Below are 288,358 nucleotides of genomic sequence, written 5' to 3' on the forward strand. Positions count from 1 at the left end.
GCTTCTGTAATGATAGTACGCTGTCATTTATAAAACATGCTGACATCTACAAAAGACCTCATAGTTGTCCGAATTGTATTTTTCACCATCTGTGCTAGAGTTCCATCCTTGTATTTTCAATCCTGTCACATTTTAGTTGTCAGTAATCTCACAGATTTACTACAATTGTTCCCTCGGCTGTCACGGATCAATACTGTCATTTTGACATTCAGGCAGAGCATTTGAACTGTACCCAAGTTTCACTAACAATGGGCGCAATTCAATGGGGGAAAAACAGAGCCCCATTTTGGAGGCAGTTAGCGGGGTGTTTCTATCAAATAGGATTTTTTATTTGGCCTAGGCGAGGAGCACCCCACCATGGTTGCACTTATCTCGCTTCCTACACAGACGAGCTGAGTCCGTTTTTAAATTCCGCCCCGATCTCAACCCACCCCCCACCCCCGGACTCTCCACTGCAACCTCTGTACACCCTCCCAATGCCCCAATTTACCTGTTAGGGGGTCCTCGAGCCTCCCTTCACCCCACCTCAGAAGGGTAGGCACTTCCAGGCCCGATTCCTGGCATGGGAAACTTGGCACCCAGGCACTCTGAAAGTGCCAGGGTGGCACTGCCAGGATGCTTGGGTAGCAGTGCCAAGGTGCCCATGTGGCAGTGCCAGGGTACCAGCCCCTCAGAGCCCAACCACCCGGGGGTCTCCTATAGCCTGGAAGACTGCCTCAGGTGCTCTTAGGTGCTAAATGGTGCCATGATGAGGTCACTGGGGCACAGGCATTTGTTCCCGGGGCTCGAGAGCATCAGGCACCACATATTTAATGAGCCTAACTGCTCACTTAAATATGTAAGTTTGGATCTCGCCCAGCGAGGGCGGGAAACAGATCACAACGTATCGCGACATCTCATCAGATCTCGCACGCCGTTCTGAGCAAATCTTGCGAGAGGCCCTTACAAGAGTTAACAGCTTCATCGCATCACCGAGTCAGGCGCGACGAGGTCATTCGATCGCACCCAACATCTTCACCAACTCTGCATAATTAGGTTCCTATGTGTGATGCTATCATGATGCACAATGCTATTAAAGATGTGTTGCTCTTGCAGGATTTTTTCAAAACAGCAAGAATAACCCTTTGAGGTGGCAATTTCCCAGTTTAACATACAAAATGTATACAGAGGTATGGCACAGGGGAGCAACACTTCATTGTCAGAGTGAGATTATATTCTCATGGCATGTTCACTAACACTAGTGATCACTGTTACTAATTTGTAAACACATCTCAACATCCAGAAAGACCCTACAGTCAGTTCTAACTTTTCTCATTTATCTCTATAACTGTTTGAAATTGATTAAAAAAAATTCTGGGAATAGGTTCCTCCCATTTTACATGTAGCTCAAGCATGCCACACAAATTAAGGGGGAAAATGGTAGGGTTATGCTCAAATATTGTACTTTAGCCACACTGCATTAAAGAGTAAATAAGGCACACACACAGCCAAAAGGTTTCCATCAAATGTATTTTTTTTAAATTACACACATCTTGCAAATGTACATTTAAATGAATACAAATTCAAACTACAGGTGTTAGAAAGGAAGTTACAAAGCAAACTGATAGTTTCTCTTTCACAGTAATCTGATAGAAATGGAACGACTGCGTTCAAGAATCCACAATCTCGAACAGCAAGATGTCAAAGCATTTTATCCCCCAAAAACCTGAATAACATTCTGGAGGCGATTTTCAACAACTGAATCTCGCCATTCAAAAACAGTGCTGAGAGAAACAAATTCTCTCACGCCAGCTCACGATATCAACTTTTTAAGTTCGATTGTTTGCGGGATGCGTAGAAATAAATTCAACGACAGAGGCCAGTGAAGGAAAGTCAGATGTGCTACAAGAGAGAAACTGAAATCACTGCGTAATAACCTCGAAGCCGAATGGAAATGGATCCTGCTATCCTCACCTAGCTTAACAAGCAAACACTTCTATCATTAAAACTCTACTGGTGTGCACTTTTGCAAAACTACATTACAGAGTTCCCACTACATCTACTCACTAGAAGTTTAAAAAGTCAATAATAATAAACATTTTATGTACATTTAGAATTTCACAAAAAAGGCGGCAAAAATAGCAAACCGACTTCTCACCACAGATAGCAAAAATGGCTGAAAACATGCACATGGTTCAAGCATGATAGCACTGACGTAATAGAAAAAACAAGCAAGCAAACTATTCAGAAATTTATGTTTTGAAAAGAAACATCTCTTTCCCTTAGTTCCATTATATATTCAACTTGATGGCAGGCATTTGTTTGCAAAAGCAATTTTGGTGCAATCCTGTGGATCGCATTGATGTTCTGGTTAATTCTCTGACAATAGATTTGTGGAGAAGTGTATTACTGTGTTACAAACCACTGCTCAACCCCTGCTGAGTGGATCCCAACATTTAATGGGTCAGTAACTCAAAAAGTACTTTACAGTCATAAGAACAGGAATGGTTATGTTGACAATGTGTGGCATCTGAAAATGATTACGTACAGAATATCATCTACCTGGGAGTCATTAAATAGTAGGTACATAGAAACGTATTGGAATGATTCCACAGAGAAAGGCAAGTATTCGAATGACTGCAAATAGAACGGCCAATAGCTGGGAGTGACTACATCTACGGGTAAACACGTTTCACAAGGGGTTCAGAAAACAAAGTCAACTGTTGCTGTTTGAATATCGTACTGTGCAGCTTTTGTTTGTGATCATATATTGTGCCATGAGTTCACTCCATGCGCTTCCTGAATGATGAGGTACATTTACGATTTTTATTTTATTTAAAATCAACTGTTTCTGACGTTATGGCATATTTATTGGATAATTATCTGCAGTTAAGTGCCAGAAAATTCCTGTCCAGAGCACAAGATTTTCTGGCATGCTTGTAAATCCAACCATTTCCATTTATGGAATAAATAAATGTTACTGAAGTACGAGTCAGCGAGATACCTAATTACTCGTTGGCAATCTGCTCGAAACCTTCAGGAATTTTTCTGGCTTCTTCTTGCCAGCATCATCCAAGTTAAGGTCAGATAGGCAGCAGACTTATTTCATAGATTTTACAGTGCAGAAGGAGGCCATTCGGCCCATCGAGTCTGCACCGGCTCTTGGAAAGAGCACCCTACCCATGGTCAACACCTCCACCCCATAACCCCACCCAACACTAAGGGCAATTTTGGACACCAAGGGCAATTTATCATGGCCAATCCACCTAACCTGCACATCTTTGGACTGTGGGAGGAAACCGGAGCACCCAGAGGAAACCCACGCACACACGGGGAGGATGTGCAGACTCCGCACAGACAGTGACCCAAGCCGGAATCAAACCTGGGACCCTGGAGCTGTGAAGCGATTGTGCTATCCACAATGCTACCGTGCTGCCCTAAAGTAGGCTTATATATGAGCCTACTTTCAACTGTGCAAGTGATTGGGTATGGACAATCCCAAAAATATAATGTTGTTCCAATGATCTAAAATGTTTGTTTTCTCAGAGGAAATATCAGATTTTCAAATTAATTGCACATTTGCTAACATCCAGTGATGTGCAAAGAGACAAATTGTTTAGGGGGTGCCATATTATTAAAAATCACTATCTCTGTAACACATCTCTCTAAAGGGGCTTGCTGAGTTACTATGTGTTCTTACACATTACAAACTTATTTTATACGTGTGCTGTCCAAGGTGAGGTTAATGCTGAGAAACAGATTTTCACCTCTGGCATCCAGTGTCAGCATCAATGAGTGCCAGGGCAGATTCAGTGCCGCCAGATGCCGAGTAAAACTCAATCCCATTGCCCTAACAAGCTGCATTAATGCAAACCTCTGAAGAACACTCATGGCTATACTAATGAGAATTTAGCACAGTGGCCAACCTTGATGATCCTCTGAATAAAACTGACCATTTAGTTTCAATTTGGACCAATTTGGGGACGGCTTTATGTTCCATAGAACTAGATTCAAGATCATATCCATTGCGATTGATTCACTTTTCCCGGCGGCTTGAGGTGGCTTCAATGGGAAACCCTATTTCCTGTGAGATAATTCAGAAGCAACACAGAGGGAGAGGCTTTCATCACCTCGATTTGGGTTGGATTAGGACTCAGGGGTGAAACACACTTCTGTGCATCACACCGTCTCCCGATTGTTACATTTTGACTCATGAGGGTGGAATATAAATACACTAACAACAAAGCCAGAGTGGCATAGCCGGTCTAGGCTGATAAGGTAATGAGAGAGAACAGTGACGTTGTTCAGAAATACCCTTCTCTAGATTCAAAAAAAGCTGCACTTGTAATCCTATAACTAGTCTTAACCAGACCCAATGCTGATCCAATGAATATTGTAATTGTCAACAGTCCTAACCAATTTTAATTTTTTGCCAATTTATTTCCAGCCTCAAATTCTACTGATGACTCGTATCCAGGACTAACTTTGCTTCAGCTTTCTGCTCCGCTACCTTTACAGCAGCTGTCTCGTACACCAGCAGCCAATCACGGGAACAGTGCCACTTACTCCTGGCCGACTCCTGTTGCATGGCGACGAAAACAGTCCATCTGTTTCCATGGAAATGCTAACAGTCCCAGGTTGCGCTACCCATGACGCGCACAAATAAAACATTAAAAAAATGGATGCAGCCCATGACAGGCAACGCCTCAGTCTATTATAACGGGACTTTTTTTTTTAATCCTTTGTGATACGGTCTCAATTTGTAACATTTGGAGTGTTTCTGCCAGTTTTCCTTTCAGGCAGCCTGGCCTTTTACCAGATATGCAAATCTGAGGCTGGCTTCAGCGTTTTTTTGTGAGCCTTTGTTGCATTTCAATAGAAACTCACACATCAACTGCCACCATTGTTGAAATATTCAATGAAAAATAAAAGATACCAATGTAATACACTCACGGTCTTAGGTAATGGTATTTTTAGAGGGTTTGTTGTTAAATAAATACTGCTGATTAGCATTACTATCAATCTGCATTCCTGTCATTTACCAACGGTGCAGTTCACAGAGGCTGTGCAAACCAGGCAGTGCATTTGCCTCTCGAGGCACTGCCTCGTGGTGTCATTTAATTCCTGGCTCCAAGCAGACAGCGTATCACCTCATGGAGTGGGTTCACTCACCTTCCCTGGGGCACAGAACACTGCCTCACGGCGAGCTCTCCCTCTGATGGCAGAGGGCAACCTGTGGCAGCCCCTTACTTCCATGATGTGGAGATGCTGGCGTTGGACTGGGCCCCGGGGCACAGTAAGAAGTCTTACAACACCAGGTTAAAGTCCAACAGGTGTGTTTGGAGTCACTAGCTGTTGGAGCGCAGCTTCTTCATCGGGTGAGTCCAGTGAACTTTTCTGTTGTGGCTGCCACTCTGCCTGCCAGCGCAGGCCAGCAATACACCGTCCAGATTGCGTGTCTTTACCTTCTCAAGAGAGCCCCGTGCAGTGGAAACATGCGAATGACTGCTCATGCTCAACTTTTCACACACTCGTTTACTCAGAGGTGCTCTCGGCTTACCCTGTAACATCAACAGGGTCAATCCAGAGCAGCTGTGGTCCCACTTACAGTCGAAGCAGCTCCACAATATAATGTTAAAATACACCGGTTAACGTTAGATTTAGTTTCATGTAAGCACTCAGGCAGAGTTTGCTTAATTAAAGGCCAGGGCCTTTTCTTCAACGTGTACCTTGAGCACTGAAATTAATTCAATTACAAGTGGGCCATCAGCACCAAATACCATTGTTATGCCTTATTGGTTGCCTATGCATGAGAGTCATCGTTTGAATAAACCAAATCTTAACTTGCACTTAGTTTACTTTTTATGGAGTGGCGCTTAGCCTGTCCGACTGAGAATTAATCTGTTGTGGCTTCAGCTCATCTTGAGTAAACTTTTTAATTTTATTCCACCACCCCTTTTTCATCATCCATCACTTCCGCACAACTTTATTTTACAGGCCTTCTTGCTTTCTTCCCGATAGGTGAATAGAATGATCTGAGTTCCAGCATAAGATACTGTTCTGTACAGGCTTAGAGAGGGCTGGGAATAGTCTCCTTAATGACTTTTCTCCCCTTTAATAATGGAACATATTGTCACATTTTAAACTGCAGAGCTGCCTAGCATGGAGTTCAAATGATATCAAAGGTTGAGGTCAGAGAGACTGGTCCGAGCAGTAGAAGCTGGGAGTGTAATGCATCATTTGTAATAATCCAGATTAGTTTGCACCATCTGCTCTGTGACTGCAGCCGTATTGGTCTTTTTTTTAATGAACCCTTTGGTGGCTGCAGAAAAGCCATCATCCTTTTCAAGAAAGTAAAGCATGTGAACTTGCCATCTTCAGTTTGTTGGAAAGAAGACAGACTTATAGTGGAAGTCCAATTCTGGAAGATGTTGAAAGAACGGTATTTGTACCAGTAGTGCCAAGCAAGAAAGAAAAGGAATATGTTGATTGGGTTTGCTGGGAAACAGAAAACCACAAGGAGATTTAAATCAGAGATTTTCCTTTCAATAAGGGTGATATTTATAAAAATACCATTTTGTTTTTCTCTCTGCGTTCCGCATTGTTGCCGACTACATTTCTGCAGAGTATGATAATGGGCGGTTCATCTGCCTTCCAAAACAGTGCAAATGTAACTAATTGACCTCTTGGTTCCTGCAACCAGTTAAACTGGTTGGTTTTGTCGTCCCGGCTGAAAGACCAGTGGACCAGCTATCCAGCCCTAAAACCGCAAGGAAAATCCTGTCCAATGTGCCTGCCTAGCATATTTTAGCTAAGGCAAAGTGTCAGAGGGCAGAGGAATCCGGGTTTTATCCCCAGACTTCACTGAATTCCTTCCTTTGGCTTCTCTGCTATGGAAAGGTTATTCCTTATTCCTATTCCCACCCCTCAGGAAAGGAAAACGGAAGAAAATTAGCTGACACCGATAAACGTCTGAAACCCAGATGTCTACCTGTCACTCTGCAGGGAATTCATGATTCAGAAAGAATCATCCTCGAGGGGGGAAATGAAAATCGCTTATTGCTAGCTCTTTAGCCCTGTGCTAAGTTAGTGGTAGTTTTTGAATTGGGGCGCCTTGATATCCCTGGTAAAAGATTGCAAGTGAAGGCTTCTATCAAGCAATCACTACTTCTTCTGGCTAAAGGTGGACTAGAGCCACAATATTCCACTTATATGCTCAACGGATGCTAGAGGATACAACCTGTAATTTTGTCTTCTTTTCTTGAATTAAGGGGCAATTTAGCGTGGCCAATCCACCTACTCTACACATCATTGGGTTGTACGGGTGAGACCCACACAGACACGGGGAGAATGTGCAAATTCCACACGGACAGTGACCCGGGGCCAAGATCAAACTGAGGATCTCTGCGTTGTGAGGCAGCAGTGCTAACCGCTGCGCCACCGTGCCACCCTTCAAGCTGTAATGTTAACCAGGGTAGAATTCACAGCACTGGGAATCCCAGCGTAGCACAGAGCTGTTTCTTTGTGGACTGGAAGGAGTGAATAAAATAATGCAGCCGGCATCTGAAGAGACTGCATGGAGAAATACCCATTATGAACCTTCTAAGCTTGACTAGTGAAATGAAAGAAATCACCGGGTATTGAGATTTGAATTCCACGTCAGAGGAACATCAGGCTACAAGCTAATTGCCACTCCAAGTCAAATTAGGCTGTAATTATTCCCTAATAAATCAAGAAAGAGCACATGATAAGTCTCATGCATGGCAAGTTTATTCCATGCTAATTCTAGTCCAGTGGCAAGTCAATATCCCCTTTTCCCCCTCAAATCTGTCTTTACCACCAGGTTTTACAAGTAATCTATTAATGCTATTCAGTACTTATAAACTGGTTTGGATAATTGCACAGTGAATACATTCACAAATAAAAAAGCGCAAGAACACCTTGTTCTTATTAGTAACATGTAAATTTGCTGTCTCACCCTAATCCTAAATAGTTCTACCCATTCAAAATGTCATAGAAAGCAAGAATCAGAATTGTTTTGTTGCTTAAAAAAAGTATGAAACAAATGTGATCAAATTTAATTTTAGAAAATTAATGTCTTCATCTTATTGAGCTGTTTTTTTTTTCTGCTCAAATTACTTTCCCATTCTCAAATCAATGTTATTGTTTAATTTAAACTAAACGTTTCGAGTCTTATCTAATGATTTTTTTTTTGGAGTTTTTTTTCCCTATCTCTCCTTTTTTAAACAAATCAGATGTTAAACATGTCTGCGCAGCAGAGGATTTTCTTAAAAAAGAAAAAACTGGCAGCGGTCTTTAATAACTGAAAACAGATTCATAAATGAAGCGTATTATAACTGCACATCAAATATCAAAGAGAAATGGAAAATCACACCACCATTTGAAAGAAACAAAACCAGGGACCAGAAGTTTCAAAGAACAAATGATGTACAAGAGACCTGCTTGTGTTATTATGAAATATTCTCACAGTGCTTCATATCTGATGTTTAGAAAAAGGCAGTGATATTCCAAGATAAAGGTTTCTCATGAGGACAAACTGTTAAAAACAGGGCAATTTTTTTTTTCTGTTGGTGTCACTTGGCATTTTGTGAGCACCAAGATTAATAACCTCTGCACACAGGGCCGAACTCCTCTCCCACGTCTCACTGGTTCAGGTGGAGAATCCCAGCGTTCCCTCACTCCGTTGCCTCACATCGAGTCACCGAGTGAGTCCGAATCATCCAGGGAAAGTGGCAGATACAGGTCCTGCAGTGGGGAAGGATGGGGGGGAGGAGGGAGAGAAAAAAAAAAAGAAGACTTTATAATGATGTACACAAAAAATATCTGCGACAACCTCGCTTGGGGGTGATGTTGCCTTTGTGTAATAATGTAATGCGGAGTTTGCATCACCCCCAATTTTTATTTCCATGTTCTCTGTTGCCTGACCTGCCGAGTCTTTCCAAAATTTTCCATTTTAGTTGTCCGCTCTTAATCTGGGTGCATTAAGGTAATTGCTCATTGGCCCTACACTAAACTGTAAATAGCTCAGTTGGATTCAGTTCTTCAAATCTACTTGTTAAATGTGCAAGCAATTAATTTCTTCAGTTTGCCCGCTAATAGTATATGCATAAATCTCACTAGCCATTTCAGTCTTATATTCTCTTTATTCCAGCCCTTACTCATTTTCTTTCTAGCTCAGTGACTTTTTGTACATTGATTTTATGTTTCCAGGATTGAAACATTTCAAAATACATAGCGTTTCTCTTCAAAGTAAGTATTCCGTATCCAGCATTCCACAAATCGTAAGAAAGCTATTCTCACAGTGGGAGCAGTATAGAGGTGCATACTTGAAATTATAAAATATGTACAACCTACTGTGTTAATGGTTGTATTTCTGCCGATGTTAATCTAAAACCCTCGCGCTGTCAGGTTCAGTCACTCTTTCCAGGCCAGCATCCTGTGATAATGACTATTTCTACTGGAGAAAATCCAGCTTCCCCACAATTGATAAGGCCTCTAAGTCAGTTCACTGATCTCATCAGTACAGATTTTAATTTTAAATTTCTAAATGGATTAGAGAGAGAGAGAGATAAAGGTTGCGATTTAACCACCACGTTGCGCTCAGTGCGGATCTGGGCGCGCCGGATAAATAGTGGAAAAGGCCAAAATCGAGATTTGCGGCAGGCGTGAATCAGATTGCTATCTGACCGGCCCGCTCCCGATTGCAAGTTCCGGATCACGGCCAAATGTGGCGCGCATACCATTAACCCTCATTTGCATTCTTTTCCATCTCATTAGCGAGACTGAAGTCAAACACACCGGCCTCCTGGGAATTAACTGGCTTCCCAGCAATAAATCACACAAGCATCGTTTAGTACTCTCTTTTAAAATTGTTAAGTTGGCGCAATGGCTGCTGTGAGGAACTGAGGAGACGGATAGCCATTTCCATTTTCCAGGGCACTGGATCTGCTGCCGCAGTGCTCAGTGGGGGACGGTGGGGTCCTTCAAGCCATCTTTAAATATTGTGGGTACCCAATACAGAGGCAACTACAGCTGCTGCCTGTCTGTCTTACCAAACATTTCCGGGACAGAGCCCTGCTCTTGGTTCTATGCTAACAGTCACTTTAACTCCCTTTGGCTGTGAGCAGCCTCTAGCTTCACACCTGAAGGCTATTGCTAATGAGAAATTGGCCTTGTTAGTTGTGAGAGCACTTCACATCTGCAGGTTGTGTTTGCTGCTTACTCCTGCTGGTGGTTTCAGATGCCTGGAGGCTGCTGTTGCTGTATCCTTCCTTTTCCGTAGCCGGAAAAAAGGACACTGTTTTCTAAGATACCTGGGTCCTGGAACACCAGGCTCAGGGGGGGAATATGAGTTCAGTAGACAATTTGAATCAAGAAGACGCTGAGGAACCTGGTGCACAACTTTGTTCCAAATGGGTCATCTGCGGACGCCATTGAAGAAGAGCTTCCACAGATTGCTGAAGCTTTTGTTGCTGGTGTAGTGAGTGCTGCATGTAACTGGCATGGCTCCATGCATTAAAAAAGCTGAAAGTCAAGGATGTTCAACTGCACCTTGAACACCAGTGGAATATGCAGGTGCCAGGATTTGGTTCCGGTGAGATTGGGGCGTGTGGGAGGGGCCGACACAACTGCGGCTCCTGGATGGAGAATGGCACTGATACGTGGAACAAGTCACACATTGATGAACTGATAATTTCTATGACACAGTTCTGGATATGATAACACATTCTCAGGCTTATCCCCCATTTCTGTTGAGAAACCTATGAGATACCGTGTGGTGTTTTTATTTGTGAAAATGAGCTGATAAAGCTTTGTATTGGTCCCAATATGGAAAGGGAATGTTTCTTTGTTGTTTAATGGTTAGTGTGATATGTGGAATATTATGTAATTGAATATTTGTCACTGTTGACCATTTAATAAACAAAATATTCTCAAGTGGCTTCTCGTGGGTACACGTGCCATGTCTCAGACAATGATTATTGCATCACATTTCAATCAGACTTTGAAGCCTGAACAGTGTGCTTTAACTCTAGAAGCATCAGCACCGTAGAGGCAGCAGCCAACAATCAAACACTCAAGGGCTGGGCTTCAGCACTGAGCATATTCTCGCAACCATTCCATCAGGGGAGGGCACCAGAGCACAGTCTCGCTGATGTTCCCAGTAGAAGTGTGGGGTCTCGGGGCTCCTGCTGTATCCAGGAATGTGCAGAGCGAGGTTTTGCAGCACAATTGGCTCAGTGGATGGCATTCAGAGAAGACAGCTCACGTTAGTGTGGGGGAGGTTTGGGGGATTTGAGGGACCCGGGGTGGAAGCCCTAACTCATCGTCAGTCTCTCGCCTTCTCCAATTCCTTACAGATATAAAAAATATGGCTGGTTATGTAAGTCACGCTGAGGCTGCCCTCGCAGTGCCGGTGGCAACCCAGACGGCCAGACTCTAGAGAAGGAGGCAGAAGCTTCAGTGCAGGCTGGAGGCGGCATCCCATCTGCAAGTGTCCGCCGCACACCCTGAAGACACGGTCATCCATCAGGCCGAGGAGGAACCCAGAGGGGGCCCCCAGCGACAGCCCAAGGCGTACAGATTTTGCTGGTGTTTCGAGGTGATGACGGACAGTATGTGCCGCAGGAAACTCCGTCTCCACAAAGAGATAGTGCAGCACCTGTTCCACGTCCTCCTGAACTTGGCATCCTATGGAGGAGGAGAACCTCTGCTCCCGGTGGCTGTGAAGGTCACTGCAGTCCTGAATTTCTATGCCAGGGGTTCATTCCAATGCTCGAGTGGGTACTTGTGTGGCATTTCCCAATCTCTGTCCACAAGTGCATCCGTGAGCTCACAGATTCCCTATATGCCCAGGCATCCTACTATATTAACTTTGAGCTGGACCAGGCCCACCAAGGTGCCCAGCCTGCAATCCTCCCCTCCCTTCAATTCCTCCTCTTCCCCCCCCCCCCCCCCCCCCCCCCCCCCCCCCCCCCTCTCCCCAACCCTCCAGTGCCCCCCAGTCCCCAATCCTTCCTTGGCACAGAGTGCCAGTTTTACTCTGACTTCCGGGAGTTAAGGTAGTGGGAGTTTTGGGTATTAACTTAGTTTTTTTACATTTTCTTTTTAAATCTAACATAAATTGCTGGTGATTTTGCTATATTACAAATTGCTGCTAGAAAGTTGAAAATTTGAAGAATGTAAAAACAGTGCCCCATTGTGGGACGAGATAGGGGAGCAAATTAGGGCAGTTAGTATAACAGTTTAGATCAGTTTCACTAAACAGGGCAGCTGAGGCTATTAAAACAAGCTTGTTCAGTGCCCTGCATAGAGTGCCAGGAGTGGGAGATAAGGGAAGGGGGGAGTGGAGAGTTAGAGCGGAGATTTAAAGAGAGCGGGAGCGGAGACTCAGAGCAGAGATTTAAAGAGACCGAGAGCGGAGAGTCAAAGCGGAGATTTAAAGAGTCAGAATGAAGATTTAAAAAGAGTCGGAGTGGAGATTTAAAAAGAGCGGGAGCCGAGTCAGAGCGAAGATTTAAAAAGAGCAGGAGCTGAGTCAGAGCGAAGATTTTAAAAGAGCAGGAGCTGAGTCGGAGTGAAGATTTAAAAAGAGCTGGAGCTGAGTCGGAGCGAAGATTTAAAAAGAGCTGGAGCTGAGTCGGAGCGAAGATTTAAAAAGAGCGGGAGCTGAGTCGGAGTGAAGATTTAAAAAGAGCTGGAGCTGAGTCGGAGCGAAGATTTAAAAAGAGCGGGAGCTGAGTCGGAGCGAAGATTTAAAAAGAGCTGGAGCTGAGTCGGAGCGAAGATTTAAAAAGAGCCGGAGCTGAGTCGGAGTGAAGATTTAAAAAGAGCGGGAGCTGAGTCGGAGCGAAGATTTAAAAAGAGCGGGAGCTGAGTCGGAGCGAAGATTTAAAAAGAGCTGGAGCTGAGTCAGAGCGAAGATTTTAAAAGAGCAGGAGCTGAGTCGGAGTGAAGATTTAAAAAGAGCTGGAGCTGAGTCGGAGCGAAGATTTAAAAAGAGCTGGAACTGAGTCGGAGCGAAGATTTAAAAAGAGCGGGAGCTGAGTCGGAGTGAAGATTTAAAAAGAGCTGGAGCTGAGTCGGAGCGAAGATTTAAAAAGAGCGGGAGCTGAGTCGGAGCGAAGATTTAAAAAGAGCTGGAGCTGAGTCGGAGCGAAGATTTTAAAAGAGCCGGAGCTGAGTCGGAGTGAAGATTTAAAAAGAGCGGGAGCTGAGTCGGAGCGAAGATTTAAAAAGAGCGGGAGCTGAGTCGGAGCGAAGATTTAAAAAGAGCTGGAGCTGAGTCGGAGCGAAGATTTAAAAAGAGCGGGAGCTGAGTCAGAGCGAAGATTTAAAAAGAGCTGGAGCTGAGTCAGAGCGGAGATTTAAAAAGAGCTGGAGCTGAGTCGGAGCGAAGATTTAAAAAGAGCCGGAGCTGATTCAGAGCGGAGATTTAAAAAGAGCTGGAGCTGAGTCGGAGCGAAGATTTAAAAAGAGCTGGAGCTGAGAGGAATAGCTCTGGGCAGTGGGCTGAGTTTGAAAAACAATTGAGGAGTGACATCAAAGGAAAACGGTAAATTCATTGGCTGGGAAGAAATACTAATTTGCATTACCGATTCTAAATTGTTTTCAGATTAAAGGTAGAAATATACATATTTTGCAGATTAGAAAGACTAAAAACCAGCTGGAAGTTTAAAGTAAAAAAAAACAAAAATTAAATAAATAAAATAAAATGCAGGGCCAGGCGATGTGTTGTATCTGCAATATGTGGGAGCTAGTAGACTCCATTGTGGTTCCCAGTGAACAGATCTAGAGCAAGTGTTGGTTGCTTGAGGAACTTCAGCTCAGAGTTGATGAGCTGAAGCCTGAGCTCAGGAGACTGCGATACACCAGAGAGGGGGAGAGTTACCCGGACGCTAATTTTCAGGAGGCAGTCACAGACCTTGATTAACTACCTTGAATTCAGCCAGTTCTCAGGGACAGGAGGGTGTGACTATGAGTGAGGCAGGTAGAGGGATCCAGGAGATAGGGTTGCAGGAGCCTCCTTCCTTGTCCTTGACCAGTATGTTCGAGATTGTTGCTCCGTGTGGATGAGAACGGAGACTGTGGGGAGGATGAGCAAACTGACCACAGCACCATGGTACAGGGAGCCAGTGAAGTGAGCGGAGAGAAGAGAAATGTAGTTGCAATCGAAGATAGTGTATTTAGGGGCTTAAACACTTTTCTCTGTGACCAGGAACGAGATTCCCAAAGTTTGTGTTGCCTATCTGGTACTCAGGTTCAGGATATCTCATCTGGGCTGCAGAGAAACTTAGAACAGGAAGTTAAGGATTAATTGTCGTGTTCTACGTAGGTACCAAAGACATGGGTAGAACAAGGAAAGAGATTCTGCTGAAGGAATATGAGCAACTCGGGATTAAATTAAAAAGCAGAAACAAAAAGGTAACAATCTCCAAATTACTACTTCAGCGACGAGCTAATTTCCACAGGGTCAATAAGATTAAAGAGTTAAATGTGTGGCTCAAAGGTTGCTGTGGGAGAAATGGGTTTGAATCCACGGGAAATTGGCACCAGCACTGGGGAAGGAGGGCGCTGTTCCGACCTGAATCACGCTGAGACCAGAGTCCTTGCAAATCGCATAACTAGGCTGTAGATAGGCCTTTAAACTAAATAGTGGTAGGGAGAGTTCATGATATCTGGAAAATTAGAAAATCAAAGTTAAAGGAGATGGTAAGAGTGCAGGTTAATGATGAAGAGTTTGAACTAGTTAAAGGGGAGCAGGGCTCAGAAGAGGTTAGTAAAGTTTTGAAAACAAGCAATAAAACAGACCGTATGAAAAGCAGCAGGAATCTAACTTCAGGCATAGCAGATAAAGGACAACTATGAGAAGAGGGGTGGTCAACTCAGGTCTGTTGGGTATTGTACCTAAATGCACGCAGTAGACGGAACAAGGTAAATGAACTTGTAGTGCACATTGTAGCACACATTTGAGGAGGTAGCGAGGAAGTTAGAGAAAAGAGTTCCAGTGGAGATGATCTATTTGGTTTTCCTGAAGGCCTTTGACAAGGTATCATACAGGAGGCTGCTAAATAAAATAACAGCCCATGATGTTAGGGGCAAGCTACTGGCATGGATAGAGGATTGGCTGACCGGCAGAAGGTAGAGTGGGAATAAAGGTTTTTTTTTTCACAATGGCAGCCGCTGACTAGTGGTGTATTGCAGGGGTCAATGTTGGGACCAAAATTATTCACTATATCGTTAATGATCTGGAAGAAAGAATTGAGGGCATTGGTGCTAAGCTTGCAGATATTACAAAGATCTGTAGAGGGACAGGCAGTGTTGAGGAAGCTGGGAGGCTGCTGATCGATTTGGACCAGCTAAGAAAGTGGACAAAGAAGTGACAGATCGAATACAATATGGAAAAGTGTGAGATTATGCAGTTCGGTAGGAAGCATAGAGGCATAGACTATTTTCTACATGTGGAAAAGCTTCGGGAACCTGAAGCACAAAGAGACTTAGAGTCCCAGTTCAAGATGCTCTTAAGGTTAACATGCAGGTTCAGTTGGCAGTTAGGAAGGCTAATAATGCAATGTTCGCATTTATTTCAAGAGGGGTAGAATATAAGAGCAGGGATGTACTGCTGAGGCTGTATACAGCTCTGGTCAGACTCTATTTGGAAAATTGAGCAGTTTTGGGCCCCATATCTAAGGAAGGATGTGCAGGTCTTGGAGAGGGTCCAGAGGAGGTTCACAAGAATGGTCCCGGGAATGAAGGGCTTATCATGTGAGGAGCGGTTGAGGACTCTGGGTCTGTACTCTATAGATTTCAGAAGGATGAGGGGGGATCTCAATGAAACTTATGGAATACTGAGAGGCCGAGATAGAGTGGACATGGAACTGATGTTTCCGCTGGTACGAGAGACTAAAACCCGAGGGCATAGCCTCAGACTGAAAGGAATATCCTTTAAAACTGAGATGAGGAGGAATTTCTTCAGCCACAGGGTGGTGAATCTGTGGAATTCATTGACGCAGAAGGGCGTGGAGGCCAAATCACTGAGCGTCTTTAAGACAGAGATAGATAGGTTTTTGATTAATAAGGGGATCAGGGGTTATGGTGAGAAGGCAGGAGAATGGGAATGAGAAACATATCAAACATGGTTGAATGGCGGAGCAGACTTGATGGACTGAATGGCCTAATTCTGCTCCTATATATTATGGGGTCTTCCTCCAAACCAATTCCTCTAGTCCCCCCCCCCCCCCCCCCCATCCCCTCTTTCCCACCTATTTCCCTCCTTTCCCCTGCCCCATTCCCTGAACATCCCACCTCCCGGACCCCCAGTCTCTGCGTAACATCATTCCAGGGTGATGGGCCTGTGTTGGCATTGTCAGCGAGTCCATATTCAAGGCAGGAGAGTAATGATAATTCACTGTGAGGTTTATGGCAAAGTCTGACTCCTGTCTTTCTGCTGACAGCGTGCTGACATCCGTACTGTGAATAGGGTCTGCATCAGGGGTGTTTGATCTCAGACTATTCTATCTGGGAGGGGGGAGGGCAGGAAGAGGGCAACAGGGGGTGGGGGTACTGAGGGGCAGAGAACCAGGGAAGGTTCCAAAGGCCACAGTCTTTTGGTTGGGGTGAGCTCTGCAGTGGGGCAGTGCTTCTGAGGGGTGCCAAGGTTTGGTGAGCCCCTGATTGAGTTTGGCCACATCCATCCCTTTAATGATACAACTGGGGTATGAGGGTTTTCAGAGGGGTGCCCTAGGTGGGAGATGACCAGAGGTTCCCTGAGCATTCCCGAAGCAGTCAGCAGTGGGAGTAGCCAGAATCCTGCAAATAGCACCAAAGGGATGCGTTTAAATCACAGACTGCACTGAGGACCCAGGTTCGAATCCCGGCCCTGGATCACCCCAGGAGTTTGCACATTCTCCCCGTGTCTGCGTGGGTTTCCCAAAGATGCGCAGGTTAGGTGGATTTGCCACGCTAAATTGCCCCTTAGTTTTAAAAAATCAATTTATAGTACCCAATTATTTATTTTTCCCAATTAACAGGCAATTTGGCGTGACCAATCCACCTATCCTGCACATCTTCGGGTTGTGGGGGTGAAACCCACGCAGACACGGGGAGAATGTGCAAACTCCACACGGACAGCGACCCGGGGCTGGGATCGAACCCGGGTCCTCGCCGCCCTGAGGCAGCAGTGCTAACCACTGTGCCACCGTGCCGACTCCTTTTGAGGCACTTTTGAACAACAACTTAGACCCAGGATTCTGTGACACTACTGAGTAACCAACCTTTGACCATGTGAGAGAATAGATTGGTTTGAACTTCCAAGTTCTCCTTCCATTGGAAGGTATATCTAACTTCTCTCAGATGATATGGCTTCCACACGCTGGCAATGGGCAGATTTTTTATCTTATTTTCTCAGCAAACATCACAAAAATTGATTAACCAGTTAGGTTATTACTATTTATGTTCAGAATGATTGCCTAGATAAGGCCAATTGCACTTCCGAAACCAATGTATGCGAGGTGCTTTGAGATGTCTGAGGAAAGGGTTAAGGACATATATGTCCCAGTTATTTTCTTTTGATTGATTCTAATTAGTTCACAGATTTTATGTTGAATAATACTTCACAGATTTTTATTTTAAGTAAACCCATTTTTTAATCCATTTCAGAACTTTTGAGTGGCCTTTGGAAACTTATCACCTCCCATTGAAAACTCCAGTAGTTTCTCCCTGGTACTAGCTTACGACATTAGGCTAACTGAGCTGATTCGCCAGTTTTGCGAGTGGGGTAAAGTATTTGAAAAATGGTTGACAGGATTTGAATGAGTCTTTACTGCTCATCAAATGCATCTACCAGTGGCAATTTTCAGGCTGAAAGTTGGAATGTCCTTGTGATGCTAATGATAGATTAATTACCAAATCGACATTGAATTTCTATTTTCCAAACGTCTACATATTTGAAGAAGAAAATAAGAAACTCCCTCATACTAGAGCATCATAGTTTTGGATTCTCAAATGAAGATAAATAATTCACTTCATTCTAATCGAGTAAAAGAGAGAAGTAACAACGTCTTACCTTGTGCTTGCGAAGGCAGCCTGGGCTGGTTGGTGTAGATATGGGTGTTGAGACTGGAGACTTGTTGGACCTGGGGGTGGAGAGCTGGCTGCTAGAGGTTCCATTAGCTGAAAGCACATACAACAGGCAACTAGTAGAGGGCTAATATGATCCTAGTATGGGCCACACTCACTCAGTTCAGACAATTAAAGGGGTTTTCTTAAAACCAAAATTCAATGCTGTGGTTATTTAAATTGCTTTTGAAATTCTATGGTATCCTGTCAGAGAGGAGGGTGAAACGGTCTAGATCATGCATTTTTCAACAGAACATGTTGAGCTGAATTTTAGTTTAAGAGGCAGGAAGTGGGAAATTTCCCCGCTCAGCCCATCGACCTAGAACATAGAACATAGAACAGTACAGCACAGAACAGGCCCTTCGGCCCTCAATGTTGTGCCGAGCCATGATCACCCTACTCAAACCCACGTATCCACCCTATACCCGTAACCCAACAACCCCCCCCTTAACCTTACTTTAATTAGGACACTACGGGCAATTTAGCATGGCCAATCCACCTAACCTGCACATCTTTAGACTGTGGGAGGAAACCGGAGCACCCGGAGGAAACCCACGCACACAGGGGGAGGACGTGCAGACTCCACACAGACAGTGACCCAGCCGGGAATCGAACCTGGGACCCTGGAGCTGTGAAGCATTTATGCTAACCACCATGCTACCCTGCTACCCATGGGGGAAAGGGACTACAAAGGTGTGATTCTCATTGTAGGGGAGCCGGAGTGTGCTGCAGTTAGGTCTACAATCCCCGGAAAGTGTTCAGAGGCAGGCACAGGGTCTGCTGGGTACTGAGGCAGGCTCTTTGTTCCTGATAAAATAAAATCAATAGAACAAAAAAAACAAGACCTTGGAGCCCCTATCCCTAACACTCCCTCACCTCAACCCCCCCTCCCCCCTCACACACCTCCAAATGCCCCAGCCAGGCCAACTCCCACCCCCTCAACCCCCAAGCCTCTCAAACCCTCCCAGCCAACTTATGCATCTCCAACCATCCCTATGGATCTCATACCCGCTGGACCCAATCATGTCCTTCCACCCACCCCAAATGGATCTCACAGCCTCCATACCAACCTCCACGATACCCAGCATGGTCCCTCAGACTCTCTAGGCCAACCGAAGGCACTTCCATGCCCATTTACCTGATTATACACTCTGTGTAGAATGACTGAACCCCATAGTAACCAAGTATTGGGGGAATTATGAGCCCGCATTCGCCGCGAGTGTAAACTGTGGCGTGATCGCAAAATCCCGCAAGTGACAAGAAAGAGGCTCTTGCCAAGAAGATCTTGTTTCCCAATTTTTCCCGCCCCTCGCCAGCATTGTAACAAAAATCCTGGCCATAATCTGTGGGAAACTCAGTGAAATACATTTTAAACATTTCAATGTTATTAACAGGCCTCCCGGCCACATGATTCCCCCCCCCCCCCCCCTCCACTGAATATTCAGACCTCGTTTACATGACATTACAACTTTATACGAAAGAGATTCAGTCAAGGGGAACCCACCAGCACTGAGCTATGCATAGCTCTATGGCGCAGAGGGACAGACCGACCGGCACAGTTTAGCACTGACCCACGTCACAGGTTGGCACTGCCCTCAGCACATGATATAATATATAATAATCTTTATTGTCACAAGTCGGCTTACATTAACACTGCAATGAAGTTACTGTGAAAAGCCTCTAGTCGCCATATTCCGGCACCTGTTCACGTACACAGAGGGAGAATTCAGAATTCCCAATTCACCTCACAAGCACGTCGTTCGACTTGTGGGAGGAAACTGGAGCACCTGGAGGAAACCCACGCAAAAACGGGGAGAAAGTGCAGACTCCACACAGGCAGTTACCCAAGCCGGGAATCAAACCTGGGACTCTGGCTCTCTGAAGCAACAGTGCTAACCACTGAGCTACCATGCCGCCAGGGTGGCAGAGCCAGGGGCAGGCACTCTGGGATGCCCCATTGGGTGGGGTGGGGGTGCGTGGACTCCCCTCATGTGTGGTGGTGGGGGGGGGGGGGGGGGAGAGGGCTGATGCCTATGAAGGTGTGGGGGGGGGGGGTAGAGAGAATGATGCCTGTGAAAGTGAGAGTGCTCACAATGTTGCTACAGCTGTGAGGGAGAGTCCCAAATACCTGTGTGATTGTGGGGTTGTGGAGGTGGTGAAAGAAAGCCTCCATGCAGAATGTTTGAGGTGAGGGACGCCGTCAGTGTCCCTACTGATTTCATCTGTGGGAAGTGCACCCAACTCCAGCTCCTCAAAAACCGTGTTAGGGACCTGGAGCTTGAGCTGGATGAACTTCGGATCATTCGGGAGGCAGAGGGGGTCATAGATAGGAGCTTCAGGGAAATAGTTACACCAAAGACTGGAGATAGATGGGTAACTGTAAGAGGGACTGGGAAGAAGCAGTCAGTGCAGGGACCCCCTGCGGTCGTTCCCCTGAGTAACAAGTATACCGTTTTGGATACTTGTGGGGGGGACGACTTACCAGGGGTAAGCCATGGGGTACGGGCCTCTGGCACGGAGTCTGTCCCTGTTGCTCAGGAGGGAAGGGGGGAAAGGAGTAGAACATTAGTAATTGGGGACTCAATAGTCAGGGGCACAGATAGGAGATTTTGTGGGAGCGAGAGAGACTCACGTTTGGTATGTTGCCTCCCAGGTGCAAGGGTACGTGATGTCTCGGATCGTGTTTTCCGGGTCCTTAAGGGGGAGGGGGAGCAGCCCCAAGTCGTAGTCCACATTGGCACTAACGACATAGGTAGGAAAGGGGACAAGGATGTCAGGCAGGCCTTTAGGGAGCTAGGATGGAAGCTCAGAGCGAGAACAAACAGAGTTGTTATCTCTGGGTTGTTGCCCGTGCCACGTGATAGTGAGATGAGGAATAGGGAGAGAGAGCAATTAAACACGTGGCTACAGGGATGGTGCAGGCGGGAGGGATTCAGATTTCTGGATAACTGGGGCTCTTTCTGGGGAAGGTGGGACCTCTATAGACAGGATGGTCTACATCTGAACCTGAGGGGCACCAATATCCTGGGGGGGAGATTTGTTAGTGCTCTTTGGGGGGGTTTAAACTAATTCAGCAGGGGCATGGGAACCTGGATTGTAGTTTTGGGGTACGGGAGATTGAGAGTATAGAGGTCAGGAGCACAGATTTGACTTTGCAGGAGGGTGCCAGTGTTCAGGTAGGTGGTTTGAAGTGTGTCTACTTCAATGCCAGGAGTATACGAAATAAGGTAGGGGAACTGGCAGCATGGGTTGGTACCTGGGACTTCGATGTTGTGGCCATTTCAGAGACATGGATAGAGCAGGGACAGGAATGGTTGTTGCAGGTTCCGGGGTTTAGGTGTTTTAGTAAGCTCAGAGAAGGGGGCAAAAGAGGGGGAGGTGTGGCGCTGCTAGTCAAGGACAGTATTACGGTGGCGGAAAGGATGCTAGATGGGGACTCTTCTTCCGAGGTAGTATGGGCTGAGGTTAGAAATAGGAAAGGAGAGGTCACCCTGTTGGGAGTTTTCTATAGGCCACCTAATAGTTCTAGGGATGTAGAGGAAAGGATGGCGAAGATGATTCTGGAAAAGAGCGAAAGTAACAGGGTAGTTGTTATGGGCGACTTTAACTTTCCAAATATTGACTGGAAAAGATATAGTTCGAGTACATTAGATGGGTCATTCTTTGTACAATGTGTGCAGGAGGGTTTCCTGACACAATATGTTGACAGGCCAACAAGAGGCGAGGCCACATTGGATTTGGTTTTGGGTAATGAACCAGGCCAGGTGTTAGATCTGGAGGTAGGTGAGCACTTTGGAAACAGTGACCACAATTCGGTGACCTTTACGTTAGTGATGGAAAGGGATAAGTATACCCCGCAGGGCAAGAGTTATAGCTGGGGGAAGGGCAATTATGATGCCATTAGACATGACTTAGGATGTGTTGGTTGGAGAAGTAGGCTGCAAGGGTTGGGCACAATGGATATGTGGAGCTTGTTCAAGGAACAGCTATTGCATGTTCTTGATAAGTACGTACCAGTCAGGCAGGGAGGAAGGGGTCGAGCGAGGGAACCGTGGTTTACCAAAGAAGTGGAATCGCTTGTTAAGAGGAAGAAGGAGGCCTATGTGAAGATGAGGCGTGAAGTTTCAGTTGGGGCGCTTGATAGTTACAAGGAAGCGAGGAAGGATCTAAAGAGAGAGCTGAGACGAGCAAGGAGGGGACATGAGAAGTCTTTGGCAGGTAGGATCAAGGAAAACCCAAAAGCTTTCTATAGGTATGTCAGGAATAAAAGAATGACTAGGGTAAGAGTAGGGCCAGTCAAGGACAGTGGTGGGAAGTTGTGTGTGGAGGCTGAGGAGATAAGCGAGGTACTAAATGAATACTTTTCGTCAGTATTCACTCAGGAAAAAGATAATATTGTGGAGGAGAATGCTGAGACCCAGGCTATTAGAATAGATGGCATTGAGGTGCGTAGGGAAGAAGTGTTGGCAATTCTGGACAAGGTGAAAATAGATAAGTCCCCGGGGCCGGATGGGATTTATCCTAGGATTCTCTGGGAAGCCAGGGAAGAGATTGCTGAGCCTTTGGCTTTAATTTTTAGGTCATCGTTGGCTACAGGAATAGTGCCAGAGGACTGGAGGATAGCAAATGTGGTCCCTTTGTTCAAGAAGGGGAGTAGAGATAACCCCGGTAATTATAGGCCGGTGAGCCTAACGTCTGTGGTGGGTAAAGTCTTGGAGAGGATTATAAAAGATACGATTTATAATCACCTAGATAGGAATAATATGATTAGGGACAGTCAGCATGGTTTTGTGAAGGGTAGGTCATGCCTCACAAACCTTATCGAGTTCTTTGAGAAGGTGACTGAACAGGTTGACGAGGGTAGAGCAGTTGATGTGGTGTATATGGATTTCAGTAAAGCGTTTGATAAGGTTCCCCACGGTCGGCTATTGCAGAAAATACGGAGGCTGGGGATTGAGGGTGATTTAGAGATGTGGATCAGAAATTGGCTAGTTGAAAGAAGACAGAGAGTGGTAGTTGATGGGAAATGTTCAGAATGGAGTTCAGTTACGAGTGGCGTACCACAAGGATCTGTTCTGGGGCCGTTGCTGTTTGTCATTTTTATAAATGACCTAGAGGAGGGCGCGGAAGGATGGGTGAGTAAATTTGCTGATGACACTAAAGTCGGTGGAGTTGTAGACAGTGCGGAAGGATGTTGCAGGTTACAGAGGGACATAGATAAGCTGCAGAGCTGGGCTGAGAGGTGGCAAATGGAGTTTAATGTGGAGAAGTGTGAGGTGATTCACTTTGGAAAGAATAACAGAAATGCGGAATATTTGGCTAATGGTAAAATTCTTGGTAGTGTGGATGAGCAGAGGGATCTCGGTGTCCATGTACATAGATCCCTGAAAGTTGCCACCCAGGTTGATAGGGTTGTGAAGAAGGCCTATGGTGTGTTGGCCTTTATTGGTAGAGGGATTGAGTTCCGGAGCCATGAGGTCATGTTGCAGTTGTACAAAACTCTAGTACGGCCGCATTTGGAGTATTGCGTACAGTTCTGGTCGCCTCATTATAGGAAGGACGTGGAAGCTTTGGAACGGGTGCAGAGGAGATTTACCAGGATGTTGCCTGGTATGGAGGGAAAATCTTATGAGGAAAGGCTGATGGACTTGAGGCTGTTTTCGTTAGAGAGAAGAAGGTTAAGAGGTGACTTAATAGAGGCATACAAAATGATCAGAGGGTTAGATAGGGTGGACAGCGAGAGACTTCTCCCGCGGATGGAGGTGGCTAGCACGAGGGGACATAGCCTTAAATTGAGGGGTAATAGATATAGGACAGAGGTCAGAGGTGGGTTTTTTACGCAAAGAGTGGTGAGGCCGTGGAATGCCCTACCTGCAACAGTAGTGAACTCGCCAACATTGGGGGCATTTAAAAGTTTATTGGATAAGCATATGGATGATAAGGGCATAGTGTAGGTTAGATGGCCTTTAGATTTTTTCCATGTCGGTGCAACATCGAGGGCCGAAGGGCCTGTACTGCGCTGTATCGTTCTATGTTCTATGTTCTATGTTCTATGGTGTGGATAGGTGGGAGCTCTGTGTCCAAGGGGGGGCATTTAATTTCAGCATTGATCGGGCCACCATTTACAGATGGCATCCCAATCTGTGTGGAGCCAGTCTTGCCGGCTCTATCAGGCCCCAACCCATCAGAGTGGAGGCGTAAACCACGTCCCCAGTTGTTTTGTAATATGTGCCAGAAAAGGTGGCCTGGAAAATCGGCTGTGCGTCTGGAAAGATACAGTCTAGTTTCCAGTCAGAGCCTGACACTGACAGATTATGGTAAAAATCCACCCTTCGTATTAAAAAGGTTTTAAAACTAGTCATTCAATCATGACTTTCTACTTTCTTTAAAAACAATATTGCTTTTACGACACCCCTTAGAAGTGTCAATCATCCAGGCCCTTTAAAGCATCAATAGCTGAAACTGTGAGCATTTAACACATTTATCTTGCGTAAATAAACTTTGTGCAGTGGACAGAATGGATCAGAGAGAAAGAGCTGTCAATCAAACAATGTTGACCCTGAGACACAACTATTTAATCAGACTAATGGGTGCCTGAACTCTCAGGCAAGAAAGCAGGAAAAGGCTTAGCTGAATCTCAGATATTTATTCGTCTTTTGAGACAGTTGTGCTCCAGGGAAAAGCTTTTTTTTTTTTTAAATAATTTTTATTGAAAGAATTTTTTACATGAAGATATTTACCCCAACTAACTATAGAATATTACAAAATATTCCCTCTTAACAAATATCCCCCCCCCCCGCCCGAACTCGCGCGCGCGTTGTCCCTCCCCCCCTCCCCCTCCCCCAAAAACAAACAAAGCAACAATCAACATCAAACATGAACTGCGAGCAAATTTGCCCGCATTTCAACCGTAAATAACCCACCACACCCGTTGTTGCCACCCCCCCCCCCCCCCCCGGGTTGCTGCTGCTGCGACCTCTGTACCCTATCTCTGAGCCAAAAAGTCGAGGAAAGGCTGCCACCGCCTGAAGAACCCTTGTACCGACCCTCTCAGGGCGAATTTGACCCTTTCCAACTGAATAAAGCTTGCCATGTCATTAATCCAAGTTTCCACGCTTGGAGGCCTCGCGTCCTTCCACTGTATTAGTATCCTTCTTCGAGCAACTAGGGACGCAAAGGCCAGTACTCCGGCCTCTCTCGCCTCCTGTACCCCCGGCTCCACCCCAACCCCAAAGATCGCAAGTCCCCATCCTGGTTTGACCCTGGACCCCACCACCCTCGACACCGTCCTTGCCATCCCCTTCCAGAACTCCTCCAGTGCCGGACATGCCCAAAACATATGGACATGGTTCGCTGGACTTCCCGAACACCTGACACATCTGTCCTCACCCCCAAAGAACCGACTCATCCTTGTCCCCGTCATATGGGCTCTATGTAGCACCTTAAATTGAATGAGGCTAAGCCTCGCACACGAGGAGGAAGAATTAACCCTCTCCAGGGCATCAGCCCATGTCCCATCCTCTATCTATTCTCCCAGCTCCCCCTCCCACTTGGCTTTCAGCTCCTCTACTGATGCCTCCTCCGCCTCCTGCATTACTTTGTAGATGTCCGATATCCTCCCCCCTCCGACCCAGACCCCCGAGAGCACCCTATCACTCGCCCCCCTACTGGGGAGCAAGGGAAACCCTTCCACCTGGCGTCTAGCAAATGTCTTCACCTGCAAATGTCTAAACATGTTTCCCGGGGGGAGCCCGAATTTCTCCTCCAGCTCTCTCAGGCTCGCAAACCTCCCATCTACAAACAGATACTTCAGCTGCCTGATGCCCACCCTGTGCCAGCTCTGAAATCCCCCGTCCATGTTCCCCGGGATGAATCTATGGTTCCCTCTTAACGGTGCCGCCATCAGACCTCCCACTTCCCCCCTATGTCGCCTCCACTGCCCCCAGATCTTGAGGGTGGCCGCCACCACCGGGCTCGTGGTGTACCTCGTGGGAGGGAGCGGCCATGGCGCCGTTACTAGGGCCCCCAGGCTTATGTTGCCACAGGACGCCCTCTCCATTCGTTTCCAAGCTGCCCCCTCCCCTTCCATCATCCACTTGCGCACCATCGATACATTTGCCGCCCAGTAATACCCCGAAAGATTGGGTAATGCCAGCCCTCCACTATCCCTACTCCGCTCCAAGAAGACCCTCCTCACCCTTGGGGTGCCGTGCGCCCACACGTAGCTCATGATGCTACTCCTCACCTTTTTGAAGAAGGCCCCAGGGAGGAAGATGGGCAAGCACTGAAATAAAAACAAAAACCTCGGGAGGACCGTCATTTTAACGGACTGCACTCTGCCCGCCAGCGACAGCGGCACCATGTCCCACCTTTTAAATTCCTCCTCCATCTGTTCCACCAGCCTGGAGAAGTTCAGCTTGTGGAGAGTCCCCCAGTTCCTTGCCACCTGCACCCCTAAATATCTAAAACTCTTTCCTGCTCTCTTCAACGGGAGTCTCCCGATTCCCTCTTCAGGGAAAAGCTTTTTTGATTGACAAATTTTTAATGTGTTTTTTTTTCTTAAAAGGTTATGCATTATGACTTTTTAAAAAATGTTCTTCACACATGCTTTTGTTACTCTCAGAGTTAGTAGATTTGTACATAGTGTATACTGAATGGGCTGAGAAGTGCCATAGATTGGCATGGAGGGTATGAGGAACCATGGGGTGTGGATGGAGGGTATAGGTTGGAATGGAGGATTGGAGGGGCCATGGAGGATGGGTTGGTAGGGCGGGCGGGGGGGGGGGCTTAATTTGGCACGGAGGATATGGGTGGAGGGGCACATGTTGGCAGGAGGCATGGGTAAGACCTTTTAAACTTACCTTTCAAATGTTTCCCTCATCCACACTATGGTTCACGACTCCTCTTGGATCTATGAATGACAAGTCATGGAGAAACTGGCCGACTCCACAAAAATTGCGGAGGGCTAGGAGATGTCTATCCTTGCAATGGCATCAGCCAGATTGGGAGTACAGGTTGTGGGCTACCAACCTACACCAGATCGCACCCTGTGTGAGTGAAAATTGGGGAAGCGAATCCCAGAATCGGGTCCAGGTTGCAATCTTTTATAGCTCCATAGAGTCTCCTGGACTCTGAGAAAAAACAAAGCAATATTTACCACGTGGAATTGATTTCCTTCCTAATGCTTTCCCTCATGCAACATCTCCTTTTCCGCTGGATATGGATTCCTTAGATCATTCTCTTTATTGCCTGAAGATGATCACTTGGGTGTAATGGTTGTGACAAGGAAGGCCAGTGAATAGAGAACTGTTTCTCACTGGGTGCTCCAAATGGCAACTTCCAATTTAAAGCAAATATCAAAATTCAATACAAAAGCCAAAAGGTAAAATTTGTAAATGGTAAAACTGTGGAGATTTGTTTTAAAATAGTATCTGATACATACAAAAGGTTTTCCATGGGAAAATGTAACGGCTCTTAATAGGATCTTGGGATTTTGAACTGTTATATACACTAGCTGTGGGGCTTTAAGTAACTCCTGATAACAGCAAATCAATATATCTGACCCTCAAGCTGCGAGGCTGCATATACTGTTTCGCATCATAACAGATTAACGTTGCCAATCTTATCCAGTGATCCCATCTGGAAAGTTCATTTGTCTGAGACATTTGATGAGGACAACAGCAGAGTTGAGTGGGATGCCCTCCCCAGTTGTAAAGCCCAACACTCAGTTCCCCAGGGTAACACCTGCAGATTGAATGAGGTATGAAAGGATTGCCAATTCCTTTAAAAGTCTACCCCAGTGTGAAACAGAGTTTTCAAAGGAGGGAAAACCAAATAAACCTGACTTTTGAGAATATCAGCAACTTTCTGCAAACTAATCATGTTCAGAAAGTCTTCATTTCCTCCACTGTGCATTAACAGCAAGATATTTTGTACAAAACACCAACAAATTATACTTGTAATGTTCATTGTAAAAGTTTAGCAGAGTATAATTAAGCAATATTTAATGCAAACCATGATTTGCTTTGCAAAATTATCCAAAACGTCACTATGCGCTGAAAGCAGAACAATACTGGGGGTGAAATTATTTTCAGTGCACAGAGTTTATATTTGATTGGAAATGAATTTTTAAATTGGTAACAGCTCCAGGATTGACATCCAAGTAAAAGCAGACATTGAGTTCACCTACCCACACTGGAACTGCCCGAGGACAGAACTACCATAGAATCCAGCCTTGACGAGCTCTCGTGACATTCAGAAGAGGGGAAACAATAAGAATACTTTTGGAAGCTGTTCATCAACCCACTCCAAACTGATGTTGAAGTCTCCTCTTTCTATTGGTCATTAGCAAACTATAGAAAATGGCTTTGACTATTTCAACTGGACCCCAAAGTCTATCATACGACTGTCCATCATTCACCACTATTCCACACTGCTTTTTTAATTCTCTCATGGGATGTAGGCATTGTAGACAAGACCTGCATTTCTTACCCATCCCTAATTGCCCCTGAGAAGATGGTGGTAAACTGTATTCTTGAACCGCAGCAGCTTATGTGACGCAGGTATATGCACAGTGCTCCTGGAAGGGAATTCCAGGATTTTGACCCAGCAAGAGTGATATAGTTCCAAACAGGATGGTGTGTGGCTTGGAGGGGAACCTACAGGGTGGTTGTTCCCATGTGTCTGCTTCCCTTGTCCTTCAAGATGGTAGAGGTTGGTGGATGGGATTCCAACCAGTCGTCTGCTTTGCCCTGGATGGTACTGAACCATCTAGGCAAGTGGAGAGTATTTCATCACACTCCTGACTTTTGTCTTGTAGATGGTGGACATGTTTTGGGGAGTCTGGAGCTGAATTACTTGCCTCAGAATTCCCAGCCTCTGCATAGCTTTGATCTGATCCATTAGTTGTGGGATTGCTTAGCTCTGGCTATCGCACGCTGATTCTGCTCTTTGGCATGCAAGTACTTATCTGTTGTAACTTCACCAGGTTCACAGTGGAGGAAATGAAGACTTTCTGAACTTGATTAGTTTGCAGAAAGTTGCTGATATTCTCAAATGTCAGGTTTGTTTGGTTTTCCCTCCCCCTTTGAAAACTCTGTTTCACGCTGGGGTAGACTTTTAAAGGAATTGGCAATCCTTTCATACCTCATTCAATCTGCAGGTGTTACCCTGGGGAACTGAGTGTTGGGCTTTACAACTGGGGATGTCTGGTGCTGCTCCTGACATGCCTTCCTGCACTCTTCATTGAACCTGAGAGATCCCTTGGCTTGTTAACAATGATAAATGTAGGAATATGTTAGGTCATGAGGTTATAAATTCTGGTTGAATAAAATTCTGCTGCTGCTTACGGGCCACAGGGTCACATTGATGTCCAGTTATGAGTTGCTAGATCTAATCTAAATCTATCCCATTTAGCATCTGGTGCCATATAGCATGGTGGAAAGTATGCTCAGTGTGAACATGGGACTTTATCTTCACAAGGTATGTGGGGTGGTCACTCCTACCGATACCTTAGTGGACAGGTGCACCTGTAATGGGCGATTAGCAGATTTTTCTTTTTTGTTGGTCCCCTCACCACCTGCATCAGACCCAGTTAGCAGCTATGTCCTTTAGGGCAGAGCCATCTCAGTCAGCAGGGGTACTATCGAGCCATTTTTGGGTTTTTACATTAAAGCCCCCTACCCAGAGTACATTTTGTACCCTTGCTACTTCTATGCTTCCTCCAGAAAAAGGCAAATATTAGAGAAGCCGTAACATGGGCTGCTGTGGTGAAGTACCATGTTGTTGCAGCAGGGGAAGTGTTATTCCTAGCTCCAGCAAGCTCAAGTTAAGGTACTTCACAGACAACCTCACTCTGCAACTCTGTACCTCACCTGATATGGAGTACATGACACCAATAAAAGGAATGCAGAACTGCCCAGTTTCCCTACATAGTGTGGCAGTCGATATTAGGGGTATTACGGTACCTAGGTTGGAGGTACCTGATGCTGTAAGATCATTGGTGTTGGAGGTACCTGATACTGTAAGATCATTGGTGAAGCCTGCCTGCTGGTTCCGCCCAGTAAGGTGGAGTATAAGAGTCTGTGTTTCCCTAGCTGCTGCATTCTGTACCTGCACGGCTGGGGGAAACATCTAGTTCAATAAAGCCTTCAATTGTCCTACAATCTCGCTTCGGGAGTTATTGATCGTGCATCAATTTATTGAACTAGATTTGAAGAATGGAGCTCCGCATCAAGCCAGAGTGTCTGCAACTTAGCCCTCATGCGGCAAACTCAGCAGTGACCTTTAAACACTGGCTGGCATGTTTCAACGGATACATCAGGACAGCCACAACTACACCCACGGAGGACCAGAAACTGCAAGTTCTCCACTCAAGGGTGAGCCCAGAAATCTCCATGCTCATCGAAGACCCAGACGGTTTCGAGGCCGCGATGACCCTGTTGAAAGGACATTACATTCGCCCAGTAAATCAGGTTTACGCCCAACATCTTCTAGCTATCAGACGACAAATTCCGGGGGAATCGCGAGACGAATTCTACTGCTGGTACTAGGTAGGAACTGTGACTGTCTGCAAGTTTCAACCAACGACCACACCAAGCTTTTAATCCGGGACACCTTCATTGCAGGTATGCTGTCCTGTCTTATCCGCCAGCAGCTGCTGGAAGAAGCAACGCTAAGTCTCAAGAAGGCAGGGCCCCTCGCAAGCTCCTTAGACGTAGCCTTACTGGGCGGAACCAGCAGGCAGGCTTCACCAATGATCTTGCAGCATCAGGTACCTCCAACCTAGGTACCGTAATACCCCTAATATCGACTGCCACACTATGTAGGGAAACTGGGCAGTTCTGCATTCCTTTTATTGGTGTCATGTACTCCATATCAGGTGAGGTACAGAGTTGCAGAGTGAGGTTGTCTGTGAAGTACCTTAACTTGAGCTTGCTGGAGCTAGGAATAACACTTCCCCTGCTGCAACAACATGGCACTTCACCACAGCAGCCCATGTTACGGCTTCTCTAATATTTGCCTTTTTCTGGAGGAAGCACAGAAGTAGCGAGGGCCGAGCGTATGTCCTCGACTGCGCGGTAGCCCCATGGGCAGCGTGGACCCCACCCGCAGCCGATTCCGATGCATTCCCCAACCCCCCACAAGCGTGTGCCACGCGGCTGCCCTTCAACCCCGGGGCCACGTGACTGCCCGGCCCGCTCCACAACTTTCAAGGGCTGTGGGAAAAAGGGGCATTTCGTGACGGTATGCCAGGCCCGGGCGGTCGCCGCTGTCTCTGCAGGTGAACCAGGGCTGCCGCCATTCACCTCAGTGCAGGCCACATGCGGCCCATGGGCGTTGCCATCTTCGTTCCCGCGGGCCACGTTTGAACCCCGGGTGCCACCATCTTGTCCCCTGGAGACTACGTGCGATTCATGGGCGCCGCCATCTTGCCCACCCCCCGGCCATGTGCGACCCGTGGGCGCCGCCATCTTGGCTGGAGTCTCAAGAATCCGATTCGGATGACCGCACACCGCCCGAGGAATCCCACCAGCTTCTGCCATGACTTGCCTTGGTGACTCTGGACCAGTCTCGGCCCCGAACTCTTTCAACCGCTACGACGACGGTACTCATCAACGGACACGAGACATCCTGCCTGATCGACTCCGGGAGCTTTATACACTACAACACGGTCAAGCCCTGCTCCCTCCCTATACACTCAGTTAACCAGAGAATCTCCCTGGCCTCCGGGTCTCACTCTGTAGAGATCAAGGTGTACTGCATAGCTAACCTCACAGTTCAGGGAAGAGAGTTTCAGAACTTCCGACTCTACGTCCTCCCTCACCTCTGCGCTAACACACTCCTGGGATTGGACTTCCAATGTAACCTCCAGAGCTTAATCTTTAAATTCGGCGGCCCTATACCTCCCCTCACTGTCTGCAGTCTCGCGACCCTCAAGATCGACCCGCCTTCCCCTTTTGCAAACCCGTCGCCACCAGGAGCAGATGGCACATGTCCAGGACCAGACCTTCATTAGGTCGGACGTCCAGCGGTTACTGAAGGAAGGTATCATTGAGGCTAGCAACAGCCACTGGAGAGCTCAGGTAGTGGTTGTAAAGACCGGGGAGAAGCACAGGATGGTCATCGATTATAGTCAGACCATCAACAGGTGTACGCAGCTCGACGCGTACCCTCTCCCCCACATATCTGATTTCATCAATCAGATTGCACAATACAAGGTCTTTTCCACGGTGGACCTCAAATCCGCCTACCACCAGCTCCCCATTCGCCCGGGCGACCACAGGTACACTGCATTCGAAGCAGATGGGCGGCTCTACCACTTCCTCAGGGTTCCCTTCGGTGTCACAAATGGGGTCTCGTTCTTCCAACGGGAGATGGACCGAATGGTTGACCGGTACGGTTTGCGGGCCACGTTTCCGTACCTCGACAATATCACCACCTGCGACCACGACCAGCAGGACCACGACACCAACCTCCGCAAATTTCTCCAAAGCGCCAGTCTCCTTAACCTGACCTATAACAAGGTGAAATGCGTATTCAGCACCTATCGTCTAGCCATCCTCGGCTACGCAGTGCACAATGGAGTCATAGGCCCCGACCCCGAATGCATGCGTCCCCTCATGGTGTTCCCCCTCCCACACTGCTCCAAGGCCCTGAAATGTTGCCTGTGGATTTTTTCATATTATGCACAGTGGGTCCCCAATTACACGGACAAGGCCCGCCCACTAAACCAATCCACAGTTTTCCCCCTGTCGGCAGAGGCCCGCCAGGCCTTCAGTCGCATAAAGGCAGACATTGTAAAGGCCACGATGCACGCAATCGATGAATCCCTTCCCTTCCAAGTCGAGAGCGACGCATCCGACGTAGCTCTGGCAGCCACACTTAACCAAGCGGGCAGGCCCATGGCCTTTTTCTCACGCACCCTCCATGCCTCCGAAGTCCGCCATTCCTCCATTGAAAAGGAGGCCCAAGCCATAGTAGAAGCTGTGCGGCATTGGAGGCATTACCTGGCCAGCAGGAGATTCACGCTCCTCACTGACCAACAGTCGGTTGCTTTGATGTTCGATAATGCACAGTGGGGCAAGATAAAGAACGATAAGATCTTACGGTGGAGGATCGAGCTCTCCACCTACAACTACGAGATCCTGTATGGTCCTGGGAAGCTAAACGAGCCTCCTGATGCCCTATCCGGCGGCACATGTGCCAACACACAAGTGGACTGACTCTGGACCCTCCACAATGACCTCTGCCACCCGGGGGTCACTCGTTTCTTCCATTTTAACAAAACCCGCAACCTGCCCTACTCCATCGAGGAGGTCAGGACCGTCACCAGGAACTGCCAAATCTGCGCAGAGTGCAAGCTGCACTTCTACGAGCCAGAGAATGTGCACCTGGTGAAGGCTTCCCGCCCCTTTGAATGCCTCAGCATGGTCTTCAAAGGGCCCCTCTTTTCCACCGACCGCAACACGTACTTCCTGAATGTGATTGACGAGTACTCCCGGTTCCCGTTCGCCATCCCCTGTCCCGACATGATCGCTGCCACTATCATTAAAGCCCTCCACAGCATCTTTACCCTGTTCGGTTTCCCCGCCTACGTCCACAGCGATAGGGGGTCCTCCTTCATGAGCGATGAACTGCGTCAATTCCTGCTCAGCAAGGGCATTGCCTCAAGCAGGACGACCACGTACAACCCCCAGGGAAACGGGCAGGTGGAGAGGGAGAATGGAACGGTCTGGAAGACCGTCCTACTGGCCCTACGGTCGAGGAGTCTCCCAGTCTCCCGCTGGCAGGAGGTCCTCCCCGATGCACTCCCCTCCATTCGATCATCACTGTGTACCACGACCAACAAAACACCTCATGAACGTCTCCTTGTCTTCCCTAGGAAGTCCTCCTCCGGGACCTCGCTCCCAACCTGGCTGGCAGCTCCTGGACCCATCCTGCTCCGCAAACACATGCGGGTGCACAAGCCAGACCCGCTGATCGAGAGGATAAACCTCCTTCATGCTAACCCTCAGTACGCCTATGCGGCGTACCCCGACGGCTGGCAGGATACGGTCTCCCACCAGGACCTGGCGCCTGCTGGATCCCCACCCACACCCCGCTCACCAACCCCACCCACCCTCCCACCGGCGCACCCCACGGCTGCCCCCTTCCCGGGGGATCGGTCCTTCCACTGGTCCCACCCAGGGGTGATGAAGCTGAAGAAGCCACGCTCCCGGAGTTACGGATGCCCGAGCCGGTGCCTGCATCACCGCCGAAACTGCAACGATCACAGAGGACGAGCGGGGCCCCCGATCGACTAATAGCCTCATTATGAAATGTACCTGTAAATAAATACCTGTAAATAATTTGTGTGACATGTAAAAGGCAAAACACTGACCACCGACGGGTACCACCATAACCTCCACCACTGTATAACACGAGACCACCACCCCCGCCTGACTCCTTTTTTTAACAGAGGGTGAATGTGATAGTCGGTATTAGGGATATCACGGTACCTAGGTTGGGGGTACCTGATGCTGTAAGATCATTGGTGTTGGAGGTACCTGATACTGTTAGGTCATTGGCGAAGCCTGTCTGCTGGTTCCGCCCAGTAAGGCGGAGTATAAGAGTCTGTGTTTCCCTAGCTACTGCATTCTGTACCTGTGCTGCTGGGGGAAACATTTAGTTCAATAAAGCCTTCAATTGTCCTACAATCTCGCTTCGGGAGTTATCGATCATGCATCACATAGCAACAGTGACTTCAATTCATATTAATTATATGTGAAGTCCAGAATGAGAATAAGAGATTATATACATGCAAGCTTTTTAAAAAAAATAATAAACTGAGCTGGACGCAATAATTGTAGGAATATAGAATTATCTGCCAAATCCTCAAAAGCAGGGTGTCTATTGGACAGGTGTGACAAAAACTGAGATAATCTGGGGGGTGACATTTTCTGCCGTGGGAACATACATGGCCAAATCTTGCAAATCCGAGAAACACAAACACAACATAAGCCAAGTACTGAGGTCGAACTGATTGCAAAACTGAAGGAAACAGAAGTTTCAAGTGGGACTGGATATCAGACAAAATGTTACTTTTCTCAGAGCAGTGGATCTGTGGAAAGCTCCCGAGAAAATTGTTGACACCGTATCAATTTCTAAAAATAAATTGAATAAATGTCTGGCCAGGATTAGCATTGAAACTTATGTGAACAAAAATCTACTAGTTTAATATAACCGGCTCTTCTATTGGTATACAGGTGCAGAGCGTACCGTCTACAGGATTCATTGCAGCAACTCACCAAAATGTATTTGGCAGGACTTCCCAAACACAAGATATCCCCCACTGAGAAGGACAAGGGAAGATGATGTGCGGGAACACCATCATCTCCAAGTAGCACAACACACTCCCTTGGACATATTGCCTTTTTCCTTTGTTATCACAGGTTCAAAGGATCCCCTCCCTAACAAACCCTGCAAGGATGCTCATTGTACAGAATTCAGCAGGTCATAGAATCCCTATCGTGCAGGAGGAGACCATTCGGCCCATCGAGTCCGCACCGACCTAGATCCACTCCCCCGCCCTATGTCCGTAACCCCACCTAACTGTTTGGACACTAAGGGGCAATTTAGCATAGCCAATCCACCTAACCCGCACACCTTTGGACTGGGAGGAAACCGGAGCACCCGGAGGAAACCCACGCAGACGCAGGGAGGATGTGTAAACTCCGCAAACTCAGTCGCCAAGTTCGGAATTGAACCCGAGTCCCTGCCGCTGTGAGGCAACAGTGCTAACCACTGTGCATTCATGCAGAAGACCAACTACCACTTTCTGAGAGGCAATGGATAATAAATGCTGGCCTTGCTAGTGATACCCCACATTCCAATATTGAATATATAAAAAATGAAAGCCATAATTAAATATTTCACAATTCATGGGACCATGTAAATAGTATTTATGGTAAGCAAATGGCTAGGTTTGAGAAATAAAGGTTCATGGGGGTAGATTTTTGCTCAACTAAATGTGGGAGTCAGTGCATTTCTTGAGGGGTTCACAATAGAATAGATTGGACATTGACTATAGAAGAAGCAACTTTTATGATAATTTATGCTTCATGATGATCTTATTGACCTAGTACTTGCTGGAGTGGGATGCTATGTTAGGGTGGGATTTTCCGACTCTTCCGGTCCCACCAAAGGCAAACCTCGCCACAGCGTTGACCTCGGCAGGACCAGACGGTCCCGGCGGCCAATGGTAAGTTGCTTCCACCGCCAGAAATCATGCTGCAGGGCGGCTGGAAAATTCCGGCTTTAAATGTTTTCCCTAAAGCTTCCGCTTGAAAAGTCTTTGTGCTGCTAATTGTTAAAAGTTCAGACTGATTGGGTGAAAGCCCATGGGTGGGATTCTCTGACGCCCCACCGGGTCGAAGAATCCCCGGGGGGGGGGAGGGGCGGCGTAAGTCCCGCCCCGCCCCTCCGACGTCGGCTGCCGTATTCTCCGGCGCCGGTGTTTGGGCGGGGGCGGCCCCCCCGGCATTTCTCCGGGCCTCAATGGGCCGAGCGGCCATCGTTTCCTGGCCAGTCCCACCTGCGTGAAATGGACATGGTCCATCACGGCGGGACCTAACTTGTAGGCCGGCTAGGTGTGTCCTCGAGAGGGCGCGGGTGAATCCAGCCCTGGGGAGGGTCCCCACGGTAGCCTGGCCCATGATCAGGGCCCACCGATCTGCGGGCGGGCCTGTGCCGTGGGGGCACTCTTTCCTTCTGCGCCGACCTCTGTAGGGCTCCGCCACGGCCGGCGCAGAGAAGAACCACCCTGCGCATGCGCAGGAAATACGGTGGCTGGTCTGCGCATGTGCCAACTCGCGCTGGCCCTTCAGCGCCGGTTGGCGCCCTCCAGCGCCGGCCTAGCCCCGGAAGTGCGGAGGATTCCGGTCCGGTCGGCCCGATGCCGGAGTGGTTTGCGCCGCTCTTGGCGCTGGTGTCGGGCCATCCGGCCAGCTGCGGAAGAATCCCGCCCCATATTTTAAATCTTTCCAAAACAGGAAAGCTGCAGATAGATTTTATAGGTTTTGCCAAATGTTAACTATATAATTAAAGGACAAATTGTCTGCAAGTGATTTATCAATCAGATTATATGGTGATTTGTGTTTTATTAAATGGACAAGAGCTTTGGATGAAAAATTCAACCATGAAACTGTCAAGTTAGATACAGCGTTCTAACCTATTATGTGCTGTGTAATCATATTAACAGAGAATTAATTACAACTGTGACCTCAGATCAGAATGCAAGGACAGCTTCAGTTGTTTTGTTTAAAAAGGAAGAGGTGGGAGAGCAGGATCCCAGACTATTGTCTTCCTATGCTACCTACTTTCAAGGAACGAAGTCTGCCTTGGCGATGTGAAGCACTGCCCAAACATGGGCAAAAATGCCACAGTAAAATTTAAGTCAATGGGAACCAGGGGCAAACTCTCCACTGGTCAGAGTCATACCAAGAACAAAGGAAGATGGTTGCTGTTGTTGGAGGTCCATCAACTTAGCTCCAGGGCATCACTGCTGGAGTTCTTCAGGGTAGTGTCCAAGGCCCGACCTTCTTCAGCTACTTCGTCAATTCATCACCTTTCCTCCTGGCTAATGATTGCTGTGGTCAGTTCCAATCACAACTCCTCAGATAGTGCAGTAGTCATGGACTACAGTTAGGCTGGGGTTTGTAAGTGGTGAGTGACATTCATAACACCAACATGCCAGGCAAGGGCCATCTCCAATAAGACAGAATCTTAACCAATTGGCCTTCACATTCAATGGCATTAATATTGTTGAATCACTTATCAACAGTATCCTGGGGATCACCATGGAGCAGAAACTACAAAAATACGATGGCTACAAGAGTAGGTCAAAAGCTGGGTATTCTGGGTGACTGACCTCCTGACTCCCTAAAGCCATTCCACCATCTGCAAATCACAAATCTGGGGCGGGATTCTCCCCTAGCCGGCGTGACGGGGGTCCCGGCGTAGGGGAGTGGCGCCAACCACTCCGGGGTCGGGCCTCCCCAAAGGTGGGGAATTTTCCGCACCTTTGGGGGCTAGCCCTGCGCCGGAGCGGTTGGCACCAGACGACTGGCGCAAAAAACCTGCGCCCCCGGCAGCGGGGCTGGCCGAAAGGCTTTCGGCGGTCGGCGCATGCGCCGGCGGTGACGTCAGTGGCCAGCTGCCGCTGACGTCACCACCAGTGCATGCGCGATGTGGGTTTCTCTTCCGCTTCCGCCATGGCGGAGGCCGTGGCGGCCGTGGAAGAGAAAGAGTGCACCCAGGGCACTGGCCCGGAGTCTGAGCGGGGGGCCCCGATCGCGGGCCTGGCCACCATGGGGGCACCCCCCGGGGTCCGATTGCCCCCCGCCCCCACCGGGGGCCCGGTCGCGCCACCGATCCCACCGCCACCAGAGGTGGTTCAAACCTCGGCGGCGGGAGAGGCCTCCCAGCGGCGGGACTTCAGCCCATCGCGGGCCGGAGAATCGCCGCAGGGGCCTCGCTGATTGGAGTGGCGTGATTCCCTCCCCCGCCACTTCCCGGGTGGCGGAGAATCTCTGCCACGGCGGGGGCCGGATTTTCGGCGGCCCCAAACGATTCTCCCCAGGAGTGTGATGGAATACACTTCCTTTGCCTGAATGAGTGCAACTCCCAACAACACTCAAGAAGCTCAATACCATCCAGGCCAAAAATGGTAGCTTGATTGGTACCCCATCCTAAATATTCACTCTCTTCATCATGGGCACACTGTGCCTGCCTGCAATGTTTACATATACACGATGCACTGCAGCAACTCACCGGGGTCTCTTTGACAGCACCTCACAAACCTATGACCTACACCACCATGAAGGACAAGGGCGGTAGGCACCTGGGAACACCACCACCTCCCAGTTACACAACATTCCAATTTAGAAATATGGGTCAAAATCCTGGAACTCCTTAAGAGCATTGTGGGAATATTTTCCAGTTCATGAAGGCAGCTCACCACCACATGCTCGAGGACAAATAGGGATGGTCAACAAATGCTGACCTGGTCAGTGATACCTGCATACCATGTATTAACGTAAAAAATGTACAGACTGGTGAAGAATGATCTGCAAGGACAACACGGCTTCACAGCACCAGGGATCAGGGTTCAATTCTGGCCTTGGTGTGATTGTGTGGAGTTTGGATGTTCTCCCCGTGTCTGCATGCGTTTCCTCCGGGTGCTCCGCTTTCTTCCCACAGTCCATAGATGTGCAGGTTAGATGTATTGGCCATTCTAAATTGCCCCTTAGCGTCGAAAGATGTGCAGATTAGGTGGGGTTATGGGGATAGGACAGGGAAACTCCTCTTCTGAATGGTCGGTGCAGACTCAATGGGCCAAATGGTTTCCTTCTGCACTGTAGGGAATTCTATGATTATAAGCGGTTTGTATTAAATACACCATGATTGAATTGTGCCTCTTAACCTTATCAGAGCCTGTTCAAGATTAAGGTAGTGCAGTGCGTTGATCCAACTAGCTTGCTTGCTCATTATTATCTGAGTATTTAAAATGGATGCTGCTCATGCCTATCCATGATTGGATTGCTGAAAGAACAAAGGCAGTCACTAATTTACTTGCGACTAAAACATACTTGATATGCACAGCGAAAAATATTGGGGAAATGTAATTAAAAATCAGTTACAATCCCCTCTTTTAAGCAAGAATATCGAAAAATTCAATTGGCACAACTGAAGAACATCTGCTGGTATTGAACATTTCCTCGGCTAATGACTCAAGGGAACAGTGTCTGCTTCTGGGAGGAGACTGACAAACCTTTACCAGTTCTGAAATTGCTACTGGTTCATGCATAAACCAATTCCTTTGTCTTTGAAACTGCCATTGTTGGAGCATACAATTACAGTGCAGTGGCTGTCATTCACCAATCAGAACCCTGGGTTTCTGAAGGTCAAATTCAATTACAAATAGTTTGAGCAAGGCCATCTCCTGCGACTGAATCCCGGTTTTCTCCACAAACCCAGTGATTTGTTTTAACCAGAGATGCTGCGCGTTTATTCTAGGGCCAGCATTTAAGTTCCTGTAGAAGATCAAATGCCAAATAATTAAGAAATGCAACAGCAGAGGAGCCAGAACCCACATGTTACTTCCAACCTTTTGAAACTCTGAATCCTTAATTACACAGTTCGACTGACTTTTAATACCAGATGTACATTTATATTCAGAGAAACTTGGACGCGGATTACTAATGTTTAATTAAATCAACCCACAAAACTTGAAAATGATTTTCTGACTTTGCTCCAGCAACACAGTCTCTACCTCGCTCAGCATGTAACTCTCAGAATAACTCAACTGCCTTGATTCAATCCGCATTCCATTATGACTGTGCAGTCAGTCCATTAAGTTTACTTTAGTCCCAGAAGTCTACAGCAGCCACTGTTCGTACTGCTTGTGCATGTTTGGAGATAATTATATATGTTTCAACAGTGTAACCTGCAAGCACTTTCTATAACGTCATCTATGTACAATACAATCTGAAAGGTCCAATCCATTAAACTAAAACTCCAACCTGGATGATCCCGCAAACATTAATGCAAAGGGGTGCTGGAATAGACCTGTTCCTCAGTTTAACCTGAGGAATTTGAGCGGACTGACAAAAAAGCCATGGATGGGAGGTGTCAAGTGAAGTGTAAAAGGATTTGTGCAGAACAGGATGCCTTGAAGGCCAAATCATCTGGTTGAGTTTTTGGGTAGTTTTCAGCTGTTACAGGGTAGTGCTTCTTTCCTTTTCTAAATTAAATGAAGACTTAATTGCCATTTACAGCACTGGGTATGTGATTTGTTTGTTTATGAATGTCTCCTGTTTATTTTGCACGATTACGGCCAATGTGCGTAGCTTGTACTTCTAATTATGATTTTCTGGCACTGCAGTTAAGAGGACGTCTGTATGATTATTGCCTCAATTTCACGCTCCTCCACCGTAGCTTTATAGTTGGGAGGGGGTGGGGAAGGGGAGCATGAAATTGGAGGAATGGGATTCCCTCTGCTATCCAGCCTGCCCCGACCTGGGTGATTTTATGCATGGGCGGGCAAGGCTTCAGATGGGTCGGCCACCCCTGCCCCAATTGAGGCCCTTTAGTGGCCACTTCAGGGCCATTTCCCACCCATCCACAATTCTTAGGCTGGTGGAAGAATTTATGTGTGTGGGGGAAGCCGAAAATAATCGAGTTTAGGCCTCAGGCTGCGAGGCACCTCCATCAGAAACCCCCTTCTGACTTCCCACCCCACCAAAGAAAATGGTCCAGTGGCCACAGCACCTCCATTCTCCAGCCCCCCCCACCCTGAAAACCTACCTTGCCATCCAGTCCTAGGACTAGGCTGAAGCATCGTCCTGCACATCATCTCCTGTCCACTGCAGCTCCTGTCACTTCAGGGTCTTGGGAGCTGCCAGCCAATCAGATTGATGGCATTTCTGTATAGCACGACTTTCTCTCGTGTCGGAGGCAGAAGTCCTGCCTGCAGCCGACTGATGTTCCCTCGAGTATGAAATGGCTCCGGGCAGTCATCCCTACTGACTCCGGATGGTGGGAAGAGAAACTAGGTCTATGTGTTGAAACTAGATTATTACGCTGGATCCTAACCATTTTACCAATGTTTGTGGTAAGTTCCCTTAGTTAATTAATAGATTTGGACATCAGTAGGACCACTGAGCACCCATTTCGGCTGGCAAATATGTAACTTCTATCATTTCAATTTGAAGTATAATCTGTTAGGAACCAGGAAAGCAGTCCCTGCTTTTGGTGTTAGCTGTGATTCGTTCTCGCCGCTGAGTTAGAACGTTGGAGTTTCAAGTCCTGCTCCTGAGACTTGAGCACAAAATTGAGGCAGACATCTCAGTCCATTACTGAGAGAGTGATGTACTTTCGGAGCTGTCATCTTTCAGATGAGACATTACGTGGAGCCTGCTTTCTTACATTGGTCTAAAAGGCCCCATCGGCACTATTCTCACGGCGTCATCGCCAATGTTTATTCCTCAACCAGCGTCACGAAAATAGATGATCTGATTACCATATTGCTGTTTGTGAGACCTTGCTGTGTGGAAATTGTCTGCTGCATTCCCTACAACAGTGACTCCATTGCTAAAATATTCAGTGTAGGGCAGCACGGTGGCCTAGTGGTTAGCACAACCGCCTCACGGCGCTGAGGTCCCAGGTTCGATCCCGGCTCTGGGTCACTGTCCGTGTGGAGTTTGGACATTCTCCCCGTGTCTGCGTGGGTTTCGCCCCCACAACCCAAAAATGTGCAGAGTAGGTGGATTGGCCACGCTAAATTGCCCCTTAATTGGAAAAAATAATTGGGTAATCTAAATTTATATATAAAAAAAAAAAAATATTCAGTGTTTGTAAAGGGCTTTGAGATAGAGGGCGCGATTTACCAGCTGCATCCCGCTGGAATCTGGATGGGACGGCCAGTAGATCCCAGGAGAGGCCTCTCCTGGGATTCCCAACGGTTGTTATGCCTCGTGAGATCTAACTAGATCTTCTCACGCGACATCGCCCGCAATGGGCGGGACTGAGACTCTCATAGCTAAGTGAGCTTAAAACCCCACTTAACTACGCCTTTGCCGGATCGAATGGCCACCTAGTATCCACCAGCCAGGTGCCGTTTAGCACTCGTCCCCACAAAAGGGGACCAGGCAGACCAGCATTTGGGGGGGGGGGGTTCCCAGGCGTTGGTGACCCCCCAAGTGGCTGGTATTTGGGCCTGGTGGCACCCTGGCACCACTCTGGTACCTTGGCACTGCCAGCCTACACTATGGCTGTGTCACTTGGGCACCCTGGCAGTGCCACCAGGGTGTGTCCATGGCCCTATCAGAGTATCCAGGTGGCACTGACAGGCTGGCAGGGGCATTGCCAGGGTGCCAAGCTAGCAGTGCCAAGGTGCCATGCTGAAATTTTGCCTGCACCAGGAATTGGGTCTGGGGGTGTGTCCCCCCACCCCTCCCAAGGACCCTCTTATAGGTTGGTTGGGGCATTGGAGAGTTCTGAGGATCTAGAGATCGGGGCGTCATTTAAAAATGGTGCTCTGACCTCTTCCTTCAATTATGGAGTTCCTCAGTGCAAGAAATGACTAAGTGCGGCCTCAGGGTGGGGGCATTCCCTGCAGGGGGCTGAAATTGCAACAAAGTGCCGTTAGATAGCTAGGTCGTTCCTGGAGCTACAAGTGCCAGGAACGGACCCGCTAATCCCGCCCAGAATGGTCCCTGATATTTTTTATTAAATCGCGCCCATAGATTTTTTTTTTGTCTTTTCTTTTTCTTTTCTCACCTAATTGTTCTGCTTGATGAGGATACTGTGGATATAAGCTAGTTTAACTTCAAAAAAAATAGTCAAATCTGCAATTACAGACGGGGGTTGTTAGCTTGACATGTGTGAAGTAATTTTGCCATTGCCACGTAGATTTTTTAACAATGTAAATTTTTTAAAAGTCCAATTAAGGGGCAATTGTGCATGGCCAATTCACCTACCGTACACATCTTTGGGTTGTGGGGGTGAGACCCACGCAGAGACGGGGAGAATGTGCAAACTCCATAAGGACAGTGACCCGGGGCCGGGATTGAACCCAGGTCCTCGGCTCCATGTGGCAGCAGTGCTAACCACTGCCATGTAGATTATTAAATGATAGCTGTGGCCCTGAAATCCTCTAGGTCTTCTCACAGACTCTCGCCGAAGCTTCAGAGACACCCCATTTAATTTCAGGGTCTATATTTTTTCTAAGATATTGCCAAAACATGTCTAGTTATTCATTAAAACATTCAAGGTTTTAATCAGTAATCATTCTGAACTGTAGCATTAATGGACATCAGATAATAGGAACCCAGGCCAGTCAGAAGAGTACTGACACTACCGTTACCCCATTATCGAAGTTTTGCTCTAAATACTGCTACATAATGAAGCTTTGCCTATGCACAAGGTCATGCCTCCCCACCCCTTAAAATATTTTACCAGGGAAGTCATACAAAAACATGAAGCAAGATGTATTAAAATTAATATGAATAATATGCACAAGGAATCCCCTTTCCGCAAGCTGCATCTGAACATGTTGTAACTGTATGTATTTACATTGTATACCTTGTGTTGCCCTATTATGTATTTCCTTTTTATGTACAAAATGATCTGTTTGAGCTGCTTACAGAAAAATTATTTTCACTGTACCTCGGTACACGTGACAATCAAATCCAATCCAACTGTGGATTGAATTATTCGCATGCTTTATTTTGCCTATGTTAGGGATGAAGATGCATCTATTTGGGAGTAGAAGAACATTCCTTCATCTTCCAACTCATGTTCGCTTGGGCATTCACTTGTCAGTTAATATTAATCTAATTTTTTTTCTGCATTGTGACAAACTCTCTGGCCTTTGAAGTATTAACAGAGTCCACTTACCAGAGTCGGCAGGAGACTTACTACGAAGTGAAGCTCCGGAGCTCTTACTGGTGGACCGTTGTGAGGCATTAGCTGATTTACCACCAGTGTTTGTTTTCACCACACGGCATTCTGTTGTCAAAGTAGAAAAAAGTCACATTTAATAATAGCCTCTCACAAATGATAATAAGTGACAATTAACAATTTCCAATCTGACTTCCTGGCTATCTGCTTGATTCCCTGGAAGATCTTGACCACTCATGTTGTGTATTTCTATATTACAACTGCAATAAAATGTGTGCGTTGACGGTACTGGTTGAGAATTGAGATGCATTTGGCTATTTTGCCACAACTCATTTATAGAAGAAGTTATAGTATTGGTTGAGAGTCAATTCAGAGAGCAATTATTACCTGGATCTTTGCCATGAAGTTATCATGATCATTTTTGTATGTTAGATAAATTGCAAAAGAAGGTATAGCCACAGAAGAGTGCAAGGAGGCCATTTGATTGACCTAGATTCGGCCAAGAGCTTAATCTGGGTTCTCAAGACCACAGCCTCCCCATGGCAATTTTTAAATTCCACACCTGAACCATGTCTGGCTTGTAGGCCGGCTAGGTGATGACATTAATTGAAAGGCAGGTTTGGAGACAGATGAGGCTTGTGTGGGGAACACTATCCCATACTGTGGTGTTGCCTCTGTCTGATGAATGCAAAAGTTCACACATTGTGCATTGAAATGAGAGATTTCAGCCTAATTGATTGTGTGTTTTGCTCGTTAGTGGCTAATAAAAGGCATGCTAAATCATGTGTGGTCTGTAGTTTGAAGACGCTATTTGAAAGCTAAAGAAACTTTGCTTAGCAATTAGTGTGACACCACCACTCTTTCAAACACATTATTTAATTTTATATTTTTTGTTAAAGATTGCTAGCAAAACAAATGTCAGGATTTGAATTGTTCCCACAATAAGTGATTCTAGATATAGCTATTTTTTCTATTTCCAATATTAAACAGTGGTACTTATAACACAGCCCAGAGAACAGCTGCAAACCTGCCGATCTTTATCTTTGAGCTTTGGCACATTTGCTACTTTTTGGGCTGCATTTGTCTTTACTTGCCTGTGAGTAGTTATTAAAGCTGAGAAAGTGCTATTTACTTTTTTTACTCTACAGCACAATGGAAGTCAGATGGCACAATTGTTCCATGCCAACATTTATGCCCTACATGAGTTGCCACCCACTGTTCTTCACCGAACATTATCAGCATATCCTATTCCTTTCTCTCTCCTGTTTACCCACTCCACCTACCCTTTAATGTAACTATGCTGCACACCTCAAATGCCTCGCGTGGCAGTGAGCTCTACATTCTTACTATTCTTGGGGGGGGGGGGGGAAGAGATTTGTTCCAAATTCCCTCTTTGATTTATTCATTGCTCTTACATTTATGGGCGCTGGTTTTGGTCTGCTCCGCACCACCAAGTGGAAATATCGGCCGGAATTCTCCGGCTGTCGGAATTCTCTTTCCCTGTTGGCAACGTACACCAGCCCACATGCTTTCCGCCGCCGTGGGGTGTTTTCAACGGGAAATCCTATTGACAAGCGGTGGGAGGATAGAATCCCGCCTCCAGCGAACGTGCGCCGCCGAGAAACACGCAGCTGGAACCAGAGAATCCAGCCCATCATCTAATCTATCGGACTGAAATCTGCTCACATTTCATCATTCCTTGGTGCAGCAAATTGTGGCATTATGGAATGCCTTGAACGCAAATAACATTATTTGGGACTCTTTTTATTGAATCAGTTGTCCTGTTTGAGTGACTCCTATGGTCCCCCCTGTTTTGTAGGGTATTTTTTTTAGGTTTATCTCCTTTCTTGCTTTTGTCATTCAGCCTGTATCCATATTACTTTCATCTTTGCTCTTGCCTTTCAACTTGGTTCAATCTGGAATGTATCTATGGTAACCATGAGATTGTGGTTTGTGATTTTAAAGGCAGAATGTGCAGAGTTACAGGGAGAAGGTGAGGGATGGCACTAGGTGCATTTCTCATTCAGAGCCAGCAGCGATACAATGGGCTGAATGGCCTCCTTCTGTACTGCAACAATTCTCTGATTCCGTGGGGGTTAAAATTACTTCATGTTTATGCTGAGGATCCCTAGTCAGCAACATCCGCTGGAAGATTGAAGATTGCACAAGTTAGCATCAGCCACTTTGCTTGCCAAACTTATAATGACTAATGGGCAGTTGGGTGAAACATTTGAAGCAACCACAACCTACAGAACTACAGTCCAGGAAGGAGCCAATTCCTTCAGAAAAGAGGTGGAAGGTGAAGAAAACAAAGAATGTAATTTAATGAAGTTCTCTTTAGCAAATGGGTGCAATTGTTGTGAGTTATTATTCATCAAATGTTAACATTCATGTGTCTTACCTGTTGAATCTCCACTCAAACCCATTATCCACTACATATTTCATTTGGGAAAAGATTGGCTCACCTCTTTCTAATTAGAAACACTGTAAACCAGATTCCCCCTGTGAGGGCATTTTTCAGAGCATTAAAGAGGGAACTGCACGAGGGAACATGTTACAGGGAGGGTGTTTTATGTGGTTTCTCCATTAAAGAGGCAGCCAGAAACAATATATGTTGCTACAGAGAATGTGGTTTAATCAGAGGCTGTTATAATGAGGGGCTGCTGTAACCTTCAGTGCGCCTTACAAAATAGGCCAGAGCGGAGGAACTGCTAGACTGAAATAAAACTGTCTGACCTCGATATGAACTACATTTTGCAATCGGCGGAGTTTAACTGGCAAATCATCAGAAAACAGCATTTTGAAATGTTTAGTCGCTGGTGCATGAAGCCAGATAATCTGTTTGAGAGGTTGTGCCTGGGGCTGATAGGATTAGAAACAAACTGAACTGTATTGAATTTTTTTTAAACATAAAATATATATAAAAACCAATCAAGAAATGTATTGAATCCAATTGTCTCTTTCAGATTCATGACATGAATGATGTATTTTAAAGGAAGAAATGGTAGAACCCGTGGGCTGGTTACTATCTGTTGGCTTTTGAACCTCAGTTCCTACTGCGGGAAGGTAAATGGACAGTAGATCAGGAGAGTCTAGGTTTATGGCACACGGAGTTAAGATTACAACCAGATCAGCCATAATCTTATTGAATGGGGGAGCAGGCTCGGGGGTTGAATGGCCTTCTCCTGCTGCTAATTCTTATGATCTTAGATAATAACATGCAAGTTATAATTGTAACCAACATTTCCCATATTATTAAATATCTGTCGTCGCCTCTTTCTAGTTCTGCAGCTACAAATTATCCTGTCTTATCTTTCCATTTCCAAATATTGCTAATCAAGCCAATAGATGCATTCAGAGACTGCAAGTCAGACCAAGAGTGTCATCTGAACTACCGGGGCAACAACTGTATCTGCACTTTGATTATAATTAAGCAAGACCAGAAGACAGAGCAAAGCACATTATTCTTTCAATTCAAAAAGTAATAGAAATAGGAGGGGAGAGCAAAAGAAAGCAAAGCAGAACAGCAGCCAAATTCAACCAAGAGGTGACAGCAGTGAGGACCATTGAAAACAGAAACATCAGTGATTGAATTTTTAAAAAAGACAACAGCAAGCAAGAGAGAGGCACTGGCATCCTTTGAAGAGATACAGCAACAATTATTAAAAGAGGCAGGAGAGCAACTAAACAGCACAAAAGAAAGAGAATAAACTCTCAAATTAACCAGTCAGAGTCACAGTGCACTTGGAAGTGTTAAATATAATGTTGCTGCTGTAAATTCACATTTCAGAGCAGAATAGTTGGAAAAGGCACAGCTACGTCATTGTATCTAATGATTTCTACACTCAACATTATTTCAATGACTATCTTCTCCTGTAATCAGCCTTACTTCACATGTTCATCCCACAACATTGCAAACATTTTTGCTGCCGAAAATCTGTCACCAGTGAATCCTTTACTTACCAACATCAAAACCTCCCAGCGTCCGACTTCTGTGCACCTCTTGGAGAGTACAAAAGCTTTAATCAGACAATTAACAGATCATAACACCTGGCAAACTTCTGAACTATTTTCTCTCGTATTTTAAAAATTCCTCCTTTCCTCTCCAGGGAATAATTCTCTCTCGGCTCAGTTCTGATCATCTTAGTTTCAATCGTACTGTTATAACACACTATAAGCAAAATATTACTTTACGTTATATTTCATCACTTTAAATATTATCTGTTTTTTTTTACATCTAGTCCTTAATTAAAATTTCAGTCCCAGATAGTTCTGTACAAATAATAACGTCTTTACTCAAATTTTGCATTCCTGAAATTTGGTATATTGTTAATGAGTCCTAGAAATTAACATTTAGCATATAACAGTGTCTCCACAAAGGGAGTCTGCGCTGTACTGGTTTCCACAATTGTGGCTCCAAAACTAATTGAGACTCACTTTACAGAACTCCCCATGGTTATGTCCTGAGTAGCATGTAACTTCGAGGTGGTACTGTACTTTTATTGCCAATGTAATTGTAAAGTAGCGCACCAGGGTGTAGGGCAATTTAGAAAGTTCATGTTCTGCTACTCATTCTGCAATTGAAATATCAAGTCCTTTAGAGCAAATCCTTACTTAAAATCCAGCTACAAATATAGAAGTCTAGATTAATTTTTGGGTTAGAAATGGCTGAGTTGGTTTCCCAAGTAGTTTAAATTTCATCATATTAATTTATAAAACAATAACTGTACAATAAGAGGAAGCATTCATTAGCATTCTTTAAAGTGCTGGTCACTCTATAAATATGAGTATTTTGCAAATAGTAATCCTTAAATTTCAGCAAGTGGGCTCTCATTTTCCCACATTCTCATTTCCTGTTGAGCATTCTAAGTTAACAAGGGTATTTTGGCCCCTTGCTGAGTCCTGTACATCATTTCTGGTGTATAATCGTTTCCTCCGCTGTGTGTAGCGGACAATAAATAAAAGTGATATTTATGATCACATTTGCAGGGTGTGCGAGTGGGATTTCAAAATTAAATCTCAGTTCCAAATGCCGGCCTATGGGCTGCTTCACGACACAAGATGGTACGGTAAAGATTTAATTGTAGACTTCTGCCTGGCTCTGTTATACTTTTCATTAAAAAGGCATCTAAGCGTAATTATGTAACTTCTTACTACATTTGGTTTTCATGGGTCTCTTCGGACCTATTTCCTCATTTTTCAATCAGAGTAATGTGTACTCAAATAACCAAAGGTGACATACGCCTTTACCCTACCCTAAGAATGTTTGATGTCACAGCAAATTCACTTTTAGTGCAGTCATGTTTCTTGCATTATTTATGGAGTCGGGTTCTACACTATTTTGCATCAAAGGTTGCATTACCCCTTTGTATTCGGAGCAAGAAAACTGCTGTGGAAGTCCAGTTTGCATATATAAGGAAGCACTGAGTAATCAGTCACTGCAATTAAATGTGAAGAGTGGGAAATGGAAGAACGAATCCACTTCAAATTTACCTTCAATTCTAATATCTTGCCTTGTTGGGTTAGTAAAGAGGTTCCAAAATGTTATTGTAGCTGTGAAAAATGTCTGGACAGCTTGGTAGTACTCGGAGGAAAAATTGGCTTTTTCATTGCAATTTGCTCGAAGAATTTCCCTGATTGGTTAGGTTTACATATGATTATGCAATTTTTAAAAAAAATTCAAATTAAGGAGCAATTTAGCGTGGCCAATCCACCTAACCTGCACATCTTTGGGTTGTGGGGGTGAAACCCACGCAGACACGGGGAGAATGTGCAAACTCCACAGGGACCCGGGTCGAAATCGGCTCCTCGGCACTGTGAGGCATCAGTACTAACCGCTGCGCCACCTGACCATTACGCAATTCTGATAATTATGTATTCTAACGCAAAAAAATATTTCTGGAGATTGTGAACACACTTCATGGTATTGCTGTCAAAAATTGATACAAATGGCAAACTAACAATGTTCAATTACATATCCTACCTGGAATTTAGTAATAAAAGGAAAATAATTAATTTTCATATGAACTTTCCAACCTGGTGAAACGTGTTCCAAAGAAGTAAGAAAAGAGTTGAAGATGCGTCAGTTCATAATGTCTAGAAACATGACATGTGAAAGTATCCTCCAAATATTTTACAATAGTCATGGAGTGTTTGCCTGGAGATTTCCTCACAACTGCTTTCATTCAGCCACTGTAACTTCATTAGAAATGTCAGAAACCCCATTTTACACAAGTAAGCAGGGTTTATGTCTCTCCAAGGAAATTCAAGTCTTTTGCTTATCCAAAAGCTGCAAATTTCAAACTTAAAAGAATATCTGCAGAACAATGTTGGCTTCTTGCACAGTTTAAATTCAGAAGGTTAGCAAAATCAGTGGATTCCATAATCTCCAAGGATAATTTGCCACTCAGCCGACAGTGATGTGTTAGGAGCACCACGTGACATCCCTCTTGTCAAATTTGCTTCCTGTTTTGGAGATTCTCACTGCACTGGTAACAACAGAACCTGGGGAAGGGAGCAACTGTGCCAAGAGTTCTAAAACAGCCGTACTCCCCACAAATTTCTCCTCTACACTTGAAGGTGCTGACTCTCGACAGAAGGTGTCCAGTGACTTGCCCAAAGTGTCTATTTTTCACGCGTTGGCAGGCCATTTGACAATGGAGGACATCATAGCTGAAAGCCGTCCTTTCTCAGCATCTAATTTGTGCAGCTTCCGACAAGAATGACTAGACAAAAATAAGGCCTGCATCTAGGTTGATTCAAACCTCCAAAACCAAGATGCTCAGGCAAACTACCATGGCATTCCTAGGGCACCCCCACCTAACAAATCATCAGGGAAGGTTCCAGGTCATTTCCAAATCCATTTGGATGAGTTTTCCAATTAACCCTGGTTGACATTATTTGGATTTCTGACTGAAGTTTTCACTTGCAGAGACTCCCTTCATCTATGTAAGGAGCAGATATTGCTAAATAAATATTGATGTTAATGTACTCAATGCTGGTTAAATAGCACAGATGTTATCCAGAGTCAGGTTATTTATTGTCCCAATGTCAAAAAAGACTCAGCTTGTGAAAACAAATGTGTCTTTTGATTAAAGTTGACACAAGGTGATGACTGCACCAATAACCTCACTGAAAACAATTGACAATTTGGGCTGGATTTTGACTCTGTGGAAGTGAGTGAGTTTTGAATGAGCTTAAAAACTCACCCAGGTATAAGCACTGTGCATCCTACCAGCTCAGATTGATTCAAACAGAGAAGTAGAGCAAATAAATAACAGCAATAGGAATTAAATGTAATATCAAAGAGACTTAAAAAAAACTGTGTTGACCATTGAAAATGTTGTTTAATAAAGTTCTGGAGCAGCTTTCAGCAAAGCAGCATTTACGAAATATTAGTCTAAGAAATTCATCAGGTGATTAGAATTGCCAAGTCAGAAGCTTAAACCCCCTCAATGCACCATTGGGTGGAATAAAGGAATGGTGACTTTTGCTTCCTTGTATGTTGAAACTATGGAGGCCGCAAAGCCAAAGAATACACTGAAGCATGTGACCAAAGAACATTTATTTAAAGGATGTTAAACAAAGCTATTGACAAATAACAGAAAAGTTGAAAGCACATGTAAAATGGGAGAGGACCCTCCCCTACAGACTTTCAAGCCAATGCAGTAAAAACTGGAAAGGTGGTCAGCTGTGGGCCAGCAGGCAGAAGATGGACTGAAGGCTCACTTGTTCTGGGCCTGATCCCTCTGGTCCCTTTTTTAAATCATGGAATCCTGCTTTTGTGTGCCGTGGAGTGGCTTCCTCCCTAAATGAAAGAAAAGGTGGAGGATTGTCAGGATGCAGCAAGCTCTTGAGAGCTGGAGATCATAACCTTTTTTAAAAAAAAACAAGTAGCTGGTGTGGTCAACAATGGACACTCTCTTAAAGTGAGATCTGCTGAACAACATATGGACATGAGGAGATGGGAAAACAATGGTACTTCAGCCAAGTCTTTGTAGAGATTGGTTTGTTTATCCATGGATCAGCTTAACTGTTTTTCCACTTCAACATTAGTGAAAAGAAAATATAGTCAGATATCACTGCCATCAGAGCTGGTTTTATCCTGTCCAACCTATGGAAGTCAGGAGTTTGAAAAGGTTCAAGCTTCGACAATTTTAGTGAATTAACACTCTCAGCAGCGTTTGCGGAGACCAAAAAATGTTAGAAGGTTGACATGGTGATAACAGAAACATGGAGGAAGATGAATTTATGGTTACACCATGTAAAATTTTGTTCTGAAAAGAACAATTATTACCTTAAAATATTTCCTTGGAAGGACTGATAGGCCTCAACATTATTGTCAAACATGCTCAACTTAATAACTACCATATTCAACAGTCTAACTCCAAACCTAACTGACCCATTGCATATTGGCATGCAAGACATGCCAGGGAAGCTATGGCGATCTATCAACTCTATACTATTTCCCCAAAGCAGAGACCTCATCAGTGTCATCTGGTTACCCTTAATCAAGAAACACACCACCATCCATTCTACACAGTCGGCCAATCAGCAGGAAGAATGTAAACCTGTCCAGGCTTATTATGGCCACAATAGCCTGACCAATCAGCAGTAAGCTCCCACTCATATTCCTGTCAGCAACTAACTACCTCTTCACTCCAGTTGATCTGCAACAGGTCTTTCAACAGAGAACAAAAATTCTAAATCCCTGTGTATATTGTGATATATACTAAGGATAATCTTGAAGCCTGATTACCTTTTGGTAATTCAATAGTTGATTGTCTGCTAAAACTCAGGGTGCAATCTAACAGGAGAAGCACTAAGTGCGGCAGCAGGCGCGACTTCCCGGGTGCTTCCTGATGGCCAACCTGGTGAGACCGCAGACGGTGTCTAACATCAATTAGGGCCGGAAATGATCCTCCACGGGATTCAGGATGGAAATGGCCATCCCACCGCTATTCACCTGGACTGTGCCCAGCAGCTCCTTGCTAACAAGGGGGAGCAGCATGGAGTGAACCCTCCGAACACACTCCAGAAGCACACAGCCATTCCACCACACAGACCTGCTCCATTCTTCGGGGATGCCAACCTGCCAGGCTTCTGAATGCCATGGAGTCAAGATGGTACAGCCTGTTCCCCCGAGGCAGTCATTGGTCCAGCCACAGGGTTGCCAATGGTGCCTGGGAGGAAGTGGCAGCAGCCGTCAGCTCGGGCAGCGTGACTAGGAGGATTTCAGTCCAGTGCAGGAAGTAGGCCAATGATCTCCACCAGGCCACATGTGTAAGTTGACACAGGACCCCGGGCATCGGTCCCACACGCCACCTCCCCTGACCACAGCTTTGTGGTTGGCACCCCACAATTCCATGCCACACCCTGGCACCCACCCACACAACCCACCCATGCCCAGCAGCAGTGCCCACCCATGTCACCCGCCAGAGACCCCCCCCCAATGCATAAGGTGTATGGATAATATTGCCCTCTTTGCATCTGCAGAAGAAGTTGGTGGGAAAGGGCCCAGATGAGCGGCAGGGTGCCAGACATCAGAGTCCTTACCCCCATGAGGAACGGGCCCTGGAGATCACCGGGGTGACCAAGGGTAGAGCAGTCACCGATAGCAAAGTGAGCCTTACGTGTCCCGCCTTCTCTCCGAGTCTCAGAGTGCCATTCAATGAGACAGTGGTGCTGGGGGATCCCATTTTGTACACTCACCCCTAGTCATTGCAGGGGCCCGAGACCCTAGACCCCAAACACTTGCCGGGAACATCAGGGGAACCGAGCTCAGGTACCCACCCATGGTCCACAGACTCACCCTCTAGTTGCAGCGATTTTTTTTTTAAATAAATGTTTTTTATTGAGTTTTCATATTTTATATCCAACAAATTACAAATTATTAGAGAGAAAAAAAAAAACACGCAAAAATTAACATGTATATTTACAGGTAAGCATCTTCGTAATAACAACTGTGGCGGCCCTTTAGCCGGCATACATATTTTATATTCCCCAATATGGCCGAGACACATGTTTATAGGCATTTATTTATAGTTTTGTCACAAACGGGTCCCGGAACAATTGCATGAATGGCTCCCACGTTCTGTGGAAGCCGTCGTCTGACCCTCGGATGGTGAATTTGATTTTCTCCATTTGGAGAGATTCCGAGAGGTCGGACAGCCAGTCTGCAGCTCTGGGTGGTGCTGCTGACCGCCAGCCAAACAGGATCCTATGGCGGGTGATCAGGGAGGCAAAGGCAAGGGTGTCCGCCCTCCTCCCCAGGAATAGATCTGGCTGGTCTGAGACCCTGAAGACCGCCACTATCGGGCATGGCTCCACCCTCACTCCCACCACTTTGGACATAGCCTCGAAGAAGGCTGTCCAGTACTCCACAAGTCTGGGGCAAGACCAGAACATGTGGGCGTGGTTGGCCGGGCCTCTTCGGCCCCATTCACATCTGTCCTCCACCTCCGGGAAGAACCTACTCATACGGTTTCTTGTTAAGTGGGCTCTATGTACCACTTTTAGTTGCGTCAGGCTGAGCCTTGCGCACATGGAGGTGGAGTTGACCCTATGCAGTGCTTCGCTCCAGAGTCCCCACCCTATCTCCATCCCCAGGTCGTCCTCCCATTTCATTCTTGTTGCGTCCAGTACGGTGTCGTCCCTTTCTACCAGTCAGTCATACATGTCGCTACAGTTCCCTTTCTCTAGGATACTTGCGTCCAGTAGGTCTTCCAGTAGTCTAGTTGCAGAGATATCCCCAGTGCTGAAGCCCAGCTCTAGAAAGTTTGATTGTTGGCTACTGCCTCTGTGGGGTTGACAGCTCCAAGGTTCAAGCAGAGTGTCCAGGCCTCACAGTTTGATTGGAATGCTAAGCAATAACACTCATCTGAGACATGGCATGTGTACTCACAAGAATACATTTGAGAATATTTTGTTTATTAACTGGTCAACAATACCTTTATACAAATAGTTGAAAACAAACTACTTAACAGTCCATATATCATACAAACCATTAACCAACGAGGAAAAGGCACTGTGCCATACACAAGAACCTGTTTGCGACAAAATATTGGTACAAATACAAAGCTACAGCATTCATTTATACAAAGAAAACCAAGTAAACAGTCAACAGTACAATAAAGCCACCAGCCATCTGCAAAAGCATTTCTTCAACACCTTCATCTAGTTGCTCATTCAGGTTAACCCGCCTTTCTCTCCCTCTCCCACAGCTCCTAGCAATAGACTCTCAACAGTGGAAAATCACTCCGGAAAGTCACACCGAAGCAGAGCTCGCCAGAAGAGAGAAAGAGCACCCCTTCCCTTTCTCCAGTGCTGGCAACAAGTCATCATACATCCCCGTTCCTTGTTCCTTGCCACAGAAACAAAAGAGGCTGCAGTAAACAAACACATGGCCTCCAGGCATGAAACAGAAAACAGTACTATAAAGTCACCAGCAATCTGCAAAAGCATTTCTTCTGCACCTTCATCAATTTGCTCATTCAGATCAATCCGCATCTTTTTCCCCCTCCCGCAACTCCCAGCAGTAGACTCTCAAAGTCACACCTACACAGAGCATGCTAAAAGAGAGAAAGAGCACCCCTTGCCGAAACGGGTAGCAGGTCATCATACATCCTCCCTTTCCTCGCTCCAGACCACACAATCCAAGGATGTGGCAGCAAACAAGCACACGCCCACCAGGCATGAAACATTAAACAATCAACAATACAATAAGTCACGAGAAATCTGCAATAGCATTTCTTCAACACCTTTTACAAGTTGCCTATTCGGCTCAATCTGCCTCTCTCTATCCCTCCTGCAGCTTCTAGCAGTAGACTCCTCAGCAAGGGAAATATCACACTGACACAGAGCATACCAGAAGTGAGAAAGAGATCCCCTTCTCCTTCTCCAGCATGGCAGCAGGTCATCTTGCATCCTCCCCTTCTTTACACCAGGCAAGAAAAGCAAAGGGGTGACAGCAAACAAGCACACAGCCTCCAGGCAGCTGCATTTGGTCAATCCGCATTTCTCTCCCTATCCCGCAGATCCCAGCAGTAGACTCTGGAAAGTCACACCGATGCAGGGCACACCAGAAGAGAGAAAAAGCACCCCTTCCCCTTCTCCAGCACTGGCAGCATCCCCCCCTTTACTTACTCCAGGCGACAAAAACAAAAGAGGTGGCAGCAAACAAATACGTGGGGCGGGATTCTCTCAGCCCGGGGCTGAGAGAATCGCGCCACGCTGCCCCGACGGCGGCACGCGATTCGCCACAGAGCAGAGAATCGGCACCATTGGTGCCGACGTGGTTGGCACAGTGCCGGTCAGGGGCCATTGTACACGGCCACCCCGCCGATTCCTGGCCCGGGATGGGCCAAGCGGCCATCGTAAAAAAAGCCGAATCCTGCCGGTGCCGTCAACACCTGCTCTCAGCCGGCAGGAACCCGCTGTGGGAGGGTCGGGGGTGGCCTGTGGTGGGGGATGGGGGGGGGGGGGGTCCGCCCAAGGGGGGGGGCCTCCGATGTGGCCTGGCCCACGATCGGGGCCCACCGATCGGCGGGCCGGCCTCTCTGGCTGGGGGCCTCCTTTCTTCTGCGCCGGCCCTTGTAGCCCTGCGCCATGTTGCATCGGGGCTGGCAGGTTGAAGGGAGCCACTGCGCATGCGCGCGTTGGCGCCGGTGCCACTGCGCATGCGCGGAACCCATGGCACCCAGTTGACACCGGGATCAGCAGCTGGAGTGGCGTGAACCGCTCCAGTGCCATGCTGGCCCCCTGTAGGGGCCAGAATTGCTGATCCTGAGGCTGTGTTGATGCCGTTGAGAAACGCGATGGCGTTTCCTACGGCGTCAACACTTAGCCTCAGGATCACAGAATCCCGCCCATGGCCTTCAGCATTTGCAGCTACCAGCAAGACACATCAGCAAACACAACCTGCAACATCACTTGAGATCACGGGCGCAATTCTCCCAAAGGGAGACAAACAGCCGACGGCGGAGTGAAACCCGGAGTGTTTCACTCCGGCGTCGGTGGCCGCTCCTCGCCCCCTATTCTACCCGCGCTGGGGGGCTAGGAGAGGCGGCGCGTAAATTCCGAGCGCCCGGCCTTGACGCTTGCGTCAAAGCGGCGCGCCGGAAATGACGTGGCCGGCGGCGCCTAAGTGATATCAGCCGCGCATGCGCGGTTGCCGTCTTCCCCTCCGCTGCCCTGCAAGACATGGCAGCTTAGTCTTGCGGGGCGGCGGAGGGAAAAGAGTGTGTCTTTTAGAGACGCCAGCCTGACAATCGGTGGGTACCGATCGTGGGCCAGACATCTGCTGAGCACGCCCGTGGTGCTCGATCCTCCCTCCGCCCCCCACAGGCCCCACACTCACCGGTCGCGCGCTGTTCACGCCGGCAGCGACTAGGTGCGGTTGGTGCCGGCGTGAACCAGTCGGGTTCGGCAGGCCTCCTGTCCCATCCGGGCCGGAGAATCGCCGGTCGGCGTGAGAAACGGCGAGCGGCGATTCTCCGAGCGGCCTGTTGCAAAACGCGACACGCCATTTTGGGGGGGGGGTGGAAGAATCATGGGGGGTGCCAGGGCGGCGTGGCATGATTCGCCCGGCCCTCCAGCGATTCTCCCACCCGGCGTGGGGTGCAGAGAATCGCGCCCCACATAACTAACATTGCTAATTCCCTATTAACAATAGCGTTCAGCTATGCAACCAGAGCTGCTCACAGTCATAGGGAGTTAAAGTGACCTGTACCATATTGCCACAGACAGGGCTCTGCCCTGGAGGCGTTTGGTAGGACATGACCAGTTGTCCATGTTATGGGGACCCACAATCTGGGGGATGGCCTGTAGTACCTACGAGCTCTGAGCTCCTCACCCTACCCCACCAAAGGCCCAGGTGTGACCCCCCTCCCCCCCATCCCCCGGGGGCTCCCCTAGCCCCTTCCAATTACTTGTGCAGCAGCTCCAGTGCCCCTGGGCTGCATGCCCGCTTCAGAAAATGGCTACTCAACTCCTCCGATCCCCACAGGAACTATTGTGCTAGGTTCCCATTTATAAACAGGTGTGCTAAAGGACACCCACATGACCTCCCGCTGGGGAACCGGTTAGATCCCGGAAGGCAGTTAGATAGGGCGTCCATCTTGTTAATGAGATGGCGATTGCCCACGATTGGTGTTATCTGGTACCTTGCCACGTCCCGGCTTGATCCGGAAGACCCGCCAATGGGAGCGAGCTGCTGAGATCGGAAACTGATCGGCGCTCGGCGGGGATCCCGATTTCGGCCTCCCACATGGTATAACTGCCGCACAGGGATCCATGCTGGGCACCATGCAGCCGTTAGATTGCGTACTCAATGTCAAGACTCAAGTAAATAAACGTCACTTCAGCAAGGCAGCAGTACTTGTGCAACTGCACACGAGGAAGTAATCAGTGCTTTCAGTGACAAGAAGGGAGTTTCAAAGAAAAATAAATTGGCAGAACATTAACATAGTCATCTCCTAAGTGGGAGGAGAAGCTCATTAGAAGCTTTACACGTATGCTTCTTTTGGACAAGCCATCATCAGATTTACATTAATCTCTCCCTGCTTGAATGCAGATGTATTTTTGAAGACTATTTCTTGAGGTGAAACATTATATAAAATGATTAAAGGATGACTAGTGTGCAGAAAACTGAAATGGAGTTTTAATCAGAAATCTTGTCATGTCATGGCAGAAGGTACCATTTGCTCGTTAAGGATCATTGAAGAGTTAAATGAGGGCAGCACGGTGGCACAGCATTTCTGCCTACGGCGCTGAGGACCCGGGGTCGATCCCTGCCATGGGTCGCTGTCTGTGTGAAGTTTGCACATTCTCCCCGTGTTTGCGTGGGTTTCACCTCCACAACCCAAAGATGTGCAGGGTAGGTGAATTGGCCACTCTAAATTGCCCCTTAATTGGAAAAAAAAATAATTGGGTACTCTTAATTCATAAAAAAACCCAGCTAAGTACAGAGTTATTAAACTTACCTGAATTCATTAACAAGGAAAAATCTATCAAGACAGAGCCTTCAGCCAATGCCAAAACGTGGCAATGAGCATTTCCTACAAGACAGAATCAAACCATCGCCCCTTGACATTCAATGGCATCTCTCACTATCAACACCCTGGTGGTTGCCATTTACCAGAAACCGAACTGGACTAGCCATATAAATACTCTGGCTACAGAGCAGGTCAAAGACTAGGAATCCTACGGCGAGTAACTCATCTCCTGACCCCCAAAAGCCTGTCCACTATCTACAAGGCACAAGTTGGAAGTACAATGGAATACTCTTCACTTATGTGGATGAATGCAGCTTCCAGACATACGCCCACTGCCATCTAGAAGGACAAGAGCAGCAAATACCTCGCAACGGTACCAGCTGGAAGTTACACACCAAGTCACTCACCACCTTGTCTTTGAAATGTATTGCCGTTCCTTCATTGCCGCTGGGTCAAAATACAGGAACTCTCTCCCTAACAGCACTGTGGGTGTACCTACACCAAATGGACTGCAGTGGTTCACAAAGGCGGCTCACCACCACTTTCTCAAGAGCAATAGGGATGGGCAAAAGTGCTGGCCAAACCCTCAAACCTGTAAATGACATCCCCGTCAGGCTCCCTATACTGTCTGTCTCAGATCCTTCAGCAGCAAACCTCAATCCGTGATTAGATTACCGATTAGGACGCAAAATGCAAAAATCATGCACCAAGAAAGTCTGCTGAAAATAATAAAATTATGGTACACCTGAAGGACACGGACGATGCACAACATGATGCTGATTCAAGAAGACAGATGGGAGTGGGGAGATGACAGGGCCAACTGACCATGCTTAGAATTTGAAGGAACGGGCATGAATTCGGAACTTGAAAGTAGTTGCAAAGAAAGGCGTTAACATATTATCAGTTACTTAAGTAATACTTACCAGACCAGTTTCACAGGATTTGCACTCGCTGCCAAAAGTTCGGTGTTAAGGTAGACATCTCTTTTCCCGTCTTCACGCAAGTTGGTCTGCAGTGTCTGGGTCAGCAGCAAGAGGACTTCAGATATTTTAATGTGTGAATTAAAAAGGCGACTGCCGATGGGAGGCAGGGTAAGGTTGAAAGGTGCAAGCATGCAGAGCTCCCTGACTTTATATCAGAGGAGATGACAACGTGAATTAGTAAGCTTCTGAGTCGCTTATTCTAGTTCCTCAGTGAATTTTCATCAAGTGAGAGGCAAGGGAGCAAAAATTGTGTTTTCTTGCGAAGGATCATACACTGGAGACTCTTCAAAAGAAAATTTGTTGGGGAGGGACACAACTTTTTGACTCATTTGTGATATTTTTGTTTAATTCATGACCATCTGAGCTTGCTGAAGAGGCTACTCCCAAATAATTGAAATACACTGTCTAAGTGACAAAAAAAAACACATTCCATCCAGATGTGTGTAATGTTCACAAAGGACAAATCCTTATATTGGCTAAAATTCAGTTCACTTCTGGTAGTTTTCAGTAAACGATACATTTTTTGTGTCAACTATCTGGGGCTGGTTCCAAACACAAAGTCAAAGTGCCAAAGATATCGGCATTGCTTCATGCAACGGCCGTCATCTTAAACAATACAGATACTTACCATTTTCATCCAGTGAAAAGTCATCTTGGGCATATCGGAACTTTTCTGGACCACAAGCAATGAACACATCATCATCGCCAAAAAAATCCTGTAGACACGCCACCTGCAGAAACCAAACGGCAGTTTATTAGTGTATTAAAAAAACAAATGAAGAAAATGTTATTTAATCCAAGCATACTCCTTCCACAGACCATATACAATATTGTCGAACAATGACCTTAGATCTACAATTCAAATTTCTGAAAAAAATATTCTTCAACCTCAAAAGAAAACTGAACAAACCTCAATATTTCCTGGGCCTACTATCTGCCACACAAGTACAGTAAGAAGTCTTACAACACTAGGTTAAAGTCCAACAGGTTTGTTTCGAATCACTAGCTTTCGGAGCACTGCTCCTTCCCCAGGTGAATGAAGAGGTGGGTTCCAGAAACATATATATAGACAAAGTCAAAGATGCAATATGATACTTTGAATGCGAATATTTGCAGGTAATTGAGTCTTTACAGATCCAGAAGGTAGTGATTCAAAACAAACCTGTTAGACTTTAACCTGGTGTTGTAAGACTTCTTACTGTGCTCACCCCAGTCTAACGCCGGCATCTCCACATCGCACATAGAGTAGCCATTTGCACACATTTGATCTGTTTCTATAATATTCTAACAGAGATGCAGAAAGCCCCAGTATTTTTAGTTCTGTGCTGTGAGAACCGTGGGCCCGTTTCTTCCATTTTGGAGTCTAAGTTGAGTGACGAGAGAGGAACTCGAAGTTGGGATTGGGACAGTTGACCATGCGCGATCTTGCGCTTATCAGCTCATTATCTATGCATCAGTGTGGAGCACGATGACTATCGTGGCAAGGGTGGGCAGGAAGTCACCATCACCTCATGGGATCATGGGCACCATATTTAAAGGACACCCATACAGGCTGCACTATCCTTTCTATTTTTCCGGCCACTGCTCCACTCTTCCCTGCTAACCATTCCTCCCTTCCTTGGTCATCCTCTATGCAACGTACACTGCCACCACCCGGTCTCAAGTATCAGCTGTCATTTAGAGACACTCCCTAAAGAGAATAATGCAGCAGCAACTCACTGTAAATTATGGAAGATATCCACTTCACCAGGTGTATGCCACTTACATGCAGTCAGAAAAATAAACATTCTAATTTTAGTGGGGAACTTAATTTGGAGAGTGGACTTCATTCCAGCATTCCTGTCTTGCTGATGCATTGCTAAAGGTCTTCCCAACATTGTACATCGGGAAGCTCCTTTAAAGTCCAGAGAATGTAATTGCTAAAGTTCATTCCGTCATCAGGAAACTGATTTTTGGCTTCACGCCAAATTAACTGGCAGGTTCCACCCACATCCATTAAATTCTACCTAATCTGTTTGCTAGTAAGAACAAGTGAGTTATCATACATATATTAACATATCCCATAGAATCCCTGCAGTGCAGGAGGAGGCCATTCAGCCCATCAAGTCAGCAACGACCCTCTGGAAGAGCACCCTATCTCGGCCCACTCCCCCACCCTATCCCTGTAACTCCGTGCATTAATCATGATCAATCCACCCAACCTGGACATCTTACGACACTAAGGGGCAATTTTGCATGGCCAATCCACCCAACCTGTACATCTTTCGACACTAAGGGGCAATTTTGCATGTCCAATCCATTCAACCTGTACATTTTTGTACTTTGGCAGGAAACCAGAGCACTCGGAGGGAACCCACCTAGACACGGCAAACTCCATACAGGCACACAAAGCCAGAATCAGACCCGGATCTCAAAGATTGGAAACTTGGCAGTGGAAGGAATGCCAGCTCTATATGCCAGCTTTTCACGGCACGTCTAGTGAGCCAGGAAGAGCAGGAATGTTCCCCAGCCATTCTCCTGTTCCCTGGTTCCCCTTAAATATCGGGCCTTTGAAGCTGGGTGATCAATTCTCCATTTTCCAATGCCTGTAGTCGTGTAATATGTGTCAGCAACCAGGTGAAAAATAATATTTGTTTTCATTCACCAAAATGATTTTCATTAACCATTGAGGGGTGTTAGGAAATGTACACAACACAAAATGAAAATGAACAACGGGCCATACAGACTGGATATACCCTCAGGTGAAAAGTGCTCCATATGTAAATGAATTACAAGTTGCTCTTCAAATTACACCCAATACAAAACGTGCATTAATTTTATGCAAATCAGAATAAAAGAATCAGGCACAAGGAGGGAGCCAAATTAAAGTAGTTCAGAGTGCAGTACTACATAAAATGAAAACCTGTAACAGGGAATTAATTTGCATTTTAAAGTATTCAAATAACAGATGAGGAAATTGTAGGAGTGTGAACTGATGATAGCTTTCACTCCAAAAATTTCAATATGTGAAATTGGAAATTCAAGGTCATTCCAGGGTCAAAGTGATTGTGCAATTGCACTGTGTCAGCTGGAAATAAATGACTTAAATGGATCTAAAGTATGGAAGAAGAAAAAACTATTAAATCTGTTCCCACAGAGTCAAGTTCATCATTAGCTCTATTCAAAGAACTTTGAAAATTCAGAACTGCTGTAAACGTTTCTCTAATTCCACAAGATTCAGTCAATAGTAGTCATCGGATTTACAGTGCAGAAGGAGGCCATTCGGCCCATCAAGTCTGCACCGGCCCTTACAAAGAGCACCCTACTCAAGCCCACGTATCTACCCTAACTCCGTAACCCAGTAACCCCCACATAACCTTTTTGTACACTAAGGGCAATTTAGCATGGCCAATCTACCTAACCCGCACACTTTTGGACTGTGGGAGGAAACCAGAGCACCCGGAGGAAACCCACGCAGACACGGGGAGAACGTGCAGACTCCGCACAGACAGTGAACCAACCCGGGAATTGAACCTGGGACCCTGGAGCTGTGAAGCAACTGTGCTAATCACTATACTGTACTACTGTGCTGCCCATGAAGCAATCACCCACAAATTTAAATGTGCAAAGAACATTTAGCACTCAATGGGGTAATGGGTGCTTCCAACTCCTGTGTTTTTACTCATTGCATAACAGCACTGCTAGATGTACAGCAATCCACTTTGACCCATATAACTGACCCACCGGCTGAGTAATACTTCAATGTTCTGTTCAGTTTCAAAATGGAGTTTAATCATCGGAACCTCGTGAAATGAAACTGTTATCAACAATAATGTTGTTGCTTCCCCATGAAAGGAGGGGAAAACGTGCATTCACTTCGTACTTTTCATGAATTCTGGTGTAGGATAATGGTCTGGTACAGTGGGCAGCACGTTAGCATAGTGGGTAGCACGGTTGCTTCACAGCTCCAGGGTCCCAGGTTCGATTCGCGGCTTGGGTCACTGCCTGTGTGGAGTCTGCAAGTTCTCCCTGTGTCTGCGTGGGTTTCCTCCGGGAGCTACGGTTTCCTTCCACGGTCCAAAGATGTGCAGGGTAGGTGGATTGGCCAGGCTAAATTGCCCTTAGTGTCCAAAAAGGTTGGGTGGGGTTACTGGGTTATGGGGATAGGGTGGATGTGAGGACTTGAGTAGGGTGCTCTTTCCAAGGGCTGGTGCAGACTCGATGGGCTGAATGGCCTCCTTCTGCACTGTAAATTCTATGATTCTACAATAGGGACATCCCACATTCACCACCAGTGAGGTAGCCATTTCTATGAATATTTAGAATTAGTACCAGCAATGTACCAGTGATGTCTTGCAATTGAAATTCAAAGTGAAACTCTTGCAATAATGAAGATCACAGAGTAAATTAATTTAGGAGTGGTGCTTCCTCTGAGTTACCAAGTACAATATCAGCAATATTTTTGTGAATAATTATTCTATTTATTATTTGTCATAAAATGATAAATATGCTAAGCACACATTTACAATTTCAATAGAAATACCATGCATACGGAATCTTCACAAGTACGATATATCACCACTCAGGTTCACAGATGAATGTACACCTCCAGGTTATTAAAAGGTCATGAACTCTGGTGTGAATGATATGATCATAAATCACAATCCTTAGCTTCATATTGGCATTTAATGTTGATTAAAGTTCAGGACAGGAGAAAAATATACCCTTAAAATAGTTACAAGGCTTCTGCTTTTTGATTTTTTTTTGGTTGCAGGGAATATGTTATTCAGGGAAATCCCTGCTCTTCATGGTAGCACAGTGGATATCTCTGTGCCAGGGTCCCAGGTTCAATTCCCGGCTTGGGTCACTGTCTGTGTGGATTTTGCACGTTCTCCCTGTGCCTGCGTAGGTTTCCTCCAGGTGCTCCGGTTTCCTCCCACAAGTTCCGAAAGATGTGTTGTTAGATAATTTGGACATTCTGAATTCTCCCTCTGTGTACCCGAACATGCGCCGGAATGTGGCAACCAGGGGCTTTTTACAGTAACTTCATTGCAGTGTTAATGTAAGCCTACTTGTGACAATATAGATTATTATTTTATTATCATTCATAAAATACTTATTAGATTATGTCATTTGTATATTATTCTCTTTAGACATTGATATGCTTTGAATTTTTTGGGATTTGGTGTTTAATAATTATGATTTCAAAAAATAAAAGAATAATCTTTCACAATATAGTACATTAATACTCTTTCCTTACAAAAGTGCTTAATAGGCATTGTGTGTAGAAATGTATTTATTTTGAACTGCTTTCCTTTAATTACAATGGGCACAGGTAAGGGTGAGAGAGGATTATCCATGAAAAATATAAGAGTTACTTATTGAGTATTGCACTGGGGTTGTGGTTTCAAATGTTTACCTCATAATTAGAGAGTCTGCAAGTCTTTCCCCACTTTGCTTCAGAGTCCAGCATTTTTGTTTTGTCAGGTACAATTTCTTGGACATTGTGACAGCGCAAGTCTGTGGCAGGATTATCGGAGACTGGTGCTGGCCTGATTTTTGCACTGCTGGCCAACATACCAGTTCATCAGCATCGTCCCATCTCCACGGCAGATGAGGAGCAGAACGCATGTGGCGGTGAGCTTGAAAGTCCAAACGAGGCCGTTGATTGGAGGTTGACTGGGATTTTCCAGTATACTGTGGTGTTGGGTGCACGGTAGCTTCTTGGTGGCAGGCCAGGAGAGACAACGCTCCAATACGACGTTGAGGCCCTCTGTCCACATGCTGGCCACAGCTGTGGTTGCAGGCTGCCCTGTGGAGAGGCAACACCTCCACAAAGATGGTCCGAAATCTCTGGCCATTTTTGAACTTAAAATATTTTGGAAGTGCTGAGAGGGCACCTGAAGGTGGATGCACCCCCCTCTCAGCTTTCCCTGCAACACAGACTCCAGCTCTCTCAGTCCTGGCAGGCCTCCTATTTGGCCTTACAGATTGGAGAGGCTGCCCTCTGTCATTAATTGGATGACAAGTGTGCCCTGCCCACTGGACACTGACAGTGCAGCAGAATTCAGTGATTGGTTGCCATTTGATCACAAATGAAAAATCCTGCACCAGAGCGAAGAAGTTAGTCACCATTCTGTAGAACTAGCTCAGCCCTGTTCTTTACAGCTCAGCCTGCATTAAACAAAATTCCGATAGTAATGAAAAGCAGATGCCATAAAAATATGTGCCAGTATTTAGTGATCCAAAATTTAGATTGGTGTTGGGGAACAGAAACGCAGAGAGCGAGAGACAAAGACAGTAAGAATGGGTCAATCAGGACGGTCAGTTCTGTCACGCATGTGAAAATCTTTCTATCATTGTCGTTTTCTCTCTTAAACTTGAAGAATGCAAGGAATTTTAAAACAAGATATATAGATACACTTCATTTCTAACCCGCTTCAGAAAAAGGAGACCAGCTGGCTAAGATCACAACTTAGGACAATAGCATTAAAAGCTGAACTATTCATATTCCCCTTACATAGTAGGGAGTCAGACCAGGTTGTTAATGAGGTCAGGCTAAATCGCTGGCTTTGAAAGCAGACCAAGGCAGGCTAGCAGCGCTGGTTCAATTCCCGTACCAGCCTCCCCGAACAGGTGCCGGAATGTGGCGACTAGGGGCTTTTCACAGTAACTTCACTTGAAGCCTACTTGTGACAATAAGCAATTTTAATTTTCATTTTTTCATTTCATAACAAAACCCTAAGGCTCTTTAAGAAATGAGCAGAAATCGCTCACCACTTTTGAGAACACAGACCTAAAATCTGACACAGAAATGTAAGATGGTGCCATGGTGGCAGAGATTCAACTCAAAGACATTTTGACAAACCATCTCAAGTCGTTTGCAATAAATCGAGCAAAGGATTCTGTGGTACTGCTCACCTATAATTGGTGTGTGTTTTTGTGCAATGTAACAGTTATTGCTGCTCTGCAAGACCCAAGTTCATTCAATGGGTGCTGCATCGTCACACCTCGAAAAACCATCACTGCCAGAAATCCCATTTTTCCTCCACAGTCCCATCTGTTATCACATCACAGCAAATCTGGCAGCCCGTAAAACGTATCTGTGTAACTACAAAAACTAGAATAATATTCAAGAACAGTCAATGTTGCTGTGCAGATTTTTTAGGCCTTCCAAGTGTAAATGAACTGAACCAACTGAACCGGAGGTACACAAGCATGGATAGCAAGACCTCTTCCTGGAACATGCAACCATGTATGTTAGTCAGCCAGTTGCCTGATGCTAACCACTCAATGTATCATTGAGGCACTACAGTTGACCTCAGCCCATCCAGCTTAGGGTGGAGAGAAGAAGAATCCGCAAGCGCTTCCACTCTTGTTCGTCATTCAATCACCTTGCTGTCCATAGGCATAACTGATTATTGATTGAGCACAAAGTATGCTCAGCTGTGATGCCTTTTCCTGCCGAATAGCTCGCTGACACTCTAAGCAAGCCTCATACAAAACAACAGCTCTTCACCAATATCGCAAAGGCCAACACCATCCATGAAGGTGTAAAATGCTTTTAGGGGAGCAAAGGAGTGAAATTGTGTGCCTGTGGTTTATGGCATGCACCTAATTCCAACAAGATTATTGCCATGGCAATCATTTCCACAATTCTCCCGACTATTTTTGTCTGTATTTATTATGATAAGCAACAGGAGAATTGCTGTTAAAGGCTGCAATACCATTTAAAAGGTCAATAGACATTTAGAAACCACTTCAACTCTGAGTCTAACTCCACCCATAGCTTCCCATTATTTTACATCTCCAGCATCCACCTTGGCAATGGAAATGGGAAACGGATATTCCTGACTAACTACACTGCAGCACTCTGATTCCTGTCACTGCTGATTCCGTTGTAATCACCAAACATCTGTTTCCCATTCTCTCTCTCTCTCTGGATTGCAGGCCCAGGCACACACAGAGCAAGTGCACACCACTTGCAGATGGGCAACTGGTCACTTAATCCAGAACCTTTCTGCATATATTGAATGGCATCTGTGAAACAATTCCATGGATTTATTTGAAGAACACTTATCGAGGTCTTTATTATGTAATTTTCTGCTTTCTTACACTGTTCTACTTTTTTGGGGGGAAATTTTTGACATTATTTTTTCTATATCATGATTTTCTAATTAAAAACAAGTCTTGTTCTCTTTCTTCTTTCCGATGCGTAACCCCCGAACACTCTCACCATGGGCTATGGTGCTTGGACATCAACACGTTTCCATCACCTCATTAAGCACCTGTTCATAATATGTTATTAATCTAGAGGTGAAGGGCCCGATTTACCGGCCGCGTTGCACCCGAAAGGGAGCATGGTGCAGCCGCTAGATGCCTGGAGAGGCCTCTTGCGGGCTTCCCGACAGCCAGAAAGCCTTGTGAGATCTACCCAGGTCTCGCGAGGCCTCGCGATCAGGCTCCCATCCACAATGGACGGGACCAAGCCTCGCATGCCTAAATAGGGTTAAAAGGCGCATAGGTGTGTTCACCCAGGATCTATCGGGCTCCCGCCAACTGCCGGCCTCCCCAGGGAGTCCCCAGCTGGGAGCTATTCTGTACTAGTCCACACAGGGTCTCCCGGGCCACCGGAGGCCAATGGGTGGTCAGAGACAGGGCACCTTGGCGCTGCCAAGGCACCTGGATGGCACTTTAAAGCCGGCAGGAGAACTGTGAGAGTGCCAGTGCCAGGTACCAGGGTGGCACTGCCAAGGGTCAGGTCCTGAGTAGGGGGGTGGCAGGGTGGGTATGAGGGGCATCCAGAGATTGGTGGGAGGGGAAGGGTGGGGGTCCTGGAAGGGGGGCTCAAAAGGTGGTGTGAGAAGGCCTCGAGGGGAGCCCTCAGCAGTGCCACAGCAAGGTGTCATTCCTTGAGTGGTATGTGATAGTGCCCATGTGTGTGTGTGGGTGGTTACATTGCACGTGGGCAAAGTGGTGTGGGGGAATCTCGAGCTCAAGAGATGGAGGCACCCTTTCAAAATGGCGGCCCAATCTCTGAGGAGCCAGTGTGGTCAGCGAGTTCAGCTCCCCAGTGATGAAAAAAATTCTAAGTGTGGGCTAGCCTGGAGAGGAACACCCCAGGGCTCAAAAAAGTGACTAAGTGTAGTTACATAGTGCTGGGGAACTCCCAGCAAAACCTGCCACATATGACACTTAGGGCGCAAAGCAGCTCGCCGCGGCGCAGCGTGGCTGTTGAAAGTCAGGAGACCCTGCTCCCGGATCTACCGGGCTAGCAACGCCTCGCGGGATGTTGCATGGCGAATCCCGCCCACAATGGGAGGATCACGTTCTCACAAATCTGCATATTAGAGCAGGGCAGTAAGCCTCACTCTAATGCACAGATTCCCACATTACCTGAGGCTTTGGGATTCAGTCCCTTCGTCTCAGGCACCTTGGCCAGCGCTGTTTGGTACTGATCCCCACAAACGGGGACCAGATGGAGCGGCACTCATGGGGTGTCTCCAAGGGGATTGGAGGCCCCCAGCTGCATGCCCTTTGGGTAAGATGGTGCCCTGGCACTGCTAATGTTACCTGGGTACCCTGGCAGTACCAGCCTGGCACCCTGGTAGTACAACCTGGGTGACAGCCTGGCCCTGCCAAGTTGTACAGGTGGCATTGCCAGCTGGCATGGGCATTGCCTGGATGCCAGGTTGGCAGTGCTAAGCTGGCATTTTATGCATGCATGCGATCGGGCTCGGGTTTCCCGGCGTGGGTGTTGGGGGGGGCGAGGGGGTGCCCAGGGTCCCTCCCATATTGTTTTCGGGCTGGTGAGGGGATAGGTTGGGGATTCTTTTGGAGGCCTCGGAGATCTCTTGCTACAACAGGGAGTTCCGGCGAGCAGAGCTCCCCATTGTAAAAAAACGGGGCTATGTGTGGCTGGGGCCACGCGTTCCCTGTTCAGGCCCCAAAGCAAGTCGCGTTGAATTGCCATGTGTTTCTCAGCACTGCGAGTGTCAGGAATCATGTGGCTAAACACGTTCGCTAAGGGACTTTGTTCCCTTTTGGGAAGATCGCACCCCTAGAAACCTTTCCTTTAGATTGCACCCAATGTGACATGAGGCATTTCAACTGTGAGGCATATCCATCTGAACCTAATTTCCCCTTCATGAGAAATGCAATCATTTTCCAGCATGGTTACCAGATTTGTATCAGAAACCCAAACCCTGACTTATATACCATCCTTATCCTGAGAATTTTGAGGATAAATTGCCTGGCCCTCATCTACATTGTGAACTACTATAACATTGGTACTCTGTAATTGTGCCTTTAGGATTAGTTCAACTCTATGTGCCTTCTCCCGATGTGGAAGGCCTCGCTTCTTGAAAGCCAGATCACCCTGCAACAGTTTCAGCCTCTGAAGGGATACACCACTGGACCTTTGATTCTGGACTCTGTACACACGTCAAAGTACAACTCTTATTTTTAGTGTGGCCTTGCCTTGTAACCATTTATTTCCCTTATCCCTCTTACTGTCTGAGTGTAAAAGTGGTGGATGTTGTGAGACCCCTTTCCTATGTTGTGTATGTGTAAAATAAATCAACCTCTTACTTTACCATATTTCAAGATTGTGGTGGGATTATTAATAGGGAAACTAAAGGGTTGGGGAAACTATGCCACCACTTACAAAAATCAAAACTCCTTTTTTGTTTACAACCAGGTAATGAGGAGAAATCAGGGCTGTTTAATTTAATCCTCCTCAGGTCCATAACAGAGGGCACTGAGGCAGACTGCAGCCTCCAGCACACATACACCAGTCTGGCCCCAGCTGAATGGCACCATAGGGTATGGGTGGAATGTCTAGTGGGGAAGTGTGCATTCTGTCGCCCTGATTCTGTCCCCCATCAAGTCAAGGCCACTCTCCTGAGGTAGTGCATTGGCACGGCTAAGGTTCTTCTAGAGAACAGAATGCAGGAGTTCTGATATTCCATGAAAACTGCTTCCAACAGTGGGCCAGGAAGCCAGGAGCTTCCATACCAGCAGTGTGAGTGGCATAGTAACACTACAAGCTTCCATAGCAGCATGGAAGTGCTTTGCGCTTAAAGGATGCAGGTATGTGTAACAGCGTGATCAGAGGAAAACATTCGCATGACCCTCTTTTTTTATTCTTAATGGGATGTGAGCATCTTTGGCAAGGCCAGCAATTGCTGCCCATCCCTGATTGTCGTCAAGAAGGTGATGGTGAGCCACCTTCTTGAACTTCCACAGTCTGTCAGCACCAATGAAAATGGTCTAGCCAACTAAATGGGCAGATTTTAATGTGGGCAATTGGCACCAGCTGGAGAGTCAGCGAGAGCCCCATGTTGCCTATTTTTGGGAAAGGCTGCTGAATTGGTGGATTTCCTGGCAGTACCACCAATGAAGTGGTGGCTGCTGCAGGTAATCGAGGCAATTCAAGGCCCAGGACCATCAAGGGACCCAGTGATGAGCAGGAGGTGGTTTCCAGAGTTTGGGTGTTCACTGGGCCGCTAAAGCCCTCCAAGAGCTGCTCCTGCACCTGATTTTGCAGCGGACACCAAGCTCTGACAAACATTTTCCTTTTCCTGTAGCTTGGTCAAATGAGAACTCAGGCCTTACATTGTAAAATAAAATGGCATCCTCCCCTTAAACTCAGCATTAGACCTTATTTTGCTGGAATACAAAACACTCCACAGTTTTACATTAAATTAAGAGCACTCGACTGCTTGTGATGCAGTGCAGCAGAATGATTTTTTAAAAACCCACAAAAAGAATTATTTTGAAAAGGAATTAAATGTTCAACCAGGGTACAAAGAACAGAGGCAGATGTTCTTGCTTTTACCTATGTCTGCGTTGGTTATTCAGCATGACCAATATTTCCCTATGCAGGACAATGATTTTTCTATTCATTAGATTTAGGCGTCGCTGGCCAGGTCTATTTAATGCCTATCCTGAGGGCATTTAAAGGTCAAGCAGTCACATGTAGGCCACCAGACCAGGTAGGTGTGGTGAATCACAATCTAGTAATTCACACTGTGTTATATTTTATGTGTTGTGTTCTTGTAAGCTCGGTATACGAGCAGTTGCGCGGCTCCGCCCATAGGGGGAGATGAGGAGTTTGTACTGGGCTCCACCCTTGGTTCCGCCCATGGCTCCTCCCACTAACCAGAAGTATAAAGATCAGCTGTTGTGAGCCTGCTGCCAGTTCATCTCGTCGCAGGCAGGCTCCGTTGTAAGACTATTAAAACCACTGTTCACTTCCAATCCCGTGTCTTGTGAATTGATGGTCACATCAATTTAATAATCTTATCGTTTTTAATTTTGCCCCTTTGTGAGTTGTCAAACCTAAAGGCAACTGATCTTTGGTCGGTGATGAGGGTTAACCTCCTACTTGCGAGGTAGTACCTCCAGTGTCGTATAGCTTCCATGATGGCATGTGCTTCCTTTTCGACCGAGGAGTGTCGAAGTTCCGAAGCGGAGAGGGTTCGGGAGAAAAAGGCTACTGATCTCCCTGCCTCATTTAGTGTGGCTGCGAGAGCGACTTCTGAGGCATCGCTCTCTACCTGAAAAGGGACGGATTCACAATCCTTCTGACCTTTTGGGTTTTAAGCAGGAGGTGTCAAAAAAGGTACCACAGGGATAACTGGCTTGTGGCGGCCAAGCGTTCATAGCGACGTCGCTGTTTGATCCTTCGATGTCTGCTCTTCCTATCATTGTGAAGCAGAATTCACCAAGCGTTGGATTGTTCACCCACTAAACCGGGCGCGACCCGCTCCGCGGACAGTGGCAGGTGGGGAGTTTGACTGGGGCGGTACTCCTGTCACATCGTAATGCAGGTGTCCTAAGGCGAGCTCAGGGAGGACAGAAACCTCCCGTGGAGCAGAAGGGCAAAAGCTCGCTTGATCTTGATTTTCAATACGAATACAGACCGTAAAAGCCGTCACCAGGGATTTCCCGATCTGTGCGGAGTGCAAACCGCACTTCTATAGACCAGACAGGGCCCACCTGGTAAAGGCCTCCCGGCCCTTTGAACGCCTCGCAATCGATTTCAAAGGGCCCCTCCCCTCGACCAATCGGAATGTATACTTTCTAAACGTAATAGACGAGTTCTCCCGCTTCGCCTTTGCTATCCCATGCCCCGATATGACCTCCCACACAGTCATTAGGGCCCTGCACAGCAACTTCACCCTGTTTGGTTCCCCAGCTATATACAGAGCGACAGGGGTTCGTCCTTTATGAGCGACGAGTTGCGTCAGTACCTGCTCGTCAAGGGCATTGCCTCGAGCAGGACTACCAGTTACAACCCCAGGGGAAACGGGCAGGTGGAGAGGGAGAACGCGACGGTCTGGAAGACCGTCCTACTGACCCTCCGGTCCAGGAAGCTCCCGACCTCCCATTGGCAGGAAGTCCTCCCCGACGCGCTCCATGCTATTAGGTCCCTCCTATGTACGGCCACCAACCAGACCCCTCACGAGCTGTTATTTGTTTTTTCCAGGGGCTTCACTCGGGGGGTTTCACTCCCAGCATGGTTGAAGACACCGGGCCCGGTTCTCCTCCGGAAGCACGTCCGTACCCACAAAACTGACCCACTCGTGGAGAGAGTGCTCCTACTCCACTCGAACCCTCAATATGCCTTTATTGAATACCCTGACGGCCGTCAGGACACTGTTTCCCTCCGGGACCTGGCACCTGCAGGTTCCAGCTCCGACACTACTACCGCCGGGGTACCCCTCACACTACACACCACCCAACGCCCCGCGCCCGGCGCCCCCACGCCTATGGTTTTCCAGCACTCCCCGTCGCCAGTCGAACCAGTCGGGTACGAAGTCCAGACCGCATCACCCCCGGAGTCCGCCATGGTACCCTCGCCGACCGCCACCACCCAGCCACCAGAAGAGGCTGCAACCCCGGTGATTCGCAGATCTCTGAGGACGACTCGACTGCCGGACCGACTCAATTTGTAGACCCATCACCCCCGCTGGACTTGATTTTTTTATAGGGGGTGAATGCGGTGAATCACAATCTAGTAATTCACACTGTTATATTGTATGTGTTGTGTTCTTGTAAGCTCGGTATATGAGCAGTTGCGCGGCTCCGCCCATAAGGGGAGATGAGGCGTTTGTACTGGGCTCCACCCATGGTTCCGCCCATGGCTCCTCCCACTAACCAGAAGTATAAAGCTTTGCAGTCGTGAGCCTGCCTGCCAGTTCATCTCGTCGCAGGCAGGCTCTGTTGTAAGACTATCAAAATCACTGTTCACTTCCAACCACGTGTCTTGTGAATTGATGGCAGATTTCCTTCCCTAAAGGATGTCAGTGAACCAAACGGGTTTTTACAACAATCAGCAATGGTTTCATGGTCATCATTTGACTTTCAATTCCAAATTTTTTTTTACTGAATTCAAATTCCACCAACTGCCCTGGTAGGATTCGAACCTGGGTGCCCAGATCATTACCCTGGGTCTCTGGATTACTAGTCCAGGGACAATATGACTCTGCTACTGCCTCCCCCTGTGCAAATGAAATTACTAGCTACTGCAGTAAAAGGCTTCCACACTCTGCAAGTAAGTGAAATACCTGTCACAGAGACAATTAAGCATTACACTTGGCTGTAAATTAAATTCTCAATAGAACTGAAATGATAAATTGAGCGCCAGTGAAAAATTATGTTAGCAGAAGTAGGTCACCTTCATCGGTAGAAGGATGTCGTAATATGCTAATAAACAACCCTATTGTAGTGCCTGCTCACACTCTTTTTGCTTCGGGAGTTAAGGAAGGAAGGAAGGGGGGAAAAGAAAGGAGAGCTGAGATCATCCTATAAATTGAGTGCTGAACCAATCTAGTTCAGAATTTTGGTCACAGCAGCTGTCGCATCTGGCCCAGAACCTAAAAGAGGCAAAGGCCCTGCTGGCGGAAAACTGTCCGCTTTATTTAAATCTGCAGCTGTGAGTGTTCCAGCTTCGTCAATCTTTCAGCTTCACTCCTTAGTTTGGTACAATAAGAATCTACCAGCAATTCCAAGAACTGACTTTTCATGCTGCTGATTTAAAATGTCACCCCTATTTATAAACATAGAACTCTTCAGTTCATTATCTCGAAAATGGTGAAAATCCCACGTCGTTTCATTGAAAGTTAATTTTCTTAACCCAATCAGTTTACCCAACAGTGAGGAATGTCGAATTAACCTGCCCGTGAATGGTAGGGTCTATGGGGCCCCGCGTATTGGGCCTCAAACCTCAATTCCTCATGGCGCACTGTGGGAGAAGGCGAGACCATTATGCGGTGGAAGGTCAGGTAAATGTCACTGTGGCGTGCAGCTAAGTGTTGGCCTCAAAGGGTGAGGGAGGAGGAGGAACCTGTTGGATTCGCACCTTGTGTGAGGGATCTCGGGCCCGGGTTGGGGGACCTCGGTGAGCCTGAGGGTTCGCTTCGGAAGAAGTGAGGTTGGGATTCAGTGGACCCCGAAGATAGATGTGTTGAGTGCATATTGGCAGGAGGGAGTCACTAGGTGGCCAGATGTTACACGATGAAAGCTCCAGAAATAGATCCAAAGTTGGCAACACTTGGACCCATGGGCCTGAAGAACTGACTGGGAGCAGCAATGAACAGCAGTGAGAATTAATGTGGAACTGGGTGAAGCAGGACTGCTCCTTCCCACTCCGCATTCAGGTGGGTAATTTACCTTTATTATTGCAGTCATTCTGTGAGGTTGGTCTAACTGAATGTAGCCAGCAGCAGTGCTCACTGGAATAAACGCTGGAAATACCCGCAGCACCTGTAGACTTTCTCTTTCGAAGCATACTGCCTGACCTGCTGAGTAATTTCCACATTTTCAGTTTTTATATCAGATTTCCATATCTATAGTATGTTGATTTTGTAATGGTGCTCGGCTGCCTAAAGCAAAACCAACCTTCCCTCAAGCAGCCTTTAAATTCTGCTTCAGACAGAGGTAAAGGGCGCCTCATTGGTTCTTATCTAATGTGACAGATGGCACAGATCCAGCCAGAAGCCAGAAGTGGACGCACTCTTCCAGCCCAGTGTTTTGGGGACTCAGGAGGCCACCTATCCCTTGAAAAACTGCCGTTGTGCAGCCTAATTTCCAGGCCTAGAACCCTGAAGGCTAACGACTAAACTCATGTTATATTATTACTATTCCTGTCAGAATCCCAGTTTGGTCTGTAAGAGTGGTTAAAAGTTCACTTGGTCATGTGACCTGTGCAATCTTCCAAGTCAATGTTTTCAATTTTCTGAAAAATTGCTTTTAAAGCAATTCAGCACGTTAAAAAAAAAGGTAGGAAAAAAATCTTTTTTTACAAATACATTTACGGGATGCGTGTATCGCTGGAATAGGCCGGCATTTGTTTCTCATCCTTAGTTGCCCTTCAGAAAGTGGTGGTGAATTGCCTTCTTGAACCGCTGCAGTCCCTGAGATGCTATTAAGGAGGGAGCTCCAGGATTTTGATCCAGTGACAGTGAAGGAACAGCGATATATTTCCAAGCCAGGGTGGTGACTCTATTCCTTTAAAAAACAGTTTGAGAGTTACATGGCAGGGTGGATATAGAGGGATATGGGCCAAATGTGGGCAAGTGGGACTAGTTTAGTGATAGAAACTGGGCAGCATGGACAAGCTGGGCCGAAGGGTCTGTTTCCATGCTGTAAATATCTATGATTCTTACCGGAGTAATTTTGACTTCCTGCGAGTTTAAATACGCAATGGTAAACTGGAGGTTGGCAGCGGATGAAGGTTTAAACCATTTATCTTGACCTTGCACCCAATTCATTGGCTTAAAAAACCCCAATGTATGCACACAATTTAAAAACATTCTTGCCATATCTCAAAACACATTTACCCTTTTGCAGCTGAGACGAATTGTCTTAAAAATAAAACTGTAGGCCTGAGACCTTGGAAAGTGGCTGTTTTCCATTGTTGAGGTGAGTGTTATCCAATTACTACCACATCATCCACAAACCTCATTATAAAGCTGAAATTAAAACATGGATTATATCGGTGCAGCATCCTGCATAATTAGATTCTTTTATCACTTTAATGCAACTCAAGCCTAATTGTAAACCTGTAATTAAAACGTGAAGTTTATTCGCTATTCCCTGCACATATTAACTGATTTTTCCTGTTATCTAATTTAATTTTGCCTGTGAGCCTAATCGCGCAACTGGAACTGGTTTGAGAATTTAAATCTAACGCTGCTTCTTCTCTGCTCACCAATCTCCGCATATGTCAGGGACTGGGATTGTCTGATTAATGTACGGGTTGACATGTCATACGCACTTGTCCTGCACTTAGTATCTGTCGTTACAAGAAAAAAAATCATATTTATTCATTACTAATTGTAAAGATCACATTTTAAGCACTTGCAGATTTTGAATGTGTCTAGATTCTAAAGACTAAACTTGAAACAAATATAGTCTGGCATTCAGCAGAGCTAGGCACGACATTGCGCAGCGTACACTTAAGATTCTTTGGACAAATTAAAGTTGAAGGGTGCTTATAGCAGGAATGTTTCCATTCACATTAAAGCCTTCCACCTTCAAATTCCAAATGGGAGTTTAACTTTTCCAACCAGATTTGACAAAGGTATTTTGATCCACATTATCCTCCCTCTTCACATTACACATGCCAACTTGTCTCGAGGTCAGAAACTGTTGACTCCTCATTTAACCGTGCAAGACTGGATCCCACCCACTATGTGTGGGATTCAGATCGTGAGGAGTAACGGCCTTCGGGAACACCGGTGGGATTCCAGCGCGATTGGTAAATCGCGCCCCGAGTGTTTATGACGGGACTGAATTGTGTGTGGTTCGCATTCCTTTTGGGTACTAATGGGCTAGTACTCAATTCTTTTTTTTTATAAATTTAGATTACCCAATTATTTTTTCCAATTAAGGGGCTTTTTAGCATGGCCAATCCACCTACTCTGCACATTTTTGGGTTGTGGGGGCGAAACCCACGCAGACACGGGGAGAATGTGCAAACTCCACACGGACAGTGACCCAGAGCCGGGATCGAACCTGGGACCTCAGCGCCGTGAGGCGGTTGTGCTAACCACTAGGCCACCGTGCTGCCCTGCTAGTACTCAATTCTGAGCAACTCCCGGCCCAGCAGGCATTCTAACCGCTGATGCCAGAGAGAGTGCCAAAGAGCCTGGCAGCTGGAGCTGTTTTTAAATGTTCCACTTACCACATGCTTATTGCAGCCACCAAGATGGCTCAGAGAAGACCTGCCCTCCAAGGTCGGGAGTCCGGGTTGGAACCACAGCTCCATGCCAGTGAAGAGCAGACTTTTCCCTAGTGTGGGCCACAGCCTCAAGACAGCTCTCCTGAACACTGCCTGGGGGGTGGGTGGCAGAGGCAGTCAGCAGTGCCTGTCTGAGCAGGAGCAGACAGCTGGTGGTTCGGCGGGGTGTCACTGGTGAGTCCTCTGCCCTGAGAGGGGCAGAGAACCAGGGAGTGTTCCAAAGGCTACAGTGCAGGTGTCCTCTGGTTGGGGTAAGCTCTGCTGATCCCCTGCTTCCTCTCCAATGGGGCAGCACTTCTGAGGAGTGCCAACACCTGGTGGGCTCCTTTTTGAGCTTGGCGTAGCCCTTGATGATACAGCTGGGTTATGAGGGTGCCAAGAGGGGCGGCCCAGGTGGGCTCCCAGATGACCAGAAACCTTCTGAACATTTAAAGGACACAGGCAGCACTCAGCAGTGTGAGCAGCCAGGAGCCTCTAAGTAGCACCAAAAGGGTGAGTTTAAAAGACAGACTGCAGCAATGGTGGCCTCCTGATCCCAAGGGAAACACCCCAAGTCCACGGACCTGGCATTCATTCACTACCTGCTATTGCCCCCAGTCCAGGCAGATATCCACCAGAAAGCACACAGTTTTCGACGGCTTTTCAGTATTTATTAGTCACTCCCCCTCTGCAGCCATGGCGCCCAGTCCACATTGGTAAATACTTGGAATAATTCATGTCCATGTGACTTTCACCTGAGAAAAGCGGAGCATTGCGGAAGGGCGGAACATACTGTGTCGAAGCAGCGCATCACATTTACATGCATGTAAATACTGGGTTTGCATGCCACTGCCGACACAGGGCGCAAATCCCGTTATTGCCACCAGCGAAAGACCGCATGACGCCCGAATCGGCACCAGGCGTGTGCCTCTATTTTGGCTGACACCTGATTGCGCTTTGCGGTGTCGCGAGGCAGAGAATTTAACCCACTCTGTGATCTGTTGGGCACTTTGGATCCGTGAAGTAGACATAGACCACCAACGCTGAAGATGGTTCAACATTATTTTATTAACTCTTATAAAATGCTAGAAATACTATTCCTGTGGGTTTACACGATGCTAGATTAACTAGAGACCTGTGCCTGTCCGAACCAGTTGAATCACTCAGCACGTGGTGAGAATCTATATTGTAACTGATAAGCCCTTGTGCTTCTGAGAGGCAGCATCCTGAATGAGCGGGAAAAGTGATGCCCTCTGTCTTTATAGTGCGTGTGTTCTAACTGGTGATTGGCTGCGGTGTTTGTGCATGTTGATTGGTCCTAGTGTATGTCCATCAGTGTGTGTGTCTGCACCATGATATACTGGTGTATATTGTGACACTGTATTCCAACGCACCCAATTTCTACTGGCATCATTCTTCCCATCCAAGCAGTTAAGTTGGTTAATTTCAGCAGGCGTTAGGAGTAGATCTGGGGTGAAGTAATTGCCTATTTTGTGTTTTCTCTTTGTAAAAGTCTAGACATTTCAAATAAAAGGTTTTATCTAAAAAAAGTTACTTATTTTCTTCCACTTCCCGATTTAAAGATGATGTAATTTCTGTTGCCCACCAAATTGCCTCAGCATCCTTTGCGTTCATGTTGGCATTTTCTCCCTCCACACTCCATAAATGTATAAGTTTCTTTTCTAACCCATACCAAGCATCATCCTGATTAACCCTGTCTTCCACTCAATTAGTGCTGCATCTAGCTGCTCCTCCTCCCCCTCTTCTTCAAAGCATTATTCCCAGGGTTTGTCTCTTTTCCTTCACCTTTGACTGGCTTCTTGAACTTCATGCTACTCTCCCTTCATTTCACTGCAATCCACTATCATTCCTTTTTCCATTGTTCTCTGCTCCCCTCTTTCCTATTTTGACTTCCTCCTTGTCCCTGGTCCCTGACTTTCTCACCATCTATTAGTACACCAATCCTATTTTTCCGCTCTCCTCCCACAGAAGTCCCTTATCTACGCTTCCTGAATCTGGGACCAGTGGACTAGGCAAATCGCATCCTCCTCTCAGTGCTCTCAACTGTGCTCAGGATTGCTACCTTTAGCTGCACAAAGGAATGGGGGTGGAAGCAGGAATCATGGCCATTAATGCTGCGAGTATATGGAGAGGTGAATGGTGTCCTGCGTGTTGTCATTGATTTCAGGAGGAGTCCGGCTGAGAAGGTCAGGTGGAGCTGTGTTTTGTCAGTTGTTGTTAATACAGTGACATGACCGTATAATAATAATAATAATGATAATCTTTATTAGTGTTACAAGTAGGCTTACATTAACACTGCAACAAAATCACTGTGCAAATCCCCTAGTCTTCACACTACAGCGCCTGTTCGGGTACACAGAGGGAGAATTCAGAATGTCCAATTCACCTAACAGCACGTCTTTTGGGTCCAGGGGAGGAAACCGGAGCAGACATGGGGAGAACATGCAGACTCCGCACAGACAGTGACCCAAGCTGGGAATCAAACCCGGGTCCCTGGCGCTGTGAAGCAACAGTGCTTACCACTGTTCTACTGTGCTGCCCGTAAAGATGCCCCAGCGGTGCACCATTCGCAGGCAGCAGGATTCCCTCTTCTCGCTGCTTGTCATTAAGATTTCCGATTGAAGCTACCCCACGATGCCGGTAAAACCCATGGGCGGGTGTGCACTGGTGGCGGGAAGAGATGCCGGAGAATATCGACCGTGGCATGTATCAGGTGTATCAACTCAGTGTCATAAAAAGTAAAGAGCCATAGTCTGCTTTTCTTCTTTGAGGGGAAGTGCTGATCGGTGATTTCATCTGAGGATCACCACACCTCAGGTGAGGGGTAAGGTTGACAAGGTGGGGCCTTCATGAATAACCTCGGCCAGTACGGGAATTGAACCCACGCTGTTGTGGGCAGCACGGTAGCATATTGGATAGCGCTATGGTTTCACAGCGCCAGGGTCCCAGGTTTGATTCCTGGCTTGGGTTACTGTCTGTTCTCCCTGTGTCTGTGTGGGTTTCCTCCGGGTGCTCCGCTTTCCTCCCACAGTCCAAAGATGTGTAGGGTTAAGTGGATTGGTCATGCTAAATTGCCCTCATTGTCCAAAAAAGGGTGGGTGGGGTTTACGGGAAAGGGTGGAGGTGTGGGGATAGGTAGGGTGCTCTTTCCAAGGGCTGGTGCAGACTTGTTAGGCCGAATGGCCTCCTTCTCACTGTAAATTCTATGATTCTATGTTGGCCTCTCTGTGCATCACAAACCAGCTGAGCTAAACCATCCTCTTTGAAGCACCTTGCGACATTTTATGATATTAAAGGCACTATATAATGACACACTGTTGTCATAGTAACATCACTGGACTCCAAGAAAACATTCAATTAAATTAAAACTGCACAGTTCTAGATACAAACATAGAGATTGATGGCTAATAATTGCTAAATGTGAGGAAGCAGCGAGTGTTGTCAAGCATGGGAAATGTACTGAGTGGAATTCCCAAGGAATTGTTGTTGTTTATGAATATAACAAATAGAGCAGATTTAGATGTTTATTGTATGTCAATTGTAGTCAAATATATGCGGGCGGAAGGCATTGTTAAGATTGTTTCAAGTATATAAAGAGAGACACTTACCAGCACTGTGGTGTGGTTGTGTTTGGAGTGATGTACTTGTAATATTTCAATCTGTGAATAAATCTAAACTGAGTAAAGGTTGACTTTGGTTTCATACTTCACCAACTGGCTAGTAGGAGTTCAACAGCCATAACATACATCCATGTATATGATGGAGTGCAGACAGGCAGTGATTGACACACAGGATGACCAGTGAACACAGCAGCCAATCACCAGACAGGACACAACCACTATAAAGCCAGAGGGCACCAGTTTTCCCGCTCGCTTGGGATCCAGCCTCTGAGACAGTCAGAGCTCGTGAGCAGCAGCTAGTGCAAACACCATGTGGTAGTCAGTCTGGTCAGGTTAGCCTCAGGTCTCCAGTCAAGTCAGCATAGTGTCAACCCACAGTGAAGCATGTATTATAGTTAGATGTTCAATAAAATTGTGTTGCATCTCATCAAGTGTTGGAAGCCTGTCTCTCTCTACACTGCATCAAGTGCAGTCCACACAGACCCAACTTGCCCAACACATCAGAGATTGCATATAAATTATTTAAATTTATAGATTATCCTAATCTGGGAGAAGAGGGAGCACGATCGCAAGATTTTCTCATTTCCCATTCACCCAAGAGCTTGGTGAGATTTTTCTCTCATGCATCGCCCTCTGCACAATGATTTCACTTTTTTTATCCTGCTCAAATGTTATATTTAAGCCAAAAGCAAGTAATTTCTCAAAGAGTTCTCATTCCTCAATATAGAGACTGACGAGGGACATTGGTGTCACTGAAAAGCATTTGATAAACTCAAACTGAGAACCTTGATGCCAGCAAATGAAATGATTCATATTTAATATATCAATGTGGAGAGAAAGCTATTTTTATTCATTTTCTAAATATCACAATGTTCACGCCGTGCTAGTAATCACAGTCGCTGAAGGGTGAATATTCCGGGCTAGTAATGTGACAGCTCCAAAATCTTTTCACAGTGGGTGGTTCAACAATTCGGCAATCTCCAGCAGTGAAGCCAAAAACATCTTTAAATGTCACCGGCAATCTTTAGACCCTTATCTGTCAGGTGAATGCCTGTACCCTTTGTAACCCATTACAGCCATAAGCTTGTAGCACTCAAACCAGAAGGTTGTGAGTTCAAGCACTATCACAGACAGAATCGCTGGTGCAAGGTAGCACTTTAAAAGAAGGTAAAAGCATCTAACCATTCATTTGCTACCTGTGCGATGTGTCATTGCTCAGGTTGTCTGTGGAGTTCATCAGCGTAACTTTAATAATACACTTCAAAAGTGTTCCATTGATGAAAATGTGTCATCAATTTAAATCCAAACTCTTTCTTTGCATGATGCGAGCTTTGAAATCCTGTCAATGGTTTTATTTTTTAAAAAGGACACCAAAAGTCTAAACATTGATTGCACATCATTCTGTTGAGACACTCTCACAGTGAAAATCTGCTATTACTCTGCGTTTATTTGAAAGCAGGTCACAGACAGATCAGCAAGTTGAATGGATAATTGCATTTACAGTATCACTCATGGTACTGACTCATGGAATTCCCTGGAGGGAGAGATGTGTACGCTGGCTGCCTTTTTCACCTTAAGCAGCAGACAAGCTACTCACACATGAAGGGTAAACACAGTCCTTCAATTCATTCGAGATTTGCTTATGAAAGAAAAGGGAGCTTTTCACCACAACGCGTGTTCAGACCAGGTTTAAGAAACCACAGGTTGGAATTTGAGCTGGATCCACCAACACGGTGGGCAGCACGGTGGCACAGCGGTTAGCACTACTGCCTCACAGTGCCATGGACCTGGGTGCAATTCTGGCTTGGGTCACTGTCTGTGTGGATCTTGTACATTTTCCCTGTGTCTGCGTGGGTTTCCTCCAGATACTCCGGTTTCCTCCCACAGTCCAAAGACGTATGGGTTAGGTGGATTGGCCAGGCTAAATTGCCCCTTAGTGTCCAGGAATGTACAGGTTAGGAATGGGGTTCAGTGCTACGGAGGAGTGGTTGGGTGAGTGGATATGGGTAGAGTGCTTGTTCGAAGGGTCGGAACAGACTCGATGGGCAAATGGCCTTCTTCTGCACCATGGGGTTCTATGATCACCTATGGGACAAAGTATCAGCAGTCAGTTTGGGCAATTTTTCTCAAAAAAAATCCATTCTGTTTTCAAAATGCACCAACATTTTATTTTTTAAAGAGGTTTCAATATGGCTTCTGCTATTCCAATTTCAGGGAATTTCCAGGAAACATTTCACACAGCTACCTATCTATGGCACAAGGACAATATTGGATCATTTATTTACATGATCATTTGCAGCATTTCCTAAAGGCATCTTGCGAAATCCTCTTGTTCAAAGGGACTCCTCTCCTTTGCAAAAGGCCAGTTACCACGAATTGCCCAACCTACATTCGTAAAGCACTGGCAGAGAGTCACAGCTTGAAGTCACATGTTATCAGTGTGAGATTTGGGCCTACATTTTGTGTCCGTTGGACGCACGCACGTGGCAGACCTGAAAGCGCGTGCGCGAGAGTGCCCCAGAATGCACGATTTCACGCTGGCTGGCCAATAAATGGCAACCGGCGGGAAGCGTGTGCTGGGAAAGGTTACACGCTGCTGGGAAGGGCAAACACCAGGGAGCCGGTCGCTGCCAAGCTGCAGACCAGCACAAAATAAATTCCAATGAAGAACGCAGCAAGCTGTGTCTACACAGCACTTCAAACACAAACCTCAGTCCCCAGACACCTTTTTATAAATTTCATGTTAGCTCTGACATTTCATCCTGCCCTGGATTGAAGTTGCTGCTGCAACATAATGTTTGGCCAATCAGCCAACTGTGAAAGTAGAAGGGTCATGTGAAATTGCTTTTAATTGACCCCTTAGTGGGCTAAATTTCCTGCTCGATTCTGGCAGGCATACGTCTGACTCTCACACGTGCCCACCGACCAAAATACCGCTTGAGTGCTGATGATGTCGGGACACTCTCGCGCAATTTCACGTGTTTCCATGTCGGGCACATGCCCGTCCTAACAAGGCAAAGTTCTGGCCTTCATTTTCTTTCAGGTGCAAAAAGAATTCTGATTGAGTCCCTGCCCCATATTCAACCAAAGGATTCATTGCACCCAAGGTGATTCAGATGGTTGCTTTCCCAATGGGCATACTCCTGTTCTGTTTAATCAGAGTGGAAGGCGAGTTGCAGAGGGGAGAAGCTCTGAGAGTGAGGTGCCGGGACAGTAGCCAGCAGATCACTCAGTATTACCTATATTAGTGCCCTTAGACTTGATTTTTGCCAGTTTTAAGCCCTGGTATAAACTTGGCAGGATATTGCAGTGTAAGTTTCCATTGGCAAAATCAATGTGATTTAGGAAACCTGGGGGCCATTAATAGCTGAGCCTGGACTTTTGTGCATTCATAAGCCTGTCTGAAATCATCATCATCATCAGGCATGACAGCATCAGCAGAATTTAGATTGCTTTTAGCAATCTCATCCATATAAATGGTTCCTATTTTATTGAAATATGATTGCTACAATTAATTGTTTATTGTCAAGTATTTGTCAAATTTCCTGTTCAATCCTTGCTATTCATTGTCAGGGCTTTTCACAGTAACTTCATTGCAGTGTTAATATAAGCCTACTTGTGACAATGAAAGTTATTATTATAAGGTGCTGGTACAGGGTAAGACCATCTTGGTGCATTCTTTCTTTTACAAGCAGGAATTATTGACCAAGCCTAGTTCCAAAAACTTTCTTTTAATGCCAATAACACAAAGAAAGGTCATAAGACCATAAGATATCGGAGCAGAATTCGCCCATTTGGATGGCACGGACGCACAGTGGTTAGCACTGTTGTTTCACAGTGCCAGGGTCCCAGGTTGGATTCCCGGCTTGGGTCACTGTGCGGAGTCCGCGCATTCTCCCGTGCCTGCGTGGATTTCCTCCGGGTGCTCCGGTTTCCTCCCACAAGTCCCGTGCTGTTAGGTGAATTGGACATTCTGAATTCTCCTTCCGTCTACCCGAACAGGCACTGGAATGTGGCGACTAGGGGATTTTCACAGTAACTTCATTGCAGTGTTAATGCAAGCCTACTTGTAACACTAATAAAGATTATTATTATTTAGCCCATCGAGACTGCTCCGCCATTCGACCATGGCTGATATGTTCCTCAGTCTCATTCTCCTGCCTTCTCCCATAACCCCTGATCTTCGTATTAATCAAGACTACGGGCTGGATTCGCAGATTGCCGACGGCAAAATCACATTTGGCGATTGGCCGGAGAATGCATTTTTACACCGAAATCGGGGGTGGTGCCGTTTTACGGATACTCCGCCCCCTCATAAATGGCGTCATCACGGATTACGCCGCACGCCATTAGGATGGCCTCAGAACGTCCCCCGAAGCTCTGCCCCCGATGGGCCGATTTCCCGATGGCGTGGGGCATGTGTGCTCACTGTTTTCAGGGACCTAACGTGGCGATTGCGGACTGTGTCCAGCGCTGCCACAGTTGGTTGGGGAGCTGTTCCACTGGCCAGGAGGCTTCGGCGAGGGGCTGGGATGACTGGTTTGGGTTGGACCGGCAGTGGTGAGAGGGGGTTACAAGGCGCACATGGCATGGCCAGCGCCATGTTGTACGGCGCGACTGCTGCAGGTCGCTGCCTTGAGCATGCGCGACCATGGCAATTCTCTAACCGTATCTGCAGGGAAAGTCGGGGGCTTTACGTGACCCGGCTGTTAGACCCCCACTGGGCGGAGCATTGGCGCGGAGGTGGCGCCAACTATTCGGTTGTAAGACTAGACACACACTCCGGCCATAGCTTAAAAATCTGAGAATTCAGGCCTACATCTTTTAGCTCTTCAACTCCCAGCCACTCTCAATCCTTATGTCCCTTGTGCTCACCAATCTGGTGAAAGTCTCCCCCCCACTCCAGTTGCAATTATCTTTAAAGGCGGGGCAGGGCTGAGAAGAGGTTCTTAAAGGGGCCATGACTGATCATCCTGTGGCAGACCTAATGGCCTTTGCTCTCTGAGTCCAGTCATTAGTGACTTCTTACTATTCTTCCTGAAATCAATGCAGACGCAGCTGATTGGAGCCACCTTAATAATACAGGGCCGCACTGTTCTGTTCGAGAAAGCTGACAGCAGTTAGACCCCTTTGATCACAGAAATGACTTCAGACTTTCATAATTCAATACACTATGCAAGTTCTTAATCTGGATGTTTTTTTAAAAATGTATTTTTAACAAAACACAGAACTAAGTACTTGGCATTTCAACAAACAGATTTTTAAAAATGTTTTGATGATTCAGTCAAATAGTGACAACTTGCGCAATAGCAGGAAATTGAAGTTGAGGTCAAGAGTTGAAGGACCTGACCTAGATTCTTATCCTTCAACCAGAAGTACAGATGGTGCACTGGTACACTCCTGTATGAAAGAGCTACAGAGATTCCTCAATTAAGGGGGAGTAAACATTTGAAGTTCAGTTAAGCCAGCAATGGGAGAGTAGTATTGTGTATAGTTCGAGACATACCACTTTAGCATCTCGGAAAGTTACAATCAGCCACATCAGGCTATCCAAATTCAATGCATGGGGCAAGATAAAATAATGGGAACAAAATCCCAAAGCGAGCGTGTTTAGCCACATGTTTCCCGGTGCTCGCAGCACTGAAAAACACAATGCTACAAAACGACACGCGAGTTAGATAGAGGGCCTCAGCGAGAAACATGCAGCTGAAGCCACACATAGCCCCATTTTGCGCATCAAGGCACTCCGCTCGCTGGAACCCCTCAGTGCAGTGAGAGATCAGAACACCATTTTTAAATGGCGTCCTGATAGCTGGAGTCCCCGAAACAATCCCCGACTCTCCCCCACAAGCCACTCCCACGAATGCTGCTCCCGTTTGTGGTGACTGATGCACGATCAATCACTACTGAAGCGAGATTGTAGTCCAATTGAAGGCTTTAATAAACAAGTAGTTACCCCAGCAGCTCCGGTACAGAATGATAGCTGTGGGTGCAACACAGACTCTTATGCTCCGCCTGCTGGGTGGAACCAGCAGGCAGGTTCTACCACTCATACTACAGTATAAGGTACATCCCACCTAGGTACCGCGATACCCCTAATATAGACTACCACATTCACACTCTGTTTAAAAAAAGAGTCCGGTGGGGGTGGTGGTCTTGCTTTTACAGTGGTAGAGGTTATAGCGGTACCCTTCGGTGCCTTTACATGCAATACACATATTTACAGACAATTATTTACAAGTTCATTTTACAATGAGACTATCAGCCGGTCGGGGGCCCTAGTCGTCCTTTGCGATCGTCGCAGTCCCGGCGGCGATGCTGGCGTCGATTCGGGCATCTGTGGCTCTGGGAGGGTGTAGTCTTCAGCTTCATCGCGTCAGGATGGGGCCAGTGGGAGGGCCGATCCTCTTGGGAAGGGGGCTGCGGTGGTGTGCACCGGTGAAAAAATGGTTGGGGTGGTGGTGGGGGGATCCAGCGGGGGCCTGATCCCGGAGGGAGACCGTGTCTTGTCGGCCGTCAGGGTGCGCCACATAGGCGTGCTGGAGGTTAGCAAGGAGGAGATGTACCCTCTCGACCAGTAGGTCCGACTTGTGTGCCCGTACGTGTTTGCGGAGTAGGACGGGTCCGGGGGCTGCCAGCCATGTTGGGAGCGAGGTCCCGGATGAGGACTTCCTAGGGAAGGCAAGGAGACCTTCATGAGGTGTTTTGCTGGTCGTAGTGCACAGTAGTGATCGGATGGAGTGAAGTGCATCGGGGAGGACCTCCTGCCATCAGGACACTGGGAGATTCTTGGGCCGTAGGGCCAGTAGGACAGCCTTCCAGTCCCGTTCTCCCTCTCTACCTGCCCATTTCCCCGGGGGTTGTAACTGGCCGTCCTGCTAGAGGCAATGCCCTTGCTGAACAGGAATTGACGCAGCTCGTCACTCATGAAGGACCCCCTATCGCTATGGATAGGGTAAAGATGCTGTGGAGGGCTTTAATGACAGTGGCAGCGTCATGTTGGGACAGGGGATGGCGAAATGGAACCGGGAGTAGTCATCAATCACGTTTAAGAAATTTGTGTTGTGGTTGGTGGAGCGAAGGGGCCCTTTGAAATCCACGCTGAGGCGTTCAAAGGGGCGGGAAGCCTTCACCAGGTGCACTTTCTCTGGCCTGTAGAAGTGCGGCTTGCACTCCATGCAGATTTGGCAGTTTCTGGTTACGGCCCTGACCTCCTCGATGGAGTAGGGCAGATTGCGGGTTTTAACAAAGTGGAAGAACCGTGTGACCCCCGGGTGGCAGAGGTCATCGTGGAGGGTCCGGGGTCTACTTGTACACTGGCACAAGTGCCGCGGAACAGGGCATCAGGAGGCTCGTTGAGCTTCCTGGGACGATAAAAGATCTTGTAATTATAGGTGGAGAGCTCGATCCTCCACCGTAAGATCTTATCATTCTTTATTTTGCCCCGCTGTGCATTGTCAAACATGAAAGCTACCGACCGTTGGTCAGTGAGGAGAGTGAATCTCCTGCCGGACAGGTAATGCCTCCAATGCCGCACAGCTTCAACGATGGCTTGGGCCTCCTTCTCGACAGAGGAATGGCGGATTTCTGAGGCGTGGAGGGTGCGTGAAGAGAAGGCCATGGGTCTGCCCGCCTGATTGAGGGTGGCAGCCAGAGCTACGTCTGATGCGTTGCTCTCGACCTGGAAGGGGAGGGACTCATCGATTATGTGCATCATCGCCCTGGCGATGTCTGCTTTGATGCGACTGAAAGCCTGGCAGGCCTCTGCCAATAGGGGAAAATCGTGGACTGGATTAGTGGGCGGGCCTTGTCCGCATAATTGGGGATCCACTGGGCGTAACAAGAAGCCCAGGCAATGTTTCAGGGCCTTCGGGCAGTGGGGGAGGGGAAACTCCATGAGGGGACGCATGCATTCGGGATCTGTACCCATGACTCCATCATGCACTACGTAGCCGAGGATGGCTAGGCGATCGGTGTTAAACACGCATTTGTCCTTGTTATAGGTTAATTTAAGGATTTTTGCGGTATGGAGGAATTTGTGGAGGTTGGTGTTGTGGTCCTGCTGGTCATGGCCGCAGATGGTGACATTGTCGAGGTACGGGAACGTGGCCCGCAGACCATACCCGTCAACCATTCGGTCCATCTCCCGTTGGAAGACCGAGACACCATTTGTGACACCAAAGGGAACCCTTAGAAATTGGTAGAGCCGCCCATCTGCTTCGAATGCAGTGGACTTGCGATCGTCCGGACGAATGTGAAGCTGGTGGTAGGCTGATTTAAGGTCTACTGTGGAGAAAACCTTGTATTTGGCTATCTGGTTGACTATTTCAGATATGCGGGGGAGAGGGTACGCGTCGAGCTGCGTATTCCTGTTGATGGTCTGACTGGAGTCTATGACCATCCTATGCTTCTCCCCGGTCTTGACAACCACCACTTGATCTCTCCAGGGGCTGTTGCTGGCCTCGATAATGCCTTCCTTTAGTAACCGTTGGACTTCCGATCTAATGAAGGTCCGGTCCTGGGCACTGTACTGTCTGCTCCTGGTGGCGACAGGTTTGCAATCGGGGGTAAGGTTTGCAAACAGGGAAGGCGGGTCGACCTTGAGGGTCGTGAGGCCGCAGACAGTGAGAGGGGGCTATGGGGCCGCCGAATTTAAACATTAAACTTTGCGTGTTACACTGGAAGTCCAGTCCCAGGAGTGTGGCAGCGCAGAGATGGGGGAGGACGTAGAGTCGGAAGTTATTGAACTCCACGCCCTGGACCGTGAGGTTGACTATATAGTGCCCCCGGATCTCCACAGAGTGGGACCCAGAGGCCAGGGAGATCTTTTGTTTAATCGGGTGTACAGCGAGGGAGCAGTGTCTTACCGTATTGGGATGGATGAAGCTCTCCGTGCTCCCAGAGTCGATCAAGCAGGATGTCTTGTGCCCGTTGATGAGTACTGACGTTGTAGCGGTTGAAAGCGTTCGGGCTGAGACTGGTCCAGTGTCACTGAGGCAAGTTGTGGCAGAAGCTGAGAGATCTCGTCGGGCGATACACGGCCACCTGAGTCGGGTCCTGAGACATCATCCAAGATGGCTGCCCCATGAACCGCACATGGCTTGTGAGGAGAGGAATGGCAGCGGGCCCGGTTTGCCTGTGGAGACAGCAGCGGCCGACCGGGCCTGGCATACTGCCACGAGGTGCCCCTTCTTCCCGCAGCCCTTGCAGATTACGGATCGGGACGGGCAGCGTTGCCGGGGCGTTTGTTTTTCCCGCAAAAATAGCATCCCCCCCCCCCCCCCCCCCGGTTTCCTGGCTGCCGCACTGCAGAAGCTTTTGCGGAATTTAGGGGTGCTTTGGAATTGGCCGCGGGTGGGGTCCACCCTGTCCATGCGGGTACTGCGTGGTCGGGAACGTAGGCCTGGGCGTTGCGGGAGGCTACATCTAGGGAGTGCGCAAGTTTCCGTGCCTCTTTCAGCCCGAGCATGTCGTTTTCCAGCAGTCACTGGCGGATTTTAGAGGACAGCATGGCCGCAACAAAAGCATCCCGTATTAAGAGTTCAGTGTGGTCATTGGCTGAGACTTGTGGACAGTTACAGTTTCTACCTAACACTAACAATGCGAGTTAAAATCGTCCAGTGATTCCCCTGGGATCTGTCGTCTGGTAGCTAAAAGATGCCGAGCGTATACCTGATTCACAGTACGGACGTAGTGCTCTTTTAACAAAGTCATTGCATCCTCAAAACCGTCCGCGTCTTCGATAAGCATGTAGTATTCTGGGCTCACCCTTGCATGAAGGACTTCCATTTTCTGTTCCTCCGTGGGGGTAGTCGGGGCCGTCCTGATGTACCCGTTGAAACATGCCAACCAATGTTTAAAAGTTGCTGCTGCATTTGCCGCGTGGGGGTTGATTTGTAGACACTCTGGCTTGATGCGGAGAGCAGCCATTCTTCAATTTTGTTCAATAAATTGATGAACGATCAAACACTACTGAAGCGAGATTGTAGTCCAATTGAAGGCTTTAATAAACAAGTAGTTACCCCAGCAGCTCCGGTACAGAATGACTCCTGTGGGTGAAACACAGACTCTTATGCTCCGCCTGCTGGGCGGAATCAGCAGGCACGCTCTACCACTCATACTACAGTATAAGGTACATCCCACCTAGGTACCGCGATAGCCCTAATATAGCCTACCACAGTGACCAGTACTGAATTGTGCTCGTCTGAGATCTCTGAGGCGGAAGAGTTAGATCCCACTCCTCGTGTACCTCGGGAATCTGCACATTAAAGTGGGACTAGCTGTCCCGCTTTAATATGCAGATTTGCTAAAATGTGATACCCCTCAAAATTGGCGGAATTTACATCGCAATGTCTCCCGGATAGATCCCGGTAGCGGGGTCTCCCGGCTTCTATCGGACACTCTGCGCCGTGGCGATCTGCCTTTCAGGCGCAGCGTGGCCTTAAAACCATGCCCATAGGGTCCAGAGAACTCAGTGCTATTTCACTGGATTGTTCTCTACCACAGAAAGCTGTTGGGGCCAGATCGTTGGATATATTCAAGAGGGAGCTGGACGTGGCCCTTGGTGCTGAAGGGATTAAGGAGATTATGGAGAGAAAGCGGGAATGGGATACTGAATTTGCAAAATCATTCATGATCATATTGAATGGTGGTGAGAGCTGAAGGGCTGGATGCCCTACTCCTGCACCTATTTTCTATGTTTCCAGGTTTTTCAAATTTGTGGACCTGGAGGTTTGAAAAGTGGATTTGGCAAACGTCAGAACTGGACTAGGACATTAAATACCTTGAGCTTGTTCTGCCATTAAATTAGTTCATGGCTGATCTGTAGCTCAACTCCATTTGCTCACCTTTACTCCATATTCCTGCATACTCTCAACTAACAAAAATCCATCAATCCACCAGAGTAGTGAACGTCTCAACTGCAGCATGTGTCACAGCCTCTTGGGAGAGATAAACCTGAATTATCGCTCTTGTGTCAAATGGTAAAATTTCTGGCCCCGTGACCCCAAAATCCATAAAGGTAGTCCTGAGCGCCGAATTATTGGTCCGGGAGTGGAGGGGGTCAAGCCGGGGTGGGTGTGTGTGTGCAGGTAAAAGTGGGTGTCGTGGTGGGCAACTCCAAAACAGTGTGCAGGTTGCTGGGTGCGGGTAGCGGCAGGCTGGATGGAAGGCTTACCTCAGTGCACCGGCCCTGGGTGCAGGTAACGGCAGGCTGGATGGAAGGCTTACCTCAGTGCACCGGCCCTGGGTGCAGGTAACGGCAGGCTGGATGGAAGGCTTACCTCAGTGCACCGGCCCTGGGTGCGGGTAGCGGCAGGCTGGATGGAAGGCTTACCTCAGTGCACCGGTCCTGGGTGCGGGTAGCGGCAGGCTGGATGGAAGGCTTACCTCAGTGCACCGGCCCTGGGTGCAGGTAACGGCAGGCTGGATGGAAGGCTTACCTCAGTGCACCGGTCCTGGGTGCGGGTAGCGGCAGGCTGGATGGAAGGCTTACCTCGGTGCACCGGCCCTGGATGCGGGTAGCGGCAGGCTGGATGGAAGGCTTACCTCAGTGCACCGGTCCTGGGTGCGGGTAGCGGCAGGCTGGATGGAAGGCTTGCCTCAGTGCACCGGCCCTGGATGCGGGTAGCGGCAGGCTGGATGGAAGGCTTGCCTCAGTGCACCAGCCCTGGATGCGGGTAGCGGCAGGCTGGATGGAAGGCTTGCCTCAGTGCACCGGCCCTGGATGCGGGTAGCGGCAGGCTGGATGGAAGGCTTGCCTCAGTGCACCGGCCCTGGATGCGGGTAGCGGCAGGCTGGATGGAAGGCTTGCCTCAGTGCACCGGCCCTGGATGCGGGTAGCGGCAGGCTGGATGGAAGGCTTACCTCAGTGCACCGGCCCTGGATGCGGGTAGCGGCAGGCTGGATGGAAGGCTTGCCTCAGTGCACCGGCCCTTTGTCCAAGATTTAAAAAACAACAGCAGGGTAGCATGGTGGTTAGCATGGTGGTTTGGGGGCAGCAGGGTAGCATGGTGGTTAGCATAAATGCTTCACAGCTCCAGGGTCCCAGGTTCGATTCCCGGCTGGGTCACTGTCTGTGTGGAGTCTGCACGTCCTCCCCCTGTGTGCGTGGGTTTCCTCCGGGTGCTCCGGTTTCCTCCCACAGTCCAAAGATGTGCGGGTTAGGTGGATTGGCCATGCTAAATTGCCCGTAGTGTCCTAATAAAAGTAAGGTTAAGGGGGGGGTTGTTGGGTTACGGGTATAGGGTGGATACGTGGGTTTGAGTAGGGTGATCATGGCTCGGCACAACATTGAGGGCCAAAGGGCCTGTTCTGTGCTGTACTGTTCTATGTTCTAACAGCCTTCCGGCCATCATCCCTTATACCTGCTCACCGCCTCATACACACACCATGCCCTATCCATACCAACCCATAGCCCTTATATGCATGTTGCCCACCCCCATGGCCCTTAATAGCCCGCTTGCCAATTTAGTGCCAACATGTGACAATCCATGCCCCATCCTTTGCTCTTGCCATGCTGATATTAAAAAACAAAGTTCTAAGTGACTATTCCAGGCTTCAAGAAAAGTCATTCACTACATATACATTTCTTCAACTACATAATCCTTTCGTTCAAGTGCTTTTGAGGTTTACTTCTGACAAATTTCTTGATTTGTTTCAATGCACCTTTGGCGCGCGTTCACATCCACTTTTAACCATCCCAAAGGGCATCTTACTTCTCCCAAAGGTTTCCTGGGAACATGTATAAATGGGTACCCACCTCTCCCAAGGGTTGTGTGAAGCTTAGACCTGCCCCTACCTTCCCACATCTGGCTAACTAAAATCAGACACTGCAGGAAGGCGCTGCTGTTTTATATGGGAAGCTGCCTCCGTGAGATGTGCCCGCGAAAATACCATCCTAGCCCCATTGCCATCCCCGCGACAATGGTAGGTGCTGTGTTCAGGCGCGGAACTTCCAGTTCCTCCTCTGCCATATTTGCAATGATAGACAGCCACTTCATCCTTGTGAAAATCCAGGCCATAGTTTAGATTTTCACGACCCTGTGGGTGAAAATATGCTTCTCAATTTCACTCCCAAGTGTCCTTCCTCCTTCTAATTTTAAGTCCGTGTTTCCTTGTTCCCGATTTCCCAAATAGAGGTAAGCTGTTTCTCTCTATCTAATCTACTGATTGATTTATCATTTTGAACACTTTGACCAGATCACTCCTCAGTCATCTAAATTTGAGTGAATGTGGGCTACGTTTATTTAAACTGTCCTCATAATTTAACTCTTCAACTCTGGTATCATCTGTTGAAAATCTGTTCTGCCTCTTCCAAGATCAGTATATTCTTCCTAAAGGTCGGTGTCCAAAATTGACCAGTGCTCCAGGTGGGCTCTGAGTAAGGCATTGTACAACTCAAGTATTGCTTCCTTATTCGTATATTCCAATCATGACAATTTTGATGAAAATCGTCATCCTTAGCATCTCAAAACAAGTTTAGGTCAGAGGTTTATCCATCTTATCTTTTAATTCGCTCTTCCCCAATTGATCTGATTTTTTTTTTTATTCCTTAAAATTTATTTTCCTGATCATAGGTTTGCTAGAAGAGGTTAAACATGCCTACAATTCAAGCATCCACTATTTATTGTAGGCATCTATCATTGCCCTGACAAGATACTGGGGTGGATCGTACAGACAAAATGGATAGAAAATGTCATCATTGGCCCTACTTTCCCAGTCGCCCAAAATGTTACCTTTGTTTCACTTTCTAACCTAATCTGCTTTGATGTGAGATTATTACTGAGCTGTATTTTGGGATTAGTTTTCAATGTTGGTTCAGTACTTTATCCACGATATTTGTATGTCTGATAAAGTGCGAGGTAAATATAGCCTAAATATGGCCTAAAGCCTTTATAAATGAAGTAATCATTGGCATGTCTATTATTTTAAAAGATCAGGATTTTTTTTTACTGAGCAACGTGTTTTGCCCAAAGTTTTCTCCCTTCTTTTCCCCAGTTCAAGTTGGCACATCACAGCAGACCCTGATCCCATCGTCCAACGTTAATGTGTGCACATCCCAGAAAGGAACACAGGATATCGGAATGAATGAACAAGAATTCCCGCAGCTGGTCCAGGAGCTGATGATAGGCTTCCCACCACTGCCCCACATGAAGTTAGCCAACATGTCACAGACTGGGAACTAAACCTGAGCCCTTCCTGGTCAGTTTAACTTGAAAAGTAATGATAAGAGTAGGAGGACAGAGCTGGCTAAATTGAATTGGGAAATTAGGTTAAGGGTTAAGTCAGTAGAAATGCCATGGAAGACATTTAAATAGATAGTACACAACACTCAGCAAAAAGTGCATTCCAGTGATAAAGATAAACACCAGGGAAAGGATGCATCATCCGTGGTTAACCAAAGAATTTAAAGATTGTATCAAATTGAAAGAAAGAGCTTTCGATTCTGCAAAGATTCATAGCAGGTGAAAAGATTGGGCAGAATATAAAAGCCAGCAAAGAAAAACGTAATGAGGGAGAAAGTAGAGTATGAGAGAAAACTGGAGAGGAATATAAAAACTGATAGTAAGAGTTTCCAGGGGTATTTAGAAAGAAAGAGCAACTAAAGTGAGCATTGGTCCTCTACAAAGTGAGCCGGGGGAATTAATAATGGGAAATAAACAAATGGTGGATGCATTGAACAGAGTGTCTGTCTTCACTGTAGAAGACACAAATAACATCTCAGAAACAATTGTAGATCAATTATAGATCAAGAGATGCAAAGGAGGGAGGAACTTATTGCAATTACAATCACCAGGGAAAAGGTACTAAGACAAGTAATATAACTAAAAGCTAACAAGTTCCCAGATCCTGGTGGACTTCAACATAGGGTCTTAAAAGAAGCATTGGTTTTAATTTCCCCAAATTCCCAGATTCTTGAACGGTCCTATCAGGTTGGAAAATTGTGAATGTATCTCTGTTCAAAAAAGGAGGGAGACAGAGAGCAGGAAACCACAGGCCTGTTAGCTTAATGATGTATAGTGGAAATGCTGGAATCTATTATTAAGGCGAGAACTGTGAAAATTTCAGTGAAATAAGGCAGAGTCAACATGGTTTTGTGAAAGGTAAATCGTGTATGATTAATTTATTAGAGTTCTTTGAGGATGTAACAGACAACGAGGGCAAAGGGAATCTGTGGATGTGCTGGTATTTGAAAAGGTGTTACATCAAAGGTTATTACACAAAATAAGCTCGTGGTGTAGGGGGAATAGAAGCATTGGCAGGGGATTGGTTATCTAACAGGAAACAGAAAGTATGGATAAATGTGTCTTTTTCAGTTTGGCAAGATGTAATAAGTGGAGTGCTACAGTGGTCAACACTGAGGTCTCAAATATTTTCAATCGAGTTGGATGAAAGCGACAAATGCAAGGTTGCTAAATTTGCTGATGATAGGTAGGAGAGTTAAGTTGTGAAGAGGAAAAACGACTCTCCAAAGGGATATGTACAGGTTAAGTGAGCTGGCAAACAATTGGCAGATGGGAAGGCGGGATTTACCGCCAACTCCGCCGTGTGTTTTATAGCGGCAGAGGCGGCGTGTCAGCGGGATCTACCGGTCCCGCCACTGTTAATGGGATATCGCGTTGACTGCATCCCTTGTGGCCGGGAAACCCAGCGTGGGACTGCAATTTCCCGCTGGTATGAACAGCCAGTAAATTCTACCCAGAGTATAATGTGGGAAAATGTGAACGTGTCCACACAGAGGAACAGAAAACCAGCATTTTTTTTTTTTTACATAGAAAGAGTTTGCAAAACTATGAGGTATGGGGAATCAGGGTGTTCTGGTACATGAACCACAAGAAGTTAGTATGCGGGTACAGCAAGTGATTAGGAAGGAAAATGAAATGTTGTTTATTGCAAGAGGAATGGAATATAAAAGTAGGGAGTTTAGCTCCAGTTGTACAGGGTGTTGGTGAGACCATATCTGGAGCACTGTGTTATGTTTTGGCTTTCTTATTTAAGAAAGGTTATAATGGCATTAGAAGCAATTTAGGGATGATTCACTCGACTGATTCCTGGGATGAAGGGATTGTCTTCTGAGGAAGGGTTGGACAGGCTGGGTGTAACAATGCACATGCACAAACTTCATTTATGAACACAAAAAGGATTAATTAACGAGATAACAGCAGCCTCATGGCTACATGTAGCTCTCTGCATATCTCCGACCTGGGAGGACTCCACCTCCTGAGGTGATTACCACTCGGAGCCCCAACTGGTCCCCCAAGTCAGGTGACCCTTACTCTGCTGTCTTGCCCTTAAAGGAACAGTCACCACATTGGGCCAGCATCCACTGGAGTTTAGAAGAATGAGAGGCGAACTTGTTGAAACATAGAAGGTCTCAAGAGGACTTGACAGGGTGGATGCTGAAGTGATGTTTTCCCCTGAAGGGCGAGACCAAAACTTGGGGACACAGTTTAAAAATAAGGTGTCTGTCCTTCATTATGGAGATAAGGAGAATTTCTTTCTCTCAGACGGTCTTCAGTCTGTAGAATTCTCTTCCTCAAAAGTGCAGTGGAGGCTGGGTTAGTGAATGTTCTTAAGGCTGAGTTAGGTAAGTGCTTGACTGGCAACGGGTATAGGTGCTAAACAGAAAAGTGGAGGCGACAATCAGATCAACCATAATCTTATCAAATGGCACAGCAGGCTGGAGGGACTGAATGACTTAGTCCTGCTCTGATTTCTTATGTTCGTTTGATAATTACATTTATCCAAAAAGGCATCGAGCTAGTTGACGATTTCGATTTCTTATAATAATAAAAAGCTCCAGACATGCTATAACTAAAACAGCATGTTGGTATAATGCAGCATCTTAGAATCCGGAGCTGAAACATTGTTGTCTGCTTAAAGCATTAGGCTGATGACCAATGTACTGGGGACCCTAGCCATATTAGGATTAGGAGCTCGCTTACCAATATTTTCCAACTCAAATGAAATTGCTACAAAACAACTTTATATTTTGAGCCCTGCTGTGCCTAATTTGCATGGAACAGTTATTAATATGGCAGATCAGACATTTAAGAGGGCGGTGATCCATCCTGTTGCAGTAACACATTGTTGAGATGAATTAATCTCTCTACTGGAACAGATATTGCTGGAGAGGCTGTCGTGAGAAAATCAGACTCTTCATTCAAACGCGATTTGCTTCATTTTATTTTCAAACAATAAAAAAATGCCTGCAACGGCAGCAGATATGTACATAATTATGTTTAGCCTGGAATCTAGATAGAGCTGCGTTCATCTTCTTCCGCACTTCTCTACCAGTAATCTGTAAAGTAAACATGGGCCTGTACATGTCAGGCACTTTACAGTTTAGCCCTGTTGGCATCTGCAATTTTGGTTTATTTTCTGTTCACAGATTTATCTGGTGTTGGTCACAACTGGTAGTTTCAGAAAGGCCAACAAATTAATTTGCGTCTGATGTAAAGCAACACCAGGAAGGGACAATACAAATCTGTCAAAAGGCTGGTTTAGAGGACTATTCATTGCACCTCTGTTGCTCCTTGGGCACCCTTCTGCAATATTGTATCCTATAGGGTGATCATTGCTCGGCACAACATCGAGGGCCGGAGGGCCTGTTCTGTGCTGTACTGTTCTATGTTCTATACAACCAAAATAGATAAAAAATGTGACTATGGACATGGTAAGTGACCATCAGGCGTTGGGTGACTGTGTAGAGTGTTCACTTGTCCCCATGTCTACGTGGGTTTTCTCCGGGTGCTCCGGTTTCCTCTATAGTCCAAAGATACGCAGGTTAAATTGCCCCTTAGTGTCCAGGGATGTTACTGGACGGATGACTCCAGGGAGTCCCATCTCACAGCCATGGTTTCAGACAGATAGGTGTAGCTACAGATAAAAGTAAAGCTGATACTATAATCTCGAATTTCTCACAGGTATGTCAAAGCAGAGCCCTACTTTCCTGGAGCCATCAGGGACAGCACTGCATTACAACCACCTTTCTTGGTCTCCAGAAGAATCCTCTTCTATACTAACATGTTCCATAACATTACCTTGTACACATCTATTAACATGCAGGTCAGCAATCAGTACAGCAGATGGCAAAACCAAGGCAGAGTAAATGGGGAATGTGTTAATGTGGAGAAACTGTGGAGAATGTGGAATTCACTGATGATGAGACCATCAATTCACAAGACACGTGATTGGAAGTGAACAGTGGTTTTAATAGTCTTACAAATGAGCCTGCCTGCGACAAGATGAACTGGCAGCAGGCTCACGACTGCAGATATTTAGACTTCTGGTTTAGTGGGAGGAGCCATGGGTGGAGCCATGGGCGGAGCCCAGTACAAACTCCTCATCTCCCCCTCTGGGTAGAGCCGCGCAACGGCTCGTATACAGAGCCCACAAGGACACAATACATATAATAGAACACAGTGTGAATTACTAGGTTTATAATTCACCACATTCACCCCCTGTAAAAAATCAAGTCCGGCGGGGGTGATGGGTCTACAAATTGAGCCGGTCCGGCGGCCGAGTCGTCTTTTGCGATCGGCGGAGCACTGGGGTTGCAGCCTCTTCTGGTGGCTGGGTGGTGACGGTCGGTGAGGGTACGATAGCGGACTCCGGGGGTGATTCGGTCCGAGCTTCGTACCCGACTGGTTCGACTGGCGACGGGGAGCGCCGGAAACCCATAGGCGTGGGAGCGCGGAGTACGGGCAGTGAACCTGTAGGTGCGGGGGCGCAGGGCGCGGAGGGTTGTGCGGGGTGTAGTGTGAGGGGTACCTCGGCGGTAGTAGTGGTGGGATTGGATCCTGCAGGTGCCAGGTCCCGGAGGGAAGCAGTGTCCTGATGGCCGTCAGGGTATTCGATGAAAGTGTATTGGGGGTTCAAGTGGAGTAGGAGCACTCTCTCTACGAGTGGGTCAGTTTTGTGTGTCCGGACGTGCTTCCGGAGGAGAACCGGGCCTTCAACCGTGCTGGGAGCAAAACCCCCGTGGTAGTGCCCTGAGAAAAAAACAAATAGCCGTTCGTGAGGGGTCTGGTTGGTGGCTGTACATAGGAGGGACCTAATAGCATGGAGCGCGTCGGGGAGGACCTCCTGCCAATGGGAGGTCGGGAGCTTCCTGGACCGGAGGGTCAGTAGGACGGTCTTCCAGATCGTCGCGTTCTCCCTCTCCTCCTGCCCGTTCTCCCTGGGGTTGTAGCTGGTAGTCCTGCTCGAGGCGATGCCCTTGTCGAGCAGGTACTGATGCAGATCGTTGCTCATTAAGGACGAACCCCTGTCGCTGTGTACGTAGCTGGGGAACCCGAACAGGGTGAAGATACTGTGCAGAGCTCTGATGACTGTGTGAGAGGTCATATCGGGGCACGGGATAGCAAAAGGGTAGCAGGAGAACTCGTCGATGATGTTCAGGAAGTACACATTCCGATTGGTCAAGGGGAGTGGCCCTTTGAAATCGTGCTCAGTCGTTCAAAGGGCCGGGAGGCCTTTACCAGGTGGGCCCTGTCTGGTCCAGAAGTGCGGTTTGCACTCCGCGCAGATCAGGCATCCCTGGTGATGGCTTTTACCTCCTCGGTGGAGAAACGCAGATTTCAGGCTTTGATGTAGTGGGCGAGCCGAGTGACCCCCGGGTGGCAGAGATCATTGTGGATAGCTTTCAGGCGGTCATCTTGCACGCTGGCGCACGTGCCGTGGGACAGGGCATCTGGGGGCTCGTTGAGCTTCCCCGGTCGATACATAATATCGTACTTGTAGGTGAGAGTTCGATCCTCCACTGCAGGATCTTATCATTTTTTATTTTGCCCCTTTGTGAGTTGTCTAACATGAAGGCAACCGATCTTTGGTCGGTGATGAGGGTGAACCTCCTACCTGCGAGGTAGTGCCTCCAGCGTCGTATAGCTTCCACAATGGCTTGTGCTTCCTTTTCGACCGAGGAGTGTTGAAGTTCCGAAGCGGAGAGGGTTCGGGAGAAAAAGGCGACTGGTCTCCCTGCCTGATTTAGAGTGGCTGCGAGAGCGACCTCTGAGGCGTCGCTCTCCACCTGAAAGGGGACGGATTCATCCACCGCCCGCATGGCCACTTTGGCGATGTCCTCCTTGATGCAGGTGAAGGCCTGGCGAGCCTCATCTGACAGAGGAAAGAGTGTGGCCTTAAATAGTGGGCGGGCTTTGTCCGCAGACTGAGGGACCCACTGTGCATAATAAGAGAAAAATCCCAGGCACCTTTTGAGGGCCCTGGGACAATGAGGGAGAGGGAGTTGTAAGACGTTGGGAGTTGCAAGGGACAAGGGAGTTGCATACGGTCCGGGTCAGGGCCCAGGACTCCGTTTTCCATGACATAGCCGAGGATGGCTAGCCTGGTCGTGCGGAAAACGCATTTCTCCGTGTTATACGTGAGGTTGAGTTTCTGGGTTGAGTAGACCCGGGGATAGTGTCCTTTGCGACTGCAGCTGCTGCAGGTCGCGTGGCGGCCCGGGCAGTGCTGCCGTGGGTGTTGGGGCTGCCCACAAAAATGGCACACTGGGGCTGAGTAGTGGGTGGGTGGCCGCGCGGCGCAGGCCGGGGGCAGTCGCTGGTTGGGAGCCCATGATGGGGTCACTTGGTCCGCGGGGACCGAGGTGAGGCTGCGGAACGAGACCTCCAAGGTTGTAGCTAGTTCTACAGTGTCCTCCAAGTTCTGGCCCCTTTTTCAAGCAACCGCTGGCGCACATAGTTTGACCTGAGCCCTGCCACGTAAACATCTCGGACAGCGAGCTCCATATGCTTGGTGGCTGATACAGCTTGACAATTGCAGTCCGAGCTAAGGCTTTTAAATTGTGCAGGAATTCATCCAGCGACTCCGCGGGGCGCTGGCGGCAGGTGGTAAAAATGTGGCGCGCGTAGACCTCGTTGATGGGCCTCACGTACATTCGATCGAGCATGGCTAGGGCCTCCGTATATGAGGAAGTACTGTTAAGTTGAGCAGAGATATGGTGGCTCACCCTTGCGTGCAGTAGGCTGAGTTTCTGCTCCGTAGTTTCTGAAGTGCTTGATTCAGCCAGGTAGGCCTTGAAACATCTGAGCCAGTGTAGAAAGAGTTCTTTCACCTCTGCAGCCTGCGGGTCGAGTTCTAGTCGGTCAGGTTTGAGGGCTGATTCCATAGTCGTTTTCTTCAAGTTTCCTAAGACTATTAAATTGATGAGACCATCAATTCACAAGACATGTGATTTGAAATGAACAGTGGTTTTAATAGTCTTACAACTGAGCCTGCCTGCGACGAGATGAACTGGCAGCAGGCTCACAACTGCAGATCTTTACACTTCCAGTTAGTGGGAGGAGCCATGGGCGGTGCCAAGGGCGGAGCCAAGGGTGGAGCCCAGTACAAACTCCTCATCTCCCCCTATGGGCAGAGCCGCGCAACAGCTCGTATACAGAGCCCACAAGGACATGAGACACATGATACAACACAGTGGGCGGGCTTTTTATTACTAGGTTTATAATTCACCACAACTGACACATGGAGCTGTAAACCGAATTGACACCTTTAAAAGGAGACTTGATAGACATATGAGAGGAAGTATGAATGAGGTAATTGGGAGGGGGGGCAGGGAGACTCACGTGGAATATAACCAAAGGCACAGATCAGTCGGAGAGAATGGCTTATGTCAGTTTTTCAAGGTCCAGGAAATGATCATCAATGGTACAGCACTGCAGACTGCCCAGAAATTCCAGATTCCTTTCAAAGAGCACCACATACACATCATTTGTTAAAGAGACAGAACACATTTATCAACAAATTATGGCCAAATCACCTCGACATGCATGGCTCTTCAAATAATAGCTGCTGCCATTTTATATTAACGTTCTGTTGTGTTACATGTTCAGCATCTCACAACCAGCAACCTCAGCTCTGAACCCACGAGGGATTTTGGATCTTGCAAGTTTTCGGAGAAAATAAATCTTTAATTCAATGAATAGGATAGACATGGGGTGCGATTCAATGGCCTCGATATGACCGACTTGGCGTCTGGAAAAGACCGTTGAATCTTGCGAGAGGCCTCTCGCTAGATTCGCGACGCTCAAAATGTCTTGCGTGATTCAATGGAGTCTGGTTAGACGTCGAGATCTGGATCTCGCCCTCAGTGGCTGTGATCCAGATGAGTATATTCGAATGAGCCGTACGGCTAATTTAAATATCCGGAATCCGGATTCACCTGGCCAGAATGATTTCCTCTCTCTGCCAACAATGGCTGCACCAGGGAGGGCCCGCCAGGGAGCCATTTAATACTGGTCCACACAAACGTGGGCCAGGTGTAACCAGGCCATTGGAGCCCCCTCCCCCCCGGGTGGTTGGGGACAGGGCATGGTGGCACCCAGGCATTGTCGAGGTCTGGCAAGTGGTATCACCGTGTTCAGGACTATACATTGACAACAGCCTCCTCCTTGTCTGGCACATCAAGCCTGTTTATGGGATGTGGATGTGGTCACTATTCCTCCTAATGTTGTATTTCCTCTATCTGACTCTTTACAACAAGACTTATGGCAGCTAATAGCCGAATATAATTTCCTCACTCTGCCAACAACAACTTGCATTTATATAGCCATTTTACATCAGTAAAGCATTATTTTACCCAAATGATTTTGATGGGTACACCTCTGGCTCTGGCTTCTCCGTATTGCTTCAGGTACTTAACTGCAGTTGCAGTATAAAAAAGGAGATTTATCGGTTCTCCTTTTTGGCCAGTTATGTGGGAGGTGGAGCCTATAGATTTAAACAACGAGGCCCTGAGTAAACCAACTGAGGTTCACTCAGCAAAGTGGATGCTCTTCCCAAAGACCTTTAGTTATGAACAAGTGAACCTCTCAAAGTCGCATCAACAACCTCTTGGCTCAAATACCAGCTTTGATAATTAGGGAAAAAAAGTTCTGAATTAATGATAAAAAAGCAGCATGAAAGGGTTAATTTTCCAAGTCCTTGTTTGTGATAAAGCACATCATCAACTATTAGCACATATTTGAAAATTGTGAGTGTATTGTTCATGATTTTTATTCTTAAAAACTTGCTGTTGGTGAAAGGGCTCAGTAAACCTACCTCCAATTGTCCAGACATAAGAACTAATTTTCTTCTACAACTCAAGTGGTTGTGGGTACCTTTTGTGTCTAAAAGGTCAAGGCCTAATAGATCTCAGTGCTGGAGTTCAAACTGATTTACATAATTATTCACAGCATCTGGGGCAGACTCAAATTAGTCGAGGGAGCAGACTTGTGGCAGGAGAGGAAAACTGCATGAAGGCAAGTTAAAAGGAATATATAGCCAATTAAAAAAGGAGAAATCTGCAAATGGGAGATTAAAAACTTAAAATGCCCTTGAAAAACTACAGAAAGGCATCTCTGGAAGCCAATATCCAGCCTGAAGGGGAAGCAGATTAGGAAATACCCGAGCAAAACAATGGACACGGAAATTCTGCATGTAGTCAGGCATCTGAGTGCACAAGATGGGAGCAGCCTGCTTGATGACTGCTGAAGTGATGGTGCTGTATAAGTTATTTACACTGCTATTTGCCTCCCTCGCCAGTTCCACCCCTGTAAGTCAGCAATGCGGTGTGATTAAAAAGAAGTAGGCCAGGTTCGAAGCCATGCTTTCCTTTGTGGTCACTAGCCTGTGATGGATGACTGCTGAGAATATTCCTATGGGCATCTGGACCGTTGTTCGGCTGACCTGGACTCTAAGATGTCAGCTCCCCACAGGCATTCTCAGGTAGATGTCTTGGCACCTGCGGAAATGGTTGCAGGTCCACCCAGCCAGGCAATATGGTCATACCTTCTCTCACAAAGTACAACAGAAACCATTGGATGCTTTGATTGGGGTGAAACATCCAGCAGCAGGTTTAGTCACAATGGCGACACAGTTGGCGCAGCTTCCTCTGGTGAAAGGTAGCCTGCAGCAGCACGAAGTCTGCCAAAGAAAGGCAGCCGTTAGAAAGGTAGAAAACATCTAACAGGTAGCCTAGTTTGTCTGGCACCCTTCTGCAGGATTTCCTCCTGCGAGCTGTTCAACTCACACGATTCCGGATGGACGCTGTTGTAGCTGGGAATACGTTCTCACTGGTTCAGGGCCGTGTGTGGTGCCGTCAGCAGTGTTTGCGCAGGCTTTGGACAGATCAAAACAGAGTTGCTCCACAGCTCCAGGGTCCCAGACTGGGTCACTGTCTGTGCGGAGTCTGCACGTTCTCCCCGTGTCGGCGTGGGTTTCCTCCGGGTGCTCCAGTTTCCTCCCACAGTCCAAAGATGTGCAGGTTAGGTGGATTGGCCATGCTAAATTGCTCTTAGTATCCAAACAAAAAAGGTTAGATGGGGTTACTGGGTTATGGGGATCTGGTAGAGGTGTGGGCTTAATTAGTATGCCCTTTCCAAGGTGCAGTCTTGATGGGCCGAATGGCCTCCTTCTGTATGATTCTATACCAAATGATGGATGGGTTTGGTCAATCCACCTGGTCTGCATATCTTTGGGTTTCAGCGGCGAAACCCAGGAAAACACAGGGAGAATATGCAAACTCCACACGGACAGTGACCCAGAGCCAGGATTAATCCTGGGATGTCGCCGCCATGAGACAGCAGTGCTAACCACTGCCAAACCGCGCTGCCCGAACCTTTACTAATTCATGACATTTTAATAGAAAATAGGAGCAACAGTATGCCATTCGACCCCTTGAACCTGCCAATGATCTGTTTACTTGGAGCCCCAAGTCTCCATGGACCTCCACTGATTCTAGCTTTTCATTATTTAGAATGTACACCATTCTATTTCTTTTAGGTCCAAAATCTTAAATATATATACAATATATATTGTTTCAACATTCAGTTGTATTCAGGTGGTAGGGATTCACTTGTGCTCCTGTATACTGGAGCAAAGCAGACTGGGACTGTGTGTGTTTGGAGTTGCATGTTTGTCATGTTTATCTCTGTAAATAAAAGCTTAGAAGTGTGCAAAGATTTGGCATCAGTTCTATCCTTTACTGCCTGACTATATGGAATAGATCAGAAAGGCCATTACCCCTAATTTGCAGACACTGAAATTCATTTGCCACAGTTTTGTCCATTGACATAATCTATGAGTATCTCTTTTGTTATTTTATGCTCCCTTTACACTGCTTACAATGTCACCTACAATGTGGCTTTCAGCTCAGTAATGACTACAGTGAATATGGACAGCACGGTGGTGCAGTGGGTTCGCCCTGCTGCCTCACGGCGCAAAGGTCCCAGGTTCAATCCTGGCCCTGAGTCACTGTCCATGTGGAGTTTGCACATTCTCCCCGTGTTTGCGTGGGTTTTGCCCCCAAAACCCAAAGATGTGCAGGGTAGGTGGATTGGCCATGCTGAATTGCCCCTTAATTGGAAAAAATTAATGTGGTACTCTAAAAAAAAAAATTTTTTAAATGTCTACAGTAAATACTTGAGATCATAAGACCATAAGACATATGTCATAATATACACACAGGTATATGATGGTGCACAGACAGACAGTGATTGACAGACAGGATAACCAGTGAACACATAGAACACAGCAGCCAATCACCAGACAGGACACGACCACTATAAAGCCAGAGGGCACTAGTTTTCCCGTTCTCTTGGGATCCAGCCTCTGAGACAGTCAGAGCCCGTGAGCAGCAACTAGAACATCCACCATGTGGTAGTAAGATAGTCTGGTCAGGTTAGCCTCAGGTCTCCAGTCAAGTCAGCATAGTGTTAACCCACAGTTAAAGTATGTATTATAGTTAAGAGTTCAATAAAATCAAGTTGCATTTCTTCAAGTGTTGGAAGCCTGTCTCTCTCTCACTACTGCAGTAAACGCAGTCCTCGCAGACCCAGCTTACCCAACACATCAACATAGAAACAGAATTAGGCCATTCGGCCCATCAAGTCTGCTCCACCATTCAATCATGGCTGATATGTTTCTCATCCCCATTCTCCTGCCTTCTTCCCACAACCCCTGATCCCCTTATTAATCAAGAACCTATCTATCCGTCTTAAAGACACTCAGTGTCTTGGCCTCCACATCCTTCTGCAGCAAAGGATTCCACAGATTCAGCACCCTCTGGCTTAAGAACTTCCTCCTCATTTCTGTTTTAAAGGATCATCCCTTTAGTTTGAGGCTGTGCCCTCGGGTTCTAGGCCCTAACACAGATCCTTCGGGGACACGGCTAGTCACACCCTGCCAATTGGAATACCTACCACCATCCTTACTCTTTGTTTCCTCTATTCTTAACCAGGTCAGTAATTTCCCTTTAATTCCATGAGTTTTAACTGTAGAAAACAGTCTCTTATGAGGGCTTTTATCAAATACTTTCTGGAGGTCCATGTAAATAATACCCATAGACATTCCCCAGTCAACTACTTTAGTCATCTCTTCAAAATATTCAATCAGATTTGTCAGGAATAACCTATTTACAAATTCAAGCTGGCTCTCTTTGAACAGGTGCTGTCACTCTATCAAAGACTCTAATAATTTTCAATAATTATGGTGGCTAACTGGTTTATAATTCTTTGTTTCCCCCTGTCATTTTTCTTAGAAGTAGAGGGACATGCATTTTTTAAATCTAAAGGCAGGGTTCCCCAAATCAAGAGGACTTTGAGAGATTATAATCATGGCATTTGTAATGTTCTCAACTAACACCTTTAAAACCCTGGGATGGAAACTATCTGGTCCTGGAGATTTGCCACATTTTAATGCCATTATTTTCTTTATTACTGTTATTTTTCTCATTTTAAATTGAGTGAACTCAAGTCTCTGATTCAATATTAGTTACCCAGGTTCCCTGATAGCCTGACCTCTTCCGCTACTGTAAATCCTGGTTCAAAGTGAATATTCAGTATGTCCTTTGGTCTTATGTCTGCCCATTCCCTACTTTCACAAACAAAAGCCAGCATCACCAATTTTTAAGCAGCTGCCATTGCCCCCGACCAGTCCCTTTCACTGAATGAAAGTGTAAAAATGCTTCATGTTGATTTTGATGTTCTTTGCAAGTTACTCTTCACCCTCCTTTTTTGTGGCTCTATCTGTTATGTCACTCTTTGATGCCCTTTGTACCTTTCCCATTTGTCAGAATCAGACTATTTTTTGCATATTTGTAGACATTCTCTTATAATTTTACATTGCCTCCTATCGCTTTAGTGGTCCATTGTTGTCATATTTTGGCACGTAGAGCTCTTATCCCTAAGGGGTATATATTTGTTCTGTATGGCGTTAAATTATTTTGTTGAACATGTTGAATTTTCTGTTGGTTTGCGCATGAACAGATTTGCCTAATTTACTGTGGGTACTCTGAAGTACCTCTAGATCTGTTACTGAGGGCGGGCATTCTTCCAGCTCAACTCTAGATGAACCTGCAGGCCAGTGCCCTAATAAATAAAGAGGTCCTTGTTGGGAAGAAAGCTTAACTGCTTAAACACTGGCACATTTAAGAGCTGAACATTCACCCTAAACTGGGGGCGGATATTCTGCCCCCCCCCCCCTTCCCCCATGTTGTGTTTTCCAGTGGTGGAAGCGGCTCACCATTGGCCGCAGGTGGGGTCTTCCAGTCCAGTCGATGTCTGCAGCGGTTTGCACGGCTTGCCCCTCCTGATGCCAGTGGGTCACCTTTAGTGGAATCGGAAGATCCCACCCTCGGGCTCTGTCAATTTGCATCGACCTCTCTGGATTGAGTTAGATAGGGCGGAATTTTGCATTTGTGCACAGAGTGGTGGCTGGGGCGAGAAAACCGGCCTGTAGCTCTCCAGCTGAATATCTGGGGGTGTGGTCTTTGCCATCATGGAGCAGGACAGGGGAAGCCCTTTAAATATATGTTAGTTTATTAAAGCGGACTTAAGTAGTGTTGCATCACTGGCGAGGGATGAGGAAAACTAAAGATCGAGATTGCATCGCCGAGGTTATTGTTCCCCCGGTTCATGAGGTTTTCATTAAGAGGAGAAAGGAAACACTTCAAAGACACCTGAAGGTTTACCTTCTATGCAACGTAGACGTCAACGCCTGGGAGACCCTTGCTCAGAAGAGACCTACTTGGAGGAACTTCCTGATTGCACGGACACAATTCTTCGAGAGCACCCAATGATAAGAGGGGCAGAAAAGGAGCCTGAGAAAGGAATTTCAGCGATCTAGAGTCCCAGGCCGGATGCTGCCTCCAGGAAACAACTGCCACATTTGCGGTCGAATATGTGGCTCTAGGATCGGGCTGATCAGCCACGCAAGACAATTTCCCAACTACATGTACTCAGCCAGGGTAAAGGAGGTCCAGAAGTTGTGAACTTTCTTTGGGGGTTGATGGTGGGGGGTGGGCGGTGGGTGAGTGCAAAGGCTGCTGAAAGACTTGCCTCTGTGTGCCAGGCTGTGTGAAAGATTTTTTTTTAAATGCCTTTCAAACCCCTCGCCCTTCAGCCCCCTCATTGCCCACATGCATTCCTTATGCCCCAAAATACCAACCAATGCCACTTCATACCCTTATAGTAACCCCATAACTCCCCATAACCTCTTTGCCAATCTAAGCCTTGTACCTATCCCCATGTCCCTCATACCCCAATGCCACACTGTGCACCTCTACCTAACTCCATGGATCCTTATATCCTCTACGCCAACTTCCCCACTCATCCCCACACTCTTCTTCACACATTTTATTAAATTTAAAGCCCAGCAGAGTTGAATCCTTTGACCGCTTTGACAGTGCTCAGGAGCGTTGGCAGCTGCAATGAGCTTTGAAAGTTCTTTGACAGCTTGACAGTCCTATGACAATTTTGATAATTCTTTGGCTACTTGACAGTTCTTTGATATCTTTGATAGTTCCAATGAATTTATACACTTTTTGCACACATTCAGGTGCCCTTACTTCTTTGGAAAGATCTTCACCAAGGGACACCTGACCTCGCCCCAAAATGCCCTGGGACCATATCCAAAGAGTATCTTACCTCTATCCTGGCTATCCAAATGAATCCACAAGGTTCTATTGTGTTTAATCGGCACGCTCATGATTTCAGACGCTTACCTCATCAAACCACATGAGTGGATGCAGCTGCTGATTGTATGGGCAAGTGTTCCCTGAACCACAGATATGCAATTTAGAACCTGCCCTCATCCTCCCACTCCTCCCCCAGGCCAGTTTCAGGGGCATGACTTCCAGATTTGGGATGCTGCCGCAATCTTCTCACTATTTTGCCAATTGTCTCATTTTTACTTAATTTCCCCGAAGCATCTGCAAATGTACAACTCCACAAATATCTGTTCACATGAGTGACCATCATTGACATCGGTTTTGGCAACAAGACCTAGTCTTTGCTCCTGGGTCGGAAGCAGAGAGTAGAGACACTTCCAAGCTCCGTGAACCATCGATATACAGCTTAGAGCCTGTCGCCGTGCACACCCCAATTCCGCCCCCAGCAGAATTGATAGATGCGTTGTCAGGGGACATAATCTCTGCTTTCAGACCTCCACAACCATTTTCATAAGGACGAAGAGGCTCTTACCCAGTGAAAACTTCAGGCCCATAGATAGGTTACCCAAACATGGACAGATGTCACAGAAGATCGAGAGCTTTACTCATTAAACATTCATATGTATGCTCTAAGGATTCTGGGTTCTGTGCAGGATTTTTCACCCCTTGGGTGGCACGGTAGCACAGTGGTTACCATTGTTGCTTCACAGCACCAAGGTGCTGGATTCAATTCTTGCTTGGGTTACTGTCTGTGTGCAAAGTCTGTACGTTCACCCCGTGTCTGCAAAGGTTTCCTCCAGGTGCTCCGGTTTCCTCCCACAAGACCCAAAAGAAGTGCTTATTAGGTGAATTGGACAATCTGAATTCACCCTCAGTGTACCCAAAGAGGTGCTGTAGTGTGGCGGCTAGAGGGTTTTCACAGTAACTTCATTACAGTGTTAAGATAAGTCTACTTGTGACACTAAGAAATATTATTATTATTATGATTATCTAAAGCCTTTGAAACCAATAATAGTGTTGTTGCTGCTTCATCTGATGTCTGCTTCAGACCTGTGATCAATCCTGGGACCTCCTTGTGCGTATGTCCCAGCTATTCACTTACGTAACCACAAGTTGCACATGCACTGCTATTTTAAAGGAAAAATATATTCAACTAATACAGCAGCAGAGTCTATCTGCTAAAACTGGAGTTTAGACTTTCTGGCAGAAATAAAGTTGTGGGAACATTGATGGTCTAGGAATTCTCAAGAACTGACTTAATAAAGGAAGAGTAACCTGGAAACAGCAACAATCATTTTGACTGATTTTCAGACTTAAACATCCCCACGTTACATGATGTATTGACCAATAGAGGATTCTCATACATAACACTGTACAACTTTTACTGAGTTCCCTGTATACCATGGGTGTTAGGGGCAAGATCACTACATCGGGGCCGGTTTAGTTCAGTGGACTGGACAGCTGGTTCTTGATGGAGAATGAGGCCAACAGCATGGGTTTAATTCTCATATCGGTTGAGGTTATTCTTGAAGGCCCCACCTTCTCAACCATGCCCCTCGTCTGAGATGTGGTGATCTTCAGGTTAAATCGGCACCAGTCAGCCCTCCCCCTCAAAGAGGTCATCTGGGAATATGGTGATGTCACTTTTACATAATATAAAAATTAATTTAATTACATTTGTGACACCACAGCATGTCCCTTCTGCATCTCTGCTTTTCACTGGGTAAAGCAATATCGCACAAAATCACTTAGTGCCAAAGCTAGTTCACAAAGACAGCAGCATCATTTAATATTGCCATGGATGATTTAAGGCCTAGGCTGAAATGTTTGCTCCAGTCACACTTGTAAAGACGAACTAACAGAAGAAAAAATACAATTTATAGTTCTTTCCCCAAAGGCAATATTTTATTCAATGCATCAAAGAGGAAGAAAATATTTTGTTGCTTCAGAAAAAGACAATGATTGAAAGCAGTAATAAAATAATACGACAAAGAGTGCTTATTTAATGAAAGTGAATCAGAGGACTGTTAGTGAATCAAAGTTGTCGCGTGACCCCAGCGACTTTGGAAAATTAAGTGGCACTGTAGGTTACACATCTACTCGGTTTCCTGGTTAGGGATTCAGCCCAAGTGGAGAGTATCCTCACTGCCAGTTGGAAGTATAATAGGTGAAATATGTTCAAGTCTGTAGGAACCCTGATGGGTCCTCTGTATCAAAACCGCAGTGTGGGAAACGGAGATGGTGCAGTAAGGAATGAGCTACAGTAATATTTAATGGTATAACAGTTGTGATCAGGGTAAGCATTTCTCAACGTTGTCTCCAGTGGTTGCTGACAGTGCAGAGAAAAAAATGCTTTGTAGAAGTGGATGCTGGCATGCCAAATCTGCGGTTGAGTAAGTGATGGTGAACCCTGTCCCAACGGATTCACAAGTTAAAGTGCCAAGTTTAAAAAGAGCTTTAGCTTAGTGCTACTCTATACATAGATGGAATGCTTAATGCTGACAAATTCAAGTGGAAAACGGTCCAATTTCCCAGCACCAACATCTTACAGCTTTGTGAAAACATAGCTCAACACTGAGACCCTCTTTCCAAAAAACGCACAAAATCAGGTTGTTACCGATACGAATCCGGAACCACATCTGCACTACCTTCTACATGACAAAACTATGGCAAGGACTGCTTTGCGCAGACATTTTCTTTCAGCATTCCTCAGAGATGACTTCAAGCTTGGAGAGTGCTGTCCACTGACCACAATCTCCAGACCTGCATTCCAGCACCCATTTAGCAACAACAAGCCCAACGCAGAAGCGTACCACAGATTTCCATACATAGATGAATCTCCAACTAAAGCAGTACATTACAAGTTCAAACTCTCACACTATCTGAGCATCACTTTCCATCACAGTCTGTATACTTCAACCAATCTTTTGAGGCTCACTGAAAAAAAAGTAGTGACATTCCTGCTACCAGTTTAAATGTTGGTAAATCCAAGATCACTGCACAATTCAATGCCCTGTCAGCAGTATATTCTATTCTGAAATGCCCCAGTTGCTTGTGGGATTAATTGCACATGTAGTATGGTACTCAAGCCAACCCAGGGTTTGTGTTAAATTAGACTTCAGCTAGGGAAGTGTTTTTTGCACTTACAACTGGCCTCAGCAATCTTGCACTAAGAGTGTCATGATATGCAAACATGCAGCTAATGAACACATAGAATAGGACATGACCAATGAGCAGTCAGGACACTCAGGGGTGGTATTTCACTATAAAAGGAATGAGGCACTCATACCCCACCTCTTTCCACAGACCAACATCTGCAGAGTGAGACAGGGTGTATCCTCAGCATCACACCCCAGCACGTGGCTTAGAGCAAGGCTGGTTCAGTCAGACTGAGTTACTAAATTTAGATTAGCAGAGAGTCGAACTCATTGAGAACTGTGCTAACAGTTCAATAAAACACATTGAACTCACTTCAAAGTCTGGAGCATCTTTTACTCAAAACTGCATCAAGTGGCAGCTTGTGTTATTCCAAATTACATAACACAACAAAGAGCAGGAAAATTCTGCCATGTCCCTGCCTCCGATTATTGTCTAGTTCTCTCTGTTGGAAAGTGCTCGTGTGCAGATAAACCACAGATCAGTAATCCCCTGGCATTCACACATTAAGAATGATCGTTTGGAAGAGGTAATGGGGAGTGGCTATGGAACCGGATTCGGGGGTGGTGCGCGGGGGTGGGGTGGGGGGGGGGGGGGGGGGGGGGGTGAGGAAATGGGCAAAATAATATAGGAAAGTTATATCGACATATCGTGACAGTCATCCTTTCAAGAAAGAAAGTTTTGACCTCAATGACCTCATGCGCCATTAATTCCCAACGGGACATCATTCCATCAACATCAATCCCATTCAGTTAAATCACAGCACTAGGGAAGGTAATGAAAATTATTGATTGCAGCAAGAAAATATAAATCTTTTATGTAAAACAGCTGCAGTGAATACATGATCTGAATTGTTAAACAAGGTATCGCGTTGCTCGAGGAAAGAACTTGCAACGTTTATTCCAGCATGGTTTGCTCCTGAGAAGCTGGGAAGGCAATATGCTTTTCATTTAGAAAAATTGCTACCACAGCTCTCCGCGTTAAACAAACACCCACAGCTGAACAGAGCCTCGATGGCGATACGTTCCCTGTTTCAGTCAGCAGTTATTTACAATCAGCTGCAAGTATTCAAGGAAGGATCCCTTTCTCCATAAAGGGCAGGGGATGGGGGGAGGTGGGACTTCAAAACAAAGATGGTGCTTTGATTGAGTACTACACCAGAGAGGTTTGCATAGAGCTGGGCACGCAGCCAGAAATCGGATTACATTGACTGTGTGTGTGTGTGTGGATGGAGTCTCTGCATACACAGCATTAGTCAGCAATGACAACTCCTGGGGGTCTAACCAACCCAGCTGGTACAACTCTAAAGTTTTGCCCCAAACAAAGTGTTTCAGTATGTACCCCCACCCCTTCCCAATAACGCACACAGCAGTATTTCCACACCAGCAGCTGCAACACAGCTACAAAGACTTCATGCTTTTGTTAGTCATCTTTAGCAGGGCTCAAAAATTAAGCAGTGAGACAGTGATCTGCTACTAAATTCTGCTGACGGATCAGTCAGTCGAGCCTGATGCTAGCCTGTGTGGATCAGTGGGTTTGCGGTTGCTCTGCAGTTTACTGAAACGATGGATCAGAAGGGGTTTGCTCAGGTCAACCCACAGTGTCAGCTTAACCCCTTCGGTACAACAGCAGAATTTAGGTATCGTCTTGAAAAGATGCACAGGATCATTTTTCTCTCCGCAGCCCCCTCCCCACCAACCTCCCCCACCCAGCTTATTCAAAGATTGCTCTTTCCTAGTCTTCATTTTGTTACCATCCACATCATTGCCAGCAGAAATACTTAAATTGTGACAAAATGAAACCCATAACAGGAGCTACTTTACCGAAATCCAAAAAGCTGCATCGGCCAAGTCACTAACTAACAGCTCATGTTTTGAGCGAGTACCAGCGTCCCATCCTCTTGTTCCCAAAACAAGTGGATCTCCCATGTTTCATCAGTCTTTGGAACTTTAGAATAAAAGACACATATGTAAATCCAAAGAAGATTGAGGTGAAACGTCAGCGTCTCTCACTCTCTCTCTCACGGGGCAAGCCTAGCACTGCTGTAAATGACTGTCTTTCACAAATCAATACAAGCTGCTGAACAGAGCAGGAAAATGCTTTCAAGAACATAGCATCTCCCAGATATTCACGGAAATACTTGACGAGAGGTGTGCCAATAGTCCAAGAGCCACCATTCAGAACAATTACGGCACAATTCATGCTGAGCATTTCAACAATAAATTAGGAGGGTGTAAACTTTATGAAAATGACTGCCCAGTGCAGGGGCAAATACAAAACTTTAAAAAAAAATTTAAGTGGTAGAACTGAATAATTGTTGTATCGCACCTAGTCTGCTTATCTAAAGAAAACAGTGCTGTGGATTGACATTTATCCTGGTCAAGTGTGCAAAATGGATTGTAGGTGAATTAAACATCTCATTGATATTTTAATTCCATTCGCAACAACAGAAGCAATAGAATCAGGAGGAGGAGAAATGGTGGTGAGAATCTAGAACTCATTGTCTGAAAGTGGGTAGAGCCAAGAACGCTCACGACATTCAAAAAGCATTTAGATGAGCATATGAAACACCATAGCATGCATGGCTATGGGCCAAGTACTGAAAAATGGGTTTACAATACATAGGTGCTTGAAGGCTGGTGCAGACATAATGGGCCCATAGGCCTCTTTTTGTGCTGCAAAACTCTATGGGCGTGATCCAATGATCACGCTATGCCGAAAAGTCAGCTCGCCATGGCGCAGTGTGGCCGTTGAATGCCGGGAGACCCCGCACCTGGGATCTACCCAGCTCGCCACGCCTCGCGAGACTCGTAATCTCGTGAGACACTGCAATGTGAATCTCACCTACAATGGGTGGGATCGCTTTTTAGCAAATCTGCATATTTGAGAGGGCAGTAATCCTCACTCTAATGTACAGATTCCCGAGGTACCCGAGGATTTGGGATTCAACCACTTCGCCTCAGAGACCGCAGTCGAGTGCCGTTTGGTACTGGCCCCAGAGACGGGCACCAGATGGCACAGTGCTCATGGGGGGTCTCCAAGGGGATCGGAGGCCTACAGCTGCATGCTCTTTGGGCAGGGTGGCGCCCTGGCACTGCTGGTGGTACCTGACATGGACACTTCCAGGGTGCTAGGTTGGCACTGCCAAGGTGCCAAGCTGGCATTTTTTTTACTCATGCGTGATTGGGTCAGGGTTGCCTGGCATGGGTGTTGGGGGGGTGTAGTATGGGGTGTAGGGACCCCTCCCATATTACGTTTGGGCTGGGAGGGGTGGAGAGGTTGGGGATTGTTTTGGGGATCTTGGAGATTGGGATGCGATTTTAAAATGGCGTCCCGATCTCTCGCTTCAATGGGGAGTTCTGCCGAGCGGAGCACCCCCCCTGTACAAAACAAAGCTATGTGTGCCCTCAGCAACGCGGTCCCCATTCAGGCCCCTTATTCAACGCAAGTCACGTTGATCAGTCATGTGTTTCCCCGCACTGCGAGTGCCAGGAAACAAGCGGCTAAACGCGCTTGCTAGGGAACTTTGTTCCCTTTCGGGAAAATGACACCGCATGACTCTAAAACAAAGATATATTGAAATATTAGGAAAATAAACTATAAAGAAATAATATTTTAACTTTCAATGCCATTGTATGGCATTTGTTACCTGAGGAGCATCATGCCATGAACATCTATTCTTCCTGAGCCCAGACCCAAATCAATCATATGAACGGTCCAAGCAATGATCTCTGGGGCAATCCATTAACCATCATCTACCAACCCAGAAATGTTGATAAATGCAGTGTAAATTTGTAGTATTGGCCATGGTCCAAGACCACTTGACAGTTGCCGCACCAATTGAATATACAGAGGGGTTGATAATATGTTTGCACAAAAGGCAGCCTGCAGCACAGTGGTGTCTTAAGGCCTTCATAATTACCATTCCGGCACTCCGAGCATGTCATGATAAACTGTCCTAGGGTGGCACAAAATCATGGAAATGTGCTGACCTTATATTATGTAGCAAGGTCAGCTTATTTGTACACAAACACAAGTGTACTATATTACCCTGGACTGTTAGACCTTCAATCAAGATGGAGCCCAGGCGGAAAACAATAAATAATACGTTTTGAAAATTTTAGCTGCTAGCTTCTGTGAAAGGGGGCTGATGTGATGCCATAAAAATGACAGAATGCACTGTAAACCATTGTAATGACACCCACGAAGACCACGGGGGGATCGTCAATTGATCTCCCCGTGGGGTTCGTGGAATAGGAGTTCGCCTATCGAGCGGGCACAGGCTCGGCGGGCAGGACTTTAAAACCTGTAACCCAGACCCGGACCAGTGTTCCCGGGTTGGGACACTATTCCGCTGTATGCCACATTGTGGTTTATTTTTGTTACTGGAATAAACTTGAGTTTGTTCATGGTCTGGCCTCGGTGGAGTTATTACATTGGCGAAGAGAAGTGAAATTGGGATTCCTAGCAGTCTTCTAAGGGAAGCACCCGGCTCTCTGGAAAGAAAGACAAAGGGAATTCCTTTTTTCGGTGAAGTTGAGCTCTACGATGTTAACGGAGAGGACTGGTTTCGATCTGCGGACCGCATATGGTATTTCTTCTGGCCCAATAACATTGGGGGAGACTAAAAGCAGAAAGTAAATCTCCTGACGGCATGCAGTGCCCCAAAGTCCAGCAAAATAAGAAGCCTAACCTACCCAGAGGTCCCTGACTGTAAAGCTTTTGACAAGCTCGTAGACCTAGTCACTGTGACCAAAAGCCATCAATCATCCTCCAGCTGTCCTATTGTAATATGGCAAGAAAGATCCGGGGGTAGAACCCGTCAATGAATTCCTCAGTAGACTATGGAAATTGGCCGAATACTGCAAATTCAGCCCACCCTGGCCAGGATGCATGCTAGACTGGTGTAAACAATGTCACGACTCAAAATAAATTATTGTCAAAGCCTAATATAGACCTCAAGAAGGCCACTGAGATAGTTTTGTCCCTGGAAAACACTGAGAAAATGGCTCAGGACCTAGGATACTGGACAGGTTGGGGGGGGGGGGGGCCTTGATGTGTTGGGTATGCTGGGTCTGCGAGGACTGCATTTACCATAGCAGTGAGAGAGACAGGCTTCCAACACTTGAATAAATGCAACTCTATTTTATTGAACTCTAATATTAAACATACTTTAACTGTGGGTTGACACTATGATGACTTGACTGGATACCTGAGGCTAACCTGACCAGACTATCTTACTACCACATGGTGTATGTTCGTGTTGTTGCTCACAGGATCTGACTGTCTCAGAGGCTGCATCCCAAGAGAGCGGAAAAACTAGTGCCCTCTGGCTTTATAGTGGCCGTGTCCAGTCTGGTGATTGGCTGCTGTGTTCTGTGTGTTCATTGGTCATCCTGTATGTCAATCAATGTCTGTCTGTGCACCATCATATACTTGTGTGTATATTATGACATCTCCCACCTTTTAAAAAATGTGTATATGAAATGAAAAATGAAAATTGCTTATTGTCACGAGTAGGCTTCAATGAAGTTATTGTGAAAAGCCCCTAGTCACCACATTACAGCGCCTGTCCGGGGAGGCTGGTACGGGAATCGAACTGTGCTGCTGGCCTGCTTGGTCTGCTTTAAAAGCCAGAGATTTAGCTGAGTGAGCTAAACCAGCCCCTGGTCATAAATAACGAGTGTGTGAATGAGCCTGACTATGTACAAAATATGTGAGCGTATTTGCATGAGTAGGAGCCTGACTATATACAAAATACAGGAACGTTACATGGCAAGGTGTCTAGTGCAGATAGAGTGCATACAACAAATTAGGAAGAAACAATATGTACAGATGTGCAAACGAAGCACAAGGCAATGAAACATTCAGTCCATGTGCTGGTCGAACGATGTGCGTAACTGCGCAGTTCGGTCCTCGGCCTCGCCATCCCCTCGGTCGTTGCGTGCATGCGCAGGAGCCCGGGAAAAGCGCGCGAAATGGCTGCCCTCATCCAGACTCAGGCCCTGGAGCTGTTTTATGGCCTGCACCCGCTCCACATCGTGGGGGCCTTGCCGCACCGTCTCTGCCGCCTTGATATGGGAGTACTGGTTATTAGCGTGCTCATGTAGGGCGCAGGTCTCAATGGCGATGGTGAGGGTGAGCTGCTTTACTTTAAGGAGCGAAGGGGATCGGAGTGGACCCCGAAAATGATCTGGTCGCGGATCAAGGAATCGGAAGTGGAGCCGTAGTTGCAGGACTGCGCGAGGATACGGAGATGGGTTAAGAAGGACTGAAAAGGTTCATCCTTAGCCTGAAGTCTCTGCTGGAACACATAGCGTTCAAAGCTCTCGTTGATTTCGATGTCACAGTGGCTGTCGAACTTCATCAGGACTGTTTTGAACTTTGCCTTGTCCTCACCTTCAGCAAAGGTGAGGGAGTTAAAAATGTGGATAGCGTGGTCCCAGGCTGTAGAGAGGAAGAGAACAATCTTCCTGGCATCCGATGCGGCTTCGAGGTCGGTGACTTCAAGATACAGCTGAAACCTCTGCTTAAAAATCTTCCAGTTGGCACCGAGGTTGCCGGCGATGCGGAGCCGCGGGGGAGGGCAGACGCTGTCCATGTTACCGGATGGCTGATCGCTGGTCAAAGGCAGACTATCTCAAGGTAGGTCCGTCAAACTCTAACATAACTCACTGGTACCATGATGTGTTGGGTATGCTGGGTCTGCGAGGACTGCATTTACCATAGCTGTGAGAGAGACAGGCTTCCAACACTTGAATAAATGCAACTCTATTTTATTGAACTCTTAATATTAAACATACTTTAACTGTGGGTTAACACTATGCTGAGTTGACTGGAGACCTGAGGCTAACCTGACCAGACTATCTTATTACCACATGGTGGATGTTCGTGTTGTTGGTCACAGGCTCTGACTGTCGCAGAGGCTGCATCCCCAGAGAGCGGGAAAACTAGTGCCCTCTGGCTTTATAGTGGCCGTGTTGGTGATTGGCTGCTGTGTTCTGTGTGTTCATTGGTCATCCTGTGTGTCAATCAATGTCTGTCTGTGCACCATCATATACTTGTGTGTATATTATGACAGGCCTCACATAGGAAAGCCCATACCGTAGGTGAAGACGCCTGTGTGCAATGTTCATTGCTTACCTAAACTCTGCAGAGGCTCCCTAGTGGACAAAGAAACCATGTGGTGACCTCGAGTATACCAGGGAAACCACTCTGGAGGAATGCCAGGGCCAGCTAATGAACCACTATAAGTGCTGCAGAAGGGCACAGCCCAGGCAAGGCAAGTGAAACCGGCAATATGCGTATTATCCAGGCAAGTAGCTAAGGCCAGCACAGGCTAATACCATACAGGCATGTCCATTCCCAGATGAAGAGACGATGCAGTTGACAAGCATCATCACCACTTAGGTCGTCCCAATAATGGTAAGGCTACTTGTGAATGGTCACCCACTAGATATGGAGGTGGACACAGGGGCAATTGTCTCCATCATTGAAGAACAGACATTTAATTGCCTCCAGACCAGCATCCCACCGTAACGTTTATGGGATACCAGAGTTCGACTGGCCACCTACAGACAGGAATCTTTACGAATTAGGGGAACACCAACAACCCAGTGACCGATAGACAACAGTCGGCTTGACGTCCAATCACAGTTGTGCAAAGATCCAGACCATATCCCGTGGACAGGGATTGGCTCCAGCGGATCAGACTAGGTTAGCTGGAAATTTTCAGTTTGGGCGTTGGAGGACTAAACAAAATTATCAGTAAATGCGCTGAAGTCTTCCAAGAGGGTCTTGGAAAAATAAAAGGAGCCAGAATCTACATTGACCACAACGCCATTCCTAAATACTTCAGAGCATGACCCCTCACATATTCATTGCTCGAGAAAGTAGAAGCTGAGCTTGTACGTCTGGAACACCTTGGGATAAGAAGACCTGTGCAATTGGCGGAGTGGGCTGCGCCCGTTGTTCCTGTCCTCAAACAGTCACATCCATCTGCCGTCGCGGGGATTATAAATTCACAATCGGGTCTCAAAACTCAACAGGTACCCTATGCCACATATAGAGGAGATATATGCTGAACTAGCAGGTGGCCAGACCCTCACAAAACTAGATATGAGCCTCGCCTACCTCCAACTTGAACTAAATGAACTATTTTGTAAATAGTTCATCATTAACACATAAGGGCCCGTACGAGTACACATGCTTGCCCTTTGGAGTCTCTTCAGCATGTACCATAATTCAAAGCATTATGGAGAACGCACTCCAAGGTAGCGGTGTCCCTCGATGACGTTTTGATAACAGGGACTACAGAGCAAGAACACCTAACAAAACTAGATGAGGTCCTGCAGGGGTTTTAAAGGGCAAAGATACAACGAGATATGAGTATCTTTCAAGAGAGTGAGGATACCGAGTGGATAAGAAAGGCCTACTCCCCGTGGAGGTCAAGGTCAAAGCTATTAAAGAAGCACTTAGCCCATGAAACACCTCGAAACTGAAATTCTTCCTGGGACTGGTCAATTATTATGGGAAATTCATCCAAAATGCGGCCTCTCTGCAGTCACCATTACATCTGCTATTAAAAAATACCAGAAACGGTCGTGGCTGGTGCCACAGAAGAGGCCTTTGAGAAATGCCCAACCTAAAATGGAAACTTCTATCATCTAATATATTGGCCTTGTACGATCCGAAGAAGGAACGCAATGCTGTGCAATGCCTCTCCTTCTGGAGTTGGGGCAGTGCTCTGGCATCGTTGGGACAATGGCACAGAAAGACCCGTTGCCTACATGTAAGGGCCCTTGCGGATGCAGAGCAGTATTACTCACAAATTGAGACGGAGAGTTTGGCAATTAAATTGGGTGTAAAAAATTTCACCAGTATATTTAAGGCAGAGGTGTTGGGATTTTTGTTTGATTACAGAATCACGTACTATACCACGACAGGAGTCACTCCAGCAGAGCTACTGATGGGACTGCGACTTTGCACCGTATGAGCCTGCTGTTTCTGAACTTGGTGGGGAAGGTGGAGTCCCAACAGGAGAATCAAAACAGAGGGGACAGACCGACAGGGCTTTAAACCCTGTAACCCAGATCAGACTGGTGCCCGTGATGGTTCCAGGCTGTGACACAAGCTTTGTATGCCACAGTAGTGGCTTCTTTTCATTATTGGAATAAACCTGAGTTTGCTCATAGCCTGACCTTGGCGGAGTTATTCCCTGGTGCATTGCAGCCACTGGGGATGTTTCCCAGGGGTGACCTGCAGCACGGAGGTGGACAGTGAATCTAAATAATTAGACCCAATTAGGGGCAATATTTCAGGCTTGCTGACAAAGCAGCCCACCCCTGTCACTCCAGCTTAATGGAGGCAGCCTCCCTGCACCAGGTTGGGGACAATCGGAGACAAAGGCTCCATCCTCAAAGAGGAACCCGCAGAGGTCAAAGGCCATCCCTGCACTCCCAACAAATAAAGCAGAGGTATTCCCTTTTGATCCAAGGAGTCTTCACCCCTTTTCTCCTCCCCAGCATCGGTGACCCTGAGGAAGCAAATTCAGCCAATTAGCGGCCACCTTTGAGGAAATAGCTCTGCCGATCTGGCTACTGGAAAATGCAGACACGGAGCCCTCAGTTGCCCCTGGCATCGGGGTCCTGAAGACTGTGGGAAATTCTTGCCCTATAAAGGAGGAAGTAACTCTGCTTCCACACCCTCACTGCTCAGCTCCAAAGCTCATTCCCAACAACCCTACATGCCAATCATTTTATCTACATGAACATGAAATGAACAGGTCAAGGGGTGAGTTTTAAAATAACGATTCTCTTTTATCTTTCGCAGGAAACTTTAGTTTTAGTCAAAGTCCCTTTTCCCCCTAGATCTGTTTTACTAGATCTGAGTGATCATCATTTCATGCTTCATAATGGATCTTACCAAATTCTACTGTTGTGATAAATCAGTCTTGGCTAATACGTGTCTTCTTAGCTCGTTGTCATGTAAAGTTACCAATACAACAGTTAAACATCATAGAATTAAGGGCATTAGTGGTCTGCACTGAAAAATTGCTGGGCGATAGGAAACAGAAGGCAGTGAGAAATAGAAAAAGCTATCTGTGGAATTCTACAAGGGTTTATTCTCTGTCTGAGAGTTCACAACAGTTTATTGATTTGATTTGTAACATACCAGTTGTATCATAAAGTTTGCTGCTCATACCAAGCCATGTGACAAGGTGAGGAATCATGGGAAACAAACAAAATTTAAAAGTTTTGGGAACAATTATACAGTCGGGGTAAGGAATGGTAAATGGGTTTTCTGTTGATGAATGTAAAACAAGGTGGAAAGAGAAATGGCAAATACATTTGGACACTAAAATGATGTCCATTAGCAAAGGCAGGAGAGGACAACTGTCTGGGTGTGATTGATCACACACTAAAAAAATACCCAGTTAGAACAAAACTGACTGAAAGAAAACTCTCGGGGGAATTTCAGTTTAAGTTAATCAAATAATTCTAACCATGTATTCTTCAATGATGTGACCAAATTTGAAATTCTATGCAACTTTTGACATCTTTGAAAAAACGGTTCCTTAAAAAAGTTCAGAGAGGAACAACATGGTCTGGTATGAGGAGGGGCTTGTAGGCGGGGTGCCCTAAAAATGCCATTTGTGTCATGTTTGCCACCTAACCACATTCTCTTGTCCCCGTCACAATTTCATTCGAAGTAGGGGAGGCCTGTGGGCCAATTGAGGCCCTTAAGTGACCAATTAATGGTCATATATAGGCCTCATCCTGCTACCACTGTGATTTAACCTGCAATGGCAAAGGCCCATGCAAAGCACCCAGCCCAGCAGTTTTCAATTCACGGGCTGGTGGCTGACCAGGTGGGCTCTGCTTAAAAAGCCCCTTCAACCCACAGGAGCTTTCCCCCACCAGCCCCCGCTAAAAAGTTTCACCTCCCTCCCTCGGTTCCCCTTCCTCCCTGGGCTCTCGACCTCACCACCACCTCCTTGCAACCCCCCTGCTAGGACCTTCCAGCCTGGCCCGACTGAAAGCAACCTCCACTTACATTTAACAACAGTTATTTTTCAAATCTATTCATTAATGGGATGTGGACATCGCTGACTGGCCCAGCATTCATTGCCCATCCCCTGTGTTAGGGGACAGTGCCAGGGTAGGCCATTGGGGCAGGAGGGGTTCCCCTTATGTGTGTTTGGGAGGGCTGATGCCTGTGACGGACAGAGACCCGAGAGTGGTTGGTGGGGGGGGGGGGGGGGGGGGGGGGCTCCCGATGCCTACAAGATGAGTGGGGTGAGAGGGGGGTCACCCGATGCCTGTGAAGGGGAGATGCCCCATTGTTGGTGTGTGGGGGTGATGGAGAGGGTGGGGTGCAACTGATGTTGCGTTGTGTGTGTGGGGGGGGGGGGAGAAAGAAATTCCATTATCATGGCGGGGGGGGGGGGGGGGGAGGGAGAGAACATGGAGGGTGCCCGCCGATGCTTGCAAGGGTGAAAAAAGTCCATAATTTTTGTTCGGGTGATTAAATAGGGCCACAAGATTGTACATCAGCTGAAGACAGAAAACATGATTTATTTTTCAAGTTTCATTCTTTCTACTGGGTTTGCTGTGGACCAAATGTAATATATTCTTAATAGTTTCCAATGCCCAATACCAGGTGGATCCGGAATAAAATTTAAAAGAAGGCAGCAAACAAATTCTTGAGGCAAGATGGTTGCCCAGACAACAACTGCAAGTCATCATTAAGTCTGTCAGCTCTACTGCGCTTTGGCAAAAAGGTGGTGAAAATCTAATTCAACACTCTTTCTGTAATGAAAGAGTGTATGTTGTTAGTCAAACCTCTCAGAGGACTATAATACAATGGTCTACCCACAAACCACATAAGATGTGAACGTTGGCAGGACAAAAAATCTTGAATTATTGGTAAATTAAATCAGATAACTCTTTGTTTTATCTCACAGTTACAATCTTGCGGTCAGATCTAATAAAAGCCAAAAAGGATTAATGGCTGGCACAGCCAATAAGCAGAGATTAAACAACATTAACATCTAATGGTATTACCATGAGCTTTCCCTGCAATAAATAGCAACATTGATTATTCCATTTTAATGCTCAAATGGTGGATCATTCTGCTGAAGGTTCATTTACTAGTCTGTTGATAAAGTAATAGTTTAGAATAAATAGAATTCAAAAATTCAAATAAAAGATTTATTTTATTGATAAAATCAGAGGTCTTTTGTGTCCTTTATTGTTATGCCCAGTAACAACATGCAAAAGGTTTTCCAAATGACAAAAATATTTTGTGGGGGATAATCCCAGAAAATCACAAATGAAAATGAGAACTGTTAACTGAAATGAAACACAAGTTTCAGTAATAGCTTGTTAGGGACAAAGATAAGTTAAATAGCTGTGAACTGTGTCTCGTACAGAGCACTGTTACGTTTAAACCAAGTGTAATTTACTCTTGACAGAAATTCCAATTGTTTCCTATTCATTTCCTTGTGCACGTTAAGATATTTAATTATAATGCTTGCTGATACATCCCTCCAATTTAGCATGGGCAACTGAAAATGTGCTTTCTTCGCTTTGTAAATGACCTGCATGATTTATAGCTTGAGCTGATTTATAACTCTTGTTGGTTTTCAGCGTTTAAAAAAACCTGACAAAGCCATTTATAATTCAATATATCAGTTGAAATTACTTTTTAACAAAAAAAATTAAGGGCACCTTACCACAGTTGCTTTTTACAAGAGTGGTGATATTTTCTCTGCCCATGTTGTATAGCCCTCTAATTTGCATTATAAGAAATTCAACAAAAGAGGATTTATTTTAAACTATTACACAGTTTAAAGCTGATTATGGCATCTAATTAATTACATATTTTGTCATTTTCCCGCAATTATCTACAAGCCCATGGGGGTTCTCTGCTGATTATTCCTCTGGCCCCGTTTGTGGTTCATAAATACTGCGCAAATTGTTCACGCGTCTTTGATCCAGTTCGACTGCCCATCTTGTGCCATCCATTGTACCCCCACTGGCTGTACTCCAGCTTGGCTCTCCCCCTCCATTTATGACCAATTTCACACCTTCACGTCACCATCTGTCATTGGCACATGCTCACAGCCTGGGCTTCTGCTGTTTTACTACGAGAGCACAGCGTGCTCTGAAATAAGGCATGCTATGAGCTTAGCAGGGCAGAATAAAGAGACAGTGCTTGAGTTTATCAACAATAGGATTCCTTGGAAATGTGTAATTAAGTTCCATAAACCAGCAGCACTGAAGCATTTGAGGAAGCAAATTTTAAAGTTGCTCTCTGGCAAATGTGTGTGCAATATACACATGTGGCATGCATCATTTTCGTGGAACAATATTTACTGCACTCATTAATTTCCATTTAGTCTTTCTTTGCCTCCCTCCTCCCTCATCAATAACCCAGCAAAGGCCCAGAAGAGCAGGAGAAAATATGTCTCGTTTTTTATTTTATGCTCCTTGCTTCCTGTAGGGTGCACTCATGATGGATGCCATGCCTACCAGCGCCTCAACCAGACAACACTGTTTTTAACTTACGTCCTTGAATACTCATTTGGAGATGAGGGCCAGGATTCTCCCCTACCCGGCGGGTCAGGGGGTCTCGGCGGAATGGAGTGGCGTGAACCACTCTGGCATCGGGCCGTCCCAAAGGTGCGGATTTCTCCGCACCTTTAGGGGCCAAGACGTAACCTTGAGGGACTAGGCCCACGCCGGAGTGGTTGGCGCCCCACCGGCTGGCGGGAAAGGCCTTTGGCGCCACGCCACCCGGGGCCGAAGGGACATCGCCGGCCGGCGGACGTCCACGCATGCGCCGGAGCGTCATCGGCTGCTGACGTCAACCCCGCGCATGCGCAGGGGAGGGGGTCACTTCCGCGTCCGCCATCGTGAAGGCTATGGCAAACGCGGAAGGAAAAGAGTGCCCCTACGGCGCAGGCCCGCCGATTGGTGGTACCCGATCGTGGGCCAGGCCACTGTGGGGGCACCCCCCGGGGCCAGATCGCCCTGCGACCCCCCCCCTCCCCCCAGGACCCTGGAGCCCTCCCGCAACGCCGGTAAGGTAGGTGGTTTGATTCCCACCGTCGGGGCCGGCATGACAGCAGCGGGACTTCGGCCAATCGCAGGCCCGAGAATCGCCTGGGGTTGGGGGGGGGTGGCCGCCGACAGGCGCGGCGCGATTCCCGCCCCCGCTGAACCTCTGATGCCGGAGACAGCGGGGGCGAGATTCACGCCGGCCTCCGGCGATTCTCCGACCCGGCGGTGGGGGGGGGGTCGGAGAATCCCGCCCGAGGCACTGGACCGTGGCGAGAATTCTCTGGTCGTTGGGATTCTCTGTCCCCGTCAGCAGTGCACCCTCGCCCACGGGTTTCCCGGTGGCATGGGGTGGCTAAAATGGTAAATCCCATTGACAAGCTGCGGGAGTAGAGAATCCCGCCGCCAGCGAACGGCACATCACCGAGAAACACATGGCTGGGTTCCGAAGTATCCCTGCCCCATGCCTCCCTCAAGGGCATTGAGGGTAACTGTAGCACCTAATTCCTATCTTCAATAAATCAGCCAATTCAATGCACAGCAGGAGTCAAACATTGGATTTTCTTGGTCTGTGTGGTTTAGCAGCACAACTGGCTGGGTCTTCAAGATGTTTTGAACCCAGTCCTGAAATGGACAAGGCAGAAGGGACATAAGTTTCTATTCACCAAGGTGGGGCAAAGAAAACCACTGCAAAAAAAAAGACTATAAAGTGGTATAAATATGATCCATGAAAAAAAAAGGTCATGGGAGTTCTGTGTCAGTCATTGTTGGCTTATGTGGAACCATGCCCTACAGTGTGAGATGAGCATCTTAACACTAAAACTAGATGTATAATCTTTGATCCTCTGCAAACTTAGTCAAATCCACTATATAAAATTTAGTATTAGGATCCCAGTTAGGAATTAGGGTTAGTGTTTTGTGGTAACAATTGAAATAGGAGTATCTGAAAATTTCAGATTACTGAATCCAATCAGGTGGTATTAAGAAATTTTTAGAAGCGGATAAACTATTTATTAATCCTCTTGAGGCTGAGGAAAGCAATTCGTTGACAACACTTAGGATAAAAAAACATAAAAAAGATTAGTTTCTATGAGGGGGAAGGTTCTTAATTAGGATAGTCTGTGACAAATGAGTCAGCATAGCCAGGCTTGACATACCAGGACTGATGGGACTATTACCGAGCTGGTAGGGAGCAAAACAGGACTTGGCAATAGCATATACTTACCAGAACGTTGCCAAGAATTTAGGCCCAACAATTTGTGAGTTACCCCCTCTGTGTATGTGTGATTTTTCACCTAATGCGCAGAAGAAATGGTATGCAATGTATCATGCGGGCATTAATCTTCAATTGAATTTCTGCATGAAAATAAAGACGAGGTATCTGAGATATAGCTTGATAATTTTGACATATATAAAATGTACGGCCCAGATCTCAGATGAGGCTTCATATCAACTGTACAATATCAGTAATAAGTAAAACACACATGCCAGACTTAGGATATATAAATATTTAATAGTAGAATAAAATGTTGACATATTGGAACATCATAATGTCATCTGATAAACATTTCAATTATTGGTCCTTGCTTGGTTTACTGTTTATATTATTGGTATAAAAATAACACTTTTCAGAGTAGATAGAACATAATATAATTTAATTACTATAAGAGCGTGGACTTCTGTTGGTGGAGTGAATGGAAATATGTACCGATGGGTCATGGCAACAGTTATATTTCATGTCACTGGATGCAACAGCAGTTTAAGTGTAAGATTTTTAAAAATGCATCAAATTATCATCCATTGGCAAGAATAATAGTTATTGCACTGATATATTTACAAAGCCCAAGTGTCAGAGATCAAAAGCATCAACCTCTAAAATGTTCACCAAAGTAAAAAGCACATTATCCAGCTGATAGGACTTGGAACCAGCAATAATTAAAGTTGGCTAGAATTAATTTCATTGTGGTTGAATTCAGACAAGGAGTTGGTGAGGCTCCCAGGGGTGCATTAGTTCACAACCAAATTAAAAGTCCCCAACTAAAATTGGCTGTGCACGCCATTAAACATTTATTTTTAATGTATGGTTAATTTTATTAAAACTTTATCACTTCCAATAGATTTTAAAGTAGTTTAAATAAAATTAGAACAATAACAACGACCAGTATTTATATTATCTTTCACATAGATGAATGTCACAGGGCACTTCATTGAAGCGTAATTTTAAAAATGGACAAAAGGAGGTGAAATTAGTAGAGCCAATGATGTAAATTTTCTGATCCCGCCCACCACTGGAATCATCACAGGCTGGACAGATAATTCAATGGACCATTCAAAACTCTGTTGACCTCGGGCGTGAATTTCGGGTACCTTGGTGGGCAGGGCAAGTAGATCCCACCCAATGTTATGGAGCTGGAGGTAGTCAGCCTTAGTGATGAAGAAGGTATGGGGCATAAGCTCAGTATGGGGTCAAATATGACAGCTCAGTTGTGAAGAGTTTGGGTTGACGTGAAAATAAGTGGGGGGCGGGAAGCTTACACTGTCCCGGCCCCCCCAAAATAAAATTGGGCCGATTTGGGTCAGGTGTGGAGTATGAGAAGTCACAAACCCAAACTCAAACTCACCAGGTTATTGGAGATGGAATGAAGGGAGGCAATTAATCTCCTCCAAATGAGGCTGTGAGCTGCAGATTTTACTTCCATTTTAAACTTAACACCGGCCGGCTGGTTTTCTTGGGTCCCGGGAAATGAAACAACTGAAGGGAGATGAGGACAGTTGGATCCAGCAGCTAAGTGTCTTTCCAGCGTTCCTCGTGGGCCCAGAGGAGCAGGACTACTTCCTCGACCCACCAAGCAAAACTAGACTTATTTGTCCAGTCTGAAGATGTGAGGTTGCTGGGTTTCAGTTTATACAGAAACCTAAACTTCAGTGCAGAATGCGATCTTCAAAACACAAAGAAAAATCCTGAAGTTCAGTTACAATAGAATAAATATAAATTCTTCAGAAAGGCCTTGATCGTAGGCCTTTACTAAAAATGGGTTTTCAATTGCATATTTTTAAGTTGCTTAAGGGTGTGTAAGTTTTTCACAACAATCGGTTCTTCTAAATTGTGCAGGTTTACATGTATCTTTATAGTAGTATTCATTTATGCATAAATATTGTACGATTAATACTGGTTAACAGCAATTTGACCATTCCATTATTTCTCATATTTTATGTAAATTTTACGGGGCCCCACACTGAAAGCTTTAACTACGTCTATTTGTTTGCTGTGGTCTACACAACCATTATTGCTCATTGAATTATCTTTTTCCTGTGGTCTGGAAGCACAGCATGCTTGAGTACTGTATCAAAGAGCAGTAAAATTTGGGCAGAGTTCTCCAGTAAAGCCACATTAGACAATTTTGGATGCTTTTAACACAATTAAATTATAGGATTCTAAGAAAGCTGAAATTACAATATTTTCCTGTCCTTACTTTCCGCAAGTAGTTTAAAAGCACACAGGAAACAGGTTATTCCTAAGGCAGCAACAAGACAGCGTTGATTCTTGTACATATCAACAGTAATAAAATGTTGTCAAGTGCGTGTAATTGTGAAAAATGCCAAATGAGAGAACAGCACTATGAAGTGGATGCTTGGAGGACAGAGAAAGTTAAAGTGTTTGTATTAAAATGACCCAATGATCAGAATACTTGGGTAGAAGTGGTACAATATAATGGATGGCCCTCCAATTCAAATCCCAGCGTTAAAAAAAAAGTCTGTAGTAACCACAGGTACAAGGCCTTAACATAGACTCAACCAAATGACCGGATATTTGGATCAGGAGAGAAAGAGGGAAGACAGGGTCCCGGGAAGGGCAGTTAAATAGAAGTAAAAGTGGAGGCAAGTGACGTTACAAGAAGAAATAGTGGGGGGAAGAGGCAAAAGAAAATAAAAGATTAGGCAGGCATAAGGGTACTGGACAAGGCTATAATGAGGAATAATTGATTTAGGCAGTGGTGCAGTGCACATAGAAGACGGTTCTGATTGGCTTGGCAGTGCTGCAGTATCAGGCGAGGGTACTGCAGTAGCTGGGGAGATTCTTTCCTGAATAGGGTAAATAAAATTAAGACTCGATCAGAAAAGATAATAGGTGGGATTCTTCATCCAGCGACGGCAGAATCGTGAAATACGGGGTAGCACGGTAGCATTGTGGATAGCACAATCGCTTCACAGCGCCAGGGTCCCAGGTTCGATTCCCTGCTGGGTCACTGTCTGCGCGGAGTCTGCACATCCTCCCCGTGTGTGCGTGGGTTTCCTCCGGGTGCTCCGGTTTCCTCCCACAGTCTAAAGATGTGCAGGTTAGGTGGATTGGCCATGATAAATTGTCCCTAGTGTTGGGTGAGGTTACTGGGTTATGGGGATAGGATGGAGGTGTTAACCTTGGGTAGGGTGCTCTTTTAAGGAGCCGGTGCAGACTCGATGGGCTGAATGGCCTCCTTCTGCACTGTAAATTCTATGTAATCTATGATTGGCTGGAAAATCCGGCGTCATCCAAAAATAGAGGTTGAGGCACAAGGCGCCAAACGGCCCCCGACAGCAGCATGAATGTGTTCTACACCGCACGCCGGTGTGGGCATGCAACGCTACTGAATACACTGTTGGCATATCATTAACGTGCCTAACCCAGCATTTTCCAGGTCTTCCGCGATGCTCCACCTCTGCCAGGAGAAATTCCTGACGGCGAGGTTCACTTGTGGTTTTTCAAATTGGGCCACAGATGCCATGGCTGGTGAGGGAGAGAGAGGGCTATAGAGTGCTGGCAGTTGTGCCACTGGCTGGGAGTGTCTGCCAAGGCAAGTAGTGGAGGGCATCCAGGAGGAGAGCTATTGGGTCGGGGTGGACGGACACTACCATTGCCACAGCCTCCAAGGCAGCCACCCGACTGTGCTTGCCGCTGACAGCCTACTGTGAACCTAGTGCCACACGTCATATGGGTGTCTCCCAAGCCACCTCCCTAGTTATTATCTGTCCCCAGTTGACCCACCAATGGGATGGGTATGCTCCAGCACACCCATCGCCATCACCTTGGCTGGAATGAGGTTCGGCATGCATTGGAATTGCATAGGTTCTATGTGGCACCGGTGCTAGCCCATTAATGAGACCTGAAGCACTCCAGGACCAACACCACTTTCGTCCATGTAGAACACTCACGATTCAGCCTCGGTGTCAGCTAATAGTTTTCCCACAATTAGAACCATGGCAAGTCTGTCTGGCAAGGGTGGTGGCTTCACTTCAGTCACACTGCGGGTATATTTTAGAAGAAAATGAGGAAAAAATTGGCGACATTTAATCCGCTTGAGAGAAGTCCCACCTGCCAGGTGGACATTGTCCCATTGCTTCATTTGGCGAAGGCCTACCAGTCAGGCACTTATTGACCAGAGATACATTTGCCCAGGATTTCAGTTATCAAGCAGTCTGGAAACAGCTTTTAAAATGAAGATGAAGAGACACTTCTTTCCACCTGTGCAGTCCAAACTCAAAACAAAAGTAAGGGCGCGATCTTCCCAAAAGGCAACAAAGTCCCCGAGCGAGCATGTTTAGCCGTGTTTCCCGGCACTCCCAGATGAGTAAGGGGCTTGAATGGAGAACCCGCAGCCAAGCCCGCACATAACCCCGTTTTGTACAAAACGTTCGCCGGAACTTCCCATCGCTAAGAGAGATCGGGATGCCATTTAAAAATGGCACCCTGATCTCCGAGGCCACCAAAAGAAGCTCCAACCTGCCTCCCCCACCCAAACACAATATGGGAGAGTCCATGGCCCGCCCTTTGCCTCCCACACTCCCTCAACACCCATACCGCACAACCCCAAAATAATCACACACACACACGAAATGCCAACTGGGCACATCCGGTGGCACTGCCAAAGCGCCAAGCCGGCACTGCCAGGGTATCCACATGGCACTAGTGCCAGGGCTCCATCCTGCTCAAAGGGCATGCAGCTGGGGGTGTCCAATCCCTTTGGAGCCTTTAATATCATTTCCCAGACGGAACCAGCAGTTCCTGATAGCCACGGGCTAAGACATTTGTTTTGTGCACCACAGCTGAGACATTATTTATGTTAGAGAATAAGCCTGCTTTGCCTTTTAACCAGCACCTCCTGGAATTATCACATACAAATACGACACTTATCGGACTTTTGAATTTTGGGCTTGTCTCTTTAATTTAAGGTAAAACAAAGTCATGTGATCTGCTTCGAATTTCGACCAACAACAAGCCTGGGTGGTTTCGTTGCTGAGGAAAGCTTAATTTTTCTCTAAAAACAACAGAAAAACTAGGGAAGGAGTGGGCCAATTGTCCCTCAAACCTGCTCTGCCATTCAGTGAGATCATGGCTGATCTGATTGTGGCTTTAACTTCACTTTACTGCCTGCCATCCGTAATTCTTGACTCCCGTACAGATGAAAAATCTGTCTAACTCAGCCTTGAAGATATTCTATGACTCTGCTCACCAGGGTAGATAGCTTAAGCAAGCTACACAAAGTTAGTGAGCTGAACTCCAACACAGTCATGGGAAACATTTATGGGGGTCCATAACTCTCGGCTTTACTAAACAGCATCTAAACTCTCTTGGATTGTGGGGTGTTTCCCTATAATGGAGAGAATGTACTACAGACACATTAGGCACAACAGAGTGGAGCCCCGTAAATAATTGTAAAGCATTTCCAGATGTACCAGATACCTGGGGATGGGATTCTCCGCCCCCCCCCCCCCCCCCCACCCCGCCCCCCCCTCCGCCAGTACGGAGAATCGCCGGGGGCGGCGTAAATCCCGCCCGACCAGCTGCCGAATTCTCCGGTGCCGGAGATTTGGCGGGGGCGGGAATCGCGCCATACCGATTGGTGGGCTCCCCCCGGCGATTCTCCGGCCCGCGATGGGCCAAAGTCTTGCCCGTTCCCGCCACTCCACTGCGCCGTTTCTGCCCATCCCGCCAATTCCCGGAGAATCCCGCAAGGTTCCTAAGAGAAAAGATTGCGCACCAGATACCTGTATAATCATAGCAATATGTGCACCTGTGTTAGGAAAGTCACAAAGGTATTCCATTCAAAAGTTCAATAGCTGTTTGTACTTGATAATCTGACAAGGATGCTACCAGGATGGATGAGTTATAAGGAGAGGCTGGGACTTATGTCCCTGAAGCGTAGGAAGCTTCGGGGTGATCTTTTAGAGGTCCATAAAATAATGAGGAGCATAGATAAGGTAGACAGTCGATATCTTTTCCCAAGGGTAGAGGAGTCTAGAATTAGAGGGCATAGGTTTAAGGTGAGAGGAGACAGATACAAAAGAGACCAGAGGGGACATTTCTTCACACAGAGGGTGGTGAGCATCTGGAATGGGCTGCCGGAGGCAGTGGTAGAGACGGGTACAATTTTGTCCTTTAAAAAGCAGTTAGACAGTTACATGGGCAGGGTGGGTATAGAGGGATATGGGCCAAATGCAGGCAAGTGGGACTAGCTTAGTAATAGAAACTGGGCAGCATGGACAGGCTGGGCTGAAGGGCCTGTTTCTATGCAGTAAACATCAATGACTCTATGACTCTGAGTTAAGGCCCAGAAAACATATGGGTATGAATTGCTACTCATTGTGTCATTGTTCGCAAAGTATAGGGAAGAGCCACAGAAAGCAGACCCTTGGCATCTATAGTGCACATCTGAGACCCCCTCTGACGTTGTAAGAGAACCATTTTCTTCATTATATAAAGGTGTCCATCAGCTTCCACGGGTTCAGATCAGTCCTTGACGTGGCCCAATTGTGCCAGGATAGAGGTCAGTACACTTCTTTTCCCTCAGTGTACCAGTCTGGCATTGTTGCAACCAGTTTTAATAGGCCTGGGATATAGGAACGCTCAGCACTGAGAGCCCTCATTCCCTCTAATACAGATGCACAATTAAAGGGAAATTGGAGGCTGTTACTAGTGGGCACTCATGCTCCAGGCCTACGGAGGTCCCAGCAGAGTTTGTAGCTGTTCCCCAATTTTGGCCCTCCATTAGCCTTTAAACCCTTGTAAGTTATATGTGTCCTCCTTCTGCTTAGTACAGCATCATTTGCAGTGTCGTGTTCAGTAAAAGTAACCTTTCTTTCATGATTCCTAGAAATATGCGCAGCTAATGGAGCATCCAAATCCCACAATGGCAGCTGTACAGCCTTTTGCTGTTGCAGTTTGCTAGTCTGCCAGTTTACACGCTTCAGTCAATTGATCCCTTAGGGTTGCAAATGTTTTTTTTTTGCTGGGCCTTTTAATAAAACTGCTGAAGCTTCAAGCTCAATGCAACAAATAACCACAGCAGTTTAAAAGTTATGGCTAGTCTTGCCCTTGAAGCTGAAGGACGAACCCAGTTCCATCACTTTTTATGCTCAGTTTGATGTTATTTCAGAATGTATGAATTACAGTTACAATGGGGTTTCAGATACCATTTGACTGGGATCAGCATTGCCATGCGGATGCGGTCAAATAGAATATCCAGATATTTCCAGATGGGTGGTTTTCAAAGCAATGTATCCTTTCTGAAATAAGGCATTTACACAAAAATCTTTACACTAGAGTTGAATCCAGATGGAATTCATTGCCGAATGAGCATCATAATGTGAAATAGTCAACAAGTAAGGAACTGAAGAGAGTCAATTTACGTTATATTACTTGACTGAACACACTCGGTTTACTACCACCACCTCTCCCCAATCAGCAGGTTTTGAAGTGGAGGGAGCATGGAATAGCATGGACAGGATTCCATCAGAAGAGTGCCCTCCCCTCATGGACCATTGATGGACTGAGTGTAATGTACCTGATGGGCTGGAGAGCTGTCGGCCAATCTGGTTGGTGTCAGCTCTCTAAGCCGGAACTTCCTTCCAAGTGTAAACGGAATTCCTAGCCATTGCCAATCAACGCTCAATGGCAGCGGGCGGGCCTGTCAGAGTCGGCAGGGATGCGTTCCCCAATGACCCTCCAAGATGGTAGGGATTGTGCCCCAGCAAAACAAAAAATTCAGAAGGTGACTCACATCATTAACCAAATCTCTTTGTTCAACATTTCCCCTGAACATCAAAATGTGAGTCAATTTCGAGCCATGAAACTGCATCGCCCTAATGCCGAATAATGATTCCACCCCAGCACTTGCTTTAATCAGTTCAAGGACTGCACACAGTCTACAACACTGTAAATGCTGTCAGATGGTAATACATCCAATGCACTCAGAATGATGGTACTTGTACTAATAGTATGATACCAGTCTTTCTAGAGAGCGCAATCAATTCATAGAATCATCTCATAGAATCTCTGTTAAGCGCTACTGAAACTGGTTCCTCCAGGTTGTAACATTGGTGGCAAACTAAATTAAACATTTCCTAGAAAGTACAACAGAACAGTTCAACAAATATCAAACCTGCTCCCTACCTGCAATAATTCAGATATGACATTCCGCTCATTAGGATGCTAGATGCTGGACTGGGCAGGTACCAACCATGCACGATAGCTGACTATCCTTACCAGACTATATCAGCTCCTGAAACTGTCCCTGAACTAAGCAGTGGCAAAAAATGGGATATGTAAGTAAGCACTGAACCATGGAATAAGAAAGGACATGTGTTAAAATTAAACTGCTTGCTTTTTTCCCCCATACTGTCACGCTTAATTTGTTCAGCATCACACGACATGTTCAAACAAAATCAAGCTGACCCATCACAGCGAGATGATTAAGCTGCACTGAAAATCAATAGGTTACATCGTGTCAGGAGGAAGACACTGCAATACAAATGAGGCCACTCAAAGAGCAGAGATCCACCTCAACACTAGCTATACTGCCCTTCCCCAGAAGCAGGAATGTTGCTAGTGCCTCCGAGTCATAACTCAACACTACACGGGCAGCTTCAGCTGAATGATGGTGTTAGCCAGCAGCAGAAGGGAAAAACTAATTGACAAAACATGAACAACAAAACAAATCAAAAACTGTCATTATACATAGATCACCAATTTTTACAAATTGCTTTTCAATTCAAGGCCCCTTGGGCATAGAGCCCACAGGTACCTCTCCAAACCTGTGAAGGGACAAATTATTTAATTACTCTCAATCAATTAATGGGCAGAATCTTCAGCTCGCAGGATATGAGTTTGAGTCGGGACCCTTTTCAGGTCCCGATGCCACACTGAGTGTCCGGGCACCTGCCTGGGAGATCTTCCCAAAGGTGGCTGATTAAGCACCGTCTCTAGGTCCATTATCCAACTAAGAATGGTGGGAGGGTGCCTGAGTCTGCAGACCCAAACCAAGGACCTACAGCTTTGGAAAGTTGGCAGTCCCAGACAGAGAAGTAGATACAGTCAGAGAAAAAACCCAATACTGCATCCATCTTGATGCACCCTCTGAAGAGGCTTGAATTTGAATAAAATAAATTGTGGTCATAGCTGCGAGCCCACTCCAGGAAGGGAAGAAACCCCTCCACAGGATGGTAGGCAGCAGCAGCTGTGGTCCAGTGATGATCAAGGCTCTGTTGAGGGGGTGAAAACAGGAGGCCTCACAAGTCCCCTAAGGCAGCTACCAGTAAGCCACAGTTTTCACCTTGGCTTTCAAATCCCATCAGCTTGCCGATCAGCCCACAAATAGACATTTAAATATGAATGTTGAAAAACTATCATTGCCAGGCAGGTTACCTCTACCAGTGCTGAAGTCCCACCGGAAAGGACTGCCTCATGGGGTGAACATGTTGGGCTACTAACTCATTGGGTATTTCTCTGAACCTCCCAGTCTCGCCTTGGAGTCCACTCACACGGCAGCGGGAAGATACAAGACATGCATCCCTCAGTTGGTGGCACTCCTCAAGTTTTTAAAAATATGTTTATTAAAATTTTTCACAATTAATAAAATCATACAAAACAATTAACCAATGTCACACAACAAAAGAACGAGACTAACAAGCAAAAGCACATATTAATTTAACCCCAAAATATACTGACTATACCTAACAGCTGATGATGACCAGCTCCTTAATAAAGCAAATGAATGGCTGTCACCTTAGGTAGAACCCTTCGACCGACCTTATGCACTTAACCTTCTCAAAAATGGAAGAAAGATATGAGGTCACTCAACCAAGCCAAGGCACTGAGCAGAGCAGAAGATCTCCATTCAAGTAGAACTCATCTCCAGGCTATTAACAAGGCGAAGGGCGAGATATTCAACTTCATGCCCGTCGAAGCACTGGCAAGTCTGATACCCCAAAAATGGCCACCAGCAGACAGTGGTCCAAATCAACATTGCGTATTTCCAGCACGGTGTTGGAGGAAGAGGTCCAAAAGCTTACCAACCTGGAACATGACCAAAACATATGAGTGTGGTTAGCTGGCCCACAAGTTCAATGCTCATACTCATCCTCGCTTAGTCAGATGTGCCGTGTGCTCCACCTTGAGTTGGATCAGACTTTGCCAAGCACATGAAGACATGGTGTAGACCCTTTGAAGGGCCTCACTTTATAATTCATTATCCAAAATGGGACCGAACGCACACTCCCATTTTACCCTCACCTCACTCAATGGAGCTGACTCCACTCAGAGGAAATGGCCATAGATGCACAAAACAGTCCCCTCACCAGACCTGGCCAAAGAAAAAATCCTCTTCAACAGGGAAGAGGGTGGTGCCAAGGCTAAAGAGGGAAAACCCTTGCCCAAAAAAACGTGAATCTGAAAGTGTCTGAAAAGACTGGAACCAGGCAATTGGAATTTCTCTGTCAGCTCCTTAAAACTGAAAAATGTCCCCTCCACAAACAGATCTTCAAATCTAAGCCCAAACTGTAAAAATTCAACCCCAACAAGAACAGGAAAATGCGAAAATAAACACAGACCCCCAACAATGCAACAATTAAATATGCCCCTCCCTAACACTCAATTACACCACGTCCAACCCGTGTTTCCTTACAAACAAGTCCACCTCTCCTGACACATCAAATAAATAGTCCTTCCCCTCGAAAGTCACTCTTAATTGTGCCGGGTACACCACACCAAATCCGCCTCAACTTTTGTACAGGGCAGCCTTGGCTTTGTTGAACGCAGCGCTCTTCATCGCCAGCTCCGCTCACACAATTTGATAAAACCTGATCACATGGCCTTCCCATCTGAAGTCAGGATGCTCCTTCGCCAACTCAGAACCCGCTCTTTCTTCGTGAAGCTATGAAATTTCACTATTACCATACGCGGTCGATCCTCAGTACGAGGCCTTTGCTGGAGTGGGCTCAGTCCATCTCACGAGGGGACATCAATCAACCCTCCCCAATCACCTTACCGAACATCTCTGCAAAGTACTCCATGGGCATCCTATCTGGCAGTCCACAGTTTGAACGTTTTGCCTCCTGGACCGATTCTCTAAATTATTCACCTTGACCGCCAGCAATTTATTCGCTTCGGCCACCAGAGACACCTCCACTTCCAGTGAGGAAATCTGATCGGTTTGTCTCGAAAGGGTCATTTCCATGTCTTTTATCATGGCTCCATGGGCTTACACAGGTTTTTTTGGTCTTCTCCAGAGCCACTCGGATGGGGGCTAAGGCCTCCTCCATCGGTTTGCGGAGGTTCTCCGACAAAACCCGCCAGTGTTTTCACCTGTATAGGATCCATATCCCATTAATTCTGTGGGTTTTCAAAAGAAAATACCGCCTTAAGCTAAGAGAAAAGTTAAAAAAGTGCAGTACTCTCGCGGGATCCACCTCCTGTACATTTTCCCCTGCAGCACAGACGTTGGCAGCATTCCTGAAGCTGTGCATTTAAGTCGCCGTCCAGGGGTTCACACTCCAGTGTAGTACTGATGCTGTGCTGTACTATTGTGTTATGGACGCCTGGTCAGCTATCAGCAGCAGCTAAGCTTCTGAGCCAGAGTCGCAACTTTTAAAAATTTGGAAGGCGGTGTGGAAACATCGATTCATTCCAGGAGTGACAATATAAGAAAGAGGACTTGGTTATTTTATAAATAAACTTTATTAAAATAAAAGAAAAGAAAGCAATATTTAAATGTTTAAACTTCAATCCTAACAATAACATGTAGTTGGGCAGCATGGCGGCACAGTGGCTAGCACTGCTGCCTCACAGTGCCAGGGTCCTGGGATCAAGTCCAGCCTCAGGTGACTGTCTGTGAGGAGTTTGTACTTTCTCCCCGTGTGTACGTGGGTTTCCTCCGGGTGCCCCGGTTTCCTCCCAAAGTCCAAAGATGTGCAGGTTAGGTGGATTGGCCATGATCAATTGCCCCTTAGTGTCCAAAATGTTAGGTAGGTTTACTGGGTTAAGGGGATTGGGTGGGGACCCGACCTTAGGTAAGGTACCCTTTCAGAGGGTCGGTGCAGGCTTAATGGGTCAAATGGCCATTTTTCACTGTCGTGATTCTATAATTCTTAAACTCAACACACTAGTTCCCTTTGAACATCACTTTACAATGAACATGCAGCTCTCATTCCACTTACACAGACAAACCAAGGCAACACTTGCATTTACAAAGAAATTTTTCTTCCATTGGGACAATTATTTCAGAACCGTTTTCCAATGCCTGCCTCGGTGGCAACTTTCATGACCTTTCTCAGATGCTTTCCAAAGCCTTCTCCTCTGTACCTGTTCAGAAAGCAGATTATTTCTCTTTCTCTCTCTAAACCCCGACATGCCGCTCAAATAAAAGTTCTCCACTGAGGTTTCCAGAGTTGAGCCCATCATCGTTATCTTGGCTGTTTGATTGCCCATTCTCGTTTATCCTAAAGAACAGAGCCATGTTATTGATTTGCAACTAACCTCCCATTGACGGACAAAGAGGCCATCAGACTCTGTAATGGGCTAATAGCTGGTCAGACAATCATGTTCCGGAAGGACAATGGATCTCGAGTGACTCACCCTTGCTGAAGCGGGCCATCCTGTATATTCCCACTAACAAATTTAAGTCTGAATGGGACAATGTAATGCATGCCAGGTGCAGGCGACTCCCTCCGACTGTGCTAGCAGTTTTTTTTCCCCTCAGTCGGTTTAACTCCTAAATTGCCTGCTACATCTCTTCGATCTCATTCCTGGACACATGTTCCTAAGATCTCTCTTGTGTAACAGTTGGTGGTGCTACCTTTGGATGAGCTGTTAAAGCGAGGGCTTCTCTGCCTTCTCAGGTAGATGTAAATTATCCAATTGTACTATTCCAAAGAAGAGCAGGGGAGTCCCCACCTGTGTCCCGTCCAATATTTATCCCTCAATCAATCTCATTCCGGGCATTGTCACATTTCTGTTTGTTGGAGTTTGCTGGGTGCATATTGGCTGTTACATTCCTTACATTAATTTTAATAATAATCTGTATTCTCACAAGCTTACATTAACACTGCAATGAAATTACTGTGAAAAGCCCCTAGTCGCCACATTCCGGTGCCTGTTCAGGTACACTGAGGGAGAATTCAGAATGTCCAATTCACCTAACAGCACATCTTTCAGGAGTTGAGAGGGGAAACCGGAGCAGTCGGAGGAAACCCACACAGACACGGGGAGAACGTGCAGACTCAGCACAGTGACCCAAGCCGGGAATTGAACCTGGGACCCTGGTGCTGTGAAGTAACAGTGCTAACCACTGTGCTACCATGCCGCCATTAGAACAGTGACTATGCTTCAAAAATGCTTAATTGGCTCTAAAGAGCTTGGGAATCTGCGGTGGTTGTGAAAGGTGTTACATGTCTCTCTCTTTTTTGTCAACCAAGTATAGCATTGGAAAGTAGCATTATTAAACTATGTTGTAGAACTCCAATCACACGCAGTAGTGGGGTCAACAATGGGCAATAAAAATTTGTGCTGAGAATCACGGTTAAAAGCATATATAGTATATAATAACACTTTAATTATCTGGTTGGTTGTGATAACTCAATAAATTATGAAGTTATTTATCTTTAATCATTCATTTCTTTGTAATGAAATGCAGATTTTAAAAATGAATAAAATATATTTTGGGTGCAATATATTGATTTTTGTGTATAACAAAGACTTTTTGTTGTGCATATCATTTACTTAACTGTAATCATGTTTGCCTCTCACACTTAAACTTACCTATTAATCATTATTTTTTCATCCAGTAATGGGTGGGAGGATTTGTGGCAAGGCCAACATTTTTTGTCAGCCCTAATTTCCCTTGACAAGATGATGGTGAGTCACCTTCCTAAACTGCTGCAGTCTGTACATTACCATATGGTGATATAGCTCCAAGTCAGGATGTTATATGGCTTGGTGAGGAAATGGCAGGCGATGGCGTTCCCATCTGTTAAGGTGTTAGAGGTCACAGGTTAGGAACGAGCTTGGCAATTTGCTGCGATGCATCTTGCAAATGGTACACATGTCTGCCACGGTGTGCTGAGTGGTGGATTGACTGAATACTAAATGATAGTGGATGGAGTGCTGGTCAAGTGGTGTCTTTGCCCTGGAAGGTGCAAATATCTGGATTTGTGCCTTGCAGTTCGTGGACAAGCTTTCGGGAGTCAGGAGATAGGTTGCTCGCTGCAGAATTCCGAGGGTGGGATTTTCTGGCTCTTCCCACTGAAGGTGAACCCCATGTGGTAGCACGGTAGCACAGTCGTGAGCACTGTTGCTTCACAGCACCAGGGTCCCAGGGTCTGCATGTTCGCCCCGTGTCTCCGTGGGTTTCCTCCGGGTGCTCCGGTTTCCTCCCACAAGTCCCAAAATCATAGAAAATAGAACATACAGTGCAGAAGGTCATTCGGCACATCGTGACTGCACCGACACACTTAAGCCCTCACTTCCCCCTATTCCCGTAACCCAATAACCCCTCCTAACCTTTTTGGTCACTAAGGGCAATTTATCATGGCTAATCCACCTAACCTGCACGTCTTTGGACTGTGGGAGGAATCCGGAGCACCCGGAGGAAACCCACGCGGACACGGGGAGAACATGCAGACTCCGCGCAGACAGTGACCCAGCGGGGAATCGAACCTGGGACCCTGGCGCTGTGAAGCCACAGTGCTATTCACCTGTGCTGCCATGCTTCTGTGATGTTAGGTGAATTGGGCATTCTGAATTATCTTCTATTCCTGAACAGGCGCTGGAATGTAGTGACTAGGGGCTTTTCATAGTAACTTCACTGCAGTGTTAATATAAGCCTATTTGTCACAATGATAAAGATTATAATTATTATAATTATGTTGTGGGTTCCCCAGCAGAGGGACGGGCAAGCCAAGCAAAACGCCAGAGACATCAGTGGGTCCGGAAGATCCCACCACCGACCAATAAAGAGCCATCTCCTCCGCCGGAAACACGCTGTATGTAGGCCAAAAAAATCACTCCCCATCTCTGTCCTCCTCTTGTAACCACACTATTTATGTAGCTGGTCCAGTTACTTTTCTGACCAAACCTGCAAAATGTTGATGGAAGAGTCTTCTCTGATCTCCCCCTGGAGTGCGCCATTTGCCCAATGCTGATCTATCCTCCTCCACTATCCCTAACTCCATAATCACTGTTAGATTATCTTCATTACAAGCCCACCGCTCATCTATTTCCACCATTCCCTTCTACAAACCACCCCGAAGGGAAGCCCAACAGTTGTGCCTCGGTGATTCCAGACATGACAGCCTCCTTTCCAGGATTTTGTGACCTTGTTGCTATCTCCTAGATCTGTAGGACCCCTCTATATTATCCCAGAACCACATGTGCCAGTATTCCGGGATTTTGGACACATCCATGTGAACAATGGATAACTCTATACAGACCTTTCCAATTCAGGGCTATCACAAACAGTCCCCTATGCAACTAGGCATTCAATTGAATCCTATCAATGACACAGCCTAATGAACCTCTGCCACCACCCCACCCCCACTACTTCTTGGCACCGGATGCTAGCACCCTCTTCAACGCTACCATTCACTAGGATCCTTCACACTTAAGGCTGAGGAAAGTCCTACCACCTCACCACAGTGTTTCTAGGTTTGGGAATTTACCACAGAAGCATGGCTAATGCTGCATGCCTCCCCCCACACCCCACAAAACCCAAGCCAAGTCCTCACCCCCCTGCAATACTACTTTACGTTAGAAAGGCAATATTAACAGAAAGTTAAGGATATTGTGGTTTGATTGGGCCTTGGCACTGACCAGATGTTAGGCTAGATTGTCTGTCACACAGATTGGCAAACGGTGAGAACACAAAAACATTTTTACTGATCACCATTCCTTCTTCCCATCACATCTCTTGCATGACCAATAAAACCTGTAGCAAGCCCGTATCGAATTGGTCAATTATTTCTCAGTGTCAATATCATTGGAACAAACTGCTCCAAGAAATCATATTTTCAGCACCACAAACAGCTCCTTAAAATAGGTTTAAATATGCTCATCCCAAGGTTTGAATTCTGGAATCAGGGCTTAACGTAATCAGTACAATTGTAGCAATTGTTGCACAGATTGGATTTGTACACAAAAGTGACAGGCTGAGGTGTTGTACCTAAAGCAAAGTAAAAGGGGGTGTGCAGAGGAGATTCACTAGGTTAATCCCAGAGCTGAAGGGGTTGGATTATGAGGAGAGGTTGAGTAGACTGGGACTGTACTCATTGGAATTTAGAAGGATGAGGGGGGATTTTATAGAAACGTTTAAAATTATGAAGGGAATAGATAGGATAGATGCGGGCAGGTTGTTTCCACTGGCAAGTGAAAGCAGAACTAGGGGACATAGCCTCAAAATAAGGGGAAGTAGATTTAGGACTGAGTTTAGGAGGAACTTCTTCACCCAAAGGGTTGTGAATCTATGGAATTCCTTGCCCAGTGAAGCAGTTGAGGCTCCTTCATTAAATGTTGTTAAGGTAAAGATAGATAGTTTTTTGAAGAATAAAGGGATTAAGGGTTATGGTGTTCGGGCCGGAAAGTGGAGCTGAGTCCACAAAAGATCAGCCATGATCTCATTGAATGGCGGAGCAGGCTCGAGGGGCCAGATGGCCTACTCCTGCTCCTAGTTCTTATGTAAAACTACATTGATTTAACCATCTTCACCAAGGGCTCTGGAAATTAAGTGAACTAAGATTTCAAAGACGGAAATAAACCTATATTGTAATAATACAGGAGTCAAAGCCTAATTATCTTTAATTTTTCCTCAAAAGTAAATTGCAGAAATATCCCAATGTATTTCTGAAAGCTGATATTATCAAAACAAGCAGGGTTATTTCACTAACATTAGGAATTCTAGTATTCAGAAACGGCAGCAGCCAAGTAGAAGAATCTACTAACGCTTTAATTTATATAAAGAACAGTTGGCAGCCAAAATGGCTGCTGAAAATGGATAAAATATGCAGCACCCTGCTGTTCAACACGGCAACCAGGGGCTGATGTGCACAGTGGACATGCTCCCCGATGCCAACACAACAGCAAAGCTTTCACAGTGGGCTGCTTCAGAATTTAGGGCACCTTGGAAGAGCACTGGGGGATGAATTCTCCTGTTGGCTAACCATGATTTCCAATGACTGATCAGTTTTCTCTACTGAGTTAATGGTGGCATTGCGATCAGGGATTGTGGAAGGGAAGGATTTCCACTTGCCTCACCATTCAATGATTTAAGCTAGATGTGCATGCTTAAATATAGCACAGTACTACACCTCCATTGTTCAATGACTTGCTGACCATCCCAATCAAGGTGCACATACAAATAATAGTGGCTTAAATGAGGTATAGGTAATGCCCATCGAATTTTACCCTAGGTAGGCTGAGAGAAAACAGAAGAAAAAGGATGACAAAGAAATGACTGAAAACTGTGCTTCGAACAGTATTCAAATGTTGAGTGCACTCTGTTAGACAAATACACAAATATCACCATAAGGCATAAAAGTGAGCCACTGTACTATAAATAAAGTTAAAAGCCCGCGGTTACATTTGCAACCCCAGATATATCTGAGAATAATATTCCTACATAAGTATGTGCAACTTTCAGATGCTAGTAAATAAAAGCACCAACTTGTGTTTATTTAGCACCTTCAGCACAGTGAAACCTCCTGAGACACTTCAGAGAAGCATTATCAAACAAAGTTTAACACTGAGCTTCTTGTGGAGATGTTACTGCAGATGGAAGGGAGGGGGGTTTAGGGGGCATCTTAAAGAGACAAGGACAAGTAGAAAGGCAGAGAGGATAAGGGAGGGGATTTCAGAGCTTCGGGCCCAAGTAGCAGAAAGCATGGTGGGGAATGGTGGAGCGGTTAAAATTGGCTACAATTGGAAGAGTGTAGATATCTCACTTTTGTAAACTTAAAATACACACCAAGTCGGTCAATATTTGAAAAAAGTCCTTTCATCCCATCTATTCACCTCTTCCTGCCATGGCTACTTTGCTAAGTAGGTAGATAAGCTGCTCTAAAAGTTGTTTTTCTTGGAAATGTATTTCCTTCTTCCTCTTAAAAGCATCAGCTGCTTTCTGGACACCATTGTACAGGCTATAGTCAGGTCTTTAATTCTGAACACTAGGAAGACCAGAATACTCACTCCAGATGGAGAAGGGGTAACTGGACAAAACAGTTAAGGCTAAGTCTGTTATGACTCAATACCTACAATTACAGCAAGGGTTTCTGCATAATACTCAGCTATGGGAGCCCTGTCTGATTTTCCCCGCTGTAGCCATCAGGTATTGGGGCCAACTGTAGAATATCTAGTCTTTCTAATAGACCAGGTATCAGAGCAGGTACCAGACCTGCTACCACATTTGTATGGCTCATCTACAGTAAACCCCCTCAGGGTCTTCCTGGGAATTGACTTCCCACTTCTGAGTTAGAGTGGTTCTCCATTTTGAGTTTCGTTCCCACCCTTCAACTCCCTTAAATCCCCAAAACTACAAATTGGCTCTCTGATGGGCGCTCACACCATTTATTTTCACTAAAGATCCTGTCAACTTTCCCATTTATCCTGCAAAGTCATTTTTTCCCACTGCCCTTTATTGCTCATTCAGTAAATAGACCAACAACTCAAGTACTTAATCACACAAATCAGAAAGTTGAAGTGGGGAATGTTAGAAGTACATTGTAGGTCTGTCAACATCCATTAAATGGAAATAAGGTTTAATTATTTTTCAGTATGTGGCCTTTCTTAAAACAGCAGGAACAACTCCTGTGATGAGTGCAGAGTCAAATAATTAACCTGCCTCTTCTCCTTATACATGTGGACGTTTGCCTATTTCCAGTCTTCTCTGTTTATTCCAGATTTAAAACATTCTTGTTTTTCTCCTTTTATCCAGATGAGGAAGATCCTGGGTTTTAACACTGAACTTGATGAGGGCAATAGTTAGGGTATCAAGGTTGGACTGGGAGGCAGAAAAATCAAGCATTGTATGCATTGCAGTATATTCAGCAACATATTTTCCATGAGCATGTCCACACCTGACATGCAAGCATACTAAGCGCGATCGAACAGCCAAAAAAGGCAGCTCACCACGGCGCAACTCCTGGGATCTACCTGGCTCGCAACACCTTGCGAGACCTCATGTGATCTCACGAGACGTTGTGATATGAATCTCGCCTATTGTGGGCGCGATCACCTTTTAGCAAATCTGCATATTAAAGCGAGACAACGAGTCTCACTTTAATGTGCAGCCTGGCAGTGCCACCTGGATGTTAGCCTGGAACTGCCAAGGTGCACGGGTGGCACTGCCAGATGGCAGGGACACTGCCAAGGTGCCAGGTTGGCATTTTTTGCACAGGTGCGATCGGGCCGGGGGAGGGGAGGGTACCATGGGCGTGGTGTTGAGGTGGTTTGCGGGGTGTGTGGGGGGGGGGGGGGGGGGGGGGGGGGGATGGAATCCAGGGACCCTCCCATAGTGCACTGGGGATTGTGGGAGGCAAGGGTTGCTTCGGGGGATGATTTAGAAATGGTGTCCAGATCTCTCATACAAAACGGGGCTATCTGCCGCCTCCACATTGAGGCCTCTTATCAAACGCGACTCGCGTTTTATAGCCTTGTGCTTCTCAGCGCTGAGCGCGCTGGAAAACACCCGGCTAAACGCACTCGTTATGAGACTTTGTTTCCATTTAGTAAAATTACACCAACAGAGGCGAGTGAACAGCAATCAAGAGCATGAACACTGGCTCATTTTTCTGCCCTACTAACTTACCGGAGATTGGACCCTTTTGGCTAACCCAGATGATAATTACTATATATTTAGTGAATAATGGGGGTGTTTTGTCTACTGAGAAAACTGCGTGACTAATCAGTTTGCTCATCCTAAAAATCATGGAGACCTGCCTCGTTGCCTTGCCTCAACTTGGGGAGTAGTGCCCCATAAGCTATATACAACAATTGTCTGTCTCTAATGGTGAGAGATGCCTATAATCCTTTGTGGACTATGGCTAATTACTTTCAAAAAGCGGTTATATCCCAAAAATTTTAACAACATTCCCTATGCAAAAACTGTTAAGGAAAATAGAGTTCCTGGATTTCATGGAAAAATGTCCAAAATAATTGAAAATGATCTTATCGAAGGGTTCAGCTTGATGCTTAAGAAATGAAAATTGCTCGGTTATGGAAAAGGTAACTAATTATGTTCCACAAGCAACTATTCTAGGCCTCTTGCCATTCAGGTTATTTGTTAATAATGTGTACAGTCATATTAAATTTGTTGATCACTCAAAGCTATGTGGGTACGTATGGAGTAGAATGAAGCTCGGTCAGTTTTCAAAGAACTGAAACTATTTCAGTATAAAGATGGGCAGCACGGTAGCATGGTGGTTAGCATAAATGCTTCACAGCTCCAGGGTCCCAGGTTCGATTCCCGTCTGGGTCACTATCTGTGCGGAGTCTGCACGTCCTCCCAGTGTGTGCGTGGGTTTCCTCCGGGTGCTCCGGTTTCCTCCCACAGTCCAAAGATGTGCGGGTTAGGTGGATTGGCCATGCTAAATTGCCCGTAGTGTCCTAAAAAGTAAGGTTAAGGGGGGGGTTGTTGGGTTACGGTTATAGGGTGGATACGTGGGTTTGAGTAGGGTGATCATTGCTCGGCACAACATCGAGGGCCGAAGGGCCTGTTCTGTGCTGTACTGTTCTATGTTCTATGTTCTATATACTAAGATGTAGAAGACGGTAGCATTGTGGATAGCACAATCACTTAACAGCTCCAGGGTCCCAGGTTCGATTCCGGCTTGGGTCACTGTCTGTGCGGAGTCTGCACATCCTCCCCGTGTGTGCGTGGGTTTCATCCGGGTACTCCGGTTTCCTCCCACAGTCCAAAGATGTGCAGGTTAGGTGGATTGGCCATGATAAATTGCCCTTAGTGTCCATAATTGCCCTTAGTGTTGGGTGGGGTTACTGGGTTATGGGGATAGGGTGGACGTGTTAACCTTGGGTAGGGTGCTCTTTCCAGGAGCCGGTGCAGATTCGATGGGCCGAATGGCCTCCTTCTGCACTGTAAATTCTATCTATGTAATAAATGTACAGGAATTACATATATAGGGGGGAAGATTTGCTAGTGCTCTTCGGGGGAGTTTAAACTAATTCAGCAGGGGGATGGGAACCTAAATTGTAGTCCCAGTGTACAGGATGTTGAAAGTAGTGAGGTCAGGGATAGGGTTAAAAGTTCGAAAGAGGGCACCGGCAAGCAAGACGCTGGTTTGGTGTGTCTACTTCAACGCCAGAAGCATCCGGAATAAGGTGGGTGAGCTTGCAGCATGGGTTGGTACCTGGGATCTCGATGTTGTGGCGATTTCGGAGACATGGGTAGAGCAGGGACAGGAATGGTTGTTGCAGGTTCCAGGATTTAGATGTTTCTGTAAGAACAGAGAAGATGGTAAAAGAGGGGGGGGGGGTGTGGCATTGTTAATCAAGGAAAGTATTACGGCGGTAGAAAGGACGTTTGAGGACTCGTCTACTGAGGTAGTATGGGCCGAGGTTAGGAACAGGAGAGGAGAGGTCACTCTGTTGGGAGTTGTCTATAGACCTCTGAATAGTTCCACAGATGTAGAGGAAAGGATTGCAAAGATGATTCTCGACAGGAGCGAGAGTAACAGAGTAGTTGTTATGGGGGACTTTAACTTTCCAAATATTGACTGGAAATACTATAGTTCGAGTACTACAGATGGGTCAGTTTTTGTGCAGTGTGTGCAGGAGGGTTTTCTGACACAGTATGTAGACAGGCCAACAAGGGGTGAGGCCACATTGGATTTGGTACTGGGTAATGAACCCGGCCAGGTGTTAGATTTAGATGTAGGTGAGCACTTTGGTGATAGTGATCACAATTCGGTTATGTTTACTTTAGCAATGGCAGGGATAGGTATATACCGCAAGGCAAGAATTATAGCTGGGGGAAAGGCAATTATGATGCTATTTGGCAAGATTTAGGATGTATAGGATGGGGAAGGAAACTGCAGGGGATGGGTACAATCGAAATGTGGAGCTTTTTCAAGGAACAGCTACTGCGTGTCCTTGATAAGTATGTACCTATCAGGCAGGGAGGAAGTTGTCGAGCAAGGGAACCGTGGTTTACTAAGGGAGTTGAAGCACTTGTCAAGAGGAAGAAGAAGGCTTATGTTAGGATGAGACATGAAGGCTCAGTTAGGGCACTTGAGAGTTACAAGTTAGCCAGGAAGATCCTAAAGGGAGAGTTAAGAAGAGCGAGGAGAGGACACAAAAAGTCGTTGGCGGATAGGATCAAGGAAAACCCTAAGGGTTTCTATAGGTATATCAAGAACAAAAGAATGACTAGAGTAAGATTAGGGCCAATCAAGGATAGTAGTGGAAAGTTGTGTGTGGAATCAGAGGAGATAGGGGAAGCGTTAAATGGATATTTTTCGTCAGTGTTTACACTGGAGAAAGACAATGTTGTCGAGGAGAATACTCAGGTTCAGTCGACCAGGCTAGATGGAATTGAGGTTCACAAGGAGGAGGTGTTAGCAATTTTGGAAAATGTAAAATAGATAAGTCCCCTAGGCCAGATGGGATTTATCCTAGGATTCTCTGGGAAGCCAGGGAGGAGATTGCAGAGCCTTTGTCCTTGATCTTTATGTCGTCTTTGTCGACAGGAATAGTGCCGGAAGACTGGAGGATAGCAAATGTTGTCCCCTTGTTCAAGAAGGGGAGTAGAGACAACCCTGGTAATTATAGACCTGTGAGCCTTACTTCGGTTGTGGGTAAAATGTTGGAAAAGGTTATAAGAGATAGGTTTATAATCATCTTGAAAAGAACAAGTTGATTAGCGATAGTCAACATGGTTTTGTGAAGGGTAGGTCATGCCTCACAAACCTTATTGAGTTTTTTGAGAAGGTGACCAAACAGGTGGATGAGGGTAAAGCGGTTGATGTGGTGTATATGGATTTCAGTAAGGTGTTTGATAAGGTTCCCCACGGTAGGCTATTGCAGAAAATAAGGAAGTATGGGATTGAAGGTGATTTAGCGGTTTGGATCAGTAATTGGCTAGCTGAAAGAAGACAGAGGGTGGTGGTTGATGGCAAATGTTCATCCTGGAGTTCAGTTACTAGTGATGTACCGCAAGGATCTGTTTTGGGGCCACTGCTGTCTGTCATTTATAAAAATGACCTGGAAGAGGGTTGTAGAAGGATGGGTTCGTAAATTTGCAGATGACACGAAGGTCGGTGGAGTTGTGGATAGTGCTGAAGGATGTTATAGGATACAGAGGGACATAGATAAGCTGCAGAGCTGGGCTGAGAGGAGGCAGATGGAGTTTAATGCGGAAAAGTGTGAGGTGGTTCACTTTGGAAGGAGTACAGGAATGCAGAGTACTGGGCTCATGGCAAGATTCTTGGTGGTGTAGATGAACAGAGAGATCTCGGCATCCAAGTACATAAATCCCTGAAAGTTGCCACCCAGGTTGATAGGGTTGTTAAGAAGGCGTACGGTGTGTTAGCTTTTATTGTTAGAGGGATGAGTTTCAGAGCCACAAGGTCATGCTGCAGCTGGACATAACTCTGGTGCGGCCGCTCCTGGAGTACTGCGTGCAGTTCTGGTCACCACATTATAGGAAGGATGTGGAAGCTTTGGAAGGGTTCAGAGGAGATTTACTGGGATGTTGCCTGGTATGGAGGGAAGGTCTTACGAGGAAAGGCTCAGGGACTTGAGGTTGTTTTCGTTAGAGAGGAGAAGGCTGAGAGGTGACTTAATAGAGACATAGAAGATAGTCAGAGGGTTAGATAGGGTGGACAATGAGAGTCTCTTTCCTCGGATGGTGATGACCAACACGAGGGGACATAGCTTTAAATTGAGGGGTGGTAGATATAGGACAGATGTCAGAGGCAGTTTCTTTACTCAGAGAGTAGTAGGGGTGTGGAACGCCCTGCCTGCAACAGTAGTAGACTCGCCAACTTTAAGGGCATTTAAGTGGTCACTGGATAGACATATGGATGAAAATGGAATAGTGTAGGTCAGATAGGCTTCAGATGATTTCACAGGTCGGCGCAACTTCGAGGGCCGAAGGGCCCGGACTGTGCTGTAATGTTCTATGTTCTGTAGAATCAGGCAACAAAAACATGCCTATAACTTGAAAGGACCCCCCATTGGCAAAGGATGATAGGGAAAATAGTTTAGGACAGATTATTCATGATGTACAAAAAGCAGCTGGTCAGTCTGACGTCCGAGGATTGGTTTACAAATCAGAATAAGTTATGTTGATTATGAGGTAAATTTTGATTATGCTGCGTAGTTTAACTTAGCATACTTCAAAAACGATACCGACGCATCAGAAAGGTTCAGCCAAGAGTGCCCAAGATAAATCTAGGTTTCATGGGAGATAAGTAATGAAGAAAGGTTTATTGAGGCTCAGTATTTAAATTTTCACTGAAGCAAATGCCAAAGAAAAGTTTGGCACCACTCTTTAAAACTATAACAGTATTGATAAGATTGAAGCAAAAACCAAAGTAATTTGAAAAAATGATATGGGAGTGCAGTATACAAGAACATAAACTTGGAGTAGGCTTCAAAATTAGAGAACATGCTCAGGCCATTCTGGTCACCTCACTCCTTTAAAAGGCCGACATCATTAGAAGCCGTCAAAATTGTTTCTAACAGCCACAGGAAAAAGTTAACAAAATCAGTTCGTTATAAGCATAACACCAGCCTATCAATCTACCATTACAGTGTCTACTTCTCAAATATGACCAGGTTCATTTTGCAGTTGGCTTTTCCATGTTCCACAAGGTTTCCAAAAATTTAATCATGTACATCTTTTATTATTCCATTCCTACCCTTCCTTTCGCCTTAAAATATTTTGATATGGTCAGCTGTTAAAATGCTTGGTCCTGACTTGCAGGCCAAAGTCCGAATAAATTCTCAACTAGTTCTACCTACTCAGTTTAAGCAATTCAGAATCATTTGGGAAATTGAATACTTTTCAAAATGCTCCCCTTTTCCCATTGGAAGCTTGTTCAAAACCACAAAGAATGTACAACCTTGACTGCATGTGAGGATCCCACTCAGTTGATTTTGGAATTGATGACCGTTGTACTTCTATGGGATAACTGAAATTTTGTTGAATGCAAAAAAATGTTTTTCTTTAAATAATAATCATTTGGGCAGCACGGGTAGCATGGTAGTTAGCATAAATGCTTCACAGCTCCAGGGTCCAGGTTCAATTCCTGGCTGGGTCACTGTCTGTGCGGAGTCTGCACATCCTCCCCGTGTGTGCGTGGGATTCCTCCGGGTGCTCCGGTTTCCTCCCACAGTCCAAAGATGTGCGGGTTAGGTGGATTGGCCGTGCTAAATTGCCCGTAGTGTCCTAAAAAAGTAAGGTTAAGGTGGGGTTGTTGGGTTACGGGTATAGGGTGGATACGTGGGTTTGAGTAGGGTGATCATTGCTCGGCACAACATTGAGGGCCGAAGGGCCTGTTCTGTGCTGTACTGTTCTATGTTGTTACTTATTGCTCTGACTTGAGATGGAGCATCATTAATAATCAGGGCAATTAACTTTTTGATAATCTTCTACTATTAGGAGAGTAAATCTCAAAACTGGAGTAAGGGCTCCACCCACCCATTGCTTTGTGCCTTTGCCATCATGCCTGGCTTTGCTCTTAACACAATAAGGCAGCTAGCCCTGCTACACTTTGGTCTGTCCATTACTTCATTAGTCACATCATGTGAATATCGAACAGGGACTCCCTCGCTCTATTCCGTGATCAGGATTTTCTGAATTCTATTCCAAAGCTGAGTTATGGTAGAATTAGTCACAGCTGGGGGAGGTAGTTTGCCAATTTCTCACTGATCCATCCCCTCCTGACATCATCTTACCAAACTCAGTTAGGACTCGATTCAGCTAGCACGGTATCCGTATTTGCACAAAAGGTCACACAGTGGACTTGTTAAGGATCAATTATACTTTTTTGTTGCAGTTTCACAAAGGGGTAATGATTCATAATCTGGCTGAACTGTTTAATTGCTGCCCTGCAAACAAGCATGTCCCCAATTACAGGACAGTTGATTCCTGGTTTGAGACAGCACACGTCCGCATGTAGACGGCACCAAGCAACCAAGCAAGCAGCACAAACCCATACACAAGGTTTTGAGTGGTTGTGGGTGGACAGTGGGGGGGATTGCAGTCTGGGGAAAGGGAACTAGTGACTGTTGGGAAATAAAACATCGGCAAATCACAGCTCATTGACAAGACAAACTTCCTCTCAAATATTGTACTATTTGGTATTAAATGAATAATTTTAAACTGCTAGAACACGATATATGTTTGCAAGAAGAGTGCTGCATACTGTGTCATGCTGGCAGGGCGACAAAAATCCACAATTATTCTTTTTACACATGCTCCTATGGTTTTTATATTTGTCCAGCCAAGCTGAAGATGAACGATCTTGACAAAGTCCCTGAAGGCAGCTCTGGTGTGAAGCCTGTGCAGTGCCAGGCAATTGGTACGATGAAGCACTCAGGAATATTGTGAGATTAAACACATTTTGTTTACTAGTAAGACAATTTTTAAACCTGAGACCAGACTGTGGGGAGGAGGATTTCATTCAATCCTGTAAACCCCACGTTGTTTCGTTATTCATACATTTCGTTTTAGAAAAGCCCCTTTCTTTTCAAAGCCCCTCCAGTTAATTCTGTCATTCAATTATCATATCTCTTGACAGCCTTATCCAAAAAAAGTCTATCAATCTCAGTCTTGAAGATACCGACAGACCTATGCGTTTGGGGGAGCAAATTCCAGATTTCTACTATTGAATCTCTTCACTTCAATTGGATCGTCTGTCAAGGTTCTGAAATCAAGGTAATGCTAGGCAAATCTATGCATAAGTTAACTATTAATTCCTGGTACTATTTTGGTGAATCTGCACTGTCCAAGGTAATTATATATTTCTGAAGTGAAGGGCCAAATCCTGAATACCAGTGCTCCAGATGGGAGACTGTTTAAATTGAAATGTGCTGAAAAGGGGTGTAGAATCTCATGCAGGAAGGCTCACTGCACTCTTTTGAGTGGCTCATCCTGTATTGATCCTCACCTTCACCAAGCTCTCATCTGTGGCTCTGAATAGCTGTTTGTATGCGACAGCAGCCACACTCAAGTAAACCCCTTTGACGGGCAGATCAAACTCGGTGAGCGGAGCTGTTGGGTCTCCTACCCTCGACGACTTAGGGATTTGCCCTGGCGTGTAAAGACTGATTTTGGCAGACTAGGTGGTATGAGATCAATCTGAGGTCCAGTGGTGTTAGGGCTGGGTCAGCATCATGTGGTGGAAACACATAGAACAAGACAAATACACAAGATATCTGGCTACCCATTGTATTCAGATCCATCACCAGCCATTTCCATTTTTCTCGCCAGTGGACCAAGATAGGTCAGGATGAGAGAGGTAAGGTTGACAATATGCAACTCCCTCTCATTGTAATCCATTAGCAAACTATTTTCTTCATATTCTTATCATCTGTCATCCATCATCTATCTGTCACAAGTCCTGCAGCGATGAGTGAGCAAGGTAGCAGCAGGCATGAATTTATTGGGTGGGTCCTATAGTCAAGAACCGGCACACAGGCGAGTCAGGCCATAGGATAGCTTTTGTCGGAAAAGATGCAGAAGTGGAACTCTGCAGCTCCCTGAATGACTAAACTGTCTCTTTCAGGACTGTTCAACTCCTCAGTATGCAGAAGAGGCAAGAAAGGTGTTCTTTGCCTGCTTCACTAAACCTAGCCAACAGGCTGCAGCTGACAGGGATCCCACCAACACAGTTGTAAGTTGACATCAAGGTCAACTGACACATGGAATGTGTGCAACCTCGCGGACATCGACAAAGCTGACAGCCTTACAAACATATGAATTAGGAGCAGGACTACGTCCAATCAGTCCCTTGTGCCTACTCCGCCTGTAGCCACCTGGGGTGGCCACGTCCCGATTCCAAAATGGATACTCGCAAAGAGTGCAGGGAAAAATGAACAGCACTAGAAAAACAAGCAGGTGCAAGGTTTCCTGTGGATTGGAAGTTGCAGAAGCCAGACATAACTGAAACTACTAGCCATTAGCATAGTAATGAGCTATCTCCAGGGACAAAAATAAACATTGAAACAATTGGTACCAGGACAGACTCCCCGGCGCCAGTGGAGACTAAAACAAAGGCAGGCCAACGGTTACCTAGAGCCCGCCCAACGATCAGGGAACGAACCCGTTATATGAGAGAATCGATGCGAACGATTGGGACATGGTCCAATTAATTGGGACCGCCCAATTAATTCCAGGGTCCGCCCAGAAGGACGCGGAACCCTGTGGGCTATAAAACAGAGTCCCCAAGGTCAGTTCGCTCTCTTACGCTTACTCTTACTCCTCTCCATCTTCACCTTGGCCTTTGGCTCTGTGACAAGAGGCCGCCAAGCACCAGCCAAGTAAGTCTAAGGTCAACGCACGCTACGAGATCGATGCTCCTAGCTACTATTCCATATCAGTTCGAAGCCAGCAGTATCAGAACCGGACAACAGCCATTGTTCCCCTCAGACTGAGTGGGCCACTCGAAGCTAAGTATAGGCCTTTAGTAGTAGTTGTAGTTTAGCGAGTAGAGTTTTATGCACTGCGTAATAATTGACTGTGGTGTAAATAAATGTGCATTGATTTCAAACTTACTAACTGGTGTATCGAGTCATTGATCAGTATTCGATTTGAACATTGTGGTGGATCAGAAAGATACCTGGCGACTCTTGAGCAAAGGTTAATTAAAACAGAGCAAAATTAAGGGAAAGCATAAGAGCAGCACGCCATTCAAACGATCATGGATGATCTGATGTAACCTCAACCCCACATTCCTGTCTATATCCCCAATAACATTTCATCCCCTTATTAATCAAGAATCTAATTAGGTTCACCTTACAAATATTAAAATATTCTGGGCAGGATTCTCTGGTCCAACAGCCATGATTCTCCATTCCTGCCACTTGCCAACGGGATTGCCCATTGTGGCCAACCCAGGAACCCCATGGGTGTGGATACGCAGCCAGCAGAATGCAGAGTCCTGCTGGCAGAGAATCCCGCCTCTTGCTGCCACTATCTTTTCAGGAAGAGAGTTCCAGAGACCATGACGCTGAGAGAAAAAACAGCTCGTGCTGGTTGAGAGGCTGGCTGCGTACGAAATCGAGATGACCTCCCGAAGCGAGACTCATCTACCTGAGGAGGGTAAGCTCAAGGAAATCAGTGGAGTTACACATTCTTTTAGAAAAGAAGAGCAACGCAAACCTGGTGTAGCTTTGACATGTCAATACATTGACTGCCTTCCCAAGATCTTAATATTCATCTGATGGTGCTTAAACTCTCCCTGCATTGCAAACAGGCAAGCAATTCTCATCAGCAGGTAAGCCCCTGCCATGACCAACCGTGATGAAGCTTAGAATCAATTCTATGATGGACCTGCACTCCTTACTGGGTTCATTCAGCAATTAGGAAGGAAAATGAATACATTGTTGAAAACCTTTAATGTGCTCATTCAGAAAAGCAACAGAGCAATTGGCCAGGGGCTGTGGAGGTGGGCTGCGTCGGCATATATTTTGGAAATAATAAGAATTTTGGCAATTTCCAGCACCCTGCTCCACTGCTGAAGGTACAGTGGGATGGGCTTTCTGCTGTCATGCCGTCCCACACCCTGGAGTTAGGGTACGGGAATTTACTGGGGCCAGGAGGGAAGGATTAGGACCAACACTATTTAATGCATAACTGTGATGTTCTCCCATGGGAGGGAGAGCACAAGTTTGCAAACAGGAATCCATTCACTCTGGCTAAAGAGGATTTTAAATTTAAAAGAATTAAAACTGACATTCTGATGATGTTGGAAACTCAAATTTCACGTGGCTCTGCACCCCACATCTGCTATGATCTGATCCTGACATTCAGGTATCCCTGCTTTGAGGATGAGTGAAGGGAAACTGCAGAAGCTCTGGACACATCCGGCTACACAAGTGACCAGACAGAATTGAGTCGCGCCCCAATTGTCCTAATGCCGTGCTTTTTTACCAGAACCAGGAACATTGCAGTCATGGTATCTAGGTAAATATGCCAGGCTCCTGGCAATGGGAACATCTTCACCAATACATTGGAGGCAGGAAGGGGGCCCATGTGGAAACTCACCTGCTCACACCGGGATGTCAATGGCCATTAATGAGCCAACTGGACAACAACTTATCCCAGAGCCCAGCGGGACTTTAGGTGGTGGTTCAGGGATTCAATGGGGAGTAGCACTGTTCTCCTGTGTCACCCTAAAACACCGAGCACATCCTTTTGGGTCTTACCAGTGCCCCTACCGGGCAGAGTTGGTACTTCATGGTCAGACATCCAGTGGCCCAATCGAGGGGCCCAGCATCAAGAAGGGGGATGGCCATTAAAAACCACATCCCTGCCATTGCCTTCGACCCCATGCGCCCCTCTTTTGTGAGCCCCTCCCTGCAATTTCTATTGTGCCTCACTTACCCTGAGTCTAAGGACCCAGCGGTGTTCCATGGTGATGACCCTGCAGTACTATTGGTAGCAGCCAGTGCTCCAGATGGGCTGCCGGTAATGAAGCGCTGCCAGCTTTGATGCCTGGTCATGTTGGCAGGCAGGATTCCGCCACCTGAGGTCCTAAATCCCAAGGAAGGCCTAACATTGACCAGGAGCCTCCCCAAGGAAGCAACCTGGTTTCCCACTGGTTCTCCAACCGGCTGACGGGCCCACGTCAGGATCATTAAATTCCACCCGATGTTCTCAGAAGCATTCATTTTGACATGAGGACAATCTATCTACTGAAAGCCATTTTAAAAATACACTGATCAGGCTCTTATATTAAGCGGAAAATAACAACTGTGTTCTTAAGAGGGGAGAAAGAAATCTATGACAAAATCTGTCAATGTGACTGAGCTGGAAATCAGCCCCTGCTAGCAGGCATGACATTGATTAATGTGCATAGTGCCTAGTATGGTGAATAAAACATCAAAATCCTGGGAGGTTTTCATTCCATCACCATCCTATGGTGAAACCTACTTGAATCCAATGTCTATAATGGTTTTATCTTTAGAACAAACTGTTGCTTCAAAGCAATCTTCTGATAGTCAATTCTTTTATTCTGCCATTCAATAAATGTTCAATGGTTTATCTCAGTTATTTCACGTCATACATTTCCAAAGCTGGTCAATGAAACATTGACCAAACAAAGCGACGCATTTGAAATGCATACAATACTTTAATGAATCATTTACGTATTTTTAACAATACTTATTCTTTTGCAATGGCAATTATCTCTCCCTCAAGGTATTTTAATGATAATGCACTTTCGGTCTGAGCAGTATTGAGGTGACATCTCAATTTAATTGGTAATAATTAATGCCGCCATTGTCTTCAATTAGACTCGGCTCATGCATCGACCATCGTTTACAAGAGGTATTATTATTGTACCACAACCCAATTCATGTATTGTACTCAACACAATTTAAGGGGCACAGTCAGCAGTAGTTAGGAAGCAATCAAGCAGGTAATGCCCTGGGACAGCCTATTCAGAAAGAAAATCTCAATCTCCGAGGTTGACTGTAGGCATAAGATTACATTACAGCTACCAATATGATTGCTCTAATGAGCAATTTTGAAGTGAAGAGAAAGAAAGCATTATCTGCAATTATGAAAACAATATCATCTTCTTCCAACCAGTATCAAATAAAGTCTGAATACATTATTGCCCCATCTAGCCAAAGTATAATTTAATGGAGAACAATAGATTCTTGCAAGAATACAAAACAACACGTCAGGGCAGCACAGTGGTGCAGTGATTAGCACTGCTGCCTCACGGCACTGAGGACTCAGGTTCGATCCCAGCCCGGGTCACTGCCCGTGTGGAGTTCGCCCATTCTCCCTGTGTCTGCATGAGTCTCACCCACACAACCCAAAGATGTGCAGGGTAGATGGACTGGCCACGCTAAATTGACCTTAATTAGAAAATAAAATGAATTGGTTACTCTAAATTTATTTTTTTAATTCAAAAATACAGTAGGTCAAATCAAGATGACAACATAGACCACTGTTTTACAAACATTTTTCCCCGGCACCCATTTGTGGCCATTCACTGACCTTCAGAACCCATGCCGGCCGACCTTTGGGCCTCACATTGGCCGACCTTCTGGACCAACGCGTTCTCCCCTCCCCCCTCCTCCACCCCTGCCTCAGAACCCCCCCCCCCACCGGAGGGGGTGGGTGAGTGTAAATTTCTGCCCATAATTTCACGCATTAACAATTATCCTTAAATAAGGAAATCTATGTTTTAATACAATAATGGTTAAAAACATAAATATTCTATAGCATTTAGTAGACTACAGATAAAGGGTTTTAGTCAACTGAGAATCAATGTTAAATTCTTCAGCTCCGAGTTCCATCCATCTTAGAGCCTTTCCTATTCATGCATTTTGATGTTTACGTTAAGTGTAGAGTATTACGAATAGCGACTGAATAATAAATATCTAACAAGAATAACTAAACCCATTCAAAAACTAATAACTAATACATCAAAACTGTCAATCATGAACTGAAGAGGCAATAGCGTGTGGTACTGTCATGGACTAGTAACCCAAAGACAGGGAAATGCTCTGGGACCCAGGTTCGAATCCCACCATGGCAGATGGTGAAATTTGAATTCAATAAAAAATCTGGAACTAAAAGTCGAATGATGACCATGAAATCATTGCCGATTGCTGTAAAATCCCGTTTGGTTCATAATCCTTCAGGGAAGCAAATCTGCCGTCCTTACCTAGTCTGGCCTACATATGACTCCAGATCCACACACACTCCCATCTCCCCCCCCCCCCCCCCCCCCCCCCCCCCCCCCCCCCCCCCCCCCCCCCCCCCCCCCCCCCCCCCCCCCCCCCCCCCCCCCCCCCCCCCCCCCCCCCCCCCCCCCCCCCCCCCCCCCCCCCCCCCCCCCCCCCCCCCCCCCCCCCCCCCCCCCCCCCCCCCCCCACCCCACCCACTAAAATAGCCTAGGAAGCCAATTCAAGGGCAATTAGGGATGGGTAACAAATACTGGTCCCAAGAACAAATATAAAATAAATCTAAATATTAACCAAAGTTTCTCTTGGAACTTATTTCACTGTACATCAATTCAGTCATTAGATAAGTAATATTATGACCATCCCAATTTCTGGGGAAGTATTTCTGCCTCTGCTGATGGGGGATTGTTGGGGTGATGACGTTTTCAGAATTGTAGGTATATGATCCACAAGCCTCACTACAGTATATCCTCTCATTCATATCAATTTAAACATCAATTAGATCCAATCTTGCCCAAACTCAGGAAATTGAGGATTATGAAACCAAATTTCCTTAGAAATGCCTCCAACCTGCACCATAAGCCTCACGGCGCCAAAGAGCGGGGTTCGATCCTGGCCCCGGGTCACTGTCCATATGGACACTGCACATTCTCCCAGTGTCCCAGTGTCTGCGTGGGTTTCACACCCACAACCCAAAGATGTGCCGGGTAGGTGGATTAGACACGCTAAATTTCCCCTTAATAAAAAAAATGCCTTCGACCTCTGTGTATTCAGGCATCAAATATCATCCATGTATTATGGGGCTGTGCTTAGCTCTCGAGAAGAGGAAGAGCTCAATAACTAACAAATATGGAAATGGACAATAACCTTCCATTACTGCTGCAAATCTAAATCTCGGCAGCAAAATCCATTTTTTAAGTGTTCTTTTTATGAGTAATGGTCCCCTCTACACAATGGGTTACTCAGCTGCAAGAGTGAGTGCTAGTAAGTTTCTGATATTGGGTCTGTGCTGTCTAAGACTGGCACAAATTATTCACTCTCATTTTCTCTTCTTTTGCTTCGGCTCAGTATTTCCACACACTGATATGGCTGAGATAGACGACTCATTTTTATGTGCCAGCTCACATCCTAGAATGTTATGTACCACAAACAAGGGTTCCAACATGCAGTATGGCCCTCAACTGTGTTTTCTCAGCAGTGCTAAATTAACTTTGGCCAAGGCTGGCATTGTTTTTATTTAATCGTTCATGGGATGTGGGCGTCACTGGCTGGGCCGGCATTTAATGCCCATCCCAGAGGGTTTTAAGAGTCAGCCACATTGCTGTGGGTCTGGAGTCACATGTATGCCAGACCAGGTGAGGACGACAGATTTCCCTCCACAATGGAGTGAACTATTTGAGGTTTTACAACAATCTTCAATGGGTCATTGTCTAGCGCTAGCATATTTAGCACCAGCAAAGTGGAATTCACAATAGAAATACAACTGGGAAATTTTCATTGGAAATTAGAATTATTCTGAACTTGCAAGTCACACAATGTTACATGCACTGGTCCATAATAGGACACTTGGTGAGCCACCAAGGGCAACAAGAATCAGGCGTTGAGAAATTGCGTTAAGAATTAAATGGCAAGACAAGTATCACTTCTTGTAAAGATGTCTTCATCAGCTGCTGCAGATGAGGCAACCCCACCCCCCATCAAGTTACAGTGATTTGCCACGACATTGCAGGATACAATATGGAAGTTCAAGACATCAGTGTCCCCACCCTCATGTTTACTGCTGAATTAACATTCCGTACACTGTAGTTCTTTTAAAACTGTTTTAACTGGAAATATTTGATGGTTACCCTCGAGAATTCATTTTGAAATCCAGTGCAATTTTTTGGAGTACGTTAAAGCTTTATTAAAGGGAACGTCACTACATCAGGAGGTAAAATCCCAGAGGAATGATCTGACATTTTATCTTGCTGTCAACATGATTGGTTTGAATTATATTGTCACGGTTGTGTTTCTGAACAAAAATGTACTGCTGGTTTTATCGCTGGTTAAATAAAGTGAAACAGCCACAGTACAATAAACCAAACAGCCTTTTATGCACCAAAATATTGCAAATGGCTGCAATCCATTCATTTGGATCACTTTCCGAAAGGGTGAGGGAGAAAACTGATGATGGTGTGGGACACAGTTATTTCCCCTCTCTACATTTTAGCAAGTTATAGATTATTTCCAATGTACACAAATATCTGATTTTGCCCCATCGTTGATGGGCACGCTTGGCTTCAACTCTCTGGGCCCAAATGCTTGAAAATCCACCTCTGTTGCCTTCCTGCCACTTTTGCACTCCTTCCTCCTTTGAGACACTACTTAAACCTACCGTCTTTAAGCAAGCCTTTAGCCATCTGCCTAATATCTCCTTATGTGGATTGGAATCAAATGTTGCTTTATAATGTTCCTGCGAAGTGTCATTCCATGTGTTATGACACTATATAAAAATACAAGTTCCTTTTTCACATTTGTGTAAGAAAGGCAAGCAAACGATACATTATTTCAACAAGCAAAGAAAGAAAGCCATCTTACCTTTACTCCATTCACAAAGATGGCACCATTTCCGTCATATGAGTAAATCACTCATTATGTGAAGAACTTCCTGAAATTAGTCTAAACTTGCCTTTCCCTTGTTTGCACTGGCGTCTGCCCATCATGGTTTAGTTTCAAGTTGTTGTCTGAACCTGTAGTTTCCAGACAACGGGGGCTGGATTCTCTGGTCGCCGACACCAAAATCGCGTTAGGCGAACTGCTGGAGAATCCAAGTTCCCAACCAAATCGGGAGCGGTGCCACTTTCGCGACGCTTTGCCCCCTTCAAAGTAGCGTACTCGCAACGGCCTTAGGACATTACCTCAGGCCCGCCCACCGATGCTCCACCTCCGTCTGGCCGAGTTCCCGACGGCGTTGTTCTTTCATGGTCTCACTCCCTCGCGAACCCTGTGTGGCGGCTGAGGACCCACTGCAGGCCTCCGCCGTCTGTACGTGCAGCCATGAACCCGTCCAATTCTCTGGGGCGTATCTAGAGCCGGGTGGCTCTACGCTGCCGTCCTGCTAGTCCCCAGAAAAATGGGGAATCAGTGGCCGTTTTTGCGCCAGTATAAGGCCACTGTTCCCACGCCGGCGTGGGGGCATAGCCCCAGAGTCGGAAGAATCCAGCCCCATCCCTCTTATAAAGCTTGAGGCGCTGTGGATTGTGCTCTGAAGATCTGGATGTCAAGAAACTGCATCACAATCCTGCAATTTCTTCATGATGATATGGCCTTTAGTAGGGACTCTGAAACAATCCCCTTCAAAATCACTTACATGCTTACTACAAGGCTGTGTGATACCCCCCTTACAATTCACAATCTAACTGACAGTGACATTCACCTCTTCAGGGATCAACTGTCCTCTGGTTTCAGCATTAATACTATCTGGATGAAAACTCTTTAACCTCAACGAGCTACCGCTGTGGCCAAAACTAAACAGGACCACTATGAATATACATGATTGACAGTTTGCAGATGGACTACTGTATCGTTGCCGTTCTGCACCAGCTTGCATGCCGATCTCTTCAATTCTACATTCAAGCAACTGTACCTGTCCCAGAATGTTGCCAAAACAACCACAACCTGATCAGCCAAATATTCCACTTTCTCATATGTATATTGATAGCGAGATCTGGAATAAATCAAGCATTCCCCAAACCTTGGCAGCCATCTCTCTCAAAAGGTCAGCATTGACGAGCATATCAAAAGTGCACCAGTTGCACTGGCAGAGTTTTCTCCAATCTACGTCAGTGTTTAACAACAAGGCCTCTACAGGTCAGTTGTTGTCACCACACTCCTGTACTACAGTGAGATCTGGACTGTGTATCAATGACGCATGAATGTGCTAGAGCAATTTCATCAGCAATGGAATTGCATTATCTGGATTCAATGTGTGAGGGGGTAGAACAGTCAAACAAATGCTGGTGTGTGCTACGGCAAAGCCCCTACAAAATCAATTTCACTGGACTGTGTCTAGGATGGCCAGAACTATCTTCCCTGCCAGATCCTGTTTCCTCAACTCTCAATTGGCCAACATTTCTAGGGGAGGACAAAGAAAATGCTTCAAAGACACTCTGAAGCTCTTCTTGAAACACGGCAGGCATGACATTAATGACTGGGAGCAGGTTGCTACCAATTGTGTCAGAATGGTGATCGTTACGTAGTGTGGCCACACCTCTCTGCTGTTGTCAACTGACTTCAGACTTTGTTAGGAACAACAGTGTTTATTAATAAAGGGTAGAAGAGACTTTGCAGCTCTAGGCTGCCTTCCTTACATGTTAACATATATTCTGCCTGAGAGAGGACTCCATCCTCTGGACTGATCTCTCACTCTTGGTTCCTATTGGTCACTCAAATCACGTGAACTCCCTTCTGCTGTACTGTCTTAAAGAATCGGCCACCCACAATCGCTATGACAACCTGCCCATCAAGTTGCATCATGCTTTGAATCCCAACATCTTAATGGTGAGGCAGAGCAATGGCAAAGAGAGAAAAGGAAGAATATCCTGCATTTTGGATCATTCTACCCTGTGGGATGACCTGCCCCATATGCCCAAAGATTGGCAGATTGAGAATCAAGCCTCTTCAGTCATGTGAAGACCTTTGGCAGAAACTCACTGCCATGATAGCACGTGCTCATCAATGTATATAGTTATCTGTCAATGTATATAATTATTGGTACGACCTCCGACCAGCATGTGGCGATTGAGATGCGCCATGTGACTAGAGAGATTCGGTAGTTGGTAGTTGAGTTGTACTAGAAGCACGTCGCACTACAAGTAGCTCCGGGAGAATTCACTGAATTAATTTATTACTCTGTTTATATTATAGTTGTTATAGTTATCTTACCACGTGTTTATTAATAAATCATCTTACTAGTTTAAAGAACTAGATGTTCTGTGTACAACATTACCAAGGCCATAACACAGAATATAACACTCACGACCCTGAGTGAACGTCACCCTTGAATCGAGAGACTGCAAACAATGACCTTTGATGTCTTGACAAGGTCATTTCTTAATCACCCTTGTTTAAGGAAGTCTGCATGTCCTTTATTCATAACCCTGGAAATAAATGGGCAGATGTAACAAACACAGCACAGTGTTCTGAACCAAACATTGCTTTCCCCACTTAGCGTTGCACATGATTGCAAACATGATTGGGGTAGCATGGTAGCACAGTGGTTAGCACTGTGGCTTCACAGCGCCAGGGTCCAGGTTCGATTCCCCGCTGGGTCACTGTCTGTACAGAGTATGCACGTTCTCCCCGTGTCTGCGTGGGTTTCCTCAGGGTGCTCGGTTTTCTCCCACAGTCCAAAGACGTGCAGGTTAAGTGGATTGGCCATGCCAAATGCCCTTAGTGTCCAAAAAAGGTTAGGAGGGGTTATTGGGTTACGCGGGTAAGGTGGAAGTGAGGGCTTGGTTGGTGCAGACCCGATGGGCCAAATGGCCTCCTTCTGCACCATATGTTTACCTTATATGAAACATGATGACATCCTCAACCCATAATGTTGTTTGGGTCATCTTCCAAAATGGTAAGGGAGGAAACCAGTGATGGTTGTGGCGATGGTAGGACTAGCAGTTATCCCCCTCTTTTAATTAAAGCACTGAAGTAGATTATCATTAAATATTCACACATGTCTGAAATGCAATGGCAATGGGGGAAAGAAACTAAAAATGCTGCAAAAATACAGTAGATCTGTCAGATATTTCAGGTACAGATCCTCCAGCAGAATAATCCTGCTGCAGATGCAAATGAATCAGTCTTTCTCCTTCAAAGGCTAACAGAACTACCTAGCAGTTCCAGCAGATTTTGCTTTCATTACTGACTTGAATTAAGCCATAATGATTAAGGTAATTTCAAATCAACAGAGTTGCTGTTGTCTTAATAAGTATTATTTTCCTTTCGTAGGCATGGTCGAATTGAAAAAAAAAATCAATTTCTCTAAAAAGGATCTTCTGCTTTGGTGCGCGAAGTTTGCCTCATTAATAGGGGGAAACCTTATTTTCAGACGTTATTAAGTGGTGCTGTATATTACATCATATTTTATGGTAGGGTAATCAATGTTGTTTCCAAGATACAAGTAACCAGAGAAGCACTCTCCACTCAACTCAATACCACAGGAGTAAACTGGCAGGTTTGACACTTCCCAGGGGACCATTTTCCCAATGGTTTGTGGCCTACAAGATTATGAAGTGGAATTCTTGGCTTGATGCCCTTTGATTTTCAACTACATATTTTTTAAAAAGCACTAGGCACATATAGTGACTGGCGAACTGACTGATAAATGGTAGAGCCAGCCCACATTCCAAATAACATGAAAAAAGGTCTTATTTATAAAGAATGCGAAAGAGGACCGGAGATTTGGGGCAACGTTATATAGTGCCATTTTACATCAAATTGCTTTGGAGTGTGGCAACTTGCATACAAGCAAAAGTAGCGGCCATTTTGGCATTGTCCCATAAATAATAGGATAAAAGGCCTGTTCTTTGGTTTTGTAGAAAGAGGAATGTTGACCATGATTCGCCTTCAACTGTGTCAACTAAGTCAAAACCACCAGAAGTGACAAATATAGGACCTCGTATGCAAAGGATATTACTCTCTACCAAGATGAACCACCTCAGTACCATGCTGGAATGTCACCTTAAATTTAAAATTCAGCCTTTAGAATGGGCTTGAACCACCCAATAGCCTGAGATGAGAGTGCTACCAATTAAGCCAAACTAACATATAGCTGGTTGACAAAAAAATGTCCCTTTAGTATTATCTGCTGGGCATAAGAACAGTTCTAAATATTTACAGACTAGATTTGCTTTTGATGTCAGAAACAAGTCCCTCAGTTAAGTTAAAGATTAAATCTATTATGGAATCATTGGTAATGAGTACCATGGAGGACTAACTTTGGTCAAGGCCTATGGAGGGAGCAGTTGGATTTGTTTGGGCAAAGAGCTTGCACAAATACGTTGAGCCAAATATTCTCTTGCTGCATTGCAAACATCTATGATTCTGTATGTCAATACATCCAACAATAAGATAGATCTATTTTGATCTGCACCAAAATTCAGCGACTGGTCAAACGAGTTCTAAATGATCCAATCTGCGATTCTCAATTTACCGTGACATTTGTTCCTGCAACTCAAATCAAATATGACTCAAATCTGAATGAACAATAATATGTTTTAGAGTTAGTCAGTGAACCTGCTGGAACATAATTCATACTTTCAATCGTGCAACTGGATTCAATTACTTACACATTTCACCCTCAAAAATAATATGGACGACAGGGTCTGCAGCAACAATGGCAGAGGGGTGGGGAGGGGGGAGGGCGGTGAGGGACCTAAAATGCCTTTTCTTCGAGCAATTATTTCTCAATGTTTCCACAGTGCAAAGTGAGTCTCGTCAACTTTCAGTTAGAAATATTTTTAATTTTGAAAATGTGTAGAGGGAAGGAGGGGGCTGCCTGCAGACATAGATACACACACACGCATAAACTGCTAGCAAGGCTGTCATTGTTGACCTTACTCAGTTTGAGGTCTTTGTGCTGCAGATGCGGTCTCCTAGCAACAAGCTGACAGTCTGCGTTTGGTTAAAAAAAAATCAGAGCAGGAGATGGAAGGGGGGGTCCGGGGGACGGGGAGGGGGGGGGGTGGTGGTGCGGAGAAGCAAAAGTGACATAGAGTGATGAGCGAGCGAGACAGAGAGGGAGGGCCGTGTCTGTCGCAATCCAGCTGAGATAAAATGGTTAAAAGCACTACTCTTGTTCAAAAAGTGCAGCTCAATGCAGCAATACCACGCTTGAAAATGAGCCAAATTGGCACCAGAAGGTAGAACCTGGGAAAATCTTTCAACAAACAGCTTCAAGATTATCTGGAACGATTTAAAACAAATTTGTGTCCACTTCCAAGCCCCTGCTTGTGCTCATTTTAAATGGCAGATTATGAAGCTCTACTTCAACGGAGTTTATTAAGGCCACTTTCAGCAACTTCAGAGTAATAATCGAACCAGCTGATCGTAAGAGCAAAAGCATCAGCACGAGCATCAGAAAGATAAGAAAAGGAGCCACTTTGAATAAGGGGTCGAGGCCAAAAAAAAGGCATTCTGTTAATGACTGGAATAAGTAATCATGATAGAATGAGCACAGCGTGTTTCAGAACATGGCGGCAGGTGTCAAATGCTCATTTCCGCCCCCTCACCTCCAGTGACAAATGTAAAAGCCACAGCAGAACCTACACTGATCAATCTAGGTCTCTTTCCCTGATTTTAGTGGCCAGCTGTTTTCTTTGGTGGCAACAGCACTGACATCTGATGAGACCAGGTGCAGAGTTTTGACTATTTGGCCAGGGTGACTGAGAAGGAAGGCTTTTCATTTCCCAGAACATCCTGATCATTTCTCCATTGTCTCAAGACACACAAAGAACATGATGTGATGCAGTTTTATCCTAGACATCCCTGTGATTTAACCAGGGGAGGCTTATTTTCATTACTTTCCCATTATTCTTTAACATAACACAAGCTGTGCAAAAGCCATGGACTGATCTTCAACACATCAGTATTCTTACTGGGTAAAGAAAATGCACCATGTGGTTTGCGAGTGAATCACAGCAGGGACAGTGACACACTTTCACTTTTGTAACCTCCCCCCCCAAAATAAAGCAAGAGAGATAAGTAAAAAGATCAATCTTGATTGTTATTGAGCGACCTACGCTGAACATTACTTATGCATGAATGCTCGATACAGAAGGGTTCAGATCAGACCTAACAGATCTCCTTGTTCAGCAACCATACCCAGGGGAAATCATAAACTTCCACAGAAGTGAGAAGTCCGGAAAGGGGAAAACAAAAATAAAATTATATTAAATTGTGCAGTCTTCATGTTCTGGCTTTAATATTAATGGTTCATGATGCAAAGCAAGGCCAGCAGCGTGGGTTCAATTCCCCTACCGGCTGAGGTTATTCATGCCTTCTCAACCTTGCCCCTTACCTGAGGTGTGGTCATCCTCAGGTTAAATCACTACCAGTCAGCTCTCGCCTTCAAAGGGGACAGCAGCCCATGGTCATCCAGGACTATGGCGACTTTGCTTTGTATTTATGCACTGACGGACTGAGATGTTTATTCAGTTATTTGTTTCTTCTCCTCCCATCTTGCCTTCCTACACTGCGCCATTCCTGGCTAAGGGTCCACAAATAGATGACCTACTTGTAGCCTTCTGGCAAGGCGGGAGCCCTTCAAAAATGCTACTTTGGGACTCAGCTATCGGGTCTCCATGCATTTGTTCGGACAGTCAAGGTGAAGAGCTCATCTTGTGGAGCTTTCCAATTCTATGCATTTCAATTTATTTGACATTGAAAATTCAAATCAATCCATTCTAAAATATAAATCTGAAAGTATAAATTAAGCTTCAAAAGCAAAATTGACAGAAACTAAAACTGGAGCACATTAAGGCTGGATTTTACCTGCCTTTCAGAACAGCTGAGGAGCGAGAATACCGGCAACATGGGAAGACACGTGGTGCACACCATTTTGCCAGTGGCAGGAAAATAGCTTTCCTTTCCAGGCAACTAAGGGGCCACCTCTGCAATTACGATCAAATTCAGGATAACAGGCAGGACTGTGAAGCAGGAGGCCCAATGAGAGGGCACATTGTGCTGAATGGCCGGCATTCCCAACCAAGGGAGGTGGAGCTGCTGAGGCAGGTAGGGAAGCACAAGGGAGACTCAATAAGCCTGTGCAACATTTTAGAAAGGGCCCAGAACTGTTGGACCATCACTATGTAGGCCATTGGATTAAATGTGGCCGTGGTTGGGGTGAATGTGCAGCTGGCTTCTTAATTGTCTGACTCACATAGGATTATGATGCCATTGCAGACATTTGGCACCAGCTGGGTTGAGGCCCAGAGATTGTTCAGACACTTGATTCTTTCCTATGTTGGGCAGATTCTATCCAATGTCTCATTCAAAGATGACCTCCAACAGGCCAGCACACCCTTAATACTATCGAGATGATGGGCTGGGTTTAAAGATAATAGCAGGGCTTTTGTCACCGGGCCTACCGCCCTACTGATGATGATCCAGACACTTTCCTCATTTCCGCTTTGTGGCTCCATCCTTGGGGGATTTGAGAGGAGATGGCAGTGACCCGCCACGCTGCCTCCCGGAGGCCATCTCCAAGTAGTTGCCAGGCTCCGGACTCAGTGTGAGGAACGGTTTGAAGGCATGGGATAATGGCTCTTGATTGGAATCTGTGGCTGACTCTACATCTCCCATGGTTGAGCTACCATTCAGGTGGCAACTTGCCTCTGGAAAAAAAATAGGATACTGTTGGAAAATTGTCCTGAATAGGTTTACTGATACTTCCCTTTCACCCCCACCTTCCCGACCTGCAAAGCAGCCTTCAGGGGCAGGTACAATTTTGGCCGTTAAACTGAAACTGAATCTGAGCTCTCATATGGTTCAAGATTCCACAACATTGTTCAAGCCTTTGGTTGTGCCAGTCAACTTTTAACCTGAATCAAAATCACTAAAATAGATTATTTGGTCAGTTATATCTTCGCTGTTTGTAGTGCCAGTCAGTATACGAATTAGCTGCCACATTCACCCACATCATAATAGCAGTTAGAATTTGAAGCTATTTGAAGTGTTTTACGAATAATGCAAACTCATTCAGTCGCTCTTCATAGGAGTAAATCTGAAGGCTTTATTCAACACGAGCATTCAACAGTGTCTAGTTGTAGATCTGTGGCCAAATTGGATGGCATGGTCACCATCAGCAGCTATTATCCTGTTCTAGTTCATTACAAAATGCATGAGGAAGCTTAATTTGGCTCTTCCAATTTCATTCTGACCTAGGAAGATCAGATGACAGTGCAAAATATCAAATGCCGAGGTGTTCACCAGAACTCGCATAACAGACATCCATACCGTCAGTCACAACTGAGTTGGGCTGGTCACGTAGCCAGAATGCCTGACACTCACTTACCAAGGGAAATCTTCTATGGAGAGCTTGAGTCTGGGGTGCACTTTCATGGCAGTCAAAGGAAGTGCAACAATGATACTCCAAAAGCTCCACTTAGGAGTTTTGATATCAGCTACAAGTCCTGGGGTAAGTTTGCTGAGAATCGCTACACCTGCTGCAATCAAATAAAAAAAGCAGAGCGGCCTTCTTCAAAACAGAATACATTTCAGAGGCAGAGAGAAAATGTAAGGAGAGCAAATCCCAAGTCAATAATTCGTCTAAAACACAATTGGTTGTCGTATTCTGTCCAATTTGCAGGAGAACCTCCCAGGCATTGTTCGGCCTCAGCAGTCACCGCTGTAACCACCAGAACTCTACCAAAGACTCTAGATGATCAGCATCATCATCTTTGCCTCAAAGGACAAACCAGAGTCATGGCCTAGGCACTGCCCTGGATTTAACATCCTATATACTTTACAAGGAGCCCTCTCCATCCCCTTCCTTCAGATCTGAAATGTCCTCGCTTCTGTAGACTTCATTCCGTTTTCCACTATGAGGGAGCAGTCCCACAGTTCTTCTCCAGAAAACTTCCCAGGCCTGACTTCCTTCTCTGACTTGCATCCTACTGTTTTGGCAATATAGCGAAGCATTTTACTTACTTTGTTGGCAGCCTCCCTGAACTAATGGGTATTTATGTTCCCCTCCCCTCCAGAGGGCAAGAACATTTTATATGTTTAACACTGCCTAGATCAGACAGGGACCTTCAAAGTGAACCACAGCAATGGCAAGGGTCTCTGCAGAAATCAAAATTCCATTCAAAGGAAGCAGCTTAATTTTAATGTAAGTTGTACATCCATTGCAGCAATATGTACATAATTTAGTTTCTGATTTAATAATCAGCATTATAGACAGTGATTTGTAGAGGAGAGCAGGTTCAACACAGCACATGTTCAATACTCAGGGGTTTCTAAAATGTACATTACAAAAGCATTAAGCTGAGGTGCTGTCTATTTTAATGGCTGCTGAATAATTTAATAACAAATGTGTTTCCTTCAAATGTTTGTAATTATATTCTTTTGAATAAATTAAGCTATCTTAAATGTATTTATTAAATTTACAATGTTATGTACACAAACTCCAGCAAAACATCTTTGAACAGAGACTTTGGGGACCTGATAGCAGACTATTCAACCTAACTTATTACATAAACATCTCGAAGTCATAATAAGGGACAACACCGAGAAATGCACTGACAGTGCAAACCCACCACAGAATATTCAGATCCAACAAGCTTAAGGGTTCATTGAAAATGCAGTGTAAAATCCCGGTTGGTAGAACAAATGGAAGGGAACTTTAAGAGATGGGACATGCTCCCGCTATCACTGGCTGGGAGGGTACAGCCCATGAAAATGACGGTCCTCCCAGATTTCTGTTTGTCTTTCAGTGCCTCCCCATCTTCATCCCGAAGGCCTTTTTCAATTAGGTGAATAAGGTTATTTTGGGCTTTGTTGGGCGGGTAAAACCCCGCGAGTGAAGAAAGTGTTGCTGGAGCGCAGTCGGGGGGAGGGTGGGTTGGTGCTGCCGAACTTCTGCAATTACTACTGGGCGGCTAATATAGCCATGATCAGGAAGTGGGTAGTGGGGAGGAGTCAGCATGGGAGTGGATGGAGGTGGCATCATGCAAAGACACCAGTTTGGGAGCACTGATAATGGCACCTCTTCCGTTCTCGCCAGCCCGATACTCCACAAGTCCGGTGGTGGTGGCGGCTCTGAGAATCTGGGGGCAATGGAGGAGATATAAGAGAGTGGAGGGAGCATCGGTTTGGACCCCGATTTATAATAATCATCAGTTTGTACCGGGTAGGCTAGATGGTGGGTTCCGGAGTTGGCAAAGGGCAGGAATTAGAAGGATGGGGATCTATTTATAGATGGGAGCTTTCCCAGCTTGAAAGCCTTGGAGGATAAATTTAAATTGCCAGCAGGGAACGGGTTTAGGTATTTGCAGGTGCGAGACTTCCTGAGAAAACAGGTGCCAGTCTTTCCGCTGCTGCCGCCACGGGGGATACAGGATAGAGTAGTCTCCAGTACCTGGGTGGGAGAAGGGAAGGTTTCAAATATTTACCAGGAGCTTTTGGAGGCGGAGGAAACTCCGGTGGAGGAGCTTAAGGACAAGTGGGAGGACGAGCTAGGAGGAGAGATAGAGGCAGGTCTATGGCCGGATGCCGTAAGCAGGGTTAATATCTCCTCATCATGTGCCAGGCTTAGCCTGATACAATTTAAGGTAGTCCACCGGGCACACATGACAGCGGCTAGGATGAGCAGGTTTTTCGGGGTACAAGATAGGTGTGCGAGGTGCGCGGGAAGCCCAGAAAATCATGCCCGAAGCTTAGAGGGTTTTGGCAGGGTTTTGCTAAGGCTATGTCCACGGTTCTAAAAATACGGACGGTGCAGAGTCCGGAGGTAGCGATCTTTGGAGTGTCGGAAGAACCGGGAGTTCAGGGGGTGAAAGAGGCTGATGTACTGGCCTTTGCCTCCCTGGTAGCCTGGAGACGGATTTTGTTAATGTGGAGGGACTCGAAGCCCCCGTGTAGAGACCTGGGTTAGTGACATGGCTGGGTTTCTCAGTCTCGAGAAAATAAAGTTTGCCTCAAGAGGCTCAATGGTCGGGTTCACCCGGAGGTGGCAGCCGTTCGTCGACTTTCTCGGGGAAAATTAAAATGTCAGCAGATGCAGTATTCCAAAGGGGGTGAGACTGACACAGGCATGATAGGTGAATGTACCCTTCTGTTCTTACAATTCTCAGATTCCTAATGCTAGTGTAAAGGAAATGTGTAGTAAATTTCTTTTGCAAGCGTTGAACAAATAATAAGGAGTTGAGTGGCCCAGTGGCACAGTGGTTAGTACTGCTGCCGCACAGCGCCAGGGACCTGGGTTCAATTCCAGCCTTTGGTCACCATCTGTGTGGAGTTTGCACTTGCTCCCCATGTCTGCATGGGTTTCCTCCAGCGTCTCCGATTTCCTCCCACAGCCCAAAGATGTGCAGGTTAGATGGAATGGCCATGATAAATTGCCCTTTAAGTTTCTAAAAAGGTTAGGTAGTGGTACTGGGTTATGGAGATAGGGTGGGGGCATGGACCTGGACTGGGTCCTCTTTCAGAGCGTCGCGCAGGCTCGATGGGCTGAATAGCCTCCATCTGCACTGTGGGATTTCTATGATTGTGCAAGGCTGGAGTTCAAAGTTATCAATAAAGAAGCTTGATCCAATGTTTAACAAGAGCTATCATTCATGGAAGTGATTCTTACAGTTCAAAAATATTTTGAATTCCTTCAAGAGCAATCAAGGTGAACCAGTGGAGTTCTGACATTTTGTATCACAATAGGGAAAGGCACAGATCCTTTTTGCCTCAAAAATAGGTGGCTGCCAACAAATTAAATCCACAATCCCCAGTTACACTAACCCAAGAGTCTTCTGGCATCTTTTCAAATGAAAACTTGTGTTTCACATTTCTTACTCAGCTGGTTTTATTTAAAATGTTTCAACGGAAAATGCCGGAAGTGCACAGGGGGCCAGTCACCATCTGCAAAGTGAAAAGATATCTGTGTGTGTGCTCTTGATCAGGAGCTGCAACATCAATAACTTATTACCTCTTTCTACAGATGGTTTCCACTGATGTTTATGGGAGCTTGCTGTACATACGCTGGCTGCCATGTTTCCCACATTAGAATAATGACTGCACTTCAAAAGTACTTCCCTGGCTGCAAATCACCATCCTGATGTCATAACATTACCATAGGTATGCAAGTATTTTCTTTTCATTGTGATAGTTGTACTCCAAGGGCAATTAGGAATGGGCAATAAATGTTGACCGAAGCAGCAATGTCAACATCCCATGGAAGAATATTCAAAATGATAGCTTTTTCTGCTTTTACTGCAGATTTCAGGCAGTCACTATTTTTAATTTATTTTAAAGGTGAAATTTCTCTTTGCCTGTGGAGGATGGAGGATACTAGACGAAGACTATCTGCACAAATGACTAGAAAGCGTTCCTGTGCATGTACAGCCAGAAGCATTTCAGAATTACATCATTTCCTGGAGTCAAGCAGGGAGTATCGCAGCCCCCAGTAACAGATTTACCACTCCAGATTCCAGACGCTCACTAGTCAATGGTCAGCATTCTCGAGTAATGCTGGTTCATTTATCTCAGGGAGCCAATTATGGTCTTCTGCAAAAGGTCGGCTTGGTTTTGAAATGTCATTATATAATCCCCTACATTGTATGTCATTATATGGTCTCCTACACTGTATGTCATTATATGGTCCCCTACATTGTCACTGTTTGGTCCCCTATATTGTATATATCATTGTATAGTCCCCTACATTATATATGTCATTGTATAGTCCCCTACGCCCAAAAAATACCCTTTTTCCTCTGCCCTTGGAACTTAGTCATTGGCTGGCCACTAGCCTACTCACAAGGGACTTTAGATGAACAAAAGGTACAAGGAACTCCTCATAAAAGGCAGAGTAAGCAGCACGGCTCATCATAAATTATTCAAAAGCACTGTCAGCATCCTTCTGAGCACAAAGTGAACGCACAGACATTTCCATCATACTATCCTCTAGGAGCTGGGTTTATAGGACTTCAGAAATGACTACTTGTTTCTTTGCAACTGAAGGATAATAGTTACTCAGTCCTGGATATATATACATCTGTATTCACTACCTAATGTCCAGATAATGTTTTTCAAACATCAGTCAGCCAAAGTGTTTGCTTATCAGCTACAGAATGGACATCTGCTTTCAGCATGGTGGAAGGATTTACATATGTGCCAAACACTTTAATTTCAAAATGTCCAAGTTCAAAGACTTGTCCTTGGCTTAGTTAATGGCTGCTTTCCAAGTCTCTCATTAGGAAGCTTAGGCAAAGATGCACCATTGCTTGAGTTGTCAAGGGTGGTTCAGTGACAGGACACTATAGATTGCAACATTCACTCCCTCCAATTGTTCCCGTTTTTGGCTTGAATTCATTTCTCTTTCAGATTCTAGTTCTGAAAAAAAAATGGGAAGCCCTTTCTTTGCATGTTTTACTCAACCCAAGGAAGGCTAAGTTAACATACATAGAACTACATCCAACAGAAGCTGTTAAGTGTCTTGGCTTGCTTTGATGTCTGCTCCATTCTCTGGCAAGTCAGATTTTACACTGTCAGGAAAACAAAGGCAGTTTTAATGGATTTCTACTTGTATTGTTCAATATTAGAAATAAGGTGTAGTTTGAAGCAGGTTTAATTTAGTGTTTCTGTGTAAGCAAGGAAAAACCTATAGTTAGATTTATGCCATACAAATGCATGGGAATGTTGGTTTCAATTCAATCTCTGCTTCTATTGTGCTTAGAAAAGTTACAGCGTGAAGAGTAAATGAAATCTAGAAGCATGAGGTTAATGTTTAGCAATGGTGGGCTCTTTTAAGGTAGAAAAGTATTTTGAGTTTAGTTTTAGCTGAATTCATTGGCAGTTGGTTTAGAATGCTAGAGAGGGAACATCTCTCCAGTGTTCTTTTCCAAGAAAAGCTATACCAAGGAGTAATGGTTAAGGAACACAAGTGTTTAAGGTCCAGTTAGTTAAGGGAACGAGAAAAATGAAGAGAGGTTTCCAAGAAGCCTGAGGTTAAAAGTACTGGAACAGGGAACTGGTCAGTAAAGTCAAGCAGAACTAAGAAATCTGAAAAGCCAGAAAGATAACTGAAGTGGATTTCAGGTTTGAGACATTACTAATTTGGGGGAAATAAATTGTGAAAATCGATGGCTGGATGTTGGGGTTTGTGTAATAGCCTTTTAAGATGAAGGAAATCCTGAAGAGGGAGTTGGAAAACCTTCAAGCGAAACTTTGAAGGGAGCAGTTGAGAGAAAACATTGTTTTAAAGAAGATTTGGAAGTGTGCCTTTTTGAAAGAGGAATTTTAAATCACTTGTGTGGAAACTGGAATTCAGTGGGACAAGGTCGTTCACCGTATCAGAATTATCTGGGGAGATTTTGAGAAGAAATCCATAGAACCTCACTCGGGTTTCAGAGTTGAGTGTCTTAACCAGCCTGTGTTCAACGGGACTGTGTTTACTGAGACCATTGTTGCTTAAGATATACTTTGTAAGCCATGTTAACCTGAAAGTTTGTGTCCATCTGTGAAGCTAAGGGGAGAGTAAAGGACTATTGTATCATAATCAAACTTTGTTTGTTTAATAAATGTTTTTTCTTGTTTAAAACCAATCAGCAGTCCTGCGACTCTGTTCCTTTCTTTAAAAAAATGTAAAAGTTACAGTCTATTGAGCCGGTGTTTCAATCTGGCATCTTCCCGTTCAATTATAACCCCAACGGGGATCGTAACAAAAGCAATGGTGCATTCTATTTGAATATCGCAACTCATGAATCTTCACCTGGTTTGAGGGTGAGGGTTGTGGTGGGGGGGGGGGGGGGGGGGGGGGGGGTAGCCTATTGTGCCTAACATTGCAAAGCCATCTGTACAAATTGATTAGTGAGTCTGCCTGTGGCAGCAAATTACGTTGCTCACCCAGCTTCTTTATCAGTTATAACAAGGAAATAAGAAGACCTCAATAGGTGGCAGTCTATGCAGATTTACTGATCAGTTACCTCAGTTATTGCTCAAGATAAAGTGGCCATAAAATTGGAATTAAACACAGCAGTGGCATGTGGACAAAAAAAGTATTCACTTAAATTTACCTTTCAGTGAGACATTAAGCCAAGGTCTCTCTACCGTCTCAATTAGACATCCCACGGCACTCTTTCGAATCAGAGTAAGGGAGTTTCCTCTAGTTACCTGGATAATATGTATCCTTTAATCAACACCACTAAAACTGATGACCTGCTCATTATATTTTTCTGTTTATGGAACTTTGCTGTGGAAATTGGTTGTCCCATTCCCAAATGACTACAATTCTGAAAAGGGCTTTAGTGTGTCCCAAGTTTGGGAAAGGATCTATATAAATGCAATTTTTTAAAAAATTCAGGTGGTCAACAGCACCTCCTCCTATGCTAGGCTCAGCTTGATTCAGTTCAAGGTGGTGCACAGGACTCACATGACCAGGGCACAGATGAGCGGTTCATTTCTCGGGGGTGCAGCATTGGTGCGAGCGTCATTCTAGGAGATCTGTGAAACATATGCACGTGTTTTGGTCTTCCCCAAGCTTTTGGGTCTACTTGCTAGAACCATGTCAGGGATGCTGGGCATTCAGCTGGAGCCATGCCCGTTGGTGGCTATTTTTGTTGTATTGGACTCGCTGCAGACGGGGGTGAAGGCAGACGTCCTTGCCTCTGCCTCGTTAATAGCTCGGAGGTGAGTTCTACTTGGAGGAAGGTCCCCAGTACCGCCCAGTGCCTCCGCCTGACTGAGTGATCGGATGGAATTTTTGTATCTTGATAAGGTACACCATGAGAGGGCTGCTGGAAGGCTTCTACGCCTTTCATCTCCTTTTTCAGGGAACTAGTTACCATCAGTTACTATGGGGTATTTGGTTTTTGTTTGGTTATGAGGGTTGGGGTTGGGTGGCAGTCGTTGTGGGTGGGTGTATTTTGCAATGGTGTTGGTATATGTTATTATTTTGTTTTATCTTGTTCTAATGAAGAACCTTTCTCAATAAAGATATTTTTTTAAATACTCAGGTGATCAGTCATGCAACATGAGCTGATTTGGTAGGATTGTTGTGAAGCTATGTTAAAACAAGTAAAATTCCCGAGGGTAAGTACTAAAGGGCTACAGGCACCCAATGAGCTACACCATAACACTCTCTACTGAAGAGAAAACCAGAAGGAATCTACCAGAAGAATTAAAGGCTGGATCCTCCGTCCCGGATCACCCGGACTGCGATCGCCAATGGAACAGATAATCGGGATCGGGGCAAAATTCAGGATCGACGCCCGATTCTCTGGCCACCGGAATCGAGGTCAATGACCACGCACCAGCCAACCGGTCTTAATCACCCATCTGCATCCATTTAACAGGCCCGGTGCCCTATGTTCTGGCCTTCCCTCATTCTCTGGTCCCTGCAGCCAGGAATTATGTGGGCATTTGTTGTCTCTACCAGCTTGTCCCTGGCATGGTGGATCTCACGGTGGGCTAGGGAGGTAACTCCAAGGAGATATCCCCCCCCCCCCCCCCCAGCCCACCACAAGGTCTACCAAGCCAGGGCCAAACTGGTAGAGGCCATCCGAGCCCAACCGAGGACTACCCCGCCCCTCACAATGCATTGTCTGCCGACCCGCCCTCCACCAGTCCCCCAAACACCCCTCACCTGGGACCACTGTAATAAGGGTGATGCACTATCAATTACAACGAGCCAAGAGTAAAATGTAATCAAGACTTTATTACACAGAGATGTGTGGCCTCCTACAGCAGCTGACGGCTGCTGTACGGAGAGCACACATATTTATACTCCGCCTACTGGGCGGAGCCAGCAGGCAGGGATCTACCCCGAACCTGTAGTACAGGGGTCTTACCGGTAAACCCATATATACACTATAATACATCAGTGGTGACGACCACAAAGGGGATGCCCCTGAACACCTGTAATAGAGACCCCTACACGGGCCCCTGTAATAGGGGACCTCCACAGGGCCCCCTGCCTAAAGGGATGCTCCCCGCACAAACACCCACCTCAGAAGAGGCCCTTATCTGGAAGCATAAGAGCAGTCCAGACAGGGGCAGTGAGTGTAATTGCAGCTGTGACATTTACCTTGAAGCTCCTTGTGTCCATTCCTCGAAGGAGAGCAGCTGTGACCCGCGCCTTGTTCCCATCGATCCATTAGCTGCCAGTTTTCTAGTTGTGGTCTGTGATTCACAGCTTCTACAAATCATCTGAACTTTGGTTCATTCAGCTCCCTACATGGTTCAGGGCTTAAGTAGTGAAACCCCAATGTTTAGAAATATTGATCAAATCAAGAGAGGTAAATGCAGTGCAATCACACACTTGAGTGGTTGGAATGCACTTACCTCTCTATTATACGGGGGGATCTGCATATTACTGGGGTCCTGGGGAGGTCTCCCAAATAAAGGGGGCCCTTGGGAGGTGGGGAAGGTCAGTCAACCCTGTTCTTGGGGGGAGGGGGAGCACCCAGACAATTCGGTGGCGAGTGGCCGGCCATGGGACCTCGCTATTGGGCCCCCTGCTCAAAATGGTGGCCCGGTTTTGCACATTCTCCCCGTGTTTGCGTGGGTTTCGGCCCCCACAACCCAAAGATGTGCAGGGTAGGTTGATTGGCTACGCTAAATTGCCCCTTAATTGGAAAAATGAATTGAGTACTCTAAATTTATTTTTTTTAAAAGAAAATGGTGGCCCAGTATTGGGATTCCCTCGGGAATCCGTTGCGTTCATGCATAAATTTGCATGGCAAGAATTACGGAATTGCCTGGCGGTTTGCGCAGGTTCCAACCCTAGGTGTTAGGCATGGCCCACTTGACGATGAGAATTCTTATAACATTTTTAACTTCAATTTTGCCAGCGAACGTTTAACAGCTGAATTCTTGAGATTTCAGTCCATCTGACTGTGATGATCTCAACCTTGGAATAAGTGTATTTGTTGGCCATATTGTGCACCCAGGAATGAATCACTGGCAGAGATAAAGGAATCCAGCATTGTGAACTCTGCCATTCGCAGGTAGACTATGTGGGAACTCTGCTCTGAGACAGACAATTTAGATAAAATCTCTGGTCTGAAAGTTGTCAGCAATGTACAGAATATACATGAACAGCGTAGCTAGAGGTCTGGCAAAAATAATAATAATAATCACTTATTGTCACAAGTCGGCTTCAACCAAGTTACTGTGAAAAGCCCCGAGTTGCCACATTCCGGCGCCTGTTCGGGGAGGCCAGTAACGGGAATTGAACCCGCGCTGCTGGTCTTGTTCTGCATTACAAGCCAGCTGTTTAGCCCACTGTGCTAATTCATCACAATAATCTAAATAATCCAATCGCAGCACTATTATTGATTCTGAAAGACTGGCCTCCTGCAGCATTTATAATATGAATCATTGTTAAATCAGCTTGTTGATCCAGCATACACAGTTCTGTGGAGGAAGAAACATCAATTTCCAATTAAATATTATTAATGTCACGGGTATGTTACTGAAACCCATATTCCTAAACAAACAAGTGCCTCTCAGAGTCCAAAACGTAAAGATCCTATGAATGGAATAATGAGGTTTCATTTCCTGTGTCTTTTTATAATGCTGGTTTCTCACAGACCTTTTCCCTGTTTATTTACTAAAGGTGAATTTTGTGCATCACTCTAAATAAAGTCTGTTCATCATCTCCATTCAGAGTTATGGCATGGAAATTATTGTTTGTGTGCCTTTCAGGGGTCAACAATGGGTCACTGAAAGCTTTGGGGAGAATTCTTGCCGTCTTGTCAACCCCAAATTGCTGAACAATGGTGTGTTGAGAACGCTTACAATGAGGAGCAGCTGCTTCTCAGCACATCCGTTAAAACCCCTATTTATTCACTATCGCTTTACATTGAAAATGCTTATCCAGAACAGTGAGAGAAAGATAACTGGCCTGTACGTTACAGAACAGCATTCTACTTAATAGTCATATCTGCAGGTTTGGGAGCAAATACTGTGTCCAGTACCTAAAGCACTTAGATGCAAAATCAGAAAGATGACTGACTTCAAGAAATCTGCAAGTTTCAAAAGCAGCTTCTTCCTCGCTGTTACCAGACTCCTGAATGACCTTTTATGGACTGAACTGATCTCTCCACACAGCTTCTCTACTGTGTAGCACTACACTCCATATGCTTCAAACAATGTCTATGCATTTACATTGTGTATTTATTGTATGTCCTATGTTTTTCATGTATGGAACGATCTGCCTGGACTGTACGCAGAACAATACTTTTCACTGTACCTCACTGCATGTGACAATAAAACCACATCTAATCTAAAGCACAGTTTTCAATGCCAAGAATCCACTCCAAATTGGCAAGGCATAAACTTGTGGCCTAATAACTATTTTAAAAGATAATTAAGCCTATACCATTCAGTCTGACATGAGATATGTTTTTTGCAATTCTTTCTCAGGATGTGGGCTTTGATGTCAAGGCTGATATTTCGAGCCCATCTTGGTTGTCACAGAGGTGGTACAGAGAACTGTGGGAGGAAGCCGGAGCAAACCCACGCAGACACAGGGAGAACGTGCAGACTCCTCACAGACAGTGACTCAACGGGGAATCAACTGGGACCCTAGTGCTGTGAAACCACAGTGCTATCCACTTGTGCTACCGTGCTGCCCTGGTAATGGGTCTTCTTCTTGAAGCAGTCTGCATGGTGAAGGTAATCCCACAATGGTGTAAGGTAAGGAACTCTAGCACTTTGGAGCACAGACAATGAAGCGGACAAGAGTGAACCATTCAGCCTCTTCAACCTGCTCTGCCATTCAATGAGACCAGGGCTAATCTGTACCTGAACTCACATTTAACTGCCTTTGTTCCATATACCTTTATAACTTTTTCTAACAAACTTTATTGATCTCAGTCTGGGAAGTTTCAGTTGATGCAGCAGTACCGTAGCCTTTTTGGAGACTGAGTTGCAGATTTCCACTCGGAAATCAGAGGAAATTATTTCTCTGCATCTATCCTATTGATGCATTCATTGATTTGATTACCTGGTTAACCTTCTGAACTTAAGGGGATGCATACTAATTTTCCAAATAATTGAACTATACCACAACTCGTTAAAATACATTCCCCCATCATTTTTGTTTCTGCATATCAGAAATTGGACCATTACTTATCAATCTTAAGGTTTTCAATGTATCTACATCAAAAAATATCTGGTCAAGCTAAGGCCTCTTTAATTGCCCTGATTTTATTCTCTCCCATGCAAACGTATGAAAAGGGGCATTTCTAATGTAAAGAACTCTCTTTAGCCACATTCCCCCAGAGAGAGGTGGAGACATTCTTCAAGTTTGAGTTTAATAATTGCAGTGCCAGTAAGAGCCAGACACAATAAAATCATTGAGAGAACAATTACACTACTACACTCTATAGAATGAAGGTTTGTTATCCCTCTTCAATAGTCTTTAATAATACAGATCCACTTGTGGAAGCTGTCAGAGTCCGCAACATCAATAACTTGAAACCTCAAACAATTGCTCATCAATTTAGCAATCTCAGTTTTTCAAAGTAATTCGCTATGTGAAGAGCTTTGAGATCTTCAATGCAATTGATAAAGTGCAATATAATTACAAGCATTTTGGGAGCTATAATGTTTTGCTTTGTGACAATGTTATGGTTACTCTACCTTCTTGAAATTTGGGAAGAATTAGACAGACCAATAAAGGTAAATTCAACAAATCACTCGCGTGTGAGTACAGATTGAAGTGCAGTGTTCAGCCTGTTTGTCTCTTGTAGCCACATTTATTTTGCCAACCCATTGCGCTGTCTCCAAAGGCCGGAGAATCACCAGTTGCCATGAGAAACGGCGAGCGGCGATTCTCCGAGCGGCCTGTCGCAGAACGCGACACGCCATTTTGGGGGGGTGGGAGAATCGCGGGGGGGGGGGGGTGCCAGGGTGGCATGGCGTGATTCGCCCGGCCCTCCCGCGATTCTCCCCCCCGGCATGGGGTGCGGAGAATCGCGCCCCTTGTCTTTAATCTGCCTTTGCATTCCTACACAGAATATTTTTACAAATAACAAAACAATAATTATATTTTTATATCTATTCCCCCTTTTTCTTGACAAAGAAGGGTGCAGGGTGACAAGGCTAAAAATAGTTTGGAGTGAAGAGGTTAATGTCCCATGTACCACATTACACACTCCGATGGGAGACACTTAAACAAAACAATATACTTTACTGACATCTTTTGTGGGGATGGTCACAGCAATTATTGGGTATGCTCTGACATGCAGTAAACAGCTTCTTGAGGTCAAACGTGTATGTGAGACAGTATCAGAAGCTTGGATGATAAGGAACGAATGATGGCAAGGATCGAAGTTGCCCAGCTGCCACTAGTAGCTAATGACCTTAATAACATTGATTTGTATCACCCAAGTTCCTATCTCATGTCATTTTAGGGAATGGCAAATTGTACTACCGTATTCAAGATCATTAATACACTCACGGCCTAGCCTGTGAGATTCCCTAGCAAAAATGATTTTAAAAATCCTAAAGAGGAAGCATATTCTATTAAATAATCCCATGATTGGGACACTTACCAGTGACTTACAAGCACCCCTCACTACGATTTTGAACAACTATTTAGATGCAACTAAACACTGTTTACACTCTCTGCTCTCCTCTCCCACCAACGTGCATCTCAAAATGGGCTACTGTAATAATGAGGCTAGGGATAATCTAGTCACATCCCAAATGTGACATCAGGGGAGTTGCACAGTTATCTCCTCCCAGACTGCCTCCAACCAACAGTTCAAAATATTAAATGTGGCAACAGAGACAGAAGTAATTATATGGATCTCTCCCTTTATAGTTTTCAGAGATTGTTGTACCTTTCAGTAAAACATGCTTCCATATAAAGCTCTCGAGGAGAATGTATCAGACTATGGATATATTACATATCTCAAACTGTGAACAAAACAAAAGTTTACTTAAAAATAGATGAAAAAATATCGCCCAAAAATCACATAATGTCTATTAGGAGATAGTGTTAATTGAGCTTCAAACTCTTTTCTTGTATGTTAATTATCCCTTTTACCCAAATGTAGCATAAAACAGATTGAAATGTTCATTACAAGCAAAATAATTGCTACTTATCTAATCTGTTGGCTGTTCCTAATCATTGAGCTTTATTTTTCTGTCCAGGTTACAAGGCTAAGCTGTGCTTAAAATATTCCTTTAATTCTGATTCTAAGACATAATTCAGAAGTTATTTTATTTCAATAGGACACCAGCAAATTCTTCAAAGGAATTAGTGGGTAAATGCATCATCAGATGTAATACCAAACCATACAAGCCAGGAAGGCCCCTGATTGAATCATTTCAGACTGATAACAACCACGGCTGACAATAAGAAATAGGATCAGGAATAGGGCATTCAGCCCCTCGAAACTGCTCCACCATTCAATAGGGCCATGGCTGATCCAACATTCCTCACATCCACTTTCCTGCCATTTCCCCATAACCCTTGGGCGGAATTCTCCGCTCCCGTGCGGCATCGGGAAGGCCGTCGTGAACTCTGCTCCTCGCACCCTATTCACAGCCCCCCCCCCCCCCCCCCAAAAGGGGGCTAGGAGCAAACGGCGCTCCGTAAATCTCGGCCGCCGGGCCTTGACGCTTGCGTCGAGGCGGCACGCCGAGAATGACATGACGGCGCGTTGCGGGTTGAGGAAGAGCTATGGCTGATCAGCGTAGGGGGAGGGGGATGGCCGCCCGGGTTCGGCTGGTCACATGGAACGTGAGGGGGCTGAATGGTCCGGTGAAGCGATCCCGGGTCTTGGCTCACTTGAGGGGGTCGGGAGCGGATGTGGCAATGCTCCAGGAGACGCACCTCAGGGTTACTGATCAGGTGAGGCTAAGAAAAAGTTGGATGGGACAGGTGTTTCACTCGGGGCTTGATGCGAAGAACCGTGGGGTGGCAATTTTGGTTGGTAAGAGCCTGTCGTTCGTTGCGTCCAAAGTGGTGGCGGATAGTGCAGGTAGATATGTGATGGTGAGTGGGAGACTTCAGGGGAGCGGGTGGTCTTGGTTAATGTTTATGTCCCCAACTGGGATGATGCGGGCTTCATGCGGCGAATGCTGGTCCTGATCCCGGACCTGGAGACAGGGAGATTGATCCTGGGTGGGGACTTTAACACGGTGCTGGATCCGGCTCTGGATCGCTCGAAGTCTAGGACGGGCAGGAGGCCGGCAGCGGCCTCGTGCTGAGGGGGTTCATGGATCAGATGGGGGGGGTGGACCCTTGGAGGTTTTTGGAGCCGGGGGGTAGGGAGTTCCCCTTTTTCTCCCATGTTCATAAGGTGTACTCCCAGATTCATTTTTTTGTGCTTAGCAGGGCGCTAATCCCGAGAGTAGTGGGGGCGGAGTATTCGGCGATAGCCATTTCTGATCATGCCCCACATTTAGCGGATCTGGAGCTGGGGGAGAGGAAGGATCAGCGCACGCTGTGGAGGTTGGATGTGAGGATTTTGGCAGAGGAGGAAGTGTGCGGGCGGAACCGTAGGGGCATAGAGGGGTATCTAGAAACCAATGATAACGGAGAGGTGCAAGTTGGGGTGGTTTGGGAAGCGCTAAAGGCAGTAGTCAGAGGGGAGCTGATATCTATTCGGGTGCACAGGGAGAGGGGGGAGAGGGCCAAGAGGGAGAGGCTGGTGGAGGAAATGGTAAGGGTGGATAGGAGATATGCAGACACTCCGGAGGAGGGGCTTTTGAGGAAGCGGCGCAATCTCCAAGCGGAATTTGACATTTTAACCACCCGGAAGGCGGAGGCGCAGTGGAGGAGGGCGCAGGGGGCGGTGTATGAGTACGGGGAGAAGGTAAGTCGGATGTTGGCTCACCAGCTCCGGAAGCGGGAGGCAGCTAGAGAAATTGGGGGTGCCACGGATGCAGGAGGGAACTTGGTGCGGGGTGGAAAGGACATCAACGGGGTGTTCAGATCATTTTACGAGGGGCTGTACCGGGCGGTGCCCCCCAGGGAAGCAGGTGGGATGGACCGCTTTTTGGATAGGCTAGAGTTTTCAAGAGTAGGGGACGAGCGGGTGGAGGGTTTGGGGGCCCCAATCGAGTTGGAGGAGCTGGTGGAGGGGTTGGGAAGTATACAGACAGGGAAAGCGCCGGGGCCTGACTGGTTCCCGGTGGAATTTTACAAGATATTTTCAGATTTGCTGGGCCCTCTGCTTGTGAGGACCCTGAATGAGGCTAGGGAGCGAAGGGGCTCTGCCCCCAATGATGTCCAGGGCAATTATCTCTTTGCTCCTGAAGCGGGACAAGGACCCCCTTCAGTGTTGGTCTTACAGGCTGATCTTGCTCCTTAATGTAGATGTCAAGTTGTTGGCAAAGGTGCTGTCCAGGAGGGTGGAGGACGTGGCCCCGACGGTGATTCATGAGGATCAAACGGGGTTTGTAAAGGGGAGACAACTGAATGCCAACATGCGGAGGCTCCTTAATGTCATGATGATGGCGCCGGCGGCTGGGGAGTCAGAAATAGTGGCGTCCATGGATGCGGAGAAAGCTTTTGATAGGGTGGAGTGGAGTTACCAGTGGGAGGTGTTGCGGAGGTTTGGGTTTGGTGAGGGGTTCATCAACTGGGTGAGGTTGCTGTATAGCTCCCCGGTGGCAAGTGTGGTGACGAATGAGAGGGGGTCGGCGGACTTTCGGCTTTCCAGGGGGACGAGGCAGGGGTGCCCCTTGTCTCCCCTGCTCTTCGCGTTAGCGATTGAGCCCCTAGCCATGGCACTGAGGGACTCGAAGAGTTGGAGGGGGATTGTGCGGGAGGGGGAAGCAGCACCGGTTGTTGCTGTACGCAGATGATCTGCTGTTGTATGTCGCGGATCCGGCTGAAGGGATGCCAGAGGTGTTGAAGATACTTGAGCAGTTTGGGGACTTTTCGGGCTATAAGCTCAACATGGGGAAAAGTGAGCTGTTTGTCCTGCACCCGGGGGATCAGGAGAGGGAGATAGGTGAACTCCCGTTGCAGAGGGCTGAGAGGAGCTTTAGGTATCTTGGGGTCCAGGTGGCTAGGACCTGGGGGGCCATGCATAGGCTTAACTTTTCGAGGCTGGTGGGGCAGATGGAGGAGTTTAGGAGGTGGGACGCGCTACCGCTTTCGTTGGCGGGCAGGGTCCAGTTGATTAAGATGACGGTGCTCCCGAGGTTTTTGTTTCTTTTCCAGTGCCTCCCCATATTGATCCCAAAGGCTTTTTTCAGAAGGGTGAATAAGTCGATTCTGGGGTTTGTGTGGGCGCGGAAGGCCCCGAGAGTAAGGAGGGTATTTTTGGAACGAAGATGGGAGGTAGGGGGCCTGGCGCTGCCCAACCTGTGTGGATATTATTGGGCGGCGAACGTGGCAATGAATCGCAGGTGGGTGACGGAAGGGGAGGGTGACGCATGGAAGAGGGGGTTTGTTTTTGCGGTGGTGGGTTTGCTATGTTGTTATTTTCTTCTTTCTTGTATTGCTGTTGGTTTTCTGTTATTATTTATTTTGCGAGGGTGAGTTCCTTTCTTGTGTTGGTGTGGAAACACGCCTTGTTTTAAATTGTGGGGAGAAAATTTGTTATTGAAAAACTTGAATAAAAATTATTTTTTAAAAAAGAGAATGACGTGACGGCGGCGGCTAAGTGACGTCAGCCGCGCATGCGCAGGTTGCCGTCTTCCCCTCCGCTGCCCCGCAAGATGTGGCAGCTTGATCTTGCGGGGCGGCGGAGGGGAAAGAGTGCGTCTCTTGGAGACGCCGGCCCGACGATCGATGGGCACCTATCGCGGGCCAGTCCCCTCCAGAGCACGGCCGTGGTCTCACTCCCCTCTCCGCCCCTCGCCCCTCACAAGCCACAAACGAACCTTTGGCGCCATGTTCACGGTGGCAGCGACCAGGTGTGGTTGCCGCCGGCTTGAACAGGTCGGGAACGGCAGGCCGTGAAAAACGGCGAGCGCCGATTCTCCGAGCGGGGGTGGGAGAATCGCGGGGGGTGCCAGGGCGGCGTGTCGTGAGTCACCCGGCCCTCCCGCGATTCTCCCACCCGGCGTGGGGAGCGGAGAATCGAGCCCCTTGATTCCCTTACCGATCAAGAATCTATCTCAGCCTTAAATATACACAGGGACTCTGCCCCCACAACTCATGGTGGCAAGGGTTTCCAAAGACTCACAACCCTCTGAGAGAGGAAATTCCTCATCATCTCAGTCTTAAATTGGCACCCCTTTATTCTGAGACTATGCCCTCTGGTCCTAGACTTTCCCATTAGGGAAACATCTTCTCAGCATTTACCCTATCAAGCCCCTTAAGTATCCTATATGTTTCAATGAGATCACCTCCCATTCTTCTATTTCTAATGCCTAGAGTCCCAACCTGTTCAAAGTCCAGAGTGATTCTCCTACCTGGAGGGGGCTACCAGGGCCCCAGAGTAGTCCTTGCAGCTCCGGCAGCCGATACGGGGCCCTGCACTTCCAGTCGGGGGTCCGCGCATGCGCACGGCGGCGGCCAGCACGCGACATGGCTGACCCATACTGCGGATCGGCACCAAGGAGATAGCCCGCCCCCCCCCCCCCCCCCCAGATCGCCCGCGGATCGGTGGCCCTCGCCTGGCTGTCCTGGAGGGTTCCCCAGGTGAATGATCCCCCCACCAGGGCGGCCACGGACCGAGTCCGTAGCTGCCACGCCGAGTGCCCGCCGGGTAGATCCATGAGAGACCCACACCAGCGAGAACTCAGCCAGCTGCACTTGGAGAATCGGCGCGGGTCTCTTTCAATGGCCGTCGACTGCTGCCTCATCGACCGTGCACGCCTGATTGGCGGCGATTCTCCAGGGACCGGAGAATTGCGGGAGTGGCGTCGGACCTGATCTCGGGTTTGACGCCGATTCTCCGTCCCTGCGCCGAGCGTAATTTCGGCCCGGAGGCTCGGATAATCCCGCCCAATATCTCTCCTTAAATGGAGGGGCGAAAACTGCTCACAGTACTCCAAACGTAATCTCGCCAGTACGTTGTACAGTTGCAGCAAGACTTCCCTACTCTTATACTGCAACCCCCTTGAAATAAGGACCAACATTGCATTAGCCTTCCTGATTACCTGCTGCACCTGTGTTAGCTTTCTGTGTTTTGTTCACAAGTACCCCAGCTTCTTTGTGTTGCAGCTTTCTGCAGATTTTCTCCATTTAAATAATGCTGTTTTTTGTTCTCTCTTCCAAAATGAATTTCATATTTTCCCACATTCTCCTGTGGTGAATGTAACGTAGTAATTCACACTGTATTTACCAATACTATTGTAAGTGCAGTAGCGTTATCCGACCACTAGGGGGAGTAGCTCTGGGAATGCTCAGGAGTTTGTACAGGGCTCCACCCTTGGCTCCGCCCACGACTCCTCCCCCTTGACTGCTGTATAAATAACCGTGTCCAGGGCCAGCCTGCAGTTCATCGAGAGTTCAATGGGTAACAGGCTGGCTCTGTAGTAGGTAGATTAAAACCACTGTTCATATCTTAAAACACGTGTCTCGTGAATTGATGGTTCCATCATCATCTCCATTTGCCAATTTCTTGCCCACTTACTTAACCTATCAATATCTCTTTGCAAATATCTTGTATCCCTCTCCCAACTTGCCTTTCCACCTATTTTTGATTTGATTTATTGTCACATGTACTGAGGTACAGTGAAAAGTATTGTTCTACATGCAGTTCAGCCACATCGCTCCTTACATGAAAAAACATAGGACATACGATAAGTACACAATGTAAATACATAGGTACAGGCATCAGGTGAAGCATACGGAGTGTAGTACTACTCAGTGGAGAAGATGTGTGAAGAGATAAATTCAGTCCATAAGAGGGTCATTCAGGAGTCTGGTAACAGCGAGGAAGAAGCAGTTTTGAACCTGTTAGTGCGTGTTCTCAGATTTTTGCATCTCCTGCCCGATGGAAGAGAGAATAACCTGGGTGGGAGGGGTCTTTGATTATGCTGCCATTTGCAAATTTAGCTGCAGTACATTTGCTTCCATCCTCCAACTCATTCATATGCATTGCAAACAATTGCAGACACAGCACTGATCCCTGTGGAGCCCAACTGGTTAGAGATTGCCAACCTGAAAAAGAACCCCTTATCATCACTGTTTCCTGTCCATTAGCCAATTCTCCGTCCATGCCAATATGCTACCTCCAACACCACGGGCTCTTATCTTATGACTTAATCTTTTGTGAGGTATCTTGTCGAACACCTTCTGGAAGTTCAAATACCTACTGCTTCCCCTCTATCCACTCTGGTTGAGAATTCCTCGAAAAGCTCTAATAAATTAGTCTGACACGATTTCTCTGTCATGAAGCTCGGCTGACTCTGCTGCAATTGCTCTCTGTAACCCGAGGACAAAGGTAGTGAAGAAACCGTAGCTAAGGTTCACACCATATCGCCCAGAAAATGTGCAAAAGTAGAGGCCATATAGCAAATGGATCAAACTGGAATGTGATACCCTCGTGGTGAAATACCCTGCCCTAACATTCACTACGGAGACTTAGTTGTGAAGGGTATCTTTACGGGTGAGGTAACCGGTGATTTTAAACATCCACTAAATCATTTGACACCATTTTCTGAAGAGGAGAGATATTGAGAAGGAAAGGGCACTTTCATTATTTTCTGCTGGATGTCTACAGATTGATAGGATTGTCTGCTGGGGAATTCCAGGATTACAGTACTTTGCTGACCCTCCATCCCCACAATTTTCCTGTCTTTCACAATTTACATCACAATGCTCATTAAAGAAATGGTCTCTTTCAAAGATAATTCAAATTATATTGTTTGAGATGCTCCAAATTTGTACCATAGCAGATATCATGAGCATAAATTTATTTTAGAGCCATTTTACAAATTGATCAAATTCCTGGCAACACTCAGCAATGCAAAGGCATTGAAAATGTTGAATTTTAAATGGCTTCTTCCCTGTATGGAGATTACGGCTTTGCCAATCATTGACCAGGTTCATGAACCTATATCATTGGAACTCAAGGTCATCCAAAACCATAAGTTCATAAATTCATCCCAAGGAGGAGGAAATATGCTCAGGGGAGGACAAGGCATCCATGATTGACGAGGGATGCCAAGGACAGCAGAAAGGCTAAAGAAAAAGCATACAAAGTGGCGAGGATTGATGGGAAGCCAGAAGATTGGGAAGCCTTTAAAAGAAAGCAGAGGACAACTAGAAAAGCAATAAGTGGGGAGAAGATGAAGTATGAGTGCAAGCTAGCTAGTAATATAAAGAAAGATAGGAAGAGTTTTTTTAATATGTAAAAGATAAAATGGAGGCAAAAATAGACATTGGCTGGAGAAGTAATAACAGGAAACAAAGAAATGGCAGACAAAGTGAATAGTTACTTGGTATCAGTCTTCTTGGTGGAAGACACCAGTGGGATGCCAGAGCTCCAGGAGAACCAGGGGGCAGAGGTGAGTGCAGTGACCATTACTAAGGAGTAGGTTCTGGGAAAACTGAAAGGTCTGAAGGTGGATAAGTCACTTGGACTGGATGGGCTACACCACAGGGTCCTAAAGAGATAGCTGAGGGAATTGTGCAGGTATTGGTGATGATCTTTCAGGACTCACTGGAGGCAGGAAGGGTCCCAGAGGACTGGAAAGTGGCTAATGAAACAGCACTGTTTAAGAAGGAAGGGAGGCAGAAGATGGGAAATTATAGGCCGGTTAGCCTGACTTTGGTCATTGGTAAGATTTTAAAGTCTGTTATTAAAAATGAGATCGTGAAGCACTTGTTAGTGCATGGTAAAATAGGACTGAGTCAGCACGGCTTTGTCAAAGGGAGGTTGTGTCTGACAAGCCTGTTCGAGTTCTGTGAGGAGGTAACAAGGGAGTTCGACAAAGAAGAACCAGTGGACGTGATTTATTTTGATTTCCAGAAGGCCTTTGACAAGGTGCCGCATAGGAGGCTGTTAAATAAATTAAAACCCATGGTGTTCAGGGGAAGATCCTGGCATGGATAGAGGATTGGCTGACTAGCAGAAGGCAGAGAGTGGGGATAAAGGGGTCTTTTTCAGGATGGCAGCCGGTGACGAGTGGTGTGACTCAGGGGTCTGTGCTGGGACCACAACTTTTCACAATATACATTAATGATCTGGAAGAAGGAACTGAAGGCACTGTTGCTAAGTTTGCAGATGATACAAAGATCTGTAGAGGGACAGGTCGTATTGAGGAAGCAAGGGGGCTGCAGAAAGATTTGGACAAGCTAGGAGAGTGGGCAATGAAGTGGAAAATGAAATAAAATGTGGAAAATTGTGAGGTTATGCACTTTGGAAGGAGGAATATATGTATAGACTATTTTCTAAATGGGGAAATGCTGAGGAAATCAGAAGACAAAGGGACTTGGGAGTCCTTGTTCTCGATTCTTTTAAGGTTAATGTGCAGGTTCAGTCGGCAGTTAAGAAGGCAAATGCAATGTTAGCATTCATGTCAAGAGGGCTAGAATACAAGACCAGGGATTTACCTCTGAGGCTGTATAATGCTCTGGTCAGACCCCATTTGGAGTATTGTGAGCAGTTGTGGGTGCCGTATCAAAGAAAGGATGTGCTGCCCTTGGAAAGGGTCCAGAGGAGATTCACAAGAATGATCCCTGGAATGAAGAACTTGGAATGATTAAGGACTCTGGGTCTGTACTCATTGGAGTTTAATAGGATGAGGGGGATCTTATTGAAACTTACAGGATACTGCGAGGCCTGGATAGAGTGGACGCGGAGAGGATGTTTCCACTTGTAGGAAAAACTAGGACCAGAGGACACAATATCGGACTAAAGGGATGATTCCTTAAAACAGAGATGAGGAGGAATTTCTTCAGCCAGAGAATGGTGAATCTGTGGAATTCTTTGCCACAGAAGGCTGTGGAGGCCAAATCACTGAGTGTCTTTAAGACAGAGATAGATAGGTTCTTGATTAATAAAGGGATCAGGGGTTATGAGGAGAAGACAGGAGAATGGGGATGAGAAAATATCAGCCATGAATGGCCTAATTCTGCTCCGATGTCTTATGGTCTTATGGTCTAATCCACAACCCTCTGAATTCAGTCCTCGAGCATTAATTTAATTGTTCTACTATTGGTGATCATGCCTTCACCTACCAAGGCCTTAACCTCTGAAATGCCCAATCTAAAACCATCTGCCTCTCTACCTCACTTTCTTCCTTTCAGACACTCCCTAAAGCTTCTTTTGACCAAGCTTTTGGTCATCTGCACTAATATTTCCGTATGTGGCTCCGTGCTATATTTTACTTTATAATGCCTCTGTGAAATGTTTTATTATGCTAATGATGCTATATAAATACAAGTTGTTGGTGTTGCTTGGTTCTGACTTAAGCCTCATTGGCCCATATTCTTCTCTGAAAATTAGATTTGGAAAAATATTTAGTAAGAGGGATAACATTTTATCCACCTTTATTTTATCTGTAGAATTGATCAAAACAGGGAAAAATAATCTTCACGGAGTGAGCGATGGACCAGGAGCAGCTGGCCATATACCTGAACTAAGTAGTAATCTGTGTGCAGCGCTATTATACAAAGCCAAAGCTTGTTCTATTTTCTTTTCATCAGCATCAAAAGAAATTTAGGGAAGGAACAAAGCAGGGCTGCTAGAGAATGATGGCTACTTGGAGGAACACCACATTGAAAATGTCACCCAGGGGATTGGTCGACTCTATATTGTAGAGCTTGTAGAAGAACAGTTTAATCACCCGGGCAAGATAAACCCAAAATATGTCCACTATTATGTCAAACTGTTTTGGAGGTATAGCTTATCATTAGCATGAAGCCGTCCACGTCCAAATGCAACAAGACCTGGGCAATATCCAGGCTTGGGCTGACAGGTTGCAAGTTACATTCACGCCACACGAGTGCCAGGCAATGACAATCTCCCATAAGAGAGGATCTAACCATCACCCTTTGCATTCAAAGGCGTCACCATCGCTGAATCATCCACAATCAACATCCTGTGGCTATTGATCAGAAACTGAATTGGCCCAGCCTTATAAACACTATGGCTACCAGGGCCAGTCAAAGGCTAGGAATCCTGCGACGAGTTACTCACCTCCTGACACCCCCCCCCCCACTCCCCCCCCCCCCCACTCCCCCCCCCCCACTCTTCCCCCCCCCACTCTTCCTCCCCCCCCCCACTCTCCCCCCCCACTCTCCCCCCGCCCCACTCTCTCCCCCCCCCACTCTTCCCACCCCCCCCCACTCTTCCCTCCCCCCCAACTCTTCCCTCTCTCCCCCAACTCTTCCCACCCCCACCCACTCTCCCCCCCCCCCCACTCTCCCCCCCACTCTTCCCACCCCCCCCCACTCTTCCCACCCCCCCCCCCCCAAGCCTGTCCTCCATCTACAAGGCACAATACTCTCCACTTGACTGGATGGGTGCAGCTCCAACAACATTCAAGAAGCTGGACATCATCCAGGACAAAGCAGTCCGCTTGATTGCTCCCCCTTCCACAAACGGTCAAACCCTCCACCAACGATGAACAGTGGCAGCCGTGTACCATCTACTAGATGCACTGCAGTAACTCACCAAGGTTCCTTAGACAGCACCTCCCAAACTCATGACTGCTATCATCTAGAAGGACAAAAGCAACAGATACTTGGAAATCCCACCACCTGGAGTCACTCACCACCCAGACTTGGAAATATGTCACCGTTCTTTCACTGTCGCTGGGTCAGAATCCTGGAACTCCCTTCCTAACAGCACTGTGGGTGTACCTACACCACAGGAACTGTAGCAGTTCAAGACGGCAACTCACCAGCACTTTCTGAAGGGGAACTAGGGATGGGCAATAAATGCTGGCCTAACCAGCGACGCCCACATCCCGTAAATTAATTTTTTTTTTTTAATGATTTTCCCTACCTGCTGCATATTACCAGACAGCCAAATTTGGAAGTTCGATTGATGGTGGCATGGTTAAGTAAATGAGTAATCAGGTGACATCATGAGCCATGACAGATATCTCATCTTTATCCTTTCCTGTACAAATAAATGATGTAATCTCCATTTAAATATACTTTTGTATCATTTATGATTGGAAGGAATACAGTTCTTATTTCTCCCAATTAAGGAGAGTTACAGAATCAACTAATCATACATCAGCACACTGTCATCATTATGAATAGTGTTTGAGTCTGATTTAAAATGTGGGAGAGTTAATGAACTTTAAACTTGCTTTTTTTTTTAATTTGTTGAAATATAAATCAGATTAATTAATGTTTATGTGAAGAAATGGTAGATTTACATTTATGCAGTCCTTTTCACATCTTTGAGATAGCCTAAAGTGCTTCACAGGCAATGAATTGCTTTTAGTCACAGTTGTTTTGTGAGATAGCCTATTGATCACTTTATGCATGAAGTCCCAGAGGCAGCAATTGCATGAATGACTAAATAATTGGTTTATAGTGGTACCTGTGAAAGGATAAATGTTGGCCAGGATTCAACGAGAACGCCCTGCTTTCTTTAAATAGGGGCATAGAATCCTTTATATTCACCTGAATTTTAAAGCAAAGAGACCAGTTCCATTCATACTTTTTTACCAAAGGCATCCCTCTACTTTGGAGAAACTTCCCAAAGTATGCCAGCCACACCAGCCCTGTCTTACAACACCCCCTCCCGCCCCCACCACCACCACTGTGTCCCTCACTGCTCATCCCAGATTTTATTATATTTACAACAGAAATGTAAGTACATTTAATGGAAATCGGAAGTTACATTTTCCACTGAGAAAAGTTGCCGGCGTTGAATCTAGAGCTGAAAATTGTTTAATCTATTACTCCATTAAAATTGTAGGCAAGCTTTTTATTTTAGTTATAGCATCATGATCGGCACAGGCTTGGAGTGCCGAAGATCCTGGGCGCGACTCTCCGACCCCGCTCCGGGTCGGAGAATCGGCAATGGGGCAATGACGCAGCTCTGATGCCGAGCCGTCGATTTTCCTCGGCGGCAATTGCGCCGGCGCGTTCACCGCAACGCCACTCAACGCGGCTACCCCGGTGATTCTCCGTGATCAACAGGCCGAGTGCCCGCCGAGTTCGGCCGAGTCCTGCCGGCGTCGTTCGCGTGTGGTCCTACCCGGACCACATTCATGCTGCGGGGGCCGCCCTGGTGTGGGGGAGGAGGGATCCAACTGGGGGGGGGGGCCTCCACGGGGCCTACCAATCGGCGGGTGGGCTAATTGCGGGGGGGGGGGGGGGGGCTATGTTCCTCGCACTGGGCCCCTGTAGGGCTCTGCCATGTTGCCCGGGGGCGGCGCGGAGAAGGCAACCCACGCGCATGCGCGGACTCGCACCGGCCGTGGCGCGCATGTGTGGGCCCGCGCCGGCCGTGCTGCCACCCATATCAGTAGCTGGAGCTGCGTGAAGCACTCCAGTGCTGTGCTGGCCCCCTACGCGGAGCAGGATCGCTGTTCCTAGGGGCCAGGTGACGCTGTCATACAACGCTCCGCCATTAATGACGGCGTCAACAGTTAGCCCCATTATTGGAGAATCACGCCGCCTGTTCCTGAGCTGTATTTATCTTTGTTCTTGTTCTTTGTTCTTAAAACAGTTTGTATCACTTAGCCATCTATGACAACATGGTCAATTGCATGAATACCTTTCCTTTCCTCTATAACATCAAATGGAATTATTTATTATGGTATTCTTATTCTATGGCCAGGATTCTCCGTCTTCCTGCACTGAGAGCGGGGTTCCTGATGCGGCAGAGGATCTCGCAATGGGTAAAAAACCCGATGCTCTATTCCCTACTGGCGGAACCAGCATCAAGGTTCACGCTGCACATCAACAACAGAACGCAAATGAATCATATGAACGCTTTGCATCCTATTAACGTGCTGGACATCGGATTCTCCATGCCTCCGTGATGCTCCGGCCCTTTTGGCTGGGATGAACGTGGGCGTGGATTGATGCAAATATTTGCCAATGTGGCCTTGATAACGTAGACCTTGTGGTGGGCCAAATGGGAAAATGTTTAACATAGCTTTCCCCAAAGTCCATCAAATCCCCCCCCCCACAACACAAACCATGCCCCCAGCTCCCCTATCAGACCCCCCCCCCCCCACCAGAAACACCCCCATATAAAAGAGACACACACCCCCCACCCCATAAGTCACATCTGCCTGGAAGCTAAAGAACAATCCGGCAGAAAGTGAAAAATCACTGTTTTTTTCACTTACCTGTCCCTTACATAGAAACATAAAACATAGAAAATAGGTGTAGGAGTCGGCCATTCTGCCCTTTGAGCCTGCACCACCATTAAATATATTCATGGTTGATCATGCAAATTCAGAATCCTACTCCCGCTTTCTCTCCATACCCCTTGATCTCGTTAGCCACAAGGGCCACATCCAGCTGCCTCCTAAATATATCTAACGGCTTTCTGTGGTACACCTGCTGCCTCAGACAAATGTGTAGAAACCACCATATGTTACATCATAGAAAGTCAAAACAAGTAACAAGGCTTTAAACCCCTTCAGATCCTTTGACCTGCTTCCTATCACTCTCAAAGAGGAACAGCTTTTAGTAGGCAGTGTAATAGCTTCCAGACAGGCAGGTATCTGGATTGCTTTTCATTTCCCTTCATGCTTGAATGCATCTCAAGTAACCTGCTTTGAACCTAACCACAATGTTTATAAACACCTAGGATTTAAGTTTTTCCCCCTCCTCTTTTTCTCATCAGAAAGCACTTAACTGCTTTTCATGTGGCCAGGAGCTGTCAATCATAGCTATATGTTTATAAATATTGTGGTTAGGTTCATAGCAGAGTGCTACCCTGTCAATTACTGCCTACTAAAATCTATTTCTCTTTTAAGACTTACAGATCAAGGGATTTGTGGGGGGGGGGGGGGGGAGATTAAAGCCTTGTGATATGTTTTTGGCTTACTATGAAGCATCAGCTGCGGTGTGTTGCACTGCTGTCTGAGGCAGTTCAAGGGATAGGTAAGGGGAAAGCAGTGATTATTCACTGTTTCTGCCGGGACTGCTCTTTAGCTTCCAGGCAGACCTGACGTATGAGGGGTAGGGTCTCTGAAATGGGGGGAGTCTCTGATAGGAGGTCTGATGATGGAGGTCTCTGGTGAGGGTGGGATCATGTATGCATGCAGTTGGGGGGGGGGGGGGGTTATGCACTAATTTCCATGGTGGGGGTGTGGAGAATGCCCCTACTTGTCAGCAGGGTGGTCATGATTTACATTGTGGGTAGGGGGGCCAGCTGCTGAAGCTTGGTGTCAGGCCACCCGCTCATAATCTCAGCCCAATAGCGGGGTTCAGAATTGAATCCCTTGAGCTGCCCGCTATGCATAAATTAGCATTACAAGGGAGAGTGAGTTGCTTCTGGGAGCCATTCCCAGCGTCAGCCCAAATCAGATGCAATTCAGCACTGGCGGGAGAACATAGGGCTGGATTCTCCGATTGCCGACGCCGAAATCGCATTCTCCGATTGACCAGAGAATCCGTTTTGACGCCAAAATTGGGGGTAGTTACCGTCTTTTGGGTGCTTCACCCCCTCAAAAATGACATCATCTCTGAGTACGCCGCAGGGCGTTGGGATGGCCTCAGGACGTCGCCCGAGATCCTCCCTGATGTTCCGCCTCTGATGCGGTGAATTCCCGACGGGGTGGAACACGTGTGCTCACAGTTTACGGGGACCTCGTGTGGCGGCTGCGGACTGTGTCCAGCACCGCCACAGGTGGGGAGGGGCATTCCGCTAGCTGGGGAGACTTCGGCACGGACTGTGCGGACTGGTGGTGGGTGGTCAGGGGTGGTGAGGGTGGTTACAGGCGGCACTATCTGGCAGGCCGGGCCCATGGTGTACGGCGTGACTGGTGCAGGTCGGCGCCTTGCGCGTGCACGGCAATGGACCCGCTAATTCTCCGTTGGTATCTGCGGGTAAAACTGGGGTCCTTACGTGATGCGGTAGCTAGCCCCCAACCGGGCGGAGCATCGGTATGGGGGCAGCACTGACATTTTGGTCATAAGACTAGACACATCCTCCAGACATTGCCTCAAGTCAGAGAATCGAGCCCCTAGTCTCCCAAAAGGATAATCCCAATGCTATATGTCCCCTTCTATATGAACCCTCTTTTATTCCATGTTATCAAATATTAATCGTCTTGGCAAAACGCACGTGGGTAGTTCTAACTGTTATTTCAACCCATCCATTAAACCAACTCTGTTATTTAGGAGACCTGGGAAAGGATTCCTTGCAGTGTTAATAAAATCACCACAGAACATCTAAGCAGCCTGCTCCAATTACAGTAAAGGAAAATGATTGTCTAAGATTGGAATATTAATGAGAAATTGGGATATCCCGCAAATGTGAGGGAGATGAAAAAAGCTCCAGTTTGCACGTGTATCCTGCAATCCCTCAAAAGGCAATGGGCTGGATTCTCCGCCGTCGGGAGTCTCCATTTTGCCGGAAGCCCGAGGGTTTCCCGACAGCTTGGGGCTGCCCCACAATGGGAAACCACATTAACCAGCCGGTGAAACTGAGAATCCTGACTGCGAGCGCAGCGGGACAGAGAAACCTGCCATTTATTTTTATTCTTGAAGTACTGTTTCAGCTCATCGTCATTCTCTCCATCCTAATTGTAAGATCATTTACCTCTACGTGATCCAATAATAAGAGGAAAATAATTTGTTCTACCAGTATTGCTGCATGTAATATGGTGCTGGTTTAGCTCACTGGACTAAATCGCTGGCTTTTAAAGCAGACCAAGGCAGGCCAGCAGCACGGTTCGATTCCCGTACCAGCCTCCCCAGACAGGCGCCGGAATGTGGCGACTAGGGGCTTTTCACAGTAACTTCATTGAAGCCTACTCGTGACAATAAGCGATTTTCATTTCATTTCATTTTCATGTAGAACATCGTGACTGGTGGATACGTAATGCTAACAAAGGGTTGAGCATTTTAAAGATGCACTCAAAATCCCCTGTTTGCTTTATTTAAGCACATCATTCTCAGTAATGATGTGTAAACACCCAAAGTATGAGGCATAACGTATGTTCAGATTAATGCTCCCAATCAGTCCTTGTCTGCAAAACCACGTTATGACATTGTAGTGCATCTACCATAAATCTGGTGTGTACATTGCAGTTCAAAGAATGTTTCTGTTTTCTAATACAGGGAATGACTTATACACAAGTGCAGAAACAAAATCAAGACTGAGCAAATGTGAACGGCATTCCAAGAAATAGGAAACATATGATTTTTTTTCCCTGTCTCATATAATGATTTCTTCAGGCATTAATAGGCGGTACCAGAAAGCATGTCCTCAATTAACTTACCGCTAATCTTTGTGCTCCTCAGAACATCTGAGATCTTTTGGAAGACACATTCAGACCACAACAGGAGACTTAGTGGAAAATGAGTAGTAGCAATTTAAATAGGCCCGCAAGTTTGTAATTGTAAGTGAGAAAGTCTGGCAATGATTTTAGAGACAAATGTAACTCATCTGCGTAACTACCCCCACCCTCCTCTGTTGCTAAACAGGAATTTTATATACTTTAGCAAAGACTACTTTGTATCAAAATGAACTATCTGTAATGATAGTGCTGTATCCTCAAATGATATGTTTACAAGTGAGATATAAGGATTTGTAAAACAGTAACATCTTGCACAATGCTCTTAATTCCACTGATTATCACAACTGTTTCAGGCATCGTTTATTGTGCCTGAATGGTGAGGGTTTGAATTGTTGAATCTACTTTTCACTTTGTAGACTTGGTTAGGTGGCAACTCAGATTCCTCTGTTGTGACTGTATTTAATCACAGCCTAAATTATTCTCGCTGATATAATTTAGGTACAATATTTGGGCCTCCGTTCCCCAAAATCTATGTATGCCGTTTTGTTAGAGTATGTACAGCACTAAAGAAAGTATCTTCCTTAGTTTATACAGTCAATTCAAACAAGGTACTGGAGTTGCAGGAGATCCTCTTCTGGTGTTTGTGTGCATTTCACCAAAACAGAAAAACTTCAGTCACAGAATCTCCTTATTCTGAAAGAATCTCTCATTGGTAAATTGTTTCTCAGGTATGGCTCACATATGGAAGAAAAGGTAATGGCGTACCTGGTTTATATTGAAGAACTTTGTGGTTGTCCTGTCGCTCGTAGTCATTACAGTTAACACTGTCCAATTGGCAGGAAATAGCACAGCCGGCCTGGTTGTTCAACAAGCCTTCAAACTTCAGGTAACAATTTTTGACGGGAGTGTAGACACATGTATATGTAATACTGATTTCCCCAGGACATCAAGCCCCCACATTTCAGCATGTCACTGTAGGGAGGTGATTAGCCTCATAGAGGGAAGGATCACGTCATCCTTGGGCTGTTTCTACACACTCAACAATGAGGTCGGAACAGTATAGACCTGACAGCAGGTTCTCAACCCAAGTTGATATGGTGAGAAATATGAAGAATGTATATCTTCAAATTAAGGAGCAAATAAAAATGTGTGGACAGAAATATATGGAAACCAACTCCACTATGAAATCCATTGTCACTTTTTATCCTGAATTAGCCTCAAGTGCAATAAAACCACACAACCCAATATAAACTTTGAATGTAAATTCAAGAACAAAGCTGAATGGGTTCCACTCACTGTAATTCTATATTCGGGAATGCAGTAATAAATAGCGGGGGGGGATTCTTTGCTCCCTGGCACCGGTAGCGGAGTTCCCGATGCAGTGGAGAATCTCATGTTGTGGAAAAATGGGCGGAGGCATCAAGGTTCGCGCCCTGTGCCAATGAACCCATTTGCATCCTATTAACAGACTGGAAACTGGATTCTCCATGCCGCCATGATGCTCCAGCGTCTGGGCTGGGATTCAAGTGAGCGTGGATTGGTGGAAGTATTTGCCAGCGTGGCCCCTGACATGGTGGATCTTGAGGTGAACCAAGGGGGTACGTATTTAAAGTATGTGCCCACCCAAATTCCAGGTAGAGGGCCCCTACCATGCAAAATCTGCTCACCCCAACACCCCCCACCAGACCTCCCCACAACAGAGACCCCCAAAAAACAGAGAACCCCCCCTCCCCAATCAATCACCCTGCCTGAGTCTGTCTGAGGCAGCAGGTGTAAAGGACAGGTAAGTGGAAAAGCAATGATTCTTCACTGTTTCTTCCTGGACTACTCTATAGCTTCCAGGCACGTGTCTCTGATTGGGGGTGTGCCTCTGATATGGAGGGGTCTCTCTGATATTGTGGGTGTCTCTGGTGGTGGTTCTGATGAGGGAAGTCAGGTCACTCTCATGTTTGCGTGCTGTGGTGTGGAGTGAGCCCGAAATTTTTCATGGAGGGGGATAGGGGCAGGCACCGGACCTTGCTGTCGGACTGCCCGCACAAAATATCGGTCTGCTAAATCTTCATGGCTGGTGAGAGTCAATCGCCTCTGGGCACTGCTCCTAAGGCCAGCACAGACCAGAGGCGATTCAGCTCCAGTGGGAAAACGACTCTCAGAGAATCCAGTCCAGTATATCTTGGTAATGTCAGTTAGTAATGTTCATTTGATAAAAAATGGAAATAATTACACTTGTCTGTTTGGAGTGCCTGTAGCTTAACCACGACTGTTAAGTTCAATTGTCCCCAAACATGTGTGACCAATAGTTGAGAGGTTTGCAAAGTGCGTACGTGTAATAGTTTATCAGAGGGAGATTACCTCATCACCAGATCTTACGGTCTCCTGGTGATTAGCATTGACAGAGACAAGAAGCATGCTTTGTGGTGCAGTTGCTGCAAGGCCTGGAGAAATGTGCAAGAAACTGAAACAAGGCACAAAGCTTTAAATACACCATTAATATAAAAAGTTTTAAATAAAAAGCAAGACCAAAAACATGCATCAAAACTGAGTAGTCATCAGGGATTAGCCTCACCTGTCACATTATCTTTTCCATTGGTAGGTCCATTTCTTTGTAATCATGTGCTTGTTGTATCTGTTCATTCCTGTAGACAATCCTGCATATTCCCACAAGTGCTGTATTTTTTTGTGCAGCTATTCAACAGTCTCTGCCCCAGTAGACACTAGCACTTGTTCCAACTGACCTTTCTTATCCAAAGTGCTGCACAATTTGACTATCTTCCCCAGCTTGGACCTTTAAGATGCTCAAATTATTCATCACTACTTCAAAATCTCTTGAGGTTCCAGACGACTATCAGAAGGATATCTACGGAATCTCACTGCACATTCCCACATAATCAATTAATGCTACTGGCCATATATTCTTGGCTCAGATATTACCTTATTTCCCATGTACAATGGTAGATAACTTTATCTAAGAGGGTTTTGAAGGTATTCACTCATTCACTAATCTAAAATTAGAGGCTTTCATAATGCCCTACTTTATAGGACAAGTGCGACAAGACTTTCAAAGATATAAGTGGTCTGTCAGACTAACAAAAACATACATGTTCTGCATTGGAAAATTGAGAATCAGGCAGCCGATTAAATGAAGGTCAGGTTTCATCCACCAATTGACAAGGCTATTTTGTTCTCTGGTATGGCACTCATACATGCTTTAAGATCTCACCCAATACTGGTTGATTGTTGATGGAACAGAGAGACTCACCTGCTTGCCATCCAGGGTGTACAGCTTCTTCACTACCCCAGTCTCCAGCTTGATGGCCTCAGTGATGTCAGTAAGAACTTGCTCAAAGGAGTGTGCTGTTTTCTTGTTGAGCAGAACTCTCACTGCTTTCCGTGGCTTAACTCCACTCCGTATCACAGTCACGAGTTAGGACGAACAAAGTCCTTGGTTTCTTTGACCTCAGTCATGTGCTTGGCACTGGCCAGGGACTGTGGCACTTTCTGGGTAGCAGAGGCTTTGACATTCACAGACCAATTGGGATTTACATTCTTGGTGTAATCTACCTTTTTGAGATGTCATGTGATGAGCAAACATAGCTCTCCCCTAAACAGAAAGAAAGGGCATGGTCAAATTTGCTACTGAAATGAACCCAGTAAAAATGTTTAATACTGTTTGCATTACCTGCTTTAGTTTTACCCTAATAAGTGATATGACCCAAGTCTGAATTCAGAAGGCCTAACAATCAGTTTGGTTGCATAAAAACCATTACTGAAGCTGGCAACACACAATGAATGAATGAGACAAATAATGTCACAGGCCACTTTGAACAATTGGTCAAAAAGAGCATCGCATACAAGAACCCTACATTTGCATATTGAGTACTGTTAAATAAAGCGACATGTCGTAAAAGTTTTTGTCTTGTACTCATCAAAAAATGATTGCCTGCTATTTCGCTGTCTGTTGACATGGGCCTGAGGGTTTCCATTACTGAATTACAGCTGCATGATTTCACAACCATCCATTGTCACAGGGGTGCCTACCATTTCACAGTTCAGTAGTTCATCTGTTTATGCACTTTTTACACACAATTACGTTTACTTTTGATTACTCCAAAGGGTATCTTATGTCCACAAAGGGCACTTGACTTCCCCCAAAGCTGTCCCAGGACCAAATCCAAAGTGGTACCCTCACCTCTCCAAAGGGGTATCCTGGTCAGCTGGTAGGGAATTGGCTATCCGAATAAATCTGCCAAATTCAGACCTGCTCTTACCAGGCCTACTCTGCACACTTTTTCACATGCCTGAGCTAACAAAATCCAACTCAATGGAGGCAGCTGATGATTTAAACGGCCGGCTACCTCATGAATCACACATGCGCAAACGTAACGTGCCCCATTCTTACCCCCGTGAAAATGGTAAATGCCATGTCAGGGGCAGGACTTGTGATTTTTGGCACTTGCGCTACTTTCACCACTCCAGACAGGCTCCCCGTTATGGCAAAACTCAAAGCCTATGTTCCACGTTTTGCAAGCATGGACTGGTTGAGTGCAGTTATGTACTCTGCCTATTGCAAACAGCCGAAGGGACAGGGCCGACCAGATACCAGGCTTATACACAGCCGAGATACCTGGCGTCACATTGGCTGGCTGACCTGTCCAAATTTACGTTTATGTAACTCAGAATTCATTCAGTCAGGCCTTGTACAACACACATATATGGAAATATTAAATAAAAAACAGAAAATGATGAAATACTCAGCATGTATCGCCGCATCTATGGAGAGAGGAATCAAGTTAAGGTCCTTGATCCTTTCAGGCCTGCTGAGAATTTCCAGCGTTTTTTTGGTTTTGAATAACATTTCCAGCATCTGCAGTATTTGTTTTTTTATTGGATGGAAATGTTGCCTTGCACTCTTAATTTTTGTCAAACATCATCGTTCTGGCAGGTCACCATGGGAGGAACCATTCACAAATTCCCTACCAGCTGACCAGGGTCCAAGCACAAATGGGTTCACTTTTCAAGAGATTATTAAAGCAACTTGATATTTTACAATGACCTGTGTACAAAACTCTCAGTGTCAGATACCTAATTGCTTCTTTTTCTGCTTCTGGTCCCAGTTGGGGCTTTGAAGCAAGTCTTATGTAACCCAACACTTAAGAGTTAAATTCTAAATGGAAATCTAATTTATACCACTTTCAATTAATAAACATTTAAAACTGTATTATGCCTTTGACACTGACTACAGCAGAATCATTGAATGATGCTATGTCCCCAAAATGCAATTCAAATGCAAAAGAACAGATCTAATAATATACTGCATATAACATATGACGTAAGAGAAAGGAGCAGCAGTAGACCATCTGGTCCACCAAGTCTGCTCCATCATTCATGACGATTGCGCTAATTTTTGCCAGTATGAAAACTTTTTTCCTAGATTATTTAGTTTGTCCAACCAGCAATGAGGTGGTCATGTAATAAGTTGCAATTTCCTCTTATGTTTTGAGATACAACCTGTTTTGAGTGGTGTCACAATGATTGACATGTGCATTTGTGATGTTGATGTTTAATTTCATTGGCTTATCAAACGTATATTGAACTCTTAAATAGGACATTTGAAAAGTAAAAGACAGATTGCTGCCACGAGTCATCTACTGACATCAAGAATTGCTTCAAAACATTTACTGAATCTGTACTGGACCTCATATTTGCAATTCTACAAGGCTACCTCTCAAGTGGAGATGGCAAGTCTACTGGGACATATCTATAAACGGAAACATATTTTTCCTATCCCATCAAGATGGATAATGAGACATTCAGAAGCGAATGGCTGGGACATTGTAGGCCATGGACAATAGCAACAGTCAGTTCAGAACATTAGCTAAGGAAATACCTTTTAGAATATGGGAGAAAGGTCATGTGACTAGAAGAACCTATTTTGAAATCTATTTTTATAGAGCATGTAATTTGTAAAACAGGAGGAGCCTGAAAGAACATGCTACTGGAGCAGTAACACTACCCCCCCTTCCATTCTCTTTTAAATTACGACCCTCTCTTTGTTACAGTTTTTAAAATCCAGCACAGAGATCGTGAATTTACATTGATAGGAACCTCAGGTACAGAATCATCAACTTCTGGAAAAAAATGGATTAAAAAGGAAAATGTTGTGGAATATTTTAGCCTTTGTCAGGGAACGAGACAGGGATGTCCAGTCCCCCCACTACTGTTTGCCCTGGTCATAGAACCTTTGACATAGCGCTGTGAGCATCGAACATTTGGCGAGGGATATGGGGGTGGAGGGGGGGGGGGGGGTGGAACACATGGTCTCACTCTATGCGAACGATTTGATCCTCTACATAACGGACCCTTTGGGGGAGATTGCAGGAATTATGGGAATATTGGAAGAATTTGGATGGTTCTCAGGTTAAAACTGAATATGGGCAACTGAGGTTTTTGCGATCCAGGCAAGAGGGCATGAGGAGACTGGAGGAGATGCCATTCAAGGTGGTGGGAGAGTTTTAGGTATCTGGGTATTCAAGAGGCACGGGACTGGGGTCAGCTTCTTAAATTAAATTTGAAGCAGATGAAAGGGACTTCCGAAGGTGGGACGTGCTCCCGGTTTTCATTGGCAGGTAGGGTACAGACTGTGAAAATGACATTCCTCCCAATTCAGTGTCTCCCAATTTTTAGAACGATGAATGAGGCGATCTCGGGTTTTATATGGCCGGGAAAGCCCCACGGGTGAAGAAGTCCTACTTGAGCAGTGGGGGGGGGGGTTGGCCCTTCCGAACTTTATTAACTATTACTGGGCAGCTAATATATCAATGGTTAGGAATTGGGTAGTGGGGGAGGGGTCAGAGTGGGAGCGGATAGAGGAGGCATCTTGCAAGGACACAAGTCTGAAAGCTTTGTTAACGGCACCTCTGCCGTTCTTATCGGCTCGGTACTCCACAAGCCCAGTGGTCATAGCAGCCCTGAGAGTGTGGGGCAATGGAGGTAGGGGCTGGTTTAGCTCACTCGGCTAAACCGCTGGCTTTTTAAGCAGACCAAGCTAGCAGCACAGTTTGATTCCTGTACCAGCCTCCCCGGACAGGCGCTGGAATGTGGCGACTAGGGGCTTTTCACAGTAACTTCATTGAAGCCTACTCGTGACAATAAGCGATTTTCATTTCCTTTTCATTTCAGGTAGCACATGGGATTGGAGGGGGCGTCAGTGTGGTCATCGATTTGTGATAATCACCGGTTCGCTCCGGGGGCGTTGGACGGGGGCCTTTAGGAGGTGGCCGCGCAGAGATTGAGAGATTGGAGATCTTTTCATTGAGGAGGGCTTCCAGAGCTTGTTGGAGCTAGAGGAGGAGTTTGAGTTGCCCCGGGGGGGGGGGGGGGGGCTCCCACTAAGTGGGTTACAGGATAAGGTTAAGTCAAAAAACAGGAGTCCGGGGAGGGAGGGTCTCAGAAATATACAAGGAACTGATGGAGTGGAAGGGGTTCCACAAGGGGAGGTGAAAAGGAAGTGGGAGGAAGAGTTGGGAAGGGGGTGGAAGTCGGGTTATGGGAGGAGGCCCTGAGGAAAGTCAATACATCCTCGTTGTGTGCCAGGCTTAATGTCATCCAATTCAAGGTGGTCCACAGGGCTCATATGACTGTGACCCGGATGAGCAGGTTTTTTGAGGTGGAGACAGTTGTGAGCGCTGTGGGAGAGAGCCTGCGAATCATGTGCATATGTTCTGGCCGAGTCTGAAGGCATTTTGGCGGGGATTTTCAGATGTTATGTCAGAGGTCCTGGAAGGGAGGGTCACTCCGAATCCACAGGTGGCAATATTTGGATTGTCGGAAGATTCGGGAGCCCCGGGGGGGGGGGGGGGGGCAACATTTTGACCTTTGTCCCCCTGGTGGCCCGGAGACGGATTTTGTTGGGATGGAGGGACTCGGAGCCTGCAAAGTTGGGTGTTTGGGTTAGTGACATGTCAGGGTTTCTTAGGCTAGAAAACATTAAGTTCGCCTTAAGGGGTTCACTCGGAGGTGGCAGCCATTCATCGACTTCTTCAAGGAAAATGAACATCAGCAGGGGTGGGGGAGGCATGGAAGTGGTGAATAAGGGTAGGAAATCTAATGGAGGGAGCACCTTGGGATGGAGTTGATACATGGACCATGATAGTTAGGGTTTATGCCTGTGGGGGAGTCGGGAGTGCTATTGTGGATTTTGTGTGTGTTGGATCTCTTTGTTTTAAATGTTAAACTTATAAATGCCTTAGCATTTATACATAAAATGCTTTCTTAAAAAAAAAAGGAAATTGTCTCTGGCAATTGCAGCTTTACATTGGCTTCTTCAAGTCCCGGAATGTCAAGATCACCATGGATAAATATCTACTGCAGCCACAGATAACCATAAGGGACTCAGAACAGTGAACTCTCAATTTTTTAACCTTATATTTTTTATCTTACTTTTAATTTGGGTAAGAAAGCAACTACCCATTGCATTGCTTGTAATTCTGTATGCTGTGCGTGTGAGTGAGTTGTGAAAGTCGGATGTGGATTTACCTTTATATATTTTACGTCGGCGGGTTAACTCAATATCCCTTGTTATTTTAAACTCAAGAAAGCATGCCAGACTTTCATCCTGACAAATTCACAAAAAGCTCTGTTAAGGTCAGGCTAGGAGTGGTATCTTAGGGGAGTCATCTTCATCCCTTTTCGCATGGTCGTAACATTGGCCAATGAGAAACGGTGGAAAGCAGATTTTAAAAATTGCACATCATTATTGAGCTGCTGGAAGGGCAGAGAGTGACACCAGAAATCCACAATGGCTGACGTCTCCAAAGGCATGCTTATGCTATTTTATATACCCAGGGACTGTTGTTTTTTTATTTGCTCCGATCTTGTGCTACTTTAAAGTTTCATCAGGACCAGCCACTGTCGAGCATCACAGCCAAGTGTGCTTGATTCATACGTGGACTGAGGTAGTGTGTCCAGCGATCATTAGAGCTAATACAATTGTGTCCGTATCCTATGTTCCCACCTATGCAACTCCAGTCATTAACAGACACCAACACAACCAGGAATTCCAGCTATTTTTCCTCTTCCTTGCCCTAGTGCTATTGAGGCTCTCTTAAGCAACGTTATCATTACTCCAGTCGAGATCATCTAACACAGAACAGCAGTGCTGATCCATGGTTTTCATACTCTATGAGTTTACTTCGGCACCTGGTATTGCACATTATGCATGGAGTCATCAGAGACCTGTGGGAAAATTCTTATTGTAAAGTGATGGGGCTCATAGCTAAATCCCACTGAAATAGCCATGGAGGGGCCCCACTTTTTCACAAGGCAGAGAACCGTCAGAAAAGAGCAATAGAAAAGGTGGTGTGCATTGCTAACTCTGTTCATCCTGAGCTATCAGCAGTGGCAACTAGGGGCTTTTCACATTAACTTGATTGAAGCCTACTTGTTGAAAATAAGCGATTATTATATTATATAAAAGGCTTTAAAGGCTCAAATAATGACAGCAAGTAATAGAGAGCCAGAGCCTGTGATTGCACTATTTCTTCCCTGGCTGATGGAGGTGAGGTTGGGGGTAAGTGAGTGGCTGTGGCATGGGCAAGAAAATAGAAAACGCACGGCGTTCTTCATATGGAAGAGTGGTGGAGCAGCGGTAGGTAAAAAGAGAATAATTCAAGCTGTTATTGAACAATATGCACATTGTGTAATAGTAATATCTGCAAAGTGTTATATTGCTGACCAAATGACCAGAGGGACATATCAATTACTCATCTAATCAGTTGATCTTCCGATGTGTCGACCTGAAAACCTCTTCAGAGTGCCGAATGATCTACTGCCTACATATTCCACTTTGAAGTCTTCTCATATGTTACGTGAACAATTCCATTTAGGGTAGTTGGATCTTGCCAGAATCTGTCAGTTTCATGTGTTTGCATTAGTACTTTACACACGAGTACAGCAAAGACCAAACTGGATCCAGGAAATATAAAGAGGCAACAATTAAAATAGCTGATTCCAGCAAAAAGCTTCAAAAAAATGTAAATTACCCGATGTTTGGTGCTTACATTCTTGAGTAAAAACATACCACATAGGTCTCATATGTTAGCTGTTAGACCTCCATGGTTCTTGGCACATATTGACATTCACAGTTACTCTATGAGTCTTTATGTCACTTCTACACCCTCCACCCCCCAAAATAAAATTGCCAGCTCAAGTGAGGTACAGTGTTGGTAAAGGTATTGGCTGCTCTTCTAGGGGCAGCACAGTAGCATAGTGGTTTGCACAATTGCTTCACTGCTCCAGGGTCCCAGGTCCAATTCCCGGCTTGGTGCACTGTCTGTGCGGAGTCAGCACATTCTCCCTATGTGCGCATGGGTTTCCTCCAGGTGCTCCGGTTTCCTCCCACAGTCCAAAGATGTACAGGTTAGGTGGATTGGCCATGCCAAATTGCCCTTAGTGTCCAAAATTGCCCTTAGTGTTGGGTGGGGTTACTGGGTTATGGGGATAGGGTGGAGGTGTGGACTTTGGGTAGGGTGCTCTTTTCAGGAGCTGGTGCAGACATGATGGGCCGATTGGCCTCCTTCTGCACTGTAAATTCTATAATGATCTTACTTAGTGGCTGTTCTCCATGTTTGAACTTAAGACAGGTAGTGGTGACAGACTATTCAATCATAGGGAATAGTATGGAGAAGTTCAACCCTGCCCTCATCCAACACCCAGAAACATGTGTATGCATTTTGCTACAGGTTATTCAGAGCTGAGGAATGGGGACCCTGACTAATCTTATTGCTTCTCCTAGGCCACAGGCACTGTGACCAATTATGTTGTCGCTATAGTCGCATCAGCTGAACCCAGCTAACTCAGCACAGTGGAGGAGATCAAACCTGCTGCTCTGTAAGCCCCAACCCAACTAGCTGGTGCACATATCCACTGACCAATTTGGGGAGAAGAACCAGAGGTATTTTAAATTGACCTGTCTTAAGTGCTATATTTATTTTCTTGGCTTCATTGAAGGCTAAGTGTAATCTTGTTAACTGCTGCGGCGAATGTGAATAATCATCAATCTTGTTTCGCAATAGCTAACTATATAAAACTGCTCTGCTAGCAAGGAAAGTTACCTAATGAAAAGGAAGGCCCTTTCAGACTCTTGAGTCCAGCCATTCATAGCTCCCAGGATTAAATACAGAACAAAGCCGATAAAATTAATCATGTCTCCAAGAAAATAAATTCATAATGAGATAATTAACAAGTGGTTAGCTGTCGCATAAATAAGCAAATGCAGAATGAAGGCCAAACAAGTTAATGCAGAATGTAGGCCAAACAGCTTTACACAGACGCCATTAAATAGTCGCTTACAAAGCTATCTGCTCTACCCACATTCCACTCTCAATTTTATTCTAAATTAGATGAATGGAAACGGGTGGGGGGTGGGGGCGTCATGAAATTTTCAAAATTTTCTTTCCTTTTGATTACAATTCACACAGGAGTACCAGCCCAATCACTGTATTCTACTTGTCTCAAGCTAGATATGCACTTATAGGCTGTCTTGATGAGAGAGTGATAGATTGGCGCGAGAATTCATATTTATTTTTTTCATGGTGCTAGTGATTTCTGCACGTGCATAAATTATCTAACATAGATCCTAATATGCTAACCTGAAATTAATGTAGAATGAGCTAATAATATAGACCAGTTAACACTTCTTACACTGTTCTTTCGAGAAATTTATATCCTGCTTATCTTATCTACGAGAAACTAGCATTGACATTTTCCAATACAAAAATGGTACCAAAATAACAGATAACACTTGGCAATAGATGGTATTTGGGCTTCAGGCCAGTGCTCTTTACAAATCATGCCAAATGTAATAGAGTATCTAACATGCAGGTCACAATGCTTTTCGCTGTCTGTATCACTGCATGGAAACTGTAACTTTTGATGATCAAGCCCTCGTTGTGAACTTCAGTCAATTATCAAATGTTATGTGAAGCCAAAGGCAACACAAAACAGCAGTCAATCAATAAGATGTTTTATGAATGAGAGAGTACCTGCACATCGTAATAGAGAGTCTATTAACTTGATTGCTCGCGAGATTACTTGGTGAATAGCAAAGTGTCAGATACTCTCTAATAAATTAGTCAGTGAGCCTTAGTGTTTTCTCCTTGTATTTCCAGTGATCAATTCACATCTGTGCACAGTATTGGTCTCCTTATTTAAGGAATTACGTAAATGTGTTGGGAGCAGTTCAGAGCAGGTAATATGAGGAATAAGTGGGTTGTTTTCTGGGGAAAGGTCAGAGATGTTCGGCTTGGATCCACTGGAATTTTGAAGAGTAAGAGGCAACTTGCCTGAAACCTTTAAGGTCCTGATGGGTATTGACAGGGTGGATGCAGTGGATGTTCTTCTATTAGGACATCTAGAACTGGGGGATTTAAGACAGAGATTAGAATACTTTTTTTTCTCTCTGAGTCTCTGGAACTCTCTTTCTCAAAAGGCAGTGGACACAGTCTTTGAATATTTTTAAAGGCAGTGCTAGGTAGGTTATTGATTAACAAAGGGGTGAAAGGTTATCGGGGTAAGCAGGAAATGTGGTGTGAAGTTACAATCAGATCAGTCGGATTTATTGCATAGAGAGGCAGGCTCGAGGGGTTGAGGGGCCTACTCCTGCTCTTAGTTCTTATGTTGATTTTTGTTTTCTTCCTCGCTTTCATGCAACTATGAAGACATAAACACAAGTAAACAAGCGATGGTATTGTTACACTGCAAGATTAGTTCAGGATCTCCATCTCAAATGAGACAGAAAGAGTGGTTTCATCGCCCAATAGCAAGAGCAAATTCAAAAAGGCTCCGGGTACTCTCTAGGATGATCCCACTGAACTTCTTAAGAATATGAAATGGTTGCTTCCCATCTGTGACACAATGACTCAGTAAAATGTATTGGTCTCCCTCCATCAAAAATTGTTACACCCATGGGAATCCTGCATTGTAACTTGAACGATTAAATCACAGTTTTAACTAACTAAATTTAGCCAGAAGAGCTATTAATATTTTTGCTAACAGTTCCTTATAGTGTGGAATGTGCTGGAACAGATGCATGTTGAAGGGAATTATTACACAGCTGCTGGTGCACAGTGCCAGTCAAGTCAAACAAGTAAATGATGCAATGCTAGGGTCACACCCTGCTTGATAGCTGATAGCAGGGTCCTATTCCCAAGTATCAGACAAGAGGCAGCCAAGGAAGTCATCCCTCACTACAGCAGATCAACTCTGGTCCTGTTGATAATGGAAACAGAAAGCAAAGGTGAGAAACTGGCTGACAGGTTACTTTTAATGCTATCTGTCCCTCGTTTAAGCCCTCTATCCTTTCCCAACCTGTCAAGGATTGCTCTTTGGAATGCCTAAAGATAGCAATTTGAAATTTCTTTCCAAATAAGGGCAATTTAGCATGGCCAATCCACCTACCTGCACACCTTTGGGTTGTGGGGGTGAGACCCATGCAGACACGGAGAATGTGCAAAAAGCACACGGGCAGCGGCCCAGGGCCGGGATCGATATCCAGTTCGTCAACGCCGTGATGCAGCATGTGCTAACCACTGTGTTACCTTGCCATCGTAATTTGAAATAAATGCACAATTCCACCCTCATGCTACATGGGGAGTAAAGTAAATTTTAAAATCTTTCCTGAGCCCGCATTTTAGGAATGAATTACACAATTCAACCAGTCGACCAATTTTTCCTCCTACCTTATTCAATGACAAATGTGATAAATTTGCGAAGGAGACTTGATTATTGCTGTGACCTTGGAACTTGCTGTTTACAATTTCTGTGAAATTGTTAATACAGCCACCAGGACTAAAATTATGTTATTAAAATGATATAGAATTACCTTGCTAATGAACAACATGAATAGACACATAATAATGAAAATAATAATACATAATCCCTGTGCAGAAATTTAACTTACTAATCGAAATCCATCATACATATCTACTCATGTATCAATATCAATAATTATACAAAAGTGGGAATTGTAGCAACAGAAATTTGCAACTGAATGGCATTTTTACTATTTTATTAGGAATTTCAGCACTGGTACAAAGGAAGCATAAGAATAGAAATAGTTTTAACATTAAGATTGAGAAGAATAGTCACCATCCAGACATCACAAAGAAGTGTTAGTGTTACAACTCAACCAAGCTAACGAAGCTCCACTCTAAAATTCAAAAGGGTTGGACAGTTAGACTATGTGCTTAAATTATGCCAAATTCAAACAAAATTAGATCATATGACCGCAGCACGGACAGCATTGTGGAGAGCACAATTGCTTCACAGCTCCAGAGTCCCAGGTTCGATCCGGGCTTGGGTCACTCTCTGTGCGGAGTCTGCACATCCTCCCCGTATGTGCGTGGGTTTCCTCCAGGTGCTCCGGTTTCCTCCCACAGTCCAAAGATGTGTAGGTTAGGTGGGTTGGCCATGATAAATTGCCCTTAGTGTCCAAAATTGCCCTTAGTGTTGGGTGGGGTTACTGGGTTATGGGGATAGGGTGGAGGTGTTTGACCTTGGGTAGGGTTCTCTTTCAAGAGCCGGTGCAGACTCGATGGGCCGAATGGCCTCCTTCTGCACTGTATATTCCTATGATATCTATGAATGCACCTCTCATTGGTTTATTGTTACATCGGCATAAAATGCTTCTGCATAAGCAATCGGTCGGATATCCAGAAAAATTCACCTTAAAATGGCTAAAGAGGATAACATGAACAAAACAAGGGTAGATGAGCTCTGCTCTTACATTCAGGTGACCAGGTACTAACCTTCTTCCAGTTCATCAAGGCTGGTAATCTTCCCAATCCCATCAATGGAAAAGAAATGCGAACTCCCTGTGGCAGGTTCACATTATCGGACAGGGTTCGGGTCAGGTCTGCCAGCAGAGCATCAAAGGAACGGAAGCGATCGCAGATATTGCATACACAATGCCCGTGAAGTACCGATCCCCATTTGCGATAGAAGCGAACCTTCTTGGCTTTCTTCTCAGTGGTAAGAGCCTGCAAGGTTCGGGTGCGGTAGAAACTGCAATGAGCACTGTGCGTGGGGGCTGGAGTAAACCATTCATCCTTGAACCCTTTGAGTAACGTGTCTTGTCCCTTTCGTCAAAATGGCCGAAATCCAGCTCTTTATCTTGGAACATACTTCGGTTAATTTAGTCAGAATGGAAGATCAAACGAACCTGCAACAGACATAAGGCTCAGGTTTATGCACAGCAAGTGTTTGTGAAAATCCAGAGCATTATTTGCCTCTAAAAATGGCCAACGCACAGAACACTTCTCCAATAACGGGTTCATAATTCTTAATCAAGTAGTTCGCTTTTCATTTGATGGAAATATGCATTAAAGTTGGGGAGGATCACTGGCACCATCTTTATCCCCACACTATATATATTTCTTCCATGCAAAAAGGTTTGGCTCAAAGACTATAGGAGACTAGTGTTAGAAATAGAAGTATTACACTGGAGCAATAGATTTCTAATGAACCACATTGTTGGCATACAGTAGAGGGAGCTTTTCTCTGCATTGCATCAAACTGTGCCATGCCCAGCGCCCAATTCCTGATCTGAGAAAGCATTTCACTCGTTAGTTCTGTACTAAGGGAACAAAAATTAAAGTTCGCAAAGAAAAGCATTTGTGAACTTGTCTTCGGGCTAATCTTCTATAAGAGCATATATTGAATGACATTAAAAGCCTTTAATTTTATAAAATGTTCTAATTTTAAAAAGTCTTCTTTTGTTTTAGCCTGTACAAGATCATTTAGTGATGAGGTCATTCATTGATTCAAACATTATGACTGATCCTAGATTAAATAGGAATTTCTGTTGTAACATGTTTTAACATATAGATACAATCAGAAAGTTGAGTTTGTGATTGGATTGGATCTTCTGAGTGCTGTGGCTCCTTTTTTGGATGCAAAGGAAATTTCAACAATCTATAATTAATCAGTAAACAGACACGAACACATTAATCACATTCACATCGATGTCACCCACCGTAAGACACCCAAAACAATACACCCACAGTATTGAAATAGTGAGACAGAAATCAGCTGATGGGATTATTTAAATACATATACCATCAGTAAACTGAGCAGGTAGAAATAAATTAGAATTTAACTCAGGATGCACATTCACAGTGCCCAGTGTTTACTTCCGTTCTGTACTCTCCTTTAGAGCTTTTTTCCTCATGAGGTTAATTTGCCCTCGTGTGAATGCAATTTCATGAAATTGGAACATTACTGCATCTACTTTGAAAACAAATGGACTTTCCTTTATGATATAGTCCCAAGGGCATAGTGTACATTTCAACACATTTTCCACTCAACTAATTACTTTTGATGTCCATTGACTAGTGTTATGTAGGCAAACAGGACAGTCCCACAAACATCAGCTGATATGAATGGCCAGTAATCGGCTTTTGGCGAACAATGATTCAGAGATGAACCAGGAGAACTCCCACATTTTACATCCACCTGTACAGATGGACAGAACAATAGCGGCATCTCATCCAAATGGCAGTATCTCCAAGAACATTGAATCCCCTCAGCACTGAAAGGAGGTGTCATCCTATTTTACCCGCTCAGCTCTTGAAGTCAATTGAAGCCAAGACTGCTAATACTGAGCCAAGCTAGTGCTTCAAAAATAAATGTAGGAAACAAAGAACTGATGAATTAGTCTAATAACGTGATCGCCACAGGATACAGTATAATCGCTTTAGTGCAATATCATTATGATGAAAATAGCCCTGGCCTCTTCTAGACTAATCCACTCCCCAAATGCACTAATGTTCCTTTAACCAACTTCCATTTAGCAGAAACCAGATGTAGAATAGTGAGTACACCGAACATTGACTGGGATTCGATATTGGTACTGAATATATTGGATACCATTTGAATTCTCCTCGATTTTATTTTCCTGTCCTAAAAGTATGAATTGATACACGGGTTGCACTAGTACCTCATCTAAGTGGTCAACCTTCATCTGTGGTCCAGAAAATGGGAAAACTAGTGAATTGATGGAATAGCATAAAAAAAACCTGTTCTTCTGCTCCCCTAACATACACATTCCCACTGACATTAGAGTGGGGGCCCATGCGCTAATGCTGGGATAATGCTGGGAGCATTGATGTTAATTGGTGCTGTGTCCAGATAATTAAAAAGCACAGTTCAGAGAGTGAATGGGCAACCTGCTTGGTTTGTGTGGCTTACATCCATTCTTAACTGAGCTTCAAATAGATTAAAACCTAAGTTGTTCCATGATCCATCAAGCAATGCACATCAATTATTTCTATGCAGTAGCCACAGTAAATGATTCAGAAAAACACAACTAGACCACTTCAAATATGGTCAGAACAACTACATCGAATCCCTGTAGTGCCGAAGGAGGCCATTCGGCCCATCCAAAAGGGCATCCTACCAAGGCCCACTCCCCCTAAGCCCATAACCTGCCCATCTTAAAGGACAATTTAGCATGTCCAATGCACCTAACCGGTGCATCCACCTAGCCGGAGCACTCAAGGAAGGCCACGCAGAAACAGGAGAAGGTGCAAACTCCCACAGTCACCCAAGGTCGGAATCGAACCCGGGTCCCTGGTGTTGTGCTAACCACTGTGTCAACTTTCCATTCCCAAAGGCAGGTTTTCATTCCGTGCTGCGGCATGACTTCATGACCAACACCTCCATGTTTATGGATGGACAATCTTTTCCCTGTGACACCTGGCCGGGTTCAGAAGGGAGGTGGGTTTGGAAGAGTCCTATCCATCGTCAAGATAATTAAAGGCACGCCCACATAATTTGGTGATAACGGGCCGTTCAGATTGGCCCTGTGAGGAGTGAAATATCAGATTGGCGCTGCAGTTTCCAGGTTGAAAATGGTGGGGGTGTGGGATGACTGGTGAGGCAGTGTAGACATGCAGACCTGTGCTATACCAAACCGGAGGCTGAAGCGGGTGACACTGCCTGGAGGGAATGGAACAACACAGACCAAAAGTGACAGCCTCCATTAAAGGAAAAAAAAATGCAAAATGTGATCATTTAAAAAATAAATCATGAAAACCATCATCCTTTGTACGACTCCGTCACAACTGAAAAACAGACACACAAACAGCAATTTACCCTGACCCCACACCTTAAGGTAATGATTTCTGGGGAGGGGCTTCCCCTTGCTCTGTACCGTGTATCAGATATAACGGTTTACCAATAAAATGTATTATTCATAAACGGCTCTGGAAAGAAAAGGTAACTAAACACACCGCACGGAAGGCTGATATTAAACGCCTGTTAACAAAGGAGCCATAAATGAATCAGTTAAAAAAAGCCCCCTGAACAGTTACTGCCCAAGGCATCTTAACAAAGGGAATTCAATGCTGCGATTTATTAAACATCGCTCGCGGTTATAGAAATAAATGTAACACTGGTTGTGAAAGATCCGTACGTTTAGGTACAAACTCACATTCAATGGGAAATAACAGTACTCTATAAGTGTATTGAAGGGAGGACACCATTGTCTACTGGTGCCAATCTGCAATATGTATTCACAGTTGATTGAATGGGAAATTTTAACTCTTATCCCGCTAACCCTTTAAAATGCTAAGGACTGACTATTCAGAAGAAGGTGTAGAGAATACCAGGCATCTGGGAGTGAACACGGACTGAATTTGAGAAATCTCGCCGTCTCCATATATCAGTTGCAGAGAGAGAGAGAGACACTGGAATAAATCATTTCTCAATTCACATCGTGTCAATATCTTACTGCAGAACCTGAACGGCGAGCTCGATAAAAGTGCTGCAAACAATCGTGCCCGGATATCTAACACAGAGGCAAGAAGCACAGACTGCGTTGCTTTTTTTTTTTCTCTTTTTAAAATTTCTCCGGCTTTTCTTTAAACTTAAGCAAAGGAGCAACTCACCGAATTGTGTGCAGTGTGGACAGGGTGTGGATGCAGAGAGAAAGAGACAATCCGAGGCTGCTTTTGTTGTCTGCGCTCGGGCTAGCCAGAACCACCACTGTGGAAATGGTGGAGTCCTCGGGTCCTAGTGCGAGACTGCTACTCTCCCCCTCCCCCCCGTCAGCGTCGACGGAGATTTTCCGGCCCCGTCCGCCAGGCGCGGCTCGGTGGAATGAAAGGGGAACCTTTTTAAAAAATATATATATTGTCCAAAAGCAAAGCGTGGGTGCGGTGTCACCAAATGGACGTGATTCAGCCAATGGTGACAATGTCTAATGCAATTTCATTGAACAAGGCTGGTGCATGATGCTTTCCAGAATGATGGCATTTCGGTCGTTGACGCTAAATCCGGATGGGGAATTCGGCACGAAGGGGATTGCTGTTGCTGATGTTTTAGAGCCTGAGCACACCTCAGAACATTCATTGCAAGGCGCACCCGCAATGAGATGTGGGCAATGATTTCTATCACTTTTATAGGAAGGTAAAGGGTTCTCCTTATTGAGAACGCTCACAGGTCCTGGTTCCACCAACCCCCTTCCCCACCCACCCTTTTCCGGGCTTAGCATCAATGACTCCCTGCTGTATCTTGAAATGGCTATTCGCCCTTTGCCAATGACACGTGAGGCCGTTTGCCACCACAAATATTTGCCCAGTGGGCATTCGATGCTGATACCAGCAGGGCTGTGATGGCGGGGAGTTTATGCCTGGTCAGTTAAGGTCAATGAGGACTCAGTGCTCTCCAATTGCAGAGCGCTCCTTTACTGTACATGTGTGTTCATGATTTGTTGAGTTCGAGACAAATTTGCGATAGGGACAAAAACAGAGATGTGTCGCCCACTTCATTCACTCAACACCCCCCCCCCCCCCCCCCCCGCCCCCATTTCCATTCTCTGCCCTTGCCTTCAGCTGTAATTCCCAGTGAGACTCCGATGGGCTTTGGGACCCTGGAGGAGTCCTGTCGTCAGCAGGAAAGGGAGACTGGGGACCAAAGGTTCAGAGGAGTCTGCGATTAAACACTCATTGTAATAATGCAGGTGTGACCACTGTCTGAACCATCTCCCCACCACGTGTCGAGATTCTGCACCTTCCAATTTTTGCCAAGAAAAATGAAGCATTATCAATGTGTGACTTGCTCAGGGAAAGGGGCTCCTTCCTCGCCTGTTAAATATCTCACAAAAAAATCTGACTGCAGCAAAAAGGGAGGGGAGATTTTTCTGCTTTTGCTTTCAACCGACGAGGCCCTAAAGGGGGCATGTACTAATTCTCCCGGCGCTTGATGTGCACACACACATATACATTATGCACACAAATCTGTTCCTGAATGAAGTTATGAATGTCACTGTGCCGTGCATTTTCCGAACAATAAGATAGATGGCCCAACATTAACCAGTCTATTAAAAAAATTCTGACGTTTTTATAAGACAAGCCTCTCTATCAGTGTGGTGCTTAATCGTTTCTTCCAGCCTGGTATGCATTTTCATTTAAACCATTTGTTCAGTTCGCTCCTCTTCACGTCAGTATTTGAAGCAAATTCATCATTTCCATAATTATGCAAACCAGGTTGCAAGTCACAGAATCATCTGTAAGAACGAGTCCTCTCAGCCTGAAATGACTATTGATCTAACCTTCCATTAGCAAAGGGAAGAATTACAGTCAGCCAAGACCCTCAGAAGAGCGGGTTTAAAATGACTGCTTTAATGTTAGTAAATCTCATCATTTCAGAATGCCAGCAGGAACTAAAACGCTGAGTTCTCTTCTCGAGAGAACCTCTGATGGGTGAAGATGCTTCTGCCCTGAGCTGGGGCAACCTGTTCAGACACTGCAGGATCATTCATTTGGACTGTGACAAAGCCTCAGTCGGCGAGTTCCGAGGACGGGCGCTCATTTCAAACTCCAAACCCTTGCCTGGCGCAACCCAGCGTTGTTCTTTATCGGCCTCAAAATAGCAGTAAGCGTGCAGCTATGTCGTCCCACTGCGAGGCCGTTTAAACTGTAGAGAGTTCAGATCAAAAATGCAACAGGAATTTCAACTCTCCGACGAGGAAATAGGGTTTGAGGCCACAGGAAAGAATTCGAGATAGAGTACATTGAGTGGAATTGATGAGTTAGGCTGGGGTCTTGCAGAAATTCTGTTGGATCATCTGGATCATCATGGTTTTATGAAACCTTACCGTATTAGGTAGAAGTCTCCACTGGAACCAGAGTCAAGTATTCCTCAATTATGTGACGAATGGGAGACAGAGACATCTCATGCAGATTATCATGACCATTGTCATTTCCTGGCTTGGAACAGCTAACTACGTCACCTAAGCGATATAAACAGTAGGTTGTAAACTTCCCTCATATCGCAGTAAACATTTAATGTATTTGTATCAATTTTAATGTCCACTAGTTTAAATGACTCACTGCTCCACTTATGATAAATTAATCAACAGCTCCAATAAAGTAGTAGATATTAGATTGTCAACTTTAGTGGTAGCACTATTGCCTCTCAGTTAGTGTGTTCCCGAGATTGGAGAAACGTAAATTAACATTTCAGTTCCCTCTTTCAAATGAGATGTTGGAATGAGACCCAGCCTACCCTCTGAAGTGGATGCTAAAGACGCAATGCCACTCTTTTTGAAGACGAGCAAGGGATTTCTCCCTGATCAATATCTATCCCTCAACAGATGGATTAGAATCACACTGCTGTTTGTGTGAGCCTGTGTGCAAATTGGCTGCTGTGCTTCTTACTTTACAACAGGGGTACTTTGTACAAATACTTTATTGGCTTCGAAGTGCTTTGGGAAATCATGAGGTGATTATATAAATGGAAGGTTTGTTTTCTTTTCATTTCTCAATATGGCCAATTGAGATTTCAGCCTTATACATGCCCACTAGTCAGTCCCCCATGGTCCTACACACAAGGAATGAAAACCAAAGCATTGTATTCAGACAAAAGAGGGTAAGAGGATAATTATTGGACCACAGTGGATAGATGTAATTCGTCCGACTTTTAAAAGTCATACATTCTGTTTGTATTTTTTGTACAGATAAGTCGCGCAAAAACTGGGCAATTTGAGAAGGAAAAGAAGATTTGGTTGGCGCCTGACAGTTCCCCTCAAGTGCACATTGAGCAGCTGTGAGATAGCAGCATCATAACTGGCGGGAGGGTATGAATAGTCTTTCCACAATAAATGAGAACGTAGAAATTTATAGTTGGAAAATTGACACAAAGCGCGAGAACAGGAAATTAGGTTTTCAAGAGGAAATCACACATCATACTGAATGTAAGGAAATGCAAACAGACACAGAAAATAGGCACTGAATCAAAGCGGGAGATATTAGGAGAGGTGAATAAGTTTTTAGGATGGTCTAAAACGAAGAGAGAGATTTGGAACAATAGAGGGTTTTATTGGGTGTGGATCTATTGAGGTGGAGGCATGATGTCAATAATGGAACAATACACAAGAGACCAGATTAACACAGAAGAGTTGAGGAGAGCGATTGAAGGGTGGAAAAAGGTATTGGAGAGAGAACAGGATTTAAGTATAAGGATGAGAATTTTTAATTTGAGCCATTGGGGGATCTTAGCTACCTTAGCTGAATCAGAATGAGGCCTGAGTCTCCCAGGAGAACCTGAGGGAAATAACAGAAGGGATGGTGTTTGCAGGATGACATCTTTACATGGTCACAAATGTACTCCTTCCATACATCTTCCCGATTATGGACTCTATTTAATGTCCTAAGAGAACATTCTGCATAAATACTGCTTGAACCCCAACTAAATGCTGGATATAATAATAGCTTATTGTCACAAGTAGGCTTCAATGAAGTTACTGTGAAAAGCCCCTAGTCGCCACATTCCGGTGCCTGTTAGGGGAGCCCGGTCCGGGAATTGAACCCACGCTGCTGGCCTTGTTCTGCATTACAAGCCAGCTATTTAGCCCACTGTGCTAAACCAGTTGACTATACAGGTAGTTGAACACTCCACATTAATCACCTGTAAATACGAATGTTTGTGTTAGGCATTTGGACAAGATTGAAGAATAGATACCGAATTCTCCGCCCGATGGTATTTCACGATTCCAGCACCACTGGATGGAGAATCCCCTCCCATATTTCCAGATATGTATTTGTAGGAGCTGCGTATACTAAAATTTGTAATTTTTTAAATTTAGTCGCCATAGTCCCCAGGGACCATAGGCTGCTCTCCCCTTTTGAGAGAGGGCTGACTGGTGGTGATTTAACCTGAGGGCCACCACACCTCAGGCGAGTGGCAAGGTTACGAAGGAACACCTGGTGCGATAGCTGCAAATTAACAAAGATAAACTCAACTGTTATACACAGTGCAAAGTTGCTGGTCCTGATCTGCTGACCGCTTGTTCTAATGACCCCACATTACTTCACTACCACTGTATTAAATGGGCTCAATACGGTACAGATCTAGCAGCTCAAAACTGAGCATCAATGAGGCACAGTAGGCCATTAGCAGCAGCTGAATTGTATTTGATCACAATCTGTCTTGAATGCAGCCCATCATATTCCTCACTCTACATTACCATAAGGCCAAAGGTCAACCTGGTTCAATGAGAATGCAAGAGAGCATGCCAGAAGCAGCAGCAGACATACCTGAAAATGAGGTGCCAAGCTGATGAAGCTACAACACAGGATTACTTGCATGCCAACCGGAGGAGCAACATGTGATGGCATTGAGCGATCCAACCAAAGGATCAGATTAGAGATCTGAGGCTCAACAGTATAATCGTCCTCAAGAATAGAGAAGCCTAGTACATTAGTGTAAAATACAATGCTGAAGCATTTAAAACCATCTTCAATCAGAAGTGCCAAGTGGATGAACAAGCATCACTGATGCCAACTTTCAGTCAATTTCATTTACTCTTCATGAGGTCAAGAAATATTAGAAGGCACTGGAAACAATTAAAGGCTATGGGTCCTAACAACATCCCATAGTAGTACTGAAGACACATGCTCCCAAACTATCCAAGTCCCTGGCCAAGCTGTTACAATCCAGCTACATCAATGACACCTACCTGACAGTATGGAATGTGGAAAATAGCACAGATATGTTCTGTTCACAAAAAAAAGGACAAATCCAATCTGGCCAATTAATGCCCTATCAGTCTACTCTTTATCATCAGCAAACTGGCAGACGGTGTCTTTGTCAATGCTGTCAAGTGGCATTTGTACATCAATAACATGCTCATTGATGCTCAATTTGGGTTCCGCCACTACCACTCAACACCTGACCTTATTACAGACTTGGCCTAAACAGGGACAAAATAATTACATTTCAAGGTAGCATCTGATTCAGTGTGGCATCAAGATGTCCTAGTAAAACTAGCATCAATGGGAATTTATCTAACACAAAGGAAGCTGGTTGTGGTTGTTGGAGGTCAATCATCCCAGCCCTAGGACATTGATGCAGGAGTTCCTCAAGGTAGTGTCCTAGGCCCAACCATCTTCTGTTGCTTCATCACTGATCTTCCCTCCATCATAATGTCAGAAATTGAGAAATGCACTATTGATAGTAAGATATTGAGCGCCATTCACAACTCCAATTCTAAAGCAGTCTGTGTCCACAAAAAAACTGGACAACATTCCAGCTTGGGCTGGTAAGTGACAACCAGCATTTGTGTCACCCAGGTGCCAGGTAATTACCATATCCAATAATAAAGAATCTAACCATCTGCCCATGACATTCAGTGGCATTTACCATAGCTGATTCTGCCACCATCAATATCCTGGGGAATAATATTGACCTGAAACTTAAATGGACCAGCCGTAAAAATACTTTAGCTACAAGAACAGATCCGAGACTGGGAATTCTGTGGTAAGTAACTCCCCTCCTGTCTCTCAAAAGCATCTCCACCAGCTACAAGGCAGTGAGGAGTGTCATGGAATACACTGCACATTCCTGGATGAATGCAGTTCCATGAACACTCAAGACATTGTACAACAGACAGGAAAAAGCAGCTCACTTGATTGGCTCCTCATCCAACATCTTAAACATTTACTCCCTCCACCACCATTGAACATTGGGAACAATGTGTACCATATTTAAAAAATCACTGTAGCAACTTGTCATTCGTTTTAAGCAACAGCCAAGCCCATGGCCACTACCATCGCAAAGGACAAGGGCAGCATGAGAACACCACCACTTGCAAGTTTCCCTCCAATCACACACCACCCTAACTTGGAGCTACATCACCATTTGTTAATTTCCACTGGTTCAACATCCAGGAACTTCCTTCCTGCATTGTGGCTTTAACTACACCACATGAAATGATGTGGCAAGCCAATCGCCTCAAGGGTAATTAGGGATGGGCAAGAAATACTTGCCTTGCCAGCGACATCCATATCCCATGAAATAATTTTTTTTAAATACCCAAAGAGCTTTGTATGGTGAACTGGTCATTAGGTTCATGACCTCCTGAATGATTATCTGCAAGTGAAATATGAAGATGGCGGACATTGAGTCTATCAACTGGGAGACAGTTGCCAACAGCCATGAGCTTTGTAGGCTGACAGTTTGTGGAGCATTGGAAGAGGGGAGCAGAAAATAAAAGTTCAGCTCACCGAAAAGGGGGTCCATAGGAAACAGAGACCAGTAAATTGTTCACCTCCTCAGTCCACTGTCTTCCTCTGCAGTAAATGTGAGACTGCGATGCCACAGTGGACCTCCTGAGCCACACCAGGATATGTTTAACACAGAGTTTTTAAAAATAAATTTAGAGTACCCAATTATTTTTTCCAATTAAGGGGCAATTTAGAGTGGCCAATCTACCTATCCTGCACATCTTTGGGTTGTGGGGGTGAAACCCACGCAGACACAGGGAGAATGTGTAAACTCCACACGGACAGTGACCCAGGGCAGGGATTCGAACCCGGGTCCTCAGTGCCGTAGGCAGCAATGCTAACCACTGTGCCACCCCTGTTTAACACGTTGACCACCAGGCTCAAACCATCGTCTCACTTGATGGAAGGCCGCCGCCGAGTCAAAGCATTCCAAAGACCTTCGTATGGTCATTTATTTTGTCAGTAGTCCAAAGATTAACTTGTAGAGAATATATTTCACTGACATTAGTGATAGAAAACATGATGCCTGAAATGCTGATCTATTGTAATTATTGATGCCTCTGATAGAAATCCAAATGTAATGTTGATGATTCCATGGATCCCCAAGGAACAGTTAGAAAATCCCGAAACCCAAAAAGCAGGAGAAGGCTTACTTGGTCAGAACTAGGGGAGAGTGGACAGTGCCAGCTATTCCACCAAGGTCAGTAACATAAACAATCTCTGTTTCAGATATTTTCATACTGCTTTCATTCCAATGTTTCTTGAAGTCAAATGCAGATAACTCTGTAGTTATCCTTCAGCAGTGGAGTGCATTCATGTAATTAGTTTTGTTTAACCGCTAGCTTCTAATGAACATATGATTTGCTGGTGTCATATATAAACCATTGTTTCATTCGAGACCTTGGATGACAGTATCCATGACGATAGTTTCCAAGGCTGTTTCTTTGCCCTGCATTCCAATTGGTTGCTGAGCAGCGATTAGAACAAAGAACAAAGAAAATTACAGCATAGGAACAGGCCCTTCAGCCCTCCCAGCCTGCGCCGATCCAGATCCTTTATCTAAACCTGTCTCCTATTTTCCAAGGTCTACTTCCCTCTGTTCCCGCCCATTCATATACTTGTCTAGATGCCTCTTAAATGATGCTATCGTGCCCGCCTCTACCACCTCCGCTGGTAAAGCGCTCCAGGCACCCACCACCCTCTGCGTAAAAAACTTTCCACGCACATCTCCCTTAAACTTTCCCCCTCTTACCTTAAGAAGTAAACTTTGACTTAATGGCAGTGGCTGGTTTTGCGCAGGGCTAAATAGCTGGCTTTTAAAGCTGACCAAGGCAGGCCAGCAGCACGGTTCAATTCCCGTACCAGCCTCCCAGACAGACGCCGGAATGTGGCGACTAGGGGCTTTTCACAGTAACTTCATTTGAAGCCTACTTATGACAATAAGCGATTTTCATTTCATTTTCAGGTGATTTGAAATAGAACCCTTCGTTGAACCGAAAGCACATGTCTGTATTCTTTCATGGAATGTGGGCATCGCTCAATGAGCATTTGTTGCCCATCCCAAATTCCCCTTAAGCTGAGAGGGCAGTTAAAGGTCAACCACATTGCTGTGGATCTGCAGTCATGGAGCTCATACCATGTAAGGATGGCACCTTTCCTTCCCTGAAGGGCATCAGTGAGCCAATAGACTTTTACAACAATTGATGGCAGTTTCATGGTCCATGTCTGAGACTGGCTTTATATTCCTGATTTACTAATTGAACTTAAATTCTACCAGCTGCCATGATGGGATTTGAACCCGCTACCCCAAAGGATTAGCCCGAGCCTCTGTATTACCAGTCTAATGACATTACCACTATGCCACCACTTTTCCTATATAATATCTACATTCAGATAGTAAAATTATTCCATTCCCAAACAACTGCAATTGGTTTCTTCATGAATGAGCAAATATTTATCTCGTGCAAAATCTTTTTTTGTTGCTTCATCATCATCTGTTCCAGTACATCACATTGATCTCCTTATATCATCAGCCGGTGCTTGGAGCGGACCCAACGTTGACTGATAGCTAATCACAGTTTGACAAACGTCAAGCAAATCACACATGGCAGTTAAGTGGTAGATTTTGTGTCAGCATTGATTTGGATCCATTCCAATGTAGATTATGGGTAATCACATGAAACAGAGGAACCACAGAATCCAGGGCTCAAAACAAAAAATTCCAAAATCCTCTGTAGCGTGCCAAAGAGCTTGACAATGTTCACCAGAAGACAACGTTTCTGATCAAAGGCAAGAGCAACTTTCTTTGCGTATTTACCCAAGTCCGCTGGCTTCCTTTTTCCATCAAAAGCAGGTAGAAATTAGCTTTAAAAGTTGTGTAAAAGCATTCGATGATAAATAAAATTGGACTGTCGTAAATCAGTCATACTGATTAGAGCTGGGCTCTCCACTGAATCATTACTTCCCCGACTTTAGTGTTGTTGCTGTAATGTCATTATGTGCAAAAGAATTAGAAACATAGGGCCACTCAGCCCATTAAACCTGTTACACACCATTCAATTTGGCCATTGCTGATCTGAATCTGGACTCGATCTACCTGCCCTGGTCCCATAAGACCATAAGACATAGGAGCAGAATTAGGCCACTTGGCCCATCCACTCTGCTCCGCCATTCAATCATGGCTGATATTTTCTCATCCCCATTCTCCTGCCTTCTCCCCATAACCCCTGATCCCCTTATTAATCAAGAACCTATCTATCTCTGTCTTAAAGACACTCAGTGAATTGGCCTCCACAGCCTTCTGCGGCAAAGAGTTCCACAGATTTACCACCCTTTGGCTGAAGAAATTCCTCCTCATCTCTGTTTTAAAGGATCATCCCTTTAGTCTGAGATGGCGTCCTCTGGTTCTAATTTTTCCTACAAGTGGAAACATCCTCTTCACGTCCACTCTATCCAGGCCTCGTAGTATCTTGTAAGTTTCAATAAGGTCCCCTCTCACCTTTCGAAACTCCAACGACCCAGAGTCCTCAAATGTTCCTCATACGACAAGTTTTTTATTCCTGGGATCATTCTTGTGAACCTCCTCTGGACCCTTTCCAAGGCTAGCACATCCTTCCTTAAATATGGGGCCCAAAACTGCTCACAATACTCCAAATGGGGTCTGACCAGAGCCTTATACAGCCTCAGAAGTACGTCCCTGGTCTTGTATTCTAGTCCTGTGCCTTTGTCTACCAAAAAATGTATCAATTTCAGCTTTGGAATTTTCAATTGACTTAACTTCAACAGCCTTTGAGGGCGAGGTCCCAGATTTCCACTTTGAAAACAAATAACACCGACAGAAATGTTAGTGAAACAAAGTACTGATCGATGAATCACAGTGCTGAAAGCACAATCACTACAGCTATGGAGAGAGTTTGTGCACCTTCTCATTGTCTGTTTCTTTGATTTTTTTCCGTTTCCTTGAAATTCCTCCCCTACTCTTCTGCCCTCAGTTGCTGAACCATGTTGAGATTTGGCTCCACAGGTTAAAAAAATGAAAGACTTACATTTATATAGCCCTTTTCTCAACCAACAAATGTCTCAAAGTGCTTTACAGCCAATGAAGTATTTTTGAAGTCACTGTTAAAAGTGCAGGAACAACAACAGTCAATTTGCACACAGCAAGATTCCACAGACACCAATGTGATAATGACCAGAAAATGCTGTTATGATGTAGATCGATTGAGAAATATTGGCCAGGAAAATGGAAATAACTCCCCTGCTCTTCGACGGGTTAGTGCGATGGGGTCATTCACATTCACTCAAGCCGGTAGATTGAACCCCCATTAACGTCTCACCTGAAAGGTGACCCCACTGACAGTGTCGCACTTCCTCGGGTAGAGGGAACTTACCAAGAGCCTTGATTTTTTGTGCTGAGTCCTGGAGTGTGACTACAACCCCGAACCTTGTGACACAGAGGCAAGAGTGCTACCCACTGAGCCACAGCTGCCATCTACATCCGAGAACTCTCCAGTAGATCATCAAGGTGTCTGCAAAACACTCGAGTCAAAATGTACAATGTTAGTATTTGTGATATATTATGACGGTGGGCATCACAGTCTAGTTCAATTCTATTTTCATTTGACATCCACAAGCGTGTATTTTGATTTGATTTGAGTTAATTTATTGTCAAGTGTACTGAGGTACAGTGAAAAGTATTGTTCTGCATACAATCCAGACAGATCGTTCCATACATGAAAAAACATGAGGCATACATAAATACACAATGTAAATACATAGACACAGACATCAGGTGAAGCATACTGAGTGCAGTACTATTCAGTAGAGAAGATGTGTGGAGAGATCAGTTCAGTCATAAGAGGGTCATTCAGGAGTCTGGTAACAGCGAGGAAGAGGCTGTTTTTGATCCTGTTTGTGCGTGTTCTCAGACTTTTGTACCTCTTGCCTGATGGAAGAGGTTGGAAGAGAGAACAACCCGGGTGGGAAGAGTCTTTGCTTATGCTGCCTGCTTTCCCAAGGCAGCGGAGGTGTAGACAGAGTCAATGGATGGGAGGAGGGTTCACATGATGACTGGGCTGTGTTCACGTCTCTGGAGTTTCTTATGGTCTTGGGCCGAGCAGTTGCCATACCAGGCTGTGATGCAGCCAGATAGGATGCTTTCTATGGTGCATCTGTAAAAATTGATAAGAGTCAATGTGGGCATGCTGAATTTACTTAGTTTCCTGAGGCTGTGTAGGTGCTGTGGCGTTGACGTGGTTGGACCAGGACATATTGTTGGTGATGAGCACACCTAGGAATTTGAAGCTGTCAACCATCTCCACCTCGGCACCGTTGATGCAGACAGGGGTGTGTATGATACTTTGCTTCCTGAAATCAATGACCAGCTCCTTAGTTTTGCTGATGCTGAGGGAGAGATTGTTGTTACACCACTCCACTAGGTTCTCTATCTCCCTCCTGTACTCTGACTCATTGTTGTTCGAGAACTGACCCATTACGGGCATGTCATCAGCAAATCTGGAGATGGAGTTGGAGTTGGAGTTGCCACACAGTCATGTGGGTATAAGGTGTGTAGTAGGGGGCTAATTACACAGCCTTGCGGGGCCCCAGTATTGAGGACTATCATGGAGGAGGTGTTGTTGTTTATCATTACTGATTTCCAACAATGATCACAAGATAACAGTCAGCAAAATAATTTCTTGCTGATCGGATACCTTTCTAACCCAAGGGCACGTGAAGTCAGCTGGAACATCCTTCAGACTGAGGTCAGCAAACTCAACACAGACTGGGAAACAAACCCCAAACCGGCACTTTGTGTCTCCTGTCTATTATACAGCCTTGAACATTTAGAAGTGCTTCAACCTACTCCAAAATGGATTTATATTACTTGACTAAACCTTGCATTTTATTCAAGGGACTATTAAATTTACACTGCAACTTCCTAAGCCCTTTCCATGTACAGGTTGTGTATCCTTCACCCATAATGCCGAAAATCGATCACATCCAAATAACGCACTTTTTGGAACCTCATCGGCCTACAGTGAGGAAAGACTGTGACCCAAGCCGACATGACCCAAGCCAACAGGGACCTCGTTGATCACACCTGTTGCTCGTTTTACTGGAGTGTATTAACACGCCTCCGTTTAAAGGCCGTGTGCTTAACACTGCTATGGCTCTGTGTATGTAATTATGCTCAGGAGTCGCCAGGTGCCGTATTTAGACACCTCACAAGTATATCAAGGTCAGGTTCAAAGTAATAAATCTATACACCGATTAGTAAGTCCAAACGATTGATATTTATTATGACAAATATAATAAATACACATGCATAAGCTAAAGAGACTAACTTACTTCTAATACTAAACAACTAAAATACTTATCTAGACAGGAACAGGCAAGGTCAGGGAGCAAGGCCTTCGTCCCGTTCTTGGTCTGCAACTCTCAGGTACTTAAAGTTGTCAGGGTCTAGCAAAGTCTGGATCCCGTAGCGATCGTCGTAGTGGCACTTACAGTTCGATGGCTGATGGCTCAACGGCTGGTGATGGAACTGGAGTCAGGATGCGATGTATCAGCAAAGCGAAGCCGGAGCGATGAAAACAGCAGAGAGCCGGAGCCAAATCAGAGAGCCGGAGCCAAACAGAGAGCCAGAGCCAAACAGACCGAACCATGTGCGGGGTCTACTTTTATAGGTCCCCCAAAGTCCGTGCCCCTTCGGAACGGTCCTGTGACCTGCCATGTATCGATTGGGCCTTTTCCCAATCGATATCTTCCAAACCCCCCAATCTGAGGGTCGCTTCTCGATGGGTGGGGCGGTACCTATGGTTCTTTGTGTTGGATACTATGGTGCCGTTCTGTCTGGGCGTCTACTCAAAAGTATCCATTCATACTTAAATGTTTCTATTGTGTGGGGTCTGGATCTGGATCACCTCATTACTATGTAGATCTTGTTGCCATTTACACCTTTGGCTGACACTCTGCACCTGGCCACAAACTGGTTTCTGTACGTGCAGAATGCTAATTAGTCTTCTGCAAACTGCTTGTCCTTGCTAAGACTGTTTTCTCCCTGCAGCCTTAGCAGTTCTCCATTTTGTAGCCCAGTGTCCATCTTAGGTGGCTACACACCCTGTATTTATTATTGCATGGTTCAACTTACTTTTCTAGCTATTTTGTTTACTTTGGTCTAGAACTAACTTAGGCTTCGGCCATTATAATGTTATGGAGCCCTGGTCTATATATGGCATCCAAAAATTGAAGGTATCTGAAATGGAAAGGCAATCAGCCCCGAGCATTTCAGATGAAGGATACTTGACTTGTGGAGGTTCCACTAATTCCATTCAATCATGAATTGTAGTGAATTTATCACCTACATTCTACTGCTGTCTCTAAGAATGCACGGCATTTCAACCATATGTAACTCGTTCAGAGACATTAGTGCAGTTGTCACACTTACTATGATGTTTGGGAGTGTTACCAGTCAGATACAGGGCAATAAAATTTGGAATTTTGGCTTTTAAGAATGCACTTCCTGTGATTTTACAGGTTATTCAAGGTGAAAGATGCAAATGGCGCAAGGGGCCACCCATCCTTATTTAACCTGGATCCTGAGCACAAAAGTAGTGGCAATTTCTGTTTTAGAATAGATTTAAAGGTCAAAGCACCAAGTGTGGCCAACGATCATCAGACACAATTGTCTTGCTTTGTTAAATCCACAGAAAAGTTATCTGTGTGAACAAACTGGCCAGATTTGAACAACATGAGTTGCAAGCGTCAATCAAAATCATGATCTGTATAGTGTCAAGGAAAATCCACAGACATTTCCCTCACGTTACATTGGTAAGCTTCAATCTCCAATGAAGAACTTAAGAAGGAATGAGCTTATTGGGCAAATGGTGTTTTGTTGTTTCATGGTTTCTGATGCTTACATGAAAGTGAACCACTTCAAGGAATGTTAAAATAACCAATTATTCCGCCTGAACCTGCATTGAATATTTGCACTGATGTTAATTCAGCTCTCTTGTGCTGCTATATTTAAAAAAATATTAAATGCAGCAGTGGGACTCTCCAATGTCCATCTGCTACGACCAGCAAGGAGCCATTTGCCATCTACCGACAAAATTGCAACAGAGAGAGTTCTTCATTATTTCTGTATTTGTATTACCTCAAACAAAGGAGCTTCCTTCACATTCAGAGGGTAAACATTTGGACCAGTGGTAGACACTATTCACAGCCAAAACCCGTGAGTAATAGAGCATTGTTATAAAAATGGGAACACATTTCAGGACTGCTCCTGTATTAAATTTAATATGGATATCTTTTATCCTTCAAAATAATTTTTTGTGAGGTTGAAATATCTTTTTATAATCTTTAAAGCCAACATATCACAGCAACTTTGTCTCTGATTTTCAAATAATCCACCAGCCTTATTGAAAGTCTTCTCACACTTATATTGGGACTAAATCAAAGGGTATGCAAATACTTAGTTAATGTGAGCAATGTTTTGTCCTTGTGTGTTTGGAGTAATGCTCAAACAGTCGAGACTACAAGGGATCTTTATATCTGGTGATTCATTCTGACTCCCTCCAGTGTACAACTCTGGTGAGAAATGTAACTTGTTTCGAGTAATTACAGACAAATGAGTTCAAATACGAGGCATTAGTCATTAGTAAAGTCATTCTTCGCCATGAGTATTGGACTTGTAGTTTCTCTGCTGTAATTTGCACTGTCCCTGACCCAGACACACTGCGATGATGTTCATTGTGGGCTCAGAGCCCTGATCCACAGGGATGTTCAGTGGTTGGCACTGATGGGTGTTTAATCGCCCTGCTGAAGTGTATCCAATGATGAACAGCCCCACCTTTGAGTGCAGCTCTGTGACTGACATGAGAACTCCACAGAGGCACATACTGCCAATGGGAGCAAAACGACTGAAAATGGTCTGTCATTGTTTTCTTATGATGTGGAGATGCCGGCGTTGGACTGGGGTGGGCACAGTAAGAAGTCTTACAACACCAGGTTAAAGTCGAAACAAACCTGTTGGACTTTAACCTGGCATTGTGAGACTTCTTATCGTTTTCTTACCGTAGGGACTCACCCCAGAATTGGTGAGAGAACCAATGTCAGAACTATCTAATTGTAAATACTTGAAGGGGAGAACTCTGCAGGACTATGGGGCAAGAGCAAGGGAGTGGAACTAATTGGACAGCTCTCTCAAAGAGCCGGCACAGGCTCGTTGGGCCGAATTGCCTCCTTCTGTGCTTTGAAAACCAGCAGGGGCTGGTTTAGCTCACTGGGCTAAATCACTGGCTTTTAAAGCAGGCCAAGCAGGCCAGCAGCGATTCCCGTACCAGCCTCCCCGGACAGGCGCCGGAATGTGGCGACTAGGGGCTTTTCACAGTAACTTCATTGAAGCCTACTCGTGACTATAAGCGATTTTCATTTTCATTTTTTCATTTCATTTTTCGAGTAGTGATGCAGAGCAGTTTTGGCACATTACCCGGAGAATCCAGCAGATTGTGCTATCACTTCTGTTCACTTCAGAGGAGAGAATGTCAGGTTAAAAGTTGACGTCACCTCAGCAATACACTTCCTTGTAGCAGCAAATGTGACTCCAGTTGCCAGAGGGTCTTGATGACATCATCCTCCCTGGCTGCTGAATGCATGTGTCACTTAAAGTGGCAGCTGAGGCACACAGCATGAGCTCAATCTTCTATTAGTTTGCAGGCAAGGAAGAACTCCTTCAAGGAACATCAAGTGGCATTACATGGTGACGCTGTCGCAGATGCTGAAAATGCCTCCAGGTCAGCGGCTGAATTATTCCCATTCACAACCTCTTCTCAGGCTATACATTTTATAACAGCTTGAACCTATCACAATTCAAAATGCTAACAAGTTCATGTTTGAACTCCGGTTGAACATACAGACAAAAATCCATTAAACAATCGCCTTAAATAAAATGCATGCTATTGTGTGGCATTTGTCTTAGTTTAGATAATGGAAAGAGCTGTTTGCTTTGCTGTTGAATCATACATCTCGACTCTGTACTTGAACTATCCTGTATTTCTTTTTCAACGCAATCATTTGCTTTTAAAAACAATGTTGTTTTCACCAGGTCAAAGATGAAAGTTCACCTCAGGACAAGATGATATCATTCTTTTCATGGTCTTGGAACCTCACTGTAAATCAAGAGATCTGGACAACAGCCAGAGACACAGGAAGCGAGCGTCTGCCATTCTTTATAGCGTTTCAGTGAATCAACTCTGCCACACTGTGGCCACTTTACAATAATATATTTCAGTCACATTCTTCCCCCTCCACCTTCATTCTTTATGTGGCAAATCTCATTTAAGGATGACGGCACACTTTTTAATTATTCCCTTCACAATTCATTTTTGCGCCACACATGGTAAACCACATCTGCGCAAAATATTTTTCACAGACATTATTCTGAAAAAGGTTCCCAGGAAAGCTTCCAGAACTAAACTGCCACAATTAGGACAGTACCCCACTGACAGAATTTTTTGTAACACAATGTACACACAAACTTCAATAATATGGGGAACAAATACTTAATTCCAATACCACTGTCCCCCATCCACCGTCTTTTGATCACTCCAGCAATTTTCTTTTGCTCCCCTTCCAAAGCCACCCCCTCCCCACCCCGAACCAGGGCAGCATGATAGCACAATGGTTAGCACAGTTGCTTCACAGCTCCAGGGTCCCAGGTTCGATTTTCGGCTTGGGTCACTGTCTGTGCGGAATCTGCACATTCTCCCCGTGTCTGCTTGGATTTCCTCCAGGTGCTCCAGTTTCCTCCCACAGTCCAAAGATGTGCAGGTTAGGTGGATTGGCCATGATAAATTGCCCTTAGTGTCCAGAAAAGAAAGGTTGGGTGGAGTTACTGGGTTACGGAGATCGGGTGGAAGCGAGGGCTTAGGTGGTTTGCTCTTTCCGAGGGCCAGTGCAGACTCGATGGGCTGAATGGCCTCCTTCTGCACTATAAAGTCTATGATTCTATGATATGATCTCAAAGAAGTCTGGATCAGCCTATACTTCCAGGTCCCATACTTTCTAATGTGGCCAAGCAGACCAAACAACCTCACAATGAAATGAAAAATGAAATTAAATGAAATGAAAATCGCTTATTGTCACGAGTAGGCTTCAATGAAGTTACTGTGAAAAGCCCCTAGTCGCCACATTCCGGCGCCTGTCCGGGGAGGCTGAACCCCATGGTTCAGAATTCATGTCCAAAGATTGCAATTATACTGTAAAGTTGTTCCGTCAAGAATTGAAGAAAACCCCACCAAATCTTTCCCATTCTGTCTCTCAAGGCCTAAAACAGCCCGAGGCCTCCCAAGCTGACTTCAGTGTTTCCCACCCATTTCCCCAACCCCCTTAGGGGTCGGGGAGGGGGGTGGGGGGGGGGGGGGGGGTGGACGAGCAGTCAAGATAAAGGGTTTTAAGGGAGGTTTTAGAATTTTATGCTCAGACAGCGACCACTGTCACGGACTAGGGAGAACTGTAAGTGGGTGCAGAAAGCACGATTTGAGCCAATTTAAAGTTCTCTTGCTTTTTAAAATAAATTTAGAGTACCCAATTCATTTTTTTCCAATTAAGGGGCAATTTAACATGGACAATCTACCTAGCCTGCACACCTTTGGGTTGTGGGGGCGCAACCCACACAACCACGGGGAGAATGTGCAAATTCGTCACGGACAGTGACCCAGAGCAGAGATTGAACCTGGGACCTCGGCGGCGTGAGGCAGCAGGGCTAACCCACTGCGCCACCATGCTGCCCAAAGTTCTTCTTCTTGCGCATAGTTGAGATCAGGTCTCTTCGGCAGGTTCATTAGAAGGATTGGCGTTCAAAGACTGACCTCATGCCTCCAGTTTCATATAATAAGCATGGGCATTCAGAAACTCAACAGACTTTGTGTTGGCAAATGTCTCCGCCCTCTCTTTCCTTGTCATCATATCAACACCCTGACGTCATTTTTTTAATTCTTTCGTGAAATGTGGGCATCGCTGGCTAGGCCAGCATTTATGGCCCGTTCTGAATTGCCCTTGAGAAGATGGTGGTGAGCTACCTTCTTAAACTGCAGCACTCCCAGTGTTACAGAGAAACCCACCATGCTGTTAGGAGTTCTGACCCAGCGACAGTAATCAAACAGCATCAGAGATGGTGTTCCCTTGTATCTGCTGCCCTTGTCTTTCTAGGCGGCTGAGGTTGCAGGTTTGGAATTATCTGTCGAAGGAGCCTTGGTGAGTTGCTGCAGTACATCTTGTACATGGTACATTCTGCTTCCATTGTGTGTCACTCTTGAGGGAGTTGGTGGATGTGTTCTCAATCAGTCTGCTTTATCCTGGATGGAGCTTCTTGAGTGTTGTTGGAGGTGCACTCATCCAAGAAAATAGAGTTTATTCTGTGTATGATTCTGTATTTTTCTTGTCTGACATTGGGAGGATCATAGGTTCAGAGATGAACACATGGGGTGCGATTCTCCCGTACGCGGTGGGGCGGGGGGTCCCGTCGGGACGGAGTGGCGTGAACCACTCTGGCGTCGGTCTATCCCAAAGGTGCGGAATCCTCCACACCTTCAGGGGCTAGGCCGGCGCCGGAGTGGTTTACGGCCCGCCGGCTGGTGTGGATGGCCTTTGGCGCCACGCCAGCCGGGGCCGAAGGGACTCCGCCGGCCAGCGAGAGTCCGCGCATGCGCAGGTGCGTCAGTGGCTGCTGACGTCATCCCCGTGCATGCGCAGGCCTTGCCGACTTTTGGAGGGCCGGTGAATTCGGCGGCCGGCGGGGGCGGGATTCACGCTGACCCCCGGCGATTCTCCAACCCGGCAGGGGGTTGGAGAATCCCGCCCATTATTTTCCACATTATTTTCTTCACTCAGGGGATTGCATGATACTCTGGTGTGAGGCAGGTTGGTGGGCATGCTGTTTTTTCCATCCCAACAAATCTCTATTATTCTCTTACGCCACCCTTACCCTCACCAAGCCCAATTGCATTACAAGAGGGAGAAATAGTCGGGAGAGGTGGTGTCATGGTTTTGTTACTGGACTGGTGTTCCAGAGGGACCAGGGCTCGATACCCGCCAAAGCAGATTGTAGAAATTGTATCCAATAAATATCTGAAATTAAAAGTCCAATGATGACCATGAAATCATGTTGATTGTTGTATAAAACACAGCTGGTTCACCAATGTCCTTTAGGGAAGGAAATCTGCTGTGTCCACTTGGTCTGGCCTACATGTGACTCCAGATCCACAGCAATGTGGTTCTCTCTTAAATGCCCTGTGAAATGGCCTAGCAAGCCACAGTAATATCAAACTGCTACAGAGTTAATAAAAAATAAACAAACAACATGGACCACCCATTGTTGGCCCAGGCACCAGAAATGACTAATGCAAACCTAGCAGTGCAAAGTTCACTTCACTAACATCTGGTTAGAGGCTTGTTTAGCACACTGGGCTAAATCGCTGGCTTTTAAAGAAGATAAAGGCAGGCCAGCAGCACGGTTCAATTCCCGTACCAGCCTCCCCGAACAGGCGCCGGAATGTGGCGACTCGGGGCTTTTCACAGTAACTTCATAGAAGCCTACTCGTGGCAATAAGCAATTTTGATTTCATTTCATTTCATCTGAGGGCTCATGCAAAATTTGGGAGAGCTGTCTCACAGACTAGTCAAGCAATAGCCTGAAATAGTCATACTCACGGAATCATACCTTTCATATCATGTCCCAGACACCAGTATCATCACACCTTGATCTGTCCTGCTGACTGAATAGGACATAATAATAATCTTGATTAATATCACAGATGGGCTTACATTAACACTGTAATGAAGTTACTGTGAAAAGCACCTAGTCGCCAAACTCCGGCACCTGTTCGGGTACACCAAGGGAGAATTCAGAATGTCCAATTTACCTAACAAACAGGTCTTTCGGGACTTGTTTTTAGAACATACAGTGCAAAAGGAGGCCATTCGGCCCATCGAGTCTGCACCGGCCCACTTAAGCCCTCAATTCCACCCTATCCCCTTAACCCAATAACCCCTCCTAAACTTTGTGGACACTATCGGCAATTTAGCATGGCGAATCCACCTGACCCGCAAGTCTTTGGACAGTGGGAGGAAAACTGAGCACCCAGAGAAAACCCATGCAGACACAGGGAGAATGTGCAGACTCTGCACAGACAGTGACCCAAGCTGGAAATCGAACCTGTGACCCTAGCGCTGCGAAGCACCAGTGCTAACCACTGTGCTACTGTGTCGCCACCCCTTTATGGGGTTGCTCGCTCAGGCTGAACCCGGGCAGTGTGAAATCTAAATTTGCTTTTTGACCCAGTTCTAAGTTACAAATTGCACATCCCAGTCATCACCAAGACTGCCTATTTACACCCCCCCCCCCCTCCCCCCCCAGGCACACCTCAGTACCTCCTAACAACAGCAACACTCCAGTTCCACTCTACATAAACGACAATTCAATCAAACCATGCTGTTTTATTTTATGATTCTGGAATATAGATTTGAATCCAAGTCCAGGGTCTAATAGGATGAAAGATTCTCTGTCAGCCAGAATAATTTTATATGAAATGCATTTGGAAGCAACTAAATCCAATTCCCAGTATTCATGCACAGAGTGCAAAGTGGGCATGAATTGCCATTATATTGGTGATGTCACTTGGCAAGTTATGAAAGTATCTCGGAGGGATGAAATAGAGGTGATCTGAGACAGGAGATAACATACATTGTCAGGTCGGGGAGAAGAATGATTTATAGAGATGAACTTTTTTTAAAAAACGCAAATATGAAACAAAGTGTCGGAAATGCACAGCTTCTGAAAGTAGAAAAGACAGGTTCATGTTTTCAGCAGCGACCCCTTCAACAGAACTAGAAACTGAGAAATAAATGCCTAAGATCCATATCAAGCTGAACTATGCCTGATATCGAGCCGGGTGGGAGAAGACTTAAGGGAGTGGCTGTGACTCTTTCTGTAGTTAAATAGCCTGCCAACACTCACTCTCTAAGCTCAAAGCAGAATCAAATCACTTCAGCAGGGTCAACCAGGCTCCCACTATCACAGGGACCCAAACAAGGAATGATTTGTTTCGGCTTGCAGAATTCTCGTCAGGTTTGAAGAAATTGTCCACTAAATTTCATCATGTATATGGAAAAATGCATGAGAGGAGGCGGTGGCGTCGTGGTATTGTCACTTAGTAATCCAGAGACCCAGGGTATTGCTCTGGGGACCTGGGTTCCAATCCCACCATGGCAGACGGTGAAATTTGAATAAAGGTAGGTCCAGCCAGTAATGTTCCCATCCCCTGAACAAATAAACAAAATCCTGTGAAATGTGTATAGTTCCTGAACAAATCTAACATTCTGTACAAATTCCTGGTCGGATGTACATTCATTCCCAACAACAAAAAAGAAGGCACAAGTATGGTAATACTTAAAATATTTTGCCTTTATTTAATAATATCCAAAGAAGGAGACTCCTTCTTTGAAATAAAGGGTCATGAAGCGTTGAGTCCTTATTTAACAATCCAGCTGGAAACGAACATCTTTTCAATTTGATTCCCTCATTTAATAATGAGGTGGTGGTCTAGCAATAATGCAGAGGAATAATAATTGAGATGCTGGCTTTATGTCGCTTTAATGAGTTTCACTCCCACCAGCAGCTGGTGTACTTCAGTCTGTCAATCAACTGTACAATGATTTGCCATTGGTCTTGAGCTAGGTTATTAAGAGAGTTGATAAGTCACGGGGTAAGCAGCTGACAGCAGTGAATGCTCCTGGAATACGAAGGATGACAATTGGTTTGACCTCACTATAGAGTGTGACCTTCTGTCAGCTGAACTACAGTGTATCATTGGGATCAAAAGTCACACACGGGTCTTCAGCTAATTCGTTCATTCTTCCAGCTGCAGGAAGCATTTACCAAAGGCATAATTTCTTCATTTAAGGCCTACAATCAGTGAAGTGTGTCCAATCCGTCAAGGGTATGATTAATAGAGCCAGGGGACATCTGGTTACTGCAGGGTTGATCTTGCACCCAGAACACAAACAGTTATCTCAAGTGCTACATCCAGGAAGCACATGGTTGCAGCCTAACAGACTGAGGAGACAATATGGGCCTTACACCAACAAGGTTGCTCCACCTTACCTGTAACACATTGCACAGTTGAATGGGTAAAATCCAAGTTGACTCTTGAGGCAGGAATACAGTTGTTTGTAGAATTAGCAAATCAGCTGATTTTCCAGTTAAAGAGCCTTGTTGCTTTTCTTAGGAACTCAACTTAATGTTGAAATCTCCTGACTAATACCTTCATAATGTACCTCATGATATAAACCCTGGCCAGAATTCTCCGCCTGCGAGACACTAAATGTCGCTGCTGGGACTGAATTGCGTGTGCTTCGTGTGCCCATTGGCCATGCAAGTGGTACAACACTCTGCTGGCGTGAATTGAGAGCAATTCCTGGCCCATCGGGCAGTGTAACCCCTAGTGCCAGAGTTAGCTCTGAAGACTGGAGCTGTTTTTAAGTGCTCCATTTACCACACACATTTACTGCAGCTCACCGAAAACATGCCACCACCCCCCCCCCCCGCCGAGTTCACAAGTCCGAAGTGGAAACCCTCTTCCCCAAGTGGGCCTTAGACTCAACTCTGCCCTCCTGAACACTGCCGAGGAGGTAGTGGCAGAGGCAGTCAGCGCTGTCAGCCTCACTGTGAGCGGGACAGTAGCACAGTGGTTATCACTGTTGCTTCACAGCACCAGAGACCTGGATTCAATTCCCGGCTTGGGTCACTGTCCATGTGGGTTTCTCCGGGTGCTCCGGTTTCCTCCCCCAAGTCCCGAAAGACGTGCTTGTTAGGTAAATTGAACATTCTGAATTCTCCCTCAGTGTACAGGCAAAGGAGTGTGGCGACGAGAGGATTTTCACAGTAACTTTCTTGCAGTGTTAATGTAAGCCAACTTGTGACACTAATAATGTCACAAGTAGTCTCACATTAGCACTGCAACAAAGTTACTGTGAAAATCCTCTCGTCGCCACACTATTATCATTATTATTATTGTTAGGAGGAGACAGCTGATGATCCGGAGGGGTGGGGGTCACGGGTGAGGCCTCAGCTTTGAGAGGGGCAGAGAACCAGGGGCACCAGCCACGGTGCAGATGTCCTCCGGTTGGGGTGAGCTCAGCTGATCTGCTTCCATGAAGTGGGGCAATGCTTCTGAGGAGTGCACTGTGGGCCCCTGATTGAATCTGGCCCTGCCCAGCCCCTTGATGAAACAGCTGGGATATGAGGGTGTCCAGAGGGGTGGCCTGGTTGGGCTCCCAGATACCCAGAGGCCTTCTGAGCATTTTAAGGACACACGCAGCACTCAGCAGTGTGAGCAACCAGGAGCCTATAAGCAGCACAAGAGGGGTGTGTCTAAAACACAGACTGCAGCAACGGCAGTCTGAGACAGGCCACCCCGATCCCGAGGGGGACACCCGGAGTCCAAGGACTTGGCACCAAGTCATTTCCCACTACGGCGCCCGGTCAGGGCAGCCACCACAATCCACCCCCCCCTCCACCCACCCCCTCAAACCTGATACGTTTTGAGGCTTTTTCAGAGTTTTCTTTAGCCTCCTGCTCCCCCTCCGCAGCCATGGCTGCCAGTCCCTGCTTGTAAATGCTTCACTGGTTCACACCCGCGGGACTGTCGCATAAGAGGCGCGGAGCATTGCCGAAGGATGGAGCACAAAGTGTCCTAACCTAAAATGATACTAAATTCTATGCAAATGACAGTTGTGCATGGACCCGCTATGGCGGGGCGCAAGCATCGATATTGCTGCCTGTGAGGGACTGGTGCTGCATCAGAATCGGCGGCTAGCACAAACCTTGATTTTTCAATTTTGCCTGATTCTCTGCCCAATTGTGATTAGCACTTCCCGTGTGGTAAAGTGAAGAATCCAGACCCCTGTGTCGAGTTAACCACTTTTGGCTGTTTTAATAATCCCCAAAGGGCAGGTCAGATGATTTGACAGAGGATTATAAACCCTTCCCGCTTACTGGAGAGCCTGGAAAACCCAAATTCTGGAAGATATTTTGTGGTGTTATGCCTCAGGTACACCACCAGTCCTGCCTTAAGTGTGTGCAGCTATCAATTTACATACACACAAATCATTGGCAACAAAAAACAATTATGTTAGTTCCAAAAAACAGGGGTCTGCAAACAGTTTTAAATTTCTACACAGTGTATTTATGTTGTGCTTTAAAGGCAATAAAATGTCCCAAGGTATCTCACATGAGTATTGTAGAGCAAAACACTGAACCACATAGGGAGACATTAGAGCCATTGACCAAAATCTTGGTAACAAAGGTTTAGCTGCAGATAAGCTGAGGCAGGAGCGAATTCAGCCATTATTACAGAGGTAGTCTTCGCGCGGGCAGCACGGTAGCACAAGTGGCTAGAACTGTGGCTTCACAGCACCAGGGTCTTAGGTTCGATTCCCTGCTAGGTCACTGTCTGTGCGGAGTCTGCGTGTTCTCCCCGTGTTTGCGTGGGTTTCCTCCGAGTGCTCCGGTTTCCTCCCACAGTCCAAAGACGTGCAGGTTAGGAGGATTAACCATGCTAAATTGTCCTTCGTGTCCAAAAAGGTTAGGACGGGTATTGGGTTACAGGGATAGGATGGAAGTGAGGGATTAAGTCGGTCTGTGCAGACTCGATGGGCCAAATGGCCTCCTTGTGCACTGTATGTTCTATGATGGCGGGGATGTGTGCTCAGAAGTTCATCTCAGGGTCAAATATGACATGAAGTTGCAAATAGTCTGGTTCCGCTTCAGGCAGTTGCCCCTGAATTGTAGAACCCCTCCGTCCTTCCCCTCAGTTCAAACATAACCTTCTTTTGGGAGAAGGAAAGAGTCAGTGGCTGGGGCAACGACGCACTGAGCATCATGACGCCAATATCATGACATGTGCGAACTGCGGCACCATCCATATTTTTAAAAACTGCCCTGCAAGAGGCACTATGCAATCCTGTGCAGATCTGCAACACCAGTCAGGAGCCAGCACTCCCAGTTCCGACAGCGGCGCATCAGAACTGTGCAACACTGAATGCATGGCTCTGATCCAGGCTGTGTGACGGATCCAGATAATGAATATCTGGACAACACTTAACGAGTGGGCATTATTATGAAGTGCGAATACGCCACACCGGACACGTCACGAGTCCAATCAATCCTGGCCATAGATTCTGAGGACGAATGGCATGCAGTGATGAAGGTCAACCACTGCCCCATCCAGTTCAAACTGGACACGGTGCCTCTGCCAACCTGATTTCGCAGGTGGACATCAAGAGAATCAAGAAGCCCCCCCACAATCCTTCCAGCTGCCTGCAAACTCCTGGACTACAATGGAAACGTAATCAAGGCACTGGGGTCCTGCCATCTGCAGGTGTCCAGCCGACACAGACAAGCAAGCTTACGCTTCCAGATTGTTAAACCAGACAGGGCATCCCTGCTAGGTGCGCACACCTGCAAGCAACTGAACCTCATTCAAAGGGTCTACACCATGATGCCATCCCATTCACATCTTTAGGCCAGCATCGACGACATCCTAACCCAGTACCCAGATGTATTTAGCAGGATGGGCACGCTGTCATACGAGTACAAAATTCTACTGTGGCCTGATGCCAAGTCAGTGGTCCATGCACCACGACGTGTCCCTGCTCCACTGAGAGAGCACCTGAAGGCAGAGCTCACGAGTCTACAACAAAAAGGCATCATCTCCAAGGACACTGAACCAACCGACTGGGTCAGCACGATGGTGTGCGTAAAGAAGCCTTTGGGGGACCTACGCATCTGCATTGACCCCAAGGATCTAAACAAAAGAATAATACAGGAACGTTACCCCATCCTGAAGAGGGAAGAAACCACGAATGAGATGGCACACACGCGCTTCTTCATAAAATTGGATGCATCCCAAAGATTTTGGCAAATCCAAACTGAAGAATCCAGCAGAAGGCTCTGCACCTTCAACATGCCCTTTGGCAGATTCTGCTACAACCGAATGCCATTTGGCATCATCTTGGCATCAGAGATTTTCCATCGCATCATGGAACAGATGATGGAGGGAATAGAATGGGTTCGTGTCTACGTTGACGATATCATAATCTGGTAGACAACTCCAGAGGAACATGTGTCGCGACTCAAGAAAGTATTCCGACGCATAGATGAACATGGCCCCAAGCTAAACAGATCCAAGTGCTGTTTTGGGACATCCACGCTGAAGTTCCTGAAGTGTTTAGGTCTTCTCACCGGCATCCTCAAATTTCATGATTATGTCCACGGCTTGCCAACATTTACTGTTGATACAGATCATAGGCCTCTGGTCCACATGATCCACATGAATGACATGTCGCCTCGTTTGCAGAGAATTCAGTTCAAACTCCGGAGGTATGATTTCAATTTTGTGCACACACCTGGCAAGGAGCTCACCATTGCCGATGCATTGTCCCACTCCGTCACCTCACCCAGTGAGCCACTGGAGATCATCCAGCACATTGAAATGCAGGTACAACTGTGTGCAAGCACTCTCCCAGCAACAGATGAGAAGATCGTTCTCATCCGAGAAGAGACGGCCAAAGACCCCCTGTTGCAGTGAGTCATCCACAACCTCAGCAATGGCTGGCAGAAAGGGCAATGCCCCTAATTCTACAACGTCAAGGACAACCTGACGCTGATCGGTGGCATCCTGCTCAAGCTGGACAGGATAGTCACCCCGCTACATCTCCAGAGCATGGTGCTGCGGCAGATTCATGAGGGACACCTGGGCGTAGAAAATTGCAGACGCAGGGCCCGGCAAGCTGTCTACTGGCCCGGCATCAACCAGGACATCACGGACATGGTCCTGAACTGCGAAACCTGTCAGAGGTTCCAACCATCGCAGAGCAAGGAGACGCTCCAACCAGAGCATCTAGAGACCTCTCCGTGGTCCAAGGTTGGCATTGACCTATTCCACGCGAATGGTCGTGACTATATCTTAATCATCGATTACTTTTTGAACTATCTTGAGGTGCTGAAGCTGCCAGACTTCACCTTACAGACCATCATCAAAGCGTGTAAAGAGACATTCTCATGGTATGGCATCCCAAGCACCGTCATGAGCAACAATGGCCCGTGCTTCGACAGTCGAGAATGGTCCACGTTTGCCAAGAGCTACAATTTCAGGCATGTCACCTCCAGTCTGCACTATCTGCAGTCCAATGGCAAAGTCAAAAAAGGGGTGCACATCGTTAAGCAGCTCATCCGCAAGGCCTCGGATTCCGCTTCCGACATACACCTTTCACTACTTGCGTACCGGGCCACTCTCTTGTCCACTGCCATGTCGCCAGCTCAACTGCTGATGAACAGGGAATTGCAGACGACGCTTCCAGCCATGCACCTGCCCAACCTTGATCACCTCCCGGTGCTGCAGAAGATGCAGCAGCTTAGCGACAGCCAGAAGCAGGGCTATGATTCACATGCCACCGATCTGGACGTGCTATCTCCGGCAGACATGGTCAGGGTCAAGATACCGGATGGTGGGTGGTCTGCTCCAGCTGTCGTTCGACAGGACGCTCCCAGATCCTATGTCATACATATGGCTGATGGCTCCATTGTGCGAAGGAATCGAAGGGCACTGCGAAAGTGGCTTGCCCACAACCACTTTCCCCTCCATTCCCGCATGTTGAATTGCCACCTCCAGACATCTCAAACCACGAGGCCACCAGTCATGCCTCCCACTTGCCTGTCAAGACACCATCATCCCCTCCACCACCTCTCTGGCGGTCGGCGAAGATCAGACGCAAGCCTCAGAGACTGGACTTATGAGCATTTGTTTTGTTTGTTCTGTTCTGTATTCCTCAGTCAGTCACATTAGACAGACACATTCATAGAATTTACAGTGCAGAAGGAGGCCATTCAGCCCATCGAATCTGCACCGGCTCTTGGAAAGAGCACCCTACCCAAGTCCACACCTCCACCCTATCCCCATAACCCAGCAACCCCACCCAACACTAAGGACAATTTTGGACACTAAGGGCAATTTAGCATGGCCAATCCACCTAACTTTCACATCTTATATACACCTAAAAAAAAATAAGGGGGAGATGTCATGATGTGCAAACATGCAACCAATGAACACTCAGAATAGGACACAACCAATGGGCAGTCAGGACACTCAGAGCTGGCATCACCACAAGGGGGCATGACATAAACACTATAAAGGGGATGAGGCACTCACACCCTGCCTTTTTCCACAGACAGACATCTAGAGAGTTAGGCAGGGTTGATCAGCAGCATCACACCCCAGCACGTGGCTTAGAGCAAGCTGGTGCAGTTAGACTGAATTACTACATTTTTTTCATTTTTTAAATTTTTTTATAAATTACTTTTTATCATAGTTGCAGAGAGTCAAACTCATTTGAGAACTGTGTTACTAGTTCAATAAACAAGTTGAACTCATTTCAGAGCCTGGAGCATCCTTTAGTTAAGACTGCATCAAGTAGCAGCCTGTGTTACCTGAAGCAGCATAACACAACACCCATAATGTTTTAATTTCCAACATTCTGGAAAAGCATGGATCTGTTTAAATGGCAGTTAGATGCTGTGATGAAGACTGTTCCTTCACCTCATTTGCCAGTGATTCTTATTCTCAAATTGCATGAAGCCTGCAGTGTCACTGAATGCCTGCTGGTGAGGCTCTAGGACCAGTGAATCAGGTAGCCAGATCTACCACCAGTCATTGTAATGACATGACTTTGTAACTTCACACGCAAAAATAAATTGAATTTAATTCTTAAATTGTTATTCTGGTTACAAATGTTTAAGGAGTCTGTGAAGAGGGAAAGTCCTATTGCAAACTGGTCTCATTACGTAATAGGTTGAGCTGGCAATGAACATGTGAAGCTTGTGCAGATTCTCCTTGTCTCCATCAGTAGCTGTGCTGCATCTTCACTGCTGCAGGCACAACATGGCTGATAAGGGCAGTCAAAATGATATTCAACCATTGAAATCAGGCTGTCAAACCACCAGATCTGCAGTCACATCACTATTATATTTCGGAGAAGGTTAATGGGGACGTGTGTTTAGAATGAACTGTCATATGAGCTAAAATGTTAATAAAGAGAGGCAGCAATCTGATTATACAAGTGTACACTTTAAATCGGACCCTGACTTCACTCACCATCTGAACACGTACAATCCAGCACCTCCATTCCAAAGGAATAGACTTCTGCGTGATGCCATTAACCAGTGATGGTCCTGTTTATATTTCTGTGCATGGAGACAGGCACAATTGTTCCAGGTTCATTCTGCGGAACTATGTGAATACTTAGCTTCCAGTGATTCTCTCCCCCCATCACACCCCCCTCCCCCCGATTTACAGCCGCACATTTGACAGAAGGAAGAAGCAACAAATCACCTGTTATCTGATATAAATTATGCAAATCAGGTGTTACACCCTTGCAACACCCCACTCCCCTCACCCCCCACACACACACATGGCTGTGCATTGATTATCTATATAAAATTAAAGGGAAACATTCCTGGTCTGTTTAGGACCATTACTGTTGTAATTTGGTGAGATTTCCAAGTCACAATCCTTTTGTGAAGCCTGAGGTGTTACCTCTTCAGGGCAAGTTGCAGCTGATAAAGCTAGGAAGATAGAAAATCTTTGGGTGTCACCATTGTGTTGCATGAATTGGATGAGGAGGGCCAATATGTAAAAGCAAAATAGCTACAGGTCCAACAACGTTATAGGCCGTACATTCATTACTGGCAATACTGGAGGATTTATATTTAATCCTGGTTGTGCAAGATAGGACACAGGTTTCTGTTCCCCAGACTTCACTCAGAGTAGTGATGAGCTGTCCTCACTGTTGGCGCCAGTCTCCACCTTCATTCCCTTTGTTGCTGATTGAAAGTATCCTGATGGGGTGGTAATTGGTCAGATTGGATTTGTCCTACTTTTTATGGACAGGATACACCTGGGCAATTTTCCACATTGTCGAGTAGATGCCAATGTTGTAGCTGTACTGGAATGGCTTGTCTAGGGGCGCAGCCAGTTCTTCATAAGTCTTCAGTACTTGCACTGGGATGTTGTCATCTTTCGCTGTACCTAAGAACCTTCAGCTGTTTTTTGATTTTACGTGGAGTGAATTAAATCAACAGAAAACTGGGGCGAAATTCTCCAACCCCCAGCAAGGTCGGAGAATCGCCTGGGGCCGCCGAAAATCCTGCCCCCGCCGTGGCAGAGATTCTCCACCACCCGGGAATTGGCAGGTGCGGGAATCGCGCCACGTCGAGCGGCGAGGCCCCTGCGGCGATTCTCCGGCCCGCGATGGGCCGAAGTCCCGCCGCTGGGAGGCCTCTCCCACCACCGAGTTTTAAACCACCTCTGGTGGCGGCGGGATCGGCGGCGCGACCGGGCCCCCGGGGTCCTGGGGGGGGTGGCGCGGGGCGATCGGATCCCGGGAGGTGCCCCCACGGTGGCCAGGCCCACGATCGGGGCCCCCTGATCAGGGATCGGGCCAGTGCCCTGGGGGCACTCTTTCTCCTCCGCCGCCGCCACGGCCTCCGCCATGGCGGAAGCGGAAGAGAAACCCACAGCGTGCATGCACCGGTGGTGACGTCAGCGGCAGCTGGTCGCTGACATCACTGCCGGCACATGCGCGAACCGGCGAAAGCCTTTCGGCCAGCCCCGGCGCCGGTTTTTGCGCCAGTCAGCGTGGTGCCAACCGCTCCGACGCAGGGCTAACCCCCAAAGGTGCGGAGAATTCCAAACTCCGCACCTTTGGGGAGTCCCGACCCCGGAGTGGTTGGCGCCACTCCCCCACGCCGGGACCCCCCGTCCCGCCGGGTAGGGGAGAATCCAGCCCCTGGTATCTGTGCTGATGGGAACCTGAAGAGTAAGCTGAGATGAATTTAGGTATGTCTAGTGCCACTGCTGGCATGTTCTACTTATCCTGAAGTGCTGTTGAAAATGATGGAGAAATACTTTATGATGGCACCAATTGTCCTTTGCTCTAAACCTATCTGGCATAATTCAGTTAAAAGACCACCTGCCCTCTCCCTGCACCCTTTGAAAGATCTTTTGCTACATAGACCTCGAGGCCTTGATTCCTGTACAACTGTTAACCAAGCTGAAATTCTGTACTCCTCTGCCCTGTTCATGGGTCTCCAGAGAACACAAAAGATAAGTATGGCAGTCTCCAACTTTACGACATTCAAGTTACAACGAACGGCACTTACAATGTTTATAAATTGACACCCATTTTAACTTTACAATGTCGCTTTCAACTTTACAACACCTTGCCAGCACATTCATATGTGTGCATTGGTGTACTGTGCCACTCATCTTTATGATTGGACAGGGCGAGCTGACTTTATTAGGTTGGAAATGAGTGTTCTATTCCGTTAAATGTTTTTGTCAGGATCATCACAAATTTAATGCGTTCATATGAAATGAAAATGAAAAATCGCTTATTGTCACAAGTAGGCTTCAAATGAAGTTACTGTGAAAAGCCCCTGGTCGCCACATTCCGGCGCCTATTCGGGGAGGCTGGTACGGGAATGCTTTTGTTGTATTTAATAAGCACGCAGACTCGTAGACGCACAAGATTAAACAGACAACTGACAGTGATCGATGGCTTCATTATATCCGCACACCAATTGAGGAACTTGTGCTAAGGTGTGCAGGCATCAACAGTCACCTCAGTGACTTGCAGGGCAAGAGCTGAGAGCATTTAACATTACCGGCCGCCCCATGAGTGATTTCTGACCCTGGTTCAGGAACCAGTCCTGCATTTATAATACTATTCTTTAGCACGGGGCAGCACGGTAGCATTGTGGATAGCACAATCGCTTCACAGCTCTAGGGTCCCAGGTTCGATTCCGGCTTGGGCCACTGTCTGTGTGGAGTCTGCACATCCTCCCCGTGTGTGCGTGGGTTTCCTCTGGGTGCTCCGGTTTCCTCCCACAGTCCAAAGATGTGCAGGTTAGGCGGATTGGCCATGATAAATTGCCCTTAGTGTGCAAAATTGCCCTTAGTGTTGGGTGGGGTTACTGGGTTGTGGGGATAGGGCGGAGGTGTTAACCTTGGGTGGGGTGCTCTTTCCAGGAGCCGGTGCAGACTCGATGGGCCGAGTGGCCTCCTTCTGCACTGTAAATTCTATGATTCTATGATATTCCTATGGGAAACTCGGTTCCGACTGACGCCGTTTCAACTCACAAAACGGTTTTCCAGAACTAATTGTGTCGCAAGTCCAAGGACTATCTTTAGACAGACTTATATTAGTACTCACACAGTGTGAACAGCATCCTTGTACAGATCCACTGTCATTTGTTTACTTACCGGGCAACGTGAAGATATTGGTGCACAAGGGTGTCTGCAGCTCGATGTCTGATTCCCCAAAGCATTTGACTATATTTGTGCTAGTCCAATATGGACAGTGCAAACCTGCTGAGAAGAAAATGAAAACTGGGTTTTGTCAAAAAGAAACATAAAGCCATTGTTTTATTTTTGTCTAGTCCTTTGCAGTTATTGTTCCATCTTCTGTTAAATATCTGGTCTCTCACTTGTGCTTCGCACCTTGTCTTGTCTTCAGTCATTTGATCCATTGTGAAGTGAAAGCATTGTTAAATGAATTTGATTAAAACGCACTAACTGAATGGTGCAGATATCACACAAACAATATCTCAAGCTTCAGAGGCTAATGTGCATTGAAATGTTGTATCAAACAAAATCAGTGGATAGCATTTGTCCTTGAGACATTCGTTAGTCTTGTTCATAGAAGGAAATAACCATTCTAAGTAAATGCCTGCATGGACAATTTGCACTGGCAAATATTGGAGCAGAAATCACTGCAGATTTTGTCTTGAGTTCTGAAAGGGATCTATTACATAAGAAATAGGAGCAGCGGTCAGCCATAGTGCCATCAAATCTGTTCTGCTGTTAAATAAGATTGTGGCTGAACTTCTACATCAATGCCACTTTGCACCCTATCCCCATATGCCTTGATTCCCTTAGTCGGTTAATTTAATCCTTGGACACATTAATGCACTGAGCATCCACAGCCTTCGGGTGTAGAGCATTCCAAAGATTCACAACCGTCTGAGTGAAGAGATTTCTGCTCAACTCAATCAAAATATCTTGGAATCTATACATTTCTAAGAGATCACCTCTCATTCTTATAAAGGCCAGAAAATCTGATAGGATAGCCACTCTTGTTCCAGGAAGCAATCCAGTGAACCTTGGTTGCAAGGCAAGGATCCTCAGGAGGCCAAAACTGTGCACAATACTCCAGGGCCGGTCTCATCAAAGCCCTAAATACCGTAATTGCAGCAAAACTGTTTGCTTTGTACTTCAACCACCTTGCAATAAAGATAAGAACAAAGAACAAAGAAAAGTACAGCACAGGAACAGGCCCTTCGGCCCTCCAAGCCTGTGCCGACCATGCTGCCCGTCTAAACTAAAATCTTCTACACCTCTGGGGTCCGTATCCCTCTATTCCCATCCTATTCATGTATTTGTCAAGATGCCCCTTAAATGTCACTATCATCCCTGCTTCCACCACCTCCTCCGGCAGCGAGTTCCAGGCACCTACTACCCTCTGTGTAAACAACTTGCCTCCTACATCGTCTCTAAACCTTGCCCCTCGCACCTTAAACGTATCCCCCCTAGTAATTGACCCCTCTACCCTGGGGAAAAGCATCTGACTATCCACTCTGTCTATGTCCTCATAATTTTGCAGACCTCTATCAGGTCGCCCCTCAACCTCCTTCGTTCCAGTGAGAATAAACCGAGTTTATTCAACCGCTCCTCATAGCTAATGCCCTCCATACCAGGCAACATCCTGGTAAATCTCTTCTGCACCCTCTCTAAAGCCTCACATCCTTCTGCTAGTGTGGCAACCAGAATTGAACACTATACTCCAAGTGTGGCCTAACTAAGGTTCTATACAGCTGCAACATAACTTGCCAATTTTTATACTCAATGCCCCGGCCAATGAAGGCAAGCATGCCGTATGCCTTCTTGACTACCTTCTCCACCTTTGTTGCCACTTTCAGTGACCTGTGCACCTTGACGGCCATCGGGAGAGCATGTCCTCCCCCAGTGCCACGCGGTGCCAGGTGTGCGATCAGGTGGCAGATATGTGGGACTGGTTTAGCACAGGGCTAAAGAGCTGGCTTTTAAAGCAGACCAAGGCAGGCCAGCAGCAGGGTTCAATTCCCGTACCAGCCTCCCCGAACAGGCGCCGGAATGTGGCGACTAGGGGCTTTTCACAGTAACTTCATTTGAAGCTTACTTGTGACAATAAGCGATTTTCATTTCATTTCATGTGCAACCATTTCCCGACTCATCCTGAGTCTCCTCCTGCATTCCTTGTCCTGCAGGTCCTCAAAGGACATGCAGCGCCAGTAGACACGTGGCCTCATCGGGTGCCTTTGGCGCCTTGGCACCACCACCACCTGCCCCCCTGCTCCTCATCCACATCGGTATCGTCATCTTGTGCATACCCCTCGTTGATCTGGTCGACGTCGTCCTCGGCCTCCAGCGCCTGTCGGGCAGGCGGCCCTGCAGCCTCAGCGGGTCCCACCTGGCCCCCATCAGCCCGTCCCTCTGCTGCAGCCCGTCCCTCTGCTGCAGCCCCTCCCTCTGCAGCCCGTCCCTCTGCTGCAGTCTGTCCATCTGCAGCCCATCCCTCTGCTGCAGCCCGTCCCTCTGCAGCCCCTCCCTCTGCAGCCCGTCCCTCTGCTGCAGTCTGTCCATCTGCTGCAGCCCCTCCCCCTGCTGCAGCCCCTCCCTCTGCAGCAGTCTGTCCCTCTGCAGCCCGTCCATCTGCTGCAGCTTGTCCCTCTGCCGCAGCCCGTCCCTCTGCTGCAGCCCCTCCCCCTGCTGCAGCCCCTCCCCCTGCTGCAGCCCGTCCCTCTGCAGCCCGTCCCTCTGCTGCAGCCCCTCCCTCTGCTGCAGCCCCTCCCCCTGCTGCATCCCGTCCCTCTGCTGCAGCCCGTCCCTCTGCTGCAGCCCCTCCCTCTGCTGCAGCCCATCCCTCTGCTGCAGCCCATCCCTCTGCTGCAGCCCATCCCTCTGCAGCCCATCCTTCTGCTGCAGCCCCTCCCTCGGCTGCAGCCCGACCCTCTGCCGCAACCCCTCCCTCTGCTGCAGCCCATACCTCTGCAGCAGCCCGTTCCTCTGCTGCAGCCCCTCCCTCTGCTGCAGCCCCTCCCTCTGCCGCAGCCCGTCCCTCTGCTGCCTGTCCCTCTGCTGCAGCCTGTCCCTCTGCTGCAGCCCGTCCCTCTGCTGCAGCCCGTCCCTCTGCTGCAGCCCCTCCCCCTGCTGCAGCCCCTCCCTCTGCTGGAGCCCCTCCCTCTGCAGCCCGTCCCTCTGCTGCAGCCCGTCCCTCTGCTGCAGCCCGTCCCTCTGCTGCAGCCCGTCCCTCTGCTGCAGCCCGTCCCTCTGCTGCAGCCCGTCCCTCTGCTGCTGCCCGTCCCTCTGCTGCAGCTGTCCCTCTGCTGCAGCCCGTCCCTCTGCCGCAGCCCCTCCCTCTGCCGCAGCCCGTCCCTCTGCTGCTGCCCGTCCCTCTGCTGCAGCTGTCCCTCTGCTGCAGCCCGTCCCTCTGCTGCAGCCCGTCCCTCTGCTGCAGCCCCTCCCCCTGCTGCAGCCCGTCCCTCTGCTGCAGCCCGTCCCTCTGCTGCAGCCCCTCCCACTGCTGCAGCCCCTCCCACTGCTGCAGCCCCTCCCCCTGCTGCAGCCCCTCCCCCTGCTGCAGCCCGTCCCTCTGCTGCAGCCCGTCCCTCTGCTGCAGCCCGTCCCCCTGCTGCAGCCCCTCCCCCTGCTGCAGCCCCTCCCTCTGCTGCAGCCCCTCCCTCTGCTGCAGCCCGTCCCCCTGCCGCAGCCCCTCCCTCTGCTGCAGCCTGTTCCTCTGCTGCAGCCCATCCCGCTGCCTCAGCCCATCCTGCTGCTGCAGCCCCTCCCCCTGCTGCAGCCCGTCCCTCTGCTGCAGCCCGTCCCTCTGCTGCAGCCCGTCCCTCTGCTGCAGCCCGTCCCTCTGCTGCAGCCCGTCCCTCTGCTGCAGCTGTCCCTCTGCTGCAGCCCCTCCCACTGCTGCAGCCGGCCCTCTGCTGCAGCCCGTCCCTGTGCCGCAGCCTGTCCCCCTGCTGCAGCCCCTTCCCCTGCCGCAGCCCGTCCCCCTGCTGCAGCCCCACCCACTGCTGCAGCCCGTCCCTCTGCTGCAGCCCGTCCCTCTGCTGCAGCCCGTCCCCCTGCTGCAGCCCGTCCCTCTGCTGCAGCCGGCCCTCTGCTGCAGCCCGTCCCTGTGCCGCAGCCCGTCCCTCTGCTGCAGCCTGTCCCCCTGCTGCAGCCCCTTCCCCTGCCGCAGCCCGTCCCCCTGCTGCAGCCCCACCCACTGCTGCAGCCCGTCCCTCTGCTGCAGCCCGTCCCTCTGCTGCAGTCTGTCCCTCTGCTGTAGCCCGTCCCCCTGCTGCAGCCCGTCCCTCTGCTGCAGCCCGTCCCTCTGCTGCAGCCCGTCCCTCTTCTGCAGCCTGTCCCTCTGCCGCAGCCCCTCCCTCTGCCGCAGCCCCTCCCTCTGCTGCAGCCCATCCCTCTGCTGCAGCCCATCCCTCTGCTGCAGCCCATCCCTCTGCAGCCCATCCCTCTGCTGCAGCCCCTCCCTCGGCTGCAGCCCGACCCTCTGCCGCAGCCCCTCCCTCTGCTGCAGCCCATCCCTCTGCAGCCCATCCCTCTGCAGCAGCCCGTTCCTCTGCTGCAGCCCCTCCCTCTGCTGCATCCCCTCCCTCTGCCGCAGCCCCTCCCTCTGCCGCAGCCCGTCCCTCTGCTGCCTGTCCCTCTGCTGCAGCCTGTCCCTCTGCTGCAGCCCGTCCCTCTGCTGCAGCCCGTCCCTCTGCTGCAGCCCCTCCCCCTGCTGCAGCCCCTCCCTCTGCTGGAGCCCCTCCCTCTGCAGCCCGTCCCTCTGCTGCAGCCCGTCCCTCTGCTGCAGCCCGTCCCTCTGCTGCAGCCCGTCCCTCTGCTGCAGCCCGTCCCTCTGCTGCAGCCCGTCCCTCTGCTGCTGCCCGTCCCTCTGCTGCAGCCCGTCCCTCTGCTGCAGCCCGTCCCTCTGCTGCAGCCCGTCCCTCTGCTGCAGCCCGTCCCTCTGCTGCTGCCCGTCCCTCTGCTGCAGCCCGTCCCTCTGCTGCAGCTCGTCCCTCTGCCGCAGCCCCTCCCTCTGCTGCAGCCCGTCCCTCTGCTGCTGCCCGTCCCTCTGCTGCAGCTGTCCCTCTGCTGCAGCCCGTCCCTCTGCTGCAGCCCGTCCCTCTGCTGCAGCCCCTCCCCCTGCTGCAGCCCGTCCCTCTGCTGCAGCCCGTCCCTCTGCTGCAGCCCCTCCCACTGCTGCAGCCCCTCCCACTGCTGCAGCCCCTCCCCCTGCTGCAGCCCGTCCCTCTGCTGCAGCCCCCCCCTGCTGCAGCCCCTCCCCCTGCTGCAGCCCCTCCCTCTGCTGCAGCCCCTCCCTCTGCTGCAGCCCGTCCCCCTGCCGCAGCCCCTCCCTCTGCTGCAGCCTGTTCCTCTGCTGCAGCCCATCCCGCTGCCTCAGCCCATCCTGCTGCTGCAGCCCGTCCCCCTGCTGCAGCCCGTCCCTCTGCTGCAGCCCGTCCCTCTGCTGCAGCCCGTCCCTCTGCTGCAGCCCCTCCCTCTGCTGCAGCCTGTCCCTCTGCTGCAGCTGTCCCTCTGCTGCAGCCCCTCCCACTGCTGCAGCCGGCCCTCTGCTGCAGCCCGTCCCTGTGCCGCAGCCTGTCCCCCTGCTGCAGCCCCTTCCCCTGCCGCAGCCCGTCCCCCTGCTGCAGCCCCACCCACTGCTGCAGCCCGTCCCTCTGCTGCAGCCCGTCCCTCTGCTGCAGCCCGTCCCTCTGCTGCAGCCCGTCCCCCTGCTGCAGCCCGTCCCTCTGTTGCAGCCTGTCCCTCTGCTGCAGCCCGTCCCTCTGCAGCAGCCCGTCCCTCTGCAGCAGCCCGTCCCTCTGCAGCAGCCCGTCCCTCTGCAGCAGCCCGTCCCTCTGCAGCAGCCCGTCCCTCTGCTGCAGCCCCTCCCTCTGCAGCAGCCCCTCCCTCTGCTGCAGCCCCTCCATCTGCTGCAGCCCCTCCCTCTGCAGCAGCCCGTCCCTCTGCAGCAGCCCGTCCCTCTGCTGCAGCCCGTCCCTCTGCAGCAGCCCGTCCCTCTGCAGCAGCCCGTCCCTCTGCAGCAGCCCGTCCCTCTGCAGCAGCCCGTCCCTCTGCAGCAGCCCGTCCCTCTGCAGCAGCCCGTCCCTCTGCAGCAGCCCGTCCCTCTGCAGCAGCCCGTCCCTCTGCAGCAGCCCGTCCCTCTGCTGCAGCCCGTCCCTCTGCAGCAGCCCGTCCCTCTGCTGCAGCCCCTCCCTCTGCTGCAGCCCGTCCCTCTGCTGCAGCCCGTCCCTCTGCTGCAGCCCCTCCGCCTGCTGCAGCCCGTCCCTCTGCTGCAGCCCGTCCCACTGCAGCAGCCCGTCCCACTGCAGCAGCCCGTCCCTGTGCCGCAGCCCGTCCCTCTGCTGCAGCCCCTCCCTCTGCAACCTGTCCCTCTGCTGCAGCCCGTCCCTCTGCAGCAGCCCGTCCCTCTGCAGCAGCCCGTCCCTCTGCAGCAGCCCGTCCCTCTGCAGCAGCCCGTCCCTCTGCAGCAGCCCGTCCCTCTGCAGCAGCCCGTCCCTCTGCTGCAGCCCGTCCCTCTGCAGCAGCCCGTCCCTCTGCTGCAGCCCCTCCCTCTGCTGCAGCCCGTCCCTCTGCTGCAGCCCGTCCCTCTGCTGCAGCCCCTCCCCCTGCTGCAGCCCGTCCCTCTGCTGCAGCCCGTCCCACTGCAGCAGCCCGTCCCACTGCAGCAGCCCGTCCCTGTGCCGCAGCCCGTCCCTCTGCTGCAGCCCCTCCCTCTGCAACCTGTCCCTCTGCTGCAGCCCGTCCCTCTGCAGCAGCCCGTCCCTCTGCAGCAGCCCGTCCCTCTGCTGCAGCCCGTCCCTCTGCAGCAGCCCGTCCCTCTGCTGCAGCCCCTACCTCTGCTGCAGCCCCTCCCTCTGCTGCAGCCCGTCCCTCTGCTGCAGCCCGTCCCTCTGCTGCAGCCCCTCCCCCTGCTGCAGCCCGTCCCTCTGCTGCAGCCCGTCCCACTGCAGCAGCCCGTCCCACTGCAGCAGCCCGTCCCTGTGCCGCAGCGGCCGCTGCCGCAGCCGCTCTGAGCCACATGCACTGACGCTGCCACAGGGCCACATGTAGGGCAGCGGCTCCCACCACGGCGGCCAACATCACTGGCTGGTGTCCAAACATTATGATCTGCAGGGGGTGGGGGGTGAGGGTATACAACATATTTAACGATGGCGCATGGTCCCCTCAACAGCCAGTTGCCATGGGCTACATATTCTGCCCCGATTTGCTGATTGTACCACAGCCTCACATTGCGCCCAGACCCCTGGCCACACACTCCGTGCTCCGCCCACTACTGCCCGTCCCTCCTGATAGCGCCATCGTTGGATGGCTATGCCCTCACTGGGGGCTGCCGTGGGTGCTGACCCGCCCCTTACCGCCGATGGATGTTGGCTGCTGGGAGATCTGCCCCTGGGGGGTGCTGCACCCCTGGGCAAGGCCCGGGGCTGTGTGGGCAGACTGCGCCCGGGGCCGGTGCCCATCAGCCTGGCCGCCGTACTGGAGGCAGTTGCTCTGAAAATGCCCTACACTGTCATGGCAGCTGGCATGTCGTCTGCACGCCCCCCCCCCCCCCCCCGACCCCCCTTGCGAACTTAGATGTCCCCTATGCAACCCTCGCCGCCCAAACATGGAGGTCCCGCCCAGCCAACATAGAGACCCAGCCCCCTCCTCCAGAACATGGAGGACCCGCCCCGCCAACATAGAGGCCCAGCCCCCTCCTCCCGAACATGGACGACCCGTCCCGCCAACATAGAGGCCCAGCCCCCTCCTCCGGAACATGGACGACCCGCCCCGCCAACATAAAGGCCCAGCCCCCTCCTCCGGAACACTGACGACCCGCCCCATCACATAGAGGCCCAGCCCCCTACTCCCGAACATGGAGGACCTGCCCCGCCAACAAAGAGGCCCAGCCCCCCTCCCGAACATAGAGGCCCCGCCCTGCTAACATAGAGGCCCGGCCCCCACCTCCCTGAACATGAATGCCCCCCCTCGCCTGCAGCCCCGTCCGAGTCCGTCCTGAGAGTGTCACCAGCACAATATGCTGGCCGCCCACCTCCCCCCACCCCGTACCGTCACCCAGCATGACTAGCTGCCGATTTTTATTTGCCGGTGTGAACAGCGCCGGCATGACCTAGGGTCACACCCTCGGGACTTCGGCCATACGGGCCGCAAAATCCACGGGACACCGGAGAATCGCGGTACTTTCCCCCTCAGCCGTATCTCCAGGCGGCGCTGCACCGTTCACGATGATGCCGTTCACACCAGGTGGGAGAGTGGCGGACTGGCGCCGCGTGGGAAATCGGCGTGATCACCAATTCTCTGACCCGGCGCGGCCTGAGAGAATCCCACCCATTATATTTAACTATACAAGAGTCAACAAAGCAAACATTAAATACTATCTATCCTACATTTTAACATACATAATTAACATGAGTTAAACATGAATTAATTAACAGGCAAATTATCAAGTATAAACTATAAATTGCACTTTAAATGGCAGATACAACGAAGATAGATCATACAAATTGGTTCAGCAGGCCAGCTAGTTCTGAGTGATTGCATTCCGTCTGGTAAACTCCCTCCCTCACAGCACCTTGCATGTACCTATGCCACATGGACTGCATTGGTTCTCGAAGCAGCTCACTACCACTTCTCAAAGGCAATGAGGAATGGACAGTAAATTCTAGCCTAGCCAGTGACACGAACATCCCATGCATGAATTTCAAAAATTCAAACTTTGCATTTCTCACAAGCAATTTCAGTTCCTGTTCCTCTAGGAGCTAATCTGATACCCAGGCAACAACAGGGCACAAGCAATCCAAGTTCCATGGGAATGGTCTCCATCATAAATTGCACACATCTCCAGAAGGTACTCAACTCGATTTGGATGGGGTAGATCCACAAACGGTATCTTCAAGTAACAAAAACAGCTGTAGGCACTGTATATGTATAATAATAATAATCGTATAGTCACAAGTAGGCTTACGTTAACACTGCAATGAGGTAATTGTGAAAATCCCCTAGTCGCCACACTCCTGTTTGGGTACACAGAGGGAAAAATTAGAATGTCCAATTCCCCCAACAACTCATCTTTCGAGACTTGTGGGAAGAAACCGGAGCACCCGGAGGAAACCCACGCAGACACAGAGAGAACATGTAGACTCCGCACAGACAGTGGCCCAAGCCGGAAATGGAACCTGGGACTCTGGTGCTCTGAAGCAACAGTGCTAACCACTGTGCTACCATGCTGTACTGGGTCTGATCTCGTCCTTCTTCTTCAGCTTAGACTGCTGCCAGATCAGCTCTGGATGCCACTGTTAAAAAGAGCTTCCATGGGGGCATAGTGTGCCATCAGTCTGTTCTCCAATAAACAATAATCTATGAAATGGTGGGGGCAGCTTTGAGCACAAACATGCTGATCTTCCTCAGGAGGAATTTGGTGGAAATAGGTGGTCTATACTGCTGCCCTTGTCCTTCCAGACGGTCGTGGTTGTGGGTTTGTAAGGTACTGCCTCAGGAGCCTTGGTGGGTTCTGCAGTGCTTCTTGTACATGGTACACATCTCTGCTACTGTGTGTCAGTGTGGAGGGAGTGAATGTCTGTGTAACAAAACAGGTTCCTTTGTCCTGGATGCTGTTGAGTTTCTTCAGTGTTGTTGGAGCTGCACTCATCCAGGCAAGTGGGGAGCATTCCATCATACTCCTTACATGTGCCCTGTCGGTAGTGGACAGGCTTCAGGGAATCAGGAGGTGAGTTACTCGCCACAGGATTCCTAGCCTCTGACCCACTCTTGCAGCCACAGTATTTATATGGCTATTCCAGTTAAGTTCCTGATCTTTGGTATAACTCAGATGTTATTAGGGGATTCATTCTCTCTCATTGGAGATGGTCATTGCCTGGCACTTGTGTGGCACAGATGTTACTTGCCACTTGTCAGCCCAAGCCTGGATATTGTCCACGTCTTGTTACATTTGCTTCAGTGTGTGAAGAGTCGCGAATGGTGCTGAACATTGTGCAATCATGAGTGAACATCTCCACTTCTGACCTTATTTTTGAAGGAAGTACATTGATGAAGCAGCTGAAGATGGGTGGGTCCAGGGCATGGTGGTGTGAAATGAGGTGGAGGGTCTTGAATGCTGTTTAACATCGTTTTCAGTGATGTAATGTTAAAGACAGGATGTAGTCTGGGGAATTGAATTTGAAAATGCTAGTGTGGCATCAGATTAGCGTCACAAACCGATTGCCGTCACAATCTGCTTATGCTGCCAATAGTTGTTAGGTGCACGCACATGACCATTTTTCCCAAGATGAAGTCTGGCACATTTGCCATTGAAATTCTGTACGTGCATTTCAGACTTTGTTTCCTGCCAAAAGGAGTCAATATAATACCTAAACCAAAAGCAGCCACAGGATGAACAAAGAAAAGCGTTAAAGTCAATCATCTGACAGTGCAATCAATAATTGAATTGCATTCAATAGTTCCACCTGTCGTTTAATTGACTCTCTGCGTTCATGTTTTTTGACCATACATCCATAGAAAAGCTTTGTGGGAAAAATGTTGGGTGCAAGTCACTTTGGGGCATATTTGGCAGGGTGACTGAGAAGGGCCTTATTTTAATGGAATATCTAACCTCACAAGTTTTTTAATGAAAATTACGCTGAGACGAAAGGAAGTTAAAAAGCTCATTTCCATCAACGCAAATAAATAATGATTAATTAATGTCAGTAATCAATAAAATCCATTGTGTTGGGAGCTCTCCAGCTCTGAGTACACAGCAAGGCTGGTCTGGGCAAGCGTTCAATTCTAACTGTTAATATCATTCTTTGCAAAATAAAGCAGTTTTTAACTATTTGTATCTGGCCTCTTTTCTTCATCCAACTTCACAAAGCAAATTACTGCGGATGCTGGAATCTGAAATGGAAGCAGAACATACTAGGACAATCTCAGCAGGTCGGACAGCATCTGTGGAGAGGGAAGGGAGCTAACGTTTCCAGTCTGGATGACTCTTTGTCAAAGGTGGAGAGAACTGGTAATAGGTTCTGATTTATACTGCTGTGGGGGGAGCGATAGGCAGATATCTCTGAACGAATGCAGGACATCCTGAAGGGGGAGGGTGAAAAGCCAGAGGTCGTAGTACACATAGGTACTAACGACAGAGGAAGGAAGAGTGATGAGGTCCTGCAGCATGAATTCAGGGAGTTAGGCAGTAAGCTAAAAAGCAGCAGGTCGAGGGTGGTAATCTCAGGATTACTCCCTGTATCTCGTGCTAGTGAGGCTAGAAATAGGAGAATACTGCAGCTAAACACGTGGCTAAACTAGTGGTGTAGGAGGGAGGGTTTCGGATTTTTGGACCATTGGGATCTCTTCCAGGGTTGGTGAGACCTGTACAAGAAGGACGGGTTGTATCTAAACTGGAGGGGCACCGATATCCTGGCTGGAAGGTTTGCTAGATTCACCCGGGAGGATTTAAACTAGTATGGCAGGGGGGTGGGAACCAGAATGTGAGCTCAGAAGGTGTATTAACTGAAGGGGAAATAGAGAACCAAAATAAAATAACAACATCACCCTCAGGCAGACCAAAAAAGGTGACAAGTGTGAAAAGGGAGGTGGTCAATGCAGGAATGAGGGTGTTGTACCTAAATGCACGCTATATGCAGAACAAAGTAAATGAGCTCATCGCGCACATTGAAATTGGCTGGTACGATATTGTGGGCATCGCAGAGACGTGGCTGCAAGGTGATCAGGGATGGGATCTAACCAGCCAATGTTATGGTCTAGGGTTTAGAGAACCACAAAGAGTAGTATGGAGTTCACCTGACCCACAACTTTTAATAGATTGTGGTATGGGGAGCACTACAGGTGTGGTACAGCAGAAATGGAAAAGTATTTTTTAAAGCAAAACAATGTTTATTCTATGAACTCAAGTTAACCTTTTTATAACATACAGTGAACATCTTAGCAACCATTAATTCAAATACAACCCCCAAAGAACACAACACTAAGTAATCCATAATAACTTCCCAAACAACATCCAGAAGACAAAAGAAACACATTTCAACAGAAGCACATCAGGTTTACATTCACTCCTGAAAACATTTATAATTCTCAATTCACCAAATGATCGAGAGATAGTCTTTACATGGCAGAGAGAACAGCAGTGCAGCTGCTTTGTATGGCTTCAGCTCCAACACTGAAAAACGAAACCAATAAAACACAGACACACCCAAGCTTTTCTCAAAGTGAAACTTAAAAGCAGAGCCAGAGCTCAGCTCCATCCACACTCTGACATCACTGCAGTAACATGAGCAGACATACATTTCTTAAAGTGACATTCTCATGACACCAAGGATATGTGTCCTATCGAAAAGACAGGCAGAGGGGCAAAGGGGGCGGGGTTGCATTGTTAGTAAGGAATGAGGTTTAATCGATAGCAAGGGGCGATATAGGATTAGAAGGCATAGAATCTCTGTGGATAGAGTTGAGGAATCGCAAAGGTAAAAAGATCCTGATGGGAGTTATGTACAGGCCCCCTAGTAGTAGTCAGGATGGGGCCAGAAAATAAATCAGGAGGTAGAAAAAGCATGTAAAAAAGGCGTTATTACAATAATCATGGGGGACTTTAATATGCAGACGGACTGGGAAAATCAAGTTGGTAGTTGATCCCAAGAAAAGGAATTTGTGGAATGTCTAATAGATGATTTTTGGAGCAGCTTGTGACAGAGCCTACTAGCAAACAGGCAATTCTGGATTTGACGATGTGTAATGAGGCCGACTTGATGAGGGAACTTAGGTGAAGGAACCCTTAAGGAGCAATGACCACAATATGATGAATTTACCCTGCAGTTTGAGAGGGAGAAGCTGCAATCAGATGTAACGATATTACAATTAAATAAGGGTAACTACAAAGACATGAGGGAAGAGCTGGCCAGAGTTGATTGGAAAAGGAGCCCAGCAGGTAAGACGGTGGAACAGCAATGGCAGGTGTTTTGGGTTTTTTTTCGGGAGGCACAACAGAAATTCATCCCAAGGAGGAGGAAACATGCTAAGGGGAAGACAAGGCATCCATGGCTGATGAGGGAAATCAAGAACAGCATAAAAGCTAAAGAAAAAGCATACAAAGTGGCTAAGATTAGTGGGAAGCCACAGGATTGGGATGCCTTTAAAAGCGAGCAGAGGACAACTAAAAAAGCAATAATGGGGGAGAAGATGAAGTATGAGTGCAAGCTAGCTAGTAATATAAAGGAAGATAGGAACAGTTTTTTTCAATATATAAAAGGTAAGAGAGAGGCAAAAGTAGACATTGGACCCCTGGAAAATGTGGCTGAAGAAGTAATAATAGGAAAAAAAGAAATAGCAGACAAACTGAATAGTTACTTTGCATCAGTCTTCACTGTGGGATGCCAGAACTCTAGGAGAACCATGAGTGCAGTGACCATTACTAAGGAGAAGGTTCTGGGGAAACTGTAAGGTCTGAAGGTGGATAAATCACTGGGACCAGATGGACTACACACCAGGGTTCTAAAAGAGATAGCTCAGGAGATTGTGGAGGCATTGGTGGTGATCTTTCAGGAATCACTGGAGGCAAGAAGAGTCCCAGAGGACTGGAAAGTGGCTAATGTAACACCCCTGATTAAGAAGGGAGGGAGGCAGAAGATGGAAAATTATAGGCCGGTTAGCCTGACTTTGGTCATTGGTAAGATTTTAGAGTTCATTATCAAAGATGAGATCACGGAGTACTTGGAAGTGTATGATAAAATAGGAATGAGTCAGCATGGCTTCATCAAAGGGAGGTCATGGCTGACAAATTTGTTTGAGTTCTTTGAGGAGGTAACAAGGAAGTTAGACAAAGGAGAACCAGTGGACGGAATTTATTTAGGTTTCCATAAGGCCTTTGACAAGGTGCCGCATAGGAGACTGCTAAATAAGTTAAGAGCCCATGGGTAAGATCCTGGCATGGATAGAAGATTGGCTGACTGGCAGAAGGCAGAGAGTAAGGATAAAGGGGTCTTTTTCAGGATGGCAGCCAGTGACTAGTGGTGTGCTTCAGGGGTCAGTGCTAGGACCACAACTTTTCACAATATACATTAATGATCTGGAAGAAGGAACTGAAGGCACTGTTGTTAAGTTTGCAGATGATACAAAATCTGTAGAGGGGCAGGTAATATTAAGGAAGCGGGGGGTTGCAGAAGGACTCGGACAGACTAGGAGAGTGGGCAAAGAAGTGGCAGATGGAATACAATGTGGAAAAGTATGAGGTTATCCACTTTGGAAGGAGAAATGGAAGTACAGGCTATTTTCAAAATGGAGAGATGTTTAGGAAATCAGAAGCACAAAGGGACTTGAGAGTCATTGTTCACGACTCTCTTAAGGTTAACGTGCAGGTTCAGTCGGCAGTTAGGAAGGCAAATGCAATGATAGTATTCATGTCGAGAGGGCTAGAATACAAGACCAGGGATGTACTTCGGAGGCTATATAAGGCTCTGGTTAGACCCCATTTGGAGTGTTGTGAGCAATTTCAGCCCCGTATCGAAGGAAGGATGTGCTGGCCTTGGAAAGGGTCCAGAGGAGGTTCACAAGAATGATTCCTGGCATGAAGAGCTTGTCGCATGAGCAACGGTTGAGGACTCTGGGTCTGTACGTGTCGGAGTTTAGAAGGATGATGGGGGTTCTTATTGAAACTTACAGACTGCAAGGCCTGGATAGAGTGGGCGTGGAGAGGATGTTTCCACTTGTAGGAAGAACTAGAAGCAGAGGACACCATCTCAGACTAAAGGGCCAATTCTTTAAAACAGAGCTAAGGAGGCATTTCTTCAGCCAGAGGGTGCTGAATCTGTGGACTCTTTGCCGCAGAAGGCTGTGGAGGCCAAATCACTGAGTGTCTTTAAGACAGAGATAGATAGGTTTTTGATCAATAAGGGGATCAGGTGTTATGGGGAAAAGATAGGAGAATGGGGATGAGAAAACTATTAGCCATGATTGAATGGCGGGTCAGACTCGATGGGCCGAGTGGCCTAATTGTGCTCCTATGTCTTATGGTGTTATGGGCTGGATAGAGGCTCAGTGATAAGTGGAGATTAACAAAGATGTCGTGGACAGAAAGACAAAGGGATGGTGAGTTGAAATGGCAAGTGACAAGAACGTCTGGATCCTGCTTGCGGACAAACTGGAGATGTTCTGCAAAGTGGTCACCCAGTCTGCATTTAGTCTCTCCAATGTAGAGTAGACCGCATTGAGAGCAGCAAATGCAATAGGCCAGATTTAAGGAGGTGCACGTGAAGTGCTACCTCACTTGAAAAGAGTGTTTAGGCCCTGGGACGGTGAGCAGGGAGGAGGTAAAGGAGCAGGTGGTACATCTTCTGTGGTTGCTTGGGAAAGAGGGTGAGTTGTTGGTGGTGATGGAGGAGTGGACCAGGATATCCTGGAGGGAGCGGTCGCTGCGGAATGCCTACAGAGGGAGTAAAGAGAAGGTGTGTTTTGTGGTGGCAAAGTGCTGGAGTTGGCAGAACTGGCAGAGGATGATTCTTTGAATACGTAGGCTGGTGGAGTGAAAAGTGAGGACAAGGGGCGCCCAATCCTGGTACTGGGAGGGAGGGGAAGGGGTGAGAGCAGGGGTGTGGGAGATGGGTTGGACAAACTTCACAAAGATTGGAATAGATCCATGCAATAACAAGGAATATCCAATTCAGCTAGCAGAGGGATTCCAATGTTCTGATGAAAGGTCTCCCTACAGACGCTATGAGACCTGCTGAGTATTTCCAGCATTTTGTTTTTATTTCAGATTGTCCACATGTGGAGCATTTTGTTTTTATTCACACTCTGCAGCTCAAAGTTTCAACATTATTAAGCCTGAAACATTATGGGCAATCTATCTGCCAGGTCCTGCCGAAACCAGGGTGCGACCCGACCGGCAGATCCTGGGAGAGGGTTCATCTGAGATTCCTGACGGTTGTAACACCTTTTGAGACCTAACCAGATTTAAGAGCCCACTTAGCAGGGCTGATGCCGGATCTAAGGGCCAGTCACCAGTTTTCCCAATGCTTGATTAGCTCTTCACCAATGACAGTCATTTTCATCTCAGTTTCCTTCTGCCGAGAAATTGTCCTGCATTTTGGGCCTTGATGCTTCTCCTGGCTTCTTTGACAATGGATTAGGCTCCCACTCTGCAACTCTTATTGGGATTGTTTTTAAACATACAACTCTCACGTGAAAACAATGTTAATAGAAACTGTCTCGGTTTTGGAGTACAACAGATGCTCAAGTGCTTTCATCTGGTTTTAATTTAGCCCTTAAGCACTTGTTATAAATGCTTCAGTGTACACTGGCCAAATGCAGTATTGTACACGTCCCGATTACAAAATGGACACTTGCAGAGAATAAAGGGAAACATGGACAATGCTGAGAAAGCAAGCAGGTGCAAGTTTTGTCTGTTGAATGGAGTTTGCAGCTCCCAGACAAGACCGATACTGCAAAACCATTAGCATACTAATGAGCTATCTCCGGGGACAAAAGAGAAACATTTAGGTAAACGATACCAAAGCAGACACCCCGGCGCCAGAGGAGACTAGAACAAAGCAAGCCAACGGCCACCTATCAATCACCTATCAAACCCAGCAATCAGGGCAGCCACTCCTTTATTGGAGGAAATCAATACCAATGATCAGGATATGGTCCAATTAATTGGGAGCAAGTTCAAGGACCGCCCAAAAGCGCGCAAAGTCCCCTTTGGCTTTAAGAAGCCCCCAAGAGTGAATTGCTCTTCTTGGCCTTGGCTCTCAGCGATGAGAGGCCTGCCTAGCAGCTGCACCAGAACAAGTAAGTCCAAAGTCAACGCACGCTACGAGATAGACGCTCCTAGCTACTATTCCGTACCAGCTCGCCCCCAGCAGCCTCAGAACCGGACAACGGCCATTGTTCCTCTGACTGAGTGGGCGCCTGAAGCTAAGTATAGGCTTTAGTAGTAGTGATAGTTTAGTTGGTAGAGTTTGTGCATGAGTATAACTGACTGTGTGTGTAAATAAATGAGCATTGAGTTCGAACTTACTAACTGGTGTATCGAGTGTTTGATCAGTATTCGGTTTTGAACTTTGTGGCGGTATCGAAAGATACCTGGTGACTCTTGAGCAAACGTAATTAGAATTAAGGAAGGCGACCATGTTAACCACCATAAACAGAGCCAATTAAAGAGAGAACACAACGAGCAACAATGGTACCCATGCATTCCACCTCAACAAAATGTCATGACTCATGAGGTGACAGAAAATGTTCAAAGTTTAAATGATCCCAAAGAGTAATTACCATTTTTTAAAAATGCACCTCATGTTAATCCAAATAGCTACATTTAATGAAAGATATTCAAATGAACTCTGCCCACACTCACAGTTCAAGGGCTTCAGTTAGGTTTCCTGTATTCAAAACAAAATTTTTATTTATAGGATAATACAATGTTGTATAAGTCGTGGACGAAGGAAGAGACTTGATGGAATGCACGGTAGGCTGGATAAGAACAAGGTTTATTTACACTGTACTCAATAACCACAAGTACCACAACTCCTCACCCCAAAAGGACACCCTTCCCGACCTGCACCCAGGCCGGGGTTTATATACTGTGAAACTCCTCCCAGTCAGGGGGAGGCTCCATGCCCTCAATTATTGGGGTAGTTCATATTCCATGGTGTAGTGGGGGAGGAATCAGATAAAATATAGTGCTTGGCTCCTGAGTGGGTCGTAACAGTAAAAACATCGACCGAGAGCACCAAACTGCAGGTCTACCAAACCTTTGTGTCTCCAGCATGTTTCTCTGCAATGGTGAGACCTGGACGACATCGGGTAGGCAAGAGAAAGGCTGAACAGCTTCTACCTTTGTCGTCTCACACATATGCTCAACATCCCTTGGCAGAACAAGGCCACCTACTCATTGCTAAGTCATAGCATCTGCATCAGTCATGTTCATTGGATGGATGACACAGTCATATATGTACTGTGAACTGGATTCACAACCTTCTAGATGCCCACACCGCTGCTGCAGGGATACCTGCAAATAAGATATGAAGATGATGGACATTGACGCTCACAACTGGGAAACAGTTGTTGGCAGCCGTGACCTCTGGAAACTGGCTGTTTGGAGGGTATTGGGAGAGATGAGCAGAAACTAAAAGCTCAGTTAGTGGACTCAAAGAGGAAACTGAGGTCAGTGAATCCTGCACCATCTCAGCCCACTGTCTTCCTCTGCCGCAATATGACAGAGACTGCCATGCCAGAGTGGGGCTCCCGAGGTGATGCGTAACATAGTATTGACCTCCATAGCGCAAACCATCACCTTATGAGATAGAAAGATACCACCACAAACACATTGGGCTGAAGTTTCTCTTGTTTTGACCATCTGTCAACACAGGTGGGAAAAGCAGTGTGTGCCATCGGCTGCGCTGCTGGCTTCTCCCGCCATATTTTTTGACACAAAGTCAAATAAACCCTGGAGGCAGGTCCCATAACATTATGATCCCACCTCACTAGCAGCCATAGCCCCGGATTCCCCCCACAACCAGGGAACCATACAGCCAGGGAAAATCTCCCACCTTGAAACAACCCCCCCCCCCCCCCCACTCACCCCCTCCCCCCAGTACCAGGGCGAAATGCTGGGACGCTGCCAGGGCACTGCCAGAGTACTTCCCAGACATGACCCTCTCCTCCCCGGGGGCTATACTTAACTGTGAGCCCCTGGCAGGTTCTCTTCGCCCGGGCCGTGTTTGTAAACCCTGCTGACATGACATCACGTTGATGGGGGTGGGGGAGGAGAACTCTTATATGGGAGATTGAAATAGCATTCAGGCCTGTTAATGACATTTAAATGTGTGGTTATAGGGTTTGCGACTTTTCGTGGTGGGAAACCCATTATATCATTGGAGGAGTCAGGGTCGATTTCAATGCAAAATCCCATCAGCGCAAATGCTATTTAGGGACTTCTGTTGGATTCTCAGCCCCATCTGGCTTACCTGCCCCCTAAAATAGGGACAGAAGATCCCACCCATTGACAGTCTGTGTGTTGTTTCAGAGGGTGAGGGCCTCTGACTGCAACACCCCACAATGTGACTCTCAACTGTTAAAACAATCCTGTTTTTTCACATAATATTGTTCTGTTATCTTCATTCCTCACCAATGGCATCTGCCCTTTCCTATATCATGTACCATTTGGATAACTGCTTGAAAAAGAGAAAAAGTGAAGGATAAGGATGGATAAAACTAAATAACTTATGAAAAATATTTTGGAGTTGCCTGTAACTGGATGAAATTCCATGAAACATTATTAAATTGTGTCAGGAAATAGGTGTGAGACTGGAAGCCTCAATAACTTTAATATGTTATATATACGTGGACACAGTTTTACTACAGGTAGGAGTTCCATAAGGATGGCAGAGTGAGATATAGCTCCTTGTTGCTTCCTTGTTAGGGGAAACTATGTCACTTTAACCATACTTGCTCAGAGTTTCACTTACTGACATCCAGTTGAATTGGTATTTTGATGATAAGGCAGAAAGAGTAAGACGTCTTACAACACCAGGTTAAAGTCCAACAGGTTTGTTTCAAACACTAGCTTTCAGAGCACTGCTCCTTCCTCAGGTGCACCTGAGGAAGGAGCAGTGCCCCGAAAGCTCGTGTTTTGAAACAAACCTGTTGGACTTTAACCTGGTGTTGTAAGACTTCTTACTGTGCTCAGCCCAGTCCAACGCCGGCATCTCCACATCAAGGCAGAAAGAGAGTTAGTTCCTTGCTAACACTTAAAGGTTTTAGCCAGAAGACATCCGAGGGTGTAAAAGTCTTGCTGAATATCAATCAGAAATGACTGAGATTAGAGCGCACACATACAATCCTGACTGGAGAACTTGAGCACAAAATTTAGCCTGACACTGTCATGCAGTACTGAGGGAGTGCTGCTCTGTTGGAGGTGCCATCTTTCAGCTGAGGTATGAAGTCAAAGCAGTACTCTCTCCACTGGTCACAAAAAGTTTAACATCTCTATTTGAAGAAGAACAGGGTAACTCTCTTTGGTGTCTTGGTCAATAAGTATCTCTTAACCACTATCGTTAAAACAGATTTTCTGTGCATTAGCATATTGGTGTGGTGCAAATTGTCTGCCATGTTTCGTGCTTTACAACAGTGATGAACTTCAAAGGTGAGATTTTCCAGCTGTTCACCCTGGCGCACCCAGTTTGACAGTGCACCCCGGCCATAGGTTTCCAAGCATTGTGCGGTGGATTCAATGGTAAATCCCATTAACAGCGGTAGGACCAAAATACCGTGGGGAGGCCAGTGAAGCTCACTTTGGCATGTCCTGAGATCTTGAAACATGCAATATAAATGCAAGTCATCTTCCTTACTTCGAACATTTATTTTGCTTTGCTTGCAGTTGCTAAAAAGTTGATGTGAAACCAAAGTTGGCAGCTGTGCACCCAAGTAAAATCACACATTTTGCATTAAGTAAAAGCCATCTCATGTACAATATAAATGGCCTAAAACCCGACCAGTGGTTTTCATATTACCACAGACATTCACACCTAACAAATAATATCATAGTTATGAAGCCCGTAGAAATTGATAACGTTTTAAAAAGCACATTTGTTTCTCAGCAACTGATGAACCTACTGAAAGGCAAGAGATGGGATTTTCCTACTCCACCTGCAGCATGTATTCCTGCGCACACAACTTGTGGTGGAGGCAACTTGCCATTGGCTGCCAATGGATCTTACGGTCCTGCCAAAGTCTACGGCATTTTGTATGACTTGTTCGCTCTGCCACTGGGGGACCCTCACAGGCGATCCTACCCAAGATTTTACTTTTTAAGAATTTTACTGTAACAACTAAAAATCAACACAGATCAAACACTGCATAACAAGCAATTAGAATACAACAACGTAAAGAAAAGAAACTTTGCATTAGCTAATTAATTTAATTGATATATGTTGTATGACACATTTTCACTGTACGCTATGCTTCCAGCAGATAAGTAGCAATACAAAATTAAGTCCCAAGGCACTCTTAGCTACTGGCAGGCTCACTACTCCTGCCACAGCAGGTCAAATCATCTGGAGTCCTTGACTAAACTCAGTGTAATTATTTCAGCAAGTCCCATCTTGGCAACTCCTTGTTCCTTAATTCCCTCGAAATCCCGGCTGCAGCTCAGTGACCGCGTTGCGCCCAGATCAGGTGAATTGTGCGAGAGCCCCAATGGCGAGTCACCTGACTCGCTCCGTCCGGTGCAAACTGGATCTCGCTCTCGCAAGATCCAGATTTGCATATCTTAATGATCCATTAGGCTCATTCAAATACCCAGATGCCCGAAAGACCTCGCCTGGACGCAGTTCAGCATTGGTTTCCACAAATCTGGGCCAGGCGTAACAGCACCTCGGGAGCACCATGTGGTAGGGGCAGGGCAGGGTGGCACCATAGCACTCCCCTGATACATGGGTGCTAGGGTTCCAGGCTGGCAGTGCCAGCATGCCTGAGATCCAAGTTGACACTGCCAGAGGTTGGGCTCGGGGGTGCCTTTTCCATGGGGTGTGTGAGGTAGGTTTCCCAGGGGCTTCGACAAGGTTAGGGTGTGATGGGGGCATCCAAAAAGCAGGGGGGGGGGAGACTTAAAGGGGGGGCAAGAAGAGATCAGGGCTGCAGTTCAAAATTGCGCCCCGGTCTGTGAGGAGCTAATGAGTGGTCTGGGCGGGGAAAAGACTCCTGTGGCCCAAAAAATGCAGCCACCGAGAAGCACCTCACCAAACGTGACTTTAACCTTTGGCCACTGAATTGCACCCACCCACCTTTCACATTCCTTCCACAGAGAAAGCCAGCTCTCACCGGCATATTGCTTGTTGCTAACAGAAAAATGTATTTTTCAGCTCCTCACAGCAGTAAAATAAAAGCAGAATACTGTGGATGCTAAAAATCTGAAAAGAAAACAGAAAATTCTGAAAAACTCAGCAGGTCTGGCAGCATCTGTGGGAAAAGGATGGACTTTAGAGGGCCAATTCACCACAGACGCAAATCCCGTTATGACCGCTAAATCCCGTGAGAGGACCATAATGGGATTTGCGCCGGTGACGTCTCGGTTTGATATCTCTCTTTCCCCCCCCCCCCCCCCCCCCGCTGGTGATGTGATGAGGTTAACACCAGAAAGGAAGTGAATGTAATTTCCATGAATTTTACGCTGTAGCTTCCGTTGTAACCCTCACCATCACTGGTTTAGCTCACTGGGGGCTGGTTTAGCTCACTCGGCTAAATCGCTGGCTTTTAAAGCAGACCAAGCAGGCCAGCACACGGTTTGATTCCCATACCAGCATGTGGCAACTAGGGGCTTTTCACAGTAACTTCATTGAAGCCTACTCGTGACAATAAGCAATTTTCATTTTTCTCATTTCACTTTGAAATTATACGGAGGGCTGTTTAATCAAGCGAGAAAAAAACATCTGTGAAGCCAGCGATTTTCACACAGCTTTTCCTGCATGATCTAGCGCTCTGCAATTTTGGGAAAATTCTGCCCTGACTTAATGTTAGTTCATCATACAGGCTCGAAATGTTAACCCTGGGTTGCATTTTCTGGTCCCCCAGCCATATATTTCTCGGCGGCAGGCCGTTCGCTGGTGATGGGATTCTCTACTCCCCCCCCCCTTGTCAATTGGATTTCCCATTGAAGCCTTCCCACGCTGCCGGTAAAACCAGGAGTAGGGGTGCTCTGCCGGCGGAAACACAGAATCCCAATGGTCGGACAACTCGGCCTCCGTTCCTCTTTCCATAGATGCTGCCAGGCCTACTGGGCTTTTCCAGCATTTCCTGTTCTTATTTCTTTATAGCAGTAATTGCTTCTCTCTGTCTCTCCCTCCCTATCTCTCTTTCTTTCTCCCCTTCCCCTGTCTCCTTCTCCCTCTCTCTTTCTGCCCTTTCTCTCTTCCTTAGTCCCTTTGTGCTGGGTCAAGATGTGGAAACTGTCACTTACTTTTCAATAGATTTCAATTTGGGTTCTTTCTCCGTGACAATCAGGGCCTGTCTGTGGTCAGAGTTATAGGGTGGGATTTACCGGGAAATCCCATTGACAACGGTGGGACCGGTAGATCCCGCTGGCGGGGCCGCCATCGCCGCCGAAAGACACGTGACAGGGTGGTCAGTAAATCTCACCCACAGTATGATCACCACCTTCCTGTCCAAAGGATTCAGTTTACTTAAGTTAAAGTTAACTTTGAGTTAAAGTTTTAAACATAAATATCAAGAAAGTCATTCGAACAGTCAAAGATAACTTCATGACATTTATGTATGCAATGCATTGTTTGATGCAGAGCTGTCGCATTATTCTGGTTTTGATTAGGTTTTATGCGGAAGCTGATAGTGCAGCTGCAAACTGTGAAAGTCGTTGTCCTTGACATGTAATAACATACAAACAAGAAGATTAATGATAATGATCCTGTTACTACAGTGACGGTTAATTATTAGGAAATTCTATGCATAGTAAATACAATAATACATTAATATATTATGTTATCCTCCTGTCTATAACAACCATATAAAATGTTAATTTTGTGGCTTGGAGGAAACCTACAGAAGCTTTGAAATGAAAGCTGTGTCAAGCAGTGAGTTTAATTAAATTGCTGGTCTTCACTTATGCTATTCTGTTAAAACATTTATACTTCATTTTACTAATATGAAATAGTTCACGAAGGGTTCAGGGACCAATATGTAAAACACTGCACACATAATTAGTTAGTAGTACTGGGGAGATGATGGTGTATTGTTATTGTCACTGAACTAGTAATCTGAAGACCCAGGTTAAAGTTCCAATAATCCAGGTTTGAATCCCATGACGGCAGATGGTGAAATTTGGGGTAGAAGCGAATGAGCTGCCCATTGCAACAAGGTGGGCAGCCAATTAATATTCATGATGTGGAGATGCCGGCGTTGGACTGGGCTGGGGCACAGTAAGAAGTCTTATAACACCAGGTTAAAGCCCAATAGGTTTGTTTCGAATCACTAGCTTTCGGAGCACAGCTCCTTCCTCAGGTTCACCAGGTTCACATTAATTCCCCGGCCCCCACTGGCCTCCTATCCTCCCACCCCCGACCAGGGTGGCCGCCGATTGAATCCACAGCCGCAACATCGAGCATCCCGATTGGCAATAGCAGGTTAGTTCCAATCCATTGGGAACTCGGCCGGTCGGGGGCGGAGGATTGCTGAGCGGGCCTCTGGCAATGGGCCCCGGCGGCGTACTCCCCGGTGCCCGGAGAGTCGCCGAACCAGCGTAGGGCCGATTACGGTGGATTCTCCGCCCCGGCGCCGGCCGCGATTTCGGTGTCGGGGTGCAGAGAATCCAAAACATTTGCAAATCTCCAGTCCTCAGGCATCATCCCTTATTTAAGGAGGATTGGAAGATTATGGTCACCGATACTTCACTCAGCACCTTCAAATGAATCCTATCCAACCGTAGTGACTTATTAACTTTAATAATTAAAGCCCGTTTTTCTAAAATATTTTCTTCAAATATTTGTAGTTCTCCAAATACCTTCTTTTTCACAATGACTTTGGCAGCATCTTCTTTCTTGGAAAAGACAGAAGCAAAGTATTGATTTAGTAGCTCAGACAAGCCCTCTCTTCCATGTGTAGGATTCCTTTTTTGTCCCTAATCAGTTCCACAATCCTCTTCCTAACGTTCTGCTACTTAAATGCCCATAAAAGGTCGTTGGATTTCTTTTTGTGTTGCCTGTCAGTCATTTCTCAAGCTCTCCCATTTGCCTCTCTTATTTCCCTTTCTCAGTCATACGCACCCCTTTACGGCTTCATCATAAGATTTTTTTTCAACAAGATGCATAGGAAAATTGAAAGAAGGCTTCCAGCTAATCAGCCATGAAATGGGGAAAGCCCAATCAAACCAGGCACACACCACCATCGGGCTGAATCTGTCAGCCGTGTAACTCAACGGAAAACATACTCCTCAAATCGGCTGCACCATGTTATCTGAGAGTCCATATCACACTGCATATTTCCGTTCCTAGGTTGTAACTACTATTGTCTGGTGAGTTATAAAGCAGATGGGACTCTTCCCTCAGAGATCATAATTCCTCTCCTGAAATCTCGCAACCATTTGCAGAGATATGGAACAAATCGATATCCAATTTCTTTAATTGCAAATACCTCACAGCTTCATCATTGACTAAAAAGTCATTTGCATTTTAATGGTGTTATAGGCGGTTCTTAAAGTCTTTTCATCAAAAAGTCAGGTATAATAGGAAATGGTACAAACCTTTTCAATTTTCATTCAAATGTTAGAAAAGAGTCTTTGAGAGGAAAGAGACCGAACATCCAGGGGTCTTCTTCCTCACAATACCTCACAGGTACACTGATGCCTTTCTGATGTAGTAACGTATTGCAATATAAATATTAATATAGTTTTGTGTATTTGTCAAATGAATCACAAAAATTTATTTCAACACTACTTTTCCCAATTCTCATCACTTTTTTTCCTCTACTTAATGTGATGAGTCATGCTGCATTTATGATTCACAAAAACCGCAATTTTACATAAACTAGTCTCAAATAAAACTCACCAATCTCACTCAGAGAGTTCAAAAGGACAGCTGGTTAATGGAAATGTCATGGACCCACACGGGGGAGTTGAGACAAATAGCATAAATGCATTTGACGGCCAAAATTAGAACGGCCATGAGGGAGGAGGTAATAGGAAGATATCCTGTTTGGATTAAGTGGAAAAGGGTGAAAGTAGGCTCTTGTTGAGCATAAAGCGAACTCAGTTGAGCCAAATGGCATTTTGGTTGTGTAAAAGTGTAGGTGAGGCAATAGAATCGAGTGCTCTTCCAATGTTGGGCTGAAGTACATTGCTTACTTGGAAGGACTTGATGCTGACACTGAGTGCTCATTCCTTATGGTTCAAGGGGAGAATTTGACACACCCTGTTAGTGGGTTTGCAAGCAGTGGTTGGCCAAAAGATTTCTCAGATGGCCTTCCCACTGGGTTCCTGTCCACCCAGCCTCTCCGCAATTTGGTGCTGGGAGAGGCGAGGTCTAGGCAGACCCATCCACCCCTGCCCCAACTGAAGCCCTTATGTGGCCAATTACTGACCACTAGAGGACCATTTCCTGCCTAGCCTCAACTTTCAGGTCAATGGGAGGAGTTCGGGGGCTTGGAGGAATCCCCAAAAATAACGCTATTCAGGACTCAGGTGGGGGGGGGGGGGTTAGGCCTCCATCTGCAGTCTTCTTTTAACATCAGACAACTTCCCCAAACTCCCCAAAAGAGCTTGTCCCTGCAGCTCCCCCTCCCTCACCAGTGCTCTCTTCTTCAGCACCCCTGCAACCTTCTGCACACCCTGTCACCCACCAGGCTCACTTCCCTACTCTACCCTGAGACCCCCAAAATCTACCTTGTCCTGGACTCCCAGTAGTTAGACTCTGGGGTCTGCTTGCAGTCCCAGTCCTGTCCACTGCAGCTTCTGGCACTGCAGGGACTTGAGTGCTGCAGGCCCACCGGCCTGGTCATCATTCTCTGGGGTGGAACTCACCTCCAGCCAATTAATGCTCGTTGGAGCATTAAGTGATGGTGGGGAGGCCATATTGATGGGGATGTATTTTCTGCCAACTCCATGCATGGCGGCAAGGCAAATCCCACCATCCTTAAAATCCTGGCCCGAGAAAAAATGGATTTTAAATTTAATTTTAATCTGGTGTGGACATAATGGGCCAAGTGGCTTTTTTCTGTGCCTTAAACTTTCTAATTGAAAATTCCTAAGTCCTCAGATGTAAAACATGTAAGGTACAGGCCTTACATCCGTACCAGCCTCCCTGAAAAGGTGCCGGAATGTGGCGACTAGGGGCTTTTCACAGTAACTTCATTGAAGCCTACTTGTGACAATAAGCGATTATTATTATTATTATTATTACCTACGAAGTGCTTGAATCATTAAACCAAGGCTCCCCTATCCCAACACATTTTATTCAAGATTTTGGGGTGTATGCCATGGGCAGCTGCTTCGTAGACTTTTGATGGCTTGAAATTTCTCATAACAGATGTGTAGTAAATTGTCCATCAATTCAAAATTGAGAGTACCATCCACTGAGAGCTAGGTTTTGTTCAGTCTTCTGATGTGAAGAATTAATTTGAAGCGTCTTCTTTCTCCTAATTTCCCATGATGTTTCAAACTAACCTATCTCAAAGGGTTTATTTGATCTGTATTATTCTGCCAGCTTTTTCTAACAGCCCTCTTTCTGCTGTTAACAATCTGGCAACTTAAAAAATATTTCTTTACTCTTAAAAATTGCCCAGATACATAGAATTCAATTTATTCTGCTGCGGCTGAAAGAAACATTTGCTGTGATTTCAGGAGGGAAAAAAAAGCTAAAATGTTTTGATAAATTTGATAAGTTTAAGAGTGTAAAGCATGTCTGAGTCAAGACCATGTCAATTTGGGAAAGGCATAATGGCAATAGCCTAATTGTCATTTTAAATTTATAAGACATTATGACCTATTGGTTAATAGCTCGCAGTTTTAAAGCTGTCCAAGTTATTGTTTTTTTTTTGCTTTTGCTGATGAACCATACCCTTGAGATTGGTGCCTAATTTCCTCAGTGCAACAAGGTTTGGCAATGCAAAAGCTGCTTTTGATTTAAGCCATCAGCTGTCATTTTGTGGGTGCTCATACACATAATTCACTTGAAACACAAATAAAGCAGTGTTGGTTGCTGAACAGCTGCTTATCAACGCAAATGTACATTTTCATGCATACTTCTTCAGGCTTGACCTAGGTGCATGTTAACACAACGCAATTTAATCCACATTTTTGTTTCATTCACATACTACTTTTGTAGGCACTGTAAATTTGTTACACATGCTTCACACTCATTGAGCGTCAACTCGAATACAGGCCTGAAACAAAACCTCAAGCTTGGCATTAACACAATGATTGGCACCTTGTTCGCACTCACGGAAAGGAGTAGGATTATGGCTTGAGTTCTAAGGCATCACGGAAGTGGTAGCTCCAATCCCACCGTGGCAAGTTTTGATATTGAAGAACAAAGCAAACTGCTGGGTCTTTGTCCTTTTTTTTAGTGCTTCACTAATGCTCTTCAGGAGAGCATTGCCAGCCTGGGCTGGTTTGCATTCGACTTTGATAGAGAATGATTGTGGGCTGTAGGGAAAGGGATAGGGAGTGGGCCTAGATATATTTCTCATGCTGAGAGCCGAATCGGGCTCAATGGGCCGAATGTCCTCCTTCTGTGCTGTAATTATTCCATAATTCCACTGTATATGGTTAACTGTAATTTGTATCAGGTGAATCAGAGATGGGCAGTAAATATTACCGTGTCAATATTGCCCAGATCTTCAAAACGAATAAGGCAAATTATCCCAGTGTTCTGTGCAACCTGCCTTCCCGGAGTAGAGTTTCCCCCATCAGAGAAGCATTGCAAGTTTTTGTCTCAATGTAAAGTTACTGGGCAAGTTTGAATACAGTTATTTCGTAGAGCTCAAATTGGAACGGATATTGGAAGGAAGTCGTTTTTTTGGTCATGATACATAGAACAGTACAGCACAGAACAGGCCCTTCGGCCCTCAATGTTGTGCCGAGCCATGATCACCCTACTCAAACCCACGTATCCACCCTATACCCGTAACCCAACAACCCCCCCTTAACCTTACTTTTATTAGGACACTACGGGCAATTTAGCATGGCCAATCCACCTAACCCGCACATCTTTGGACTGTGGGAGGAAACCGGAGCACCCGGAGGAAACCCACGCACACAGGGGGAGGACGTGCAGACTCCACACAGACAGTGACCCAGCCGGGAATACAGAATCAGAATCACAGAATTGTTGCAGAGCAGGAGGCCATTCAGCCCATCATGTCTGCACCGACCCTCCAAATGAGCATTGTGACACAGTACTATTCTCCTGCCTTTTCCCCATACCCCTGCACGTTGTTTCTATTCAGATATCACCATATGCCTCTTGAATGCCTTGATTGAACACCCTATAAAATAACATAAAATAAATACATACAATTAACCTACCTAAGACCAAGAAGACATCTTTAAGACCAACTGAACTGCATCCAACACCCAGCAACGCCACCCAATTCATACCCACCCTTTGTAAACATAGCTACCCTGCGAGTAAAGATCAATCCCCGTGGTTGCCATGTTTCATTACCCCCCCCCCCCCCCCCCCAATCGGTACACAGTTTGGGCATAATTCACCTGTTATGTGGTCAGGCACAGCCCATGCTCCATCTGGTATTTGTTGCTTCATTGATAAAAATCAATTTCAAACTTTCATTAGCCCGATAATTAATGACTCCACATCGTAAGACACAGAAGTAAAGTAAATTCTGATTGTAAAAAATTGAATTTTGGTTTCCAAGTTTAGATTATAGCAAGTTCTAGACCCAGCACTCAAAAGCCAGACACTGCCGAATGAGACAGATGGTGACTGTATCACTTCCCATTTTCCATCTGTGAGGAACAGCAGGTTCACACTATTTCTGCGGGAGGCAGGAGGCAAAAAAATGGTGCCGATCATTGAACCCATAGCAACTGAGACAGTCCTGTGGCAACTGAGTTCATCTTTAGGTCAAGGTAGCATAGAAATATTTCTGAGGGGATTAGGGGGGGCGTAAAAACAGGAAATTCCTCAACACAGCATCTCCAGGCAGTGTCTTTCCAATGCAACTAATCCCTTCGGGAGCTGGGCTGACCAAAACAAATAAAGCAACTCACAGTAGTTATACATTGCACTCGGCACAAATTTGTTTAATTTTTTTAGTGTCATGATTGGTAACGCTGATGGTAGCGACGAAATTCAGAGCTAATGCGCAGAATCTTCCGGTCCCGCCGCAAATTGGCGGTTGGGGGAACCTAATTTAGGAGGAGGCCAGAAATCAGGGGCTGGAGTCTCCGACCCCCCCGGCCGGGTCGGAGAATCGCCGGGGGCCGGCGTGAATCCCACCCCCGCTGTCTCCCGAAGTGTCCGGCACCAGAGATTCGGCGGGGGCGGGAATCGCGCTGTGCCTGTCGGCGGCCACCCCCCCCCCGGCAATTCTCCGGCCCGCGATTGGCTGAAGTCCCGCTGCTGTCATGCCGGTTCCGCCGGCAGGAATCAAACCACCTACCTTACCGGCGGGACCAGGTGGCGCGGGCGGGCTCCAGAGTCCTGGGGGGGCGCAGGGCGATCTGGCCCCGGGGGATGCCCCCACGGTGGCCTGGCCCGAGATCAGGGCCCACCGATTGGCGGGCGGGCCTGTGCCACGGGAGCACTCTTTTCCTTCCGCGTTCACCATAGCCTTCACAATGGCAGACGCGGAAGTGACCCCCTCCCCTGCGCATGCGCGGGGATGATGTCAGCAGCCGCTGACGCTCCGGCGCATGCTCGGACTTCCACCGGCCGGCGAAGTCCTTTCGGCCCCGTCTGGCGTGGCGCCAAAGGCCTTTCCCGCGTTCGGCAGGGTGCCAACCACTCCGGCGCGGACCTAGCCCCTCAAGGTTAGGGCTTTCCCCACGAAAGGTGCAGAGAAATCCGCACCTTTGGGGCGGCCCGACGCCGGAGTGGTTCACGCCACTCCATCCCACTGGGGGCCCCCACCCCGCCGAGTAGGGGAGAATCCCGGCCCAGTTTTCCAATAGCAGGATGAATTTTAGTCATGAAATTCTCCGGACCTTAAAAGGCAGGTTGAGCTTCCTGACAAACAATGTCAACATCCCCTTTTCCATGCACTAGCAAGTCAAGCATTCTCACTAAAAGGCCACCTCACTAGAATTAAGTTCCACCTTCAAATTATGTTCCCTGGCGGCCAGAAATAAGAATGTTCACCTTCACATAACGGATGTGCAACCGGTGGACTTCTTCCATGATTAACAGTGAGTTTCCGCTGCATTGCCCTCTTTAGGGAGCATCTGTAAACGGCTGCCTATTCCCGAGACCGGGTGGTGGCAGTGCATGGAGGATGACCATGGAAGGGAGGACAGGTTAGACCATAAGACCATAAGACAGAGGAGCAGAATTAGGCCACTCGGCCCATCAAGTCAGCTCCGCCATTCAATCATGGCTGATATTTTTCTCATCCCCATTCTCTTGCCTTCTCCTCATAACCCCTGATCCCTTTATTGATCAAAAACCTATCTCTGTTTTAAAGACACTCAGTGATTTGGCCTCCATAGCTTTCTGCGGAAAAGAGTTACACAGGTACACCACCCTCTGGCTGAAGAAATTCCTCCTCAGCTCTGTTTTAAAGGATCGTCCCTTTATTCTGAGATTGTGTCCTCTGATTCTCGTATTTCCTACAAGTGGAAACATTCTCTCCACGCCCACTCTATCCAGGCCACGCAGTATCCTGTAAATTTCAATAAGATCCCTCCTCATCCTTCTAAATTCCAACAGACCCAGAGTCCTCAACCATTCCTCATACGACAAACTCTTCTTTCCAGGGATCATTCTTGTGAACCTCCTCTGGAGCCTTTCCATGGCCAGCACATCCTTCCTTAGATACGGAGCCCTAAACTGCTCACAATACTCCAAATGGGGTCTGACCAGAACCTTATATAGCCTCAGAAGTACATCCCTTGTCTTGTATTCTAGCCCTCTCGACATGAATGCTATCATTGCATTTGCCTTCCTAACTGCCGACTGAACCTGCATGTTAACCTTAAGAGAATGATGAACAAGGACCCCCAAGTCTCTTTGTGCTTCTGATTTCCTAAGCATCTTCCCATTTGGAAAATAGTCTATGCCTCCATTTCTCCCAGCCTGTCCAAGTCCTTCTGAAGCCCGCCTACTTCCTCAATACAGTACTACCTGCCCCTCTACAGATCTTTGTATCATCTGCAAACTTAACAACAGTGCCTTCAGTTCCTTCCTCCAGATCATTAATCTATATTGTGAAAAGTTGTGGTCCCAACACCGACCTCTGAGGTAAACCACTAGTCACCGGCTGCCATCCTGAAAAAGACCCCTTTATCCCCACTCTCTGCCTTCTGCCAATCAGCCAATCCTCTATCCATGCCAGGATCTTACCCTGAACACCATGGGCTCTTAGCGGTGAACTCCTCTCAGATACATACATCATGAGCTGAACAGGGCAAGAATGCACGTGGTCAACTGTCCTCCCCCTTACTTCCACGCCGATCACTGAGATTACACCCCACAGCTGAAGATTCTGGCCAATATTTTAAATCTTATTGTATGTTTTCCATTTGCAAGCCCCCTCACAGAGCATAGAAGGGATGGATTCTATTCAGTGCATAGTAAACTGTACGGAACAGGGCATCAGTATTTATCAGAGTGATGTTGTATTGAGTACTGAATCATTGAAAAGATAGCCACAGGCTCATGCTGATATCACTGGCCTTTCAGCTCAGTGAAATCAAAATTAATTTAGAATATCTGCTGCTCATTTTATTAAGGTGAAATCTGTCCAAAGATTTTATGAAAATTCTGTGAAGTGGAACAATCTTTCAAATTTATTGAACAATGACTCATAGATACAGAAAGAGTGTGCAAAATTAGAAGTTTACTCAGTGTGTGCGACCGAGTCCATTGAAGATGAATTATGAAGAACAAGCTGAAGTGTCATTGTCATTCTGCACTTTAACAGGTTCGTAAATTAAGAAATCCAAAGTGATGTGACTGTCGCAGTGATGGAATTGGTGTATTACCAATTGCGCCTGCAGCTAATCGTTTATTTACTTCATAAAACAAATTAGCATAAGAATATAAAAATATGCATTGTAATACTCCACAGCGTGGGCCGTTTAGCGCCAGCGGTGACACACATTTTCTCATGTGGCAATTAAGAAGCGGGGTTTCCAGCGTAGGTTGTGCTTGACTATTACTTTAACAAATTAATAAAACTGTAAACAATAAATTCAAATTTTAAAAATGGTAGCTGTACAGAAAGCCTGTGATGGTAAATGGTGTTAATAGCAAAAATGGGGGTTTGTATGGTTCCACTGTTATAAAGTCCAAATAAGTAACTGCTTTGAAGTAACTGTTCCCTTAAAGGTTATAGACTGACAGGCATTGATCTTTAAATTGTGTACAATTTTCCAAAAGGCATTATTTTCTGAACCAAAGATCAGTTATCAGTCAGTACTGGAGCTTTGGAAACTTGTGACAACTGACCAACTGACTAAAAAGACAGGGTCATCGGGTAAATGAATTGTCATGTTCTTGAAGAGAGTTGTGTACAACAACATGGTGAGTAGTTTAATTGTGCTCTTCATTATGTGCATAAACCTAACAAAACATTTAACTTTTAGTCAATACTGTGAGGCAGAAAATGAAATAAGTTTAATAAATTGAGTTGTGATGAATATTAGATA

At 46.4% G+C, this 288,358-nt stretch overlaps 1 pseudogene; it reads right to left on the bottom strand.

Annotated features, from left to right (window-relative positions):
• Positions 1 to 7,731: 7,731 nt before the first annotated feature.
• On the bottom strand, positions 7,732 to 230,127 carry LOC119951135 (annotated as a pseudogene).
• Positions 230,128 to 288,358: the final 58,231 nt, after the last annotated feature.

This window comes from Scyliorhinus canicula, chromosome 17 (assembly GCF_902713615.1).
Source record: "Scyliorhinus canicula chromosome 17, sScyCan1.1, whole genome shotgun sequence".
Lineage (NCBI taxonomy): Eukaryota > Metazoa > Chordata > Chondrichthyes > Carcharhiniformes > Scyliorhinidae > Scyliorhinus > Scyliorhinus canicula.